General features: G+C 45.7%; 1 protein-coding gene across 6 annotated transcripts; it reads right to left on the bottom strand.

Moving 5' to 3' along the window:
* Positions 1-53,866: 53,866 nt before the first annotated feature.
* LOC115090941 (UDP-glucuronosyltransferase 2A1-like) lies at positions 53,867-249,796 on the bottom strand. Of its 6 annotated transcripts, XM_029600636.1 has the most exons (7): positions 249,681-249,796; positions 210,487-211,431; positions 111,308-111,456; positions 105,109-105,240; positions 85,341-85,428; positions 73,556-73,775; positions 53,867-54,236 (listed from the first exon to the last, which is right to left on the bottom strand). In XM_029600636.1, the coding sequence occupies exons 2-7, from the start codon at positions 211,226-211,228 to the stop codon at positions 53,960-53,962; spliced, it is 1,608 nt and encodes a 535-aa protein (XP_029456496.1). In that variant the 5' UTR covers positions 211,229-211,431; positions 249,681-249,796; the 3' UTR covers positions 53,867-53,959. The 6 variants fall into 6 exon arrangements, with proteins under 6 accessions (XP_029456496.1, XP_029456530.1, XP_029456506.1 ...); XM_029600670.1 differs by lacking the exon at positions 210,487-211,431 and having other exon boundaries at positions 249,681-249,766; XM_029600646.1 differs by lacking the exon at positions 249,681-249,796 and having other exon boundaries at positions 210,487-211,440.
* Between the last annotated feature and the right edge of the window lie 1,696 nt (positions 249,797-251,492).

The raw sequence follows: 251,492 nt of genomic DNA, 5'->3' as shown, positions 1-251,492 counted from the left end.
CCTCCCCAAAGTGGTCTCACGCTTCCACCTTAACCAAACCATCTCGCTACCAATGATGGATGGCTCGAAGAATTCGGAAGAAGCCCGTAGTCTACGCCACCTCGACATTGGCAGACTCCTATCCAGATACCTGGAAAGGTCGGAACGGGTACGAAAGACGGACCACCTTTTTGTCCTTCACAGCAGAAAGAGGCAAGGGGAAGCGGCCTCGCGGGCAACCATTGCCCGTTGGATCAAGGAAGTCATCAAGGCGGCCTACATAGAAGCGGGAAAGCCACCACCTCTACAGGTCAAGGCCCATTCTACCAGAGCCCAGGCAGTGTCCTGGGCAGAAACTAGAATGCTGTCACCTGCCAAGATCTGCAGGGCGGCTACGTAGTCCTCCATCCACACCTTCCCCAGATTCTACAGTCTGGATGCGCAGGCTCAGGAGGACACGGCATTTGCAAGGTCAATTCTAAGTGGGTCACGGGCAGCCTCCCACCCGGTTCAGGAGTAGCTTTTATACATCCCATTGGTCCTGAGTCCATCTGCTACACGCTAGGAAATGGAGAAATGACTTACCTGTTAATTTCGTTTTCCTTAGTGTAGACAGATGGACTCAGCATCCCACCCTTGGCTGCCATTATGCATGGTTTTCAATGAAGTACGGGCAAGCCATGTTTTAACTTACCTAGAGCGTCCACCCTGTCGGGTGTCGACGCTTTCCAGTTGAGTACACTGGCGGTCGCCAGCTATAGTCAATCAACCAGTTCAAGTCACTCAAGTTTAATCAAGTTTTAAACGTTATTAACAAGTTAATTAAGTTAACCATATGATGAAGTTAATCAATCAGTCACACATATATCCACAATGCTTTTCAAGGAAGAATACTGAGGAGCTGCACTTCCTGCAGGGGTATATGTACTAGGGGCTGACGTCAGATTGAAATCTGATCCGACTCCAGCTGCTAACAGGAGTACACTATACCCATTGGTCCTGAGTCCATCTGTCTACACTAAGGAAAATGAAATTATCAGATAAGTAATTTCTCCATTTCTTGCAAAAACAGAATTTTCCCATTTGTACCTGTTATGCCTATAGAGGTTAGCTCTGTTTCATCTAAAGAGATTGCGTTCTCTAAGGTGGCCTTCTCTTGTTTCTTTTTTTTCTTTAGGATGGTATTTTGCAATGGCTTGTGACTTGATGCCCTGAGAGTTTTTCATTAATCTTTGTTGCCTTCTCTCTTATTGTGTGAAGGTCTGTCTCTAAATTTACTTGGTTTTGTATATTAGTACTTTTTTGAAGGGAGGATTCTTTTCTTTTAAACCCTATCTGTAGTATGTTTGTTGAACTTGCATATAAAATGAATAGTTAAAATGTTCATGATAAAAACTTCTAGAAATATATTTATATAACTAGGAAAAGTTAGAATGTAATGTGGTTCTCACTATTAAGTTGGGCATAGAACAACATAACCATCATTTAAGTATGTCCTCTCTCCAGTCAAAAAAGCAAACTTGGAGATTTACTGTCTTAAGGACCATTCACTTTGATGGACTACCTTCCATCTAAACCAATTCATTCCATGGTAGAACAGTAGTAGATCCAGGAGTGCATTTTTCTATGTTCATTGAGAATCACAAATTATGGTACAATAGAAACATAGAAATGACGGCAGAAGAAGACCAAACGGCCCATCCAGTCTGCCCAGCAAGTTTCACACATTTTTTCTCATACTTATCTGTTTCTCTTAGCTCTTTGGTTCTATTTCCCTTCCACCCCCACCATTAATGTAGAGAGCAGTGATGGAGCTGCATCCAAGTGAAATATCTAGCTTGATTACTTAGGGGTAGTAGGGGTAGTAACCACCGCAATAAGCAAGCTACACCCATGCTTATTTGTTTTACCCAGAATATGTTATTCAGCCGTTATTGGTTGTTTTTCTTCTCCCCTGCCGTTGAAGCAGGGAGCTATGCTGGATATGCGTGTAGTATCAGTTTTTCTTCTCCCCTGCCGTTGAAGCAGAGAGCTATGCTGGATATGCGTGAAGTATCAGTTTTTCTTCTCCCCTGCCGTTAAAGCAGGGAGCTATGCTGGATATGCGTGAAGTATCAGTTTTTCTTCTCCCCTGCCGTTAAAGCAGAGAGCTATGCTGGAAATGCATTGAAAGTGAAGTATCAGGCTTATTTGGTTTTGGGTAGTAACCGCCGTAACACGCCAGCTACTCCCCGCTTTGTGAGTGCGAATCCTTTTTTCTTCTCCCCTGTTGTTGAAGCAGAGAGCTATGCTGGATATGCGTGAAGTATCAGTTTTTCTTCTCCCCTGCCGTTGAAGCAGGGAGCTATGCTGGATATGCGTGAAGTATCAGTTTTTCTTCTCCCCTGCCGTTGAAGCAGAGAGCTATGCTGGATATGCGTGAAGTATCAGTTTTTCTTCTCCCCTGCCGTTGAAGCAGAGAGTTATGCTGGATATGCGTGAAGTATCAGTTTTTCTTCTCCCCTGCCGTTGAAGCAGAGAGCTATGCTGGATATGCGTGAAGTATCAGTTTTTCTTCTCCCCTGCTGTTGAAGCAGGGAGCTATGCTGGATATGCGTGAAGTATCAGTTTTTCTTCTCCCCTGCCGTTGAAGCAGAGAGCTATGCTGGATATGCATTGAAAGTGAAGTATCAGGCTTATTTGGTTTGGGGTAGTAACCGCCGTAACAAGCCAGCTACTCCCCGCTTTGTGAGTGCGAATCCTTTTTTCCACATTTCCTCTTGCTGTTGTAGCTTAGAGCGATGTTGGAGTCGCAGTAACCATGTGTGTGTTTATTGAATAAGGGTATTATCTCCAGGCAGTAGCCGTCATTCTGGCGAGCCACCCACTCTTTATTGACGGCCTCTTGATTTTGTGGATCCACAGTGTTTATCCCACGCCCCTTTGAAGTCCTTCACAGTTCTGGTCTTCACCACATCCTCCGGAAGGGCATTCCAGGCATCCACCACCCTCTCCGTGAAGAAATACTTCCTGACATTGGTTCTGAATCTTCCTCCCTGGAGCTTCAAATCGTGACCCCTGGTTCTGCTGATTTTTTTTTCCTACGGAAAAGGTTTGTCGTTGGATCATTAAAACCTTTCAAGTATCTGAAAGTCTGTATCATATCACCTCTGCTCCTCCTTTCCTCCAGGGTGTACATATTTAGATTCTTCAATCTCTCCTCATAAGTCATTCGATGAAGACCTTCCACCTTTTTGGTCGCCCTTCTCTGGACCGCCTCCATCTTGTCTCTGTCTCTTCGGAGATACGGTCTCCAGAACTGAACACAATACTCCAGGTGAGGTCTCACCAAGGACCTGTACAAGGGGATAATCACTTCCCTTTTCTTACTCGATATTCCTCTCTCTATGCAGCCCAGCATTCTTCTGGCTTTAGCTATCGCCTTGTCACATTGTTTCGCCGACTTCAGATCATTAGACACCATCACCCCAAGGTCTCTCTCCTGCTCCGTGCACATCAGCCTTTCTCCCCCCATCGAATACAGTTCATTCGGATTTCCACTCCCCATATGCATGACTCTGCACTTCTTGGCATTGAATGTCAGCTGCCATATCTTCGACCACTCTTCCATCTTCCTTAAATCCTGTCTCATTCTCTCCACTCCTTCCGGCGTGTCCACTCTGTTGCAGATCTTAGTGTCATCCGCAAAAAGACCTTCCACCTTACCTTCTATCCCTTCCGCAATGTCGCTCACAAAGATATTGAAAAGGACCGGTCCCAACACCGATCCCTGCGGTACACCGCTTAAAACCGCTCTCTCTTCAGAGAGAGTTCCATTTACCATCACACATTGTCTTCTGTCCGTCAACCAGTTTGCAATCCAGGCCACCACCTCGGCACTCACTCCTAAGCTTCTCATTTTATTCACCAGTCTCCTGTGCGGGACAGTGTCAAAAGCTTTGCTGAAGTCCAAGTAGATGACATCGAGTGCTCTTCCTTGATCCAATTCCTTGGTTACCCAGTCAAAAAGGTCAATCAGATTTGTCTGACAGGATCTTCCAATGATGAATCCATGCTGCCTCTGGTCCAGCAATTCTCCCGACTGTAGATAGTTCACTATTCTCTCTTTCAACAGTGACTCCATTACTTTTCCCACCACCGAAGTGAGGCTAACCGGTCTGTAGTTACCAGCCTCTTCTCTGTTCCCACTCTTGTGAAGCGGGACCACCACTGCTCTCCTCCAATTATTCGGCACCACTCCCGTTTCTAGGGATCTATTGAACAGGTCACAGAGCGGACCCGCCAGCACATCTCTGAGCTCCCTCAGTATTCTGGGATGAACTTCATCAGGCCCCATGGCTTTGTCCACTTTCAGTTTCACCAGCTCTTCCCATACATTTTCTACTGTAAATGGAGTTACATCTACTCTATTCCCCTCCAGTTTCTTGTTAACTAGTGATGGTCCTTCTCCAGGGTCCTCTTTAGTGAACACAGAACTGAAGTATTCATTTAAGATTTCTGCCATTTCTTTGTCTCTCTCCACACATTGATCCTTTCCACCTTTTAATTTCACTATACCACTTTGAACTTTTCTCTTTTCACTGATGTATCTGAAAAATGTTTTGTTACCACTCTTTACCTCTTTGGCAATCCTCTCTTCCGTTTGACTTTTTGCCATCTTGATTAATTTCTTCGTCTCCCTCAGTTCTACCAGATATTCTTCTTTGTGCTCCTCCTTTTGGGACCTTTTATATTTCTTGAACGCTGTTCTTTTAGCCTTTATTTTGTCAGCCACCTCCTTTGAGAACCAGATAGGTTTCATTTTTCTTTTGCTTTTCTTTACTTTTCTAACATATAGATTAGTTGCCTTGGTAATTGCTCCTTTTAGATTGGTCCACTGTTGATCCACATCTCTCTCGTTTTCCCAGCCTTTTAGTTCTTCCTCCAGGTACTTCCCCATTTCATCAAAGTCTGTGTTATTGAACATCAAAACTTGGGTTTTTGTGCTTCTTTTCCGTGTCCTTTTTGTGATATTAAACCATACCGTTTGATGATCACTGGTGCTGAGGTGGGCACCCACCTGGACGTCTGAGACATTATCTCCATTAGTGAGCACTAAGTCGAGTATAGCTCCTTCTCTCGTGGGTTCCATTACCATTTGTTTGAACAAAGCTACTTGCAGGGCATCTACTATTACTCTACTATTATTAGATTCTGCAGATGGGATTCTCCAGTCTACATCTGGCATATTAAAGTCTCCAACGATCACCACTTCTCCTTTCTTTGCTATCCTTTCATATAGCATTTAAAAAAGCCAAAGCAGCTGCCATATGCACTTCATCTCATCACCTCTCTCAAGCAGAAAATCAAGAAACAAGTTTTCATCAGTTCTGTTTGCTCTTAAATGGATCAGAAGATTTAGGTATGACAACCTGATTTAAATGCCTGCTTGTTTCCCTGACCAACTACTCTATTGTAAATAATCATGCTTTATAATTTTTGAAAGCATGCCATGGTAAACTTCTCAGATGTAATGATTTCGATATAGAAATTGCAAAGGTTGTGTGTCAGAAGTCTGACATCCTTAGTATTGAGATGAAGTCAAAGCACTCTATCGACATGTTCAGCAGTAATATATCATTTAAATGCTGTTGAGAAATTTTAAAATATGGTTGCTGTGTTTGTACACTAGAATTGATAGAAATAACGGTCAACACTAGTCAGAAATGTATGATATTCCAATAAGTAACATCTATGATGTATTTGTTGACCTTTATTTCTCATAGGACATCATATGGAGCCCGGCATGGAAAACTTTGACAAACAGCATGCCACTATCCACGTGTCCTTCAGTCTTTTTTTTTTTTCTGCGGTGTTAGTGGCCTCACAGTTTTTGAAGCTCTGCTCTTCAAAGTTTCCTCTTCAGAATTTCGGAGTTTTCTTTTCCGCGTCTGGTCCCCCTTCTTCGATTGGTGCCCTCGGCGGCATGGTAGGTTTCTCTTTTTTGCCTCCTTGTAGTCTATTCCCGACATTGGCCATCAACTGCTCGCTGGTCATTTTCCAGTGCGCCCAGACCATGTCTATTACTGATCCACTCTAGATCTGTATCCTCTGCCTGGGGCCATCGCACGACATCTTGAGTGTCAGCTGTGCAATCAGATGACTCCCAAAGGCTGTCGTGCTTGGCTGCACAAAATGGAGGAATGTTTTGGTTCTAAAATGTCTACTCCATGCCAGCATCGGGGACATCGATGCCCGGGGGCCAAGGGGAGCACTTAGATACCTTGTCCCCCTCTACACCCCCAGTAGGATTGTCCCGAGAGAGAGGAGCCGGTGATAGGCACTCTGTCGCTAATGCTTTCAAAGGCATCAAGATCTTAGCATTCTCGATGCTGGGGAAGGACCGTACCAGGCATTGAGGAAAATACCAAAAGCATGGTCACTATGCATGGCTCTGGATCGGCAGCAGTGGCTGCCGTGCCGCCACCGAAGTGACCCCGCGAAATGGAGGCCCCATCCTCTGATAAACCTAGCAGTCCCAGGCGTTCCCCACAGTTATCGGTGCTGGGCTCTGAGCCTTCTCAGGGCTCCAGGAAGCTTCGGTGATGCCTTGTCCTCTGTTGGTCCTGGCTTCCCTGGACTTCCAGGAGGAGTTGGAGTGCAGGGTACAGAGCGTAGTACTCCAACCCCTACAGGGCATCAAACCGCCCCTGGTGCTGGCCCCCCATTCTGGTGCCAGAGCATGCACCTTCACCGTTGGTGCCCCTGCTAGAGCATGTGGATATCCTCCTTGGAGTCCTTCCAATGCAACCGGTGCTCTAGGAACCCTCTGTTCCCCAGCGACCACAGATGCCCTCGTCTTGAGCGATACCCATTATCGGGTCCTCTGAAGAAGATATGCTGCAGCCACCGGAACCTATGGGTCTCTGGTCCCGCGGCCATGGTTTCCTGAACCTGTGCCTGGAACATCGGGAACCTCCCATCAGTGCCATTACTGCCCTCGTAGCCACTCGGCTTGGGCACCGGTGGCCATAAGGCCCACCCAAGCAGCCCCCTTAGGGACCTCAGCGAGGAGGAAGGCCCCTATGACTCCTGAGGAGATGATACGTAGGACTCCTGAGGAGTCCAGTGACCTCTCAGCCTTTGCCACTGGATGAGAGATGCAGGTCTCTACCAGAGAACCTCCTTTATGGGATTCGACCAACTATGGCTGAAGCCATTACCTTCTAGCTCCTTACAGAGGGGGACGCTTGACACAAGATGATGGAGGTTCTCCAGTTTGTCAATGCACCAAAGGAGGTAATGGCTGTCCCAGTCCATGAGATCTTCAAGGAACGTCTCCTGAAGATTTGGGAACATCTGGTGTCAGTTCCTCATGTTAACAGGTAAAAAGGTAAAGTGTGCAAGAGGTGTGGACATTGTTTAAAAAAAAAATAAAAATCCTAGAAGCACAGTCCAGATGTATTCCACACATTAAAGGTGGAAGGAAGGCAAAACAATGACCAGCATGGTTAAAAGGTGATGTGAAAGAGGCTATTTTAGACAAAAAATCTTCGTTCAAGAATTGGAAGAAGAATTCAACAGAAGAAAATAGGATAAAGCATAAGCGCTGGCAAGTTAAATGTAAGACATTTGATAAAACAGGCTAAGAGAATTTGAAAAGAAGTTGGCCTTAGAGGCAAAAACTCACAGTAAAAACTTTTTAAAATATATCCAAAGCAGAAAGCCTGTGAGGGAGTCAGTTGGATCATTAGATGATTGAGGGGTTAAAGGGGCATTTAGAGAAGATAATACCATCATGGAAAGATAAACTATTTCTTTGCTTCGGTGTTTACTGAAGAGGATGTTGGGGAGATACCTGTTCCAGAGAAGGTTTTCATGGGTAATGATTGAGATGAACTGAACCAAATCACAGTGAACCTAGAAGATGGGGGGTAGGCCTGATTGATAAACTGAAGAGAAGTAGGGGTGGAAGGAAAATTAGAACCAAAAAGTTACCACTAAGGGTCCTGACCTCAGCGGTCAGAGTAACAGATAAGTATGAGAGAAATAACTGTGAAAGCTTGCTGGGCAGACTGGATGGGCCGTATGGTCATCTTCTGCCGTCACTTCTGTTTCTATGTAGTAAATCACCTGGACCGGATAGTATACACCATAGGGTTCTGATGGAACGCAAAATGAAATTTCAGATCTATTAGTTAAATTTTGTAACCTATCAGTAAAATCATCCACTGTACCTGAAGAGACTGGATGGTGGCTAATGTAACTCCAATATTTAAAAAGGGCTCCAGGGGTGATCCGGGAAACTACAGACCAGTTAGCCTGACTTCTGTGCCAGGAAAAATAGTGGAAAGTGTTCTAAAGATCAAAATCACAGAACATATAGACATGATTTAATGGAACAAAGTCAGCATGGCTTTACCTAAGGCAAGTCTTTCCTCACAAATCTGCTTCACTTTTTTGAAGGGGTTAATAAACATGTAGCTATAGGTGAACCGGTGGATGGTAGTGTATTTGGATTTTCAGAAGGCATTTGAAAAAGTTCTTCATGAGAGGCTTCTAAGAAAAGTAAAATGTCATGGGATAGGTGGTGATGTCCTTTTGTGGATTATAAACTAGGGATGTGAATCGTTTTAGGACGATTAAAATTATCGTCCGATAATTTTAATATCGTCTTAAACCGTTATGGAACACAATACAATAGAGATTCTAACGATTTATCGTTATAAATCGTTAGAATCGTGAGCCGGCACACTAAAACCCCCTAAAACCCACCCCCGACCCTTTAAATTAAATCCCCCACCCTCCCGCACCCCCCCCCCCCCAAATGACTTAAATAACCTGCGGGTCCAGCGGCGGTCCGGAACGGCAGCGGTCCGGAACGGGCTCCTGCTACTGAATCTTGTTGTCTTCGGCCGGCGCCATTTTCCAAAATGGCGCCGAAAAATGGCGGCGGCCATAGACGAACACGATTGGACGGCAGGAGGTCCTTCCGGACCCCCGCTGGACTTTTGGCAAGTCTTGTGGGGGTCAGGAGGCCCCCCCAAGCTGGCCAAAAGTTCCTGGAGGTCCAGCGGGGGTCAGGGAGCGATTTCCCGCCGCGAATCGTTTTCGTACGGAAAATGGCGCCGGCAGGAGATCGACTGCAGGAGGTCGTTCAGCGAGGGTTCCGGCGCCTCGCTGAACGACCTCCTGCAGTCGATCTCCTGCCGGCGCCATTTTCTGTACGAAAACGATTCGCGGCGGGAAATCGCTCCCTGACCCCCGCTGGACCTCCAGGAACTTTTGGCCAGCTTGGGGGGGGGGGGGCCTCCTGACCTCCACAAGACTTGCCAAAAGTCCAGCGGGGGTCCGGAAGGACCTCCTGCTGTCCAATCGTGTTCGTCTATGGCCGCCGCCATTTTTCGGCGCCATTTTGGAAAATGGCGCCGGCCGAAGACAACAAGATTCAGTAGCAGGAGCCCGTTCCGGACCGCTGCCGTTCCGGACCGCCGCTGGACCCGCAGGTTATTTAAGTCAGTTGGGGGGGGGGTTCGGGAGGGTGGGGGATTTAATTTAAAGGGTCGGGGGTGGGTTTTAGGGGGTTTTAATGTGCCGGTTTTGCGATTTTACGTTTTTTCGATTTTTTACGATTTTTCACGATATTTTACCCCCCCAAACGGCAACAATACGATTCCCTCCCCCTCCCAGCCGAAATCGATCGTTAAGACGATCGAGGACACGATTCACATCTCTATTATAAACTGATTAAAGGCAGGAAACAGGATTAAATAGACATTTTCTCAGTGGAAAAGAATATACAATGGCGTGCCTCAAGGATCTGTACTAGGACTTGTGCTTTTCAATATATTTATAAATGATCTGGAAAGGAATACGAGTGAGGTAATCAAATTTGCAGATGATACAAAATTATTCAGAGTAGTTAAATCACAAGTAGATTGTGATAAATTACAGGAGGACCTTGTGAGACTGGAAAATTGGGCAACCAAATGGCAGATGAAATTTAATGTGGATAAGTGCAAGGTAATGCATATAGGGAAAAATAACCTATGTTGTAGTTACATGATGTTAGGTTCACTATTAGGAGCTACTGCCCAGGTAAAAGATCTAGGCATCATAGTGGATAATACATTGAATTAGTCAGCTCAGTGTGCTGTGCAGTCAAAAAAGCAAACAATCGGGCCAATACAGTACAGTGCGCTCCGACGGAGCGCACTGTTAACTTACCATTGGATGTGCGTTTTCCCTTACCCCTTATTCAGTAATGGGCGGAAAATGCGTGTCCAACCCGCCAAACCTAATAGCGCCCTCAACATGCAATTGCGTGTTGATGGCCCTATTAGGTATTCCCACGCAATACAGAAAGTAAAATGTGCAGCCAAGCCGCACACTTTACTTTCAGAAATTAGCGCCTACCCAAAGGTAGGCGCTAATTTCGTCGAGCACTGGGAAAGTGCACAGAAAAGCAGTAAAAACTGCTTTTCTGTGCACCCTCCGACTTAATAATGGTGATATTAAGTCGGAGGTCCCGAAGGGTAAAAAGAAAAAAAAATTTGAAGTCAGCCCGCGGCTGTCGGATTGAAAACCGGACGCTCAATTTTGCCGGTGTCTGGTTTCCGAGCCCGTGGCTGTCAGCAGATTTGAGAACCGACGCTGGAAAAATTGAGCGTCAGCTGACAAACCTGCTGACAGCCGCCGCTCCAGGCCAAAAGGAGGCGCTAGGGACGTGCATATTTTGGTTCACATACCGCAAATCCAAGTGGCAGCCAAAGCTCGTCAATGAAGCGGTAGGCCTGTTGGAAACTGGATGCTGGGGTTGATGGACCCTTAGTCTGACCCAGTATGGAAATTTCTTATGTTCTTATTTCTTTGGTTCAACAGGCGTTGGGATTTGAGAGGTGCCACCTCTCTCACGAATTGGTGGTGGAATCTGCTCTCAAAAAAGCCAAATGCTCCCGCACCCATGCCTCTTCCCCTCCAGGCCAAAATCACAGGAGCTGGATGCCCTCAGTAGGAAGATGTTTCAGGGCACTATACTTATTGCCGGCATCACCTCCAACCAATTGTATATGATCCAATACAATCAGAACCTCTGGAAACAGGTCCAGGAACTGGCAGAGTGCCTCAGGGAGAGGAAGAGGCAGATAGAGGTGAAAGGGGTGGGGGGGAGAGGGTGGCTGTTTGAGGTAGGATGGCTGTTTGAGGAGAAGGAGAGGGAGGCTGATTGGGTAGGATGGCTGTTTGAGGAGTAGGAGGACATTATGTATAAGCTTCTCTGAAGAGCCAAGTTTTTAAGTTTTGTTTGAATTTCTTGTGACAAGGCTCCAGGTGCAGGTCTGCGGGCATTTTATTCCAAAAGTTGGTTCCTGCTATGGTAAATGAACGTTCTCTTGTGGAAGCATGTTTAATTTGTTTGAGAGCGGGAATCTTGAGTTTGGCTTGGTGTATTGTTCTTGTAGGTCTATTAGATTTGTGGAATGTAAAAGGGTCAGAGAACCATTGCATTTCTTGGTTGTAGATGGATTTGTGTATGAGGGTAAGGATTTTGTATGTAATTCTCGATTCTACTGGTAGCCAGTGAAGGTATTGGAGTACCGGTGTTATGTGATCATGGCGATGCGCATTGGTGAGTATTCGGGCGGCTGCATATCATATACATGCGGCAGGCAGAGACGGATACGCGTCCATTTCGGCAAGCGGTAAGGATGTGTAAAACTGGATACTGAATCGCGGGTTCGCCTTAAGCGTCCAAATTGTGCGTCGAAAGCGGGTTAGAAACAGGGTAACAGCGGCCGCGCTTTACTGTATCGGCCCGAGAGTTAGTGAGCTTCAGGCCTTTGTTACGTACCCACCCTACACAAAATTCTTTCATGACCGGGTGGTTCTTCGTATGATCCCAAGTTCCGCCTAAGGTGGGGACTGATTTCCACCTCAATCAGTCCGTTGTTCTGCCCACCTTCTTCCCGAGGCCCCGTTCTCACCATGGTGAATGGGCGCTACACACGGGTTGCAAGAGGGCCTTAGCCTTTTTAGAACACACAACAGGCCATAGGCAGTTTACTCAGCTCTCCATCTCTTTCGATAAGAATAGATTGGGGGTTGCAGTGGGCAAACAGACTGTCCAATTGGCTAGCAGATTCTATTTCTTTCTGCTATGCCTAAGCGGGCCTTTAGCTAGGAGACTGGGTCCAAGCTCAGTCTGTGAGGGCTATGGTGACGTCGGTAGCCCATCGCCAAAATTCGCAGGGCTGCGATGTGAGTTCTCTACAAATGTTCCTGGCCCACTACTTCTTGGACAAGGATGGTTGGCAAGATGATAGCTTCAGCCAATCTGACCTTCGCAACCTCTTCCCACCTAAGGGCCTTTTTTTTGGGACCAGGCTGTCCCCCAGTTTTCCCAGCTGCACCGCAGTTGTTTGGTGCCCATTGGCACCTGTTTTTCTCTGCAGATTGGTAATAGGTTTCCGGGAATAGAAAGCAAAGTTGCTTACCTGTAAAAGGACAGCAGGATGTTAGTCCCGAGGAGTTGGGTTCTCCTGCATTTTGTTGTTTTGTTTTTCTCCGCTCGTGAATTCTGTTACGAGACTGAATGGGGACCCTGCATGGATGCACGGATAATGGCATGCTGGGCATTTTCAGTGTGCCAGTCAAAGTTTCTAGAAACTTTGACAAAAGGTTTCCATGCTGGGCTCCATCTGATGATGTCACCCATTTGCGAGGACTAATATCCTGCTATCCTAGGAGAACCCCTGTTACAGGTAAGCAACTCTGTTTTCTCCAAGGGCAAGCGGGATGGCAGTCCTCACAAGTGGGTAAGATCATCAGATGGAGCCTTGCATGAAATCTTTATCTCAAAGTTTCTAGGATATTGAGCATGCCCCACTGCTACATGCCCATGTGGGAGCCCCTTCAGTCTTTTCCACAGAGCTCACCAATCGTGGATATTTGCCCTCCCTGAGTTTGAGTTCCTATCGGTGCAGGAATTGCATCTTCACAGGGCTCTTTGGTCTTATTTTCTCCATTTAGTTATCCTTATTTTTAAGGTTGGTTCCTTACATTTACTTTTTCAAGTTCGGTACACCAAAGTGGTATTAACCTTGTACCAGTCATAGAGTAGTTTGATTTAGCTTTGCTAGTTATCCATACTGGTAACTGGATGAAAAAGAATCAGTAGCTTCAAAAAATACCCCCTGTGTGACAGGGTCATGTCTATCAGATCCCCATAATAGATGTGTCCTATGCCTGGATGGGAGTTATGACACCTGGAAGTCCTGGCTTAACCTTGGGAATTAAGACTGGAATAGGAGGTATCGACATCGATAGACCCAGGAGTTGCATTGGACACTATTGGTGCATCCGGAATGAGGGGGCATCATCTGCTTCCTTACATCTGAAGAAGGTGAAGGGTTCAGCCTCTTCAGTTAAAATATTGAAGAAAAAGAAATATCTGTCAAGGCCAGAAGCGGCAACATTCTGGCTGCAGCCAAAAAAACCTCTGAAGCATTCCCAGAGGTTCAGGTTTTGCTGCTGTTGTACCTAAGGTTTCCCAGGAGGACATGGCCAGCCCTCCTCCTGCCTCCCAACCTGTGTTGTCAGCAATCTTTGAGGCGCAGCTGGAAAGGAAGATGCAGCAGGCCCTGGACAGAGAGATGCAGAATCTTGGTGCACTGGCATCGAAGGCATCGGTGTAGATTCAGACGGATGTCCAGCCACTATGTCCTTTTGCCTGGCAGATCGGCACCAATGTCAGTTCCCGAAGGGGAGGTGACATCGATGTCTGCCAAAACAATGATGATCTCTAGTCCATTGGGCAGGGGATGGAGGAGCTCCTTGGGGTCCAGGCCTCAACAGATGAGTCCTCCTTCTGAGGTATTTGCTGGCCAGACAAGATCTGAGTCATCAACTCCAACATACTAGTCTGATTCAGACTCCTTGTTCTTGGGGTATGATTATGGGTTTCTCTGAAGAGAGTGAATAGACTAATCTCTTCTCTTCCCCTTTTTTGCAGGAAAGGAAGAAGTCTCCACCTGAAGACCTTACCTTTCCTGGTTTCATCCACAGAACAGTTACTACCATTCCATTTACTTTATGGGAGAAGGATCAGTCCATGAAACAAGATGCTGTACATTGTCCAGTTCATGGAGCCTCCTATGAAGATTGTGGTAGTCCAGTGCATGTGCTCCTTCAAGAGATGCACATGAAGATATGAAAACCCTCTCTCTGTGCCTTCTGTTAACAGGAAGGCCAGCACAACTTCTCTCATCTAAATGGTTCCCAGATTCAAGAAGACAGCTACTGCTCCAGTCTATAATCATCAAATCTGCTCTCAAGAGAGCCAAGACAAGCAGAACCCATTCCTCTGTGCCCTTGGGTAAGGATTTTAGGACTTTGGATGCTTTTAGATGAAAGGTTTTTCAGGCTGCTATGCTTAATGCCTGCATAGCCTTCTGTCAACTTATGAGCCAATTTATGCAGGACATCCAGAAGCAGATGGTTTAAGTGGCAGAGCAGCTTCCTCAGAAGCAGTATGATAGTTTCTAGTCACTAGTGGACAAGGATATGAAATGTGGAAAATAAATTTGTCAGGTCCACATTTTTTTTTTAAGTGTCATCGACAGTGTCTGCCATGGCAATTGATGCCTATAGCCTTACCTAGATGCAGGCCTCAACCCCCTGAACTGAGGTCTGGGAAAGAGACATACCATGTACTAGAGAGAATCTCTTCAGCAATGAGGTAAGGGAAGCAGTTGTAATGTCAGAGCACAGTGCAATGCTTCAGCAATTCTCCACTACCACTCCAGACCATTCCTACTCAGCTAGGAGATATCTGAGCATAGGGATGAGGCAGCACTTATATTAGCTGAGCAGATGTTTTCCTTTGTCGTCTCCTCCTCCCCACCCAGTCATGTCAACAGACCTCTCAGATGGGCATGAGACAACAGAGGATCCCTAAGCCACAGCCAGCATCCCAGCCAAAACATGGGATGGGATTTGGCTGGATTGACAAGAGCATAGCAGGATCCTGGTACCAGTGCCAGAAGACTCTCCTGTCAGAGGCAGGCTGAGGTTTCTCGTAAATTGTTAGCTCAGTGAACCTCAGAAATGTGAGGCCTTAGCATAATAAGGAAAGGGTACAGATTGACCTGTTGGATATCCATCCAAATTGTCCTTCAGGTACAGCTTGGGGAAAATCTCAGCATTGGGAACTGCTGCAGAAGGCACTCTTCTCCCTTTTAGAGACTCATGCAATCAAACTTGTTCCACCAGGGGGAAGTGGGGGGAGATGGCTGAATTGTACACAAAGTATTTCCTGATTCTAAAAAAAACCAAACCCATCCTAAATGTAAGAGCTTTGAACAAATTCATAAAAAGAAAATGTTCAAGATGGTTTCCATGGGTACTTGGATTCCCTTTTTCGAAAAAGGCAACTGATTATGCTATCTCAACCTAAAGGATGCTTAACACCAACCTCAAGAGCTTTCCAGCTCTCAGAGATTATCTCGGATTTATAATAAGGAATCATCACCTCTAATATCGTGTGCTGCCTTTTCACGAAGCAGCCCCACATTGGTTTTTTTCAGAGTACTTCACCATGGGAGTGGCACACATTCCCCTACCTGGACAATTGGCTGGTCAAGTGCACATGTGAGGTAAGAATCATCCTGCGGTGACCCACAAAGAGGAAGCCAAGAGTGAGGTCTTGTAGAGAGTGTGTGTGTGTGTATGAGAGTGAGTTGAATGATTGGGGTAGATTTTACAAATTTGTGCACACGAGTACTTTTGTTCGCGCACCAGGCGCAAACAAGAGTACGCGGGATTTTAATAGATACGCACATAGCCGTTAAAATCCGGGATCGGCGCGCGCAAGGCTGTGCAAAATCGGCAGCCTGCGCGTGCCAAGCCGCGCAGCCTGCCTCCATTCCCTCTGCCTCCCCCCACCTTCCCCTCCCTTCCCCTACCTAACCCACCCCACCAGCCCTATCTAAACCCACCCCACCTTTGTAGGCGTAACTTGCGTGCACCGGGCCGGCCGCCAGCGTGCGATTCCCAGGCCCAGGAATCGTTTTGGAGGCCTCGGCCCCGCCCCCAAATGACGCACCATCGCAACACGCCCCCAGGGAAACCCCAGGACTTGCGCGTGTCTCGGGGCTTGCGCACGCTGCCGAGCCTACTCAACATAGGCTCGGCGCGCGCAGAGGGTACTTCGGCCAGATTTTTGGGGGGTACGCGCGTATCCCTTTGAAAATCTGGCCCATTGTGTGTGAGAGAAAGTGAGCTGAGAGATGTGTGTGGGAGTGAGAGCCTGTATGATTGGAGCGACAGCATGTAAGAGCCTCTGTGTGTGAGACAGCATGTGAGATTGAGCCTGTGTGTGTGAGAGAGAGCAAGTAAAAGTGTGTATTTATGAGAGAGAGCATTTGAGAGTGAGAGCTGTGCGTGAGAGACTATGAGTGTGAGAGCCTGTGCCTGTGTGTATGTGTGTAAGAGAGAGACAGCGTGTGAGAATAACAGCCTGTGTGTGTGAGAGAGAGATAGACAACAAGTGAGAATGAGAGCCTGAGTGTATGTTTGAGGGAAGAAAAGAAGGTGGATAGAGAAGAAACAGAAAAAAAGAGATCCTGTGAATGGAATTGGCAAAAGACCAAGAAAGAAAGGTGGGGGAAAAAAAGCCTGTGACCAACCAATTAGAAAACTAAGATCAGACAGCAAAGGTAAAAAAAAAAAATAATAATTTTTTTCATTTTCTGTGAGTGGCATATGTTATCCTTGGGAATGTGCAAGAGTAGCACTTTCTCTATGCCGATCTCGCATTGTATGAGATCAGCATATCAGAACTGGAAACTGCAAATTTTTAATACCGCAGGGCCTGCATAGAGGCAGCAGAATGGACTTCAGTGCCAGTAGCAGCGATTGGCGCCTCTCCAATAGCCACGCGGCAGCAGTGACAGTGGCAGCAGAGGAATGAGAGAGGCTCCGAGGTTGCTGGCAAAAGAAAGAAGGTGGGGGGGGGGGGGTCTGCCTTCAATGTGTGCATGTGTATGAATAGGAGAGGGGTGTGTGTGAGAGTGAGAGGGAATGGATGCTGCAGGTGGATTCCAACCTACCAGCAGCTGAAATGAAGATGAGGACCTGACGCTGCTGGTGGATCCCAACCAAAGAAGAGCTGGAGGCGCCTACGGGTTTGTCTGAGAGAGAGCGTATGTGTGTATATAAGAAAGAGAGAAGAATGTTTGTGCATCTCTCTTCCACTAATCCATGACAATCTCAGGATGTCTGGAAATCAAAGTTCCCAGGTATGGAGCACGTGAATCTTTGTCTAGCAAAGCCATGAGGAAAATAAAACCAGAGAAACCGAAGTCCTCAGGAGTATTTATTAGAAAAACACTATTCCAGTAAGTGCCCGACTCAAGGCCTGAGTTTCGCCCGATTACGGGCTGCTTCAGGGGCTGTTCATGATAGATTTTGTCAATTGACGGGAATCAATATAGTTATCCCGTACCTCATCCAGAAGCACAAGATCATTGGTAAAAGATGTGTTCCAATTTGTTTGTGAGGATACTTTCAGATTAGCATCATGCAGGTGCATACAAACATGAAATTGCTCCGGATCACAGTGTTTGGGGTTGTTGGTTTAGAAATGGAGAAAAGAACAATTTAGGAGATATTTCTTGATTTTTAGGATGCGGCATATACTGTGGGGTAGATTTTATAAAACTGCGCTCGTGCATACATTTATAACACCAACATTTTTTTTTTTTAATTACTGATGCAATAAGCAAATGATATGCTAATGCATTGGGAGTTAAAAAAACAAAACACGTAAAAACTGCAAAATGTGCGTTTGGCACAGGTCAAGCACACATTTTAACTAGGGAAGGGGGTGGAGGCATCCCTGACAGGACCGTCTGGGTAAGTGGTGGCAGCAACCAGCACTTACCTGCATACGTTCTAACTTATTTAATATGAGACCCAGGATGTGGAGCATGTAAACAGAATTACTATAAATATGAGACCTGCTATGTGAGAAAACTCTTAGCGAGATCAGGATTTACCTTCATACGATGCTATTAGTACGATAGCTATCGTGTCTGTGAGCCATTATTATTAGGCTTCTTAAATCATTAGATAACTTGATCGCTTCTGCTTGCACTTGCTTGTACTTGTGCTTATTAAAGTCCACTTCCAAATCCAAAAATGAAAATTTTCACTTATCTTGTGCTGCTGGATTACGTCTGGCCAAAATTATGAAGCCAACATCTAGACGTTTCGGAGCGGCGAAGCTCCTTCTTGTCAATGACAAGCCCTTGAAGAAGGAGCTTCGCCGCTCCGAAACGTCTAGATGTCGGCTTCATAATTTTGGCCAGACTTAATCCAGCAGCACAAGATAAGTGAAAATTTTCATTTTTGGATTTGGAAGTGGACTTTAATAAGTACAAGCACAAGTACAAGCAGACGCGATCAAGCGATCAAGTTACCCAATGATTTATGAAGCCTAATAATAATGGCTCACAGACACGATAGCTATCGTACTAATTGCATTGTATGAAGGTAAATCTTGATCTCACTAAGAATTTTCTCACATAGCAGGTCTCATATTTATAATAAGTTATAACTTATGCAGGTAAGTGGCTGCAGCTTCCACTGCCACTTTCCTGGGTAAATTCCAATTTATCCATCCATCTGGCAGTGGGAAGCAGCCATCAGGTCGATCCATAAATCAGTTCTTATAAGGCTATATGCTGCGGGTCGCTTCTATGTAACCAGATAAGACTTTAATACTGTAAGTACTGACTTTTCATCTAGGTTAGCTAGGTGTCTGAATATTTGCCCTCCTTCAATTCACAGGGTTACCACCACATGTAGTTTGCTGTATTTGGAGAAGGCATTCCTGGGGAGCATTTTTGGATAGGATCAGAGAATAACAAGTGTAGATTGCATTTTCAAATCTACCTGCTTTATATTCCATACAAATTCCCCTCCCCACCCCCAACCAAACAAATAAAAAAAAAAAAGCAGGAACAAACATCCACAGGTACTTTGTATCCATGCTCATTTTCAAAGGGGAAGTAATCATGTACTTTTCCTTTAAAATGTGGTGTGTGGGCCATGGGTCAAAAATATACCCATGGACTTGGCACCAAAGCAGATAGTTTATAAATTGTCCCTTAACCTAAAATTTCACACAGTTTTTTGTTTTTTTTTTAGTGGGTATAATACAATCACACTTTAGCACTTTTATTAAAATGTTGATAATGCAGACCACACAAACCCTAGAAATGTTCATGCTAAACATTTTCCATGCATGCTTGTGGGAAAATGACTATTAAACCGTAATAATGACTGCCCGCCATACTATTGTCTATGTGCTCTTTTGCACACGTACGATACTGCTTTCCTCCCAGCTTCTCCTCCTCTCTCTCAGAATATATAAAAAGGAGGGAATTACCTGCTGTCACTGACAGTGCTGTGTGCAGAGGGAGGAGAGCAAATGGGCTCAGGTGTGGAGGATGAATTGGAGGGTAAAGAAGGGATCATTGAATAGCTTGTTGTCTTGTGTCTTGTTTACTGTTTCACTTCTTTGTCTTTTTGCTCAAATGGGCAACTAAGGTGCTTGTGAGGTGTGTGTGTGTGTTAGTGTGTGTGTGTTAGTGTTAGTTAGCTATGGGAAGGGAGCCCGGAATTGAGGTTGCATCATGGAAGTTCACGATAGCCATCACTTTAGTGTGTGTGTATGGCGCGGGCATGGCCGGCGCCATCTTTAAAGATGGCGCCGGCCATCCAGTGCTCCTACCATGTGACAGGGGCCGGCCAATGGCATGGATACCCTGTCACATGGTAAGGGCAAAGGGCCATTGGCGCCATTTTTATTAGTGGCAGCCGACGGCCCGAGAGCGGGAGATCGCTCCCGGCGCCCCCCTGGACCACCAGGTAATTTTAAAACATTTTTGGGGGGGTCGGGAGGGTGGGGGAGGCTAAGGGGTCAGTTTTAAAGGGTCGGGGTGGGATTTTTTTTATCGGTCCATCGGCGCCATTTTTATTAGTGGCAGCTGACGGCCTGAGAGCGGGCGATTGGTCCCGGGGCTTCCACTGGACCACCAGGTGATTTTAAAATGTTTTGGGGGGGTTTGGGAGGGTGGGGGAAGGTAAGGGATTAGTTTTAAAGGTTCGGGGTGGGTTTAGGGGTTGTTTTGGTGTGCCGGTTTTCCCGCCCTCCCCCCAAATAACTCCCGTTAGTGGACACAAACCCGATTAACGATTTTTCACGATAAATCGGGGGAATTTCTATTGTATTGCACTCTTTAAAGATTTTTGACGATTTAAAAAATATCGGACGATATTTTAAATCGTCAAAAAATGATTCACATCCCTAATTGTGAAGTGTGTTGGGTGTGAGCTTGACCCTCCGAATCCCTAAAACACTAATACAATTCCTGTTAGGAGAATCCCTCACCTCAGTTACACATGCAGAACATAAACAGACCCTCACCAAATACAGAATAGAGCAACCATAAAGTAGAAATGCAAATGTGCAGACAAAAACTGAACTGGAAACCACAAGAAGCCAGAATCTCTATGCAGTGCAACAATGAAAACACAGAACTATCACCATTCCTCAAATATCAAACAATAAAATCAAGAAATAAAATAAATACATAATCATAATACTAAAAACATGCTAATAAGCTGATGAATAAAAGATCAAATAATTATAAACTCATGTACAAGTTTTCTAAATATCCCAAACACCAATAAAATATTTCAAAGCAGCAGACACGGCAAATAGCACCTGAAAAATGAAACTAAAAAGGATTTTAAAAATTCATGCTCTCCATACTCTGGAACTTTGATTTCCAGTCATCCCAAGATTGTCATGGATTAGTGGAAGAGGGATGCACAAACTTTCTCCTCTCTTTCTTATATATATACACACACACACATACAAGCTCATACACACATATGCTCTCTCTCTCAGACAAACCCTAAGGCATCTCCAGCTTTTCTTTAGTTGGGATCTACCAGCAGCATCAGGTCCTCATCCTCATTTCAGCTGCTGGCAGGTTGGAATCCACCTGTAGCACCCATATTCTCTCACTCACTCTCTCTCTCTCTCACCCCCGCACCCCCACCCCCCCCCTCCCATTCATGTACATGCACACAGTGAAGGCAGACCCCCTCTCTTTCTTTTGCCAGCAACCTCGGAGCCTCTCTCGTTTCTCTGCTGCTGCTGTCACTGCAGCCGCGTGGCTATTGGGGAGGTGCTGATTGCTGCTACTGGCACTGAAGTCTATTCTGCTGCCTCTGTGCAGGCCCTGTGATATTAAAAATTTGCAGAGTTTCCTGTTCCTCCATGCTGATCTCGTACATTGCGAGATCGGCATAGAAAAAGTGTTACTCTTGCACATTCCCAAAGATAACATATGCCACTCACAAAAAATTAAAAAATAATTTATTTTTTTGCCTTTGCTATCTGATCTTAGTTTTCTAATTGGTTGGTCACAGGTTTTTATTTTTCTACCCCTTTTTGGTCTTTTGCCAATTCCTTTCCCAGGATCTCTTTTTTTCTGTTTCTTTTCTATCCACCTGTCTTCTTCTTTTCTTCCCTCAAACATACACTCAGGCTCTCATTCTCACTTGCTGTATCTCTTTCACACACACACACTCAGGCTCTCATTCTCACTTGCTGTCTCTCTCACACACACACTCACTCTCATTCTCACACTGTCTCTCTCTCACACACACACACACTCTCAGACTCTCATTCTCAAATGCTGTCTCTCTCTCTCTCACACATACACACACAGGCACAGGCTCTCACACTCACATTCTGTCTCACACACACAGCTCTCACTCTCAAATGCTCTCTCTCATACATAAATGCACACTATCTCTCTTTTATGTGCTGTCTCTCTCACACACACAGGCACTCTCGCTCTCACATGCTGTCTCACAAACACACAGGATCTCACTCTCACATGCCGTCTCACACATACACACACACAGAAGCTCTTACATGCTGTCTCTCCGATCATACAGGCTCTCATTCCCACACACAGTCTCTCAACTCACTTTCTCTCTCACACACAATCTCTCAACTCACTGTCATACACATACACTCACTCTTTACAAGACCTTACCTCTTGGCTTCCTCTTCATGGGTCACCGCAGAATGGGCTCCGCGGCGGCCTTGATCTTCTTGGGCGGCTGCGAGGTGAGATCCACAGTGGCCCTGCTACTGGGCCTCCTTGGGCCGCCACAAGGTGGGATCCACGGCAGCCCTACTGCAGTCTCTACTGCTGCTCTGCATGTGGCTGATGCTCCTCCTCCTTCCTGCCCACGTGGCTCTGGCAACATTTTTCTTCCAGGGCTGCAAAGGCAGGAAGGAGAAGGGGCACCTGGATGTGAATTTTTCTTCTGGCCTGGTGGGATGTGCTGCACCATGGCCCTACCAATCAAAGTGACACGCTCCTCTGCCCCTCCCCCACCTGGTACGAAACTACTTCCTGCTTTTTTTTTTTTGCCATCGGTGTACCCGATCCACTGGTGGCAGAAAAAGTGAAAATCTTTCGCCTCCTGTGGGATAGGATCCTCCGGTGGCAAGGCGGGCCTCTCCTTGCTCCCTCCACCGCCCCACTGAATGTGCTGCCTCATGTAATTGCACGGTTTGCACACCTGATGGCGCCGAGCCTGTTCTCAGAGTAAGTCAGATCCAGTGCTCTCCGTATCTTACTTAAACTGGGGATAAGGCAGAGGCTGGAAGTACTCAAAGAAAGGAGCTCAGGAGGGGGAAGATGAGGAAGTATTGTGTGTGCCACACAAAACAGGGTCCAACAAGCTATGCCTTGTATGCTGCCCATTAATTATCACACTCCAGGGCTCATGCTGTAATTAGAAAGAATAGGCATGCACGATTACACATGTCCTTAGAAAAGAGCTCCTACACGTTCACCGCTAGTGGCTCTTGTTGCTGCGAGATGGCAAAAGCAGTGTGCCCTGGCATTTTGTTTGGGAAACATTAGCACATCACACTATAAATTAGCTTAGAACATTACTTTATTTAAATGCTCATTGCCTTTATTGCTCCCTAGTGCACACTAGGGCTTTATTGCATAGCATGCTATTTATTTTGTGCATGCTAAACTTTACTACATAGCCCTCTTTTATACAAACATTCACCATCACACAAATATCCAAATGCAGGAATAAGTGAATGAAGGAACCTAAAGTTCAAATGGCATTCTCTTCTCCATTGATCCTGTTTAATTTGCTTCTGTGACCACCATCCTCCAATAAGATTGGCTGTATAATCACAGTGCTGCATACAGCAGTACAATTGAAGACATACCCAATGCATGTCACAGAGAGTCCTTCATCACTTTAACACTACTTGCTTCTGTTATATATATATAAACTTGCATATGCCTATAAACTACATAGTCTAAGATTCAAAGAGTGGATTGCAATTTACAGCATGTGTATCATAATAGCTATTGAAATGCATTGAATAAGAAGTACAATTTTAAATATGAGATGTCAGAGCGCGTTTATAAAATGTTTGGTACAGACTTTTTCCATCTGGTGATAACTGGTTATGGCCCAGGGAGGATAACTTTCAAACAGGTGGGTGCGGCAGCATAACATGCATATAGGGTCATGTGCAGTTTTACCATATTTTATAACCCCCATGTATCACATATACGTGTATTATAAAATAGGTGTATGTTTACCCCTCAAGATATGCATATATGAAAGCACATACATCAGTGCATTGTGCATTTTCCTACCTATTTAAAAATATACACTCACATATTTTACGTGTGAAAGTAATGTAGGACTCAGACACGCAAGTCCCATTTTACGCAGGTAAGTCAGCCCATTTTAAAACATGCACACGTAAATAAAATTAACCAGTTTACCAATGAATCTACCAGTTCGCTCACTCCTTCTCCAGGTCATTCAGACCCTCCTAGTTCTTCGCCCAGACCTCCCCACCCAGTCAGTACTACACAGTAAACCAGTGTTTCCCAGTCGGTGTGCCACTGACTGACCTGCAGGTGTGCCGCAAGAAGAGCTAGGTAAGAAAAGAGGAGGCGCCAAAGGTCTTCCGTTTTAATTCCTTCCTAGCCTGCAGGATGTCTTTCTGCCAGCAGAGGGTGACGGAGAGGAGAGTCTATCTGCTGCTGCTCCTGCTTCCCTTTCTGCTAGACATGCTGGCCTCTCTTGCAAGTCCAGCTGGCCTCATGCTGTTACTATTGCAGAGGCAAGCCGGCAGAGGAGGAAGCAGCAGCAGCAGCAGCAGGTAAGTGCTGCTCAGACTTGTGCTGATTCTGGGGGGAGGGGGAGAAACAGCTAAAGGTGCCAAGGGGTGTGGGGGAAGGGAAAGATGAATGTGCATAGGGCGTGGGGGAGAGGGAAGGTAATGATGCCAGGGTGGTGGGAAAGAAGTGGATAAAATGATGATGATGCTAGGGGTTGAAGGAAGAGAAGAGAAGGTGATGGTGCCAGAGGTGAGGGAAAAGAAAAGGGAGGCTGATGATAGCAAGGGGTAGTGGGAGAAGGCAGGTGATGATGCTAGAGGTAGGATGATAGGGAAGAGAAGATGATGATTGTGAAGGTGGTGGTGTGCCACGATGAAACGAACCCTGTGCCGGGTGTGCCACAACACACAAAAGATTGGGAAGCACTGCAATAAACATGTTTAATGTTACTTACACCAGATTATTAGTAGGTGTAAAAATACGCGAGCAAGTTGGCAAATGTACACGCAATTTTTTTTAAATAGCAAATTACACACATAAGTGATGGCTGCACACCGGAATGCCACTAGACTGCCCCCTTTTTACATGGGTAGAAGGTACTTATGCGTGTATATGCTAATTTTTATGCTCAGAACATTTTGAAAATTCACCTATAAGTCATTTGTTGCCTAAATATCGGCTCGATCCAGTAAGGCCGCGGTAAAAACAGTGAGGTAGTGTCAGGCGCACCCTTCCTCCCCGCAAGCACAGTTCTCTTCACTAACTCCCCGATACTCTCCTCTAATCGCATGCAAATGCATGCCGTGGCTGTGAAGCGTTAGGGAAGGGTTATGCCCGCGCAACCCATTTTACTGTATAGGCGCTGTAACAGCGCCTATACAGTAACCTGGGTGCGCTGGTACCTGTCATTTCAAATGACATTTGAAATGACAGGCACCAGGAAGTGTAAAAAAGTTTAAAAAGTGTAAAAAACAAAAACCTGTGTGTTATATAAAAAATAAAACAATTTTAAATACCTGTCGGAGGGCCGTGGGTCCAGGCGGCCGGTGGGCGGCGGGCAGCCATCAGCGGCATCCGGTAGTCCCTTCTCCCTTCCTCCCTCCCTCCCCTGCCTGGATGAGCGCCAAAATCGCACGGGTGGGTCGGCAGCGGGGGGGGGGGGGGGGGGGCAGCAGCAGCGGGGTCCGGGGGGGTGGCAGCGAGATCCGGGGAGCCAGCAGCGGCAGCATGTTCGATCGAGCAGGCAGGTAGGTGGCAAAGTAAAGATGGCCGCCTGCACGGGAAAATCGTGCAATTGGCCGCTGAAGACGTGACGTCACACCCCGTGACGCCAAACGTCGTGACGTCACGTCTTCAGTGGCCAATTGCACGATTTTCCCGTGCAGGCGGCCATCTTTACTTTGCCACCTACCTGCCTGCTCGATCGAACATGCTGCCGCTGCTGGCTCCCCGGATCTCGCTGCCACCCCCCCGGATCCCGCTGCCGCTGCCCCCCCCCAGACCCCGCTGCCGCTACCCCCCCCGGACCCCGCTGCTGCCCTACCCGCCGCTCCCGGATCCTGCTGCCGCCCCCCCCCCCGCCGCCCCCCCCCCCCCCCCCCCCCGGCTGCCGACCCGCCCGTGCGATTTTGGCGCTCATCCAGGCAGGGGAGGGAGGGAGGAAGGGAGAAGGGACTACCGGATGCCGCTGATGGCTGCCCGCCGCCCACCGGCCGCCTGGACCCACGGCCCTCCGACAGGTATTTAAAATTGTTTTATTTTTTTATATAACACACAGGTTTTTTGTTTTTTACACTTTTTACACTTACCATAGCAGGCCCGAGCCTTGCTACTTTTTCGTTTGTTTTTTTTTGCCCTGGTCCCGTCCGGTCTCCTGCAGCCCCGTCCGGTCCAGACGGGGCTGCAGGAGACCGGACGGGACCAGGGCGGGTAAGCAATGTTTTTACCCTACACTACACTACACTAACTCCTACTAGGGGGAGGCGGTAAACTAGCAGGTTAAGGCCGCGGCAGAACAGCGGGTTATGGAGGAGATAATATCAGCGCCCGTTACAGTATCGCAGGGGAATAACTAATTCCTTCATTATACAGCTTTTTCGTTCATTTACATGCCGGGTGCGGAAAGGGTTATGCGTCTGTTTTCAGAAGCGATACGGACGCGTGAAACTGGAGACTGTATCGCCGAATTGCCTTGCGCGCCCGAATTGTGCGCTACGAGCACGTTACAGACGGGCAATCCTCGAGCGGACGATACTGGATCGACCTGATACAGGTCGATCCAGTATCGTCGATATGTTTTAATTGCAGGTCGATATGTTTTAATTGCAGAAGATGCGTTCTTGCTTTGAGAGCAGGCACATCAAGTAATTGCAGTGTTCCACCACTCTTCCCTGGCCCTGTTCCACTCTTTTCTCAGACACAAGGGCATAGCTGGAAGCTGTGATGCCATCATGCTCCCCATGGGGCTCTCAGATTCTTCTGACAGTGGGGAAACTTGCTTCAGGTCTCTTAGAATTCTGGGCTTTTGCTGTACCGTTATTTTCAAAAACTACATAGCCATTCCAAATTGGGTTTGTTAAAAAATAAAAGTTTACATGTGGAATGGTGATGAATAGGGATGTGCAGGAGTAAAAAATGTATTTATTTTTTCGTTTTGTGGTCGAGAGATTTTTCCTCACAAATTTTGTTGTTTAATGTGTAATTTTTTTCCTTTCATTAAAAAAAAAGAAACAAAACAAACATTAAAAAAAAACAACCCAAAAATGAAATTCCAAGGCCTAACGTCCCCACCACCGATCCCTCCCATCGGGAAAAATACCAGGGCCATGATTCCCCAAGCCCCCCAGTTACTTGGTCTGCTGAGGATTCTGCTGGTGAGTCCTAGGCCCAGGCTGAAGCCTCAGCCTTGCATAGGCCGAGGCTGTGGTAGGTCTCCACAACCTCGGCCTAAGCTTTATGCAAGGCCAAGGCTTGGAGGCCTGGTACTGACAACTCAGCTTAGGTCCGACGCCAGGACCTAACCTGGATTCTGGGGACTTAGCCAAAGCCTGGGCACAGGCCCGACACTGGGGCCCAGACCAGAGACCTGGTCCCAATGCCTAGGCCTCAACTTAGAGCAGAGCACAGGCTCAGACCTGGTACCAGGGCCTGGTCCAGAGGCCAGGTCCTGATGCAGGGGCCTTGGCCTAGGCTGAGACCCCAGCAATGCACTTAGGCCTAGGCCGCAGCCCAAGCTTTGGGCCTCAGCCCATATCATAGGGGAAGCCCTGGCTTTGGACCTAGTCCTAGGCCTAGTCTAGGCGTCATAGTGGATAACACATTGAAATCGTCGGTTCAGTGTGCTGCAGCAGTCAAAAAAGCAAACAGAATGTTGGGAATTATTAGAAAGGGAATGGTGAATAAAACGGAAAATGTCATAATGCCTCTGTATCGCTCCATGGTGAGACCCCACCTTGAGTACTGTGTACAATTCTGGTCGCCGCATCTCAAAAAATTGCAATGGAGAAGGTACAGAGAAGGGCTACCAAAATGATAAGGGGAATGGAACAGCTCCCCTATGAGGAAAGACTAAAGAGGTTAGGAGTTTTCAGCTTGGAGAAGAGATGGCTGAGGGGGGATATGATAGAGGTGTTTAAAATCATGAGAGGTCTAGAACGGGTAGATGTGAATTGGTTATTTACTATTTCGGATAGTAGAAAGACTAGGGGGCACTCCATGAAGTTAGCATGGGGCACATTTAAAACTAATCGGAGAAAGTTCTTTTTTACTCAACGCACAATTAAACTCTGGAATTTGTTGCCAGAGGATGTGGTTAGTGCAGTTAGTATAGCTGTGTTTAAAAAAGGATTGGATAAGTTCTTGGAGGAAAAGTCCATTACCTGCTATTAAGTTCACTTAGAGAATAGCCACTGCCATTAGCAATGGTAACATGGAATAGACTTAGTTTTTGGGTACTTGCCAGGTTCTTATGGCCTGGATTGGCCACTGTTGGAAACAGGATGCTGGGCTTGATGGACCCTTGGTCTGACCCAATATGGCATTTTCTTATGTTCTTATGTTCTTATTGTGCTCAGGCATAGGCTGAGGTCCTTGGCCTAAGTGTAGGCCCAACTGGAAATTTTAACCAAATTAACCAAATAAGATTTGGCTGCAAAAAAGATAAGAGTTGAGCGAGGGTGAAGACTGACCCCCGACTCAACCCGGGACCGTGAGTCAAGGTGGCTTTGACCCCCCCAAAATGAAAAAAAAGATTTAAGTGCATGCATGGTGATGGCCTCCCCAATCCTGTCTTCAATAAAAAGTGTCCCCCCACCCCTTTTCCAATGACATGAAGTCTGAGATAGCCCCCCCCCCCCTCCCACACCGCAACCCCAATAGTACTCCCAAATTGTTAGGGGTATATTGTCCCCACATCCTTCCCCTCCCTCCCATTCCCCTATTGTCACAAAAAAATCATTGGTAGTTCATGAGAGGCCCCCTCTCGGCCCTCCAACCTGTCCCACACCCCCAAAGCTTAAAAAAAAACTGTTGTGGATCCCGCAATGGGGCTCGGGTGCCCCCTAGTCCCTGGCCAGGTCAGCGCCATTTTTCTTGTGACTGGGGCACAATGGGGGATTATGTGATAGGGCATGGTCAAGTCAGCACCATTTTTAGAAATGATGCTGACGGGGCTAGAAACTAGGGTGCCCCCATTGCGAGATCCACAACAGCTATTTGAAGGCTTAGGGGTGTGGGGGGGGGGGAGGGGGGCTTCCCACAAACTACCAATGATTTTTTTTGTGTCAGTAGGGGAATAGGGGAGCACAATACCCTCAATGATTTGGGAGTACTATTGTGGTGGGGGGGAGGGCTGTCTCAGATTTCATGCCTTTGGAAAGGGGGTGTGGGAGGACACTTTTTATTGAGGACAGGATTGTGGGGTTGAGGCAGGACTGTCACCATGCGTGCACTTAAATCTTTTCTTTTTTTTCACTTTGGGGTGTTGGAGCCATCTTGAGTGGCAGCCTCAGGTTGAGCTGGAGATCAGCCTTGACCCCCACTCAACTCTTACTTTTTTTTGCATCCTATTTTTCTGCGGTCGGCCCTTTAAGGCAATGGCAGTCCCTTGAGGTTGGGGCTGCCGTCGAATCTAAAGGGCTGCAAACCGCGTTGGTTTGTCCTGCGGTGTTTGGCTGTGAGACAAAGTAAAGTGCCATACAGCATCAATGTATTTTGGGGGGGAGGGGCCCACTATCATGGCAACATCCTCTCTCCCCGCCCCCCCCCCCCCCTTGATAGTGGGAACCCTCCCATGAACAAATATCATAGGTTAGTGGCTCTAGGCCCTAGGTTGTAAAGCCTGTGAGGATAGAGAAATACCTACAATATCCGAATGTGCTTTGAAGTGCTGAAAAGGGGAATGTAAATATTCTTTAGAGACCCCTCCCCCCACTGCAGCTTTGGGACCCCTTTTATTGGTACCTGAGTACAGCTGACGATTTCTCCTCTCCTCCTCTGATAACTACAGGACATAGTCCCTGGACTAGAATTTCTCCCTCCACTGCTTTCTGCTCTGAGACTTTCCCCTTATTTGAACTTCAGCAGCAGAACACATTTTCATTGGAGCTCGACCTACTTACAAGCGGAATAAAAAGCCATTCTCTCTATAGTTTAGCTTGCTTAGATTTGGATGGTATCATGGTTGACTGGGTCAGGATGATATACGGCTATCATCATGAGATCCTGTCTTTCAAATGAAGGCAGTCTCTTCAGAATGTGATATTAGTGTGTGTATATACCACTGTAGTTTCTTTTTTTTTTTATTTAAAAGGAGTGTGATTTTGTCACATATAGATTTTTTTAAAAATTTGTTTCCAGAAAGTGCACATTTTGGGGCAGATTTTCAAAGGGGTATGCGCATAAGATACGCGCGTACCCCCCAAAAACCTGCCCCAAGCTCCCCCTGCGCGCGCGCCGAGCCTATATTGCATAGGCTGTCGGCGCGGGCAAAGCCCTGGGACACGCGTAAGTCCTGGAGCTTTCCTGGGTGGGGGGGGGGCGTGTCACGGCCGGCGCGTCATCGGGTGTGTTCCGGGGGCGTGGCCACGCCCTCCGGACTAGCCCCCAGACCAGAACATGGCGCGCCGGCAGCTGGCCCGGCACGCGCAAGTTACGCCTACCTCAGACAGGCGTAACTTTTGAAATAAAGGTGGTGGGGGGGGGGGGATTAGTTAGGGCCGGGGGGCAGGTTAGTTAGGAGAAGGAAAGGGAAGGTGGGGAGCGCCGGAAATAAAGTTTCCTCCGAGGCCGCACCAATTTCGGAGAGGCCTCGGAGGGAACAGAGGCAGCCTGTGCGCGGCTCGACGCGCACAGGCTGCTGATTTTGCACAGCCTTGCGCACGCCGAACCCGGATTTTAAAAGATATGCGCGGCTTTGTGTGTATCTATTAAAATCTGATGTACTCTTGTTTGCGCCGGGTGCGCGAACAAAAGTACGCGCGCGCGCGCGTACTTTTTAAAAATCTGCCCCTTTGAGAATAATGGTGCTTTGTAGGCATGCTCACCACATCCACTTTATTAAAAATTTGTTCACAACCCTCCAAGTCAGCAAATTTCAAAAGCTCCTGGGTATGAGGATTAGCCAAGGCTGGTGAAATTGCGCAAACGAAAGGAAGACGATGAGGGGTAGAGACTATCCATAGTGACAGAGGGATGAGCAGTGGCATGGCCTGCTACAGCCAGTAAAGGTCATTCCACCAGGGGAAACACTGCCTCCTTTTTTTTTTTTTTTTTTTATTAATAATTTCAACATAGCAGGGACTTGGCTTTAAGAGTTAAATGTTCAGTAAGGCACCTCAGGTAAAAATATGTACATAGTACTTTGTAATCCACACAGAACAAGACGATTTTCAAATAAAAGGAAACTGCACGCACTGAGTTTGAAAATTGTGTATGTAAGTAAACATACATGTGCGTATATTTAGTTTAAGGAAAATGGGGATGTAAAGTTAGGTTCATCAATGTTATGCCATCTAGATGTGCCCCTTTTGAAAATGTAAGGTACATGAATACATCTAGTGGATGCCCCCCCCCCACCCCCAGCAATGCCTCGTTTTTATGCGGACAAGATTGTGCACATTGTGAAAACAGACGTGCACGTTCAGGACATGGAAAATCCATTTACTAGCATACAGCTGACATGTGTGAGTTAACGCTGCATTTTACATGGGTAAAACACCTAAGGGACTTATGTACTACACATTCTCTCCCATCAGAAAACGCTTTACATCTAAAAAGAAAAAAAAAAGTTCCTCTTCACGTTCCTGCACACAGGAAGTCACTGCCGCAATATCATGGAGGTTCTCAGTATGCAGCTGTATTCCGACAAACCCAGTTCCTACTGTTGCAATTCTATTGAAATCAATTATAAGACTCATGATAGATATATATATTTCAAAAGAAGACTATTTTTTAAAACACTATTTCCAGAATCACTGCCTCATGTAGCAAATGATTACAAGACCCATTCGTGTACTTTGGGGTAGATTTTATAAATCTACACGCGCGCGCGTACTTTTCTTTGCGCACCAGGCGCGAACAAAAGTACGCCGGATTTTATAAGATACGCACATATCTTATAAAATCCGGGGTTGGCGTGCGCTGAGCCCTGCGCACGCTGCCCATTTTCTCTGAGGCCGCTCCGAAATCGGAGCGGCCTCGGAGGGAACTTTCCTTCTACCCCCCCCCCCCCCCCCCCGCACCTTCCCCTCCCTTCCCCTACCTAACCCACCCCCCCGGTGTAACTCTGAGCGCGCCAGCGGGCTGCTGGCGCGCCATCACCCGACCCAGGGGCTGGTCCGGAGGCCTTGACCACGCCCCCGGGCCGGTGCCACGCCCCGCCACACCCCCGGAATGCCCCAAAATTCACGCTGCCCACCCGACACGCCCCCCTTGTGAAGCCCCGGGACTTACGCTCGTCCCGGGGCTTGCGCGTGCCGACGAGCCTATGCAAAATAGGCTCGGAGCGCGCAGGGGGGTTTTAAAAGGGTTATTCGCATACCTTATGCGCGTAACCCTTTTAAAATACGGTGTATTTTAGCGTATTGTAGCGTAACCCTTTTAAAAGCGTGTGTGATAAGTGTATTGTTCACGCAGTGTTGATTCTATTCTAGAAAAGAATAGTGATGCGAGAATGGCTTACTGTATGTGGCGTGTGCTTAAGACTCTCTAGCTAATGTGAACTTGTTTTTATTTGGAACAAGGTTCTGTGATAAATCAAAACTAAGGGGGTCATTTACCAGACAGATTGCACACGATACCAAGATGGGGGCGGAGTCGGCCCCGAAAGAGGACTCTGCGAAGACGCCGTGGACGCCGAAAAGGTAAGGGCTTTTTCGCGTCCTACTTCGCGCCCAACTTCTATGGTGGCACTATTGGGTGCGAAACCGGCAGCAATCACACTGCGGCGGTGCGATTGCTGCCGGCTAGCGCAGGACCGCCCCCCCGTTTCAGCCCCCTGCCCCTCATTACCTAAAGTATTGCAGGCCTGCGATACTTTTTAGGTAATGAGGCCCTAAGTGCAACCAGGAAAAAAAAACCCCACTGCCAGTTTCAGGTTTCACCTGTCTTGATTTTGGGCATTGATTTATTACAGCAGCTGTACAGTAAGTACACAGGTAACAATTTGAACATTTCTAAAATTGAATATATATTTTTATTACAGCATCTGGACACATTTTTTATAGCATTACACAGCAAGTAGCCTAGTTAGTTAGTTATTTATTTATAGTTTTTTTATATACCGCCACTCATCAGAGATATAGTTAGGCAGTCCATCACCAAATCAAACACATAAAAGAAGGTTTAATCATTAGCAACTGATGGAATAAATGTTCAGATGAAACCCCAGAGGCAGGTTAAACCTTTCAGTAGCCTAAGACTGAACACATATGGAAAAGGCAAAACTGACAACTGAAGAGGAGGCAACTTGGCCTTTCTGTGTATGTAAATAAACTCTGGACATTCAGTTATGTAATAGCTATAACGTCGTCCCCAGATTTGAACGGCAAAATAATGCTGAAATATATATTTTGGTTGCATGCTTTGTAGGGGTGCAGCTGTGTCTAGCTTAGCAGAAAAATGATTGTTTCTGGTTATAACTTGATTGATAGCAACTGGAGCTTCATCTTTGGCAGGTTCTACTAGTGCTCCCTACAATGTACCGCAGAGGAAATCATATAAAAAAAAATAGTATTTTACCATTGCTGTGTGGCAAAGCATGATTTGGCTGCAAAAATGGCACTTTCAGGTTGTGTCTTTGGCATAAGCAAAGACTTACATGTAGCTAACAGTCCCAAGTATATTGAAGCCAATATTTTTGAACTGATCATAGAAACTAATATTAGGAGAAAATTGTAACAAACCACAGGTCTCCCATTAAAATAAAATGATTTTTTATTTTTAATGTTAACTTATCTTTCTGCCAGTGCAGTTATTTAAAATTGAACACCTGGAGAGCAGAACATTAGGGAACTAACCCAGTGGCATTATGGGGCAATTTTAACATATCGTTCACCTGCTGGTAGACGGTAAATGAGTCAACCTGCAGAAGCAGGAGTTAAAGCCAAGGCTATTTTTACATGGAAACATGTAAAGCAGGAATGCCTCCAAGTAGATGCACTGTTTACATTGGTTGTGAATGGGAGGCTGAATGTAAACATACCGTCAAAATAACACATTTCGCTTGGTTCATTTAAAAGAACATCATCAACAGAGCTTAAAACAACAAACAAAATATAATAAATGTGCCAATGCCACAGCATCTTTCATTTTTTTCTCTCCTCCTCTTGGAATCATTAGCCAAGCCATGAGTAAGGTGGCAAGGTGCTACTTCACAAACATTTGGCAAGTGACTTGAGTAATGAGCAGTAGACATGGCCAAACATCATTTTCACCAATCCCCAAATTGTAAATGTAAAGGAATGGACTGTGTTTTGTCTTTTTGACTTGGTTTTTTAGCTCTGCTGGTGCTATGATTTACATTTTTAAACCTGGCAGGACTGACAGCAAGACACATCTTGTACTGTAACACTCAGCTTCCAATTCTGAACTTTAACTGTACAGTTCACGTACTGAGTCTCTCTTAGTCCTGTCTTTTAAGGAAGAGGGAGGGGGATAGTTTGGAATAAAAAGCTGTTGTAATTAATTCCTGAACATTTACAACTAGATGGCACCCTAAGATTGTAATGGCCTTCATTTACAGGCCGTGACAGTAAAAATGTTAGCGCGCTCACTCTCTTGCTCCATGCATTGTCCTCTAGAATTAGAAGCACCATCAAAAGCATTGATCCAAATTTTTTGTGGTTGTTGATCAGGTAATGTAAGCAAATCTTTCATTGATAATCCATGAACGGTACAACAAAACTGAAATTCATACCAACCTGGCAGTGGTTTTATTGATGAATCATGAATAGAAGTGATTGGGAATGTGGCATGCTGATCCCAACCTGATGCACAGGGATTTACCCTGCTAATTAAATCACTGCATCCCTTTTTATCATTTCCTGACTGGAAGCTGCATGTAAGGCTAACTTCTTTTAGAAGAAACCATGGTAGATGTTTTGCATCTATCTTTTGCGATTTGAAGGTACGATTTACAGAAAAAAAATTTTCATTTTTAGTTTTTGTAAATAGAATGGCATGCATGTGATCAAGTGATAGAGAGAAACTTGAATCTTAACTTTGCTATCACCTTACTAACAATAGAGAATGCTATTGGAGGAAAATTGGCTATATTGATCTGGTGTAATGCATACCCATGTGATATAACTGCGACTAATTTGATTCAGAAAGGGACCAGAGAATAGGAACGCATGGAAGGAAAACCAAAAATTATAATACCGTCCAATAAATCAAATGGAGTGACCTTAAGGCTCGTGCTTAGGGACATACACTGCTTTTCTTCAATGTTGCTCCTTTGAGACAGCCTCAGCTAAACAGGGACTGTGTCGGGGATGTTTTTGCGTTGTTTTTTGAACCTTTAAACACTTTGTTGTTTGTTGATGTTACTTTACTGTCATTAAAGGTTTACACATTATTTGATTTATTGGACACTATTACTATTTTTTTTTTTTTTTTGCTTAACCCCCTTCTCTCCGCTTTTTATGGTGCTTTCTTCTTAGTGGGTAGTCTTTTTATTTTGCCTAATGAAAGGACACCATAAAAGACTAGGCCTGTAATACATATTTTTGGTGCAGACTTACATCAATATTTGCTGCAGAAGACCGTATCAAAATAACATGAACACATGGATCAAAAAAACAATATATAACATGATATGTTGAAATATCTAATATAGTATCAAATGTAGGTAGGGCAAATGAATGACTCAATATCTGATTAAGCCAATGCTGATTTTGTCCCATCATGTTACACGTCTTGCTTTTTGTTGGACATTCAGAACTAATAATTCACTTGCAACTGGGAAAACTAGGAGTCACTCCATTTGTTCCTGCTGCTATATAATTGTTATATTACTGACTTGAAACCCTTCTCCCCCTGAAAATTCCTTTAGAAGGGCTTCCGGTGATATCAAGAGTGTACTCTTTACCGAATAAGGGAGAAAAGGCAGAAGAAGTGGATCAGGAAGAAGAGAACCCATTGAACTTAACTCAGATTTTGGAATTATCATTGGAATCTGAAGTTAAGAAAAGAATGACGCTGTTTCTCTCATGTACTTTTTCAGCAGATAGAGATCTGATCCTAAAGAGATTCATGAGAAATACAGAGGAAGTCTATTATGGGAAAAAAATCTGGATTTATCCAGATATGTCTTGTATCACCCAAGAGAGACGTAAGAAATTTCTATCTTTAAGGCCTGAAGTAGTGGCTAAGGGTTCCAGTTTTAGCCTGAGGTATCCCAGTAAGTGTGTTGTTAAACACTTGAATGCGAAGTATATTTTCTTTGAGCCTGTTCAATTGCAGAAGTTTCTTGAGCCTAGTAACCCCCAGAACCTAGAGTAGTCGTAGCATTGTATAGTAAATTCTACTGCAGTCATGTGACGGTATAAATGTTATTGAGAAAGTATGTTTGATTTCTTGTAAACCGCCATGTTAACTCCCCCAAGATTGCTTGGAAAAGTAGATGAGAACTTGAGTGATATAACTGAGTAAGAAATGAAAAGTTTATGATATTGAACTTAATTTGTGAATACAAATCTACGTATTGTATAATGTTTACTTTATGTGAATATTGAAAATGTAATAAATATTAAATTTAAAAAAAAATCCTTTAGGGCTTTTTCAACAGTGTTTCAGATGGGTATTGCTTTTCAGAAGTTCCTTATTTCAATGTGATATTATATAAAGACATTTTTTGTCAGTTGAGCTTAGGAAGATGATAATTTTTGATCGGAATGCTAGGAATATCTGTCTATAGTATTTTTAAACAACTCAGTAGGGATGTGAATCGTTTTTCAACGATTAAAATTATCGTCCGATAATGTTTATATCGTCTTAAATCGTTATAGAACACGATACAATAGAAATTCTAACGATTTATCGTTAAAAATCGTTAAATCGTGTTAGTGCGCACTAACTCGAGTTAGTGCGCACTAACTCCCCGTTAGTGCGCACTAACTGAAAATGATACAAATAAACACTTTCCAGGTCACTGAAGGTCAGTTAGGAATGAATATGTGTTCCTATTGGCTGGCTGCCCTCTTATCTATTGATGTTACCAAGGTTACCACTGAGGTGATGGTTGGGGGGATGGGAAATGGAACTGGAAACTAACGAACACCAACAGAAAATGAAACAAAGTGTTCACACTTCCCAGGTCAGTAAAGGTCACTTAGGAATGAATATGTATGTATGTATTCCTATTGGCTGGCTGTGCTCTTATCTATTGATGTTACCAATATGGTTGGGGGGATGTGAAATGGAAACAGTTGGAAGCTTGACAAAAAAAGTAATGTAATTATCAGCACTCACGTGACTAGAACTTGTTTGTTTATTATTTTTGTTAGCAGGCACCTGAAATGCTAGTGCATGTTGAATTTGCCAATCACTGTGCATTTTAGAAAGGTGGTCCTGGCTGGAACTGTACACAGTTCAAATATGTAATTGATTGTTGGTAAGTGTATTTTTTAAGTAGCCACACTGGCACCAGTATGTTTACTTTTCCTCCTACTTAATTCACTAGCTCAGCTTTGTAAGAAGGGCTTCTCTGCTTGTGTGTTGTTTTTGTTTGGTGTGAGGAGAGCAGAAACATCAGATCTTTATTCAATCTACTACAGTCATCTCTTACAGTGCCCTATCCCTATTAATACCAGGAGTGTTGTGATCTTCCTGCACACAGTGCCCTAACCCTGATACCAGTCTGAGACAGCTCCCTCCCTGCATTACTAGTGAGAGGCTGGCTTCACAGACAGGGGGGAGCTGCCTGACCCTCACTCCTGACTTCCCCCATGTCCCAGCTAGTGAATGGTGTGTGGGTGAGGGGGGGGGGGGAGGATGGTGAAGTCTGAGACAGCTCCCTCCCTGCATTACTAGTGAGAGGCTGGCTTCACAGACAGGGGGGAGCTGCCTGACCCTCACTCCTGACTTCCCCCATGTCCCAGCTAGTGAATGATGTGTGGGTGAGTGGGGGGGGGGGGGGGAGGATGGTGAAGTCTGAGACAGCTCCCTCCCTGCATTACTAGTGAGAGGCTGGCTTCACAGACAGGGGGGAGCTGCCTGACCCTCACTCCTGACTTCCCCCATGTCCCAGCTAGTGAATGGTGTGTGGGTGAGGGGGGGGGGGGGAGGATGGTGAAGTCTGAGACAGCTCCCTCCCTGCATTACTAGTGAGAGGCTGGCTTCACAGACAGGGGGGAGCTGCCTGACCCTCACTCCTGACTTCCCCCATGTCCCAGCTAGTGAATGGTGTGTGGGTGAGGGGGGGGGGGGGGGGTGGTGAAGTCTGAGACAGCTCCCTCCCTGCATTACTAGTGAGAGGCTGGCTTCACAGACAGGGGGGAGCTGCCTGACCCTCACTCCTGACTTCCCCCATGTCCCAGCTAGTGAATGGTGTGTGGGTGAGGGGGGGGGGGGGAGGATGGTGAAGTCTGAGACAGCTCCCTCCCTGCATTACTAGTGAGAGGCTGGCTTCACAGACAGGGGGGAGCTGCCTGACCCTCACTCCTGACTTCCCCCATGTCCCAGCTAGTGAATGGTGTGTGGGTGAGGGGGGGGGGGGAGGATGGTGAAGTCTGAGACAGCTCCCTCCCTGCATTACTAGTGAGAGGCTGGCTTCACAGACAGGGGGGAGCTGCCTGACCCTCACTCCTGACTTCCCCCATGTCCCAGCTAGTGAATGGTGTGTGGGTGAGGGGGGGGGGGGAGGATGGTGAAGTCTGAGACAGCTCCCTCCCTGCATTACTAGTGAGAGGCTGGCTTCACAGACAGGGGGGAGCTGCCTGACCCTCACTCCTGACTTCCCCCATATCCCAGCTAGTGAATGGTGTGTGGGTGAGGGGGGGGGGGGGTGGATGGTGAAGTCTGAGACAGCTCCCTCCCTGCATTACTAGTGAGAGGCTGGCTTCACAGACAGGGGGGAGCTGCCTGACCCTCACTCCTGACTTCCCCCATGTCCCAGCTAGTGAATGGTGTGTGGGTGAGGGGGGGGGGGAGGATGGTGAAGTCTGAGACAGCTCCCTCCCTGCATTACTAGTGAGAGGCTGGCTTCACAGACAGGGGGGAGCTGCCTGACCCTCACTCCTGACTTCCCCCATGTCCCAGCTAGTGAATGGTGTGTGGGTGAGGGGGGGGGGAGGATGGTGAAGTCTGAGACAGCTCCCTCCCTGCATTACTAGTGAGAGGCTGGCTTCACAGACAGGGGGGAGCTGCCTGACCCTCACTCCTGACTTCCCCCATGTCCCAGCTAGTGAATGGTGTGTGGGTGAGGGGGGGGGGGGGGAGGATGGTGAAGTCTGAGACAGCTCCCTCCCTGCATTACTAGTGTGAGGCTGGGTTCGCAGACAGGGGGGAGCTGCCTGACCCTCACTCCTGACTTCCCCCATGTCCCAGCTAGTGAATGGTGTGTGGGTGAGGGGGGGGGGGAGGATGGTGAAGTCTGAGACAGCTCCCTCCCTGCATTACTAGTGAGAGGCTGGCTTCACAGACAGGGGGGAGCTGCCTGACCCTCACTCCTGACTTCCCCCATGTCCCAGCTAGTGAATGGTGTGTGGGTGAGGGGGGGGGGGAGGATGGTGAAGTCTGAGACAGCTCCCTCCCTGCATTACTAGTGAGAGGCTGGCTTCACAGACAGGGGGGAGCTGCCTGTCCCTCACTCCTGACTTCCCCCATGTCCCAGCTAGTGAATGGTGTGTGGGTGAGGGGGGGGGGGGTGGATAGTGAAGTCTGAGACAGCTCCCTCCCTGCATTACTAGTGAGAGGCTGGCTTCACAGACAGGGGGGAGCTGCCTGACCCTCACTCCTGACTTCCCCCATGTCCCAGCTAGTGAATGGTGTGTGGGTAAGGGGGGGGGGGGAGGATGGTGAAGTCTGAGACAGCTCCCTCCCTGCATTACTAGTGAGAGGCTGGCTTCACAGACAGGGGGGAGCTGCCTGACCCTCACTCCTCCGGGGTATTGTGATCTTCCTGCACACAGTGCCCTATCCCTGATACCAGGGGTGTTGTGATCTTCCTGCATGCAGTGCCCTATCCCTATTAATACCAGGAGTGTTGTGATCTTCCTGCATGCAGTGCCCTATCCCTGATATCGGGATGTGTGCAAGAAGATCACAACACCCCCGGTATCAGGAATAGGGCACTGTGTGCAGGAAGATCACAACACCCCCAGTATCAGGAATAGGGCACTGTGTGCAGGAAGATCACAACACCCCTGGTATTAGGGATAGGGCACTGTGTGCAGGAAGATCACAACACTCCTGGTATTAATAGGGATAGGGCACTGTGTGCAGGAAGATCACAATACCCCTGGTATCAGGGTTAGGGCACAAGTTCTAGTCACATTGACTGATCACATTACTTGTTTTGTCAAGCTACCAACTGTTTCCATTTCCCATCCCCCATATACTGTCAGTAGGAAACTTGGTAACATGAATAAATAAGAGGGCAGCCAATAGGAATACATATTCATTCCTAAACTGACCTTAACTGACCTGAAAAGTGTCAAATTGTATCATTTTCAGTTAGTGCGCACTAACTCCCAGTTAGTGCGCACTAACTCCCGTTAGTGCGCACTAACTCGAGTTAGTGCGCACTAATCGGAAAAAAACGATTTTTAACGATTTTTTAACTAAAAAATCGTGCCTAAGACGATTTTCTTGCCCTGCCACACGATTTCTATCGTTAAGACGATATGGAAAACGATTCACATCCCTACAACTCAGGATAGCTGAAAATCAGAAACTGTCAAAATACAAAAGGATCCAGCTATGTATAGAACTCAATGTGAACTTACTTTGCAACCGTCATACATAGCCTCAGTAGTATAATGGCTTATAGTGTCAAGCCCTTGCAACTCTGGGCTTGAATAATCATAGGTTGCTGTAAGAATTTAAGAAACAAACACTGTGTCAACACTACAAATGTTTGCTCTTGACGTTTTCCACCAGCCAGGGGAGTAATGTCTTACTTCCTGAAGTGCACGCTCCAATACGGCAGTGTTTCGGAGTGTCAGACTCCTTCCTCAGGGAACTTCAGGGAGGTGATTTGCTGGTGTAATTCTGTGTGGAAATACAATAAAAGAGTTCTAAAGATGCCAAAGGCTAATGGTTCAAACAAATGGCAAGGATTTGGAAGCAATGAAAAACTTACTTTGAAATGATGTTTCTGGTCAGTCAAAAAGCGGTGCAAGACACTGGCTGAAATCGCTAAAAAGACAATGCATGAGAAAAAAACGCATATGGGGAAAGGAGGTTTTGTCTGTACCCCATATGCGTTTTTTTCTCATGCATTGTCTTTTTAGCGATTTCAGCCAGTGTCTTGCACCGCTTTTTGAAGAAGATAGTAATAACCATGAAAGCATAGGGAACTTATTTACAATATTTATTTATTTATTTATTTTATTTAAAGCTTTTTATATACTGGCATTCGTAGGACACATCATGTCGGTTTACAGGTAACTGTGAAAGGAAATTACAATGAACGATGATAAGAGGTTAACTAGATAACACACGAAAGTACATTTTTATAGATGGTTAACGAGCATAATAAAACTTGGTTGAACTAACTGGATTTTTAGGTAATCAATATTAAAAATTAAGTAAACATATGAACTTATAATCAATATTAAATAGACATATGAACTTATGTACAATTGATGGCAAAGGCTAAGGGGGCTGAGAGGGGGGGAGCGGGGAGGGAGGCAGGGGGGAGCTGGAGATGGGGCAGGGAGGGAACTGGTGTGGTTAGGAGGAGGTCACTGACTAGGAATGGGAGGAGTTGGGGTAGGCCTGTTTAAATAGCCAAGTCTTGATTCCTTTTTTGAAATGGCTCAGGGATGGTTCTAAACGGAGCTTGGCAGGAAGGGAGTTCCAGAGTGTGGGGCCAGCAATGGAGAAGACTCTTTCTCTGGTGGTTGTGAGGTGAGCAATTTTGAGTGAGGGGGTGTGAAGGGTGCCTGCAAGGGAGTTTCTGGTGGGGCGGTTGGCTTGACAGAAGTGTGGCATATCTTCGAGCCAGGGGGAGTTGTTTTTGTATAACGTGTTATGAAGGATGGTGAGTGTTTTGTATTGGGAACGGAAGGTAATGGGGAGCCAGTGGAGATCTTGTAGTATGGGAGTGATATGATCAGTTTTTCTAGTATTTGTTAAGATTCTAGCCATCGCATTTTGTAGGATTTGAAGGGGTTTGATAGTGGATGCCGGGAGGCCTATGAGGAGGGAGTTGCAATAGTCGAGTTTTGATAGTATGGTGGTCTGCATAACAGTGCGGAAGTCATGGGCGTGGAGGAGAGGTTTCAGTTTTTTGAGGGTTTGGAGTTTGTAGAAACCCCCTTTTAGAAGCGATTTGATGTGGGATTTGAAACTTAGTTGATTGTCTAGGGAGACTCCTAAGTCTCTAACAGCGGGCGGTAGTGTGTGAGTTTGTGAGGCGTTTTGAGTCATTTGGTGGATAGAGTCGATCGGTTGATTTGTTAGTATAAGGATTTCAGTTTTTGAGGCGTTGAGTGCAAGGTGGAGATTGGAAATGTTACGCTTGGGCTGAGTTCAGGGGTAGTGAACACCACCCAAAGGGGTGGCTCCAGGTGGAGAGAGACAGGGATGGCTGGAAACCGTGGCTGGGTCAGGGCAGACAGCAAGAAGCAGTGTCTGGGTCTAGGCTGGGTCAGGGCAGGCGGCAGAGCAAGGCAGGTCAGTAGGCCCGTAGGCCACACACACACACAGAAGGCCCGTAGGCCACACACCGCAAGCGGGGCAGAGAGCCCGTAGGCCAAACACACACAGACAATAGAGCAGAGGGCCCGTAGGACCGCATGCACAGTAAGCAAGGCAGGGCAGGGCAGAAGGTCCGAAGACCATACACAGCACAAGGTAGAAGGCCCGAAGGCCGCGCAGGGCAAGGCAAGACAAGACAAGGTAGAAGGCCCGAAGGCCGCGCAAGGCAAGGCAAGGCAAGACCGAAGGCCCGAAGGCCACCAAGACTAGGCTAGACAAGACAAGGTAGAAGGCCCGAAGGCCACGCAAGGCAAGGCAAGGCAAGACCGAAGGCCCGAAGGCCACCAAGACTAGGCTAGACAAGACAAGGTAGAAGGCCCGAAGGCCGCGCAAGGCAAGGCAAGGTAGAAGGCTCGGAGGCCGCGCAAGGCAAGGCAAGACAGAAGGCCCGAAGGCCGCGCAAGGCAAGGCAAGACAGAAGGCCCGAAGGCCGCGCAAGGCAAGGCAAGACAGAAGGCCCGAAGGCCGCGCAAGGCAAGGCAAGACAGAAGGCCCGAAGGCCGCGCAAGGCAAGGCAAGACAGGAGGCCCGAAGGCCGCGCAAGGCAAGGCAAGACAGGAGGCCCGAAGGCCGCGCAAGGCAAGGCAAGACAGGAGGCCCGAAGGCCGCGCAAGGCAAGGCAAGACAGGAGGCCCGAAGGCAGGGCAAGGCAAGACAAGGTAGAAGGCCCGAAGGCCACGCAAGGCAAGGCAAGACAGAAGGCCCAAAGGCCGCGCAAGGCAAGGCAAGACAGAAGGCCCGAAGGCAGGGCAAGGCAAGACAAGGTAGAAGGCCCGAAGGCCACGCAAGGCAAGGCAAGACAGAAGGCCCGAAGGCAGGGCAAGGCAAGACAAGGTAGAAGGCCCGAAGGCCACGCAAGGCAAGGCAAGACAGAAGGCCCAAAGGCCGCGCAAGGCAGGCTAGAGCAGGGAGCCCAGGTGAGCTCGATGCCGAAGCACCGAGGCAACTGTCAGGCAGGGTTATAAGGGCACACCCAGAGCATAGAGTGGACAGAGGAGATGGACTGGGCCTGTCAGGAAAGCCAGCCCTAGAGGGGCCCCTGGTGGTGAGGCGGTTGCACAGCAGCCACAGCCGTAACAGTAAAGGAGGAAATTGATAGATACAAGGCATGTTTCCCAGAAATGCAGGGTTTCTTTGAGGGATTTCTGAATGGGGATACGTATTTGTACATCATCTGCATATAAGAAGAATTTTAGTCCTAGTTTAGAGAGTAAGTGGCAAAGTGGGAGTAGATATATATTGAAGAGGGTGGAGGATAGAGAGGAGCCCTGGGGTATGCCTTGTGTGAGGGGAATGTGTGCGGATTCAAATTTATCGATCTTAACTAAGTACTTTCTGTGGTCAAGGTATGAGGAAAACCAGGATAGGGCAGTGTCTGAGATGCCTATCTCTGCTAAACGTGATATTAGGATTTGATGGTTCACCGTATCGAAAGCTGCTGAGATGTCTAAGAGAGCAAGTATGTAAGATTGGCCGTGGTCCATGCCTTTGAGGATGGTATCTATTATTGCAAGTAGGAGTTTTTCAGTGCTTCGATCTTTGCAAAAGCCATATTGGGCGGGGTGTAAGATATTGTTGTCTTCTAGGAAATCGGTGAGTTGCGTGTTGACCACTTTCTCCAGGATTTTGGATATAAAAGGCAGATTGGAAATGGGCCTGTAGTTTGCAGGGTCATTTTGGTCGAGGGTGGGTTTCTTTAGTAGTGGCTTCACGATGGCAAGTTTAAGTGGGTCAGGGACTTTCCCGGAGGTGAGGGAGCAATTTATAATATCTGCTAACGGTTTTGCAAAGGCGGATGGAATGGTGAGGAGAGTTTTTGATGGGATGGTGTCAGAGATGTGGGTGGCTGGCCAGGAGCGTTCTTTAGATCTAAGGTCTTGTTTTAATTTTCTTAGTTCATTGGTGTACCAAGGTTTTCTTTCTGTTTGTATAGGGGTTATTACTTTGTGGATAGTGGGGCAAATGTCGTTGGCTATGTTGGTGGTAAGCTTATCCCATGACAGTAGAGCGGTCTCTGGGTTAGAGAGGTCGAGGTTTTCACTTACTTTGTTGAAGGCTAGGGAGAGTTCCTCTGAAGAACTTGGTTTACAGAAGGAGATCGTTTTTTTATGTGAGTTTGAGATCGGAGTGGCGGTGTTGATGGTGAGGTGGGCATTGATGAGAAAATGGTCGGACCAAGGGATGGGGGTGGTGATAGGTGCATGGGGTACTGTTATGCATGTGTTAACAAATAGGAGGTCGAGTGTGTGACCAGCTTTGTGTGTTGGCTCGGAGATGAGCTGTCTGAAGCCTAGGGATTTGAGAGAGACAAGTAGGGTTTCGCAAGCAGGTGTGGCAGGGTGGGTATCTACATGGAGATTGAAATCTCTGAGTATCATTGCGGGGGTATCCGGCTTTATGTTGTCGGTAATGTATTCAATGAGGGGGGAAGGGTCCTGTTCAAGTATACCAGGAGGGGCATAGGCAAGGCAGACCTGCAGGGATTTGGATTTAAAAAGCCCATTTTCAAGTCTTGGGGGGAGAGGGGGGAGATGGTTTGTAGTTTGAGGTTAAGGTGTTTCTTGGCGGCTAGGAGTATGCCTCCTCCCCTTTTTTTGGGCCTTGGGATGGAGAAAATGTCGTATGTCTGTGTTGGGAGTTGATTAATGAAAACATGGTCTGAATTCTTTAGCCATGATTGTGTGATGGCACAGATATCAGGGTTGGTGTCAGTGAGCAAATCTTGGAGGATAGGGGCTTTCTTTAGGATGGATTGTGCGTTGAAGAGGGAAATGGCTAGCGTGGCTAGGCCTAGCAGTTGCGTGAGGGGTGAAATCATGATGGGCACTAGGGACTTATGCTGGATGAAGGAGTGAGGTTGTGCTGGACGGAGGATCCGCCGAGAGGGGTGGTGTATGACAGGTATAGTGGGGAAGCACATTTCAGGAGGAGAAAGATGGGTAATTAGGAGCTGGGTGGTGGGTAGTGGTCAATCTCAGAGCTCTTGAAAATACTTGGGGGAGAGAATGAGTAGAAAGTATTCAGTTATGGGGTTAAACCTGACAAAGTTTAAAGTGAGGTACAATCAGCATTTGCTGAAAATACAAGATACAATGTACAATTAGATGCAACTAGGTTAGACAAGAGGGGAGAGTTAACTGACTTGGAGGCGGTTTCATAAATCACAGAAGTGGCATTGGTTTTACAGAAAAGGTGGGGGTTACCATAAGTTACTTGCTGTTAGAGGGGTTGTTGCCTAACACAGTTGCTATCACAAAGTCATGCAAGTGCTGATGAGCATTATAGCAATGGAGAAGACGTTGGTGGTTGTGATTCTTCTGTGTGTGGAGCAGATGAAGAAGTCCGAAAAGAGATGGGGCGCGCACGAGGCCGCACAAAGGGGCGTGCCCCTTAGGTCGCGCTCCTTCGTGCGCGTGACGCCCAGCACGCGGCGCCGCAGTAGCGGGCCTGGTTTTAAATCTTTGCAGGGGCCTGCCTCCCAGGCGCTGATGTAGGAGTCAACGCGGCTCCTACCTCGTCTTTGATTGGCTGGAGGTGGAGCTCAGGGAGGGTTGCAGCGATGGTCGGCCTCGTGAGGAGTCGGACGGAGGTCCTTGGATGAGACGGCGGGCGGTGGGACCAGTGCCGGGGCTCTTGCCCCGATCGGGCAGCGCCAGACGCGCGAGCCGGTGGGTGAGACGCCGAAAAGAGAGGGCCGCAGTAGCGGGCCTGGTTTTAAATATTTGCAGGGGCCTGCCTCCCAGGCGCTGACGTAGGAGTCAATGCGGCTCCTACCTCGTCTTTGATTGGCTGGAGGTGGAGCTCAGGGAGGGTTGCAGCGATGGTCGGCCTCGTGAGGAGTCGGATGAGGTCCTTGGATGAGACGGTGGGCGGTGGGACCAGTGCCGGTGCTCTTGCCCCGATCGGGCAGCGCCGGAAGCGCGAGCCGGTGGGTGACGGAGTACATATAACACATAGGCAGTTGAGGGAAATCATAATCATAGAGCATAAGAACAAGGGGGCGGACAAATTCTGAGAGGTAGAATTATGAGGGGTAGGGTAGAAAGGTCTAGGTTTGATTGGCAGCGGGGTAGGTCTGCCTGAAAAGCCGTGTCTTGATGCCTTTTTTGAAAGTGTGCAAGGAAGGTTCAAGACGTAGATGGGTGGGGAGTGAATTCCATAGGGTCGGGCCCGCAATGGTAAAGGCTTTTTCTCTGGTCATGGTAAGGCGTGCAATTTTGAGGGGTGGGGTGTGAAGAGTGCCAGCAAGGGCAGATCTCACAGGGCGCTTAGATGCATGGAAGTGGGGCATTGTCTTGAGCCAAGCGGACTTGTTTTTGTAGAGTGCATTGTGAAGGATGGTGAGGGTTTTATATTGAATACGGAAGGGGATGGGTAGCCAGTGCAGATCCTGTAGTATAGGTGTGATGTGTTCTCTTTTACGAGTGTTGGTTATGATTCTTGCCATGACATTCTGTAGGATTTGCAGGGGTTTAATAGTAGCATAAGGGAGGCCTATGAGCAGGGAGTTGCAGTAGTCTAATTTAGAGAGGATGGTCGTTTGCAAGACTAGGCAGAAATCCTGGGCATGGAGAAGGGGCTTAAGTTTTTGGAGGATGTGGAGTTTGTAGAAACCTCCCTTTATTAAGGACTTAATATGCGGTTTAAAGTTAAGGTGTTGGTCTAGGGTGACTCCTAGGTCTCTTATAGTAGGTGGTGTGGAATGGGTTAAGGTGGCAGGGGAGGTAGGTTCTGGTTGGTTAGTGATGATGAGGATTTCCGTTTTTGCTGGATTAAGCGCTAGGTGGAGGTTGGATAATAGCGAGTTAATGGAGGCTAGGCAAGATTCCCAGAATTGTAGGGATTCTTTGAGGGTATTTTGAATAGGGATGAGAATTTGCACATCATCGGCATACAAGAAGAAGTTAAGGCCTAGGTCGGTGAGGAGGTGGCAGAGAGGCAGGAGATAGATATTGAAAAGAGTAGAGGATAGGGAAGACCCTTGTGGAATGCCTTGCGTGAGGGGAAAGTGGGAGGATTCGGACTTGTCAATTTTTACTACGTATTCTCTGTGTGAGAGGTAGGAGGAGAACCATGAAAGTGCTGTGTCAGAGATACCTATCTCAGCCAGTCGGGAAAGAAGGATTTGGTGGTTGACCATGTCAAATGCTGCTGAGATATCTAGGATGGCAAGTAGAAACTCTTTCCCTTGGTCCATGCCTATGAGGATAGTGTCTGTGATTGCTAACAAGAGATTCTCAGTATTACCACCTTTACGGAAGCCAAACTGGGAAGGGTGTAGGATATTATGGTCTTCGAGGTAGTCTGTGAGTTGGGAGTTGACTACTTTTTCAAGGATCTTGGAGAGGAGGGGCAGGTTGGAGATGGGCCGGTAGTTTGCTGGGTCGGAGGGGTCGAGGGTGGACTTTTTAAGGAGGGGCTTGATGACGGCAAGCTTGAGGGGGTCTGGGACTTTGCCAGAAGTCAGTGAGCAATTTATTATATTGGCAAGGGGTTTGGCAATGGTGGTAGGTATGGAGAGAAGGGTTTTTGAGGGGATTGTGTCTGCTATGTGGGAGGCAGGTTTCATCTTTTTAAAAATGGTTTCTATCTCCAGGGTTGTAGTGAGGTTGAGGGATCCAAGACTGCAGCCATTGTGATTAGGGAGGGGAGAAGTGTGGGTGGGCTTGGTGGGGAAGCAGAGGAGGATATTGGAGATTTTGTTGTGGAAGTACTTTGCAAGTTCTTCACATTTTTCCTCGGTGTTTTCTTCCTGGGAGGAGGGGGAATATGGTTTTGTGAGCTCTTCAACATAAGAGAATAGAGCATGAGAGTTGAATTGGTAGTCATGGATTTTGGATGAGTAGAAGTCCCGTTTGGCTTGGAGGGTGGCTTGACGGTAGTTGTGTAGTGTCTGCTTATATATTGCTTTGAGTGTGGGGGAGGGTTGTCTACACCAGATGCGTTCCTTGGATCTGAGCTCTTGTTTTAACTTTTTTAGTTCGCTGGTATACCATGGTTTTTTTACATTCTGTGAGTCAGGGATTTCTTTATGCGTTATGGGGCAGAGTTCATCGGCTATGGTGTTGGTGATCTTGTTCCAGGAGTGTAGGGCTGCATCAGGATTAGAGAGGTCAAGGTTCCCAGTTACTTTACCAAATGCTAGAGTGAGGGCCTCTGTAGAGCATGGTTTACGGAACAAGATAGTTTTCTTCAGTGTATGGGAGGGCAAGGAGGGGGTGTTGAGGATGATATGGGCATTGATAAGGAAGTGGTCTGACCAGGGGATAGGGGAGGCTGTGGGGGTGTTAGGTGCTTGGATATAGGCATTAACAAAGAAGAGGTCAAGGGTATGTCCTGCTTTGTGTGTTGGAGTGGCTATAAGTTGACTGAAGCCTAAGGCTTTGAGGGCGAGCAGGAGGGTTTCACAGGCTAGTGATGTACGACTGGCATCCACATGGAGACTGAAGTCTCCAAGTATGACTGTGGGGATGTCAGGCTTGAGAGAGTCTACAAAAAATTCGATGAGTGGGGAGGGGTCATGCTCAAGTACGTTAGGAGGGGCATAAATGAGGCAGACCTGAAAGGTGGGAGATTTAAATAGCCCAATTTCTAATCGGGGGGGGGGGGGGGTTTGGAGGGTTGCAGTTTAAGGTTGAGGTGTTTTTGGGCAGCTAGGAGAAGCCCTCCGCCTCTTTTTTTGGGTCTCGGGATGGAGAAAATGTCATATGTTTGTTGAGGGAGTTGGTTGATGAAAACATGATCTGATTCAGTAATGGCACATATATCGGGATTGTCATCAGTGAGCAAGTCATACAGGATGGGTGCTTTCTTAAGGATAGATTGTGTATTGAGTAAGGTTATGGCCAGCGTGGCTAGGCCTAGGAATTGGGTGAGGGGTGTGATCATGATAGGCACTAGAGATTTCCGGGAGGTAGTTGGGTGTGTCTGCATTATGGTAGTTTTACGCATGGATGGGTGGTACAGGATAGGAATGGTCGAAATACACATTTTAAAAACAGCAGGTAGGACACTTGGTTCAGAATACTCGGACACTTGGAATAATGCAAAATGAGAGGTCTGGCTAAGCTACAGGGTGGTAAGTAAAGTCAGGGATAGGCTAGAATGGAAAGCAAGCTGGACAATGTCTGAAATAGCTAGGCTACAAGGTAACAAGGAATGTCAAATAAGGTTACAAGGAAAAACAGTCTAAACAAAATCTGAGCAAGACTAATGCCTCTTGGATCGCACTTCTTCGAGTGCACGGCGCCGCTGGTGAATACCAAATTTTTTAAAGGCTCAACCTGCGTCCCCGATCTGTGTCATTGGTCTGTGGCTGGGCTGCGGTTGGGTGCGCCGAAAGGGGGCGGTTAAGGCCAGGCCATGTTGATGAGGCCTAAGAGGAGCTGCTGGGTCCCTGGGACGGTCTGGGTCCGCAGAAAAGAGGCTCACTCCGTAGCAGGGAAGCGCCGGACGCGCGAGCCTATACAGAATAGGAGCTAAGTACAAGGTATCAGTCCAGAACAAGACAGAGAACTTTCAGTGCCTTGGAGCGAGTTCAAAATTGAAGAGTAAATTCGGGAGGGGGGGGGGGGCACGGGGTGCACGCTAAGGGGCGTGCCAAGGGGCCTGCTCCTTGGTCGCGCTCCTTAGGCGTGCGATGCCAAGGTTCCGGCCTTACTTTAAAGGGCTGGGAAATCCGCCCCCGATGAGGTCAGTGCCGTCGATCGCGCTTCCTTCTGGGTAGTGGGGGGTGGTGCATCTCCGAGCGTCCGTGCGGCCTGAGGGAGGAGAGCTCCGGACCCTGATTGGGTCTCGTGCCGAGCGCGGGAGCAGGAGGCCGGAGGGTGGCGAGAGGAGGGGGCACAAAGAGCCGGCATTACTTTAAAGATTTATCAGGTTCCATGCATAACTTTACCCAGAGAAGCTTACCCACTCTCCAGCTCTCTGAATGCTGATCTCTAGGTGACTAAATATAGGTGCATTGTCAGGCAAATTTAAGTACCTAAATTTTCAGCTGAAAATTCACAATTTAAGAACCTAAAACTTATGCCCCTAAATTTAAGGCAGCAATTTATTTTCCTCTTTTTAGGCATGCAATAGGCCCACTGCTAAGCTGCAATAAATGCATTAAACACCAAATCTGGTGCTTATACTAGTGCAATATTGGTAATGTGTATTTCTGCTTTACCAGTCACTTGAAATAAATCAGGCTCTCTGTGCAAGAAAAATTAGTAGGCTGTGTCGCATGCAAATATATATATAAAGTAGCTCATTTATTTGCAAATGGCTTCACGCAAATCATGATTCATCTGCAATCCATGCTAAGCTGTGGTAGTTACCTGCACCTGCATAGATGTAGTTAACTAGCTTGAATAGCAAGAGAGAAACTGGAGTCAGACAGCAATAAACAAGGGCCCTGACTTTTACAGTCTGAGAAACTGATATGTATAGGAGTGACCTGTACGGCACGGCGGGTGCTGCCGTGGGCTTGTGGGGCAGACTGGATGGACCGTTTGACCTTTTTCTGCCGTCTTTTCTATGTTTCTATATGTTTCTATGTTTAAGTCTGCCCCCTCCTCCCCCACGACATGGTTGGGAGCTCCAGGAACCACCATCCTTACCAGGCTTTCCCTGGCAACCCTGCAGAACCCACGGTTCAATATCAGTGCCTTCCTCCCCATGGTCTGCATCACCCTCCACAAAAGCCGAAAACTCCTTGTATTGCAGCCTTTCGCCCTGTTTTTGGCCCAAGTGGCCCCACCGGCACAAGCAGCATTAATGCCAGCAATGCATAGTGCAGTCAATCGGTGGTGGCCTTGCACCGGTATGCCCCACCTACACTGCTCTGACATGCTGCCACCAACACTTCTGACTTTAAGTATTTTAGCTGGTGGTAGCAGTGTTCTAACTGCCACAACTGCAGGCCGGATCAAGCTCCTTTTATCATCGTGGCTTTGGGCCAGATCATGTTCCTTCTGCCGTTGCTGCCAGGGGCCAGATGAAATTCATCCAAGGGCCACATCCAGTCCTCGGGCCATGGTTTTGGGACCTCTCTTCTAGGGTATCCAGAGACTTACGGCCAGATTTAAGAGATGGACAACGGTAGGGTAAAATTTTGCCACACGGTTTGCTTGCACGGTTTTGAAACCATATGTATTTTGCCCAAGGCTTTAGTTTCCTGTAACAAAATAGTTTTTAGTTTCCTGTAACAAAATAAAGAAAGAAAAAAAAAAAAAAACAACCCACTATGTAGAAAATTCTGTGGGAGCAATAAATCAAACAGTCTGCATTGCTGCAAACTCCATGGGTAGTTTTATTTTGATTGCTGTCCCTGGAAAAAAAATATTGGCAGATATTTTCACCTGCTTTCTCTATGGGTACTTTTTCTGGCCAAAAACAATGTGCATAATTTAGAAAATCCAAAATTTCACATGGTGCTCCCTGCTTGCTTGCAGGAATGCCTCCAAGGTTATCCTCATGGGAGGGGGCAATTTTTACCCACAGTAATGGCTTTGAAAATTGCCATCAGTAAGTCTTCTTGCCCAGTCTGTAAATCTTTCCATGGGATCGTGCTCGCCCAATATTTTCTCTGGAATTTCCAAACCAAACCATGCGAGTAAACAGACCCTGTAGGTAGTTAGGCCCTTTTTGCTTCATCTTTAAACCAGATGCACAGCGCTCCTGCAAATCCTACAAATTCCATCCTACCGTTATCAAGATAGTAGATACAAGCACCTCTTGCAATAACGCGCCTCATTGTGGCCTCTGTCCTTGCTTTAAGAATTAATGGCTCATTCTCTATCATTTATTCTTATTGGCTAATAAGACATGCCAAGATGCTGTATTTTTTGGTTTTTAAATTGTTCTTTGTGTTCGCTTTTCTAACAACAGCATCCACACCTCTTTTGCTTGGCCCCCCATCCTTGTTCCTACCCAAGAATGGCTTTTGATCCAGACTTGACCTCTACAGGAAAACTTTAGCACGCCTTCTGTTCTCTCAGGACAATTTCTTTGCTCAAGAGTACAATTCAAAGGTCTGCCCATTCAAGTTACATCCACCCGCTCACTTGTAACAGTTGTTCTCTCCCGTTCCCTAAGCTTGTCTAACATGCTTCCAGCACTGCCAGAAAGGTACTTTAGCTCCCTCTGCACCCCAAGTCTACTTCTCGTCACTGTAGTCGCCCTGGCAGCATGATCTGATGGTATCAGGGGACACTCTTGTGAGCACCCCTTTCTGTTGCTACCCTTCACCCCCATGTCTTCCTTTTGTCTGCTCGTCAGCTGGTCTTTAATCGTTATACTAGTGGCGCTGTCTTTTCTTCTGTTTATTTTATTTATTTGACTTATATCTCGATTTTTCGCAAGCGTGCTCAAGGCGGGGAACAATAACATTTCCTTCCCATTCCCCATCCCTTTTTTTTACTGAAGGCACAGCAATTGGTCCTCATAGATACTAATAATGGCACTATTTCATTTTTCGGGTCCCTGAGAAACTGGAAACCAGTGCTAAGCACACTTGTTCTGAAGTTTAACTTGCAAGAGCGGGTTACAGACTTTCAATTGTTGAGTTAAGCATCTATGTAGGCCAGGGGTCGGGAACCAATGGCTCGCGAGCCAGATGTGGCTCTTTTGATGGCTGCATCTGGCTCGCAGACAAATCTTTAATAAAAAAATAAAAATCTAACATCGACGGCCCTTTGCCCTTACTATGTCACAGGGGTTACCGCCGCCATTGGTCGACCCCAGTGACATAGTGAGGGCAAAGGGCCGTCGGCGCCATTTTGACTATTGGCAGCCAACAGCCCAAGTCCAGGAGATCGCTCCCGGACCGCTCCCGGACCGCTCCTGGACCCCCGCTGGACCACCAGGGACTTTTGGCAGGTCTTGGGGGGGTCAGGAGGGTGGGGGATTGTAGTAAATTAATTTTGGAGGTATTGGGGGGCGTCAGGAGGGTGGGGGGTTTTGTTAGATTTTTACTTTTTTATTAAAGATTTGTCTGCGAGCCCTGGACCCCCGCTGGACCACCAGGGACTTTTGGCAGGTCTTGGGGGGGGGGGGGGTCAGGAGGGTGGGGGGTTGTAGTAAATTGATTGGTAGGTCTTGTATGGCTCTCACGGAATTACATTTTAAAATATGTGGAGTTCATGGCTCTCTCAGCCAAAAAGGTTCCCGACCCCTGATGTAGGCAGTGCGTTTGCAGGACTGATTTGACATTAGGATAGAAAGTGAATGTAAACGTTTCTCAGGAAAGTGATACTTTCTCACCAGTTCACTAGAAGTAAATAGAGTACACATGGAAGGAAAACCCTAATTTTTTTTTTTTTAATCTTGATCGTCGATTACTCTCTTTTCTTCTTTACTGCTCTGCTACCCTTCCGAAAACAAAATGTGCAACACTTAATGCTAACTATAAGGAAAGCCGCCAGGCAGATGATCAGGAAGGCTATAACGTCCAGGCAGTGGTACTGGTACCATGTGAGAGAGTGAGCAGCAGGTCTCAAGTGCTTTGCCCCTTTGTGACGCATAACAAACTCAATCCAGAAGACAGCTCTGTCCAGTGGCTTTATAGGCTGGTCATGGTGAATCTGGGATAACGTCAATGCTCTTTCTTTGTATCTGTGGGAGAGAAGCATAGCGCATGTGAACAGAAGTGGCCTGTTCATATTGAAAACATCACTTGTCTGTATTATTCTGCCAGCGTGTTAATGTCATTACTTTTTGTTCCGCTGTTTCCACGGTTGTCACAGGCCGTGTGGAGTAGCAGCAAATGATGAGCCGCCTGGGGCAGAGAGTGCCTCCGGTGTGTGTGCCTCTGCTATAAGAGATGTGTATCCATAGTAAAGGTAATAGTGGTAGCAGTTTCTAACCTATTTTCCCCTCTAATTAAGGTTCTATCCAGATTCCATTACAGATTCCTCTGCGACCTATCCATCTGGTAAAGAGTGAAAAGCAGGAAGAAGCGGAAGAGAGAAGCGCCGCCAAACCTCCTGTCTACACGTTTATCTACAGAAACCATGTTTACCGACAACTCACCTCAACTAGAGGAAGCAAATGGTCCTTCCTGCACCTCCTCTTTGAACCCTTACACAGCCCTCTATCTCCCTTAGACTTGGAAAGGCAAAGATACCAGATCCATGAACGTAACCTGCCCTCAATGTCGGTTTGTCCATATTTGTCTGTGCTCAATGTTTGTCAAATAGCTTGCGACATGGAGCAGGGACCATCTCTTCTATGTGTCTGTACCTCGCTGCATTAGGGATGGGCTGGGAAAATAATTTTGTTTCGTTTTTTTAATTTCATTTTTGGAGGGTATTTTCCCACGAATTTAGTTTTGTTTAATGTTTATTTCATTTTCTGGAGTTTAAAAAAACCAAAATAAACATTAAAAAAAAAATAAATTAAAAAATGGTCCCCCCTGCAGCCTATCCCTCCCACCCTCCAAAAGCTGCTGGGGCCAGGATCCTCCCTGGACCCCACTTAACTGGTCTGGAGAGATTTTATGAAGAAGCTTCAGCCCAGACTGATGCCTCTGCCTTACATAGGCCTAGATCTTGGGAGGACATGCAAGTTCGACCTAGGTCTGGCCCAACACTGAGGCCTGGCTTGGAGGCCTGGTTTCGATGCCAAGGCCCAGCCTGAAGGTGGGTCCAAGCATGGAAACCATGTCCTGATGCAGGACCTTGGCCTAGGCTAAAACCTGACATTCTGGCCAAGTTTGAATGCTGGGTCCTGTTGCTTAGACCTCAAGTTAGGCTCAGGCCCAATGCTGGTGCCCAGCCCAATCCAAAGGCCCAGTCCTAGCTCTGGAGTATAGGCTTAGGCCCAGGCCCAGGGGCCAGAGACCAGGCCACAGAGCTCCTTTTCGGTCTTCTGTCTTCTTAAAATGACATCCTCCATTTGAGAAAAAGTAGATTAGACGCCACGGAATAGTCCAGTCTCTGAGCTTTATTGAAATGGAGACACGATCTTTTAAATATATGCCCGACAGGCCGAGTTTCGCCTCACGCAGGGGCTGCCTCAGGGGCTTATAGCAGACCGGCTCTATCTTTACTTCGAGCGGCAGACACGATAAGTTTTGACGCTGAATCGTTGCCGAAACAGCACTAAAATTATTAACAGCACTGGATGGCTGGCGCCATCTTTAAAAATGGCGCGGGCCATCCAGTGCTCCTACCATGTGACAGGGGCCGGCCAATGGCACGGATACCCTGTCACATGGTAAGGGCAAAGGGCCATCGGCGCCATTTTGATTAGTGGCAGCCGATGGCCCGGGAGCGGAGATCACTCCCGGGACCCCCACTGGACCACCAGGTACCTGTAAAAAGTTTTTGGGGGGGTCGGGAGGGTGGGGGAAGCCAAGGAATTAGTTTTAAAGGGTCAGGGTGGGTTTAGGGGTTATTTTTGTGTGCCGTTTTTCACACCCTCCCCCAAAACGATAAGAGAACCCCCACGAACAATATCGTGGGGTTTTCCTATCGTTTTGGGGAGCCCCCGATTTCTGACGATTTTGAAAATATCGTATGATATTTTCAATCGTCCGAAGCCCGATTCACATCCCTACCTGACAGTGATATATAATTTTACTTAATCACAAAAGGAACACAATGTTCAATCACTGTACCAAAGAAATTTCTTAAAAAAGCTCCACTGTAATATTTTGCTATTAATGCGAATATATATATTTTTAAAAAATGTACTGATTTTTGGAACCTACATGACTGGTACCAAATTTAATTGTGAGTGGTGATATAATCATTAAATATATTTTTTTGAAATCTTTATAGGACTTGGTTGAAGGTTTCATATAATCGTGTAGGCGTCCCTGCACCATGAATGCATGTTATAATCATTAACCTCCAACCTTATGTGAACTTTTTTTATAAATTATTTTTTTACTTGTTTTTTTAAAAATATTGTGTATTACAACAATCTACAGCTATGGGAGTTATTATCTTGGCCATTAAGATGTATTGGCATATTTTGTCATTGCATAAAGAATTTATAGAACTCCCATTGTTTGCTACAATGAGAGGCCGAAACATTAGGGATATGCTAGTACATGCACAACTGGATTATAGTGTTCCTACAGAGGAGACTATAGGTCATCAGATATGTGGGAGTTGTTGTTGGTGTCATCAAACCATAGTGGGGAAAGAATGGGTGGACCCTGTTACACATTACAAAGTTTGGAGAAAAAGCAACACCAATTGCAACTCTTGTAATGTGGTATATATTATAATTTGTCCATGTCCCAAACTTTATGTGGGCCGTACATCTTGCCCAGTACGTATCAGATTAGGGGAGCACAAATCACGGTACACTACAGCTAAAATGACGGTTCCAATTGTGCAACATTTGAAGGAAGCAGGACATGGTATTGCAGATTTAAAATGGACTATTTTGGAGCAAGTTAAAGTTTCCCCACGTGGTGGGGATCCAAGCATAAGACTGAACTATCATGAAGCATTCTGGATCTATAATCTACAGTCATCACATCCAGCGGAGATGTCTACAGTTTTGTAATAACAGCTTCCCCTGGGGGGTTGTAATATCTTTAGAGCAAGTTGGTTTATACTGTTCCTATCAGGTCTGTTGGGATACAATTTTTGCATCTGAAGTTGGGCAGTCCGATATAAAAAGCAAATAAATGATCGTGCTGCCAACCAGGGCCGATAGCTTCACAAACAAGGAGGTGTGCTTTATTTTAATAGCCGTCATGTTCAAAACCCTTTGCAGAGCAGAACTTCCTAATATGGTGGATTCCTATTGGCTCTTTGGATCTTAAAAATCGTTGGATTGGACAAAATTCCATGTCGAGATGTGAGTTATAAGGAGTATGCTCTAGACATTGGTTCAATTGACATCCAGATCGAGAGACTCAAGATCTGGACACTTGCAGAAACAATGAATCTTTGTGGAATTTAAGGAAAGCGATGAAGACCTTTAAGTTAAGTTGCAGTGAGTTTGAGAAGGACTGCTTCAGCGGCAGGGGAGAAGAAAAACAACCAATAAGGGCTGAATAACACAGTCTGGGTAAAACAAATAAGCATGGGTGTAGCTTGCTTATTGCGGCAGTTACTTCCCCTACTACCCATAACTAATCAAGCTTGATATTTCACTTGGTTGCAGCTGCATCACTGCTCTCTACATTAATGGTGGGGGTGGAAGGGAAATAGAACCAAAGAGCTAAGAGAAACAGATAAGTATGAGAAAAAAATGTGAAGCTTGCTGGGCAGACTGGATGGGCTGTTTGGTCTTCTTCTGCCGTCATTTCTATGTTTCTATATATGTTTCTATATATGTTTCTATATATATGACTGTGTGGTAACAATCATCTGTTTGTATTTTCTGCTGAATAGTATATTCCCCTGAAGAAAGATGATAGCATCTGAAACTTGTACGTGTCGGGACTTTTAAGCATCTATTGATTTAAATCAGATGGATTTGAGACACATATTACATCATTAGAGTGATTGTGATACATCGCCATGGGAAAACATATCAAAAGTTTTGGAGTCCTTCAAGAATAACTTTATTGGATGTCACATATACACAATATTTTAAAAAAACAAGTAAAGAAATCGTTTATAAAACAGTTCACATAAGGAGGAGGTTGGAGGTTAATGATTACAACATGCATTCATGGAGCAGGGACTCCTACAAGATTATATGAAACCTTCAACCAAGTCCTATAAATATTTCAAAAAAATATATTTAATGATTATATCACCACTCACAATTAAATTTGGTACCACAGTTGTGTAGGTTCTAAAAATCAGTACATTTTAAAAAAATATATATATTCGCATTAATAGCAAAATATTACAGTGGAGCTTTTTGAAGAAATTTCTTTGGAACAGTGATTGAACAGTGTGTTTCTTTTGTGATTAAGTATAAGTCATACATTAGCCAAACAAATGGTGCTAAACAGCAATCTCTTTGTGTCCTTGACCAACTATATCTCAGAAGTATTCATTTGGACATTCTAAAATTCAAACCATTTTATAGTCTCAAGGGCTAGTTTGGGACTAGCTTACTAAAAGCATGATTCTCAAGATAAGTCTATGGAATCATTTACTCACAAGTTTCTTGTGGGCATTGTGTTACGGGACCGGGCTGTGCCCCAGTCCCTCCTCCTACCTCATGGCTGGCCCGGCCCACGCGGACTCTTCCCAGGCCGAGGGAGACACCGCCGATTCCCCGTCGCTGGCCCCACCCCCTAGGCGCGCGTGCGCACAGGGGCTCCAGATTTAATGGGGCCAGCACGGGAACTCAGGACCAGCCTCCAAGGATGACGTCAGACGCTGCAGGGTATATTACCCTGCAGCTGGGACCAAACCCTCGCCTTGCAACGAGGTTCCTCAGTTCCCCCTGAGTTATTAGTTGCTGCAGTGTGCCTGATTGTCCTGTCTTCTGGCTCCTGACCTGGCTTGTTCTTGACTTCGACTTCATCTTCTGCTCCTGGTTTGGTTTTGACTTCTGACTTCTGGCATCTGACTTGGCTTTGTCTTCTGATTACATTCCCAGCTTCCGTCCTGGTTTTGGCATTGACTTCTGACTCCTGGCTTCCGACCTGGCTCTGTCCCACGACTCCATCTTCAGCTTTCGTCCCTGGCTTTGGTTTGGATCTCCAACTTCTGGCTTCTGACCCAGTTTCGCTCTTGGACTCCGACTTTGGCTTCTTCCACCACCTCTGGTATCCGATACTTGCTGGCCCAGAGGATTCTCCTAAGTCCCAGCGGCTTAGGCTCTCACGGGCTCCTCCCGGAGGAGACGCGGGCTTCCGAGGGTGAAGACTCTTCAGCTACCTGGGTCCAGCCGTCCTTCGTCCATCTCTTCGGCCTCCACCCGGATCCTTGGCCGCCTAGGGTCCCACCTAAGTCCAAGAGGTCCAGATCCCTACGGGCTCCTCCTGGGGGAACCTCGGACTTCCAGTGGTGAAGCCTCTTCAGAGCCTCTTCAGCGCCGCCTCAAAGCTGTGACGCCTCCTGTAGGTTCCCACAGGATTCCATTCACCATCTCAGCCGGCCCAAGGGTCCACGACTGTAACAGTTTGCAAGGCCTTGGACCCAGCAGATCTTGCAGGCTTGAAAACCATCCCAGGGATCGCACAGAGACTGCAACAGCAGCAAACTTGCCTCGAGTCCCTGATGGCAACAGTGCAGGGACTAGCCGATTGCGTTGGGGGAGACTCTGCTTCCAGTCCTCCGGTACCTGGAGCTGAGGTCAATACTGGACCTGTGGCACCGGTACAGATGCCTGCACCCTTGAGGTATTCAGGGGACGCAAAGCTTTGCCGACGGTTCCTGAACCAGTGCTATATTCGCTTTAATCTGCTTCCAGCTCAATTCCCGACGGACTGGGTCAAGACGAGCTACATTATCTCTCTCTTGGACGGGAGACCCTTGGCGTGGGCCTCCAACCTGTGGGAGCGCCAGGACTCCTGCTTGGCCAATTTGGTACAGTTCGTTACCGCCTTTCGGTGGGTATTCAATGAATCCTCCCGTAAACCTACGGCCGCATCGGAACTGCTCCCGCTGCATCAGGGAAACCGGCCTTTGGCTGAACATGCCGTGGATTTTCAGACTCTTGCCGCCGAATTGAACTGGGGAAGCTACAGCCTGCACGGCATCTTTCTGGAAAGCCTCTCCCCAAGGCTTCAAGACGAATTGGTGGCCAGAGATCTCCCAGATGACTTGAATGATCTCATCAATCTTGCGGGCCACGTGGACCGCTGGATCCAATGCCGGTTCCGAGAGAGGAGCCCTGCTCACAGATCCTGGAGCGCTGGATTCACTTCTTCCCGAAGCGGGTACTCTCCTTCTGCTTCTCCAGGGGCTTCAGATCCCAAACCCATACAGGGCGGCCGGGGTCTATCTCTCAGGAGGAAAGGAGAAGACATCAGTCCCTGGGCCTGTGCCTGTATTGCACTGGCAAGGGCCATTTCCTTGTCCACTGTAGCGAGCGTCCGGGAAACACTCGGACCTAGGGTCTTCCGGGGAGCTAACCCTAGGTCACACCACTTCTGCCTCCCCGTGCACCATCCCAGTGACCTTACTCCTTCCCGAAGGAGAGTTCGAGACGCTAGCCCTGATTGACTCAGGAGCCGAGGAAACTTCATTCTCAAGGACTTGGCCCAGCAACTCCAGATTGCAGTTCAACCCCAACGACCCCCACTCCGAGTGTACTCTATTCAGGGGAGACTCCTTCCAGGGACCATCGATACTCATACCAGGCCTCTCATGCTACGCACTGGTATCTTGCATGTAGAGGAGATTTCATTCCTCATCCTGGAGAGGTCTATGCACCCGGTCATCCTGGGACTACCTTGGCTGCGGAAGCACTCTCCCGTAATCTGTTGGGAAACCCTCCAGGTGACGTCCTGGAGGCCTTCATGCTTCAGCTCTTGCTTGACAGCTGTTCCATGACCACAGATACCTCTCCTGACGACATCATTGGTGTTGCCGCCCCACTATTAGGACTAAAGCAATGTCTTTTCCAAGGAGAGAGATGAGATCCTCCCGGAGCATCGCTCTTTCGACTGTGCAATCAACTTGCTCCCAGGTACCATGCCGCCACGAGGACGGGTCTACCCATTGTCCCTTCTCAAGACACAAGCCATGTCTGCATACATCCGGGAGAACCTGGACCGAGGGTTCATTCGTCCATCCAAGTCCCTGGCTGGAGCAGGCTTCTTCTTCGTGGCGAAGAAGGATGGGTCCTTCCGACCCTGCATAGACTACCGTGCCTTGAACAGCATTACCCAGCGGGATCAGTACCCATTGCCTCTAATCCCGGAACTTCTGGACAGGCTACAAGGGGCCAAGGTGTTCACAAAACTGGATCTCCGTGGGGTGTACAACCTAGTAAGGATTCATCCAGGTGACGAATGGAAAACCGCATTCAACACAAGGGATGACCATTATGAATACCTAGTCATGCCCTTCGGTCTCTGCAATGCCCCGGCGGTTTTTCAAAACCTCATGAACAAGGTTCTAAGGGACATGCTACATTCCTCGGTAATCGTTTACCTCGACGATGTGCTCATATACTCCAAGGACTTGGAGACGCACTGCCAAGATGTCCGACGAGTCCTACAGAAACAACCGACTTTACGCTAAGTTAGAGAAATGTCTCTTCGAGCAGGAGTCGTTATTCTTCCTTGGGTACATCGTATCCTCCACCGGCTTCCTTATGGACCCGGAGAAGGTCGCGGCAATCAAGGACTGGCCGCAACCACTGGGAGTGAAGGCACTCCAACGATTCCTGGGGTTTGCCAGCTTTTACCGGCAATTTATCCCACACTACTCCCAGATGGTAGCTCCACTGACGGCCCTTACCAGAAAGGGCACCGACGCTAAGCACTGGCCACTGATGGCCCTACGAGCCTTCCAAGAATTGAAGGAAGCATTCCTCCAGGACACCTGCCTCCGCCACCCTGACCCTCAATGCCAGTTCATCGTGGAGGTCGATGCCTCCGACGTAGTGGTCGGGGCCATTCTAAGCCAGCTGTCCAATGGAGGTAAACCCCTGCCGTGTTCCTACTACGCCCACAAATTCTCCCCTGCCGAGAGGAACTACGGCATAGGGGATAAGGAGCTACTGGCCAGCAAACTTGCATTCGAGGAGTGGCGGCAGTGGTTGGAGGGGGCCCAATACCCAGTAATCGTTTACACAGACCATAAAAACTTGGAGTATTTGTGTCGCGCCCAGCGCCTTAATTCCCGGCAGACATGCTGGTCGTTCTTCTTCAGCCATTTAAATTTTCTCCTCCGTTACCGACCAGCCTCTAAGAACGTTCGAACGGATGCTCTCTCCCGCACGACAGAGACAGAAGATATCACCAACCCGCCTCAGTACATCCTGGACCTGGCCAAGGTTCTTCTGGCAGCATCCGAGATGACTCCCATGGGAAAGACTGTGGTGCCCTCTCGTTCCCGCCGGACAGTCTTAGCATGGGCGCACGACTCCTTGACCGCTGGACATCCAGGAATAGCCAGGACTCTGTCTGAATTCTATTGGTGGCCACAGCTCAAAAAGGATGTCCAACTCTACATCCAGTCATGTCCTACCTGTGCCCGGCAGAAACCCTTGCACAGACGCCCCTGGGGCTTCTGCAGCCACTGCCCATACCTACCAAGCCCTGGACCCATATTTCCACTGACTTTATTGTGGATTTGCCAGTTTCAGATGGGAAGACAGTAATTTGGGTCATGGTTGACCGCTTCTCGAAGATGGCTCACTTCGTGCCTCTCGCTAAACTTCCTTCGGCACCAGAATTAGCTACCCTCTTTACGCAACACATCTTCCGCCTCCATGGACTTCCTTTGCACATAACCTCTGATCATGGTCCACAGTTTACTGCAAAATACTGGAAGGCCCTTTGCAAGAAGTTCGGCGTGCAGCTTGACTTAACAACTGCCTTCCATCCCCAGGCCAACGGGCAAGCCGAATGCACCAATAGGACTTTAAAAACATTCCTCCGGTCCTTCGTGGGGACCTCCAGGATGATTGGGTCTCTTTGCTACCGTGGGCAGAGTTCTCTTATAATTGTCACAAGCACTCTGCGACCAAACACTCCCCGTTCCAGCTGGTCTACGGGAAGACCCTAAGACCTTCCCTGCCATTGTCTTTGATGGTTCCGTCTCCGGCAGTCCAACTCACGGCACGACGGTTGCACAACCTCTGGAACGCCACCCAAGAGAAGCTTCGTCTGACGGCAGCCAAGGCTAAAAGATATGTCGACGGATCACGACGACCTGCTCCTTCCTTCCTCCCAGGGCAGAAAGTATGGTTAAGTACCAGGAACATCCACCTACGGATCCCCTCTTTGCACCTAGCCCCCAGGTACATTGCTCCATTCCCAGTAGTGGAGCGAATAGGGGCAGTCTCCTACCGGTTACGTCTGCCGTCCACCCTGAGAATCCACATCGTGTTCCATGTGTCACTGCTTAAGCCTGTGGTGCTCTCCACCTTTTAGGGTAAACCTCCGGAACCTACTGCCCCTGAGGCTGAAACCGACGTCACCTATACGGTAAAAGATGTTTTGGACGTCTGGTTCCACTGTTGCCGCTGGGAGTACCTCCTCTCGTGGGAGGGGTATGGCCCGGAGGAGAATTCCTGGGAGCCTTCTTCCCATATCCTGGACAAGTCTATCCTTCGCCAGTTCCACTTGGAACTTTTTAGTTTTCGTAGAAGCCTCTCATGAGGGACTTTGTCAAATGCCTTCTGAAAATCCAAATACACTACATCTACCGGTTCACCTTTATCCACATGTTTATTAACCCCTTCAAAAAAATGAAGCAGGTTTGTTAGGCAAGACTTCCCTTGGGTAAATCCGTGTTGACTGTGTTCCATTAAATCATGTCTTTCTATATGCTCTACAATTTTGATCTTGAGGATAGTTTCCACAATTTTTCCCGGCACTGAAGTCAGGCTCACTGGTCTATAGTTAGCCGGATCGCCCCAGGAGCCTTTTTTAAATATTGGGGTTACATTGGCCACCCTCCAGTCTTCAGGTACAATGGATGATTTTAATGATAGGTTACAAATTTTAACTAATAGGTCAGAAATTTCATTTTTGAGTTCCTTTAGTACCCTAGGATGCATACCATCCGGTCTAGGTGACTTGCTACTCTTTAGTTTGTCAATCTGGCCTACTACATCTTCCAGGTTGACAGTGATTTCATTCAGTTCGTCTGACTCATCATCCCTGAAAACCATCTCCGGAACTGGTATCTCCCCAACATCCTCATTAGTAAACACGGAAGCAAAGAATTCATTTAGTCTTTCTGCAATGGCTGTATCTTCCCTAAGAGCCCCTTTAACCCCTCGGTCATCTAATGGTCCAACCGACTTCCTCACAGGTTTCTTGCTTGCCGATCGTGTTGCCGGCGCCATTTTGCAAAATGGCGCCGGCCGTACGGCAACACGATTCGAGTGCAGGAGGTCGTTCCTGGACCCCCACTGGACTTTTGGCAAGTCTTGTGGGGGTCAGGAGGCCCCCCAAGCTGGCCAAAAGTCCCTGGGGGTCCAGCGGGGGTCCGGGAGCGATCTCCTACGCTCGTGACGTTGGGGGACGGGAAGCAAAATGGTGCCGGTGCTACCTTTGCCCTGTCATATGACAGGGCAAAGGTAGCGCCGGCACCATTTCTTTCAACGCACCCATGGCCCGAGAGTGGAAGATCACAACGGGACCCCCCCACTGGACCCCAGGTAATTTAAGACATTTTGGGGGGGTTCGGGAGGGTGGGGGATTTATTTTAAAGGGTCGGGGTGGGTTTTAGGGATGTTTTAGTGTGCCGGATTTCCCGCCCTCCCCCTTCCCCTCCCCCTTCCCCCGATTTACGATTTTTGACGATAAATCGGGGGAATTCCTATTAAATATCGCCTCTAATGATTTTTGACGATTTAAAATATATCAGACGATATTTTAAATCGTCAAAAAACGATTCACATCCCTACTTATCAATGTTTTACACTTAACTTGACAATGCTTATGTTTTATCCTATTTTCTTCAGATGGATCCTTCTTCCAATTTTTGAAGGATGATTTTTTGGCTAAAATAGCCTCTTTCACCTCACCTTTTAACCATGACGGTAATCGTTTTGCCTTCCTTCCACCTTTCTTAATGCGTGGAATACATATGGACTGTGCCTCTAGGATTGTATTTTTAAACAATGTCCAAGCCTGTTGAACACTTTTAACCTTTGCAGCTGCACCTTTCAGTTTTTTTCTGACTATTTTCCTCATTTTCTTAAAGTTTCCCTTTTGAAAGTTTAGTGTTAGAGCTGCAGATTTACTTATTGTCCCCCTTCCAGTTATTAGCTTAAATTTGATCATGTTATGATCACTGTTGCCAAGTGGCCCCACCACTGTTACCTCTCTCACCAAATCCTGTGTTCCACTAAGAATTAAATCTAAAATAGCTCCCTCTTTTGTTGGTTCCTGAACCAATTGCTCCATGAAACAATCATTTATTATTCAATATAGTAAAAACTCTAACAACCACCCAAAAAGAATGTTCTACCTTTTTTGACACGGCTCTATGTAATAAAATTGCTAATCATTTCAAATCAAAAGTCACAGACATTTCAAATCAACTCTCCAAGCTACCATTTCCCTCCTATAATAACCTTGAATCTACTTATACATGGTCCGAATTTACACCAGTTTCTGAAAACACTATTCAAACCATTATCAGAAAACAAAACCCCTCTAACTCACCCGACAATCCGTGTTCTGGTACCTTTTTCAAAGCCTTAGGTCCTCACGCTAGCAATTTTTTAGCACTATTAGTAAATCAATCTCTAGAAAATGGTTTCTTTCCATCTTCCCTCAAAAAAACCTCCATACTTCCAATTTTAAAAATTAAATCAAAGGATGATTTTGATCTTAACAATTTCAGACCCATTGCTACATTAACATCCCTAGCTAAGCTGATTGAATCAGTAGTGTTATCTCAATTATCAAATTATCTGTCAGAAAATGACATACTACACACAAACCAACATGGATTTCGCAAGGGTCACTCCACTGAAACTCTTCTGTTGACTTCATTTGACACTTTATTTCGGGCTTTTGATTCTTACATAGATCACATCATTGTTTTCTTAGATATTTCCGCGGCTTTTGATACTGTTGATCACCAAATTCTCATCTCCATTCTCAAATCTATAGGTATTTCGGGTGCTGTATTACAATGGTTTATTTCATTTTTGTCTGATCGCATTCAAGTTAATATAAACAATCATTCTTCTGAACCATACTCTATTGCATCGGGTGTTCCACAAGGTTCTTCTCTATCCCCTATTCTCTTCAACATCTATCTACTACCTCTTTGCCGCATCTTAGCCTCACTAAACATACAATTCAAAATCTACGCCGATGACATACAGTTTATGGTACCATACAACACCTCTTGGACTCACACATTATCCTTAGTATCTTTATACCTCACGACTATTGACACATGGCTCTCTCACAATAGACTAAAACTAAATCCAAAAAAAACAGAAATAGTCCACCTCTCATCAATTACAGATTCATCCATAGGTCCCCCCCCCCTCAATTAGTATTTAACGGTATCATTATCCCCATCTCCAAATCTGCAAAAAATTTAGGTATAACCATTAATTCAGATCTTTCATTAAAACAACACATATCCATAATTACCAGAAATTCATTTTATAAGCTTCAACTCTTGAAACTGCTTCGTCCTCTACTTTTCTTTCACGATTTTCGGACTATACTTCAATCACTCATCTTTTCTGGGCTTGACTACTGTAATTCTCTTTATATAGGTCTCCCAGATAACACACTTCACTCACTTCAACTGATCCAAAACGCAGCAGCACGTATCTTAACAAACTCTTCCATAAAAAATCACATCACTCCGATACTTCAATCATTACATTGGTTACCAATTAAATACAGAATACAATTCAAGATCCTGTCCATTATACACTCTCTCATCTACACTCCTAATTCAATTACCTTATGTTCCATTCTCCGGATTTACAAACCCACCAGACATCTAAGATCACTGGACAAAAACCTCTTAGACATCCCATCACCACGACAGGCCCGTCTTGACATCACCAGAAAAAGATCATTCTCTGTCATTGGACCAATCTTATGGAACGCATTACCAGACTCTTTAAGATCCATATCCAACTCCAAACACTTCAAAAAATCCCTAAAAACACATTTATTTCAATCTGCTTTCCATATATCACACACTAAATAACATAACTACTTCTTCATCACATAGGGCACAACATTATTATATATTGATTTATTTTTTATGTAAACTATTCATTGTTTTAGATTTTTATTTTTATTATATATTTTTGTAATTTTGAGCTTTTATAATTTGATAATCTTTATGTTCTTTTAAATTTAAATCTTTATTTACATTTGTTTTTTATTTAGTTATGTAAACCGTTTTGATTAAACACTGTTTGTAAAGACGGTATACAAACACTTTTAAATAAATAAATAAATAAATAAATAAATAAAATAGCTCCCTCTTTTGTTGGTTCCTGAACCAATTGCTCCATGAAACAATCATTTATTACATCCAGGAACTTTATATCTCTAGCAAGTCCTGATGTTACATTTACCAGTCAATATTGGGGTAATTGAAATCTCCCATTATTATTGCACTGCCAAATTGGTGTGCTTCCCTGATTTCTCTTAGCATTTCATCATCTGTCTGACCATTTTGTCCAGGTGGACCGTAGTATACTCCTATCACTATACTCTTACCCAACACATATGGGATTTCTACCCATATAGATTCTACTGAGCATTTAGTCTCTTGTATGATCTTTAGCCTGTTTGACTCTATACCCTCCCGGACATAAAGTGCCACACCCCATGTATTTGGATTTTCAGAAGGCGTTTGACAAAGTCCCTCATGAGAGGCTTCTACGAAAACTAAAAAGTATTGGGATAGGAGGCGATGTCCTTTCGTGGATTACAAACTGGTTAAAAGACAGGAAACAGAGAGTAGGACTAAATGGTCAATTTTCTCAGTGGAAAAGGGTAAACAGTGGAGTGCCTCAGGGATCTGTACTTGGACCGGTGCTTTTCAATATATATATAAATGATCTGGAAAGGAATACGACGAGTGACGTTATCAAATTTGCGGATGATACAAAATTATTCAGACTAGTTAAATCACAAGCAGACTGTGATACATTACAGGAGGACCTTGCAAGACTGGAAGATTGGGCATCCAAATGGCAGATGAAATTTAATGTGGACAAGTGCAAGGTGTTGCATATAGGGAAAAATAACCCTTGCTGTAGTTACACGATGTTAGGTTCCATATTAGGAGCTACCACCCAAGAAAGAGATCTAGGCGCATAGTAGATAATACATTGAAATTGTCTGCTCAGTGTGCTGCAGCAGTCAAAAAAGCAAATAGAATGTTAGGAATTATAAGGAAGGGAATGGTTAATAAAACGGAAAATGTCATAATGCCTCTATATCGCTCCATGGTGAGACCACACCTTGAATACTGTGTACAGTTCTGGTCGCTGTATCTCAAAAAAGATATAGTTGCAATGGAGAAGGTACAGAGAAGGGCAACCAAAATGATAAAGGGGATGGAACAGCTCCCTTATGAGGAAAGGCTGAAGAGGTTGGGGCTTTTCAGCTTGGAGAAGAGACGGCTGAGGGGGGATATGATAGAGGTCTTTAAGATCATGAGAGGTCTTGAACGAGTAGATGTGACTCGGTTATTTACACTTTCAAATAATAGAAGGACTAGGGGGCATTCCTTGAAGTTAGCAAGTAGCACATTTAAGACTAATCGGAGAAAATTCTTTTTCACTCAACGCACAATAAAGCTCTGGAATTTGTTGCCAGAGGATGTGGTTAGTGCAGTTAGTGTAGCTGGGTTCAAAAAAGGTTTGCTATAGATCAAGTTTACTTAGGGAATAGCCACTGCTATTGATTGCATCAGTAGCATGGGATCTTCTTGGTGTTTGGGTAATTGCCAGGTTCTTGTGGCCTGGTTTGGCCTCTGTTGGAAACAGGATGCTGGGCTTGATGGACCCTTGGTCTGACCCAGTATGGCAATTTCTTATGTTCCTATGATCATCTGGTAAACCCAGGCCTCCAGGAAGGGGGCGTAGGAGGGGGGGTACTGTTTCGGGACCGGGCCATGCCCCAGTCCCTCCTCCTACCTCGGGGCCAGCCCGGCCTACGTGGACTCTTCCCAGGCCGTCTAGGCCTGTATTGCAGCCTGTCGCGGCGTCTCCTCTGTGAGGGAGTCGCTGCCGATTCCCCATCATTGGCCCCGCCCCCTAGGTGTGCGCGCGCAGGGGCTCCAGATTTAAAGGGGCCAGCGCGGGAACTCAGGACCAGCCTCCAAGGATCCAAACCCTCGCCTTGCAATGAGTTCCCCCTGAGTTATTAGTTGCTGCAGTGTGTCCTGATCGTCCTGCCTTCTGGCTCCTGACCTGGCTTGTTCTTGACTTCGACTTTGTCTTCCGCTCCTGGTTTGGTTTTGACTTCTGACTTCTGGCACTGACTCAGTTTCGTCTTCTGATTACATTCCCAACTTCTACTCCTGGTTTTGGCATTGACTTCTGACTCCTGGCTTCCGACCCGGCTCCGTCCTATGACTCTGTCTTCAGCTTTCGTCCCAGGCTTTGGTTTGAATCTTCGACTTTTGACTTCTGACCCGGCTTCGCTCTTGGATTCCGACTTTGGCTTCTTCCACCACCTCTGGTATCCAGTACTTGCTAGAGATGTGCTTCGTTTTTTCCTGCCGGGTCGTTTTTTGACTCGGATACTTCGTGGTAAATTTCGGGTTTCCTCGTCTCGTTTTTCGAAAAAACGAAATGAGGAAACCCGAAACCGGGCCAAAAAACAAAACGGCAAAGGAATCTTTAAAAAAATCCACCCCAAGCATTTAAAATTCTTTTTTTACATATCTATCACTACCACCCACCCCCCCATCCCGATCCCTCCCCAAGACTTACAAAGTAGATCCCTGGTGGTCCAGCGGGGTCCCGGGATCCATTTGCCCTCCTCCGTGCCCATGTTTCTGCAGCCGTGCTCTTTAAAATGGTGACGCGCAGCCTCTGAACACCATGTCACAGGGGCTACCGGCGCCATTGGTCAGCCCCTGTCACATGGCCATCGGCGCCATCTTGTGCTCCTGTCATGTGACTGGAGCTGACCAATGGCGCCGAAAGCCTCTGTGACATAATATGGGCAAAGGCTATCGGCGCCATTTTGATTACTGGCAGCCGACAACGAAATGGCTCCCGGACCCCTGCTGGACCCCCAGAGATTATTGGCAAGCCTTGGGGGGGTCAGGAGCCCCCCTTCTGACCCCCCCAAGGCTTGCCAATAATCTCTGGGGGTCCAGCGGGGGTCCGGGAGCCATTTCGTTGTCGGCTGCCAGTAATCAAATGGCGCCGATAGCCTTTGCCCATATTATGTCACAGAGGCTTTCGGCGCCATTGGTCAGCTCCAGTCACATGACAGGAGCACAAGATGGCACCGATGGCCATGTGACAGGGGCTGACCAATGGCGCCGGTAGCCCCTGTGACATGGTGTTCAGAGGCTGCGCGTCACCATTTTAAAGAGCACGGCTGCAGAAACATGGGCACGGAGGAGGGCAAATGGATCCCGGGACCCCGCTGGACCACCAGGGATCTACTTTGTAAGTCTTGGGGAGGGATCGGGATGGGGGGGGGGGTGGTGAACTATAGTTAAGGTAAATGTTTGGGGTGGTTTGGGGTGGGTTTTAATTAAAAAAAAAAAATGTGTGCCCCTCCCCCAGGCAAACCCGAAAACCGAAATTTCCCCGAAAGTCGGGGAAAATTCTTTTCGGGTTTCGGGCCTCCGAAAAAAACCCAAAGTAGGAAATTTCGGGCAATTTCCTACTTCGGGCGAACAACGAAGCACATCTCTAGTACTTGCTGGCCCAGAGGATTCTCCTAAGTCCCAGCGGCTCGGACTCTCACGAGCTCCTCCCGGGGGAGCCGCGGGCTTCCGAGGGTGAAGACTCTTCAGCTACCTGGGTCCAGCCGTCCTTCGTCCATCTCTTCAGCCTCCACCTGGATCCTTGGTCGCTTAGGGTCCCACCTAAATCCAAGAGGTACGGGTCCCTACGGGCTCCTTCTGGGGGGACCTCAGACTTCCAGTGGTGAAGCCTCTTCAGAGTCTCTTCAGCGCCGCCTCCCAGCTGTGAAGCCTCCTGTAGGTTCCCACAGGATTCCATTCACCGTCTCAGCTGGCCCAAGGGTCCACAACCGTAACACATTGTGCTGGTTTTTTAGTTGCCTAGCAGATTTAAACTATATCTATTTATCTATATCTAAATCTATCTATATTATATATATATATGTAAAATTGTCTCTTTTGTTCAATCAGTTGTGGCCGGATTTAAAACAAATTGTAGGAATTATTTTTTCACTTAGCAAACAACCAAGCTATGGAATCTGTTGTCAGAGGATTTGGGTCAAGGCAACTAATATAGCGGGGTTCAAAAGAGGGTTGGACAAGTTCCTGAATGAAAAGTCCATAAACTTTTATTAGCCAGGTAGACTGGATAAAGCCAGCGCTTATCCCTGGGAGTGAGATACAAGAAATAGAATAACTGTTGGGGTTCTACCAGGTATTTGTAACCGGACTGGCCACTGTCAGAGACAGGATGCTGGGCAATATGGACCTTGGTCTGACGTAGCATAAGCATTAGTGATTTCAACTTTTCTGTAGATTGGGGAGTAGGTGATCAAAGAAAAATGAATTCTGGGATAAAGCACCAATTATAACTCAGTAAAATTAATAATTAAAGCACTATCAAACCTCAGAGAAACAATAATGACACTGTGCTATTAGTTTGTACAAATTGGTGTACCTCAAATTTGGTGGAAATAAAATAACATAAGAACATAAGATATGCCATACTGGGTCAGACCAAGGGTCCATCAAGCCCAGCATCCTCTTTCCAACATTGGCCAAACCAAGTCACAAGTACCTGGCAAGTACCCAAACATTAAATAAATCTGAAGCTTCTACTGCTTATTAATTAATAGCAGTTTATGGATTTTTCCTCTAGGAACTTATCCAAACCTTTTTTCAACACAGTTAAGAACATAAGAACTTAAGAAATTGCCATGCTGGATCAGGCCAAGGGTCCATCAAGCCCAGCATCCTGTTTCCAACAGAGGCCAAAGCAGGCCACAAGAACCTGGCAATTACCCAAACACTAAGAAGATCCCACGTTACTGATGCAATTAATAGCAGAGGCTATTCCCTAAGTAAACTTGATTAATAGCAGTTAATGGACTTCTCCTCCAAGAACTTATCCATACCTTTTTTGAACCCAGCTACACTAACTGCACTAACCACATCCTGCTGTAGCCACATCTTCTGGCAATGAATTCCAGAGCTTAACTATGCGCTGAGTGAAAAAGAATTTTCTTTGATTTGTTTTAAAGGAGCTGCTTGCTAACTTCATGGAGTGCCCCTAGTCCTTCTATTATCTGAGAGAGTAAATAACTGATTTACATTAACTTTTTCAAGTCCTTTCATGATTTTGTAGGCCTCTATCACATCCCCCCTTGGTCGTCTCTTCTCCAAAATGAACAGTCCTAATTTCCTTAGCCTTTCCTCATAGGGCAGTCTTTCCATGCCCCTTATTATTTTGGTCGCCCTTCTCTGCACTTTCTCCAGTGCAATATATCTTTTTTGAGCTGCAGTGACAGGAACTGCACACAGTATTCAAGGTGCAGCTTAACCATTGAGCGATATAGAGGCATTATGACATCCTCAGTTTTATTTGCTATTCCCTTCCTAATAATTCCTAACATTCTGTTTGCTTTTTTGACTGCTGCAGCACACTGAGCCGACGATTTCAATACAATATCAACTATGACGCCCAGACCTTTTTCCCTAACATTGTGTAACTACAGCATCAGTTAATTTTCCCTATATGCATCAACTTGAACTTTTCCACATTAAATTTCACCTTCCGTTTGGATGCCCAATCTGCCAGCTTCGGAAAGTCCTCCTACAATTTATCACATTCCGCTTGTGATTTAACTACTCTGAATAATTTTGTGTCATCTGCAAATATGATCACCTCACTTGTCGTACCCCCTTTCCAGATCATTTATAAATATATTAAAAAGCACCGGTCCAAGTACAGATCCCTGAGGCATTCCACTGTTTACTTTTCTCCACTGTGAAAACTGACCATTTAATCCTTCTCTGTTTCCTAGTTTTTAACCAGTTTCCAGACTAGATGGGCCTTGCAATCGTTATCTGCCAGCATGTTCTATGTTGTTTATTTCTTTGATACACAGAAATAAATTCAGTTCACAAACTGAGATCACGGTAACAGGAGAGTATTTAAACTGATCTTTTCACATTATCCAATAATTGGTATATCATGAAACTCACGTGGGGTTGTTAATGACAGTGTTAAGTGCATCCACCATATCTTGTTCTTCCAAAGTGTTAAAATCCAAAACAACTGCCATTCCTTTTGCCTTCATGTGGGCCAGGTTATCTGGCTGATCAGCAAACAATGGAAGGCCAACCATAGGAATTCCATGATATATGGCTTCATATATCCCATTGGTTCCACCATGAGTAATAAATGCTTTGGTCTTGGGATGACCTGGAATAGATAGAAAGTAGTGTTAGATACAATACTGAAGATCAGGAGATCAACAAAATGGCAAGGAACTAATTTCTTTTCATCTAACTCTAAGAAATTTTGCTGTTTAACAGAAAGAAGAAAACTGATTTTCTCCCATTTTTTACTGCGAAAATAGGAAGGCAGTAACAGTTGGCCAAGTGCTTCTCAGTGAGGTATTTATCAGCTAGAATGATAAAAGAAATAAGAATTTAGAAAGTGCTGGAGGAAATGTTCCAGTTGGGACAGAATCTAGAGAACTTGCCATCTGACAATGTAATGTTACCATAGGCCTCGGTTTCCTGTGTCAGATTTTTCAAGATTATGAAGCAAGTGCGCATCACAAGCCCCGCCTTTGAAGCCTCTTCGGCGGGAGCCTCGGGGGCATCCCTGTCTGATTATGTCACTGGACTCCTGTACTTAAGCTCCACCTTTGCCCCCAGGAAGCCGACTTGGCAACAAGTTCTGTACGAGTCCACAACTCCTACCTCGTGTTCCTGAGATGCCACCGCTACCTGCCGTGCCCTTGGAGGCTCAGTGTGCGCTCCTACGGGTACTTGCTCCCCTGGCCTACCCTGCTCCTCGGGCTGGCTCTGTGCCTCTTGGGTTCCACTCTGCTGCCAGCTCCTACTATTCGGGTCTCCCTTGGAACAGCGCAGCAACCTGTGAGTTCCTCGACTAGCCTTCCTCGCTCTCAGGGTTGCGCCTGTGTTCTAAAGACTGGCCACGCTCTCCCGCTCCTCGGGCCATGCTCTTCACTCAAGAGACTACCTTGAGCTTCCCCGCTCCCCGGGGCTAGCCTCGGGGTACTCGACTACTGGCACCTGCCCCGCTCCTTGGGCCTGTCTCTCTACTAGTCTGCCGGTTCACCTCCAATCTCTGGGATCCTGTCTTCCTAAGCAGCTGAGACCTGGCCCGGGCTTCCCTGCCTCATGGGTTGGCCTGTGCTTTCAAGTCTACGCCCACTACGCTATGGCTCCGCCCCTCAGGGCTGCCTTCCCGGAGGACCTTTGGCTCGGCTACTCCTGCGCCCACTGCTCCGCAGTCTGTCTGGCGCCTCTCTCTCTACAGGGTCTCACTCCAAGTACTGTCTGGCTCTCACCCTACGAGGGTCACCTCCTGGTCCCTGGGGATCTCCCCACTACTGTGCCCAGAGCTTCCTGCTGTACCAATACCTCGCCTCTTGGTGGTGCGGACCTGTGGGGCTCCTCCCCACGGGATGTAACAACTCGCACCTTGGGCCAAGGTCCACATACCCATAAACCATAACAGATTGCCAAGTCCATGGACCCAGCAGAGGTTTCGGCATTGGCACAGCGGATCAGCGAACAACAGAAATTCTTAGAGTCCCTGGCTACTGCCATAGACAACCTGAGCTCTTGCTTAGATGCCACAGTGACTTCCACCACTACGTCTATCAAGCTCAACACCTCCACCTCTTCACAGGCTCCTCGGCTGACCGTGCCGCTCCCGGCACCACCACGCTTCTCAGGAAATCCTGTCATGTGTCGGGGCTTCCTGAATCAATGCAATATGCATTTCTGCTTGCAACCCACATACTTCCTAGATGTGATCACCAAGATCACATACATTCTGGCTCTTCTGGAAGGCAAAGCTTTGGCCTGGGCATCACCTCTCTGGGAGTGAGCAGATCCCATCCTTCGGGACCTTCCAGGGTTCCTAACCCTGTTTCGGTCATCTTTGAAGACCCTGGTTGGCGTGCCGTCTCTGGGTCAACCCTTCTTCATCTTGAGCAGGGCTCTCGCCCTTTAACAGATTACATCATTGAGTTTCGAACTCTTGCTTCAGAGTTGCATTGGGACTCCGACTGTCTGCACTCAATCTTCCTGGAGGGCTTGAGTCCTCGCATTAAGGACGAGTTGGCTGCTCGGGAATTGCCCACCTCATTGGACTCTCTCATTGACCTTACAGGGCGCATTGATCGTCGATTGCAAGAACGCTCTCTCAAGTCCAGAGCATCCTGGAAACCGACTTCAGGACCATCTCGAGCACAACGTTCATCCTCTCCTAGACTGACCACTCCGCCCAATCCAACGGAAGAAGAACCCATACAAATGGGCAGGAGTAGACTCTCCCAAAGAACGTCATTGTCGACAGCAGTCTGGCCTTTGCTTGTACTATGGTCAGCCTGGGCATGCCATTGCCTCATGTCCAGTCTGTCCGAGAAATTGTCGGGCCTAGGTTCTGCTGGAGGATGTCTCCTAGGCCTGACCTCGCCGTCTCCTCCATTGACCGTTCCCTTTGCTATTTAGATGGACAACCAAGAATTGCACACTTTAGCCTTGGTGGACTCTGGGGCTGGAGAGAACTTCATCTTGAAGCAACTCACTGAACACCTGCGGATTCCCACCATTCGTTCCCCGGTTCCCTTGCTTCTCTTGTCTATCCATGGGGAACCTCTGCCTGGTGAAGTCATGCACACTACTGCTCCCATCCAGTTACGCACTGGAACCTTGCATGTGGAGACCATTTTATTCCACATCTTAGACAAGGTCATCCACCCTATTGTGTTGGGATTACCCTGGCTTCAGCAGCACACTCCACAGGTTGACTGGACTATCCTACAGCTCTCCCAGTGGGGATCGGCCTGTCACCAGAACTGCCTGGAATCCATCTCACCATTGTCCTGCACGATGACCATACCCTCTCTGCCTGGCCTTCCACTGCAATTTGCATCCTTTTCTGACGTCTTCTTGAAAAAGGCGGCTGACACCTTATCATCTCATCGCTCATATTATTGTGCGATTACCTTGCTGCCCAATACAGAGCCTCCACGGGGTAGGACCTATCCTCTCTCACAGCCATGTCGGAATACATTCGTGAAAATCTGGCCAGAGGGTTCATCCAGCCCTCCAAGTCTCCGGCAGGGGCAGGATTTTTCTTCATGGGAAAAAAAGATTGCTCCCTGCGCCCCTGCATCGACTACCGAGGCTTAAACAAGATTACCATCAAGGATCGCTACCCTTTGCCATTTATTTTGGAGCTTTTTGACAGGCTTCAAGGGGCCAAGATTTTTTCAAAGTTGGATCACCATGGAGCCTATAATCTGGTCCGAATCTGGGAGGGTGATAAGCGGAAAACCGCTTTTAACACCCACGACAGCCATTTTGAATATTTGGTAATGCTGTTCAGGTTGTGCAATGCACCTGTAGTATTTCAAAATCTGATGAACGAAGTTTTCAGAGATATGCTGTACCAGTGTGTCGTCATATACCTCGATAACATTTTAGTCTTCTCCAAGGCCTCCAAAGTCATCGCCGAGATGTTTCTCAAGTCCTTCAACGCGTGCGAGACAATCAACTTTTCGCCAAGCTCGAAAAGTACTCATTCAAACAAGAGTCTGTGTCTTTCCTGGGGTATGTGGTATCCAGTCAGGGGTTTAGGATGGACCCCCAGAAACTGAAGTGCATCCGTGATTGGCCTCAACTTACGGGTCTCAAGGCCCTCCAGAGAATCTTTGGCTTAGCCAATTCTACCTCTCTTTTAGTCACCATTATTTTACATTGACTTCCCCACTCACAGCCATGACCCGCAAGGGCGCCAACCCTTCTCAGTGGTCACCGGAAGCTATGACCGCCTTTCAGAATCTCAAGTCGGCCTTCTTGAAAGAACCTTGTCTCCAACATCCGCACCCCACACGTCCATTTGTGGTCGAAGTCGACGCTTCCGACGTCGGAGTTGGGGCTGTGCTGAGTCAGTTCTCTCCTACACATATGCTCCACCCTTGCTCCTTCTTTTCTCGACGCTTTAAACCTGCTGAGCATAACTACGGCATCAGGGATAAAGAGCTGTTGGTCATCAAATTGGCCTTTGAAGAATGGTGACCTTGGCTTGAAGGGGCACAACACCAGATTACGATATATACGGACCATAAGAATCTCCAGCATCTTCACCAGGCTCAGCGCTTAAACAGCTGCCAGGCCCACTGATGAGATTCAACTTCATACTACGCTACCGGCCTGGAGAAAAGAATGGCTGCGCTGACACCCTCTCTCGGTCATTCATGACTGAGGATCTGCCAGATATCCTGCGACACATTATTGATCCCGCAAAGGTTCTTCTGTTAGCCACCTTTCCAGTGCCTCCTGGTAAGACCGTGGTTCCTCGTCCATTGTGACCCAAGGTTTTACAATGGGCCCATGACTCACTGACCTCCGAACATCCTGGTCAGTCCAGGACTCTCTCCACTCTGCAACGCTACTACTGGTGGCCTACCATGCATAAGGATACTCAAGCATATGTAGAGTGCTGTCCCACGTGCGCTCTGCATAAGCCTCCGGCAGGGAAACTTTGGGGACTTCTACAACCACTCCCCATTCCCAGCAAACCTTGGACCCACATTGCCACATATTTTATTGTGGATTTGCCTGCCTCTAATGGAAATAACACCATATGGGTCACAGTCGACCGCTTCTCTAAAATGGCGCTTTTTGTGGCTCTACCAGGTCTCCCTACGGCACCTCAGCTGGCCAAGCTATTTTTCAAGCATGTGTTTCAGCTCCACAGTGTTCCCAGTCATATTCTCTCCAACTGTGGGGTTCAATTTACTGCCACCATTTCTCCCTCTAGCAAGTGGTCAAAAACAGGACCACAGTCCCCTGAATGGCTTTCACCATCAATATGGCCTTCACCACTACTGCCCAGTAGACACACCATGTGGCTGCATGGCCCCTCTGCTCACCCCCTCTGCATGAGGGGGTGAGCAGTATAGCATTACGTTATACTGCTCACCCCCTCTGCATGAGGGGGTGAGCAGTATAACGTAACGATAAGGCCTTAATGACAAGTGAAGGCTCGGGGGAAAAAATGGAAAAATTCAGAAAAATCATTTTTTTCCTCGAAGGTGAAGAATAGGCCGAGCAGACAACCAAGAATTCCCAGATGCCTCTGCTGTATTGTAGCCTGTCAAAGGTGAATGACCTTTGAGTGCTTTTCTGAGCATGACTTGCAGAAAAGCTCTGAGACAGATTTGCTGGCAACAACAGGAGAGAGGCCTATTTAATGGCACATTTGCTTCACAATACAGAGAAACTGAGTCCAAGATGCAAGCTGTTGTCTTGCAGATGCATATTTCAACTAACAGAAACTAGTTGAAAAAGAAGATCCTGTGAGGTGACAGTTTTGAATGAATCCTGGTGCCAAGAAGTGGAATTCAAGTCTAGCTTCTATTCAAGACCCAGACTGTGATTTGTTTACACAACAAAAGAAGACAAGAAGAATACATTGCATCAAAGCCAGAGTGATACAGGAACTTTTATGATGGGAGGATTGTTCAGGAAAGACTAGTATAGTATGATTTTTACAATTGAATGGGGGGTGTCATCACAAGCATTTCCTATACAGGATAGATTGTCATGACAACAGCATCATGTGTTTGTGGGCGGTTACACCTTTCTGGAAGTTTCGGCAATACTGTATGTTTTAATTATAAAAGAAGGCTCTCTTCCTGTGTTGGAGGAGATGCTAGTTATTACAGATAGAGGGCATATTGCATCTCACAGGAACATTTGACTTTTAAGAAGCCAAATAAACTAAATTTGAAAACCTCTTGTTGATTTGAAATGTTCTTGTTGCCCTAAGCGTTGAGTCCAAAAAATTATGCATTTTGGCACCCCAGATGGGACTCTAATAGCTGTTGTTATTATAATTATTAATTATTAATAAGCTGTAGTGTTATGTTTGGTGGACAAACTAGCACTAGGTTCTTGAATGGTTCATTGGCTGGTCATTCAAAGATTGAGTTGCCCAGGTAGACTGGAGGTTATCCCGAACTATTATGAGTTCGGAGCAGATGTGGAATGAAGTAGGATCCATTTTGTGAGTATGTACCAAGAAAAAAAAAAAAAAAAAGGAAAAATCTGTAAGTATCAATGTTTTTATTTTATTTGTTGTACAGTGTATATAGATTGTGTGTTGCATCGGGTTCAGAATACTTTTTGCAAAATGTTTTTTAATGTATGTTAGGGAGACAGGACATGAGTTGATGATTTGATTAAAATCTAAACTAAGTTATGCTATTTTCAGATTGAACAGTTGAAAAACAGAGGGGTAGCCAGCACTAGTCAGTCTGGGGTCTTTTGTCCTCAGACCGCATGGCTTTAGGCTCGGCAGCAGTTTCACTTTACACCTGGAGAGCGGCTGAGTAGAGCAGTTGTGAGTGTGTAGATTCAGAAGGAGAAGGAGGGAATAAATTAAAATTGGTAAGTTGAAAGTTATAATTAGTATGATAAGGAGTTTTTAGTTAGTGGATTTTTTACCAAAGGTTAGTTGTTAAACAAAAACAAATGCGGTGCTTTTAAAACTAGAAACTGCATGGCTGGATATTATAGTTTACAGCTGTCTGTGCTCAGAGGTACATAAATGCATCCAGTTTATTTTAGTCTATGAGATTTATTTTTATCAGTTCATATTTAAGTTTCTTTTGGAGTTAACGCGTGATTGTTGTTAGGGTATCATTAATCAGAGAAAGGAATCTTTTAGTTCTATGCTGTTTTGCTTCTCCCCCCTCCCCCTCAAGGTACAGGGCTGAATGATGTAGCCATGGCTGGCCACAAGGATTCTTATGTTTACTGTACACGTAGAAGAAGAATAATCTGCCCAGCAAGCTTCACACATTTTTTCTTATACTTATCTGTTTCTCTTAGTTTTTGGATTTATTTCCCATCATTAATGCAGAGATGCTTTTAGAATTGTGTGATTAACGAGAGTTTCTTGTGAAGAGATTGTAGCACTATGTGCAGTGTGTTTCCTTTTATTTGGTAAGAACGAAAGCATGAACCTGTGTTTATTTAAAGCCATTCATAATTAGATTTGATTTATCATAGAAAAGGGATGTATCGTTTTTTCTTTGGTCAGGGGTATAGGCAGAGAGATAGAAAGGAAAACAATCTATAGATATACTAAATGAGAGCGATGCCAGTTTAATTAAATGATCTGTTTAAGTGTTTTATCACTTAACAAACCTATTCATTGAGTGTAACAGTTGTTTGGCGGGAGAGGAGGTGAACCCCCCCTTAGGAATGTGTTTGAGAAGAAAGAAAAAAAAAACCTGGGAGTGAGTCACTTTTAAAATGGATTTTACAGTTCTGCTGAGAGGTTTGAGATTTAAGTATGTTATAGGACTGAGTGCAAAGGTGATAGAAGAGGGACTAATGAATTGATCTGTTTAATGTGAAAACAGAAATTTGTGTTGAAAGTATGGGGAAAGTGAATATTAGGGATGAGAGATGACGTAATGTTAAAGAGGGAAGAGATTTATTTTTATGATGCTGCTGGTAGGTACGAATGAATATGCAGAAGGTTGTGAGGTGGGAAATTTAGAATGTTTTGGGTAAAAGTAGAGAAAAGATGTAAGTCAGTTGCATTTAATTGTGTGAAGATATGATTTATTGTAAATTACACACAGGTCAGAAATAAACGGATGGCACTAATATGCATGACCTTTATGCGGCAGTATGTGTTAATTACAGTATTTATGTTATATTTTCAGGTTAGTTCTCAGTTTTGATTATATCTCATTAGATGCTAACTTTTAGAAGTAAGGAAATGCATTAGGTTGCTTGTTTTGATGGGAGTTCAGGTATTGGACGTTTTGTATTGTGGACGGTTTCGACGGTATGTAAAGGAGTAAGATTGTGAGACGGTGAACAGCAGAGAGTTAAGCAGCAATGCCTATTATCTATTTATGTGCCAGTAAGAAAAGTTTTTGGGTAATGCATATTAGTATGTGCCATCCTTTTATTTTGCAGACTTCCAGACTCCTAGCTGATATGTCTGTGCTTTTGGAAATGATTCGTATTTCTATTTAGGGTATTTACAGGTTTTGGTAGTAAGAACTTTGTGGAACATATGCATATTGGATGGAAATAAAATGACTTCTAATTAAATGCAAAGTTGTCTGTTTTAAGTTTCTCTTTTAGAAGGCGAGTTAGGAGTTTACAGGCATAGGAAAACAAAAAGGTTTTAGATTTGTAAAAGGAAGTAGCTCTTATCACAGGGGACAGCGCCTCCTAGGGGTGGACCAACAGAGAAAGGAAAGTAGCTTTATGACTGTTTTTTTTCTGAATTAAGGTATATCAGTAGTTTGACTTTTAAGGAACCTGTAATGTCATTTTTAAATTTCATTTTAATCATTATATTAACTGTTATATATTAGATTTCTTTCCAGGGTACCAAAGCACAAAGCGCATCTGTCTCTGTTCTATGGGAGATGAAGATCAGTTTTTTTCCAGTTTGATTCCTTTTCAATTTTTGGATAGATCTATTTTATTTTTAATCCTGAGTTTTTGTTTTCTTTTGTGGATCGATCCAATTCTTTTATATTTTTAAAGTACTTTTTTTCTTTTTGAGCTCAAACGTTTGACATGTTGTCTGTTCTATGTTACATGTGTAAACTGAGGAATGAATGAATGAATGCATTATGTGGTCAGTGCTGTGACATATATGTTTTAATGTACAGTCTGAGTATTTATGTTTGTGGTCTGGACCATTGCATGATGTTTTGAAATAATGTGGGGATTATTTGGCAAATTAAATATAGGGAGTACGTGATATAAAAGTATTTTCTTACTACTTAATCGGATTTGTTGCACTTTTATTTAGGTTTGACTTCATACACATGCACCTAATCTAAGGAGCTAAGAGATTCTGCCTTGACATCATCATTGAATCCTACTAAAAGAACTATATACGCACTGAATGCAGAAATTATTCTTGGTCACAGACGTTCTTACATATTATATGGACTGCAAGGCGTACAATTTATACCTGCTTTTTGTTTTTTCTTTGTTCTGTGGGAATGACTTTATGCAGAATTTAGGTTCTTTCATTCTCTGTCAGCACTTAGGTGTTCAAGTTAATAATATTATTTGAAGTGATGCTGTTTTTATTAGTTTGTATGTTCCAAGTTAAGTAGTATTTTCCAGTCGTAGACTTTATAATACTTATATGCTGAATCAGTTAAATGCATATGTACTAGGTTTTTCTATCTTTATCTATGGAAGCTGCTTTGATCACATAGAGGGTGATGTGTTTCATTGTGATTCAAATATGATAATTCAGGGTTCAAGAGGGAGATCTCTTTATATTTCTCTTCCACACCAGCTTAAGTTATAAGCTATTTCTATTCTTTTGTTTTGCAGCTTGCACTTAGGATAATCACTTTGCTGATCTTTAATATCTCCATATTCTATTTCTTATTCTAATGTTTCGCTGAACCCTTCTTTGAATATCTTTTTCCTATGACACTATTTACTAGATTTTACCTAATGACTGTTTCACTCTCTTTCACAAAGATTTCTTACTAGTGTAGCCTGTGATGCTTATTATGAGATTGTTCTCCTTGAAACAAATACATACTTTACACATGAGGAGATCTGCTATAGGGATTTGTAACATTCTATTACTATATCTTTCGGCATATTAATTGTTCATTGTTCTTTTCTTCTTATCTTGGCCCTTTCACTATAAACTCTATCCGTGACTTATAAGCTAGTTGGTTTCTATTTAGGATTCCAAAGGGGAAGATATAATTTTTCTTAGTTCTATCTTCGATTTGTATTAAATTTCTTCCTTTCCCTGTGTACAGACTCACACTGATGGTTTATCAATTCTGCAAAGTAGTTCACATAATATGTTAAAGACTTTCTCACAGAGTCAGCTTTCATTTATTTTTATGATTATCCCCAATATATTTAGACTTACCATCATTTGAGAAGGGTATTAGCCCCATTTCCCCTAGAAGTATTTGAAGACGAAGCAGTATTACTAGCCATCATCTACCTTAATAATTAATACTTGCCATACACAGATGTATTATCTCTTGGACATATGACTGTCATAAGTGAATTAGGACTGTCCATACAGTGAGTGCTTTCACTGCTACAGGTTGTTGTCCTAATACTGGATAGCACTATACATACCCTACAGAATTAGTATGATGTTTCAGACTTTTGCTATGCCTTTGCCTATCATGCATATGCCTTTGTATTTGATCTTCCATCACTACAGCATATGACTAGAATATGTCTTATGCTTTGCAACACCTTTATAACATGTATGCACAACACAGTATGAGTTTTTCTATTGATTCTTGTTTCTTCTATTCTATTGGTTTCTTTACTTTTCTGGTAAGGTGCATTGATTAAATCCCTGCTTGCCATTTTAATGAATATTATCCTGGGTAGTTGTTCACAACAACAGTATTCATTGAAAAGATTTGCCCAGTATACCTAGTATTATATGAGAAACATAGTATTTTCATACTAGTCTCTCTGTGTACTTATCTTTACATATCTTTACATGTTATACCACTATTATGTACTTACTTGATTCTGACAGATAACATATGTGATTATGTTATTATGAAGTAGGTCCTTTTTATAATGCAGGTATCTGTATAGCTCCATTATAGAGCTAATAGCTACCTAGTGAAAATTAGTTTTGCTGTTATTGTTTGATTAACTAGTGAATGCTTGTGGGAGCATCCTTCATATTAATTGGGAATCTAGAGGGACACACACTTATGCACTACACCTGATAAATACCAAGGTTAGTGGTTAGGATACACTTTTAAGTTCCTCTGTCATGGCTTATCATCGAAGATTGATTGATGTGACACCTATCCATTAAAGGTGTCCCATAGAGGGAAATGAAGAATAGGCCGAGCAGACAACCAAGAATTCCCAGATGCCTCTGCTGTATTGTAGCCTGTCAAAGGTGAATGAACTTTGAGTGCTTTTCTGAGCATGACTTGCAGAAAAGCTCTGAGACAGATTTGCTGGCAACAACAGGAGAGAGGCCTATTTAATGGCACATTTGCTTCACAATACAGAGAAACTGAGTCCAAGATGCAAGCTGTTGTCTTGCAGATGCATATTTCAACTAACAGAAACTAGTTGAAAAAGAAGATCCTGTGAGGTGACAGTTTTGAATGAATCCTGGTGCCAAGAAGTGGAATTCAAGTCTAGCTTCTATTCAAGACCCAGACTGCGATTTGTTTACACAACAAAAGAAGACAAGAAGAATACATTGCATCAAAGCCAGAGTGATACAGGAACTTTTATGATGGGAGGATGGTTCAGGAAAGACTAGTATAGTATGATTTTTACAATTGAATGGGGGGTGTCATCACAAGCATTTCCTATACAGGATAGATTGTCATGACAACAGCATCATGTGTTTGTGGGCGGTTACACCTTTCTGGAAGTTTCGGCAATACTGTATGTTTTAATTATAAAAGAAGGCTCTCTTCCTGTGTTGGAGGAGATGCTAGTTATTACAGATAGAGGGCATATTGCATCTCACAGGAACATTTGACTTTTAAGAAGCCAAATAAACTAAATTTGAAAACCTCTTGTTGATTTGAAATGTTCTTGTTGCCCTAAGCGTTGAGTCCAAAAAATTATACAAAGGCCAGAAGAGGAAGACTCCTAAAGTTCCCTTTTGAGTTTGTATTATTGTCATTGCGTATTTTTTAGCTTCTGTATAATTAATGAGGATGATGATTTACATTTTTCAGTTCCTTACCGAGAAGATCATTTTGGGGTAACCACTCATAAAGCTTAGTGTTCAGTCCTAGAGTTTCTGGTATTTTGCCACTGTACCTCCAAAGCACCTGAAATACAAATAAACATTATCAAGGCACACTGCTTATTTCTACAATAAGAAATGGACTCCTTTTTTAGCTATTAGAACTGTTTCTTTATTTAGACTATGAGCAAGTGAGATATTCCCATTGGCCATTACTTGAAATGATTTGTCAGACTCTAACACTACACCTCCTATTCCTATGCCAGACAATCAATGTAATAAATCCCTGTGTGACCATGTGTCAAACGCCGATCATACATTCAAAAGCATAACAATGCTGGGCCACTATCCTGTTTTCTTAATAATGTATCTAGAACAGATGTTATTAATGTTTCAGTGCCTTGATTACAAGTGAAAACCACACCATTGTCATTTATATAGCTATTTAGCTGTCTCAGAGCACACTCTTCTACAATTTTCGCAAGGTTAGGCAGGTTAGATATAGGCTTATAATTAGCTAAATCACCTTGTTTCCTGTTGCCCACTTCAATTCTGGCCTAACACAAGCCATCTTTAGTGACTCTGGCAAGCAGCCCTCTTGCAAAGATGAATTAACTATATTCACAATTAAAGGAATGAATGAGGTACTCAATGACCGAACTAGCCAAAATGGGCAGGAATCTGATGGAAAGCCTCCTGATTTGATGGATGAGAGACCAGATGGTATATCTTGATCTTTCACTGTATGGAAAGCAGTCCAGTTCTCATTATATATATATTCAGAGAGAGACTTGTTTGTAAAGTCTGCTTAGTTCTAATCAATCTTTTTTAAAAAACCCTCCTTTTTAGAGAAATAATTTTATCTACAAAATAGTTTGCAAGCTTGTTAACATCTATATGGCTGTCAGTAAATCGTTCATTCTTCCCTTCCAACAGCTGCTGTGATAATATACAAAATTCTTGTGACCTATTTAGAACACTGCTCAGCTTTTCACTAAAAAATCTCCTCTTTGTTTGATCCAAGCTCTTATTATATTTCTTACTTGCTTCTAAATACTCTTTTTTCACAGTGTCTTCCTCACACCGATTCCAGCATCTTTCTAGATGTTGAACTGAACCAAGGTGCCCTATTATATTGCCTATCCTTTATTACTGTTTTTTTGGGAGTTATTTTATCTAATATAGTACTAAAGGTATCATTAAATGGTTCTACATTTTTTTCCATGTTAATTTCTCTCATAATTTTCTTCTGTACTATAGAATTTTACCAAGACTTTCTAAACAGGTCCTGATTAATCTTTCCTTAAATTATTCTATTTTCCAGACAGCTTTTATTATGAGAATGACCTTTACTTGGAAAGTTAAGCCTAAAATGAATTAAAACATGATCTGACCACCCCACCTTATCAAAACGAAGGTCTTGAACTCAGAGCTCTATCTTTCCAAATCTGCAGGACAAACACCATATCTAAAGTATGATTTGCTTCATGTATGGGGAATAAAAACATTTGACAAAAATCTAATGCATACATGACAGTTAAAAAATCCTCCTCTGACTTAGCCATTGGATTGCCAAAGTAAAAGCTGAAATCTCCCACCATTACTGATTTCCTGGAAGAAAGATGATAATCAATTATTGCTTCAGTCAAGCGTAATAAATCAATTGCTTCCGGGCCGGCTGGGCAACATATCACACACAAATTTTCCTGAGCAAACAAGACTAATAAGACCTCAAACCCTGGGCTGGGCGACAAATTGCGTTTGTGAGTAACTCATGATTTTAAAAAACTATAAAGACTTTCACCTCCTTGTTCGTTGTGCCGCAGCAGACAGCTAAATGTAAAACCCGCAGGACATATAATTCATTAATGATCACACCATCCTCTTCTGATAGCCATGTTTCCATCATATGTAAAACATCTGAGTCATATTCTAAGATCATATCGTAGATAATATGTGTTTTAGTCTTAAGTGAGTATGCATTCAATAACCCAACTTTTAAGTCGAAGTGGCTTATATTCAACCTGATGCCTCAGAAGGAGCACTAGGAGCAGTGTTAATGCAACCCACAGCCTTTTCTAGTAGAACAATGATATGATCAAATAGAAAAGGAACTTTTGGCAATGCTTTATGGAATGGAACAATTCCAGCAGTTCACTTTTATACAATGAGTGAGCGTGCAATCGGACTACATGCCATTAGAAATCATCATCAGAAATCTACTCATGAATGCTCCAAAGAGACCATAGTGGTGAGGGTGGGGAGTGCCTTCCTGGGGTTGGGGTTAGGAAGGGATTTGTATGTACACGCATACCTTTGAATTTTGGGAAGTATGTGTTACGGTTCTGGCCGCGAGCGCCGCGACCAGACCCTTACCTTCGTGTTCCTGGACCTGTTCCCGCTTCTGTTGGCCTAGTTCGCGGCCTGCTCGGCAGCGTCCCCGCGATGGCCACGCCGCCGGGAAGCCTCCCATAGACGTCCTGCCTCTAGGCGCGCGCGCCACTTTGGCACTTTTCTAGGCCGTTTCCCGCCAGTGGTGACTCCGCCCAGTTCCTGACGTCAGACGCTGCGGCCTTGTTAAGCCGGCCGCGGACACTCAGTCTTTGCCTTGCAACGGGTTTACCTTCCGGTTTCCTGTTGCTCCGTGCGCCAGAGTGAGCTGCCTTGGTACTCGCTCCGTTCCTGCTTGCCTGCTACAGTACCTGCCTGGCTCCTGCTTGCTTGCTACAGTACCTGCTTGGTTTCTGCTTGCCAGCTACAGTACCTACTTGGTTCCTGCTTGCCAGCTCCAGTACCTGCTTGGTTCCTGCTTGCCTGCTACAGTTCCTGCCTGGTTCCAGTTCCCGAGTCTTGCTACAGTTCCTGTCTACTGTTCTAGTCTGGTTCCAGTTCTCAGTCCTGATCATCAACCCGCCTAAGTCCCAGTGGCCGGGCCCCTACGGGCTCCTCCCAGAGGGGCTTCGGCTTACAAGGGTGAAGCCACCTAAGTTCCAGCAGCTGGGCTCCTAAGGGCACCTCCCGGGGGAGCACCAGCTTCCAGGGTGAAGAGCACCTGTATATCCTGCCTGAACATCTGCCTCCCGGCCTGCGGTGTACCAGAGACATTGAATACCTTTCCCAGTCTCTTGCAGATCGGCCCAAGGGTCCACTAAATTGAGACTCCATAACAGATTGCAAGGCCATGGACTCGGTGGATGCGCCTGCTCCCTCGGACCTGCCTGGGATGGCCCAGCAGATGATACAGCACCAGAGCTGCATCGATACCCTGGCAGCTATGGTGGAATGGCTGTCCTCTCGCCTGGAGTCCTTGCCTCCTGCTGGCGTGGTCCCCAAGGGACACAGCTCTTCTGTGACTCAGCTTCCGGCACCCTCTCACTACGCTGGAGATTTAAGGACCTGCCGCGGCTTTCTGAACCAATGTTTCATACGGTTCTCCCTGTTGCCTCGGCAGTTCCCCTCGGATGCGGTGAAAGTAGCTTATATCCTGCCCTGCTTGACGGGAAAGCTTTAATATGGGCCTCTCCCCTTTGGGAACACAATGATCCCTCGCTAATAGACTTACAACAGTTCATCTCGAACTTCCGACAGGCTTTTGATGAGCCAGCCCGAGTAGCTACTGCTACTTTTGAACTGCTGCAGCTCCATCAGGGGGCTCGCTCCTTGGCAGATTATGCTATGGCATTCCGGATTTTAGCCCAAGAAGTAGTTTGGCAAGATGGTAGTCTTAAGGCCATCTTCTTGGAGGGCCTTTCCGGACGCATAAAGGATGAGATTGCTGCCCGAGATCTGCCGGAGGACCTCAATGCCTTGATAGAGTTGGCTGCCCGCATTGACCGCCGCCTACAACAACGGGCCAAGGAGCAGCACTCCTCCCACCACAGTCCTGCTTCTGTGTCAGCGAGATCCACGTCTTCTGCTAAGACTTCTCGTCCAGACGCTCCCACCTGCGAACCCATGCAGCTGGGATGGGCCCCGCTCTCTGCTGAAGAGAGGCAACGTCGCCGTTCGTTGAAATTGTGCTTGTATTGTGGCCAGAAGGGCCATTTCTTGGCATGCTGCCAGGAGCGTGCGCAAAACGCCAAAGCCTAGGAGGTCGGGAGGAGATCCTCCTAGGCTGTGCTACAGCTCCTCAATGTACCGTGCCTGTTACCCTGGAATACCCTTGAAGATCCGTCGAGACGATCGCGTTCCTGGATTCTGGAGCAGGGGGTAATTTCATCCTGCAGGACTTAGTCTCCCAGTTGCGAATTCCTACGCATAGACGGGAGGTTCCGTTATGAATTACCTCCATCCAGGGGACGCTCCTTCCAGGACCTATCGTGATGTCCAGGGCACCCATTACTGTCTTCACCGGGGCGATCCATTCGGAGGAGATAGCCTTCCTAGTGTTGGATAAGGCTGTTCACCCTGTGGTGCTAGGGTTGCCGTGGTTACAGAAGAACTCGCCCACGATTCAGTGGGATACTCTACAGATTGTCAAGTGGAGCCCTTTCTGTCTAGCCAACTGTATGAAAGTGCCTAAGGCTCCCAGACCGTTGATGCACTCTGCACTAGGTCCTCCTGCACCTTATGAGGACTTCACGGATGTTTTTTCTAAGACCAAGGTGGAGATCCTTCCACAGCATCACCCGTATGACTGCGCTATAGACCTGCTACCTGGAACTATGTCCCCCCCCCTGAGGAAAGGTATATCCCTTATCATTACCTGAAACCCGGGCCATGTCTGAGTATATTTCAGAGAATCTGGCCAAGGGGTTTATTCGCCCGTCCAAGTTGTCTGCAGGGACAGGCTTTCTCTTTGTCAGCAAGAAGGATGGCTTGCTGAGACCGTGTATAGACTATTGAAGCCTAAATTCTATTACCAAGTGGGATCGTTACCTGCTCCTGCTAATCCCGGAGCTCCTCGATAGGCTCCAGGGAGTGAAGATTTTCACAAAGTTGGACCTACGAGGTGCTTACAACTTAGTCAGAATTCGTCCCGGAGACGAGTGGAAAACCGCTTTTAATACCAGAGACGGGCATTAAGAATATCTTGTGATGCCTTTTGGCTTATGTAATGCTCCGGCGGTGTTCCAGCACCTTATGAATGAGGTGTTACGGGACCTTCTGAACACCTGCGTAATCGTCTACCTCAACGATGGGCTAGTCTACTCCCAGGACCTGCCTTCACACCGTCAGCATGTCCGTCAAGTGCTCCAAATACTTAGGGAGCATAGTCTGTATGCGAAACTTGAAAAATGTAGTTTCGAGAAGACGTCCCTGCCATTCCTGGGCTACATAATCTTTGCAACAGGCTTCCAAATGGATCCTGAGAAAGTGGCGGCAATTAAGAATTGGCCCCGGCCGAGGGGTCTCAAAGTGTTGCAATGCTTCCTCGGCTTTTCCAATTTCTACCATCACTTTATTCCTAACTACTCCCGTATTGTGGCCCCGTTGATTGCCCTCACCCGAAAGGGGGCCAACGCGGTGGATTGGCCTGTTCCCGCCTGCCAAGCCTTCGAGGCCCTCAAGGAAGCGTTCTTATTGGACACCTGCCTTCGTCATCCTGACCCCAGCCGGCCCTTTATGGTGGAAGTTGACGCCTCCAATGTGGCCGTGGGGGCCGTGCTGAGCCAGTACTCCGATTCTGGACAATTGCTACCCTATTCATATTTCTCGAAGAAATTCTCACTGGCAGAAAGCAACTACTGTGCTGGTGATAAAGAGTTGCTAGCCGTGAAACTTGCCCTGGAGGAATGGAGACAGTGGTTGGAGGGGGCCAACTATCCGGTTACGATTTACACCGACCACAAAAACTTAGCATTCTTGAAGAAAGCCCAACGCCTGAACCCAAGGCAAGCCCGGTGGTCGCTGTTTTTTGATCGGTTTAGTTTTACTCTATGCTACCGACCCGGCTCTAAGAACGTTTGAGCCGACGCGCTCTCACGCTCCTCTGAGGTTGAAGAGACTTCTGACACTCCCCAGTATATCTTGGATCCTGTGAAAGTGAGCCTCGCAGCAACCTTGGTGTCCTCCCAAGGAAAGACCGTCGTTCCACGTTGCTCCCGGAGAGCAGTCCTCACTTGGGCCCATGACTCCCTCACTGGGGGCCATTCTGGCTGTAAAGGGACCTTAGACCTGTTGAACAGATTCTACTGGTGGCCGACGGTGTGACAGGACGTCCAAGCCTTTGTGGGCTCTTTCCCTACCTGCGCCGTTCAGAAGTCGCTCATCGGGAGGCCCAGGGGCCTGTTACAACCATTACCCATCCTGGTGGAGCCTTGGACACACATCTCCACCAACTTTGTCGTGGACTTTCCTGTCTCAGGAGGTAATTCGGTCATTTGGGTGACCGTAGACCGATTCTCCAAGATGGCGCACTTTGTCCCCTTGCCAAAGTTGCCTTCTGCACATGACTTAGCCAATCTCTTCGCTCAGCATATCTTTAGACTTCACGGTGTTCCGCAGGATATGGTCTCAGATCGAGGACCACAGTTCACCGCTCGATATTGGAAAGCACTTTGCAACTTATTCTTTCATCTGCGTTCCATCCCCAGAGTAATGGGCAAACGGAACGGACTAACCGAACCTTAAAGACCTTTCTCCGTTAGTTCGTGAATGAACGACAAGATAATTGGGCCAAGTTACTCCCGTGGGCGGAGTTCTCGTATAATAATCATACGCATGCCGCTACTGGAATTTCACCTTTCCTCGTTGTCTATGGGAAGCAACTTCGACTGCTCTTGCCTTCACCTGAACCTAGTGCACTCCCGGCAGTGCAACTTTCAGCCAGCCATCTTCTTTCCTTATGGACCTCTATCCAGGGAAAGCTCCGTAAAGCTGCCCAGTCCGCCAAGAAATGGGCGGATAGGCATCGTCAGCCAGCGCCTATCTTCCTTCCAGGAGACCGCGTCTGGCTTAGTTCTAAAAATCTTCAGCTAAGAATCCCGTCTCGAAGACTAGCCCCGAGATTCTGTGGGCCTTTCTGAGTCACCGAATGAGTGGGAGCAGTCACGTACCGACTACGCCTACCCTCCTCCATGTGTATACATGACGTGTTCCATGTGTCATTGCTGAAGCCTCTTGTTTTGTCTAGATTCAACTCCCGGGCTCCTGAACCATCGGATCCTTCAGTACCGGACGAAATTACGTATCAAGTACGTGAGATCTTGGATGTTCGGTTCCATCAACGACGCTGGGAGTACTTGCTTGCCTGGGAGGGTTGCGGACCCGAGGATAAATCATGGGAACCTGCCCGTAACATCCTCGACAAGGACTTATTACGGCAGTTCCATCTGAACCAGCCAAATAAACCTGGACCTGCTAAGAGGGGGCGTAAGAGGGGAGGTACTGTTACGGATCTGGACGCGAGCGCCACGACCAGACCCTTACCTCCGTGTTCCTGGACCTGTTCCCGCTTCTGTTGGCCTAGTTCGCGGCCTGTTCGGTGGCGTCCCCACGAAGCCTGCGCCGCCGGGAAGCCTCCCATTGGACGCCCTGCCTCTAGGCGCGCCCGCGCACCACTTGGACACTTTTCTAGGCCGTTTCCCGCCAGTGGTAACTCCGCCCAGTTCCTGACATCAGACGCCGCGGCCTTGATAAGCCGGTCGCAGACACTCAGTCTTTGCCTTGCAATGGGTTTACCTTCTGGTTCCCTGTTGCTCCGTGCCCCGGAGTGAGCTGCCTTGGTACTCGCTCCGTTCCTGCTTGCCAGCTACAGTACCTGCTTGGTTTCTGCTTGCCAGCTACAGTACCTGCTTGGTTACTGCTTGCCTGCTACAGTTCCTGCCTGGTTCCAGTACCCGAGTCTTGCTACAGTTCCTGCCTCGTTCCAGTTCCCGAGTCTTGCTACAGTTCCTGCCTGGTTCCAGTATCCGAGTCTTGCTACAGTTCCTGTCTACTGTTCTAGTCTGGTTCCAGTTCTCAGTCCTGATCATCAACCCGCCTAAGTCCCACCGGCCGGGCCCCTATGGGCTCCTCCCAGGGGGGCTTCGGCTTACAAGGGTGAAGCCACCTAAGTCCCAGCGGCTGGGCTCCTACGGGCACCTCTCGGGGGAGCACCAGCTTCCAGGACGAAGAGCACCTCTACGTCCTGCCTGAACATCTGCCTCCCGGCCTGCGGTGTACCAGAGACATTGAATACCTTTCCCAGTCTCTTGCAGGTCGGCCCAAGGGTCCACTAAATTGAGACTCCATAACAGAATGCGCATAATCTTTCTTAGAAAAATTATCTGCACAAATCTGCAGATATATTCTAACAGATGGATGCAATATTGGTGCAGGGAAAATGGGTGCTCATAATATGTGCTGATCGACCTCTCCGGGGTGCCAGATTTAATATTTAAATCAGCTGCTGTGGTAAAAAGGAGGTGGTGGAGGAAATTGTGCACTCCTAGCGCCTCCTCAGCAGTGTGCGTCCAGGAGAGGTGGCTGTTAGTGGATTAGGAAAACGGATGCTCAATTTTACAAGTGTCCATTTTCCTAACCTTACCACTGGCACACTTTCTTTTTTTTTTTAAATGTTCGCCTCCTTTTTGTTCCTCTGTCTTAAGTCGGAGGAAGTACAGAAAAGCAGTATTTTCTGCTTTTCTGTTCAAAAATTAACGCCTGCTCTGAGCAGGCATTATTTTCTGAGGGTAAAAATGTGTATGTTGTAAGTGAAAGGGAGAATAATAGACAACATATGAAAAAACATGTAGGTCATGCAGTAGCCCAAATAATTTTGAGAGAGTGTCTATCAAGTAAAAGGCAAAATACAGAAAGCAAGCTGCATAAGGGGTTGTGGACATGCATCCAAAACGCACATCCAACCATGGGTTAACCAGTGCACTTGGCTGAGCGCACTGAATTGCATCGGCCTGTAAATGTTTCCTGGTAATTTATCTCTTACCTTCCCTTTGAAAATGAGTGCAAGGTCTGCAGGTAAAAAGTATCCAAAGACCTTGTACCAATGTGAGCAATTCTAAATGCATGCAAACTAACCTTTAGTGCAGGGGTGTGCAAACAGGGGGGCATGCCTGCCCCCTCCCCCAAGGGGCCATGAACAAGCCTCCAGGAGGGCACTGGCTGCTGCAGGTCAGTCATCATTTATTTATTTATTTATTTATTTATTTATTTATCTATTTATTTATTTATTTGGTGTTTTTATATACCGGCATTCACGAGAATAGTTCACATCATGCTGGTTTACATTTAACAAGGGGTGTAAAATGAAAATAACATAGAACTGTAACAAGTGAGGAGAAACTCTGCAGTTACAATAAAACAGGGATGTTAAAAACTGGGAGAGGGAGAAAAAGGCGAGAGGAATTTAACAGAAGAGCAATTATTTACAATTGATTACAGTGTTCTAAGAATGTCTGACTGTGGTTGTCGGAGAATTAGGGATCAGTTGTTGTCTGGAAAGGCTTGCTTGAACAACCACGTCTTAAGCCTTTTCCTGAAAGTTAGCAGGCATGGTTCCTGTCAAAGGTCCGGTGGGATGGAGTTCCATAGATGTGATCCTGCAGTAGAGAAGGCCCGGTCTCTGAAGGTTATATGTTGAGTAGTTTTGGTGTGTGATACATGTAGAGATTCTCTGTAAGCCTCTCTGATGGGTCATGAAAAAAAAACAATAACCCCCCCCCCCCAAAGTTTTTGCACTGAGTCTGTCTCCTCAGAGACCCTGAGAAGGAGAAAGCTGCTTCAAAGGAGAGTCTGCCAGGGCATTATGGCTCCCTCTTAGTGGAAGGGGAGGGGAGGGATGGGGAGTTCATGCCCAGCACACTATGGAGAAACTCCTGGAATTGTACATCAGTGTAAGGTAGCTCCAGTGGTTGCCATCAGCCTCAGAGCAGAGTAACAACCTTAAGGTAGGCTAAATCTCAGAGTGCCCTGACAGAGTCTCTTCTGAGACTCCATGCTGAGAGAGACAAACATGAAGGGATCCATATTACAGTGGTGTGTAGCAGCTAGTGTGTCTCTCAGGCCGATGCAATAGACTTTACTGGTGCTTGAATGCGCGTTTTGGACGCGCGTCTAAAATCCCTCATGCAAGAAGGGTATTAGCACATCCAAAACACGTGTCCAAACAAGCACGAATCTAATAGCGCTCATCACATGTAAATTCATGTTGATGAGGCTATTAGCTATTACTCTGATGCCAAAAAATATGTGCGCCTGATGCGCATATTTTTACTCTCAAACATTAACGCCTGCCCCGGAGCAGGCATTAATTCTTGAGGAGCCCCAAAAGTTTACAGAAAAGGAGAAAATACTGCTTTTCTGTAGCTCCTCCGACGTAATATGATGGTGTTATGAAGTCAGAGAAACCTAAAAAAGAAGAACAGAAAAAAAAAAAAAAGAAAAGTGTCACCAGTGGTCAGTGAGCCTAACTTCAGTGCCGGGAAAATAGTGGAAACTATTCTCAAGATCAAAATCGTGGAGCATATAGAAAGACATGATTTAATGGAACACAGTCAACATGGATTTACCCAAGGGAAGTCTTGCCTAACAAATCTGCTTCATTTTTTTGAAGGGGTTAATAAACATGTGGATAAAGGTGAACCGGTAGATATAGTGTATTTGGATTTTCAGAAGGCATTTGACAAAGTCCCTCATGAGAGGCTTCTACGAAAAGTAAAAAGTCATGGAATAGGAGGTGATGTCCTTTCGTGGATTACAAACTGGTTAAAAGACAGGAAACAGAGAGAAGGATTAAATGGTCAATTTTCTCAGTGGAAAAGGGTAAACAGTGAAGTGCCTCAGGGATCTGTACTTGGACCGGTGCTTTTCAATATATATATAAATGATCTAGAAAGGAATACGACGAGTGAGGTTATCAAATTTGTGGATGATACAAAATTATTCAGAGTAGTTAAATCACAAGCAGACTGTGATACATTACAGGAGGACCTTGCAAGACTGGAAGATTGGGCATCCAAATGGCAGATGAAATTTAATGTGGACAAGTGCAAGGAGTTACATACAGGGAAAAATAACCCTTGCTGTAGTTACACGATGTTAGGTTCTATATTAGGAGCTACTACCCAGAAAAAAAATCTAGGCATCATAGTGGATAATACTTTAAAATCGTCAGCTCAGTGTGCTGCAGCAGGCAAAAAAGCAAACAGAATGTTAGGAATTATTAGGAAGGGAATGGTTAATAAAACGGAAAATGTCATAATGCCTCTATATCGCTCCTTGGAGAGACCACACCATACTGTGTACAATTCTGGTCGCCACATCTCAAAAAAGATATAGTTGCGATGGAGAAGGTATAGAGAAGGGCAACCAAAATGATAAAGGGGTTGGAACAGCTCCCCTATGAGGAAAGGCTGTTCAGTTTGGAGAAGAGATGGCTGAGAAGGGATATGATAGAGGTCTTTAAGATCATGAGAGGTCTTGAACGAGTAGACGTGACTCGGTTATTTACACTTTCGAATAATAGAAGGACTAGGAGGCATTCGATAAAGTGAGCAAGTACAGTAGCACATTTAAGACGAATCGGAGAAAATTCATTTTCACTCAACGCACAATAAAGCTCTGGAATTTGTTGCCAGAGGATGTGGTTAGTGCAGTTAGTGTAGCTGGGTTAAAAAAATGTGGATAAGTTCCTGGAGGAGAAGTCCATTTACGGCTATTAATCAAGTTTACTTAGGGAATAGCCACTGCTATTAATTGCATCAGTAGCATGGGATCTTCTTAGTGTTTGAGTAATTGCCAGGTTCTTTGGCCTGGTTTGGCCTCTGTTGGAAACAGGATGCTGGGCTTGATGTACCCTTGGTCTGACCCAGCATGGCAATTTCTTATTTTCTTATGTTAGGAAAATGGACGCTCAATTAATGAGCGTCCATTTTCCTAAACCGTGGCTATGCAGAGGTTAGGAAAATGGATGCTTGTAAAATTGAGATCCGTTTTCCTAATCCGCTCACAGCCACCTCTCCTGGGCACCCGATGCTGAGGAAGTGCCAGGGAGCAAAACTTTCCTTAGTGCCTCCTTTCTACCGCGGCAGCCCATTTAAATATTAAATTGGGCGCCCGGGAGAGGTGGATCGGTGCACGTTAAGAGAGCGGGCATTCAGTCATGAGCGCCTGTTTAACTTACTCGATATTGCCTCGGCCTGTTTGAGAGGCAAGAGTTGGAGAAAGGGTTTAAAAGCTGACTTATGAGGTAACGTATTTTCCGCTATATAAGTTGAATAAGTCGCACCCTCTATAAACAGCCATTTTAATGAAAAAGTACATAAGTTGCACCTTTATATAAGATGAACCTGTCTGCATATAGACTGAAGCATTTATGCTATTTAAAGTACTAAATTAATGTTTATTTGTAAAAAAGTTTATTTAATACATATTTTAAACATTAAGGTAATTGTTTTTGATTGTCCTTTGCTATGCCTGGATAATACTGCCTAATCAGATTTAGTTCATGAGGCAAAGCCATCAAAGTCTTTTTCGTTAAAAATTTCATATTTAAAAAAATATACCACCACAAAACCTGCCCCAACCCTTCCCATTTAAATATAAAGCCCCCCCCATCCTTCCGACCCCCCCCCCAAGACTCACCCAATGGTGGTTCAGCGGGGAACCTGGGAGCGATCTGCTCCCGGGCTGGCAGCTCCCATTAATCAAAATGGCACTGGTGGCCCTTTGTTCTTACCATGTGACGGGGCTACCGGCACCATTGGGCAGTCACTGTCACATGGTAGGGGCAATGGATGGCCTGAGCCAGTTTTCAAAATGGTGCCAGTCATCCATTGCCTTTACCATGTGACAGCCTGCCCAATGGCTTTGGTAGCTCCTGTCACATGGTAAGGACAAAGGGTCACCGACGCTATTTTGATTAATGGGAGCTGCCAGCACAGGAGTAGATCACTCCTGGGCCTCCCACTAGATCATCAAGGACTTTAGGTGAGTCTTGGGGGGGGGGGGGGTCAGGAGGATGGGGGGGTTATATTTAAATAAATGGGAAGGGTTGGGGTGGGTTTTTTTTTTTTAGATGTCTCATGTCTCAGTTGTGAAGGAGAATTTAACCCTGGAAGTTTGTTAGCGATTATGACAGTCTCCATCTATGATGTAACTAGTGTTACAGCACTTGTGATCGAGCAGCAAATGTGATTGTTTACATTAATATTTTACATATAGCTGTTGATTTTCTGCTAAACTTTTTTGCGTATCAGATTGATGCAGTTAATGCTGATAATATTTATTAAAAAAACAGCATATTAGTCACGCCATTTTATAAGACCCACTGTTGGAAATTTGAAAAAAATTAACGCGACTTATACAATGGAAAATACGGTAGCTGCCCTGTGCCTCAGCTGAGCTTGGCAGCCTATAAATGAATCACTGGTGTAGACTGTTTTATTTCCATTTCTCTGCTACTAGCAGCAAGCGGCTTCTTGCGATCCTTGGGATACTGTGTGACCCATCTCTTAGTACATTGCGAAATGAGGGAATCATAAACAATCATGTCATCTTGTTCAAGAAGATGGTCTCTGCTGTAACAGTCATAACCGGTCTATCTGCTCAGCACTAATTGCAATTCTTGATAAGTATTTCTTTATGATTCAACAATGTCTTAAGCAATGGAGGCAATTAGGATAACTTAATGGAACCTCCTCTTTGGCTGTACCGGAATGCAGGGGTCACACAAAATCCCCAGGGACACTCTATCATCCCAGACTCCTAACTCTCCTCTCCTTGCTCTGCCACTGGAGAGCTGGGGTTCAACCGGCAGGAAGGAGGACAAGCTTCCGGGGTCCTAAGGCTCTTGGGGATGAGATTCCTGTCACCGTTTCTTGCTTCTCCCAGTCATTCCTCCAATAGTACTCACTTGTGTAGGTCTCAGCGGGCTGGGTCTCAGTTTGGAAGAACAGGCAGAGCCTTTGGGTAGTGTTCAACTAAAAATTTACTGTAACTTAAAAAAATAGAATCCAAGCCAAAATAGCAAAAATCATGAGGATATATAACAGAATGAAAACTCCAAGTGCCACAAACTCTTTCTCCATCTTCATCTTCTGAGTCACTGTCCTTTCCCCTACCTAACCCACCCCCCAGCCCTACCTAAACCCCCCCTAACTTTGTTCAACTTTGATAGGAAAATAGAAAATCTCCTCTCCAAAGTAGGTAGGGAGGCGATGGTGGAAGAAAAAACAAACCCCACTCCCTCCTATCCAAGAAAAAGAAAAACTTTGCCACAACCGCTCTTAGTTCTACCAACTGCAATTCCTACTATTGACTGGACACAGGGCAAAGCAGTTCACTACCTCAATCCCCTCAGGAAGGGAGATTGCAGCCTGAGCTGGGAGTAGGTCAGAAAAATACTCAACTTTGCTAAAAGACAAAAAATTCTTTCTGCTCCTCTCTTATCACCAAGGCAGCGCCCTCCAGGTCTGTGAAGGCTCTAGCAGGGCTTCTCTCCTGCTCTTCACAATTATGCAGGCTGTGGGGCCTACTGGGATCCACCAGTAACACTCCTTCTACTCCTAGAAAGAAATCTACATCCCACCACAACTGCTCGTGCTCAGTCAAAGGTTTTATAGCCTGAGCTAGACCAATCTCTGACCCCGGGAGGGAGAAAAACCTTAGGGATGGTCGCCAAAGATATTAGAGATTCCTTTAGTATTAACCAAAAGAAATTTAATAATGGAAATGAAGTATTTCTTGTATTAAGAACTATATTTATGGTACTAGTGGAATAGTGTAGGCATTGCTGTAAGCTCTATGTCTTTCATTATCAATAGTTGGTACAATACAGTAGCTATAAGAGCATTTTTTTGGAATATTGGGCTGTTTTGTAGAGTTTTGTAGCTATGACTTGAACAGCAGAACTACCTGCAATCTCTGAATTTGTACAAAGAGAATGATGACTGTTGTCAATACCGTCCTTCCAAAAAAAAAAAAAGAGCATATCTCAAGTGACAGGACTAGGTGGCATGTGCCAAAATGTGTCCTCATTCCAAAAGTCCACTGCAACAGCTTTCAAGTGCTGTTGGTAACCATTGAGTAGGATGTAACTAAGTCTGAAACGTGTTCATCTTTGGGTACAGGGAAAACAGGACAACGTTTCAGCAATATTGCCTTTAAGAAGGCATTTCCATGGGAAAAAAGTGCTTTTCCCACAGAAACGGCCTGCATTAAAACTGCCTCCATGTGCATAGTCTGTAGGTGCCTACGTTTACCCACAGTGAGCAGAAGCACTCCCTGAGACCGGGTTGGGGAGGGCTTTGCACTTGCGCAGATAGGGCCGGATTTTAATCTATGCCTGATTATATAACATGGGCACAAGGGGGTGCACACTTGTGCACCTTGCGTGTGCCGAGCCCAAGGGAAGCCCCGATGGCTTTCGCCGTTCCCTCCGAGGCCGCTCTGAAATCGGAGCGGCCTCGGAGGGAACTTTCCTTCCGCTCCCCCCATCTTCCCCTCCCTTCCCCTACCTAACCCACCCCCCCAGCCCTACCTAAACCCTCCCCTAACCTTTGTTCCATAAGTTGCGCCTGCCTCTGGGCAGGCGTAGGTTGCGTGCGCCAGCCAAGTGCCGGTGCGCGATCCCCTGCACGGCCTCTGTGCCGGAGGCCTCGGTCCCGCCCCCACCCCTTTCACAAAGCCCCGGGGCATACGCGCGTCCTGGGGCTTTCACGCGTCGCCGGGCCTATGCAAAATAGGCTCGGCGACGCGTAACCCCCCTACGTGCGTAAATCCACCTGGATTTACACGCGTAGGGCTTTTAAAATCTGCACCATATGTTTGCATTTTTAAATGTAAATTTTCTTGGAAAAAAATCTGCATACATGTTAGCAGATGTAATCTGTGGGTAATTTTGGTGGGATAACTTTCATCAGGAAAATCTGCACATATTTTCTTTTTTGAAAACTGGTGTCACTTACTGTAAGCCAGAAGCTTAAGATAATCTTGCTCTGACTAGCAAAGGTGAATTAAACTGCAAAGGGGAGAACCCCTGTTCACTCTCTGTTTGAAGTAAAGGCAAATGGTGACAGGTGAATTACTGGCAGTACCTTTGTTGGTCAAGACAGAGAGGGGCCAATGCAAATTCTTTCCTTTGAAGTCTTCAGAAGTCCTTCTCACTTATGCAAATGTTAATTTACCATCTGGCTCCATTACAAGGGAGGGGGGGGGCAATAAAATATTTTAAAACAACAAACCTATCAAATAAAATGCAATAATCACAATAAATAAGGATAAAAAAAATCATCCTCTCTCCCTACCTAGGAATGTTTGATTTCTAGTCATCCTGAGATTGTTGCAGATCAATGGGGGTAATGGGAGGGAGGCATGCAGACTTTCTCATGACACACATTAACACACTCTTCTATTCACACCTGCTCACACACATTCTCTCTTTCTCTCTCTCTCTCCCATATGCTCTTTCACACACATACACACACACACACAGAAAAACACATGCTCTCTCTCTCCCATATATTCTCTCATGCTTACTCTCACATGCTCTCTTTCTCACACACATACATAAACAGATGCTCTGTCTCTCTCCCTCTAATATAGAGGCAGCAGTAGCTTCCTCCTTGGGCCTGTGCAGCATCTCTCACACACATATGCTGTCTCTCTCATATTCACACACATGCTCTCTCTCCCTGGAATATGCAGGCAGCAGCCGCCTCTGGGCTCGTCTCACACACATATGCACTCTAGCTATCACACACAGACTCTCTTCATAAGATCTCTCTCTCTTTCTCTGGAATGTGTAGGCAGCTACAGCAGCCTCCTCGGGCCCACACAGCATCACTCACATACACTCTCAAGCTGTTACACATGCTATTTCTCACACTCATAAACACACTAGCTCTCATACATTCTGTTGTTCACACTCACTTATGCTCTTGCTCACAGATACACACAAGCTGTCATAATGCTATTGCTCACACACACACACACACACACACACACACACACACACACACACACACACACATATGGTCTCACTCTCTCTCTGCCCTAGAATGTGCACAGTACAGGCAGCAGTAGTCGTCCTCTCTTCAGCCACGCAACCCAGCCTGATGCAACATGCAGCAGCCTTTTCCCTTAGGTAGAGCAGCCTAGAATGAAGCAGCAGCCTCCTCTCACACATGGGTTCGAGCCGACACAAGTCTCTCTCACTAACCAGATCTCTTCATCGGCCACTGGCTGCACAGTGGATCCTTCTCTTCTGCTGCCAGCTGCAGAAGAAACACCGGCAGCACCACTGGGCTTCCTTTTCTGCCACCAACTGCAGGAGAAGTGCCAGCAGCCCCGCTGGATCTTCCTATTGCTGGCAGGGAGAGGGAATCCCACCAGCATGTCATTTCGCAGCACTGCCACGGGTCCTTCTCTAGTGTTGGTGGGGAGTGAGAAATCCCTCCAGCATGTCATTTTGCAGCACCACAGATTTTCATGCCAGCAGGGTGTGGGAACCCTGCTGGCATTAGAAATTAGAATGCATAATGAGGTGGCCAACGCAGGTTTTTTTTTTGGGGGGGGAATACTTGCCGATGGGAGCGGATCGGCCCGCCAGGGGAAGCCCAATCCCCTGAGAGGCCAATCCGCCCCTGGGTTTGTTATTTTGTAGAGGAGGAAAAGAGGGTGAGTTTCAAGTATTTCCTGACCCTTTGTTTCATTTATAACTAAAAGAACAGCATTTAGAATAGTATCTGCATACATTCAGTATCAGGCAGACTTAGTTGCAGGAAAATTCGGAAGATTTGTCACAATTTTATATAGAGTAGAGAGGGAATTTATATTTTGTTTGTGAGAACCAGGACTTCCAATCTCCTGAGGCAAGTGGACCCTGCAGCCACAGGATCTCAAGCTTCTGCATTGACTTCATCAAGTACACAGTGGAGCAGCTTGTCTAAAGAAAAGGAAAACAGAACTCACATGAGACTTAACTGAGAATTTATGTTATTATTCTGGCCAGAATTTAGGTGGAAATTTGAAGTATTTTGCAAGTGATCTGAACTGAGATACAGAGTAAGGCTAGGGATTTTTCTTTTATATCTTGAAAGCTGATTTTCCTCACTTTTCCATGTTAATAAAATCCTATTTCTTTTTTTTACTATAATGCCATTTGTCTGTGTTTGCTATAGAGTATAAAAATCCTAATGCGCTGTGCAACTGTACATGCACTTCCTTAGATACATAAGGTGGGTTTTATATTATCGCTTATTGTTCTTTTCTCTGCTCCGGCCTCTCCTCCCCATCCTTGGGAGACCCTTTAGTTCTGTGGGCGCATTACATATGTCTGTCCCTAAACACACAGCTGAGAAGGTGGAGTTATTCTTGTGGCCCCTCCCATAAAAGGGGAGAGGTTTACATTATGCACATATTTTAATCAAAATTTATGCAGGCTGTAATGAAATTATCCCTTACATGAACATCATGTCCATTTTGCAAAAAATTAAATAGTGTTTGCTGTAATCCATAATTTGATTTGATAGTTTGAAGGATTACTATTGACAGTTTCAGATTATTTTTTTCTACAGGCTTTTACCACTGTAAAAAAACACAATAGTATTTCATGACAACAGCTTTGTTTTTCATCTGTCTATTAGTATGAGGCTTTAATTCAAAATTTCCCCTTCTGCCTTTTAAAGTAGCAGAAAAATAAGTCTAAAGGCTAACCCAACATGAATCATGTTAGAGAGTTACTCCAAACCAAAAAATATATACCGTATTTTTCGCTCCATAAGACGCACCTGACCATAAGACGCACCTAGGATTCAGATGGGGAAAATAAAAAAAAAAAAATTGTGCTAAACCGGCTCTGCGTCTGGGCGTCTTATGGAGCAAATTAGGGGAGTGCATAGCTTTTTTTTTTCTCCCCATTTTGTTTTCGGGTCTGGGGAGGGCCATTTCGGTCCACTTCCCAGATCAGAAAACTTTTCTTTCTCTGGGAACCCCTCCCCCCCAAAAAAACCCCCCATCCCAACCCTTTAAATTAACAACCCCCACCCTCCTGACCCCCCAAGACCTGCCAACTTAATTTCCTACAACCCCCCACCCTCCTGACCCCCCCAAGACCTGCTGACTTAATTTCCTACAACCCCCCATCCTCCTGACCCCCCCAAGACCTGCCAAACGTCCCTGGTGGTCCAGCGGGGGTCCAGGAGCGGTGTCCTGGGCTTGGGCCATCGGCTGCCAGTAATCAAAATGGCGCCGACAGCCCTTTGCCCTCACTATGTCACTGAGACCGACCAATAGCAGCAGTCGGTCCCAGTGACATAGTGAGGGCAAAGGGCCGTCGGCGCCATTTTGTTTACTGGCAGCCGACAGCTCACGCCCAGGAGATCGTTCCCGGACCGCTCCTGGACCCCCGCTGGACCACCAGGGACGTTTGGCAGGTCTGGGGGGGGGTCAGGAGGGTGGGGGGTTGTAGGAAATTAAGTCGGCAGGTCAGGAGGGTGGGGGGTTGTAGGAAATTAAGTCGGCAGGTCTTGGGGGAGTCGGGGGGGGGGGGGTTTGTTAGATTTTTGTTTGGTTTTTTTTTTTTATATTCGCTCCATAAGACGCACATACATTTTCCCCCCCACTTTTGGGGGAAAAAAAGTGCGTCTTATGGAGCGAAAAATACGGGTATATATAAAAGACCACTGCAGGGCATCATATTTGAGTGGTAGAATGCTTTCTTCTGTAAAGACACCGAGGAGCAACTGCAGAAAACATGAGTAAAACATTAATGCCAGCTGGGACTGAAGCAGTCTTGAGCAATTGTCGGGTAACATTATGGGGTCCTTAATATTATTAAAAAAAAAATACAGATGAATCCTGTAAGCTGGAAATAAACACTGACCTTTTGAGGAATCTTGCTCAAGGCACTTGCAATGATGTTCCCCTTTTCAATAGTTAGATTTTTGACCATAGAACCAAGAGAAAACACCACAATGCCATCCTCACCCGAGCTCTGGACAAATTCTTCCATGTCCTGCAAAACAGCAAAAGCCACTTGCTGTGAAAATGCTGCATTTTGATTGACTGTGACCTTCATTCTGCAAAATTCCTGAATCACACAAATGGATATCTGGACATATTTGTGACTTGACATTTTTTCTCATGATGTAAGAATGAATAGATGGGCTGGCTTGGGGGTTTTATCTGGCTCTATCCTTTGGAGATTTTTTTTTTTTTGCCCACATCAGAATTTTGCGGAATAGAGAGAGGTCAGTGAGACTGTCAGTGTTGCGGTTCTGGCTGCGAGTGCCGCGGCCAGGCCCTTACCTCCAGTCTCCTGGCTGGGGCTGCGCCGCGGCGAGCTCCTCCGTAGATGGGCCCAGCTCCTAGGCGCGCGCGCGCGCCACTCGGGCGCTTTTCTAGGCCATTTCCCGCCAGAGGTGACTCCACCCAGATCCTGACGTCAGACGCCGTGGCCTTCTTAAACCAGCCGCAGTCAGCCAGTCTTGGCCTTGCAACGGGTTAGCCTCCTGGTTCCCTGTTGTGCTGTGCCCCGGAGCGACTCGCTTGGCTTCGTCGCTCCGTTCCTGCTTGCTACAGTACCTGCCTGGTTCCTGCCTGCTTGCTACAGTTCCTGCCTGGTTCCAGTACCCGAGTCTTGCTACAGTTCCTGCCTGGATCCAGTACCCGAGTCTTGCTACAGTTCCTGCCTTGTTCCAGTACCTGAGTCTTGCTACAGTTCCTGCCTGGTTCCAGAACCTGTACCCCATTACAGTGTTGCCACTGTTCTAGTCTGGTTCCAGTTACCTGTCCTGATCCACCACTCTCCTAAGTCCCAGCGGCTGGGCCCCTATGGGCTTCTCCCGGGGGGGGGGGCTTAGGCTTCCAGGGTGAAGACACCTAAGTCCCAGCGGTTGGGCTCCTATGTGCTCCTCCCGGGGGAGTGCCAACTTCCAGGGTGAAGAGCATCTACGTCCTGCCTGACCATCTGCTTCCCGGCCTACTGTTCATTAGAGACATTGCCCTCCTTTTCTGAGTCTCCAGTGGGTCGGCCCAAGGGTCCACTAAACAGAGACTCCCATAACAGATTGCAAGGCCATGGACTCGGCGGATGCGCCTGTCCCCTTAGATTTGCCGGGGTTGGCCCAGCAGCTGCAGTACCAAAAGCAGTACCTCGAGGTCCTTACTGGTTCGGTAGGGGAGTTATCGGCTTGACTAGATGCCAGGGCCGCTACTGCTCCAGAACTGGTACCCGAGGCCTCAGATTCTTCTGTCATGCAGCTGCCGGCACCCTCCCGCACGCTGGTGATGCAAGAACCTGCCGCGGCTTTCTGAACCAATGTTTTGTGTGGTTCTCTCTGTTGCCCCGGCAGTTTCCCTTGGATGCGGTGAAAGTGGCATATATCCTGTCCCTGCTTGATGGGAAAGCCTTAATTTGGGCTTCCCCCCTTTGGGAAAACAACGATGCTTCGTTAACGGACTTACAACAGTTCATCACGAACTTTCGCCAGGCCTTTTACGAGCCCGCCCGGGCAGCCACCGCTACCACTGAGCTGCTGCAACTTCGTCAAGGGGCTCGTTCTTTGGCAGATTATGCAATGGACTTCCGGACGTTAGCCCAAGAAGTAGGTTGGCAAGATGGTAGTCTTAAGGCCATTTTCTTGGAAGGCCTCTCCGGACGCATAAAGGATGAAATAGCTGCCAGAGACCTGCCGGAGGACCTCAATGCCTTGATTGACATGGCCGCTCGCATTGACCGCCACCTACAACAACGGGCCAAGGAGCAACACTCTTCTCGCCATAGTCCGGCTTGTGGGCCGAGACCTGTGCCCTTGACTAAGATTTCTCGTCCAGACGTTCCCACCTGCAAACCTATGCAGCTGGGACAGGTCCCGCTTTATGTTGAAGAAAGGCAACGTCGCCATTCATTGAAGTTGTGCTTATATTGTGGTCAGAAGGGCCACTTCTTGGCACGCTGCCAGGAGCGTGCGGAAAACACCAGAGCCTAGGTGGTCGGGAGGAGCTCCTCCTAGGCTGTGCTATAGCTCCTCAGTACACTGTCCCGGTTACTTTGGAATATCCTGGAGGCTCTTTTGAGACAATGGCGTTCCTGGATTCCGGAGCCGGAGGTAATTTTATCCTGCAGGACTTAGTCTCCCAGTTGCGAATTCCTACGCGGAGACGGGAGGTCCCGTTACGAATTACCTCTATCCAGGGTACACTTCTTCCAGGACCTGTCTTGATGTCCACCGCACCCATTACAGTCCGCACCGGGGTGATCCATTCAGAGGAGATAGCATTCCTCGTGTTAGAGAAGGCTGTCCACCCCATGGTGCTAGGGTTGCCGTGGTTACAGAAACACTCGCCCACGATCCAGTGGGATATGCTACAGATTGTTAAATGGAGACCCTTTTGCCTAGCTAATTGTATGAAAGTGCATAGGACTTCTGCACTTCCTTTGATGCATTCTGCCTTGGGCCCTCCTGCGCCTTACAAGAACTTCACGGATGTGTTTTCCAAGGCCAAGACAGAGATTCTTCTGCAAATCGTCCCTACGACTGCACTATAGACTTGCTGCCTGGCACTATGCCCCCTCAAGGAAGGGTCTATCCCTTATCCATACCTGAGACCCGGGCCATGTTCGAGTACATTGCGGAGAACCTGGCCAAGGGTTTTATCCGCCTGTCCAAGTCACCTGCAGGGGCAGGTTTCTTCTTTGTCAGCAAGAAAGAAGGCTCATTAAGGCCATGCATAGACTATCGGGGCCTAAACTCTATTACCAAGCGAGACCATTATCCGCTCCTGTTAATCCCGGAGCTCCTCGATCGACTCCAAGGAGCAAAGGTTTTCACGAAATTGGACTTGCAAGGAGCGTACAATCTGGTCAGAATTCGTCCCGGAGATGAGTGGAAAACCACGTTTAATACCCAAGACGGGTATTACAAGTACCTCGTGATGGCTTTCGGGTTATGTAATGCCCGGCGGTGTTCCAGCACCTGTTGAATGAGGTGTTGCGGGACCTTCTGAACACCTGTGTGATAGTTTACCTCGACGACATGTTAATCTACTCCCAGGATCTGTCTTCACACCGTCAGCATGTTCGTCAAGTGCTCCAGATACTCAGGGAGCACGGCCTCTATGCAAAGCTGGAAAAGTGTAGCTTTGAGAAGTCCTCCCTGCTGTTCCTAGGCTACATAGTCTCCGCAGATGGCTTTCGAATGGACCCACAGAAAGTGACGGCTATTAAAAACTGGCCTCGGACGAGGGACCTTAAAGCGTTGCAGCGCTTCCTCGGTTTTTCCAATTTCTACCGTCACTTTATTCCCAATTATTCTCGCATTGCGGCCCCGCTAACGGCACTTACCCGAAAGGGGGCTAATGTGGTGGATTGGCCTGCTTCTGCCTGTTAAGCTTTCGAGGCTCTCAAGGAGGCCTTCCTGTTGGACACCTGCCTTCGTCATCCGGATCCCAGTCGACCCTTTGTGGTGGAAGTCGATGCCTCCAATGTGGCCGTGGGGGCAGTACTGAGCCAGTACTCTGATTGCGGACAGCTGTTACCCTGTTCGTTTTTCTCAAGGAAATTCTCTCCGGCAGAGAGCAACTATTGTGTTGGTGACAAAGAGTTGCTAGCTGGGAAACTTGCCCTGGAGGAATGGAGACAGTGGTTGGAGGGAGCCAACCATCCAGTTACCATTTACACAGATCACAAAAACCTAGCTTTTTTGAAGCAAGCCCAATGCCTGAATCCGAGACAAGCCCGGTGGTCGCTGTTTTTTGACCGCTTTGACTTTACCTTGCGCTACAGACCCGGCTTGAAGAACATCCGAGCGGACGCCCTTATGCGCGCCTCTGAGGTTGAAGAAACTCCTGAGACGCCCCAATATATCTTGGACCCTAAGAAAGTAAATCTAGCGTTAACTTCTGTGCACTCTCTAGAGAAGACTGTGGTCCCCCGTCGCTCTCGAAGAGCAGTTCTTGATTGGGCTCATGACTCCCTTACTGGGGGCCATGCTGGTTGGAAAGGGACTTTGGATTTACTAAACCGTTTCTACTGGTGGCCAACGGTGAGACAGGATGTCCAAGCCTTCGTGGGCTCATGCCCTACCTGTGCGATTCAAAAACCGCTCCTCGGAAAACCCAGGGGTTTGTTGCAACCATTACCCATTCCGGTGGAACCTTGGACGCACATCTCCACCGATTTTGTTGTGGACCTTCCTGCCTCAGAAGGTAATTCGGTCATTTGGGTAACCGTGGTCCAATTTTCCAAGATGGCGCACTTTGTCCCTTTGCCAAAACTACCTTCTGCACCCGACCTGGCTGGCATGTTTGCTCAGCATATTTTCAGACTTCATGGTCTCCCGCAGGATATAGTCTCCGATCAAGGACCACAGTTTACAGCTCGTTATTGGAAAGCCTTATGCAAATGTTTTAAGGTGCAACTGAGCCTTTCCTCGGCGTTCCATCCTCAAAGTAATGGGCAAACGGAACGAACTAATTGAACCTTGAAGACTTTTCTTCGTGCCTTCGTGAACGAACGACAAGATAATTGGGTCAAATTACTCCCGTGGGTGGAGTTCTCATATAACAATTACACGCATGCTGCTACTGGAAGTTCGCCGTTCCTTGTTGTTTATGGGAAGCAACTTCGTCCGTCCTTACCTTCACTTGAACCTAGTGCACTCCCGGCAGTGCAACTTTCAGCTTGTCAACTTCGTTCCTTATGGATCTCTACCCAGGAAAAGATCCGTAAAGCCGCCCTGTCTGCCCAAAAGTGGGCAGACAGGGCGGCTTTACGGCATCGTCAGCCAGCACCTATCTTCCTCCCAGGAGATCGTGTTTGGCTTAGCACTAGAAATCTACAGTTACGAATTCCTTCCAGAAGACTAGCTCCGAAATTCTGTGGGCCTTTTCGAGTCGCCGAACGAGTGGGAGCTGTCTCATACTTTCTGCGCCTACCCTCCTCCATGAGGATACATGACGTGTTCCATATGTCATTGCTGAAGCCTCTTATGTTATCCAGGTACCACTCCCAGGCTCCTACACCATCAGATCCTTCAGTACCGGACGACGTCTCGTATCAAGTGCGTGAAATGTTGGATGTCCGGTTTCATCAACGCCGATGGGAGTACTTGCTTGCCTGGGAGGGATGCGGACCCGAGGATAACTCATAGGAACCGGCCCGTAACATCCTTGACAAGGACTTATTACGGCAGTTCCATTTGGACCACCCAAGTAAACCCAGATCGGCTAAGAGGGGGCGTAAGAGGGGAGGTACTGTTGCGGTTCTGGCCACGAGTGCCGCGGCCAGGCCCTTACCTCCAGTCTCCCGGACCTGCTCCCGGCTCCCGAGGCCTAGTCTGCATCCTGGTTGGCGGCGTTCCCACTGGAGCTGCGCCATGACGAGCTCCTCCGTAGATGCCCAGCTCCTAGGCGTGCGCGCGCACCACTCGGGCGCTTTTCTAGGCCATTTCCCGCCAGAGGTGACTCCACCCAGATCCTGACGTCAGACGCCGCGGCCTTCTTAAGCCGGCCGCGGTCAGCCAGTCTTGGCCTTGCAACTGGTTAGCCTCCTGGTTCCCTGTTGCGCTGTGCCCCGGAGCAACTCGCTTGGCTTCGTCGCTCCGTTCCTGCTTGCTACGGTTCCTGCCTGCTTGCTACAGTTCCTGCCTGGATCCAGTCCCCGAGTCTTGCTACAGTTCCTGCCTGGATCCAGTACCCGAGTCTTGCTACATTTCCTGCCTGGTTCCAGAACCCGTACCCCGTTACAGTGTTGCCACTGTTCTAGTCTGGTTCCAGTTACCTGTCCTGATCCACCACTCACCTAAGTCCCAGCGGCCGGGCCCCTACGGGCTCCTCCCGGGGGGGGGGGGCTTCGTCTTCCAGGGTGAAGACACCTAAGTCCCAGCAGTTGGGCTCCTACGGGCTCCTCCCGGAGGAGTGCCAGCTTCCAGGGTGAAGAACATCTACGTCCTGCCTGACCATCTGCCTCCCGGCCTACTGTTCATTAGAGACATTGCCCTCCTTTTCCCAGTCTCTAGTGGGTCGGCCCAAGGGTCCACTAAACAGAGATTCCCATAACAGTCAGATTGTCTAACTTTTACCTCTGGCAAAGGTTTCGCAGGTTGGCAGTGAAGTCCTCCAACAAACTCAAAATTAGGCAGAAAAGGGCGAGGATATTCGAAGTCCCAGTATGTTCTGATCAACCATATCTCAGCCTTGCCCATGGTTTCACAGAATGTTGTAGGCTTCCCTGTAAAAATAACAAAAGCAAAGTATAAGGGAATTAACTACAAGGATCATGAATAGGATTCACACGTTGATCTGTTATGAAAAAATAAGCCCTTCTTCAGATATGAAATCAGTATTTCTGCTGCATGCAGTAACAATTGAATCCTCTCACTAAAGAAGAGGATGAGCAACAGTACTCAGCCTTCCACACCTAGACCATGCGTAATGGCAAAGGGCGTTACATGGTGTTATAACACATTTGTTTCAAGATCAGTTTATTAATCTTAATTAAGTCATATGATACATTTGTCGTTAATCCAAAGATGAAATATCTAAAAATAAAAGAAAATCAAGTTCCCAATAAATAAATTTGGTTGTCAGTGATAATAAAAAAAAAAAAATTCCCAGTTATAAGAGCCATGATAATCCAGCAGCAAACAGTTACTGTCCATTTCCACCACGACCATCACTGGATTTGTTTGTGAGTTTATTCTCTTGTTAATAATATTTTTTGTTTTCATTGAGAGCTCTGAATGTAGACAGCTCTCAGTTCCTTGATGAATGAACTGATTCAGGCAAATTAATTAATTATTTAATTGATCTACAATCATACCTGCTACATCAGTTTCTTGAAAGTTTTGTCTTCTTAGTTAAAATGTGTTAGGGTATAATTCTCAAAACAACCCACTGACTAAGATGTGAAAGCTATCATTTCGTTTTAATCATACGTACTCTTTGCTGAATGTACGAGATCAATTATTAATATGAATGAGAAATTTCACTTGATAGATACTAATGCCTGCCTATGAATACCACTTCTATAACCAATCTTTGTTGTCGGTTTTTTTTTTTTTTTTTTGAGTTTTGAATGTCACTTTGTAAACCGTTGAGATTTATACATGGAATGGTGGCATATGAAATGTCTAAATAAATAAATAAATATTCTGTCACAATGAATGGTGAATGATCTAATTCAACGTGACAACATACTAAAGTATGATAAATTCTGCCAAGTCAGTGATATTAGGGGGTCCATTTTCAGCTGCAATGCGGCTCAGCTAGTTAGATAAACATAACTTATGCGGCTAACTCTGCTCCTCCTGGAAATGCCTCCTGCTCACCTCTGGTCCACCCTCGATTTATGTGGCTACATTTTAGCTTTATAACCCGTCTTGCAGATAGAATGTAGCCACATACGGCGTTGCTTATCACCGTTTTGCCAGGTAACATTTCAGTCATCCTTCTAAATGGCTTTTGAATAACGACTCTAGAAGACTGCGCAGAGTTACTGGAGATTAGAGAGAGGAAAAGGATGTGGAGGTAGAGTTCAGAGGAAAGAAAGAGGAAGGAGAGGTGAAAAAGACAGAAGAAAAAGTGAGAAAGAGAAAGGAATAAGAGGAGGCAGGGCAGAGAGAGGAAATGGTAGGAAAGGGGAGAACCATTCCATCATCCTGGATATGGAAGTGGCATCACAGGCAGTGCACAGTGCAGGGACATCATTACATAGACTTTGTGTCCACAACATCCTTTTCAGCACCAAGGTGAATGTCAGATCGTGGATAACTATTCACTACTCCTTGGGGAAGAGTCCAGCATGAGGTCCATAGTGGCAAAGAACAAGTTTGTCGAAGGAGACAGCCTTGACCATCTGGGATTATACCTCAATAGAGCAGATCACTGCAAGAAGAGGTATAGGGAATGCTTGTGAATACACCAGCGGGTGGTTATCTAAGCTTTTGACTATTCCAACCAAGACCAGAGAAAGAAGTCATACTCCATCCAGATCTGTGCCATGCAGGAAAGGCTGAAAGCTGCACTGGTACAGGAACAGGTCAAAGGCTCAGAGCACTGGTTCAGGATCTAGGAAAAATGGCTCTGCACAGCCTGTGTGGTCTCCTCTGCAGTGGGGCTTACTGAGGGCTCTCCTTTTACCTTGCTGTTCCTTTTTGATTTATCTCATTCCTCCACCTTTCTCCCTATTTATTCATTTTCTCACTCCCTTCCTTTTTCTCATTCCTTTCTTCCTTTTCTTCTGCCAGAACACCAACAGAGGCTCCACTTTAGTGAAAGAAGTCTTCCTATTAGGTGTACATATACTGTTATCAGAACTTAGCACCTCCTTCCAAATAGCGAGATATTTTCTGATTTAAATAACTCAGTCCCATTTGCACCGGATGATGCAGATGGACAATATGGCATCTAGGGTGAATCCTCAGCAGCGGCGGAAATTTTTACAGATCTGGGATGGATACCTTCAAGACTTACCTCACAGGACACGTAGTTTGATCATCAATTGCTGATTTGGACTTCGTTTGGACTTGATACTCACTCGTGAACTATGGCTATTCTCTGCACGGACTTCCTGGGGGTTGGGGTAGGGGGGAGGAGGGAGGGAGAGTGTACACCATAGATGTTGTCTTATCACTTATTGTATTGGTTGCGTTTGGGGATGTAGAAACAGGAAAAAACTACGTCTCTATGTTTATTCTGTGGTTATGAGATGACTTCAATAAAAACCATTTATACATAAATAACTCAGTCAATTTTGCATCATTTTTCACACTTTATTACATGGGATGCAAGTGCCCAAACATCTCGTTATCTTTCATTAGCTACATTAGGCATATTGTGAATCTCAGATGTGAAAATATGGGCACATTAAGAACCATAATTGTTTGTTTGAAAAAAGATTATGAGGTCCATACTCAAAAGCCACTTCTGAGTTATCCATCTAAATGGCAAAACAGACATACTCACTCACATATCTGGCTAAATAATAGCTGGATAGCTACTTATCCAGCTATAATTTAGTAACTAACTAACAGGCTGATACAGTAAAAATCGCGGGAGAGCAGGCGAGCACCTGGCGTTCCCTGCAACGACCCTGTAACCAGGCGTTACAGGGTCGTTGCAGGGAAGGGTTGACTTATGTGGCTAACCTAGTTGAATACTGCATAAATCAAATAACTTTAGAGCTGTTTCCGAGTAAAAGGTTTACACTTCCAGCACAGCTTTGACAGAAGCTGCTGGAAGCGAATAAGTGCAAACCCTGCTCCTGGTAGGGAATTTTAGACCTTGGACGTGGGGGAAGGAAGGTCTTTGGGGGGGGGGAGGGTGTTGGGGGATGCAGCGGGATACTACTGTATATTGCAGGGGGGAGGGAGATGGGACGGCCTGGCCTCAGTGATAGATTTTAGAAAGAAGAAGGGGGTTTGTCGGGGGGGGGGGGGGAGGAGGGCAGAGATCCTGGGACATTTTGGTTGTTCTGAGATGGGGGGGGGCGGGGGGGGAATGAAAGGCCCAATAAGCATCTTTAATATTAGGTGAGGGGAGAGAGCAAATTTGGAGGTCCCGAAAGTTAAAAAAAAGTAAAAAAAAAAGAAAAGAAAATTTGAAATAGGCCTGTGGCTCGCGGGTTGAAAACCGGACGCTCAATTTTGCCGGCATCCGGTTTCTGAACCCGTGGCTGTCAGCAGGCTTGAGAACCGACGCCGGCAAAATTGAGTGTCGGCTGTCAAACCTGCTGACAGCCGCCGCTCCTGTCCGATCAGAGGCGCTAGGGATGCGCTACTGTCCCTAGCGCCTCTTTTTACCACCGGCCCTCATTTAAATAAATTAAATTACTGTATCGCGCGCTCAGGAGTGTGTCCTGTGCGCACGCTGGGAGAGCGGGTGCTCGTCTGCTCTCCTGCGATTTTTACTGTATCGGCCTGTTAGTTAGTTACTACTACTAGTATTAAACTAGTACAGATACCCATAAGGCACATAAGATATATATAAGAGCTTACAGTCTAATCAAAACAGACAAGAGAAATAATAATTTGGGGAGAGTTAGCAGTAGTGCTATTAGCTCTGCACTCTATGCAATAACAGCACACTTCCTCACAATTGTTTTATAAAATCTTTCTGCTACCTGCCTTAGCGTAGCAGCATCACAGCCTGTGGGCTGACGCTGTGAAATCGCTCGCACAAACTGAATTCTGTTACAGTTTAACTTTCTGACGGAGAGACAGGGGGATGCAGGTTGGGGGGGGGGGGGGGTGGCGTGACAGGGGGATGCGGGACAAGTAGTATGTATTATTACTTTGGACTTTGGACACTTCCAGCACAGCTTTGACAGAAGCTGCTGGAAGCGAATAAGTGCAAACCCTGCTCCTGGTAGGGAATTTTAGACCTTGGACGTGGGGGAAGGAAGGTCTTTGGGGGGGGGGGGGGGGAGGGTTGGGGGATGCAGCGGGATACTACTGTACATTGCAGGGGGGAGGGGGATGGGACGGCCTGGCCTCAGTGATAGATTTTAGAAAGAAGAAGGGGGTTTGTAGGGGGTGGAGGGAGGAGGAGGGCAGAGATCCTGGGACATTTTGGTTGTTCTGAGATGGGGGGGGCGGGGGAGAATGAAAGGCCCAATACGCATCTTTAATATTAGGTGAGGGGAGAGAGCAAATCGGGCCATAGGCTCTTTTAGTTCTTTTTTTTGTTTGTTTTTTAAACAAAAGTGCTACTTACCCGGATATCTTTTGAAGATATCCAGATGAGTAGCAAGTTATTCGACCACACAAGGCCGGAAAGCTTAAAAACATAAACGGCTAAATGCAAACATAGCTGGTTAGGTTTTTAAGTTATCTGTCTACATGTAGCCAGCTAACTTTAAGCAAGTATATTCAGCGGTACATTTCTCCCACTGAATGTACGGTACATTTATCCGGATAACTTGTCCACTGAATAGCTTTCTGAATATTGGCCTCAAACTCTTTTGGAAGATGTCTTAAGCCGTGTGAATAAGGGAGTTTGGTTGCATTTAACTTAATTGTTTTGTCTTGTAGGATTACTGAGTTAAATTAATTACCTCAGTTAATTCTGATTAGTTAAGTATACAACTTCTGCCTCCTGGGAGCCTATCTATATAAGGTCTAAAGTCTCTGGCGTGAGTGGGTGCTGGCGTAGACTGGATGGTCTCCACCGCTTACCTCATAACAATGAAGGGATTAGGTGATGGTCTACCTTCCCTTCAATGGAATAACTCAGAATGATAAGCTCTAGCTTTATAATGCCCTCTGTCTTTATGGGGTTTATTTACCATCCACAAAGTTACCTTTACTAGTCACAAGCACATTCCCAGCCATTTACCATTGAAATTTAGAGGCCCTGTTGGCTCTTACTCAATGAAAGGTCCTGTTGCTATGCTATCTGCCTGTGGCTGCTCACCAGCTATCACATTAATGAACAGGTTCTCCAAACCCTCCCCAGTTCATAGCCTTTCAGTATACCCTTCTTCTAAATCTTCAGATCCCAGGCATGATTCATCTGAATCAGTAGCTTCTTGAAAACTTTGCTGTAGACACTGGCTAGAATGAAACAGGGAGTGCTGCGTTAGCTTCAGTTGGTTATATCAACACTATTGCCTCGCTCCCCTGCTGCTGCCTCCGCCCTCCACTGGGTCTCCCCTGCTTCTGCCCCTGCACCATACCAACAGTGGAAGTTTATTTATTTGTTTAAGATTTAGAGCCCGCATATCGACATTTCTAAAGAGTTTCCGGAAAAACATTCGTAAGTCTTTACATACATCAAGACCTAAGCTTAGCATAAATAAAACATAAAAAACATAAAATACTGCTAAACTATCATCTGCTGGGAAGGCTGCAGTGAACATCTTATGTCAAAACAAAGTTGCTGGTCATTTTTTGAGTTTATAGATCAAAGGCTTGCTGCATTAAAAGTGACTTTACTGTCTTCTCACTACTTAGAAGGAAGTGCACCTGCCACAAGGCACTCTCTTCCTTTAGTCCTTGTGGTGGAGCATTCCACTGGAATGGTCCTTGTACACAAAAAAGATGCTCATGGGATTCAGCTAGTTGAATAAATTTGAATGATCTCAGTGATCTCTGCAAGGCTGACCTTAAATGCCCCATAGGTGATACAATTTGAGAGCAGCATTAAAACTGGGCGGCATTAAACCTTTAAAAACTAAATAAATAACTTTTAACTTAATTCGCCATGTTATCGGTAGGTAGTGGTACTTTACTAATACAGGTATAATATGCTTTCGAGTGGATACACCTGAAACTACTCGAGCGGCCGAATTCTATATATATTGTAATGCTTGTAAGGTAGTTTTGGGGCAGACCAATATATAGGGTGTTGCAACAGTCAAGTGAGGACACCACTAAGAAGTCATTCAAAAAGGGGCGGAATCTAATTAGCGTTTGTAATTTTAAAAATGCACCTTTTACCATTTGATTTACACGTGGATGAAATGATAGAGTTGTGTCCATGATTACTCCTATGTTGCGTACTTGGGTTAGAAATAGAGATCTGAACTCCGTCTACTGAAACTGAGCTTGGGATTTCATCAGATGGGAATCTAGCATCTCTGTTTTGCTCACATGCAATGATAGTTTATTATTTACTAACTAGGCCTTGAGGGTAACCAGGCAATTGGAGACTTTACTTAAGACCTCCTTAAGAGTTTTTGTTTGGTATAAAGAACTGCAAGTTGTCAGCGAAAAGGAGATACCTGGCATCCAGATCTGCAAGTATCTGGCACATGGGCGAGATGTAAATATTAAAAAGGGGAGCAGAAAGTACTGCTCGCTGGGGTGGGGAACACCCATTTTTAGATCAAAGTCAAAGCTGACCTGTTTCTGCATCTCCAGCTGGTTCACCTCTCTAAAAAAAAAAAATAAAATTCTTGATCTTTGCTGGGGAACTAATGCTGCCGCTGCTCATCACTGCCATCCTGCAGCTACTGGCCACAGGTCTCATTGTCACAGCCTTCCTTAGAGCAGGCCTCTGTCCTCTTCTATTGCCACCTCTGCTTCTTAAAGCCATAGACAGACATAATGGGCTTTTAGGGGCTTTTGATAGTCTTACAGCTTCCATACAGTAGACAGTCACTGGTGTCAGAAACAGTTGTGAATTGCTGACCATGCATCGGCCACCTCCCTGCCTAGCGCTGTGCTCTGTGTCACACAGATTGACACAACCATCTTTATACTATAGACAGGACACAGAACAAGCTGTCACGGTGCACAGCACATACTGAAAAGTAAAAACATACAATCTGTCAGACAGGTTACCTGTTCTAAAGAAATACACTAAAGGGGGTTCAACAGGGAATGTGCTTGCTGTCAGTCCTGCTAACATAGTGACAGTGTCAGTCAGCAAGTGCAGCTTCTTAGGGCTCAATTTACAGCTTACAGGCCAATACGGTACAGATTGGACGTGCGTTTTCAACGCGCTATTACCCCTTACTGAATAAGGGGTAAAGCTAGCGCGTCGAAAACGCGCGTCCAACCCCCCCCCCCCCCCCCCGAACCTAATAGCGCCCGCAACATGCAAATGCATGTTGATGGCCCTATTAGGTATTCCCACGCGATTCAGTAAGTAAAATGTGCAGTCAAGCCGCACATTTTACTTTAAGAAATTAGCGCCTACCCAAAAGTAGGCGTTAATTTCTGCTGGCGCGATATTAAGTCGGAGGTCCCGAAAGTTAAAAAAAGTTAAAAAAAAGTAAAAAAAAAAAAAAAAGAAAAAAAAATTTGAAATAGGCCTGCGGCTCGCGGGTTGAAAACCGGACGCTCAATTTTGCCGGCATCCGGTTTCTGAACCCGTGGCTGTCAGCAGGCTCGAGAACCGACGCCGGCAAAATTGAGCGTCGGCTGTCAAACCTGCTGACAGCCGCCGCTCCTGTCCGAAAAGAGGCGCTAGGGATGCGCTACTGTCCCTAGCACCTCTTTTTACCACCGGCCCTCATTTAAATAAATTAAATTACTGTATCGCGCGCACAGGAGTGTGTCCTGTGCGCACGCTGGGAGAGCGGGTGCTCGTCTGCTCTCCTGCGATTTTTACTGTATCGGCCTGTTAGTTAGTTACTACTACTAGTATTAAACTAGTACAGATACCCATAAGGCACATAAGATATATATAAGAGCTTACAGTCTAATCAAAACAGACAAGAGAAATAATAATTTGGGGAGAGTTAGCAGTAGTGCTATTAGCTCTGCACTCTATGCAATAACAGCACACTTCCTCACAATTGTTTTATAAAATCTTTCTGCTACCTGCCTGAGCGTAGCAGCATCACAGCCTGTGGGCTGACGCTGTGAAATCGCTCGCACAAACTGAATTCTGTTACAGTTTAACTTTCTGACGGAGAGACAGGGGGATGCAGATTGAGGGGGGGGGGGGGGGGGTGTCGTGACAGGGGGATGCGGGACAAGTAGTATGTATTATTTTGGACTTTGCATTGATCATTGTAGGGCAAATGCGGATTCTAAGAAATGTTAAATAAAGTTGGGGAAAGAGAAGTGTGTGGGGGAGGATGCGGAGCATGGAAGTGGAGTGGGAGGAGGACGCAGGGGGAGGATTGTGGGGAGAGAGGGGGGCATGCATGGCACAGAGGGTGGATTGGGGGGAGAAGGTGATGCAGGGGAAGAGAGGAGAAAGGGGACCCTGGGCAAGGGGAAGGGGAAGAGAATGAAGAAGATGCTGACTCTGAGGGGGGAGAGAGGAGGATGCATTGCTGGCGCAGCCGCCACCAGAGGGAGAACTGTGCCCTTGGTTTGTCCAAAGGAGAAAGCACTGTGTCAGAGCACCCGCCATTGAGTTAAAGGTGTGTCTGTGTATGTGTGTGTGTGTGTGTGTGTGTGTGTGTGTGTGTGGCGTGGGGGGGGTGACGTGTGTAATTCTGAATATCTGCTCAAGTCCCGGTACTGACGCTTCCCTTAATCTCTAAGACTCGTTCTCCTCTCCTTGCCAATTTTTTTTCAACAGCCTGTGGTCCTATCCTCAGCCCAACTCTTTCCCTTTCTTTTAAAGAGAAAACTGCCAATATGTGGAAAATACAGTAACCATGTTGCATGAGAAAGACTGTGTGATGATAAGGTCCACACAGTGCAGGAAACAAAGACAGAGAAATGTAGTGTATTTCACCACGTCACAGAAATTATAACATCAGCTTGGGCTGGTACACAATTCAGATTTGAAATAGCAGATATGGTTCCAAGTTCAGACATCTAAAGATCAGGTGAGATGAAACCGTGCACTTACAATGACTTCCATCAAAGGCATCTCTGCTAGCAAGACATTTCGTGTGAGAGGAAAGAACAGCGGAAATAAATTTGCTAGTTTTAGATGTGTCTGTTGTTTGTTTTCGCTTTGCTTCTCTGCGGCACTCAGGAATTTTTTTTTTTTTAAATAAAATAAAAGTCTTGTTTTGTTATCAATGTTACATATTGTTTGAGAAAACGTATTTATCTAAGTACATTACAACATAAGGCTTGCCATACTTAGACCAAGGGTCAGATTAAGGATCCATTAAGCCCAGTATCTTGTTTCCAACAGTGGCCAATCCTGGCAGGATCCCATGGGGTAGACAGAGTCCAAACTGCTTATCCCAAGAAAAAGCAGTATATTTCTGCAACTTTACCTTAATAATTGTTATGGACTTTTCCTACAGATTTCACCACATCCTCAGGCAATGAATTCCAGAGCTTTATTATGCTTTGAGTAAAAAAATATTTTATCTTATTAGTTTTAAATGTATTACTTAGTAACTTCATTGTATGTCCCCTGGTCTTTGTATTTTTCGAAAGAGTAAACAACTAATTAACATTTACTCGTTCCATTCCACTCATTATTTTATAAACCTGTCATATCTCCCCTCGGCCGTCTCTTTTCAAGCTAAAGAGTCCTAACCTCTTTAGCCTTTCTTCATAGAGGAATCGTTCCATTCCCTTTATCATCTTGGTCACCCTTCTCTGCACCTTTTCTAATTCTGATATATGTTTTTTGAAATTTGGTGATCAGAACTAAACACAATACTCAAGATGAGGTTGCACCATGGAGCGATACAGAGGCATTATGATATTCTCTGCTTTATTATCCATTCATTTCCTAATAAACCCTAGCATTCTGTTTGCTTTCTTGGCTGCTGTTGCACACTGAGCATAAAATTTCAACATATTTTCAACGATGGCACCTAGATCCTTTTCTTGAGTAACTCCTAATGTGGAACCTTGCATTTTGTAGCTGTAATTTGGGTTACTCTTCCCTAAGTGCATCACTTTGCACTTGTCCACATTAAATTTCATTTGCCATTTGCATGCCCAGTCTCCCAGTTTTGCAGAGTTCTCTTGCAATTTCTCACAATCCTCTTGTGATTTAACAACTTTAAATAATTCTGTCATTGGCAAATTTGATCACCTCACTTGTTCTCATTTCCAGGACATTTATAAATATATTAAAAAGCATCGGTCCCAGATCAGATCCCTGGGGCACTCCACTAATCTCCTTTTTCCATTGGGAAAATTTACCATTTAGCTCTACTGTATGTTAACTATCTTTTAACCAGTTGGCAATCTACAATACGACACTGCCACTTATCTCATGACTATCTAATTTCCTAAGATGTTCTCATGAGGGACTTGGTTAAATGCTTTCTGGAAATCCAGATACACTATATCAACAGGCTCACCTTTATCCACGTTTATTTACGCCCTCAAAAAAATGTAGCAAATTTGTGAGGCAAGACTTCCCTTGACTAAATCCATGTTGGCTTTGTCACATTAAACTATGTTTATCTATATGTTCAGCAATTTTGTTCTTTATGATAGTTTCTATTTTTTTGCTTGGCACAGACATCATACTTACTGGTCTGTAATTTCCTGGATCACCCCTTGATTCCTTTTTCAAAACTAGAGTTACATTGGCAACCCTACAGTCTTCAGGCAGACATTCTCTATCACAGGTCCCTCCATCTGGAACGCCATACCTTTGGACCTCAGGCAGGAAACTTGTCTACTAACTTTTAAAAAGAAACTAAAGACATGGCTGTTCTGCCGAGCCTTCCCCGCCACTTGTCCAACAGCCTGACTTAGAATTGTTCCAGCAATTATGTAAATAAATAAAGTTCCAGCAATTTTGTAAATAAATAAACGCTAAATCATGTTACAAGTTATCATGAGGACGGCTCCTTGCCTCCCTCACATACTCTCTTGTATATTGTACTTTATCTTCGTTCCCCCTTTCTTATTTCCTACTCCCAGTTAAGGCATCCTTGTTATAATGTAACTTTATACTCCTTCAAATTGTCTCTTGTTGATTGGTTGGTTATAGTTACTGCCTAGTTCGATGTAAACCGAGTTGATTTGATTTGTATCAAGAAAGTCGGTATATAAAAGCCTTTAATAAATAAATAAATAAATAGATGATGTTATTGATAGTTTACAAATTTCCAATAGCAGGTCCGCAATTTCATTTCTCACTTCTTTCAGCACTCTGGGGTGTATACCATCTAGTCCAGGTGATTTGCTACTTTTTAGTTTGTCAATTTGCTCTAGTACATCTTTCAGGTTCACTGAGATTTGTTTCAGTTCCTCTGAATCATCACCTTTGAATATCATTTCTGACATGGGTATATCTCTTACATATTCCTCAGTGGCGCAAATAATTCATTTAGTCTTTCTGCTATGGCTTTTTCATCCCTAAGTGCACTTTTTACCCCTTGATCATCTAATGGTCCAACTGACTCCCTCACAGGCTTTTTACCTCTAATGTACCTGAAAAAGTTTTATTATGAGTTTTTGCTTCTACAGCAAGCTTCTTTTCAAATTCTCTCTTTTCCTTCCTTATCAATGCTTTGCATCTGACTTGCCAATGCTTATGCTGTTTCCTGTTTTCTTCATTCAGATCCCTATTCCATTTCTTGAAAAATGTTCTTTTAGTTATAGCCTCTCACCTCACCTTTCAACCATGCTGGAGGTCATTTAACCTTCTTTCCACCTTTTCTAATGCATGGAATAAATCTGTTCTGGGCTTTCAAGATGGTATTTTTAAACAATATCCATGCCTGAGCTAAACTCTTAACCTTTGCAGTTGCTCCTTTCAGTTTTTTCCTAACCATTTTCCTCATTTTATCATAGTCACCTGTTTGAAAGTTGAATGCTGTCTCAGTAAATTCCTTTTTGCACTCCCTCCAGTTAAGTCAAATTTGATAATGTGATCACTATTGCCAAGTGGCTTCAATACTGTTACTTCTTCCACCAAATCCTGTGTTCCACTAAAGACTAGGTCTAATATAATTTCCCCTCTTGTTGGTTCTTGTACCAGCTACTCCATGAAGCAGTCATTTATTTCATCGAGGAACTTTACTTCTCTAGAATATCCTGATGTAACATTCACCCAGTCAGTACTGGGGTAATCGAAATCACCCATTATTACTGTGCTGCTGATTTTGTTAGCTTCCCTAATTTCTTTTAGCATTTCATTGCCTGTTAGTTCATTCTGGCCAGGTAGACAGTAATACATCACCACTACTATTTTATTCCCCTTTTCACCTGGAATTTCTATCCATTAAGATTCAACATTGCATTTTGTTTCCAGCAGAACTTTTATCCTGTTTAACTCAATGCTCTCTTTAACATATAGTGCCACCCCTCCACCTATTTGATTCATCCTATCTTTTCAATATAATTTGTACTTTGGTATCACAGTGTCCCATTGGTTATCCTCCTTCTACCAGGTCTCTGAGATGCCAATTATATGATATCTAAGTCTTTATTCAGTGCTCTAACTCTCCCATCTTATTTTTTAGATTTGTAGCATTTGTATACAGGTCTGTTTCTTGTTTGTATTAACAAACTGCTCATCAGTTGACTGGTAATTTGGAATCTTTCTGCACTTTACTTAAAGGCACCTGGTCCCCTTTGGCATTTATTGAAACCTCTCTACTGGGATGCCCTGTTTTCCATGTTCTCTTAATATCCTTCAAAGATACATCATTTAGAACCATGCATGTGTAAGCGACTTTCGGCTTTCCCTCCATCATCTAATTTAAAAGCTATGCTATCTCTTTTGCAAACGTTAGTGCCAGTGGCCTGGTTCCACTCTGGTTAAGGTGAAGCCCATCCTTTTGGAAAAGACCCTCCCTTCCCCAAAATAAAGCCCAGTTCCTAACAAAGCTAAAACCCTCTTCCTTGCACCATCATCTCATCCACACATTGAGACTCTGGAGCTCTGCCTGCCTCTGGGGTCCTGCATGTGGAATGGGGAACATTTCTAAAAATGCTACCCTAGAGGTTCTGGATTTCATCTTTCTACCTAAAACCCTACATTTGGCTTCCAGAACCTCCCTTCTGCACTTTCCTATGTCATTGGTACCTACATGTATCAAGACAGCTGGCTCCTCCCCAGTACTACCTAAAATCTTATCTATGTGATGCATAAGGTCTGCCACCTTTGTACCAGGCAGGCAAGTTACCAAGCAATCCTCAAGTCCACCAGCCACCCAGCTATCAACCTTCCTAATAACTGAGTCACCAACTATAATGGTTGTTCTAACCCTTCCCTCCTGGGCACATGCCCCTGGAGACCTATCCTCGGTGCAAGAGGATACCACTTCTTGAGGGCAGGTCCTAGCTACAGGATTGCTTCCTGCCTCATCAAGCTGATGCTCTCCTTCCAGGTGACCTTTCTCCTCCAAAGTAGCACAGGGGCTACCAGAATAGAGGTGGGACTTCTCTACTATGTCACTGAAGGTCTCCTACATATACCTCTTTGTCTCCTTTAGCTCCTCCAGGTCTTCCACTCTAGTCTCCAGAGATCGGACTCATTCCCTGAGGGCTTGTTATTTTGAAGAAATCTACATATTTTGAAAATTTTGAGATGTACTGCCACCTCAAGAACGTATTGGAATTTTGGCAGAAAGTCAGTTTTGGGTTCTAAATTAATAATTATTTTGAAGACGTTTTATTACGCTGCTGCTAGTTAAAGTAATGTGTGTGTGTGTGTTTATAAGATAACTTGAGTTTTAACATGGTAAGTACAATAATAGGATTTAGCTTTTTGTCAGTGGTGCAGGTTGTGATTCTATTTGTGTGTTTGTTTGTGTGTATTATTATAAACTACATTTGCTTGCTGTGTAAAGTAATTGTATTTCAAAGAACTGTTGGAATCCTGTTTTGATTTTGAATGTTAGTCTTATAAAAAGAATGGAATTGTGTGCCCTATTTTGGCTCTTGTCCATGTAAACTCAATGGGGTTCATATTCACTTGCTGTGTGGTTCAGCTAGTTAGCCAGATAAAACTATCTGACAAACTTAGCCTGTATATTCAGTAGTGTGGGTGCACTGCTGAATATACCTGGCTATCTTAAAGTTAGTTGAGTAAGTCTATCTGGCTAACTTTAGGACTAGTCTGTGGGATGATCAAGTCTAACTCTGAATATCGGTGTTGCGATCCTGCCCGCAAGGAGCGCGGGCAGGCCCTTACCTCCATGCAGCCAGTTGGGCCGCTGACGCTGCTGCCTCCGTGGCAGTCCTGCTGCAGTGTCCGGGCTCCTCCCCGGCTGCCTCCAGCCCTGCGCTGCAGGGTCTGCCCACCAGGAGCCTTCCCATGTGGCTGAGTCAGCTGTGTCAGCCCCTGTGTCTCCCCGACGCGTCTCTGCCGATCCCGGGGCCTACAGCCAGCAGGGAGGCCGTCCCTGCTGATGCCTGCTTCAGCCCAGGACCTCGACCGGCAGGGAGCCGTCCCTGCCGGTGCCTGCAGTTTCCCACAGCTCCCTGCAGCCAGCCTTACCTCTCTGCCTGCAGCCTGCTACAGCTTCCTGCTCGTCCTGCAGTCAGCCTTCTCCAGCTCTCTTCCTGCCCTCCTGCTTTCATCTTCGCAGCTGGAAGACGCTCCTGCGACCTACCTCCACCCAGCTCCAGTCCAGGGCTGCTCCGCGGCTTCCTTGGGCCTCCACGTGGCCGAGGACACCACCAACTTCCAGCGCTCATCTCTCCAGCTCCTTAGGGCGTGGGCGCGCGCCTCTTGTCTGTTCTTCAAGGGCCAGCCAGGTGTGGCCCCTGCTGGCCCCTCCCTGGGCATTGTCCACCTCAGCTCTACAAAGGGATTCAACGTTCAGTCTGTCTTTGCCTTCGCAAGGAGTTGGTCACTCCTGAGATCCTTGCTCCAGGAGCTGCCTTGTGTTCCAGCCTTCTGCAAGGCCCAGTGTTTCATGTTCCCGGTCGGAGTTCCTCGTCCTGTCCAGATGTCTACCCTTTGTTCCTGTCCTGATGTGTCCAGCTGTTCCAGTCCTGATGTCTGCCTGTTGCACCAGCCCTGATGTTCGCTTGTTCATGTTCCTGCCCTGAGGTCTGTCTACCAATCCGGTATCCAAGTTCCAGCCCAGATGTTACAAGCCTTGTATCCTGTTCCTGAATTCGCCTGAAAGCTAAGTACCCTGTTCCTGTGTCTTTGAATGTCCTGGTACCTCGCGGCAAGCCATGTCGTGGTCCGTGACCAGCCCCATGGGCAGGCTGAGTAGGGCGCCTCGTGATGCAAGCCATGTACCTCGTTTCTGAGTCTCCAAGAAGTCCTTACCTTTTTCCTGAACTTGCCTGAAAGCTAAGTACCTTGCTCTTGAATCTCCCAAAAGCTAGCACCCTGTTCCTGTGTCTTCGAATGTCCTGGTACCTCGCGGCAAGCCATGTCATGGTCCGTGACCAGCCCCATGGGCGGGCTGAGTAGGGCGCTTCGTGATGCAAGCCATGTACCTCGTTTCTAAGTCTCCGAGAAGTCCTTGTTCCTGACCCTGTTGCTTAACCTGCCTATGGCTGCCAGGAGTGCAGCAACCTGCTCCTTCCCTGATGCCTCCATGTCCGTACCTGATCCGGTTCCTGATCCAGTCCCAGATGTTCTGCCCTTTGTCTTCGTCTGGCTCCTGAGCCTTCTGTCCTGTTGGGCCCTGGAGTGGCCAACTGGAGGGATTCGTCCCTGGGTTCTGGAGCTTCCCTTCCTGCCAGCCGACGGGGCTTCGGATGTCATTTGTCCCGGCATCGGAGTTCTTCTCTCCTGGATCTTCCCTGCACTCTCCTGTTCTCAGCGTGGTCCGCGACCCGCCTCCCAAGGCAGTGTAGGGCGCGCCTGGGACAGGGTGGTCCGCGACTCAGTCCCGCGGGTGGTCTGAGTAGGGCGCCCTGATGGACAGTGCCCATGTCTTCGTTCGACCCTCGATCCTGAGTCCTCCTCCATGCATCCAGCACCTCGTCCTAAGTCCACGTCTGTGCCTGAGTCCACACTAATGCATCCAGACCTTGCTCCTGAGTCTACGTCAGCACGTCCAGTACCTTGTCTCTGAGCCCTCGTTTGCACTCCCAGTACCCGTGCCTGAGTCTTCGTCTGCACTTCAGTACCTCGTTCCTGAGTCTCGTCTGAATCTATGTTCCAGTCTTCGCTGTCCTGGCCTACATCCGGCCTGCCGCTTCATGCCGTACCCTGCGGCAGGTCCGAAAGGGCTGGGAACGGTCGGAGGACTGTTCACAAGACCAACATTGTGTTGTTGGGTCTTCCGAAGCGTGCAGGTCCAGAGGAGGGCCTGTCAGCCAGTCTTCACTCCAGCTTGCTTCCGTCCAGCCCATGCTCGGGCATGCCACACCTCCCGCGGCACCTCTTCAGATATCTCTGGCGTCGAGTCGCGGCCCAAGGGCACACACATCTCCCAGGAGTGGGATCGCTCTCCTAGCGCTCCACAACAGATTGCGAAGGCCATGTGTCCGGCGTTCATGTCCTAGTGATGGGCCTGTGCCAAGTTCTGGATTTTCTTTGCCAAAGGAATTTTTTTTTTTTAAAAGGAAAAAACTTCAGTCCCAGTTTTTTTGCTGTGTTTACCGACCTGCTGGAGGCGCCAGCTTGCTTGAACTCTTGGTTTCTCCTACACCACTAGAGATCTAGCTCCTGTTTCTCTAACTGCCTGCTTGAGACTTTTTGCTTAGCCTGGGTACACTTGCTGTACGACCTGCAGGAGGCGCCTGCACCCAGGTTCACCACCATCTTCTACGCAGCAGCATCTGGTTCCTGTGCTGCACGACTGTCTTGTCCAAGAATTTTTATTTTTTCCTTCCAAGAATGCTTGTTCACCTGCAAGAGGTACCTGCTCCGTAGAGCTTACTCTACTGAAATTCCTGCATATCTCGCTCACTGAGTTCACCAGCCTACAAGGGATGCCTTCTACTCGCCACCTAATGGTACACCTCTCCAGACGACCTGCAGGAGGCACCTGCACCCCATTTGTGGTCCTCTGTCCAATGGGGCCTGGAATATCTGTCATCTCTTCCAGCTGAACCAGCAGATGTCTTCGCTCTTGCCGCTCAGCCTCTACAGTACTTCTGTTAGCACATGCTTGTCTCGCTCACCACCCCGAGTGTGAGTCCTGCAGCCTCTTCGGGAATCTGCTGCAAGCTTCACCATCCAAGCAAAGGTACTGGTCCAAGTATGCCTTTCCAAGTAACCTACTGCCAGCTTGCTCTCAAGCCATCCTGAAGATGTCCATTTTTATCATCAGCCTAGGACCACTCAAGTGTGAGTGTCAGTTAACCAAGCAACACCAAGATTTTACCCAGTCTTAGGGTTCACTCCTGATGGGAGTCACTGAACTTTTGTGCCTTTGATCCTCTGCACCGCTCTGATCCTGATTCTCCCCATCAGTTACTTGAGTGACCAGTTCTACTCACCTGAGCATCAGCAGCATGTTTTCAATATAATGTTTATTCAAAATGCACATATTGTGAACCGTTGTACAATAACATGCATAGAGTTACAAAACTCAAAAAAGAACCAGGTAAAGACTCAATTACCAATCAAAGAACTTCCGCTTATCTGCTTTGCCAAACTTAATTCCAGCCATGACTAGCAGTCCACCTGCCATCCTGAACTATGCATACCAGTATATCACACCTGCTCGTACTATACATCACCTAGAGACTGATACATCCTCTGCTCACCAACCAGAGGTCTTCACCCCTACTCACCGCAGCTCAAACAGCTACCTTGACTCCTTGCATCCACTGTGAGTCACTGAACTTCTAAGTTCCTGGAACCATCAACTCAACAGCTAACCTTCACCTAGTACTCCAGCCTGCACTACAGCGTCAGCCTTAAGAAGCGTTAAGGCTGTCTGTTCAAAGTTAAGCCTCGAAAGGAATCCAGCCTCTACCACTTGATCCAAGAACCAAGATGCCGTCCAGCAGTTCTGTATTCTGTATCCTGCCTGACCTTCGCCTTCAGCATTCCATGTTCTATGTTTGTCTTGCCTGGACCTTGACCACTTCTGCCTTGTCTTCTGCTCCAGTATTCTTCTCGCTACAGTTACTCGTCAAGAAGTACCAGCTCGTCCTTGGACCCTTGCTTGCCCTTGACAGTTATGGAATACCGCCTTCCTCTCGAGCTGTAGACTAGTGGCTTGAGGGGGGGCCTTGAGGAGGGGGTACTGTTGCGATCCTGCCCGCGAGGAGCACGGGCAGGCCCTTACCTCCATGCGGCCAGTCGGGCCGCTGACGCTGCTGCCTCCGCGGCAGTCCTGCTGCAGTGTCCGGGCTCCTCCCCGGCTGCCTCCAGCCCTGCGCTGCAGGGTCTACCCACCGGGAGCCTTCTCATGTGGCTGAGTCAGCTGTGTCAGCCCCTGTGTCTCCCCGACGCGTCTCTGCTGATCCCGGGGCCTTCAGCCAGCAGGGAGGCCGTCCCTGCTGATGCCTGCTTCAGCCCGGGTCCTTGACCGGCAGGGAGCCGTCCCTGCAGGTGCCTGCAGTTTCCCACAGCTCCCTGCAGCCAGCCTTACCTCTCTGCCTGCAGCCTGCTACAGCTTCCTGCTCGTCCTGCAGTCAGCCTTCTCCAGCTCTCTTCCTGCCCTCCTGCTTTCGTCTTCACAGCTGGAAGCCGCTCCTGCGACCTGCCTCTACCCAGCTCCAGTCCAGGGCTGCTCCGCGGCTTCCTTGGGCCTCCACGTGGCTGAGGACGCCACCAGCTTCCAGCGCTCATCTCTCCAGCTCCCTAGGGCGCGGGCGCGCGCCTCTCGTCTGTTCTTCAAGGGCCAGCCAGGTGTGGCCCCTGCTGGCCCCTCCCTGGGCGTTGTCCACCTCAGCTCTACAAAGGGATTCAACGTTCAGTCTGTCTTTGCCTTCGCAAGGAGTTGGTCACTCCTGAGATCCTTGCTCCAGGAGCTGCCTTGTGTTCCAGCCTTCTGCAAGGTCCAGTGTTTCATGTTCCCGGTCGGAGTTCCTCGTCCTGTCCAGATGTCTACCCTTTGTTCCTGTCCTGATGTGTCCAGCTGTTCCAGTCCTGATGTCTGCCTGTTGCACCAGCCCTGATGTTCGCTTGTTCATGTTCCTGCCCTGAGGTCTGTCTACCAATCCGGTATCCAAGTTCCAGCCCAGATGTTACAAGCCTTGTATCCTGTTCCTGAATTCGCCTGAAAGCTAAGTACCCTGTTCCTGTGTCTTTGAATGTCCTGGTACCTCGCGGCAAGCCATGTCGTGGTCCGTGACCAGCCCCATGGGCGGGCTGAGTAGGGCGCCTCGTGATGCAAGCCATGTATCTCGTTTCTGAGTCTCCAAGAAGTCCTTACCTTGTTCCTGAACTTGCCTGAAAGCTAAGTACCTTGCTCTTGAATTTCCCGAAAGCTAGCACCCTGTTCCTGTGTCTTCGAATGTCCTGGTAACTCGCGGCAAGCCATGTCATGGTCCGTGACCAGCCCCATGGGCGGGCTGAGTAGGGCGCTTCGTGATGCAAGCCATGTACCTCGTTTCTAAGTCTCCGAGAAGTCCTTGTTCCTGACCCTGTTGCTTAACCTGCCTATGGCTGCCAGGAGTGCAGCAACCTGCTCCTTCCCTGATGCCTCCATGTCCGTACCTGATCCGGTTCCTGATCCAGTCCCAGATGTTCTGCCCTTTGTCTTCGTCTGGCTCCTGAGCCTTCTGTCCTGTTGGGCCCTGGAGTGGCCAACTGGAGGGATTCGTCCCTGGGTTCTGGAGCTTCCCTTCCTGCCAGCCGACGGGGCTTCGGATGTCATTTGTCCCGGCATCGGAGTTCTTCTCTCCTGGATCTTCCCTGCACTCTCCTGTCCTCAGCGTGGTCCGCGACCCGCCTCCCAAGGCAGTGTAGGGCGCGCCTGGGACAGGGTGGTCCGCGACTCAGTCCCGCGGGTGGTCTGAGTAGGGCGCCCTGAGGGACAGTGCCCATGTCTTCCTTCGACCCTCGATCCTGAGTCCTCCTCTGTGCATCCAGTACCTCGTCCTGAGCCCACGTTTGGGCCTGAGTCCACCTCCGTGCATCCAGCACCTCGTCCTAAGTCCACGTCTGTGCCTGAGTCCACACTAATGCATCCAGACCTTGCTCCTGAGTCTACGTCAGCACGTCCAGTACCTTGTCTCTGAGCCCTCGTTTGCACTCCCAATACCTGTGCCTGAGTCTTCGTCTGCACTTCAGTACCTCGTTCCTGAGTCTCGTCTGAATCTATGTTCCAGTCTTCGCTGTCCTGGCCTACATCCGGCCTGCCGCTTCATGCCGTACCCTGCGGCAGGTCCGAAAGGGCTGGGAACGGTCGAAGGACTGTTTACAAGACCAACATTGCGTTGTTGGGTCTTCCGAAGCGTGCAGGTCCGGAGGAGGGCCTGTCTTCCAGTCTTCACTCCAGCTTGCTTCCGTCCAGCCCATGCTCGGGCATGCCACACCTCCCGCGGCACCTCTTCAGATATCTCTGGCGTCGAGCCGCGGCCCAAGGGCACACACATCTCCCAGGAGTGGGATCGCTCTCCTAGCGCTCCACAACAATCGGAGTTAGTCAAATAACTTATTTGGCTAACTCAGCTCCTCCCAATTATACCCCGGAACACCCCTGCCTCATCTGTCCAGATTTTAGCTGGATAATAGCATTTAGCGGGATAAGTGCCCAAATATTACATTAGCCGGATAATTTCTGAGTTACCTGGCTAAATGTTTCTGAATATGGATCTCAATTTTACTTTTGAGTAAAGTAAATAGATTTTGATAGCAGTAAAGTTGTATAAATCTTTTTAAGTAGCTTAGACTATAAAGGTTAATTTTATTTCATTTAGAGAGAGAGAGATTTTTCTCTCCCAAATGAAATGTATGTCATCATTTCCACTGATTTAAATTAAGTGGGAAAAGCATTCTGGGAAATGTAGGTTGCTTTTGTATTTGATGTAAACCAGTAATGAGATTTGTTCATAAGAACATAAGAAAATGACATACTGGGTCAGACCAAGGATCCATGAAGCCCAGCATCCTGTTTCCAACAGAGGCCAAACCAGGCCACAAGAACCTGGCAATTACCCAAACACTAAGAAGATCCCATGCTACTGATGCAATTAATAGCAGTGGCTATTCCCTAAGTAAAATTGATTAATAGCCATTAATGGACTTCTCCTCCAAGAACTTATCCAAACCTTTTTTGAACCCAGCTACACTAACTGCACTAACCACTAGAGATGTGAATCTTGTCCTCGATCGTCTTAACGATCGATTTCGGCTGGGAGGGGGAGGGAATCGTATCGTCGCCGTTTGGGTGTTTAGAGTATCGTTAAAATCGTTAAAATCATGAACCGGCACACTAAAACCCCCTAAAACCCACCCCCGACCCCTTAAATTAAATCCCCCACCCTCCCCAAATGCCTTAAATTACCTGGGGGTCCAGCGGCACACTAAAACCCCCTAAAACCCACCCCCGGCACACTAAAACCCACCCCGACCCTATAAATTAAATCCCCCACCCCAAATGCCTTAAATTACCTGGGGGTCCGTAGCGGCGGTCCGTAGCTTAAATTACCCCCGGGTCCGTAGCTAAATCGGGGGAAGGGGGAGAGCAGGAAATCCGGCACACTAATGGCTGCCGCAAAATGGCGGCGGCCATAGACCAATACGATTCGACGCAGGAGGTAGTTCCGGACCCCCGCTGGACTTTTGACAAGTCTTGTGGGGGTCAGGAGGCCCCCCCAAGCTGGCCAAAAGTTCCTGGGGGTCCAGTGGGGGCCCTGGAGCGATCTCCTGCCGCGAATCATTTCCGTATGGAAAATGGCGCCGGCCATACACGTATGGCCGGCGCCATTTTCCATACGGAAGGAGATCGACTGCAGGAGGTCGTTCAGCGAGGGTTCGCTGAACGACCTCCTGCAGTCGATCTCCTGCCGGCGCCATTTTCCGTACGGAAACGATTTGCGGCAGGAGATCGCTCCAGGGCCCCCACTGGACCCCCAGGAACTTTTGGCCAGCTTGGGGGGCCTCCTGACCCCCACAAGACTTGCCAAAAGTCCAGCGGGGGTCCGGAACGACCTCCTGCGTCGAATCGTATTGGTCTATGGCCGCCGCCATTTTGCGGCGGCCATTTTGCAAAATGGCGCCGGCTGAAGACACCACGATTTAGTGTGCCGGATTTCCTGCTCTCCCCCTTCCCCCGATTTAGCTACGGACCCGGGGGTAATTTAAGCTATGGACCGCCGCTACGGACCCCCAGGTAATTTAAGGCATTTGGGGTGGGGGATTTAATTTAAAGGGTCGGGGTGGGTTTTAGGGGGTTTTAGTGTGCCGGGGGTGGGTTTTAGGGTGTTTTAGTGTGCCGCTGGACCCCCAGGTAATTTAAGGCATTGGGGGGGGGGGTTCGGGAGGGTGGGGGATTTAATTTAAAGGGTCGGGGGTGGGTTTTAAGGGGTTTTAGTGTGCCGGTTTTCCTGCCCTCCCCCTTCCCCCGATTTACGATTTTTTGACGATAAATCGGGGGAATTGGTATTGTATCGTGACCCTAACGATTTTTGACGATTTAAAATATATCGGACGATATTTTAAATCGTCAAAAAATGATTCACATCCCTACTAACCACATCCTCTGGCAACAAATTCCAGAGCTTTATTGGGTGTTGAGTGAAAAAGAATTTTCTCCGATTAGTCTTAAATGTGCTACTTGCTAACTTCATGGAATGCCCCCTAGTCCTTCTATTATTCGAAAGTGAAAATAACCGAGTCACATCTACTCGTTCAAAACCTCTCATGATCTTAAAGACCTCTATCATATCCCCCCTCAGCCGTCTCTTCTCCAAGCTAAACAGCCCTAATCTCTTCAGCCTATCCTCATAGGGAAGCTGTTCCATCCCCTTTATCATTTTGGTTGCCCTTCTCTGTACCTTCTCCATCGCAACTATATCTTTTTTGAGATGGGGCGACCAGAATTGTACACCGTATTCAAGGTGTGGTCTCACCATGGAGCGATATAGATGCATTATGACATTTTCCGTTCTATTAACCATTCCCTTCCTAATAATTCCTAACATTCTATTTGCTTTTTTGACTGCTGCAGCACACTGAGCTGACGATTTTAAAGTATTATCCACTATGATGCCTAAATCTTTTTCCTGGGTGGTAGCTCCTAATATGGAACCTAACATCGTGTAACTTCAGCAAGGGTTATTTTTCCCTATATGCAACACCTTGCACTTGTCCACATTAAATTTCATCTGCCATTTGGATGCCCAATCTTCAAGTCTTGCAAGGTCCTCCTGCAATGTATCACAGTCTGCTTGTGATTTAACTACTCTAAATAATTTTGTATCATCTGCAAATTTGATAACCTCACTCGTCGTATTCCTTTCCAGATCATTTATATATATATTGAAACGCACCGGTCCAAGTACAGATCCCTGAGGCACTCCACTGTTTGTTTACCCTTTTTCACTGAGAAAATTGACCATTTAATCCTACTCTCTGTTTCCTGTCTTTTAACCAGCTTGTAATCCATGAAAGGACATCGCCTCCTATCCCATGACTTTTTAGTTTACGTAGAAGCCTCTCATGAGGGACTTTGTCAAACGCCTTCTGAAAATCCAAATACACTACATCTACCGGTTCACCTTTATCCACATGTTTATTAACCCCTTCAAAAAAAATGAAGCAGATTTGTTAGTCAAGAATTCCCTTAGATAAATCCATGTTGACTATGTTCCATTAAACCATGTCTTTCTATATGCTTTACAATTTTGTTCTTGAGAATAGTTTCCACTATTTTTCCCGGCACTGAAGTCAGGCTCACTGGTCTATAGTTACCTGGATCGCCCCTGGAGCCTTTTTTAAATATTGGGGTTACATTGGCCACCCTCCAGTCTTCAGGGACAATGGATGATTTTAATGTTAGGTTACAAATTTTAACTAACAGATCAGAAATTTCATTTTTTAGTTCCTTCAGAACCCTAGGATGCATACCATCCGCACAGATACGTTTATGCACACAGAGCTGTGGTCTATTTGTAAGAGCCAATTATATGCATAAAGCTAAGTGTTATGTGTTAAATGGATTTAAAAATTAACCTGTAAGTGGCACAAAGTATGGAAACTAGACTACAAGCTAGAACTGATGCAGTATTTATCTCTAGTACCTGAATTAGCAGCATTTTCATTCATGCAAGTATTAAGTCTTAATTAGAAATGGAAACACGAGTGCCAGCTGCAACATTCATACAGCACAATTTGAAGTTAGATTATGGAATATTTCCTCTGGCCAACCAGAAGCATATTCAATGAACATTAGTTGACATTAGAACATGGACCAAAAGTGTGGCTAATCAGTAGCTAGATCCAGCAATCATTAATTGCCTTTAGAAGCCTGCTGAATCATAAGAACATAAGATTTTCCAAAGGACCAAAGGTCCAGCAAGCCCAGTATCCTGTTTCCAAAAAAGGAAAATATAGGTCACAAGTATCTGGCAGGATCCCTAAAAGATAGCTAGATTCCATGTTGCTTAACTCAGGGATAAGCCACGCATTTCCCCAAGTCCACCTTAATAATGGTTTATGGACTTTTCTTCCAGGAACTTTATCAAACCTTTTTTAAACAAACTACAGCTTTTACCACATCCTCTGTGAACAAATTCCAGAGTTTAATTATGCATTAAGCAAAAAAAATATTTTCTCCTGTTTATCTTATATGTATCACCTGGTAACGTCACAGAATATCCTCCAGCCTTGTAGTTTTTAAAAGAGTAAACAACTGATTTGCATTTACACATTTCTCTCTACTCATTATTTTCTCATATCTCCCCTCAGCTGTCTCTTCTCCAAGCTGAAGAACCTTAACTTCTTTAGAATTTCCTTGTAGGGTAATCATTTCATCCCCGTTATCATTTTGATCGCCCTTCTCTGTATCTTTTCTAAGTCTATTACATCATTTTTGAGATGTGGTGATGAGAACAGAACACAATAATCAAGGTGCTTTTGCACCATGGAGTAAAATAGAGGCATTACGATATTCTGTGTTTTTTTCTCCATTCCTTTCCTAATAACTCCTAGCATTCTATTTGCTTTCTTGACCACCACAGAAGATTTCAACATATTATTCACAATGTCACCTAGATCCTTTTCTTGGGTGGTGACAACCAGAATTATAGTTACACAATGCAAGATAGCAATGCATTGTGTAACTATAATTCTGGTTGCTCTTCCCTACATGTGTCACTTTGCACTTGTCCACATTAAATTTCATCTGCCATTTGGATGCTCAGTTTCCCAGTCATGCAAGGTCCTCTTGCAATTTCTCACAATCCTCTTGTGATTTAACAACTTTGAATAATTTTGTTTCATCAGCAAATGTTATCACCTCACTCATTCCCAACTCTAGGTCATTTATGAATATGTTAAAAAGCAGTGGTCCTAGTACAGACCCCTGGGGCACGCCACTATTCACATTTCTCCATTGAGAAATTGACCATTTAGGCCTACTCTGTTTTCTCTTTTAACCAGTTCCCAATCCACAATAGGACACTGCCACTTATCCCATGACTTTCTAATATCCTCAAGAATCTCTCATGAGGAAGTTTGTCAGACACTTTCTGAAAATCCAGATACACTGTATCAACTGGCTCACCTTTATCAGGGGCCGGATTTAAAATTATGGTGCCCATAGGCAAATAACTTAGGGTGGGGGAAGCTTTCCCTGGAAATCAGAGAACATTGGAGGAATTCCAGTTTTCAGGTATCTTCAGAACTTGGCACCCAAGGCACATGCCAATGTTGTCTATTCCTAAATCGGGCCCTGCCTTTATCTATATGTTTATTTATTTATTATTATTTATTGGTGAGGCAAGACTTCCCTTGGCTAAATCCATGTTAACTTTATCCCATTACACGATGCCTATCTATATGTTCAGCAAGTTTGTTCTTTAGAATAGTTTCAACCATTTTTCCCAGCAGTGACATCAGACTCACTGATCTGTGGTTTCTCAGATCACCGCTGGAATCCTTTTTAAAAACCAACATTACACTGGCCACCCTTCAGTCTTCAGGTACCAGGGCACGGACTTGGAGTTGGGGTGGCTGCCCCAGGTGTCAAGTCCAAGGTGACATCATCAACAGGGCTGCTTTTACCTGCGGGAATAACATGGTGCCCACTGCAAGAGCTCACAGGGCTCTGCCCCAATGACTCTATTGGCCAGTGCCCCGAATCTCAGATAGCAGAGAACAGCTCTCTGCTCCAGCCCCTCCACTTCCAAGCAATATGCAAGGACCAGGAGGGGATGGAGTTTGGGGGTTTGAACCTGAAGCAGTCAGAGTACTGTGCAAAGTAGAGTCCTCTGCTTCTTAATCCTGCCCCTCCTCTCCTCTTGTTCCTCTTCCCATCCTATCTGCAAAAAACAGTAAGAGGGGAGAGTGTGAAACTGGAATGAACAGCAGAACAAAGAAGAACTCAGTTTTTGTCTGTATATTTCTATTTCTAATGTATGATCCCTTTTTCTGAGGATCTGTCTTCTGTGGATGTGACTGAGGTAACATATTCTGCTAATGTTCAGATTCTGTGTAGGGATAGTCCAGCTAGTTCCATTTCTCCACTAGAAGATGTGTTGGTGGTTCAGGAACATCTGGAATATTTGCAGTATTGCTTTTTCATACAGATTCTTGTATTGGGACTTGTACTTTTCAATACATATATAAATGATCTGGAAAGGAATACGACGAGTGAGGTTATCAAATTTGCGGATGATACAAAATTATTCAGAGTAGTTAAATCAGAAGAGGATTGTGATACATTACAGGAGGACCTTGCAAGACTGGAAAATTGGGCATCGAAATGGCAGATAAAATTTAATGTGGATAAGTGCAAGGTGTTGCATATAGGGAAAAATAACCCATGCTATAATTACACAATGTTAGGTTCCATATTAGGTGCTACAACCCAAGAAAGAGATCTAGGCATCATAGTGGATAACACATTGAAATCGTCGGTTCAGTGTGCTGCGGCAGTCAAAAAAGCAAACAGAATGTTGGGAATTATTAGAAAGGGAATGGTGAATAAAACGGAAAATGTCATAATGCCTCTGTATCGCTCCATGGTGAGACCGCACCTTGAATACTGTGTACAATTCTGGTTGCCACATCTCAAAAAAGATATAGTTGCGATGGAGAAGGTACAGAGAAAGGCGACCAAAATGATAAAGGGAATGGAACAGCTCCCTTATGAGGAAAGACTAAAGAGGTTAGGACTTTTCAGCTTGGAGAAGAGACGGCTGAGGGGGGATATGATAGAGGTGTTTAAAATCATGAGAGGTCTAGAACAGGTAAATGTGAATCGGTTATTTACTGTTTCGGATAATAGAAAGACTAGGGGGCATTCCCTGAAGTTAGCATGTGGCACATTTAAAACTAATCAGAGAAAGTTTTTTTTCACTCAACGCACAATTAAACTCTGGAATTTGTTGCCAGAGGATGTGGTTAGTACAGTTAGTATAGCTGTGTTTAAAAAAGGATTGGATAAGTTCTTGGAGGAGAAGTCCATTACCTGCTATTAAGTTCACTTAGAGAATAGCCACTGCCATTAGCAATGGTAACATGGAATAGACTTAGTTTTTGGGTACTTGCCAGGTTCTTATGGCCTGGATTGGTCACTGTTGGAAACAGGATGCTAGGCTTGATGGACCCTTGGTCTGATCCAGTATTGCATATTCTTATGTTAGTTCATGCTGTTTTGGAATGGCAGGTTTGCTATATTGGTTCTGAGTCACTATTTTAAGGGCTTTGTGTTATTTATTTATATTCTGCCTTTTAGAGGCTTCAAAGCAGATTACATTCCAGTCTGGATGTATTTCCTGGTCCCCAGAGAGCTCACAATATAAGGCAATAGAGACTCCTCTAAAGACTCTGGACAGGACGAAGGTTTGGATTCAGGAGAAGGTGAAGATTTGACCAGGACTCATAAGACACAGTAAATAGGAACATGATGAGAGACCAGGAACATCACAGGGATGAAGACATGGAGAATCTTCAAAGATGAAGACAGGCAACAGAAGACCACAGGATTGAAGATCCTTGTGAAGGCCAGGAGCAAAGACTGAAGAGTCCTTTCATAGGGCTGCAGGCAGGACGTCATCAGGAGGGCAAAAGGGCTTTTCCTGCCACGGTCCCTTTAAATTGAGAGCACAGATGCGTGCCGCGTCGGTGAATGCCAGTGGTGTTAAGCCACACAAGAAGCAGGAGCAGCAACCAGGCTGGCATCAGGTAGAGCAGCGGCATTTCAGGCTGCGGGGAGCGGCAGTATGGATCGGCGGTGTCTGGACTGCACTGAAGCAGGTATTTCAGCGGCATTTCAGAGGCATTTCAGCAGCATTCAGGTGAGTGAGGCCATTCTTGGGGCCCTCCCACTAGTGGATCACAATACCTCCCCCTCAAAGTCCCTCCGGCAAGCCCCTTCTGCTCGGCTTTAGAAGGGACATAGGATCTAATGATACTTGGTTTCAGAAACTGAATAGAGAAATCATACAGGACAAACTGGACAAAGACATAGCTACAGGCTTGGACGAAGACATCTTGGACAAAGACATGGCTGCATTATTTGGATGAAGACATAGCGTGGAACACATTAAAGGCAAGGTTGAAGAACTTGAACAAAAATCTGGATGCTGGCATCTCCTGTGGGTCGTAAGCAAAAAAAAAAAAAAAAACTCAGGAAGGAACAAGAGTCAAGGCATGGAAGGGCCATTGCGAGGACAAGTTCACTGAGCGCATGGCCTTCACAATCTATTGTGAGCACACACAGCGCTCAGAGTTGGACTTGAGCGTGAGCCCCTGTGCTGTGACGTGACCTGTGCAACCCTGGAGCTGGCTGTGGTCCACACCACTGGCAGGCAAATGCATCAGGCTATGCTGAAACAGGAATATTCTTGACTTGGAAACAGGAAAACTTGACTCAGAAACAGGAACTCTTAGATGTCCAACACACACTAGGAACTCAATGCTGGTCTCTGGGGTAAACCTCCGGCCACTCGAAAGCCCTTTTGGACTGCCACTTGGAAGTGGATTGTAAGTGAGGACCGATGAAGGCTCAGGACTTGGAAAGATGATGAAAGCTCTGAGAAAAACTGGCACCGCTGCACACCCTACACAACCCATGGGCTCATCGCAGACCACAATAATAGCGGCGCAGACACTGGAATCAGACTTGGAATAAGATGGAAGCTGGAACAAGAACTCCGAAGACCAAGGACAGGATTCAGGAACCCAGATTTAGACTCAGACTCAGGAATTCAGATTCAGGCTTCGGACTCAGGAATTTGGAACTCAGACTCGGACTCAGGAATGCAGACTTCAGATTCTGGAACTTGGAACTTGGAACTCAGACTCAGGAACTAGGAAGGACTTCTGAAGACTTGAACCAGTAATAAAGACTCTGGACAGGATGAAAGCTTGGATTCAAGAACAAGATGAAGACTTGGATTGAGGAACAAGGCAAAGACTTGACCAGGACTCAGAAGACATAGGAATCAGGAACACGATGAGAAATCAGGACCATCACAGGGATGAAGACATGGAGGACCTCCAATGATGAAGACAGGAAACTGAAGAAAACAGGACTGAAGACCCTTGCAAAGACCAGGAGCAAAGACTGAACAGCCTTTTTATAGGGCTGCAAGGAAGGACGTCTTCAGGAGGGGCTGCGGGGCTTTTCCCACCGCGGTTCCTTTAAATTGAGAGCAGAGGCATGTGCCACATTGGAGAATGCTGGCAGCATTTTAGGCCATGCAAAAAGCAGGAGTGGCAACCAGGCTGGCATCAGCTGGAGCAGCAGCATTTCAGGCCTCGGGAAGCAGCAGCATGGATCAACGGCGTCCAGGCCACACTGAAGCAGGTGGTGTTTGGGTTCAGCAGTGTTCAGGGAAGTGAGGCAGCTCGCGGGGCCCTCCCACGAATGAAATCACAACTCATTCACTACCTATCAAGAGTATTGTTCATGATCTTGGAGTGATGCTTAATTCATCTTTGTCTATGCATGTTCCTATTAAATCCTTTACTAAATATGCCTTCTTCAAACTAAGAATCTTTTTTTGTATTTTTCCATTCAGTTATATGTAAACCGATATGATGTACCCAAGAATATCGGTATAGAGGAGGAGTGGAGGCTTAAACCACTCCTTGATTACAATACTTTTCGCTCCTCATTGCAATTATTTATATTTATATCCTGCCCATGTTCTCATTATAGCTGGGATACAAATATGGAAATAAATAAAATAAATACTTATATTTCCCATACTGGATTATTGCACTGCCCTGTTTACTGGTCTTCCTAATTATATCATCAGGGCATTGAAAATCATCCAAAATTCCATAGCTAGTTTGCTAACTGGAAGTAGTTTCTATATTTATATCACTCCCATTTTATTATCCCTATATTGGCTATCAGTCCACTGGTGGATAAAGTGCAAACGTGCCAGTGTTGCACAATTCAGAAAATCTATTACTCTGTAGACTTGCTGGAAACTCACTCTATAAAACTTGCACACTTGGTTGAAACAAGGGAATGTGCCTTCTCCATGGCAGTTCCCTTATTATGGAATTCGCTCATAGTAGAAGTTAAATTAATTTCAGACAAGCTCAGCTTCAAGAAAGCATTGAAAACATAAATGTTAGAGAGGCTTTCAGTATAGAACATTGACAGTTGATGATTTTTGGACTCTTCCTTTGCTCTATGATTTTTTTAGCACATATTATTGATGGATGTTGTTTAATTATTATAAGTGCACTGAGCAATGTCCTAGTCTGTTAAATTATTATTACTCCTGGGGGAATTCTGCAGAAAAATTTGAAAATTCTGCATACAAAATTTTAAATTCTATGCACAAAAATTGTGCCTACTTTATATTGGTCAAAATAACACAATATACAAGACTGTCTTTAAGTAATTAATTTAAAATGTAATACAGAAAAAAGTAATTATACAGAGTTTAATATATTTTGAGCAGAATTTCCCTAGAACTGCATTGTAAGAATGACCCTTCCTCCCTCTTCCCCTGGTCAGACTCCTTTACTTTGCCTTTTCAAGCTCCCCAATTCCTCCACTCTCCATTATCTCTGCCCTTTCCCACTAGGCTCATCCCTTCCACTCTACCTCCACTCCTAGAGTTTGACCCCTATCTCAGTACTGCCCCTCACACAGGCTCCCTCTGTCCCTCTCTCTCACACACACAGGCGCTCTCTCTTGCGCACACACACACACACACACACACACTCATACAGGCTCCCTCTCTCTCATGCATACACCCTCACACAGGCTACCTTTCTCTCTCTCACACACCCCTTACACACAGACTCCCTCTTTGTCTCTCTGTCTCACACACACATACACACACACACACACACACACACATCCCTTCACACAGGCTCCTTCTCTCACAAACAAGCACCCTCACTCTACCACATACACGCATTCCTTTTTTCGTCCACACCAGCGCCCAATCTCTCACACATTCCTTCACAATCTCTTCACAAAGACTCCTTCGGTCTGGCACACACACACACACCCTCACTCATGCTCTCTCTCTCACACACACATATACACACACACACACACACACACACATACACTTCTACACACAGCCTTGCAGTCTCTCATACAAACAACCTCCACACTTAGACTCATTCTCACTGGAGCCTGCTCCGCTCGCGGCACACCAGGACTTGCATCTCCATCTTCACCGCGAGTGAGATGGGCTATGCTTGCGGCATGCCAGGACCTGCACCATCTTTGCCACGAGTGGGATGCACTCCACTCACAGCACACCATGGCCTTCTCCCTCCTTGCCACAGTGTAGCATGCTGCAGTCTTCTCCCTCTTCGCATGGATGCAGCAGGCCTGGGCCTGCTTTTCTTCACTGTGAAAGGAATGGGCTCTGCTCACAGCATGCTGGAATCTGCTCCATCTTTGCTGCAGTGGGATGGGGTCCATTCGTGGCACGCCAGGTCCTGCTCCAAATTCTGAACAGAAATTGGAAATTCTGCGCAGGAGGGGAATTCTGTGCAAATTCTGTGCTCCGCAATAGCACAGAATTCCCCCAGGAGTATATTATGAATGTGATCCTGTAAGCTGCTTCAAACCTTGAAGAGGTGGGATATACATTTTTTAAAATAAATAAAATATGTTTAGGGAACGCCAACTCATTATGATCTGCTGGGTACTTCTTCCAAGTGACCTGGATTGGTCACTATCTGAGACAGGATGTCAGGGTTCTATGAATCATTGGTTTAACCTAATATGATATTTCTTATGTTCTTATCTTTTTAGCCTCCACTACCAAAATGACAACCACAACTACTCCATTTGTTGTTACAGGTATGTATCAAGCTATCTTATCATTGTAGCATGCATTATAGCACTGTAGCATTATACTCAGTATCCTGCAGAAGAAGCAAATCACTTAACTACTGGAAAAAAATTAACAGCGAGAAGAGAAGAGGCAATGAAATAGGCTAACACGTCAAGGAAAAAAATAATTGAATTTATAAAAATATGTCTCAGAGTCTAACTAATTAGGAGGACCTACTCAGAGTGGATTGTTGTAACATTCTTCCTTAGAAAAGTATTTATAAACTCCAGCAAATCCAAAAAAGCATCAGCTTGTGTAGTGGCTAGTCTAAAATTCTAAGAGCATATTAAACCTGATCGAGAGAGCTACATTGACTCCCTATAGATGCCCATATCCACTTTAAGATAATGGTTTTAGGCCAGCCCTGAGGCTGAGGCGGCAAGTGCTGTGGATGGCCATGCAAAAGTTGTCTGGTTTGAACCCTGAGTCAGGTATTCTGCTCCCCCACTTGGCTGGGGCTGGAAACAGCATCTACAGCCCCTGGGAGAGGGAACCATGGTCATTGCTAAACGGTGACACCTAGTGGCTGGATTCGGGACCTATGATTAGAGCCCTGATGCATGGCCCTGACCCAGGACCCAGGAACATCGTTGCAATCACCAGGCTAGGTATGTTATGGGCAAGGAGGGGGATATGGAAACAGAAGTTGTGATTAAAGCCTTTGGTGCCAGATCCCAGCCCTGATTCCCTGAGCTGGAAGTACAAAGAAGCAAGATAAAATGCCTGAATGGGACAAAAGATAGTGGTTTTAGCATTCAAAGCTCTGTAAAGTTTAGGACTTCAATATTTGAAAAACCGTTCTCCTTTTACACTCCGTCTAGATCCTTCAGATCTAGCCAAGCCGTATTACTTATTATACCCTCTAATTATATCTAAAGCAAGACAATAGAGCACTTGCAAGAAAAAGTTTTCTTGTGCTGTTCCCACAATTTAGAATGTACTCCCCAAGGAACTCTGTGTTATTAAATATTATGTGAGGTTTTGTAAGATTTTAAAGGCATGTTTATTTGCCTACTCTTTAATTTTATACTCAAAATTGGAAAGTAGGTGTTTTTATTAACTGGTGTATGCCTGCTATATAGGCATTGGTTTCCCCTTGTGTTGGTATTCAATTTATCGTTAACATATTAAGTCTGTGCAGCAACTCGCTGGAAAGCAGTAATTGGGTTTTCCATCTTTGTTTTTATCAAATCACTGTTACAAGCTGAAGTCATTTTTAGTAATATCAATATCCTGAATTGTATCTTATATGGTATCAATGATTTTTGCGTGTGACATATTATTTTTACCTTATGTCTGTTGGTTTAAGCCTTGTTTGGTTCTTATATCAAATTGTTTTAAATTTTAACTTTGTATTATTTGTGATACGTTTTGTAAGCTGCTTTGGGCATTCTTTTGGAATGGAGCTAAACACCAAAAGCCCTAAAATAGATAGGATATGAATAGGTGTGTGAGATGTCAGCATGTTAAAAATTACTTTTTGGGGCCAAGGTTGCCTGATCAGTAGTAGTAGTAGTTGAATTGTAACACTGTGGAGCCTAGGATGTGGTGGCGTTATGGAGACCTAAAATTAAAGCAACTTAGCACGTTTCATCACCTCTGCTCTTCTTCCTCTTGCAAGCATTATACACATGCAATAGTGTCATTTGGTGAGCTCTGTGGCTAACAGCAGCACAGGGTTCCTAGAATTTCCTTCTGCCCTTTCTCCCCCTGCTTCCTGCGCTGTGTGTTGTTATTCCCCAAGAGTAGGAAAGCAAAGCAGCTAAATGCCTGTGTGTCTTCTTGGAACACAAAGCGCAACAATCCCTTGCAGCTTATCTCATCTTATCTCCGACCATTGCCAGCCGTGTAAGACACGGTCCAGGTCAAAAGCATGGTATGCCAAATGTATTCACGGCCACCACTACCAAATGGAAGAAAGTGCCTTCCCTAAACTGGACTCCCCCACCCAAAGGCGACCTTACAGCTCCATAGCAGAAGTGCAGGCTGAGACAGCTCTGCTTTTTGCTCTCATTGCATAATCTCGATGTTTGCTTCTTAAGAAGCTGAAACCATAGGGTCCATAGATGAAATGGAAGTGAAAGCAGGACTGGGCTCAGTCCTTCCCCTCTTGACGTGGAGCCATACCGTCAATGTTTGAGAGCTATGAGACTACGTAGATCTCTCACGGCCTGTGGCAGACATCCCACAGCGACTCCACTGAAATGCGAGGAGCCAGCCCAGGTGTCCCATCCCCAACAGCAACTTATCTGAAGCAACCATTTTACCCTCTACCCAGAATTTTGCATTTTAAAAAAGTGGACAGTAGGCATGTGCAACCGACAAGGCTATGGCAGGAGCTGCAGGTTGCCTTTTGCTGGAATGGATTTATGGCAACAGAGTTCTTTCTTATTTTTAAGCAAAGCTTGAGGATCTGCCTCCTGGCACACCAGGAAGGCATAGACAGCAGAGAATATTTTTCTGCAACCATGAGTTAGAAGTTTTTGGTTTTCTCCAGGTCTTCAGGAGCTTCCTATACAAAATACATTTTAAATACAGAGAGCAGAATGGAAGGGAGAACTGTATTCAAGAAACTTCAGGAGCATTTATCTTGTTGAGTATTGACCTACCATATCATCAAGCATGGCCTAAGTGGGAGAAAACTTTAGTTATTTTAAATATGTTATTACCCACAGCTATCTAGCATTCTATGTGGGAAACAATCTTAAATTACATAACAGATAAAAAGAAACTATCAAACAGGTACGCTGAGCTGAAACAAATGCTGGAATTTTAAATTTAAGCTGTTCAAACTGCGACATCAGAGATATGAAGGCACCAGTGCCAAACTGCCCAACAACTTCTGCTTATTTTCTCATTTTGAAAGCTTGGGCAAATAAAAAATGTTATTTACCCATTTCCAAAAAATTGCAGCACCAGAGTTTGCATTAGTAGGAGAGATGGGTCACTCTAATCTGTGTCCCCCTCCCACTTTGCCTTTAGACACATAAACTGTTCTTCTGCTCGCATACAGGAATTGTCGTGCCAGGGATTCTCTGCATTTCCCGTCTCTTGAGTAATTGACTTCTAAATCCTTATCCACGGCAGGCTGCGGCAGAAGGATCCTAAAGCCATTCAGCAGGATATTAGGAGGCACGGCTGCGGCGATGGGTGACTGGCCCTGGCAAGCCAGCCTTCAGTTTCTTGGGAGTGACAAATGCAGCGCATCTTTGGTCAGTGACTCGTGGTTGGTGACTGCGGTGCACTGCTTTGACTGGTAAGATCCCATGCAGAAAAAAAAAAAAAATCGCCAACAGTCAGGATGTCTGGGAAAATATAAGCAAAGATGCAGGACAAAAGCATTTAAAGTGAGACTGAACTGCTGAGTCCTGCTGGTGCAAACCAGGGGTCAGGAACAGTCTCACTCTCAACACTTCCTACCTGAACCTTCGCTGATATTTGTCTTCAAAATTGGAACCTGTTAAATGAAGAGCTTATTCGTCTTGCAGGTATTTCCTGCTGTTTATTGATCGATCTACCTTTCAAACTGGTTTTTTTTGTTTGTTTTTTTTTAATCCAACAGTTTCCTGCTGCTCATTTGGGCTTCTGTCTCAATTGGAAGCAACCTTTTTGGGTTATGGTTCAATGAGCCTTCATTCAAAATCACCTGGGGTCTTTCCCTGTTTTATCACCTTCACCCCTAGCCCAGCCCTTGAGGTAACAGCCCCTGGCCAGGAGCCACAGACTGCAGGTCTCTCCAGAATCTGGGGTGCGTGCAGGGGCGGATTCCCGCTGATGACCGGCCCTGGGATTCGCCGCCCCGGCCAGCCCCAGAGATACCACATGGTCTGCTGAGCGCGGCTCTGTCACAGCCTCCTCGGCAGACCACGTGACTAGAGCGACCGGCACACCAGGGGATGCCCGATCCCCCGATAGTCCAATCCGCCCCTGGGTGCATGCACCCTGGATCCAGTCAGTAGATGTTACCTTTGACTGAGCGATAGCGGAGACTCCCTCTCCTCTCCACTCCCTATCCTGGTGTGGAGGGGCTGTGAACGCTGCCCCCACACCATCCCCAGCCCTAGTTGGCACTGTGAATGGAAGACCTGACCTGTTACCTGAAGTCAACCTTAATTTCTAAGAGGTCCATATTCAGAGACATTTAGCCGGATAACTCACAAGTTATCTGGATAAATACCAACTTTTGAATGTTTTGGGCACTTATCCAGCTAACTTTAGCCAGATAGTTCATTATCTGGGTAAGATTTAGCTGGATAATGTAGGGACATTTCTAGGAGTTAGGTTAGCTGGATAAATTATTCAGATATTCAGAGTTAGCCAAATAACATATCCAGCTAACTCTGGTCATGCTGTAGAGCTGTCCTAAAGTTATCTATCTATCTTTAAGTTATCTGTCTATATTCAGTAGTGTGGCTGAATCACTGAATAGAGAGAGAAGTCACAAAGAGTGGCAGTGGGATTTGTACTTGGTTTCCCTGAGTTTTCAGTCCATTGCTCTTACCACTAGGCTACATCACTATGCCTTAGACAAAAAAACTGCATCACAAAAAATTATGTAGACCTGGTAAATGATTGCGAGCCTTTGTACTACATTTTGAAACTGCTTGCAGCCCATTGCCTTGGAAGAGGCACAGATTAAGGCACAAGCACATTACATTATGCTGATACCATATTCTTCAATTAAAGTGAATGAAGGATTTTCTAAATACTGTATAAATGTGTTGCACCTTTGTTGTTTGGGTTCATAACGATTGAGATGTGAGCTTACAGTGTGATTTAGAGTTAAATAATTGCCCACATGTTTCTTTGGTGCCTTTGCCTTCCGCTTGGAAAGTCTCATTTCATGTACAGTCACTTTTTCCCAGACCTAATTAGTTAAAATCTTACCTAAAATTTTGGTGTAATATTGATTCCATTCTTCCCATAAGAAATGGTAGAACAGTGCGTCCTGAGAGAGATAAAACAGCATGTTTTTTAACCTTTCCATGAAGGACATCTCGTCCGTGAATGCCAACATGGTTGCAGGCACATATGAGGACGGGGCAGAAATCATCCCACAAAGCCTTTCCATTGTCTGAGCCGCGGAGAATCTGATAGTATACACAAAAGGGATTTTAAAAATCTCAGCCAGCAATTCACCACAAGGAATTATAGGGTCTGAGAGAAGAATATCAAAATCCATCGCTTTAAGCTTTTCCATCAGCTGCTTGTTCAGCACAACACTGTTGCAGATCTGCCTGTTGAAGGTTGTTATATTAGCTGAGAATTCCATCAGCTTTACAAATGAATCCCAGTATGAAATATAAGGCAATTCATAAACCCAGAAATGTAAAATGTCCTCGAAGAAGTCTTTCATTGTGTCTTTTCCATACGGAACTGGGAAAACCTCAAAGTTGAAAGGTGATGGTTTGGTGACATCAATGAGTATGTTGACTGGATGTACCAAGACTGTCACATCGTGGCCCCTGCGCACAAGTTCCTCCAGCATTGTTTTCACATTTATCCAGTGGCTGCCATCAGCAGGCCACAGCAGCAGCTTCCCGCAGAGAGCGGGCGCAGGGAAGCAAACCTGAAACAAAGCGAGGGCTGAGATCCACTGCCAAGGCATTTTCGCTCTCTGCTTCCACAAGAGTTATTTATTCGCTCTTCGGCTGACTCCTAAACAGGGTCACGATATGAGAACTTATAGCACTTCTGTATTCAAAAGCTGCTTGATGTGGGGAAAGAAGGTCAAACTGTTGCAAAATCCCGTACTATGTGTCTGACAATTCTTGGATATGAGCTACTGATGGATTAATGAATTACTTTTAAAGACACACTACACCCTCTGCTGGATTCCTCAGCATGAATGCATGCTGTTAAAGCATGCACAGGCAAGTCCTTTAATTGAATGGAAAAGTGGCAATGAGCTCACAGGAGAATCTGTATCTCCAGAGGTTCAGAAGACCTTGGCTATCAGCTATCATATGTGTGCTGTGTACTTAGCATACAGATGTTACAACATCTGCATAAAACCACAGATCTGAGGCAGTTCTTGGGGTTGGTAGGATTTTTTGCAAGCATTTAGTGACTAGAAGAGGGCTAAGATGGTGGCTTAAGGATTATGAAACTCACCTCCACAAATTGTAGCACCACGACATTTGCTGTCCCTGTGGAGTAGTTTTCACATGGGTTTTGCCATGGGGGTTACTTCCAGTGAAAAGCTGCAAATAATACTCCCCCTGCCAAATACAGAACTGGGAGTTTTGAAAATGCTTGTGGTGCCGGCATTGCAGTGCGGTCGGCAGTGTGAGCATGGGCGGTTGGGGTTGGGCATGGGGGAGTGAAGGTTCCTGAAACCTGCTATAGGGAGGATTTCATGGCCAGGAAATTTTAATAAAGAAACTCAGCTCATGATTGTAATATATAAAATCTTGAGCATTTTAGGAAATCTATAAGTAACATAATCACAGGCATGAGTTGCTATGAAAAGACATGTCTCTGTCAGCATAGTGTGTATCATAGGAAGCAGCCAAAGTAACCATAAGAACATAAGAAATTGCCATGCTGGGTAAGACCAAGGGTCCATCAAGCCCAGCATCCTGTTTCCAACAGAGGCCAAACCAGGTCACAAGAACCTGGCAAGTACCCAAACACCAAGAAGATCCCATGCTACTGATGCAATTAATAGCAGTGGCTATTATCTAAGTAAACTTGATTAATAGCAGTGAATTGACTTCTCCTGCAAGAACTTATCCAAACCTTTTTTGAACCCAGCTACTCTAACTGCACTAACCACATCCTCTGGCAACAAATTCCAGAGCTTAATTGTGTGTTGAGTTAAAAAGAGTTTTCTCCAATTAGTCTTAAATGTGCTACTTGTTAATTTCATGGAATGCCCCCTGGTCCTTCTATTATCTGAAAATGTAAATAACTGATTCACATCTACTCGTTCAAGACCTCTCATGATCTTAAAGACCTCTATCATATCCCACCTCAGCCATCTCTTCTCCAAGCTGAACAGCCCTAACCTCTTCAGCCTTTCCTCATAGGAGAGCTGTTCCATTCCCTTTATCATTTTGGTTGCCCTTCTCTGTACGTTCTCCATCGCAACTATATCTTTTTTGAGATGCTGCAACCAGAATTGCACACAGTATTCAAGGTGCGGACTCACCATGGAGCGATACAGAGGCATTATGACATTTTCCGTTTTATTAACCATTCGCTTCCTAATAATTCCTAACATTCTGTTTACTTTTTTGACTGCCGCAGCACACTGAGCCGACGATTTCAAAGTATTATCCACTGTGATGCCTAGATCTTTTTCCTGGGTGGTAGCTCCTAATATGGAACCTAACATCGTATAACTACAGCAAGGGTTATTTTTCCCTATATGCTACACCTTGCACTTGTCCACACTAAATTTCATCTGCCATTTGGATGCCCAATCTTCCAGTCTTGCAAGGTCCTCCTGTAATGTATCACAATCCTCTTGTGATTTAACTACTCTGAATAATTTTGTATCATCCACAAATTTGATAACCTCACACGTCGTATTCCTTTCCATATCATTTATATATGTATTGAAAAGCACCGGTCCAAGTATAGATCCCTGAGGCACTTCACTGTTTACCCTTTTCCACTGAGAAAATTGACCATTTAATCCTACTTTCTATTTCCTGTGTTGTAACCAGTTTGTAATCCATGAAAGGACATTGCCTTCTATCCCATGACTTTTTAGTTTTCTTAGAAGCCTCTCATGAGGGACTTTGTCCACTTTCACTTGCTTTACTCTCAGCCTGTCTTGACCTCGAATTGGATCTTAATTTTGCTTCACTCTCAGCCTGCGTTGACCTCAGATAGGAATTTGGATTCACTTTGCTCTCTGTTCATCTCAACCTCAGCTTGGCCACTGACCTTGCCTACCATTGATCCACAATGCAATCTACAAAACCGACTACACTGCCTTTGATGACATTTTACACATACTTCGCCCTCAACGCACAACAAGAACTTCTAGTAAACTTCAACTTGTGATTCCCTCACTCCCAAATGCCAAACTATCCTCCACCAGAAACAGAGCCTTCTCCATCATCGGACCAAAACTATGGAATTCACTACCCCACTTCCTCACCACGCAAGAAAACTTAAAATCCTTCAAAAAAGACCTAAAGTCTTGGCTTCTCAACCATACTCTTAAGGACAACTCTCAATGACTTTATACTATAATCCCATTATCCGCCAACTCTAAATATTCCATTTGGACAATCTCTACTGATTCAAGCCACTGATGCCTCCTTTTTGAAGAACCCAGTTATCTCTGCCTATCTATTCAGTGTATCTACCCTGTTTACACTATGTTTTTTGTTCATACCTCTTCTTTTTGGTTCCATTTCCCACTATTGTTAAATTTAAAGTTTAAATTCTTTCAATGTAACAAGTTGTTCTGTATGTAAACCGGAGTGAAGGCAACTATGCTATACCTCGGTATATAAAAAAATGCTAAATAAATAAAAAATAAATAAAATACCATTATCACCTTTGCACCTGGCCGCCAAAACCTGTGGGCAACCTAAGGGGAAAGGGCCTGGCTAGGCAGAAGATCTATTCCATGGTTATCAGCCGCCACTTGCTGAAGCCTATCTTGTGCTTGCTCAAGATAGTTTGTGCAAACTTAACAGTGGCACAAGGACTCACTATCCCACATCATGACACTGTTGTATAAGCCTGTGAACCCTGACTGAATCAGTATATCTTAAGACTTTTTAAACATAACTATTGTTTAACCCCCCCAGAATTTGTAATATGTTTTGTTGTTGAAAATGTGATAAACCCCTTGGTTGGCCACTAGACAGCCCTAGGTCCCTGTCCACAGAAGTTACAGCTTAGTGGGAGATCACAGTCCTGTTCAGCCCCTCCTCTTGAGACTGACTGTGATTGGAAGTCTTGGTTTGTTTGAGGGGATAGGAGTAGGAGTTGTGTACTCAGTTTGATTTAGCTTTCGAGGAGTAAGGAGCTGATTATGATTTTCCCGCGAGTTAAGTGAGGCGTGTCTACCCCACTCAAACCTTGTTTGCTGAGGAGATCCCTAGCAGTGCACTCCCTGCCTGTAAGGGCTTGCCTCCTTTTGAGTGAGACTGTTTTAAGAGTTTTTTCTAATTTTGACGCGAACTAGGGTGAAACCTTGTACTTTTTGGTGAAGGTCTTTCTGTACCCTTTGGTGTATCTTTCTGGATCCAGGGGACAAGAGCTGGAGACCTGTAAGCCCTCCTTCTAGGTCAGAAAACAGGCAAGATTAAATGACAACATCACTTCAGAGATAGGTTTTTTTGGCTTGAAGAAGTGTTTTCTCTTTTTGAGTTGTGAGGAGGTTTTGATCCACCCCTCTTCACTGGGAAGCTGGGTGGATATAATTAGTTTTGTGTATGCATCAGACTTTTCCTTCAGAGATGTCACCTCTACTGGAAGATCAGGATGAAGTAGGAACATTCAGGAGACCCTCAACAGGATCTCCTCCCTCAGGGATCAGGACCCAGGCTGGGATAAATCAGACTAAGGTAGGATTTTTCCATGACTAAGGAGATCCCATCACCCATAGGATTTCCCTGACCCACTGGGAGAGTTTATGCACTGAAGGAAGAAGTGGTAAACTCCATCCCAGGACATGAGAGACAGGACACATATTCAGAGGAAGTGAGACATTGTAATATATCCCATTATAAATATATTCAGCTCTCGTCTGAAAGGACCTTGATTGGACTTTTAAACAATCAATACATTTTTTGAACACTCTTACTGTGTCCAATCTGTTTGTCCCAGCAACAAAGACAGCTATAGAGAAGTACACACACTTAAGGAAACGCACATCATCACCTGGACCACAAAGGACTATCTTCACCCCCACAGAAAGAATTCACACCCTGGGATCTGCATGAAGAGGAAATATGTCTGTAAAGACTGCTCCTGATAAATATTTTTATTGCCCTAGGGGACGGAATAAAAAACAGAAAAGGGATTACAAAATATCTGAAATAAGTTCCATTTTTAAATTAGTGTGCAGTCCTAAGTATCACAGAAGGGAACAATGGTTAAGAAAGTTTTTTTCTTATTTCACTGGGCATATTACAGCCCATGCCTCTGATACTGGTCCACTACACCATCTGCTCGTCCATTATATTGTGTTGTTTTTTTCAGTGAACACTAGAGAAAGACCGGTGCTTAGCTCCTAAACAGACATTAGCATACCTGGGAACTCTACAAATTTGGCCTGGAAACTCCAGAATTCTGAAGGAATTGCCAGGTCTCTGGACCAACATCCAAAAATTCCAGGTATAATTCCTCATTCCTGCCTATGTGGCCCAGGAAGAAAAGATGCTGGAGCCATGCAGGCAGGAAGGAGGAGAAGCATGGGCCCGCGTGGAGAAGAAGTGCAGTGACTGTACTTGTGGCAGCCTGAGAAAATCAGGGCCACCATGCAGCTTATCCCATGGCAACCCAAAAAGAGGAGGCCCGGCAGCATGGCCACCATGGACTTCGTCCCACGGTGGTCTGAGAAGAGGATGCCTAGCAGCAAGACCACCACAGACCTCATCCCGTGGTGGCCTGAAGAGGCCCAGAAGCAAGGGGGAGGCCCAGGCCCTGATAGTGTGTGAGAGAGAATGCATGTTTTTGTGTCTGTGTGTGCAGGTGTGTAAGAATGAGAGAGTGTATAAGAGTGAGAGCCTGAATGTGTGTGTGTGAAAGAGAAAGCATGTGAGAGTGAGCGCTTCAGTGTGTGTGATCAGACAGCATTTATTTATTTATTTATTTATTTATTTATTTATTTATTTTTGAGAGAGAGAGACAATGAGTGAGAGCCTATGTGTTTGTTTGTGGGAGGAAGGGAAGAAGAAAGGTGGAGAGAGAAGAAATAAAGAATAAAAGAGACACTGTAAAAGGAACTAGGAAAAGACTGAGAGGGGAATGTGGAAATAAAAGGCTGGGACCAGCTAATTAGAAAAATGGGATCAGACAACAAAGGTAAAAAAAATACATTATTTTGACTTTTTAGTGATTTGCATATTACTATCTTTGGGAATGTGCTTTATTTTTTCATAGTTTGTTCTTTCTTCAATACTTCACTGGTCAGAATCTGGTTTCTCAGGATTTCCCTTTTAACTTTGTCTGCATGTTTCTGTTTCTCATTTGTAGTCTCTTATTCTGTATTAGGTAAAGGGTCAGTCTGTATTCTGCATGTGTAACTGAAGTGCAGTATTTCTGTTAGCATGTATTAATGCCCTAGAGCATGGTATAATATTTGCATTGCTGCCTTTTCATAGATAAGGTTGCTGCTGTTTGAGTTCTGAGATTTAGCGTGGTTATGAAATGGCATGGCAAGGTTCTAGGTGTCTTATTTTAACAGGGGTTTGTGTTACTTCACAAAGTGTTTAGTAGTGGAGGTTGTTCTGTTTGCTGTTACTGAACTGAGTGTGTGTCTGGAAGAGGCGAGGAATTGAGTGAATGTATGTGAGAGTCTGGGGGTGAATTAGAGGAATGAGAGTAAGTGTATGTTTGAAAGAGTATGAGAGTGAACATGCGAGTGCATTAGTATGTGTGTGTATGTAAAAATGTTTGTGTGCATGCTGCTACTGTTGTGCGTGCATGCATGCCTCCCCCCCCCCCCCCCCTAGGCCCCACAATCTCAGGGTGACTGGAAATCAAAAGTTTCCAGGTATGGCATTAGATAACTCTCATATTTTATGTGCCCCTTCTGGAGGCGAGAAGGGGAGGGATTAAAATGTTATAAAATCCAGAATTTTACCATCAGACAAAACAACACAGAGCTCCTAAGTCCCTGGTGTCTTTTGTGTGCTCCCAAAACTTTCTTGAGAACAATTTAGGAATTTTCTGTTGTTTTTACAAACTCTCCCTTGAATACCTGCTCTCTGCAGCAACTTAGACTGGTGCTTCTGTCCTTTGACTTGGATGGATTGCCTCCTCTGGATGGTGATACAGATCTTTCCACAACAACACAGTTGCTTCTTTGTAACCACACAAGGTGAACCCTTGTCCAATTCCTCACCTCAGAAGAGAAAAGCAATCTCCCCTTCCCTTCCATCTCCATCGAAGGAGCAGGCCAGCTACACTTTGCCTCTACCACTCCACAACTATACATACCCTAGTGTCTCTGAGTAGACACTATACATAGAACCTTGTAGGGAATGTCATGTACTAAACTCCACCTTCAATACATTTCCAAAACATACTGTACATCTTGATAAAGTGTTGATAGGCCTCATACACAAATTAAATATAAGAAATTAAGATTTTCTTTTTCAGAAATATGAAATTTCTTTCTCAAAGTAATATCTCTTATGTTGGAAACAAACAGAATGGACATTATCTTGGTCTATGATCTTATATTGTCAGATCAAAGTATCACACAAGGAGCTGGAGAACTTTGCAGTTTTCCCGATCTTTCATACCTTCCAGGTCTTCCCACAGCCACCACATGTTAGAAACTGAGATCAGCTTCTCTCCTTTTTATGCAAAATTCGACTTCTGCAGTGCTGTTACTGTGGAAAATTATTTCTGATTGATGCAGAGGAGCTAAAGTCAACTTCTTGTTCAATTTTTTTTTTTTTTTCATTTTTATCAGCTGCTCATTAAATTTATTTTTCTATGTTACAAAAATATGTAATAATGGTGTAGCTTTAATGGGGTAACTGATAGACAAATTTGTCCTTGAAGAAAAATTAAAAGGGATTGTTAATCATATACACATTAGTATGAGGGTGACCTCCTGACTCCCGGTCACAAAGAACAGGTGAGTCAATCCTAGTTTTTTAATATCTGTTACAAAAAATTTTGGGAGTTTGTTAATGTGGAAAGCTCTGAAAAGAAAGAGCTGAAAAAAAACTCCTTGTGAATGCCAAGTGATTACTCTCAGGCCGATACAGTATGGTGCGCTCAGCTGAGTGCACCTTTAGCCCGGTTTGGCCGCGCATTTTCGACGTGCTATTTTTACCCCTTATACAGTAAGGGGTAATAGCGTGTCGAAAACACGCAGTCAACCCCCCTCCGAAACTAATAGCGCCCGCAACATGCAAATGCATGTTGATGGGCCTATTAGTTATTCCCATGTGATTCAGAAAGTAAAATGTGCAGCCAAGCCGCACATTTTAATTTCTGCCAGCATCAGTAAAAACTGCTTTTCTGTACACCCTCCAACTTAATAGCATAGCGATATTAAGTCGGAGGCCCCAAAAGTAAAAAAAAATTAAAAATCGGCCCATGGCCCGCAAGACGGACGCTCAATTTAGCCGGCGTCCATTTTCCGAACCCGTGGCTGTCAGCGGGTTTGAGAACCGACGCCGGTAAAATTGAGCGTCGGCTGTCAAACCCGCTGACATCCGCTGCTTCTGTCAAAACGGAGGCGCTAGGAATGCGCCGGCTCTCCCGCGGGTTTTACTGTAACGGCCTGTCTGATTGGTACCCAGCCAAAATCCCTGAAAGAGGCACCGATATAAAAGGATCTGTTAAGCTTGCAGAAAATAACCTGTTCTCAGTTTGCTTAAAATATTTATTCTTAACAGTACTGTTCCATCAGTATATTTCCTCAAGAGTTACATAGATTAGGAAGCCTGTGACCCCCATCCACATCCAGGTTTAGCTATATTACTACTTCCTGCTTTCTTAAGTAATGCCCACTGATCATAACATATATCCTAGGTCCAGAAGAAACTGTGTCCTGCAGTTTTACTGTAAAAAAAAATGAAAAAAGAAGCTCTTAACTCTCCAGTTTATTCATACCCAACAGCGAGAATTTTAAATATTAGAAAAATATGACTGAATGACTCACCATTTACAAGTCCTGTTACAAGGCTGGCCTGTGATATAACTGCTGTGTCCTGTGTGTTATGGAGGACTTGCGGCCTTCAAATGACAGTAAAGCAAGAATGAAAGAGCAGGCCTGCTCCGTGCACGCATGCTCGGGGTAATGTGGTGCCAGGACCTCTCCGGAGCAAGCGCCGCGACGTGATGGGGGCAGGAGGGGGGGGGGAAGGGTCATGAACGGAGCGCTGTGTCGCGCTTGTTCATGGCCCAGGTTCCCATAGCAACCACGCGCGTCTTTTCAATGTGCCACGGTGGCAGTCCTCATTGGGCTGTGGGTAGGGTTATGTCGGCAAACGTGGGAGGAGACAGGTTTGAGCGGTTGACTCCCCACTCCTCCCCTTTCCTCAGTCTGCCTTTTTTTGCTGCTCTTCGTTCCCTCCCGCCCTATTTATTACTCTTGTTTGTTCATGGGTGAAGTTTTGTCGCAGCTTGGGGGCCGATGGCCCAAGCCTACTTGGGGAGGGGCAGCTTGTGCTGATTGATCATTCGGCTTGGGTGCAGCTGTCCCTGTGGGACTCCTTGCTGGGCGGTGGCGGGGGGTCAAATTATTTCACCAATGGATTGGTTAGGCAGGTGACCTAGCTACAGATCATCTTGCTGGGGCGAGGCGGATGCTCATTATCAAAGCATTGGGATGGGGGGGGGGGGAATGATGTATATTTTGGCTCAGGCATGACTGATTGTTAATAAACCTGCGGCCTTGTTGATTCCAAATGTTGTCCTGTAATGTTTGAGTGGTTAAATTTTGTAAAGGGCGATGGCGGAGGGAAGAGGTTGTCCTGGCTGCCTACATTATGTGATTTGGAAGGTTGCTTCTGTCCTTGATTTATACTTGCAGAGTTACGGTGATAGTGCCCTCAGTTATCAGGTCAGTACCATCGTGGTCAACTACAATTAGTACTGCAGTGCCAGTTGTTACACAGAGGAGATTGTTTCATCTGGTTCCTTCCACCCACCCCCGTCTACGCTGCTTGTGTCGCTTCACAGGGTCCAGGGCTGCTGCCTGTTCCAAGTCAATTGTGAATGGCTGCGTTAGTTCTGGGGTTTCTCCCAATCCTGCCTTTCCTACATAAATTGGAAACTACAAGTCCATCTATGCAATGAGGCAAACTCCAGAAGTGGATCAGCCTCGCAGTGGCCTGGCCAATCTAGACATGGCGCAAGGTAGCTGGGTGCTCATAAACTAAGTAACCCTTACACCAAACAGCACTGAAGCCTTATATTGAACAATCAAAGACACGTTCCCTCAGATTTTGCACCTCAACAGCCAAAAATGCTGCGGGGAAACATTATCATCACAGGGAAAGCGTCACACACAGTTCAAACAATGTTTTAAATATTTTTTGTGCAAGTAAAATCCTTCAATTTCCTTGGTTCTTTTATCTCAAAGGAATACTTAACTTTGGTGAGCGAGTCATACAGTTGACACCCAATGCTGACAGCGTTTCGAGAGCGCACTCAACTGCTCACTGCTTCAGGGGAACTCGCCATCTTCTCCAATAATAAAAGATAAAAGAAAAAAGGAATTTGAAGGATTATGAGATTGGGCAGGCTTCATGCTGGCCTGGCTGTTGTAATATGGTGCTAGGCTCGCTGATGCAAGCCTGGCATCTCGGCTCCGAGGGAGGGGGGGGGAGGGGAGTCTGCTGTGGCTGACCGGCCACACAGGCTCCTTGAGTCAGCAGAGCATGGATTGGGTGGTTTAATTTAAACCACCTCCTGGAGGGAACCGATTGGTTCCCGTGTCTGGTTTCAGCTGTGGGTGGGAGGAGTCAGGGGGGGGGGGCTTACCCAGCGGTCCGTGGGGCAACATCCTGCCGCGACTGGGTCTTCGGCGCTGCAGCATGGTGTTAGCAGGCTCCTGTGCGTGTCCTCGTCATCGGTCGGGGTTACTGGTTCTTGGGGCTTTGAGGCAATGCTTTCTCCAAGAGGAGTGTCAGGTGATCCAGCTTGTCGAGGGCGAGATGGTGTCTGAGGAGGCCGTGATGCCGGCAAAGGAGGTGGAGAGGACGGCTTTGGAGGAGTGGGCCGTCGGTGCGGGTGGAGAGTCTGTGGTGCCGGTGGTGAGTTCGGGCGGAGGGTGACCCAGGGGCGGGCTTCCCAGTCCCATGCACGTGAGGGCAAGGCCAAGTCGGTGGGGAAGAGGGCGGGCTCTCCTGCGGTTTCCCTGCTCTCCTCTCGGCCTGCTTCGGCCCCTCCCCCCCCCCCCCCCCCCCCCCCGCCTTGTGATACTTTGCAGCAGTCGGCAGCTTCTGTGCCTCTGCACACGGGGCTGTCCGGTGCTGATATAAGCAGGGTTGCTGCCTCTGAGGCTGCTTTGGCCTGCCCTGAACCCAGGCCCTGCGCTGAGTTTGGTTCACAGCTTGGAGGGGCCAGGGACGTTTTGGCTGGGGACTGGGGTGCATCCAGTTGCTGGGCACCTGGCTTTGCGCCTCCTGGGTGGGTCATCCCAGGTTCCCCCAGGGTGGGCCCTCCGGGGGCTCTGGGTCTAATCTGGCCCCGGGAGCTGGAGCAGAGTGGGGGTGGCGGCATGCTAGTGGGAGGCCCAGGGCAGGGTTGGGGTCTGGGAGACAATTGGGAACCTTGTTTTCCTGCGTGGGTGAGAGTTCCTTGCTGCCCTGGTATGGGCGTTCGCCAGGATGGTTCCCTGCCTCTTCAGTGCCCCCTTGGGGTGCCAACGCCGGGCCGTGGCGTGACTTTCCAGTGTCCACCTCTTCGGGTAAAGGTCCTCCTGGATGGCCTTATTTCTTCAAGGGATCGCGGGTAAGGCTGGCTGGCTTTGGGTATTCTGGGCTGGCAGCTACTGCTCCTTCTTTTTATCCGCAGGTTCCTCCTGAGGTTGAGGCGACGGACGGTCCTGGACCTTCGCGTCGCGATGCGTAGTGGAATGATCCAGTATCTGCTGCTACCAACGTATCTGGCACAGCGGGTCCATCTTTAGACGGGAGTGCCCGGTCAGCGAACTGATTACACCCAGCCCCATGTTTTGGAGCGACCGGTCCTGCCAGCAGTCAGATAGGTGAATTAAGGGCTCCGGTTGAGGACGTCATGGTACCGGTTGCTTGTGTGAGTGATTCGAATGCTGCCCCACTGGCAGGGGCCTCTGAGCTCCCGGCTTTTAGTTCCTTGGCTCCCAAGAAGTGGGAAAAGTCTCAGCGCAGGAAGAAGTGCTCCCATTCTAGTTTCTTCCATTCTTCCTCTTCTTCTTCGTCCTCTTTGCGCTCATCTGGTGCTTCGCAGGGGGATGTCGGTCCCCAGGGTGGGGCTGGTGGAAAGGGGCCATGGGGGCACCTGTGCTTGTCAGTCGGAATTGTGGGAGGATGTTCTGAGGTCCCTTCGGCAGAAGATCAGACAGCGGAGGTATATCTTTACGTTGCTGGAGGGTCACAGGGGGAAGAGAAGGGAAAAGAGAAGAAAGAGCGGGGGTGATAGACCTCAGGGTGTGCAGCGAAAGATAGCTTGTAATGTGCTTAATTGGACCTGATTGTTCCTCCATTTAGCCAATGTTGTGAGTCATCGCAACCCAGCCCAGTACGGGCCTTTACTAGCTTACACAACGCCATTTTGGATGCTAGTCGGGTGTATGAGGGATGGTCATGGCTCAATTATGATGAGCACTTTCGAGACCAAATGGAAGAGAACAACTACATGTCTTGGGGAACTTAGGGAACTAGAGCAGGTCTACTGCGGTCGCAGAGGCTGGTAAGTTTGCTAGCGTATCGGGAGTGTGGTCCTTTCGGTCCGGCGCAGGTCCTGCGAATGGAAATTGAGTGGGAGCCAACTTCCGAGATGTGTGTTGGAAGTACAACCGTTTGGCCTGCAATTTTCCCGATTACAAGTTTAGGCATGCCTGTTCCGGTTGTGGATTGGGTCACCCTGCCTCCAAGTGTCCGAAGCGAACGGGTGGTGGGACTGGGGGCAGAGCCATTACTAAGAACAATTCTAAGTGAGGTTTCGAGGATAGCTCCTACCCTTGTCCATTTTCATATTCCTTTCAAAGGACCAGTCAGGGTTGGTGGGGACCAGAATTGTCCGTCGGTTCGGAAATTAGCTCACGTTGTTGCAAAAAATTACAAGGCAAGATCGCCCTGGGTAGGATTACGGGTCCTTTCCTGGTCCCTCCAATAGCTGATATGGTTTTCTCCCCTCTGGCGGTGGTATTGAAGAAGGAACCCGGAAAGTTCCATCTGATTGACAACCTCTCTTTCCCGGAGGGCAACTCAGTGAATTACTACATTCCAAAGGATCTCTGTTCTGTGCGATATGTGTCTTTCCAGAGGGCGGTAGCGGTGGTCCGTCAATGCGGCGTGGGGACCTTGATGGCTAAGGTGGACATCGAGTCTGCCTTTAGCTGCTCCCAATCCACCCTGAATGTTTTTCTTTGTTGGGTTTTCGTTTTCAGGATGCATTTTACTTCGATAGATGCCTGACTATGGGATGTTCCATCGCTTGTGCTTATTTCGAAGCTTTTCGTTTTTTTGTTCATTGGGTAGTCACTGAAAGAGCTGGGGTAGCAAACCTTGTTCATTACCTGGACAACTTCCTATTTGTGGGCGATGCATCTTCGGAAACTTGTATGCAGTTATTACATAGCTTTCAGAGTATGGCTACAGATTTCGGGATCCCTATAGCTGAGGGAAAGATGGAGAGCCCTTGTACTTGCTTGGCCTTCCTGGGCATTGAATTGGACTCAGTTGAGATGACTTCGTGGTTGCCTGCCAACAAGGTAGTGGTGCTGTGAGATCTTGTGTCCAGGGCGGTGCGGGCAAAGAAGCTGACTCTGCATCAGATGCAGTCCTTAGTTGGGAATCTCAACTTTGTGTGTCACGTGATCCCTATGGCCAGGGTTTTTCTCCGCTGGCTGAGTTATAGTATGACCGGCTTGCAAAGAAGTGGGCATCGGATTCACATAACTCAGCGGTTGTGAGAAGACTTGTTGATCTGGGACTGTTTTTTGGCAGACTTTAACAGTTGTTCGCTGTGGCAAGCTGAAGCAATATCTAACCAAGAAGTGGAACTCTTTACTGATGCTGCTGGTTCGGTGGGTTTTGGTGCTTACTTTGGGGGTGCTTGGTGTGTGGCTGTCTGGCCAGAAGATTGGAAGGAGGCGGGGGTCACCAAGAACATTACCTTCTTGGAATTGTTTCCTATCATGGTTTCTGTATTCCTGTGGGGTTCTCGGCTTCGGGACAGGAAGGTGATCTTTTGGTGCGATAACCTGGGGGTCGTGGAAGTAATCAACAAGCAGGTGGCCAAGTGTGTATTGGTATCGGAATTACTGCGCGAGTTCATGCTGCATTGTATGGAGTTGAATATCACTGTATGGGCTCGGCATGTCCATGGTATATCTAACTCTGTCACTGATTCTCTTTCTCATTGCAAGTGGAACTTGTTTCAGGAGCTCGCACCAGAAGCAGATCAGCAGGGAGCATCGGTGCCACTTTTCCTCTGGAGTTTCGGCACCCGGAAGTGTGGAAGCTGCTCCAGGCATCATTAGCTCCTTCCAGCTGGAACTGTTAAGTGACGTCCGTGAACAAGGTGGTGTCCTTCTTAGCAAGTCAGGGTTGGCAGTGGGGTCCGGTTTCAGATGAGCTCCTGGTGCAGTTTGTTGAAAGGGCTAGAGCAGGGGTGGGCAATTCCAGTCCTCGAGGGCCACATACCTGTCGAGGTTTTAGGATATCCTAATGAATATGCATGACATAGATTTGCATACAACTGAGGCAGAGTGCATGCAAATCTCTCTCATGCATATTCATTAGGGATATCCTGAAAACCAGACTGGTTTGTGGCCCTCGAGGACCGGAACTGCCCACCCCTGGGCAAGAGTGTCGGGTGATTCCAGGGTGGCAGTTTACAGACAGTTGAATGGGCAGTTGAATTCTTTATGAGGGCTCATGGTTGGGGTTTTCCAGTGGGAAGGTTCCTGATCCATTGGTTACTGGCGGGTTGGGCTCACGGTTCTCCCCCAGTGGGGGACAATCGCCTCCCCATCACCCATGATATTTTGTTCCAATTGTGAGATGTGCTGTCCACTGTTTGTGACAACGAATATGAATGTTGTCTGTTTGTCTGGCTTTTGTCTGGGCCTTTTTCGGTGCCTTTCGCATTTGCGAGTTGGTTGTGCGGGCGACCAAGGGGTCTGATGCATCTGGTCTTCTATTTCAGCATGTGCGTATCAGCGAGGAATAGGTTGTTCTTTTTATTCATAGATCCAAGATGGATCAGTTAGACAGAAGGTCCTCGGTGGTATTCCATCCTGTGCTGGGCTTGTGAATTTGCCCTGTGGCTAATGGCTAGGGATGTGCAGCCAAAAAGTTTTCGTTGCACTCGTGATTCGGATTCGTCGGGGCGCAAATGCGTTACATTCGGCCGTATGACGCCCCGATGGGTTAATATGACGAGTTAAATTCATGTCCTAGCTAAAATTAAAATTAACTACAACCCCCCACCCTCCTGACCCCCCCAAGACTTACCAAAACTCCCTGGTGGTCCAGCGGGGAGTCCAGAGCCATCCCTGCATTCTCACACCCTCGTTTGCTGGCTTCATCACGGCGCCGATAGCCTGTGTCACAGGAGCTACCGGTGCCATTGGTCAGCCCCTGTCACACGGTCACCGGCGCCATCTTGTGCTCCTACCATGTGACAGGGGCTGACCAATGGCACTGGTAGCCCCTGTGACATAGTATGGGCAAAGGCTATCGGCACCATTTTGAGTCCTGGCATCGGACGGCCGGCGTGCAGGAGGTCGCTCCGGGACCCCCGTTGGACCCACATGGACTTTTGGCCAGCTTGGGGGGGCCTCCTGACCCCCACAAGACTTGCCAAAAGTCCAGCAGGGGTCCGGGAGCAACCTCCTGCATGCCGGCCGTCCGATGCCAATACTCAAAATGGCGCCGATTGCCTTTGCCCTGAGACTCAAAATGGCGCCGATCGCCTTTGCCCTCACTATCGCCTTTGCGTCTCAAAATGGCGCCGATCGCCTTTGCCCTCACTATGTATGACATAGTGAGGGCAAAGGCGATCGGCGCCATTTTGAGTATTGGCATCGGACGGCCAGCGTGCAGGAGGTCGCTCCCAGACCCCCGCTGGACTTTTGGCAAGTGTTGGGGGGTCAGGAGGCCCCCCCAAGCTGGCCAAAAGTCCCTGTGGGTCCAACGGGGGTCCCGGAGCGACCTCCTGCATGCCGGCCGTCTGATGCCAGGACTCAAAATGGCGCCTATAGCCTTTGCCCATACTATGTCACAGGGATTACCGGTGCCATTGGTCAGCCCCTGTTACATGGTAGGAGCACAAGATGGCGCCGGTGACCATGTGACAGGGGCTGACCAATGGCAGTGGTAGCCCCTGTGACACAGGCTATCGGCACTGTGATGAAACCAGCAAACGAGGGTGTGAGAATGCAAAGATGGCTTCTGGACTCCCCGCTGGACTACCAGGGAGTTTTGGTAAGTCTTGGGGGGGGTCAGGAGGGTGGGGTTTTAAATTTTTATTTAGGAGGCCGAATAAAACAGAAATCTGTTAAATACGTGGGGAGTCGTGATGCGTTTCGCCTCCCTACGTATTTAACAGATAGGACAAAATAAGTTGCGGATTACAAATACGTGGAAAACGGATGCACACCCCTATTAATGGCATTGCTTTTGAGTGACTTTGCCCAGTGGGGGGTGCTCACTTTTTCATTCATCATGATTTGAGGCCTTTGACGAAGTAACAGTTCGAGGCAGTTTTGCGGGTCTGCTTGGCTGCCTTAGGAATGGATACTTCAAGATTTGGGACTCACTCGTTTCGCATTGGGGCAGCCACTTCTGCGGCAATATCCGGCCTATCGGGAGGAGTGATCCAAAGAATAGGGAGGTGGAAGTCAGATGCTTTCACTAGCTACGTGCACATCACATATGATATTAATTTTCCTCTCTTTGCAGGTGCAGTTCGTGGCGAGATAGTCGTTTGGATTGTGGGACACTCCTATGTGGCCTGGGCCTACTCACATGCTCAAGGGCACCCTTATGGGACAAACCTGGACTTGGGGGGTCGTGGAGTGTCCTTCTGTTGGTTGGGGTGGCAGGGGATGTGTTGGGGGGAATTGTTATCGTGTTTGTGTCAGGGGCTTGATTGTCTCAGCCCCCCGCATATTTTAATCATTCACCTCAGGGGAAATGATTGGGGGAAGATGTCTGGCCGACGATTTGTTGGCATGGTGCATAATGATCTGATGTGAGTCTCTTTTCTGCTGCCTGCCATGGTCCTATGTTGGTCTGATATAATTCCTCGACCTGCAGCGATCAAGAAAAAGATTTGGCGTCAATGTCATGCCAAAGCCAATCAACAGATCGGTTCTTGGCTGACTTCAATGGGGGGAGGTTTCATATTCGGCATGAAGGGTCCTGGGATATGGCGGCTGGTCTTTTCCATAAGGACGGGGTCCATTTATCCTTTATTGGGTTGAATTTATTCTTGAACTCGCTGCAGGAGAATGTATTCTCCGTGGGAGTCCTGGCCATATCTTTGGGGGTCGCAGATAATTCTTACCTGCACCTGTGGCGGGTAGCCCGAACCGATTGGGGGGTTATGCCTTGGTTGACTGGAGGCTGACTTGACAGGGGTCATGTCAGGGGTCCCTAGCCAAACAACTGGGTGCAGTTGTTGCTGGTACAGCTCTTTGCTGGACGGTGGCGGGGGTCGATCTAATCGGCTCCTTGTTTGGTGGTGGTGGGAGTCATGGGATTCGGAAAAGGATGGGCACTTCATACAGGCTGGGATAGCCTGGGTGTGCCCATCTTGCTGGTTAGAGGCGGATGGGCGGAAATGGGGGAAGTTATTGTTACATTTGCATGGCTCAGGCTCCAGGGGTGTTTAATAAAGTTGTGGCCTTTTGCCTCCCAAATATGTTGTGTGTGTACATGTTCTGCTGTAAAGGGGCAGGCTTGGGCAGAAACATTAGCCCTGGCTACCCATATTATTTGCTTGCAACAAAAAATATAAAAAAATATTTTTGAAGTGTGTGTGGCACTTTCCCAGTGTTGACAGTGTTTTCCCACAGCATTTTCAGCTGTTGAGTTGCAAAGCTTGAGGGAATGTGTCTTTGATTGTTCAATATAAGGCTTCAGTGCTGTTTGGTGTAACCTTTATTTAAGATTTACAGCATGCCTTGAGTGTGTGGTGCAATTAGTTGCATAAACTAAGTAAGCCATGTTTAGTAAGGATGTGAATCGTTTTTTGACGATTTAAAACAATCGTCAGATATATTTTAAATCATCAAAAATCGTTAGAGCCACGATACAATAGCAATTCCCCCGATTTATCGTCAAAAAAATCGTAAATCGGGGGAGGGGGGAGGGCGGGAAAACCGGCACACCAAAACAACCCTAAAACCCACCCCGAACCTTTAAAACAAATCCCCCACCCTCCCGAAGCCCCCCAAAATGTTTTAAATTACCTGGGGTCCAGTGGGGGGGGGGGGGGTCCCGGCACGATCTCCCGCTCTCTGGCCACGGCTGCGTTAAGAGAAATGGCGCCGGTGGCCCTTTGCCCTTATCATGTGACAGGGCAAAGGTAGCGCCTGCGCCATTTTGGTTCCTGGCTCCCGACGTCACGCGTGCAGGAGATCGCTCCCGGACCCCTGCTGGACCCCCAGGGACTTTTGGCCAGCTTGGGGGGGCCTCCTGACCCCCATAAGACTTGCCAAAAGTCCAGCGGGGGTCCGGGAGCGACCCCCTGCACACGGGCCGTATTGCCAATATTCAAAATGGCCTGTATGACATAGTGAGGGCAAAGGTAGCACCGGCGCCATTTTGAATATTGGCAATACGGCCCGCGTGCAGGGGGTCGCTCCCGGACCCCCGCTGGACTTTTGGCAAGTCTTGTGGGGGTCAGGAGGCCCCCCCAAGCTGGCCAAAAGTCCCTGGGGGTCCAGCGGGGGTCCGGGAGCGATCTCCTGCACGCGTGACGTCGGGAGCCAGGAACCAAAATGGCGCCGGCGCTACCTTTGCCCTGTCACATGATAAGGGCAAAGGGCCACCGGCGCCAGTTCTCTTAACGCAGCCGTGGCCAGAGAGCGGGAGATCGCGCCGGGACACCCCCCCCCCCCCCACTGGACCCCAGGTAATTTAAAACATTTTGGGGGGGTTCGGGAGGGTGGGGGATTTGTTTTAAAGGTTCGGGGTGGGTTTTAGGGTTTTTTTTGGTGTGCCGGTTTTCCCGCCCTCCCCCGATTTACGAGTTTTAACGATTAAAAAAAAACCAAAACACGACGATCAGATTTCCCTCCCCCACCCCAGCCAAAATCGATCGTTAAGACAATCGATCACACGATTCACACCCCTAATGTTTAGTCCCAAATTATTTCTCTTTACCCCTTTGCATTATATGTTAAAAATCATTCATTGTAAAGCCCTGTTGGCCAGTTTATGTTACATGGAAACCGATGCGATGTTTGCTTAACGAATGTCGGTATACAAAAATTTTAAATGAAATAAATAAATAAGTGTTTCACAAAAAAGAAGGCGAATGCTTGGAACATGTGCCCATGGGAGACGGGAATCAGAATGGTATCATAATCTAGAAAGGCACAAGACAATTCATGGAAGATCTACTATTTTGGTTCATTGTGCTCTTTTCCTTTCCGTGTGCAAGTTCCAACATGAGGTTCCCCTCTTTTTTTTTTTCTCTCTATCCTCCGCTATCTCCCTCCAACATCATATTTTGTAAACGAACCTGGCTTTAGCTAACACTGCCTTGAACTAAGCTAGCTGTGCTCCTTTTATTAATGCTGGAAGAAATAAACACTCACCTAACACCCTACTGTAATAGGAGTCCCATTCCTTCCAAGCCAAGAACTGCAGCAGGTCGTGGAGGAGATAAAGGAGCAGGTTTTCCGTTCTCTCCAGGAAGCTCATCCTCTCCTGCAGTTCGGAGGTGGCAGCTGGTACAAAGGAAGGAGGAGCAGGCAATTGTCCACACAACCTCTCAAACACAAAGCCTGTGGAAAACCTCAGGCTGTAGACAAAAGGCACTTCAAGTTTCTCGGCTAGCAGCTCCCCACACGGAAGGACCGGATCTGAGAGGAGGACGTCAAACTCAGCCAGCCGTAGTTTGCTCAGCAGGTTGCGGTTTTTCACTGCCCCATCGCAGATCTGCTTGTGCAGGGAGGCAACGGCTCTAGAGAGACTCTTCATTGTCCTATAAATCTGCCAGAAGGAGACCTGATGCCTTTCATAGATCCAGAATTTTAAGAATGCCTCCCAGTTGGCTCGCAGCTCGTCTGAAGTAAATCCGACCCTCACAGTCTCAAAATGGAAGCCCAGGCTCGTGTTTTTGCTGGCTGAGAGGGAGGCAGAATGTACAAGGACCGTCACCGCGTGGCCTCTGGACATCATCTCTTCTGCCAGAAATCTCAGACTGATCCAGTGGCTGTGCTCAGCCGGCCACACTAGCACATTGCTGGAGTGAGCTGCTCTCCCGGCAAACAGCAAGTGAAAAAGAAAGGTTTTGCAGAGGCACTGTCTTGCTGGCATAGCTCCTGCACATAAACATCCACAGAAAGAGAGAGAGAGAGAGGGCGGACAGCACATGCAGCTCTTAGCGGTCTGGATGGCTTTGAGAAAATGGTCGTGTCTGCCTCAAGAGATGCATCATGTTTTAATAAACAGTCAGCTGCCTGCATTGCAAACCATGGGAAGGATTCACATTAGAAAAATGGAATGGGCTGAAAACGTTTGGATTCTTAGAGCAGATGGCATTTTTTTGTTGAGCCCTCACACTGTCAGAGAAAGCAGCAGCTCTCCCGCCTACTGCTAGCAAGTGGCACAGGCAAGGGTGTCTTTGCCTCTGTCATTCTCCTGCATTTCATTTTACATTAAGATATTTCTTCTCTTCACTGCTGCCTCTCATTTCATCCTGCCACCCTTCTGCCAGGACTCTCAGGAACCATTTTAGTTTCTCATGCTTAGATGAAATATTAAAAATGCGGCAAAATATAGCATGCATTTGTATCTTGGATACCTTGTACTCCTGGGAGTTTGAGCGCAGAAGCCAATAAATCCTTATTACTACAAAAGGAGCTAACTCTGAACCAAAAATTGTACAATCTGTTATTATTCACTTTGATCATTCCTCCCTCTACTCCCTCACAAATATATAGTGCCTCTTGACCAAAATTCTCAGAACCCTTCCTCATGCATTCTTAGAACAAATGAAAATATGTTAAGAAACTGTATCTATTGCTCTGCAATGTTAGTAAAATGAATCTTTACGTGAGTTTCTAAAAACTGAAGCACTGTCTATGTACACTGTATAAAGCAAGGCAATTTATCCCCAAGGGCATGGTGTAATGATACTGGCTGCTAGGTGGCCTCCCTGCCAGCAAGGAGCCTCACTGGGCCACGCTCAGACCTGCTATAGTCTCCGCCTTGGCTGCATGATGCAGCAAGGTCAGACCTATAAAACCCTCCCTCACTCTCAGCTCAGGGCCTCATCATTGAATGACCCTGGCTCCTTGCGCCTTCTTTGCAATTACCTTGCTTTTACCTATGTTTACTGTGTGCCTTGCCTATGTGTATAGCTTGCCTTGTTTTAGTGTTCCTTGCCTTGTTCTAGTGTAGCAGAAGAGCGCAGCAGAGTCATGCCTCGAAGGTTGCATTTGGGGAAAAGGAGGCAGAGGAGCGCAGCGGAGTCATGCCTCGAAGGTTGCATTTGGGGAAAAGGAGGCAGAGGAGCGCAGCGGAGTCATGCCTCGAAGGTTGCATTTGGGGAAAAGGAGGCAGAGGAGTACAGTGGAGTCATGCCTCGAAGGTTGCATTTGGGGAAAAGGAGGCAGAGGAGCTCAGCGGAGTCATGCCTCGAAGGTTGCATTTGGGGAAAAGGAGGCAGAGGAGCACAGCGGAGTCATGCCTCGAAGGTTGCATTTGGGGAAAAGGAGGCAGAGGAGCTCAGCGGAGTCATGCCTCGAAGGTTGCATTTGGGGAAAAGGAGGCAGAGGAGCACAGCGGAGTCATGCCTCGAAGGTTGCATTTGGGGAAAAGGAGGCAGAGGAGCGCAGCGGAGTCATGCCTCGAAGGTTGCATTTGGGGAAAAGGAGGCAGAGGAGCGCAGCAGAGTCATGCCTCGAAGGTTGCATTTGGGGAAAAGGAGGCAGAGGAGCGCAGCAGAGTCATGCCTCGAAGGTTGCATTTGGGGAAAAGGAGGCAGAGGAGTACAGTGGAGTCATGCCTCGAAGGTTGCATTTGGGGAAAAGGAGGCAGAGGAGCTCAGCGGTGTCATGCCTCGAAGGTTGCATTTGGGGAAAAGGAGGCAGAGGAGTACAGTGGAGTCATGCCTCGAAGGTTGCATTTGGGGAAAAGGAGGCAGAGGAGCTCAGCGGAGTCATGCCTCGAAGGTTGCATTTGGGGAAAAGGAGGCAGAGGAGTACAGTGGAGTCATGCCTTGAAGGTTGCATTTGGGGAAAAGGAGGCAGAGGAGCTCAGCGGAGTCATGCCTCGAAGGTTGCATTGGAGAAAAGGAGGCAGAGGAGCGCAGCAGAGTCATGCCTCGAAGGTTGCATTTGGGGAAAAGGAGGCAGAGGAGCTCAGCGGAGTCATGCCTCGAAGGTTGCATTTGGGGAAAAGGAGGCAGAGGAGTACAGTGGAGTCATGCCTCGAAGGTTGCATTTGGGGAAAAGGAGGCAGAGGAGCTCAGCGGAGTCATGCCTCGAAGGTTGCATTTGGGGAAAAGGAGGCAGAGGAGTACAGTGGAGTCATGCCTCGAAGGTTGCATTTGGGGAAAAGGAGGCAGAGGAGCTCAGCGGAGTCATGCCTCGAAGGTTGCATTTGGGGAAAAGGAGGCAGAGGAGTACAGTGGAGTCATGCCTTGAAGGTTACATTTGGGGAAAAGGAGGCAGAGGAGCGCAGTGGAGTCACGCCATGAGGAGCTATCCAAGGTTCTTGAAGAAGTTGCAAAACAAGTGGAACCTAAAGCAGTGGGTGAGCTGGAATGGGTGTTACCACCGGCGCTTCCAGCGCAGCTCTGTCCTGGCCATTCCCACTCTCTAATGCAGCTGCTAGAGCTAGAGCTGTCCTGAAGCAATTTCTGTTCCTTTTTTTTTTTTTTTTTTAAATAAAGTACTTTTAAGATGTTTATTTATGAATCATACATTTGTTAGCTGTGTGCTGCTGGTGTGATGGGATCAGTTAGGCCAGAAACTCCCAAGCACTGCTGTTGCTGAGGGAATTGAGCCTGCAGTGAGGCTCTGTCCTGGACAAGCAATGGCTACCTGTAGTGCTTTTTAATATTTTTGTGAGTGGGGACCCCCACAATGATTTTTTTTGCAATTGAGAGCCAGGATTTCAGCTCCTATTACTACTAGGCTATTTCTTTGTTTCTGTGGTACTAGCCACTTCTCCTTTTTCAGGACTTTTAATGCTTCCTGCTGTGGGATGAAGCAGGGGAATGCTTCCTGAGTTTGGGACTCTATGAAGGGGCACAGAGTGAATGGTGAGGCTGGCACACTAATGCCCATTGAAGCTGGAGGGTCTGAATTTTTTTCTTCACTTTATGAACAGACCCAGGCTTGTCTGGATAGAGAGAGGGAAAGAATAAGCTCCCGCACACACCTCAAAGACTAGCAGGATTTATTTTTCCTGTACCAGCAGTGACTGATGCACATAATCTGCTTTTTCTCAAAATAAGCACTGGTTAAGCCTACATCTAACCAAATGTTACCAGTTGAGCAGCTGAAAGGATGTTCTTGCTCTCCTTCCTCCCACCTTGCAAATCAGAAACCCCTGACCCTGGCTCTCCTGACACCACAAGTTCTATTTTATGTTTTGCACTTGGCATAAGATATGCCATAGTGGGTCAATCCCAGTATCCTGTGTCCAACAGTGGCTATTCAAGTCACAAGTACCTGGCAAGTACCCAAACATTAAATGAATAGATCCCAAGCAGTTTTTGGACTTTTCCTCTAGGAACTTATCCAAATCTTTTTTAAACCCATCTACATTGTAACCACATCCTCTGGCAATGAATTCCAGAGCTTAACTATGCACTAAGTGAAAAAAGAATTTCTACGATTTGTTTTAAATGAGCTACTTGCTAACTTCATGGAGTGCCCCCTAGTCCTTGTATTATCCGAAAGAGTAAATAACCGAGTCACATTTACCCGTTCAAGTCCTTTCATGATTTTGTAGACCTCTATCATATCCCCCCTCAGCCGTCTCTTCTCCAAGCTGAACAGTCCTAACCTCTTTAATCTTTCCTCATAGGGGAGCCATTCCATCTGCTTTATAATTTTGGTTGCTCTTCTATGTACCTTCTCCAGTGTAACTATACCTTTTTTGAGATGCGGCGACCAGAACTGCACACAGAATTCAAGGTGTGGTCTCACCATGGAGCGATACAGAGGCATTATGACATTTTCTGTTTTATTCACCATTCCCTTTCTAATAATTCCCAACATTCTGTTTGCTTTTTTGACCGCCACAGCACACAGAGATGACAATTTCAATGTGTTATCCACTCTGACGCCTATATCTCTTTCCTGGGTGGTAACTCCTAATGTGGAACCTAACATCGTGTAAACACAGCAAGGGTTACACTGGTAAACAAAGTTTTTGTTTCCTTCAGGCTTTTTGGTGTTCAAAATAGATTTTTTTATGCTGATCACAGATATTCCTTCGAAATTTGTACATCACGTAAAGTTTTTGAGAAATGGCCAATTTTGTGTTATAATAATTGTGCAATTTTAAAACATAATCTTGCGTATATATATTTTCTGGACAGTAGGTTTTATGATTTTTAAAATTAATGTCGTATTTTTGACAGCCATAAGCAATGTAACATGTAACAGAGACTTTCCTATCTTACTTGTTAGACTTCTGACATTAGCATACAAACATTTCAAAGTGTGTTTTTTGTTTGTATTAACATTCTGCTTTTTAGTTGTCAGGGATAATTTTGAATTTTTTAGCTCAGGTGACTCTTTACTTATAGGCACATGGACTACTTTTCTTATTATTGGAACCTCTCTGTTGAGATGCCCTAATTCTAATGCTTCCTTAGTATCCTTTGAAGATACCTCCCTCCAAACCATGTGCTGCTGAACGACTGTTTGCTTTCTCCTTTGTTCTAGTTTAAAAGCTGCTCTATCTCCTTTTTAAAGGTTAGCGCCAGCAGCCTGGTTCCACCCTGGTTAAGGTGGAGCCTATTCCTTTGAAAAGACTCCCTCTTCCCCAAAAGGTTCTCCAGTTTCTTATAAAACTGAAACCCTCTTCCTTGCACCATCATCTTATCCATGCATTGAGCTTGTGACATCATGCGGAGGGGACACCCCCGAGGTTCCTGCCATGATGCACATAAAGGAAGGGGCTGTGCGCTCGCGTACCCTAGGTGATCCCAGGAGGAAAATGGCGAACGCAATAGCTCGTGCCGATCAGGGGATGCCGGAGAGGTCGGTGTGTGGAAGCGGAGGCAGCCATCTTGCCCAATGGAAGTGAACCAGGCAGGAGAAAGGTGAGCAACAGAGGACGCAGCCATCTGCGACCGATGAGAGCAATAGTACCCCCCCTTCTTAGGACCCCTCCCAGGAGGTTTGGGTTTCCGAGGATGAGTTTGATGGAAGCGTCTTTGTCAAGGATATTGATAGCGGGCTCCCAAGAGTTCTCCTCTGGTCCGTATCCCTTCAAGGAGATAAGATACTCCCAATGTTTACCTCTTTTGCTGACATCCAGGATATCATCGACTGTATACGTGATATCTTCCTCAGCATCATGCAGCGCGGGTTCTGGAATCTTGTTGGAGAACTCAGAAAGGATGAGCAGTTTCAGTAGTGCTACATGAAAGGCATTGTGAATCTTCATGGATGAGGGCATGAACTTTGACCTGTATGTCAAAGTTCCAAGACGTCGGAGAACAGAAAAGAGTCCTACGTATCGTGGTGCAAAGCATGCAGAGGGTAATTTGAGGTGAAGGAACTTCTTACTGAGCCATACCTTGTCTCCTGGTTGGAATTAGGGTGCCTTCCTGTGATGAGCATCGTAAGTCTTCTTGGCCCTTTGGCCCGCCTTGAGAAGTAGATCCTTGGTTTGTCTCCATAGTTGTTGTAATTCTATTGCAGAGGCTTGGGCTGCTGGAGAAGTCACGGACAGTGGCAGAGGTAATAGAGGTAATGGTTGACGACCGTACACAACTTGAAATGGGTTTGACCCTGTAGCAAAAGCAGGATGCGAGTTTAGGGCAAACTCAGCCCAGGGAAGTAATTCAGCCCAGTTGCTTTGTTTAGAGTTCACATATGAGCGTAAGAATTGCTTGAGCGTCCAATTCATTCTCTCCGGACCGAGATTAAATCCAACGAAATGTCGAACTTTCAACAAAGTGCTCTCCAAAGGTTTGCAGTAAACTGAATGCCTCTCTCTGACAAGATGTGATTGGGCATGCCATGGAGGCAGAAGATGTGTTTCACAAACAATTTGTAATAAACCCACTAACTTCATACTCAGTCACAGCATCTTATTATTATACTTCACAACAGCATCATATTTGATCATTTTTGCTACTCATCTATATTTTTATAATACTATACATATTTATTAATTGATACAGTTGGCTAAAATGTTAATATTCTTCCTTCAGTTTCCTCCCCCTTTCAGATCCTAGTTATTTTTCCTTGTTTTTTGTAACTTTCTCACATCCTAAATATTGTTATTATATCTGTTAAGTTTCATTCTATATGTGACGTTGAATTGGGAAATGTTTTACTATGTTACTCTCTGCCTTTACTCACATTGTTAATTGTAAACCGGGTTGATGTGATTCCTATCATGAAACTTGGTATAATAAAAATAATAAATAAATAAATAAATAAATAAAATAAATTTGGCCAGTTCAGCAGCGGATGGTAATCCTGGCAGTGCCACAAAGTGTGCCATTTTCGAGAATCGATCGACGGTCACCCATATTGTGTTGTTCCCACCGGAAGGAGGCAAATCCACCACAAAGTTGGTCGCAATGTGCATCCATGCTTCCTCAGGTATTGGCAGAGGTTGAAGGAGACCCCAGGGATGTCTGGCAGGAGGCTTCTGTCTCGCGCAGGTAGCACAGGAGGCCACATATGCTTGGACATCAGTTTTCATAGTAGGCTACCAATAAAAACGGAGCATGGCTAGTGTGCGGCCTTGCCTGAGGTGGTCGGCCAGATGGGAGTCATGTGCCCATCTTAATAGTTTCTTCCTCATTCCCTGAGGCACCACTGTTTTCCCAGCAGGGACTGGGTAAGTGGTTGCCAACACCACTTTCTCTGGACTGATGATGTGGCGAGGTTCATCGAATACATCCTTAGGAGAAAAGGAGCGTGAAAGGGCATCTGCCCTAATGTTCTTCTCTGCAGGATGGTATTTGAGGAGAAAGTCAAATCGGTTGAAAAATAACGACCACCTAGCCTGCCGGTGATTAAGGCGTTGGACATGTTGTAAATAATCCAGGTTTTTATGATCGGTATACACCATTATTTGGTGTTGCGCACCTTCTAACCATGGATGCCACTCCTCGAAGGCCAATTTAATAGCTAACAATTCTTTATCTCCAATTCCATAATTCTTCTTGGCTGGAAAGAAACACTGTGAGAAGAATGAGCAGGGATGGAGGACATTGGTATCGCTGTATTGGCTCAGTACTGCTCCCACGCCGACGTCGGCGGCATCAACCTCAACGATGAATAGGCGACGAGGATCGGGGTGGCGAAGACAAGGTTTTTTTTGAAGGCCTCTTTGAGAGTTAGAAAGGCTATTATAGCCGCAGCAGACCATCGAGATGGATTAGCCCCTTTTCTGGTCATGGCCATGAGTGGTGCTGTTAAGGTGGAGTAATGTTTGATATAGATACGAACTGGTTCCAGAATCGTTTCCGGAATCGTGTTCGTACTAGAACCCGGGAAATGTTTGTTTCCGGCGGGACCGTTTTTTTTTTTTCAGCTGTCCCGAGCTGAAAAAAAACTCCATCCGACCCTTTAAATCTCATTTTTTAGAATCCTCCACCCTCCTGACCCCCCCCAAAACTTTTCTAAAGTACCTGATAGTTCAGCAGAGATCCTGGGAGTGATCTCCCGCTCTCGGGTCATTGGCTGCCAGTAAACAAAATGGCGCCAATGGCCCTTTGCCCTTACCATGTGACAGGGGCTACTGGTTCCATTGGCCGGCCCCTGTCACATGGTAGGCGCAATGGACGGCCAGTGCCATCTTTAAAAATGGATTATTTGAATTTTTTTTTATGGATGTGACTCACAGAACATGTGTCTTCTATCAATTGTTTATCCTACAGCAACTAGTCAATAAAATCTTTTATTTTTGCAACAAATTCTGGTGTGGATAGGTCATATTTTTTAGGGATGTGCCTTCATTGGAAATGAAACAGGAAATTTTAACAAAATTTACTGTTTAGTTTCATTTCATTTTTAAAACAAAAGAAAAATGTTGTTTTGTTTATTTCATTTTAAAAATAGAATACTCTGCTGTTTCTGCAGCAAACCCTCTCCCCTCCCCCCCAAACCCTCCCAGCCTCGCTGGATCTTCTTACCCCATCTTCTTCACAGGAAAGGAGCAATCCTCGATTAGACCTGCCCCATCAGTGTAATAATTGCAATGGCGCATTTTTCATTTCATTATCTATACTCGTCCCCAGGATCACCTCTTCTCAATGTGGCTAAAGGTCCATGCATTGTAGAACGCACAGACTGTTAGCCACATTGATCTACACTGGTAAAAGGATTTTTATTTTGTTCCTGGCAGTTTTCCTCCTGCTCCTTTGTACTTCCACCTCAGTTGGAGCCAAAGTTGGGATCTGACACTAGGGATGTGCATTTGTTTCAAATGCTTGTGTATTTTGTAATAAATACATCTATTTTTGGTTTGTTCAAAATGGAACAAACCAAAAATTGACTTAGCCAAAAATATCAAAAAATGAGTGGATATTTTTGGCTCAATTATGAATAAATAAATAAATAAATGGGGCCTTCTTAGATCTCCCTAACCTCTCAGAATGGAAACAGGACCTCCCTGGCCTTCAGTTATCCCTTCTCTAGGGTCTTCAATATAGAAAAGGGCAGGAGTGATTTCCAGCTCCTTCGCCAGTAGCTTCTGCCTTGCTGACTTGCAGTTCGGTGATGGTGCCGGCCAACTTTGAGGCTGATACCATTTTGATGTGCAGTCATTTGCTTTATGGCCCTGAGACATTGATGCCAGTCTCAGGGCTAGCTGGCACCATTGTCCAGCAGGAGCCAGTGGAAATTGTTCCTACCCCTTTGTACATGGAAGACTGCGTAGAAATGGTAAGTGGGGGCTTGGGAGACCCCAGCTCAGTTACTGGTTGGGATGGTCCTGGCTCAGTTGCATGGGTTCATGTTTCAGTTCTTTTTGTTTTGGTAGGTTTTTTTAAATTTAATTTTTATTTTGGTTTGGCATTTGAAGCAAACGGAAATAAACATTAAATAAATGTAAACCCAAAAAACCCTGCCAAAAAAAGCAAATTTACAAACCAAAAATCATTGTGGCGCACTCTTATCTTGCACCATGAGCCTTCATTCACAGCTGCCAGGTGATTTTCCTCGCTATTTTACACCCCTCTAACATTGCAGTGACACTCCTCAGCCAGGGGCCATGCACCAGGGCGCCTTCTGGAGTCCTGTAATCATGGGTCCTGAATCTGGCCACTAGGTGTTGCCCTTAAGCAATGACTCTGGCTCCCTCCCCCTGGGGGCTGTGAATATTACTTTGTCCACATTCCTAGCCAAACCAGGGAGTGAAAGACCTGACTCAAGATCAAGATGGGGACCTTCCACACGGCAGCACACATATGCCACTTGAGCATTGGGCCAGCCCTGTAAAATAGCTTTTTTTCTGTGGAGATTGCTTGGAAATTTGTACTGTAAGAAAACGTCTTCAATATAAATAATTTGACAAACAGTGCCTTTAAGTGGTGAAGAATCACAGTCTCCATCCACTTATCCAATAGTTAGGTCAAGATCACCTTATTCCCTTTGTGGCAGATTCTTCCACTAAATCTGCTAAGGGAAATTCCTGTACATTTTAGGTTAACCTTAGAGCATGAAATCCTATCACACTATACTGTTGCAAGATAGATTATTCTTTATTTCTTAAGTACCTTGGTAGCAAAGCTCCTGTCCTTGCCATATGTAGCCCCATGCCAGCACCATCATTACGCTGATTGGACAAGTCAGACTGGTCTCTCCTTCTCTCCCAAGCTCAGAGTAGATTGCTGTGTGGTTTCTATATCCTTTCTAGATAACCCAACTGGAACTTTCTTCTTTCAAGGATAGAGGATCCTTTCTTCCCTGAGGGAAAAAGCCACTTTCTACCTCTTGGGAAACTCCTGCTCCTCCTCAGGACAGTAGGAAGAACAATCGGGATGGAAAGCTTCAGCTTTGTTTTCCCTCCCTGACACCCTTGGAGGGAGATAACAGACTTCTGCCCGAGTCTGCAGCTGCTCAACTACTACAACATTGAAGTCTCTAGAAACACTAGGGGCTATATATACCTCTTCACAGGCAAGTCCATTGTGGCACATTCAGAAAGGGGTTCTTTGAAAAATGGAACATACCAAATATTCCTTACTCCAAAATAGGTCTTTGTATATGGGACACATATTAGTGGAGACTCTAAGGGGGCCCATGCTCCTGGAGAAGGGGGATGCCTCTTATTGATGCTGGTGGCAGAGAGCTAGGGAGATGAACTGGTGGAAGAGGAGCCACAGCAGGGCAGCGCTGCAGCCTCAAGAACCATCAAAATGAAGCACATCAGAAGGAGAAGCTTCAGCATTTACCAGAACTGGCAACAGCATGAGGGAGCCCAAGACAACCCAGACTTGTGTTGCCTTTTAAATGGAGGAGTGAACAAAGCTTCTACCAAATGAAGAATAATAAAGTAAATAATTGCACATGCTACATGCACAAGCCCAGTTTTGGATAGGCATTATACATGTACCATAACATAATCTAAAGCTTTCTTTAACCACATTGTTTGATGTTTTAATTGTGAATAAATGGGTGGGGTCAGAGGGATGGTTTGTCTGTGTAGCAGAGTTAAAAAACATAATTTCCCTGGGCCCTGCAAAAATGGTCCTGAGAAAGAGAAAAGCAGAACTGGATTTTCTCTAGCAGAGATCTTTTTTTTTTTAAAAAATTTAATTGCTGCTGACCTGAAGGGCTCCTGCAGTAAGAAAATATAAACAGAAAGAGCACATGGGAAGGAAATAAAAGTAAACAAGTCCTTTGAACTGAGCAGCTGCCCTGCTGTGGCTGCTCTTCCACCAGTTCATCTCTCTGCCACCAGCATCAATAAGAGACATCCCCCTTCTCCAGGAGCATGGGCCCCCTTAGAGTCTCCACTAATATGTGTCCCATATACAAAGACCTATTTTGGAGTAAGGAATATTTGGTATGTTCCATTTTTCAAAGAACCCCTTTCTGAATGTGCCACAATGGACTTGCCTGTGAAGAGATATATATAGCCCCTAGTGTTTCTAGAGACTTCAATGTTGTAGTAGTTGAGCAGCTGCAGACTCGGGCAGAAGTCTGTTAGCTCCCTTCAAGGGTGTCAGGGAGGGAAAACAAAGCTGAAGCTTTCCATCCCGATTGTTCTTCCTACTGTCCTGAGGAAGAGCAGGAGTTTCCCAAGAGGTAGAAAGTGGCTTTTTCCCTCAGGGAAGAAAGGATCCTCTATCCTTGAAAGAAGAAAGTTCTAGTTGGGTTATCTAGAAAGGATATAGAAACCACACAGCAATCTACTCTGAGCTTGGGAGAGAAGGAGAGACACTGACTTGTCCAGTCAGTGTAATGATGGTGCTAGCATGGGGCTACATATGGCAAGGACAGGAGCTTTGCTACCAAGGTACTTAAGAAATAAAGAATAATCTATCCTGCAACAGTATAGTGTGATAGGATTTCATGCTCTAAGGTTAACCTAAAAGGTACAGGAATTTCCCTTAGCAGATTTAGTGGAAGAATCTGCCACAAAGGGAATAAGGTGACCCCATCCCTCTGACCCCACCCATTTATTTACTTTATTATTCTACAATGCATGGACCTTTAGCCACATTGAGAAGAGGTGATCCTGGGGACGAGTATAGATAATGAAATGAAAAATGCGCCATTGCAATTATTACACTGGTGGGGCAGGACTAATCGAGGATTGCTGGCTGCTTTTCTCTAAAAGAGGAGGATCATTTTGGAGCTGGATTGCAGAGAGATTTGAAGAGGGTCAGAAGCATTTGTGAATAGCTGCAGCTAGAGAGAAAAAAAGAACCCTTTTTTTTGTAGTAAGAGAGAAACAGAAGGTGTTGACAGCCATCACTCTGGCAGACGTGGGTTGCCTTTTTTTTAACCCAGAGATATAGCTCTACTGGAAGCAAGATAACTTTTGAACAGAGGTGAAGCAGAAGGAGAAACTGGTATGAAAGGAAATCTAGTTTAAAGTTAAAGTTTATCAGGAAAGGCACACATCCTTAGTGATCTGCTGTAGTTAAAGCTTTGTGTGAAGAAAAGCTCAACTGGAACTTGTTTGTTTGTGAATTTGAGCTTTAATGCTAATGATTTGTTCAGTCAGAGTCTGGTGTTCATCCCAGAAGCTGTAACTTTTGACTGAAGCAGAAGTCCTGTGGCAGAGTCACCCTTCTGCAGTTTTACTCTGAGACCTACCTCACTTCAGTGGCTATTAGAGCAGTGGTTCTCAACCTTTTTCCCATCGTGACACACTTGACAGACCATGCTCACATGTGTGACATACTGCTCATTATAATTCACGGTGGAAATAAAAAATAAAGGTCCAGTATTATTTTTATTGTTAAGAATGACACAAGGAAAAGATACGTATTCTGTCTGAACAGAAATTGCATAAATAGTAAACATCCCACATTAAAACAACACCAATTTCCAGCAATTAAACAGTAACCACCTTATCTAAGAAAAGGCAACACTGAAAATATTACACCAGGCCTTAAGACACCAATACATCTCCTATTAGGAAAACAGATCAAGTCAGGCTGTTAAAGAGCCCTACACAGAAACTAAACGCCAGCAGAGAACCTCACCTAAATCACATGTGCTGACCCTCACCTAACAAAGAATAAAGAGACCAAAACGCATAACTAGAAGCATGCAGAAAAAACTGAATTGGAAACCGCAACAAGCCAGAGTGTTTGTATGCAGTATAATAAAGGAAAAAAAGAAACATCACCAGTCCTTATAAAATCAGTAGCAGTAAAACCATACTAACAAAAAGAACAGATTATTTTGAAACAGCTGATGAGTGGAATATCCAATAATTAAAAACTCATATCAAAAATTTCTAGATACCAATAAAATATTTCAAAATAGCAGACACAAAGACCCAGTAATGAAAAATAATAAGGATACAAAAAAGTTTTTGCTCTGCATACCCGGGAATGTTTGATATCCAGGTGCCCTGCGATTGTTTGGAATTAGCAGGAGGAAGGATGGTTTGCTTGCAACTTTCTCCTCTCTCTCTCTCTCTCACACTGGCTCTCAATCGCTCACATATTCACATGCTTTTTCTCTCTCACTTATATAGGCTCTTAATTACACATTTACACACATGCTGTCTATCTTTTCACGCTTACACACACACACAGGCTTTCAATCACATAAATACATGCTGTCTTTTTCTCTCACACACAGACTCTCATTCACATGCTTACAAACATGCTCTCTTTCTCTCATTTACACACAGGCTCTCAATCACATACTCACATGCTCCCTCACCTAAACCAGCTCTCAATCACACACACACACACATGCTCTCTCTTTCTCTCATTTATACACAGGCTCTCAATCACATACTCACATGCTCCCTCACCTAAACCAGCTCTCAATCACAAACAGACACACATTGTGTCTCTTTCTCTCACTTTCACACATGCTCTCAATCACATACTCACATGCCTCACAGACACTCACCCAGGATCTCAAACACACATGCTTGCTCGTTCACTCACTCCCCCCCCCTCCAAACTAGAGGCAGCAGCAACCTCCCAACCCTAAAGGCAGAAGCAACCTCCTTTATTTTCAGCCCTCGCAGAGAAAGGAGTCCCATCGGCCGTGAGGGTTGACATTGTTCCTCATTTTACTCCGAGCCGTGCTGCTCTTCCTTCAGGCCATGCCTCTCTTCTTTTCTTGGCTAGTGCCCGTACTAGCATGGCCTCTTCTTCCCGCGCACACACCTTCTACTCATCTCTTCCTCGTCCAGGGCGCTGATTCCAGCTGACCTGCTGCATTCCGCCCAAGCTATCAGCATTTTAAGCCCAGGTGGAGGACCTATTTCGCTTGGGAAGGGTAAGCAGCTGGGACAGCGGGGGACCGGGAAGTATGGTGACACACCTGCGTGTTCTTGGTGACACACTGGTGTGTCGCATCACACCAGTTGAGAACTACTGTATTAGAGTATGGGGTTTCTATTTTTACTCTAGGAGTCACTAGATCCACAAAAGTGGGGCTTCAAGAGGAAGATTTGCCTTCCTCCCTGTTGGGTCTTCCAATAACAAGACCCAAGGGGACTGAAACCTACCCAATCAGTCTCCTAGGGGTAGAGAGAAGGCAGAGTCTTTAAAAGTATAATACTCAGATAAATTCAATGTTAAATTAAAGAAAATGTATTTAGCCATTTTGTTCGTCAAACAAGTAGTGTAAATCAGCAATTCAAATTCTTGTGAACTTTTGAAAATAAAATTCAAAGCAGAAAGTATTGTTTTACAATAGTGAATAACATTAAAGAAATGTTTTCTCTATCACTTTTCCTCCTCGGAGGAACACAGAAAAGCAGTATTTTCTGCTTTTCTGTAAACCTTTGGAGCTGGCGTTAATTTTTGATGGAAAATATGCACGTCAGGCACACATTTATTTTTTACATAAGGGGCTACTAGCTAATAGTGCTCATTAACATGGAATTTACATGTAATGAGCGTTATTACCTACACACTATTTTGGACATGTGTTTTGGATGCGCTAATCCCCTTATTGCATAAGGGGATATGGACCTGTCCAAAATGCATGTCCAACCGTGGGTTAACCAGTGCATTAGCTTGAGTGCACGGTGTTGCATTGGCCTGAAAGAAACTTGTCAAACAGCTCCAGAGTCTCCTCCAATTTGAGCCACAGTAGTCACCTCCCTCCAGGTAATCACATATTCAGTGAGAGGAAGGGATAATATGCCACATCCCGGCAGGTCATTAAAAAACAATTCCTTTACCTTCTTATTTTATATTTTAACCTCTGCAAAGTGTATAATTGAACTAAATCTCCTAGCTAAAATCTGGAGAGAAAATTTAAGGAAGACTCCTCTGCTAAATAATATAAAGAAAATCCCACTCTATTAGAGCTGTATTCCAGTAAGGTTGACAGTCACCAAAGCTGAAAGACAAGTAAATTGAAGAAGCAGGCAGCAATTAGATAACCATATGCTTTATGGTTTAATGTTTTGATTCAACTAGATTACAATCCAGTAAAGAGGGTCCAGCATAGACAATGTCTTTTTTGATTTGGTATAGCTCAGGTTAATAGGTAGTGCAGCGGGACAAGACCAGAAGCCCTGATAATCAAGGATCTCAGAAAGAAGAAAGCACGACAATGATCTCCAGCAGGGTCAGGCAGAACTGCAGAACTGTGAGCTATTTCTTGCACATCTGTTTTAAAGTCAGTACATTTCTGGCCAGAAGCACAGGGAAGTAATACACAAAACACTATTTTTTATCCTGAATGTTACTGCTGTCCCTTCTAATCTGCCTGCCTTAGTGGCAATTTTCTTAACAAAAGTATTGGGTGGTGCCAGTGGCCTCTGCCTTCCTCTTTTCTCCAATAGGTAAAAGGAAGCAAGTTCAAGAAGGTTCCAGGTCTCTGACCTGGCACAATATTATCACTGGCCTACAATCTGCCCCTTATTTCCAAGGGCAGATTGTAGGAAAATATCAGCCCGGGGGATTTTTTCAAAATAGGCCCACAAGTTATATGCCTGACACTCTTGTGCACTTTCTGTGCAGCGCATGCTTCAACAGCTCCAAAAAGCATACAAGTCAACCCTTGAGAGGTCCATCATGTGACGTGGAGGCAAACTATCTCTAACATAAATTCCACATTTTCCCAAAATAATTAAGAAGTAGAGCACACCCTAGACCAGGGTTGAATAAACTGAACTGTGTCGCAATGAAAACACCTCAGACGGTCTTCAGGGTGAAGCGTGCTCTCCCAGGCTTTTGGGAAGGCTGCTCTTTTATTGTAAATGATCTCATAGTATTTGATATGATACATACGTCACATATTTTCCTGCTACAATGTTTTCCACCACAAGTGTTTATGCTGACCTTTTACTACGTGGGTGCAAGTGGGCAGTAGGTGCAAGCGGTCAGTCTTCAGGCAGGGAGGGGGGAGGTCATTAGCTGGTCATTTGTTCTAAACTATCTAGGTGTGAAAGGCACATAAATGCAAGTAGGTCATGAGCTGCTGCAAGAGCTTTGCACTAAATATGTTTCCTGCTGACTTCCTGTTAGCTGGGGGCTGTTCATATGCTGCGGTCGGAGCAAACATTTTCTTTATACTAAGCGTAGGCCTAAGGAAAAAACCAGTTAGAAATGGCAATGGAGTTTCCCTTCCCATGACGTGGTTTTCCAGCGAGCCTGGAAAGCAAAACTCCTATCCCACAGAACTGCAGTCCCCCTTCCAACCATTCAATTTGTTAGCCCCGTATCCCTCACAAGTCTAGTTAATACAGTAAATGACAGCAGAAAAAGACCCAAGTGGTCCATCCAGTTTGCCCAGTAAGTTGTTTTTTTTTGTTTGTTTTATTTCTTTTAGGGCAATAATTGCTGCACCATCCAGGTTATCTATTTTCTTCATTTCTGTCCTTTAGCTACTATGCATCCTCTGTATTTATCACACACCCTTTTAAACGCCATCACCCCTTCTGGGAAGGCATTCCATGCATCCACCACCCTTGAAGAAATATTTCCTAACACTGTTCCTATCTCCTTGGAGTTTCATATCATGACCCTAGCTCTACAGATTTCTTTCCATTGGAAAAGGTTTTATTCTTGTGTATCATTAATATTTTTCAGGAATTTAAAGGTCTGCATCATAGCTCCCCTATCTTTCTTCTTCTCCATGGTATTCAGGTCCTTCAGCCTCATCTCATATGGCTTTTGATAGAAACCCCTCAATATTTTGGTTGCCTTTCTCTGGGCTGCCTCCATCCTATTTCTATCTCTTTTGAGATATGGTCTTTCTCATGTATATATATAATAGAGATGTGAATCGTGTCCTCGATCGTCTTAACAATCGATTTCGGCTGGGAGGGGGAGGGAATCATATTGTTGCCGTTTGTGTGTGTAAAGTATCGTCATAATCGTTAAAATCGTGAGCCGGCACACTAAAACCCCCTAAAACCCACCCCCGACCCTTTAAATTAAATCCCCCCCCCAAATGCCTTAAATTACCTGGTGGTCCAGCGGCACACTAAAACCCCCTAAAACCCACCCCCGACCCTTTAAATTAAATCCCCCCCCTCCCGAACCCCCCCCCCAAATGCATTAAATTACCTGGGAGTCCTCCATAGCGGCGGTCCGTGGCTAAATCGGGGGAAGGGGGAGAGCACGAAAACCGGCACACTAGATCGTGAGGTCTTCAGCCAGCGCCATTTTTCAAAATGGCCGCCGCAAAATGGTGGCGGCCATAGACGAAAACGATTCGACGCAAGAGGTCGTTCCGGACCCCCGCTGGACTTTTGGCAAGTCTTGTGGGGGTCAGGAGGCCCCCCCAAGCTGGCCAAAAGTTCCTGGGGGTCCTGCCGCGAATCGTTTTCCGTACGGAAAATGGCGCCGGCAGGAGATCGACTGCAGGAGGTCGTTCAGCGAGGTCCGGAACCCTCGCGAGATTTCCGGACCTCGCTGAACGACCTCCTGCAGTCGATCTCCTGCCGGCGCCATTTTCCGTACAGACAATGGCGCCGGCCATACGCGTATGGCCGGCACCATTTTTCGTACGGAAAACGATTCGCGGCAGGAAATTGCTCCTTGACCCCCGCTGGACCCCCAGGAACTTTTGGCCAGCTTGGGGGGGCCTCCTGACCCCCACAAGACTTGCCAAAAGTCCAGCGGGGGTCCAGAACGACCTCTTGCGTCGAATCGTTTTCGTCTATGGCCGCCGCCATTTTGCGGTGGCCATTTTGAAAAATGGCGCCGGCTGAAGACCTCACGATCTAGTGTGCCGGTTTTCGTGCTCTCCCCCTTCCCCCGATTTAGCCACGGACCGCCGCTACGGAGGACTCCCAGGTAATTTAATGCATTTGGGGGGGGGGGGTTCGGGAGGGGGGGGGATTTAATTTAAAGGGTCGGGGGTGGGTTTTAGGGGGTTTTAGTGTGCCGGTTTTCCTGCCCTCCCCCTTCCCCCGATTTACGATTTTTTGACGATAAATCGGGGGAATTGGTATTGTATCGTGGCCCTAACGATTTTTGACGATTTAAAATATATCGGACGATATTTTAAATCGTCAAAAAACGATTCACATCCCTAATATATAAATATATATATCCTGGATTCCTGACCTGTTGTTAAAGTCTCTTGCCATCCAATCAGCTCTTGAAAAGTTGCCAAGTAATGAGGCAATCACACTGCCAACCAGTGGCTCAGACACATATTCTGCTATTGTGCTGCTGCTCATGTGCTCACTTTGAAAGTTACCTCCTAAGGAGTTCACATGTAAATGGAACATGCTATTGTAGCAATTTTCAAAAGTCCAGTGCACTTATGCATCTAAGTACAGTGCACTTATGCATCTAAGACCTATTGACAGCTCAATGACATATGTTGTATCAATTTTCAAAAGCCAGATTACAGACATAAAATGCACATACACATGTAAAACCCAGTTTTAAGTATTTAAATCCTTTTGAAAATTACCCCTCTAGTGAGTGCTCCTTGCATCATTACATAAAGTTCTTGCTTGTTGCCATCCCTTCACCAGTCTGTAGCACCTCCTCCCTTTCCCACCCCTTCTCATCACCCCCACTCTCCAGGAAGACTCACTGGTTCCACAGTCATCTTCCCTTCTCAGAGTTCAGCCCAATCAATTTAGACAGAAGCCTCACTAACAATGCACTGACATTTCCTCTTGGCTTACCCCCTCCCTTTCTGTGACTGTAACGCCTCCAATTCTCTCCCCCCTCCCCATCTCCTAGTAGTCCAGTGCTTTCCCATTAACTGTGTGCTACATGGCCTTCTACTTTTACATTTATGGTTCTCCAGGCTCTGCTCTGCCTACTTACTCCTGGGCAGAGAGGATCAGAAATGATTTGTGCCACTGGATTTCTCTGCTGAAGCTGAGACTGGGGAGAGCCACTGACACAAAGTTAAAGATGGATTCCTGCTTTCCCAAAGGGAACCAGTGCAGCCAGGACAGGGGCATAGGTATTAGGCGCCCTAGGTGAACCTTATAACCTTGCACAGCCACCCTCCCCACACACAGTTAAAAAGTATGCATTTATAATTGATTTTGTTGCACCTGTCAGTCACAGGAGGCTGCGACCTCTACTGCTCACCTCTTTTCTCTCCTCTGCTTCTAGTTCTGTGTGTCTAACTCTAGACACACAGAACATAACAGATTTACATTCAAAGTACAGTCTTTTGAGTTTAAACATCATTTATAACATGTATACTATATTTACATACACTATTGTGGAGCCAGCCACAAAACCCTGCAAAACACATTTTGAACCCATATAGTATTAGACATGTTGTGTGTGGAATTGGCCCTTGGAAAGTTTTGCATAAACTGAATCCAATATAGTAAAACTCCCATACCAAAATAGTATTAACTGCCAGCGCTCAAACAGTAACAATCCTACTTATGAAAAGGCAACATTACGGATATTACATAAGGCCCTAAAACATCAAAATACTTCCTATTAGGAAAATAGAACAAGTTAGGTTGCTATTGATCCCTACACAGAAACTGCACGCTAGCAGAATCCCTCACCTCGGTTACACATGCAGAGCAAATACAGACCCTCACCAAATGTAGAATAAAGAGACAAAACTGAACTGGAAACCGCAACAAACTAGACTATGCAGTACAACAATGGAAAACCAGAAATATTACCATTTCTCATAAAATAACAAACAATAAAATCAAGAAGTATAAAGCATCAATCATCATAGAAAAAACATGCTAATAAAAAGAATACATCTGTGGCTGGGCTTTGCCAGTCACTAATAGTTTCCCGAATGATTTTTCTAGTTAGGCCTAATAGGAGGGGTTTTGTAAATTAGGATTTCTTCCATTGCTGTAATCCCACCCTATCTTCCCTTGCTGTTATTGGCTTCTTTGCTCATTCTCTGGACAGTTTGGCACCTTTTGGAGGTCCTCTAATTCCAGTGTGAGTCTGGAGTGTGAGTAGATTTTGAAATGCCAGGGGCCCCGGAAGATTATTCTTCCTCCCCGTCTGGACTGCACCCGGACCCGTAGCACCCCTAATTAAGGCTAAAGCATTGAGAATGGGGGCCCCGCTATACATATTTCAAACAGTTGATGAATAGAATACCCAATAATTAAAATTTCATATAAAATGTTTTAAAAATTTCCCAAACACCAATAAAATATTTCAAAACAGCAGACACATCAAACACCCAACAATTAAAACCAATAAATATTTTTAAATATCCCCTTTTCTTAAATAAATAAATAAATAAATTGCCTCAGAACATTTTCTTTTGATTCCAAAAGCCCTGAGATGGTCAGGAGTGAGGGATGTGCACAGACTTTCTTCTCTCGCTCTCATATGAACACATTTTACACATATACACTCTCTCACACACTCGCTGACTCACACTTACATATTCAGGCACCACAATCACACACTCATTGGCTCATACACACAGGCATGTCAGACACACTCACTGGCGTACAAAAATGCTGTCATGCACACACACTGTCACATGCACTCACTAATTGACACTTTCTCACATGCTGACCCACACAAATGCTCAGTCTCAGACTCTCAGAGACACAAAAGTTCAGTCTCGCAAACACTTTGTCAGACAATCACTAACACATGCTCAGTCATACACACACACACACACACTTTCTCACATGCTGACACACAGACGCTCAGTCTCACACACATTTTCTCACACACTGAGTCACACATACTTAAACATATGTAGTCACACACACTCACACGCTCTAACTGGATCACTCAAGTACTCTCTCTTCCCCCACCCCCCAAAAAGTTCAGGAGCAGTAGCAGCAGCCTATTAACTTAAAAAAAACATTTTTTTTACTCACATTGGTGGTTATGGGGATGCAGGCAAAGCCCCAGGTTAAAAGGGTCCCGGTGAGCTGACTGCCTGTTGCTGCAGGAGGAGGCATTCTTTCCTTATTGGATAGACATTTCTTGACTACATTTTGGCAACTATTATTCCCTTCCTCAGGTCAGAATAGAATGAGCAAAAGAAGAAAATATAAGTGAATCATAAAAGGCATTCAAATAATAGTGTGAAGGGGAATGTAACTGATGGGAGGGGAGTGTGGAGTTGATTGGAGATCACAAGGTGACAAACAGTATAATTTTACAGTTCGTATAAGTCCTTTTCTTGTTAGGTGCAAAATGTCTGATCATTTTAACTTCAAAAGCCTTGCATTCCTGGATTGTTATAAATTTTCCTTTTAGCTTTATCCTCTTATAAGAAAGCTGAGTTCTCTGTCTCTACATGCTTAACTCTGGCAGAGTGTATGTGAAAGGTGATGTGATCTTGTATATTATTCAAACCATTCATTGTGTTTGCATGCGACCTCCTTGCTTGCTTCCCACAGCATTGAAAGGATCCAGTAAGATAGGAGTATCCAAAGATATCACTGACATCTGGAGAAGGCAGGAAGTGCCCTTACCAAAAGGCACTATGAAGAAAAACAAGGATAATTCAACTGTGGTGCTCTAGGAAGGTTGCTGCTGAATGAGGAACTCTGTAATGTCAGCACCTGGTGGACAGGGGAGGTTGCAACTGTGTGTGGGAAGTTGAGACGGTGCTGGGCGCTGGGCTGGTCGGATTGGTGTTGAGCGCACGGGGAGCTTTTTCGTGGATGTCATGGCTTTTGATTGGAAGTTTATTAACAGGGAACAGGATGTTTGATGGAGTTTGCAGTTGGGAGTGGGAGGGAGGTAGGTTTATCATTACAATTGAATAATTGCTGTAGCAAGGCCATGGAGGCATGCAACAGATCAAGTATGAAACCTACCTCATCCCATATTAAAAATGTATTATATTAATAGTGGGTGGGGTATTGTGGAGTAATTTATTGGAATCAATAGGGAATAGCCACAGATTGTTGTTGGCATTAGTGGCATGGGATTTATTTGGTGTTTGGATACTTGCCAGGTGCTTGTGGCTTGGATTGGCCATTGTTGGAGACAGGATGCTGGGCTTGCTGGACCTTTGGTCTGACCCAGTATGGCAAATTTTATGTTTTTATGTTCTTATCTATCAAGTTCACAGCTTAGGATTTGTTCCAGACTCCAAGTTCACTATGGAAGCTTAAATTCTAGCAGAATCTAAATTGACTTTTTTTTAATCTTAACTACGCCAACTACATCATCTCCACTCCTTCTTTGAGGGCCTGGCGTTTGGTACAGTCACCCAGACCTTTGTGATATCTCTCCTGGTCTACTGTAATTTACTGTACACTGAAATTCCTTCCCAAAATTGATTTAATTGGTGCCTGCAACTTGTCCAAACTGCCAGGAAACAAAATGGAAGCCAATGCAATGTAGCGAAGTGGCAACCAAGGGAAGTTGATTGGTAGGGGGGGTTCTTTATTAATACAATGTGTGGCAACTGGTTGAAGACCGACTCTGGCCGAGTTTTGCTCGTGCGGCTGAGCTGCATCAGGGGCTACAGCAATCGTGGAACATATATATTAAAGCATAGAAACATAAATTCTAACTCATAAGGAGAATGATGAATGAAGTCTCAGATTGATAGATATGAACAATCATGAAGCATGTGTGGCGTAACATAGAAACATAAATGATTGCTTGCAGAGATGTCGGATTGTGGGAGGGCACAGGTGGAATCTCAAATTTACAAAGACTTGATGAGTGGAAGCACCACACACATACAACATACCTTTTTCAAGGACAAAATCTCCAAAATAATATACTCCCTCAATTCTACATCAACCCTACATACGCAAATGCAAACCTCACCAAATAACAACTCCCCCTGGTCCGACTTCAGACCTATCTCCATTATGGAAACTGAAAAAATGATTAAAAAAATCAACCCTGCACGACATGACTTAGACTCCATTCCCACTCGAGTTATTAAGGAAATTGCTCATCCTTTAGCCCCAACAATTGCAGCAATCATCAACAAATCCCTAGAAGAAGGCGAGCTACCTCCCATGCTTAAAATCGCCACTATCACACCTCTTTTAAAGAAAAAAAACCTCAACCCAGACGACCTAAACAACTACCGCCCAATTTCTAACCTACCCTTCTTTGCCAAACTGACCGAGAAGGCGGTACTGAAACAACTCAACGATCATTTAGATGACAACAAAATCCTTTTCCCCACCCAATTTGGTTTTAGGAAAAACCACAGTACTGAAACCCTCTTACTCAACCTTTCCAATACATTACTTAGAGGTCTTGACAACAAAAAAGGATATTTACTGATTCTTCTAGACCTCTCCGCTGCCTTCGACACAGTGGACCACAATTTGCTTATTTCTAGTCTGGAATCCATCGGTCTCATTGAAAAAACCCTAAGCTGGTTTTCATCTTTCCTTACAAATAGATTTTTCAGAGTCTCCTACAACAACACTTTATCCAATGCCATCCCCCTCAATACAGGTGTACCTCAAGGATCAGCACTCTCTCCCATTCTATTTAACATCTACCTCACTCTGCTATGCCATCTCCTATCTAATCTTGGCATTACCTATTACATGTATGCCGATGATATTCAAATTCTCATTCCAATTTCCTCCTTCATTGAAGATACAATGGCTTCAACTGCCTCACTCCTTGACACAATCAGAAATATGTTACTCCAACTCAAATTATGTTTAAATATGAACAAAACTGAATGCATCTTAATCGCCAGAAATAATGCCAGACCAAAAACTATTCCACCTTTCCAATTCGACAATACCATCATCCAACTCAAAGAAAACGTTAAAGACTTGGGCATTTGGATTGATAGTGATCTAAACTATAAAAAACACATATCTTCTAAAATAAAAGAAGGATTTCATAAACTACAGGTAATCAAACACCTGAAACCTCTGCTTCACCCCCAGGATTTCAGAACCGTCCTTCAAGCCCTAATCTTCTCTGGTCTGGACTACTGCAATTCTCTACTAATTGGCTTACCTAAATCATCCCTAAGACCATTACAACTTCTTCAGAATGCTGCTGCCAGAGTCCTGACGGGAAAAAGAAAATCTGATCATATCACACCCGTTCTCAAACAATTACAATGGCTCACAATTGAACAAAGAATCAAATTCAAGATCCTATCTACTCTACAGAAAGCAATATACAAAGCAGACTTCACCGCACTTGATGACATCATTCATATCCATTATTCTCCACGCACAACAAGATCAACTAGTAAATTACAACTAGTGACTCCATCACTCCCTCATGCCAAACTCTCCTCCACCAGAAACAGAGCCATCTCTATCATCGGCCCAAAATTATGGAACTCATTACCCCAGTTCCTCACCGCTCAAGAAAACCCAAAATCGTTTAAGAAAGAACTAAAAGCCTGGCTACTCTGCCAATCTCACTCTGACAGCTTGCACAACAATCTCAAAACATAATACTACAGCATCCCATATCTCCTGATCATTCATTCCTCCCTTCTGATTAATCATCCCCCATCCCACAGATGTCTTCTACTGTTCTACCATTATGCCTGAACTAAGTCTTGTCATTGTACCTTTCCTTTGGTATAGCTTACCTTGTTTATATTCAATGTACCTATCCTTTGGGATATCTTGCCTTGTTATATTAATTTGATATGACAGTTATCAGTTTGTTAAATGTAAATGTTTAATGTAACAGGTTGTTATAATTGTAAACCGGAGTGAAGGCTACTCTGCTCTACCTCGGTATATAAAAAAATGCTAAATAAATAAATAAATAAGCATGTACTATAGCGATGATATCACATATATTTGTTATGAATGCTGGACATTTATAAAATACCTGTATCGATCTAATAAGCTTTCTCAGTGGTGTTTGCAGATCACATTCAATTTTCCTTCGCTACCAGACTCATTGTTCAGATAGGAACTTCTACAATGTTGCAGTGAACAGGGATACATGGTGTCAGCAAAGCAATTGATATTGCCCTAGCCATAGTATGCTTAGCAACGTTTGTTTGATTTAGCACTTTTTCATAATTACTACCTAGTTTTTAAATGCCTTGGTTGCATCAATAGTGCCAAATTAAAGTTATTAAAAAAGATATATTAACTAGACAGTACACATACTAGTATCAGTAACATGGGATAGACTTAGTTTTTGGGTACTTGCCAGGTTCTTATGGCCTGGATTGGCCACTGTTGGGAACAGGATGCTGGGCTTGATGGACCCTTGGTCTGACCCAGTATGTCATGTTCTCATTTCTCATTTAAAGATTCTTATTTTGAGACAAAGATGTGTCAGGTTTAATATATATTTATTATAAGTTCAGATTTTAGGGAGTTATTTGCCTTAGGAACAATTGGAGCCAGCACTTTCAAGCTTTTATGGCTGTGCTTGTGCTGAAATGGTCTTGCAGATTTCCCTGGTAAGAGGTTCAAATTAGAGCTCAGTGCAAGTTCATTTCAGTGCAGTGAAGGAGTGCCGGGACTGAGTGTTGTTTTGCTATGTCCCAAAGCTTTGCTATTGCTTCCCAGCAAGTTTCTTTGTTTGTCACTCTAGCTGCTAATCCTGGTTGTAATAGGGATCCCATGCTTTCTTTCTCCAGTTTCAACATTTTGCATTACGCAGACAAAACCGGTATTCATTGGTCTAAATGAGCTGGCGAATGCGATCTGTTGTGGCACCTTGCATTGAACTTTAGCCTTCTCATCCACCTGCCTGAGTCTCTCAGCGTTTTACAGTGACCCTGGTGTGCGTGATTAACCTGCTTTGATGGGCAAGATGACAAAGCAAGTTTATTTCCACAGACTTTTAACAAAGGTCCCTCCACCTGTTAATACTTTTGTGTGGCCTGTGAAATGTGTCAGAGGAGCTTGTTTGCCATGTACCGTGCTATAATTATGGAGCTCCAATTACTGTTAAGCACCTTATTTCAAAACAGAAGGCAGAAACAGAAAAGCAGACGTACAGGTAGATCAGCATTCGTAGGAGCGAGAAAAATAGAGGGAGAGTATATATATATATAACTCCAGTCAGTAGTCTTGCAATGAACAATTTATGTTACTTCCATGAAAAAAAGCTCCATCCTTTTCATGTGAGTTTACCAACGCCATCCAGAAAAAAAACAAATTCTTTGCAGCCTATGACACCTTGTATTGGAGCAACAAGAACTAGCCAGAATGATTGCTGTACCCGAGCTTTCAAGACCCCTGAGGTCCCTTTCTTCAAATGTCACCCCTCGTGAGCTCTGAGGAGATCTCGGATGGCCCAATAAAAAGCAACACAAACTGAAATTACCCAGGTCTACCAGAGCTCTGCATTATTTAGCTCTTAAAGATTAGTGAGAATAGTTAGGTATGCAGAATGATAATGATTTCACTAAAAAATGCTGCAATTTGGCCTGATGATCTTCCTGGAAACATAAAAATGGAAAGCAGAAAAGGGCAGTGACAGAAGTCTGTTGAGGGGTGTTCAGAAGCCTATGGGATGGTTGGGGACCTATGGGAATGTCAGGAGTCTATGGGGGGAGGGGGATCTGGAGGGGAGGCATTGGGCTAGGGTTGAGGGGGTCCTGATGCTTATGGAGGGGTCAGAGGTTTATGGGGTAGGTCAGGCAACAGGGGATGGGGTTCATTGTTTAAAAAAGAGGAGGGGTTGGGAAAGAAGGAGAAGGGCTTTTGCCGCAGGTATTTATTTTTAATTTTCTTGAAATTGGGCACTGGGGCCACCTCTAGGGGTGGTGGGGCTTGGGATGGGGGTTTCCACATGTTGGGAGGGTAATTCAGGCCGCTTTGGCTCTTTAACAAGATGGCAGCTCCCAGGGAATAGGCCTCTATCGCGCAGCTTTTGGCAGCCTAGTAATCTGGAGTATTTTTTCCAGCAATATTTTACTGGCATGAAAAATACCGCATGGTTTCTTAAGACGTGGTAAGCTTAGTAAACCTCATTGTGTTTTCCCTCCTAGGAAAAATAACACAGCTTAGTAAATGAGGCCTTTATACTGTAAGCCCTCTGAGGACAGGGAAATACCTATGGTTCCTGAATGTAATCCACTTTGTAGTGGCTTACCAGTCATGAAAGGCAGAATAAACAAAATTATATTATTTATTATTTGGATTTATTACATGCCTTTTTGAATAAGAGATCACGGAATCCTATCAGAGATCAGTAGCAGTTTAACAATTCTGGCCTGAAGAACATGCACAGTAAGGAGTAAATCTGAATTCATTCAACAACAATGACTGAACTTAAAATATACAGCATCTCAAACCTGAAATAAATCAGCAATAATGAATAAACTTCAAATCATAAAGTAGAAAGCTCCCACTTTCTACTTTATGCACTTTCAAGGCACTCAGTATGGTGCCAGGCAATTTATTGCTGTCAATTTAATTCAGTGCAAGTGCAGAAGCAGTTTCATTTGCTTTCTGGGTTTGGCATTAAAGGCATGGCAGAAGAGCAGGCTTTTATTTGTTTTCTGAACAGAGACTAGACATACATTTTTGTGGAGCTTTGCTGGGAGAGAGTTCCATAGAGCAGGTGCTGGTCTTAAGATAGATCACAATGACGGATTTAGGTTTTGTTGCTCCTAGGTATTGTTGGTGCTATTGTGTCCCCCTTCCCCCCCATGGAAGTTTGGATGTCAGGGAGCAGAAGGTCTAAGACACAGCCCCACAGTTTCCTGCAGCAGCTCAGGGGTAGATTCTGTGGCAGAATCAGAAAATTCTGAAGCACATTGACAAACATTTCCATCCATTGTATTATATTATAAAAGGTTTTCCAACCTTGCTTGCGGTTGTGAAGGTAAGGGAAAGAGATCTCAAGTGTCAGTATGGAGAGGAGATCTTGGGAGAGGGCAGAGGAGAAGGAGAGAGAGTAATAAGACCAGGGATGGGAAGAGAAAAGGAACATGAAGAAGGAATGGAGGAGGAGAAGAGTAGAAGACTGAGAATGAAGAGAGAAGAGAAAGGATAGAGGACTGGGGATGGGGGATGGGGAGAAGAAGGAGAAGGAGAAAGGATGGGGTTAGGGAGGTGGAGAGATAGGGGAGGGGGGGGGAGATAATAAGGAGAGGATCAGTAACCTTGGATAGGGAAGAGGAGGAAGAGGGAAGAAGGGAGATTTGGGGATTGAGGAAGGGGATCAGAGGAAGGAAGATCTGAGATCAAGGGTGGAGTTGTCTATGGTTCCAGGATATGGGGGAAAAAAAAGGGGTGGGAAGGAAGTGAGGTTTTATGATCTGGGGGATAGAAGCTGAGATCAAAGGAGGGAGGGGGGAGGAGGGAGGTGTTCCTTCTTGCCCCAGCCCTGCTACATCTTGCATCTCCATCCCCTGTCTAATCTCATTCTTAATCTGGCATATACACATACATAGAAACATAGAAACATAGAAATGACGGCAGAAGAAGACCAAACGGCCCATCCAGTCTGCCCAGCGAGCTTCACACATTTTTTCTCATACTTATCTGTTTCTCTTAGCTCTTTGGTTCTATTTCCCTTCCACCCCCACCATTAATGTAGAGAGCAGTGATGGAGGTGCATCCAAGTGAAATATCAAGCTTGATTAGTTAGGGGTAGTAGGGGAAGTAACCGCCGCGCTAAGCAAGCTACACCCATGCTTATTTGTTTTACCCAGACTATGTTATTCAGCCGTTATTGGTTGGTTTTCTTCTCCCCTGCCGTTGAAGCAGGGAGCTATGCTGGATACGCGTGTAGTATCAGTTTTTCTTCTCCCCTGCCGTTGAAGCAGAGAGCTATGCTGGATATGCGTGAAGTATCAGTTTTTCTTCTCCCCTGCCGTTCAAGCAGAGAGCTATGCTGGAAATGCATTGAAAGTGAAGTATCAGGCTTATTTGGTTTGGGGTAGTAACCGCCGTAACAAGCCAGCTACTCCCCGCTTTGTGAGTGCGAATCCTTTTTTCTTCTCCCCTGCCGTTGAAGCAGAGAGCTATGCTGGATATGCGTGAAGTATCAGCTTTTCTTCTCCCCTGCCGTTGAAGCAGGGAGCTATGCTGGATATGCGTGAAGTATCAGTTTTTCTTCTCCCCTGCCGTTGAAGCAGAGAGCTATGCTGGATATGGGTTGAACGTGAAGTATCAGGCTTTTTTGGTTTGGGGTAGTAACCGCCGTAACAAGCCAGCTACTCCCCGCTTTGTGAGTGCGAATCCTTTTTTCCACATTTCCTCTTGCTGTTGTAGCTTAGAGCGATGTTGGAGTCACAGTAACCATGTGTATGTTTATTGAATAAGGGTATTATCTCCAGGCAGTAGCCGTCGTTCTGGCGAGCCACTCACTCTTTATTGACGGCCTCTTGATTTTATGGATCCACAGTGTTTATCCCATGCCCCTTTGAAGTCCTTCACAGTTCTGGTCTTCACCACTTCCTCCGGAAGGGCATTCCAGGCATCCACCACCCTCTCCGTGAAGAAATACTTCCTGACATTGGTTCTGAATCTTCCTCCCTGGAGCTTCAAATCGTGACCCCTGGTTCTGCTGATTTTTTTCCTACGGAAAAGGTTTGACGTTGTCTTTGGATCATTAAAACCTTTCAAGTATCTGAAAGTCTGTATCATATCACCTCTGCTCCTCCTTTCCTCCAGGGTGTACATATTTAGATTCTTCAATCTCTCCTCATAAGTCATTTGATGAAGACCTTCCACCTTTTTGGTTGCCCTTCTCTGGACCGCCTCCATCTTGTCTCTGTCTCTTCGGAGATACGGTCTCCAGAAATGAACACAATACTCCAGGTGAGGTCTCACCAAGGACCTGTACAAGGGGATAATCACTTCCCTTTTCTTACTCGATATTCCTCTCTCTATGCAGCCCAGCATTCTTCTGGCTTTAGCTATCGCCTTGTCACATTGTTTCGCCGACTTCAGATCATTAGACACCATCACCCCAAGGTCTCTCTCCTGCTCCGTGCACATCAGCCTTTCTCCCCCCATTGAATACAGTTCATTCGGATTTCCACTCCCCATATGCATGACTCTGCACTTCTTGGCATTGAATGTAAGCTGCCATATCTTCGACCACTCTTCCATCTTCCTTAAATCCCATCTCATTCTCTCCACTCCTTCCGGCGTGTCCACTCTGTTGCAGATCTTAGTGTCATCCGCAAAAAGACATACCTTACCTTCTATCCCTTCCGCAATGTCGCTCACAAAGATATTGAAAAGGACCGGTCCCAACACCGATCCCTGCGGTACACCGCTTAAAACCGCTCTCTCTTCAGAGAGAGTTCCATTTACCATCACACATTGTCTTCTGTCCGTCAACCAGTTTGCAATCCAGGCCACCACCTCGGCACTCACTCCTAAGCTTCTCATTTTATTCACCAGTCTCCTGTGCGGGACAGTGTCAAAAGCTTTGCTGAAGTCCAAATAGATGACATCGAGTGCTCTTCCTTGATCCAATTCCTTGGTTACCCAGTCAAAAAAGTCAATCAGATTTGTCTGACAGGATCTTCCAATGGTGAATCCATGCTGCCTCTGGTCCAGCAATTCTCCCGACTGTAGATAGTTCACTATTCTCTCTTTCAACAGTGACTCCATTACTTTTCCCACCACCGAAGTGAGGCTAACTGGTCTGTAGTTACCAGCCTCCTCTCTGTTCCCACTCTTGTGAAGCGGGACCACCACCGCTCTCCTCCAATCATTCGGCACCACTCCCGTTTCTAGGGATCTATTGAACAGGACACACAGCGGACCCGCCAGCACATCTCTGAGCTCCCTCAGTATTCTGGGATGAACTTCATCAGGCCCCATGGCTTTGTCCACTTTCAGTTTCACCAGCTCTTCCCATTCATTTTCTACTGTAAATGGAGTTACATCTACTCCATTCACCTCCAGTTTCTTGTTAACTAGTGACGGTCCTTCTCCTGGGTCCTCTTTAGTGAACACAGAACTGAAGTATTCATTTAATATTTCTGCCATTTCTTCATCTCTCTCCACACATTGATCCTTTCCACCTTTCAATTTCACTATACCACTTTGAACTTTTCTCTTTTCACTGATGTATCTGAAAAATGTTTTGTTACCACTCTTTACCTCTTTGGCAATCCTCTCTTCCGTTTGACTTTTTGCCATCTTGATTAATTTCTTCGTCTCCCTCAGTTCTACCAGATATTCTTCTTTGTGCTCCTCCTTTTGGGATCTTTTATATTTCTTGAACGCTGTTCTTTTAGCCTTTATTTTGTCAGCCACCTCCTTTGAGAACCAGATAGGTTTCATTTTTCTTTTGCTTTTCTTTACTTTTCTAACATATAGATTAGTTGCCTTGGTAAGACCAGCACCAATCCCAGGTCATACCAGCACCAATCCCCTCTCACACAAACACATTGTGCCCCCAACTCCCTGTTCCTCGCTCTCTCATACCACAGATACTTGCCTCCAGCTGATTTTTCTGCCGGCGTGGACTTAGCTGTTAAAACAGCTGAAAGGCAGCGGGTGCAAGAAGCCGAGTGTGGTGGTGACGGTATAAGAACATAAGAAATTGCCATGCTGGGTCAGACCAAGGGTTCATCAAGCCCAGCATCCTGTTTCCAACAGAGGCCAAACCAGGCCACAAGAACCTGGCAATTACCCAAACACTAATGCTACTGATGCAATTACCCAAACACTAATGCTACTGATGCAATTACCCAAACACACTGATGCAATTACCCAAACACTAATGCTACTGATGCAATTAATAGCAGTGGCTATTCCCTAACAGGCGGATTTTAAAAGCCTTGCTCGCCGGCGCGCCTATTTTCCATAGGCCGCCGGCGCGCGCAGAGCCCCGGGACGTGCGTAGGTCCCGGGGTTTTTGGAAGGGGGCGTGTTGGGGGGCGGGACCAGATGACGCTGCGTTTCAAGGGCGGGGCGCGGCATTTCGGGGGCGGGACCGGGGGCGTGGCGCTGGCCTGGGGGCGTGGTCCAGGCCTCCGGACCAGCCCCCGGGTCGGAAGACGGCGCGCCAGCAGTTTGCTGGCGCGCGTAGATTTATGTCTGCTTCTCGCAGGCGTAAATCTACGGACAAAGGTAAGGGGGGGGATTTAGATAGGGCCGGGAGGGTGGGCTAGGTAGAGGAAGGGAGGAGAAGGTGAGGGGAGGGCGAAAGAGAGTTCCCTCCGAGGCCGCTCAGATTTCGGAGCGGCCTCGGAGGGAAAGGAGGCAGGCTTCGCGGCTCGGCGTGCACTGGCTGCCCAAATTCGGCAGCCTTGCGCGCGCCAATCCAGGATTTTAGAGGATACGCACGGCTATGCGCGTATCTTATAAAATCCAGTGTACTTTTGTTTGCGCCTGCTGTGCAAACAAAAGTACGCGATCGCGCTGTTTTTAAAAATCTACCCCTAAGTAAACTTGATTAATAGCCGATAATGGACCTCCTCCAAGAACTTAGCCAAACCTTTTTTGAACCCAGCTACACTAACTGCACTAACCACATCCTCTGGCAACAAATTCCAGAGCTTTATTGTGCATTGAGTGAAAAAGAATTTTCTCCGATTAGTCTTAAATGTGCTACTTGCTAACCTCATGGAATGCCCCCTAGTCCTTCTATTATTCGAAAGTGTAAATAACCAAGTCACATCTACTCGTTCAAGACCTCTCATGATCTTAAAGACCTCTATCATATCCCCCTTCAGCCGTCTCTTCTCCAAGCTGAACAGCCCTAACCTCTTCAGCCTTTCCTCATAGGGGAGCTGTTCCAATCCCCTTATTATTTTGGTTGCCCTTCTCTGTTCCTTCTCCATCGCAACTATATCTTTTTTGAGATGTGGCGACCAGAATTGTACACAGTATTCAAGGTGCGGTCTTACCATGGAGCGATATAGAGGCATTATGACATTTTCCGTTCTATTAACCATTCCCTTCCTAATAATTCCTAACATTCTGTTTGCTTTTTTGACTGCTGCAGCACACTAAGCCAACGATTTTAAAGTATTATCCACTATGATGCCTAGATCTTTTTCCTGGGTGGTAGCTCCTAATATGGAACCTAACATTGTGTAACTACAGCAAGGGTTATTTTCCCCTGTATGCAACACCTTGCACTTGTCCACATTAAATTTCATCTGCCATTTGGATGCCCAATCTTCCAGTGTTGCAAGGTCCTCCTGTAATGTATCACAGTCTGCTTGTGATTTAACTACTCTGAATAATTTTGTATCATCCGCAAATTTGATAACCTCACTCGTCGTATTCCTTTCCAGATCATTTATATATATATTGAAAAGCACCAGTCCAAGTACAGATCCCTGAGGCGCTCCACTGTTTACCCTTTTCCACTGAGAAAATTGACCATTTAATCCTACTCTCTGTTTCCTGTCTTTTAACCAGTTTGAAATCCACGAAAGGACATCGTCTCCTATCCCATGCCCTCTCCTCCACCCCTCCTTCGCAGCCAGAGACTATCTCTGTATTCATCTGGGATAGGCTGAGTTCAGGTAAAGCTTAAAAAAAAACAGCAGAAGAAAACAGAACAGAGAAGGTGGGTTTTTTGTGGGGCTTCCTCCTCCTTCCGATCTCTGTGCTCAGCGTGCAGATCCGACATTCGTTCCCTCCCCTGAGGGAGGTAAAGGGATGTGGGCAGCCTGGTGGTTGAACAGCCCTTTTGGGCTAGGCCCCACTCTTAGGCTTTTCTCTGTGCGCCACATGGAAGGCTGCAGCTGTGTTTTCGTGCATTTTTCCCTGCATGTTAGGCTGCCTTTTCAGGACTATCAGTTGTGCGAGGGTGTCCAGCTGTGCGTTCAGATTGTGTATCTAATTTTTGGATGCTTAGTTGGGCTCTTGCTTGGGCATCCAGGTGGTAGCGGCGACTGTGTTAGGTGTGTACTTACCTGTACGCACAATTTGAGCTGTGTTGAAGGCACTCATTTTTCGTGTGTTTGTGTGTGTGTGTGTGTGTGTGTGGGGGGGGGGGGGGGGACGCTCATCAAGCACAGATTTTTCGCTTAAGTTTTGGATGCCTACATTTTGGTCGCATATATTTTATAGTGCAAATTCAGCTGGAAACACACCTTTCAGTCACCTGTTAAGTGTACTGACAGACTGATGACGCCTATTGCTAAGAAACCTAAGTGCCTTTCCCTCTATGCTGCCTGTCATATTCGGGCATCTCATCCTGGCATTCCCTCTAACTTGTGCCAGCGCTGCTTACAGGCTTAGAGGGAGAATTATGTTTGTCTGATTTTAATAAAGCTTGATTCTTCCCAGCCTGTTGAGGGCCTGGGTAAAGACATGTCAGGAGGGGCACCTGACCTTGGAACTCCCTTAACTGGTTCATCAGCAGGGGAAGGTAGCTTAGTGGGCACAGCATGGGCGCCTTCTGGTTTTGGCATGGATCTTTCCGCCATTTCTCCAGTGGAATTTTTTCAAGGATTGCACTCTTTTCTTCAGGTGCAGTCCTCGGCCCCGACCAATCTTGCCAGGTTAGAGTCACAGGTGGTGACCTCCCTCAGGCCCGGTACTGCTGTTTAGCGGTGAAATACACCTAGATTGGCAGCTGGTCTTCCCAATAGGGATCAGGATGGCAGAGATGATAAGGCTGATCCTTACTCTCTGGAGGATGGGGAAATTCTTCGGGGACTGGAACCGTACAGGATTATGTTGTGGTTCTTTCATAGAGATGAGTTACTGGCTCTGATTAAAGACGTACCCCCTGGATCCAATGGTGAGAGAGCAATTGCATTTTCCGAAAGTGGGCGCGCTTATATGTGCCGTCTCCAAGTGGACAACTATCCCCATGGAGGAAGGAGTAGCGTTAAAGGATGTGCACCATAGAAGGATTGAGGCATCCTTTAAGCAAGCATTCGAAGCCATGGCAATGGCCTTGCAGATAGCTTCTTGTTGTTCCCTAGTAGCTTGCTCCTGTTTACTTCTCTCTCAGGAGGTCAATGAATCTGAGTGAATTCCAGGGCAGTTATGGAACCAGCAGCTGCCTTTTTGGTAGATGTGGGCTGCAATATGGTCTGCACATCAGACAGAGGGGTGGCTTTGGTAATAGTGGCCAGGCGTCAGTTATGGCTCAGAAATTGGTCAGCTGATGCAACCTCCAAGGCTAACTTTAAGAAATTGCCTTTTAAAGGCTCGCTCTTGTTTGTGAGAGAGTTGGAGAAAATGGACAATAAGTGGGGCAATTGCCCGGTTCCGCAGTTGCCTGAGGATAAGAAGTATATGCTGCACTCCCTACAGAGGAGCGACCTTTCAGAAGACTCAACCTTTCGGTTGGTTTCAGTCCTTTCGTCCCAGATAGCCCAGACAAGGCATAGGCATGGGTAGTGGAATCTTCTGAGCCTCCCAATGAAGGTGTGCCTACCCACTCCCGGGAACAGGATATAGGGGCCGCCTCGCTCTCTTTTATCAGAAATGGGTCGAAATCACGTCAGACCAGTGGGTCTTGGAGGTGATACAAGATGGATATGCCCTGGAGGTTCACAGTATTCCTTGGGACCTATTCATGGTGTCTCTTTGTCACTCCCCGTGGAAGAGGCAAACATTGGAGTGTACATTGTCTAGGCTTCTCAGTCTGAGGGCTGTGGTTCCAATGTCCACGTCTCAAGAAAATATGGGCCAATATTCCATTTATTTCATTGTGCTCAAGAAGGAGGGTTCCTTTTGTCCCATCCTAGATCTCAAAGGGGTCAACTGTCATTTGCGGGTGACTCATTTTCACATGGAAACATTGTGCTCAGTGATAATGGCTGTGCAGTCGGGAATTTCTAACCTCCTGGGATCTGTCCAAGACATACCTGCATATTCCCGTCTGACTAGAGCACCAACATTTTCTTCAATTCATGGTTTTGGGACATCATTATCAGTTTCGAGTGCTGCCTTTTGGTCTGGCTACACTGCCCCGAAAGTTTTCCAAGGTCATGGAGGTGGTGGCAGCAGAGTTGAGAAAGTATGGGATCTTGGTACACCGATACTTGGATGACTGGATTATTCAGGCCAAGTATCTGGAAAAGAGCCTCCTTGTGACCTGCAAGGTGATCTCCTTGTTGCAGGAACTTAGTTGGGTGGTGACCTAGCCACGAGCAGTCTTTAGACATCTCAATGGCTACAGTATCTCAGTGTTCAGTTCAACATGAAACAGTTCAGAGCTTTCCTGTTGGAGGGTCATATTCAGAAGTTGTTGGCACAGGTGCATCTGTTGATGAACATAATATGCCCAACAGTGTGGTCCTATCTACAGGTGCTTGATTTGATAGCGGAGACCCTGGATATGGTGCCATGGATGAGGGTTTATATGCATCCTCTTCAGCGCTCCATGCTGTCTTGTTAGAGCCCACAGTCTCAGGACTATTTGATTTGTCTTCACCTGCCGATGGAGATCTGATGTCAACTACAGAGGTGGTTACAAGCGGATCATCTAAGAAAGGGGGTTTCCCTAAAATCATCAGACTGGCTAGAACTCACGACAGATGCGAGCCTCCTGGGTTGGGGAGCTCACTATCAGGAACTGACAGCAGAAGGGCGCTGGAGTGCAGAAGAGTCTCTCTGGAACATCAATTGGCTGGAAGCCTGGGTGGTCTGGCTGGCATGCATACAGTTCACTGACAGGTTGCAGGATCGAGAGGTCCAGATAATGTCAGACAATGCAACAACAGAAGCTTACATCAATCAGCAGGGAGGAACCAAGAGCCAGCAAGTGTCGCAGGAAGTAGACCAAATTATGGAATGGGCGGAAGTGCATCTTCAGGAGATCTCAGCCTCACACATTACAGGAAAAGACAATATAAGGGCAGACTTTCTCAGCAGACAGAGTCTGGACCCAGGAGAATGGATATTGGCAGATGAGGCGTTTCAACTGATAGTGGGTCACTGGGGTCTTCTGTTTCTGGACCTGTTGGCGACTTCTCGCATTGTGAAGGTTCCTCGATTCTTCAGTCGCAGGAGAGATCCGAAGTCATTGGGCATCAATGCTCTCATGCAGGAATGGCCAGATGACAAGTTGCTTATGCCCTTCCCCTGTGGCCATGTTGGGCAGAATGGTTCAAAGGGTCGAGAGTCACAGAGGGATGGTGCTTTTGGTGGCACCAGACTGGCCCAGGAGACCATGGCATGCGGATCTGTGGAGACTCCCGGTAGACTCTCCCCTCCGCTTTCGAGCGCACAGAGATCTGTTGCGGCAGGGGCCTGTTCTTCACAAAGATTGGAATCGATTTTGTCTTACGGTATGGCCCTTGAGAGGTCTCGCTTGCTGAAGTGTGAATATTCTGCTGCGGTGATTGCCACCTTGCTATAAGCAAGAAAGTTCTCCACTTCCTTAGCTTATGTATGAGTTTGGCAAATGTTTGAGGCTTGGTATGAAGATAGAAGACCCCGCTCATTTTGGAATTTTTGCAGGATGGATTGAATAAAGGGTTGGCCCTTAATTCCTTAAAGATACAGGGAGCGGCTCTTGCCTGTTTTAGGGGTCAGGTGAATGGTGGTCCCTTGTCAGTTCATCCAGATATGGCCCATTTCTTGAAAGGAGTGAAACATCTTCATCCTCCCTTGCGGTTACCAGTGCCCTCGTGGAGTTTTAATCTGACTGAGGTTTTCTTAGCGGGCCCTACATTTTGACTAATGTGTAACCTTTCCTTGAGGTTGCTGACACTGAAAACAGTGTTTCTTGTGGCAATTTGTTCTGTGTGTAGAATATCTAAGCTGTAGACCCTGTCTTGCCAGGAGCCATTCCTTTGAGTGACTCCAGGGGGAGATACAGCTGCGTACTGTTCCTTCCTTTTTGCCAAAAGTGGCCTCAGATTTTCATTTGAATCAGTCCATTTCCATGCCTTCTCTGGATAGGGAAAGAAATATGGAGGAATATCGCCTGTGGCAATCCTTGGATGTCAAGAGACACATCATGAGATATCTGGAGGCTTCTAAACCTTTCTGGAAGATGAACTGCCTTTTTGTCCTCCATGGTGGAAGTAGACAGGGTAAACTGGCTTTGTGGGCTACAATAGTTTGCTGGATTAAGGAGATGGTCATGGCTGGGTATATGGATGCTGAAAAGCCATTACCTAGTCAGATTAGGGCTCATTCCACTAGGGCTCAGGCAGTGTTATGGGCAGAAGTTAGATTTGTTGACATTTGATGGACTGCGATGTGGTCCTCCTTACACACCTTTTCCAGGTAGTTTCAACTGGATGTGCAGGCCCAGGGGGGTGCAGCCTTGCACGTGCTGTTTTCACTGGACCACAGGCAGCCTCCCGCCCTATTCGGGAGTAGCTTGGGTGCATCCCACTGGTTCTGAATTCATCTGTCTGGACCCTAAGGAAATGAGAAATTACTACTTACCTGATAATTTCCTTTTCTTTAGACCTGACAGATGAATTCTTCTTCCTGCCCTTGACTGCTGAATGGTTGTGTTATGGGTTACTGGTGTTAGTCCAGTCAATAGACTAGTGTTGATACATTCTTTGTCTGAGCTCAGTGTTTCCTGTTGGCTGAGTACTGAAATGGTTATCTGTTATTAATCAAGTTTTTGCTAGTTTGACCACAGTTGACTTTTGAAGAGAATACTGGCAGGCTGATGTCACTGCAGGAGTATATATACACTGTGATGTCAGCTTTGCTCAGTCTCCATCTACTGGCAAAGGTGCATAACCCACTGGTTCTGAATTCATCTGTCTGGTCTAAAGAAAAGGAAATTATCAGGTAAGTAGTAATTTCTCATTTCCTTTCTCATTTCCTTTCTTCTCATCAAGAAAAAAACCCGAAACACAGTAGTGCTTGCCATGGTAACCTCTTGACTGGATTATTGTAATGCACTGTATAAAGTTTAACAGGTAAGACCCTCCATAAACTTCAGATAATGAGAAATTACTACTTACGTGTTAAACTTTATACAGTGCATTACAGTAATCCAGTCAAGAGGTTATCATGGCAAGCACTACTGTGTTTCGGGTTTTTTTTCTTGATGAGAAGACGCAATCTTTGCAGATTTCATATTTGTGTAGAGGCTCCCTAGGTCTTCACTAGATGCCCTTAACTCCTGCCCTTGGGTTAACCAGCTTAGCGGGGCAAACCATTCCCAACAGCACCTCTCTCAGAGGATTGCTGAGGTGGTGAGCTCCTGGTGCATAAGGGAGGGCTATGTCAGAGGAGAGCATGATCATTTTGGTTTGGATTTTGGAGAGTGAGGAGCTGTTTTTGTTACCTCTTCTTTGAGTTAGGGCCTTCCGGCCTGACTTTTTATTTATTTATTATTATTATTTCAATAATTTATATTTCGCTGATCCACCATTCTCAGCAGATTACAACAAAACACAATGCCAGCAACACACTGGTGACTTGGGTTTGGGAGAAAGATTCTTTTTAGTGCACCCCTAGCCTGTTAGGATCTGCTGCCAAGTTATGGAAAGGAGACTTTTGAATGAAGTTTGGAGATTTGGGGATTTTTATCTGAGGTGAGAACCTGGATATCCCTGGATCCAGTGGCCAGGGCAAAGACAAATTGCTATACATCTTTCACTGTCAGGAAAGGCTCAGTGGAGAATCATAGGGATGTGCAGAGCAAAATTTTATGTTCATATTTTTTATGTCCGAAAGGGGGTCCCACTTGCGGCCAATATGGACATAAAAAAAATCCAATGAGTTGGGTATATGTACATATGTGCAAAAAAAAAATTAAACCCCCTCACCCTCCTTAATCCCCCCCCCCCAGACTTACCACAACTCCCTGGTGATCGAGCGAGGAGTGAGGACGTCATTTCTGCAATCCTTGGCGAGAAGCATGTGACGTCGGTGGCACGTCGAGTGACGCGGCGTCACGTGATTCCCGGCTCGTTCGCGCCGGACGGCTCGTTCGGCCCAAAAAGAACTTTTGGCCAGCTTGGGGGGGCCTCCTTGGGTCAGGAGGCCCCCCCAAGCTGGCCAAAAGTTCTTTTTGGGCCGAACGAGCCGGGAATCACGTGACGCCGGCGTCACTCGACGTGCCGCCGACGTCACATGCTTCTCGCCAAGGATTGCAGAAATGGCGTCCTCACTCCTCGCTCCATCACCAGGGAGTTGTGGTAAGTCGGGGGGGGGGGGGATTAAGGAGGGTGAGGGGGTTTATATTTTTATTTTGGCTCAACAATCGCGATTTCCCACATATCGAACATATCTATGTTCGATATGTGGGAAATCCGATCGTTTATGTCGAATCAATTTTTTAAGTAAAAAAAAAATATGAGTTGCGTTTTACTAATGCGGTCAATCCGAATGCACACCCCTAGAGAATCATCCCCTCAGAAGAAGCTTTTGGACTTTGAAAGTGTTTATCACTTTTTGATTGTGAGGAAATCTTCTACCACCTTTCCTCACATCGAAGCTGGGTCTATAGCCCTGCTTTTTCCAGATTCAGACCTTTCCCCAAGCGAGGTCCATCAGGAGGAGTTTAGAGTGACGGAGACCTATCACCGGATCTCTACCCTTAGGGATATAGGACACAGGTTGGGGTTGAAGAACTGGATCACTAGTGCATCTTGGGTACAATTTTTCAGAAATAGGGGGATCCTCCTCATAGCTAGAATTATCCTGCCCACCTGGGATAACTTATCCACCCACTCCACGAGGGGTAAACTGTATCTCAGAAGCCAGTACCAAGGACACAGACAGAGAGAGGAGAGAGAAGTTCAGTGAAAGAAACCAGTCTGAGTACAGAAGTAGTTTGGACCAGTTATTTCTAATTGATTGGACTTTATTTATTCTGAAGAAATCACAGTAAACTTTCATTTTGAACACTTAAACTGTGTCCTATTTGGTCCCTTCAGCATCATCACCGTGAGTTGGCATAGTAACACACAGAGGGAAGAGGATTCCACTTACCCGCCAGGGTCCTGAAGGTCATCCTCCCTCCCCCCCCCCCAGTAGAAAATAATCCACATTCCAAGGCAACAAGTTCTGAGTGACTGTGAATAAGTTGGAGTTAGCTTGGAGTTGTGTGTTTTTTATGGCCCCCATCCAAATTCAGTCTATCCACTGAATAATGGTTACAGCTGAAAGAGGAAGCTCTTTACTGTTGTCTGGATTTGGGGAAGCATGGTCAGTTCTAAGTATAGCAAGACTCTGAGGATTTTTGCCTGTGATTTTAGTGGGCACTCATAAGTTCTACATTGCTGAAATTGTTGTGATTGTAAACCACTTTCATTTTGGTAAAAAGGTGGTATATTAAGAGAAATAAATTAAACTAAGCTGATCCTTTAGCCAGGAACCACAAAATGGAGACATAAAGAATATGAAATGCATGGAAACAAATATGAGTTTAATTGGTCCTTTAGCAAATTTTACTGCTCATTTCCTGAACTCAAACTGCCTTGATTTCATCCAAGTTCACAAAGGCAAAGAACATATAATTTGTAAAACCCTAAAACTGATCAGTGATCAGAGACTTACCTAATATTTGACTGTAGTATTGATCCCAATGTCCATACAGGGACTGGAAGATAAGGTCCTGCACAGTGTAAGACACAATATTCTTGATTCTCTCCATCAGTGACATAGTATCAGTCATCTCAGAGAGAGCAGCGGGGACATAGGATGGGGGCGAGGGGATTTTTCCGCAGTATCTCTCCACAGTCTGTGCCGGTGTGAACCGCAGAGAATACATGAATGGAATGTCCAAGATTAGGGCAATGAGGTCTCCACAAAGACTTACTGGATCCGATAAAAGCACATTAAACTTTTTCATCTCCAGACTTTTCATTAGATCTTTATTTAACAACACTGCATCGCACATGTGCCTATTTGCCTTGTTCAGTGTGTTTATCTCCACACCTAATCTCTTGTAGAATTGCCAGAAACTTATATGTGGCTTCTCGTAGGCCCATAAATTCACCACACTATTTATTATTGCATGAATGTGATCCTTTTCAAATGGCACTGGAAAAACTTCATAATTCAAAGCTGGTGTTGTGCTTTTGGGAATGACGTATGGAGAAGCTGTGGACACCAGCACTGTGACATTATGATCTCTGTCTAGCAGCTCCTGTATAATGACTTTAACATTTAACCAGTGGCTACCTTCTGTAGGCCAAATCAGTACATTCCCACAGAGGACAGTTTCTAAAAGGATAAGATGAAGAATAGCAAGACAAATCTGCTTCTTTGGACCAGAGCTGCTTGCTATGGTAGACATATTTAACAGTGTAAACAGAAGGATCAGAAATTCTTCACATTAGGCTCTGATACAAGGATACTAGGTGTCTTGCTCCTAAGATACGTAGTGGCTCCAATCAGCAAAAGGCTTATCCTTCCAAGAAAGTTCATGTAACTCTTCTGGGATGAAGATGACAATGGCAACGTATATTTCACAAACATAAAATTGTTCACCATCCTATGCTAAAAAAGAAGAAACCAGATATTAATTTCTCATGTTATTAATAAAGTTCATGTTTGCCAACAGAGCATATATAGAGAGGGCAACTTTTAGTCTGGGCAAAGTCTGATAGTTCTTTTTACCCTCAGACCTTCAGAAAAAAGTACCTGCACAATAAGGCCACTGCTTTTTGTGGGTGTACTTGCTTGGACTGCCCTAAGTCCTCCTCCAGAAATGTTCCTTTTTCACAGGTAAAATATGCGCATGGTGGCACTATGACCATCAGTTAGACTGAGCAATTTTCAAAGACCCTATTTCTGTTGGTAAATATAATAGCTATTTACTTGTAAGAATGGGCTTTGAAAATTGCCCTCAGAGTATACATTTTGCTAGAAGAGCATGTCTGATGGGACAGTGCTTACAGTGACATAACATGGGAGCACCAATTTCGTGACCACATATTCTTGGTCCTATGTTCCTATGAGCTATATTATTACTTACACAGCTACATAGTGTATTAGGTTAAAAGGAAACCATCAAGTCCAATCTTGTAACTACTTAGCAATAAGTTCTATGCTATAGTTTAACAGAAGGTAAATTAAAAAAAACCCCACTATATCTAATTTATCTATAACCATTTCTATATCGGTGAGAAAAAATTATCCCTTTTCAAATATGGAGATCATTATAAGTCCCTGGATCAACATTTCACCCTATATCTATGACTTCCCATGTTGGTTAAAGGTTCCATAATTTCACCATTCTTAAGTAAGGAAACATTTTTTGGAAGGTGGTGAAATCTTTTTTTAATGTTAGAGGAGGATCCCTTCTTTTATTTGTTGTTCCTGGAGTATCTGTTGGGTCTATTTCCATTGCTATATATGTACAGTGTACTGAAATTCCCCCTTAATTGGTTTTTTTAATTTTAATATAGCTAGATCTAGTATGGACATTTGTTTAACTAATACAAGCCCTTGTATCCCATTTATCATCTTAGGGATCCCTTTGTTGTTGTTGCTGCTGTTGTTGTTTTAGCAAGCTAATTGTTGTCATTCCCAATGATCTTGAAGAACATGTTAGAAGCAATTTGCAACCACCATATGGTGGGAAAATGAAAACTTTCAAAACATCCAGCTGTTTTAGTCAATGGAATGCAATTTTCAAACTATGCATCTTGGGAAAAAGACTGTGCATACTTTTTTACCCACAAGCTTTGCACCAATTCTCAAAGTGTATATAATTTTTCTCTTTGAAAATTCCTGCAGGTACAAAATGCATGGAGTAACATGCATTGCTTTTTGTGTGGGTAAATAAGTGGAGATCTGAAAATGCCATCTACTGTATGTGAATATTTTTCCTCCCTGAGCTAAAGATGTCCCTGGGAATACCTCCTCTCAATGCAGCTAAAAGCCTTTTAGCTGCATTCAGGGTCAACAATTTTCTGAAAAGGACATAGACAGACTTTTTATGCTTTTCACCATATGGAATACTAGAAAGAATTATGTAAAAAGGGTCCATTTCTATCTGTTCTTCCATCTGGTTGCATAATAACTCTCCAAAGAAGGGATGGGAAGTCAACCAATTTTGCTTGCTTAAAGGAAATGAGAATATCTCTGATAAGTTTGAAAACTGTGGGAGAGTTAGAATATATAGCAGTGAATGATGAGACAGACATAATTGGCATCTCAGAGACCTGGTGGAAGGAGGATAACCAATGGGACAGTGCTATATCAGGGTACAAATTATATTGCAATGATAAGATGGATCATCTTGGTGGGGTGGGGCACTTTTATGTCCAGGAGGGTATAGAGTCTAACAGGATAAAGATCATTCAAGAGACTAAATGCTCAGTAGAATCTATATGGGTAGAAATTCAATGTGTATTGGGTAAGAGTATAGTGATAGGGGTATGCTACCATCCACCTGGACAAAATGGTCAGACAGATGATAAAATGCAAAGAGAGATCAGGGAAGCTAATCAATTTGGTAGTGCAGTAATAATGGAAGATTTCAATTTCCCTAATATTGACTGGGTAAATATAACATCAGGACATGCTAGAGACATAAAAAACCTGAATTGAATAAATGATTGCTTCATGGAACAATTGGTTCAGGAACCAATGAGAGAGGAAGCTATTTTAGACTTAAGTTTTAGTAGAATACAGGATTTTGTGAGAGAGGTAACGGTGGTGGGGCCACTTGGCAATAGTGATCATAATATAATCAAATTTGAACTAATGACTGGAAGGGGGGCACTATGTGAATCTATAGCTCTAACATTAAATTTTCAAAAAAGGAAACTGATAAAATGAGGAAAATAATTAGAAAAAAACTGAAAAGTGCAGCTGCAAAGGTTAAAAGTGTGTTGTAGTCCGGAGGTGGATCCTTAGTCCGGCCGGTTGAGGCGGTGTTCTGTGCAGAGAGAGCCGGTCGGAAGGCAGACCATGGCAGGAGAAGCGAGGTCTTCACCCTGGAGATCCGTGACCCCTCTGGAGGAGCCGTGGAGGCCTGGACTGCTGGGATTTAGGTGGCTTCGCCCTGGAAGCCCGCGGTCCCCCAGGAGGAGCCTGTAGGGACCCGGGCCATTGGGACTTAGGCGGATGACTGAAGAGAGGTGAAGGCCGCGGACGAAGAGACGGACCAGGATCAGGGCAGGCAGCAGAAGTCAAAGACGATGAGACGGACCAGGATCAGGGCAGGCAGCAGAAGTCAAAGACGATGAGACAGACCAGGATCAGAGCACGAGAGTCAAGCAGGCTGGGACAAGTAGACTGGAACAGGAGCACAGGGACAGGTTGGCAGGATCAGGAACGCAGGAACAGGCTGGCAGGATCAGGAACACAGGAACAGGCAACTAGAGACTCCGGAGAGCAGACCACGTTGCAAGGCAAAGAGGGAGGCTCAGACGCCGAGTTAAATCCCCCTCGGCGTCTGACGTCATTCCGGGGGCGGCTCCCTTTCTTCACGCCAGAGGCCCTTTAAAAGGGTTCCCTCTGCGCGCGTGCGCGCAAGCCCTAGGGGCGGGCCAATGGCGTCCGATGGCGTCTCCCATGTGGGAGCGCCGCGTGGAAGGCCAGAGCAGGAACGGGGGATTCAGAGGCCGCGCCAACCCCCGGACTGGGTCAGGTAAGGGGCCGGTCGTGACCCACGCGACCGGTACTGCAACAGTACCCCCCCTTTTACGCCCCCTCCGCAGGGGTCCAAGCTTTCCAGGGTTGTCTTGGTGGAATTGGACTAGCAGAGACTTGTCCAGGATATTCCGAGCGGGCTCCCAAGTGTTCTCTTCGGCTCCACAACCCTCCCAAGCCAGAAGGTATCCCAACGACGGTTGTGGAAGCGTATGTCTAGTACCTCCCGTACCTGGTACGTGGTGTCATCGGACGTCGAGGGTGAGATGGGATCTGGCGTCGGATGATGGAAGCGGGAGAGCAGCACTGGTTTCAACAGAGATACATGAAACACGTTGTGTACGCGTAGCGAGGAGGGAAGCCGGAATCTAAAGGACACCAGTCCAATTCTCTCTGCTACTTGGAAGGGGCCGCAATACCTGGGGTATAGCTTTCGAGATGATGCGGGCAGGTGGAGATTCTTGGTGTTTAGCCAGACCATGGTGCCGGGCAGGAAGACTGGTGCTGGACGTCGACGTCGGTTTGTGACCCTCTGAGCTTTATCGGCTGCCTTTGAGAGTTTTCGCTGGATAGTCTTCCAGAGGCGGTGTAGTTGGACAGCTGACGCCTATGCTGCTGGTGAGGGAACAGCGGCAGGAATTGGTACGGGTGGCCGGAGGTGGCAGCCGAAAACAATCTGGAACGGCGATTGCCCGGTAACCGAGTGGGTATGATTATTATAAGAAAACTTGGCCCATGGGAGGAGTGCTGCCCAATTGTCCCATCCCTCAGAGATGAAACTGCGAAGGAAGATCTTTAAGGAGCGGTTCATTCGCTCGGTCTGGCCATTGCTCTGTGGGTGGAAGGCTGTAGACAGGTTCAACTGCACCCCAAACTTTCTGCAGAGGGCCCACCAATACCGGGCCGTGAACTGCGGCCCCCGGTCAGATACTATGCTCTGCAGGAGGCCGTGGGCTCGAAAGATGTATCGAGTGAAGAGAATGGCTAGTTCAGATGCCGACGGGAGTTTTGGCAGGGGTACTAGGTGGACCATTTTAGAGAAACTGTCAACAGTGACCCAGATTACCGTGTTTCCCTCCGAGGGTGGCAGGTCCACCACAAAGTCTGTGGCAATGTGAGTCCATGGTTCCGTGGGTATCAGTAGGGGGTGTAAGAAACCCCACGGCCGACCGTAGATGGGTTTTTGCCTGGCACACACGGGGCACGACTCTACGTAAAGTCGTACATCTTGCCATACCTTGGGCCACCAATAGTATCGGTTAAGTAGGTTGAGTGTCCTCTCTCTCCCGGCGTGACCGCCTGTGAGGGAATCGTGAGCCCATTCAAGAACCTTTCTACGGTCTCTGCGTGAAACTACCACTCTTCCCCGAGCGGAGACGGTGGTGCTGGCGAGGCTGATTTTAGCAGGATCGATGATGTACTGCGGCGGGTCCTCCTTTTCTTCTAGAATGGCATTGCGGGACAAGGCGTCCGCTCGTTCGTTCTTGGAAGCTGGACGGTATTTGAGTATGAAATCGAATCGACTGAAAAACAGGGACCAACGAGCCTGTCTGTGATTGAGTCGTTGAGCCTGGCTGAGGAATTCCAAGTTCTTGTGGTCAGTAAAGACAGTGATGGGGTGGCTGGCCCCCTCCAACCACTGTCTCCACTCCTCAAATGCTAATTTGATCACCAGCAATTCCTTATCTCCTATTCCATAGTTGCTTTCAGCTGGAGTGAACTTCTTGGAGAAATAGGAGCATGGTAGGAGGCGACCGGTACTGGAACTCTGGGACAGGACTGCTCCTACTGCCACACTAGAAGTGTCCACTTCCACAAAGAAGGGCCGCAGTGGGTCCGGATGATGTAGGCACATCTCCGTCAGGAAGGCCTCCTTGAGTTTGTCGAAAGCCATACAGGCCTTGGTGGGCCAGGCTCGAACATCGGCACCCTTCTTCGTTAGGGCGGTTAAAGGTGCCACCAACTGGGAATATTGTGGTATGAAGTGCCTGTAGAAGTTGGCAAACCCTAAGAAGCGCTGCAACGCCTTTAGGCCTACTGGTCGGGGCCACTTCTTAATTGCCGATACCTTTTCCGGGTCCATGAGAATCCGGTCGCAGAGATAATATAGCCCAGGAATGGCAATGACTCCTGTTCGAAAAGGCACTTCTCAAGTTTTGCATACAGGTGGTTATCCCGAAGAATTTGGAGTACTTGGTTGACGTGCCGCCGATGGGAGGATAAATCCCGTGAATAGATGAGGACGTCGTCCAGGTACACGATCACACAGGAATAGAGCAGTTCGCGGAGTATTTCGTTCATCAGATGTTGGAACACGGTGGGCACATTACACAACCCGAATGGCATGACCAAGTACTCATAGTGCCCGTCCCGGGTATTGAATGCCATCTTCCACTCGTCCCCGGGACGGATCCAGACCAGGTTGTATGCCCCCCTCAGATCCAATTTGGTGAACACCCGTGGTCCCTGAAGCTTGTCCAACAGCTCGGGGATCAGTGGCAGCGGATATTGGTTCTTTCTAGTGATGGCGTTCAGCCCTCGGTAATCAATACAAGGTCTTAAGGACCCGTCCTTCTTTGCTACAAAGAAGAATCCCGCACCCGCGGGAGACTTTGATGGACGGATGAACCCCTTGGCGAGGTTCTCGGAGATATATTCCGACATTGCCTTAATCTCGGGTTGAGACAGGGGATACACTCTCCCACGAGGTGGAGTCGTCCTGGGTAGTTCTATTGTGCAATCAAAAGGACGATGCTGAGGTAGGAGCTCGGCCTTCTCCTTAGAAAAAACGTCAGAGAACTCCTCATACTGAGTCGGGAGTAGGGTTCCCGTATGTGCCAGTGGAAGCCGTCGGGTTATACACGAGTTGATGCAATTCCGGAAGCACTGAGTGATCTGCAAAGTGTTCCATTGGATCACGGGAGAGTGTTGTTGAAGCCAGGGTAGTCCGAGGACCACCGGGTGTATAGCCTTCTCAAGGATTAGGAAGGAAATCCTCTCCGTATGTACTACTCCAGTCTGGAGCGTGAGTGGGACTGCAGTAGTCGAGATGCTGCCGGGCAGAGCAGTACCCTGAATCGATGTGATCTGCATGGGTGGCTCGCGGGGTTGCGTAGGAATCCAAAGCTGATACACCAAGTCATGGGTGATAAAGTTCCCCCCTGCGCCGGAGTCAATGAGGGCCTGCGTCTCGAATGAACCCCCGGATATCTCAGGATTACAGGTACTGTACATTGAGGAGCGGCGTTAAGACAACCTAGGAGACTATCCTCGGGTGCTCCTAGGCGCGGGAGTTTTCCGCCCGTTCCTTACACTGAGATAGGAAGTGTCCCTTGCCACCACAATAGAGGCACAAGCCTAGATTACGGCGACGACGTTTCTCTTCGGGAGACAGGGACGTCCTTCCTAGTTGCATCGGTTCTTCCGTGGATTGTTCTGGAGGGGTGTTGGTATTCCAGGGCCCCGGTGCTAGGGGTCTGGAAGAGCCGGAGGCCAGGGGAGCCATTCGTCGTGGAGGCCACCCCTCTTTGGCCCTCTTTGGCTCTCTGCAGAAGACGACGATCTATACGCCCCGCTACCTCAATGAGGGCGTTAAGGTCCTCGGGGAGGTCCCGAGCGGCCAGTTTGTCTTTTATCCGGGGTGCCAGGCCTTCCAAGAAAACTCCCCGTAGAGCGTCATCCCGCCACCCGACTTCCAGGGCAAGAGTGAGGAACTCAAGCGTGTAGTCTGCCAGGGTGCGGGTTCCCTGCTGAAGCTGGAGCAACTCCGAGGTGGCAGAGGCCTGGCGTGTGGGCTCATCGAAGGCCAATTTGAAATTTTCCACAAACGTGGCCAGGTTATGTAACATGGCATCGTTCCTCTCCCACATGGGAGATGCCCAATTCAGGGCCCAACCATCCAGTAGGGAAAAGATGTACGCCACTTTGACTGAGTCCGTGGGGAATTGTGCGGGTAGCAGAGAGAACCGCACGAAACACTGATTTAGAAAGCCCCGGCACGCTCTTGCATCTCCAGCGAAGCATGACGCCGCCGGGAGTTGTGTAGGGGCATGGATATTAACCACCGGGGCCAGTGTTGGTTCCCGAATGGATTCCAGAGGCATGAGGTCCAGGCGGGTAGCCAGGCATTCCACGGTGGCCGCCAAGGCGTCCAACACATGCTGCTGCTGCTGGAGTCGTTGCGCAAGTCCGTGTATGGCCTGGAGGCCTGCGAGGTCTGCCGGATCCATGGCCTTGCAAACTGTTGTAGTCCGGAGGTGGATCCTTAGTCCGGCCGGTTGAGGCGGTGTTCTGTGCAGAGAGAGCCGGTCGGAAGGCAGACCACGGCAGGAGAAGCGAGGTCTTCACCCTGGAGATCCGTGACCCCTCCGGAGGAGCCGTGGGGGCCCGGACCGCTGGGACTTAGGTGGCTTCGCCCTGGAAGCCCGCAGTCCCCCCAGGAGGAGCCCGTAGGGACCCGGGCCGCTGGGACTTAGGCGGATGACCGAAGAGAGGCGAAGGCCGTGGACGAAGAGATGGACCAGGATCAGGGCAGGCAGCAGAAGTCGAAGACGATGAGACGGACCAGGATCAGGGCAGGCAGCAGAAGTCAAAGACGATAAGACAGACCAGGCTCAGGGCAGGCAGCAGAAGTCGAAGACGATGAGACAGACCAGGATCAGAGCACGAGAGTCAAGCAGGCTGGGACAAGTAGACCGGAACAGGAGCACAGGGACAGGTTGGCAGGATCAGGAACGCAGGAACAGGCAACTAGAGACTCCAGAGAGCAGACCACGTTGCAAGGCAAAGAGGGGGCTCAGACACCGAGTTAAATTCCCCTCGGTGTCTGACGTCACTCCGGGGGCGGCTCCCTTTCTTCGTGACAGAGGCCCTTTAAAAGGGTTCCCTCTGCATGTGCGCAAGCCCTAGGGGCGGGCTGATGGCATCCGACGGCGTCTCCCATGTGGGAGCGCCACATGGGAGGCCGGAGCAGGAACGGGGGATTCGGAGGCTGCGCCAACCCCCGGACCGGGTCAGGTAAGTGGCCGGTCGTGACCCACGTGACCGGTACCGCAACAAAGTGTACAACGGCATGGATATTATTTAAAAATACAGCCTTAGAAGTATAGTCCAGATGTATTCCACGCATTAAGAAAGGTAGGAGGAAGGCAGAATGATTACCGGCATGGCTGAAAGGTGATTTGAAAGATGCTAATTTAGCCAAAAAACATCCTTCAAAAAGGATTCATCTGAAGAAAATAGGGAAAAGCATAAGCATTGTCAAGTGAAGTGTAAAACATTATTAAGACAGGTGAAGAGATAATTTGAAATGAAGTTGGCCATAGGGGCAAAAACTCATAATAAAAACTTTTTAAAATATATCCAAAGCAAGAAACCTGTGAAGGAGTTGGTTGGACCGTTAGATGACTAAGGGGTTAAAGGGGCTCTTAGGGAAGATAAGGCCATTGAGAAAGACTAAATTAACTCTTTGCTTCTGTGTTACTGAGGATGTTGGGGAGATACCAGTTCCAGAGATGGTTTTCAAGGGTGATGAGTCAGATGAACTGAACCAAATTACTGTGAACCTAGAAGACGTAGTAGGCCAGATTGACAAACTAAAGAGTAGTAAATCACCTGGACCAGATAGTATGCACCCCGAGGTTCTGAAGGAACTAAAAAATGAAACTTCAGATCTATTAGTTACAATTTGTAACCTATCATTAAAATCATCCATTGACCCTGAAGACTGGAGGGTGGCCAATATAACTCTAATATTAAAAAGGGCTCCAGGGGCAATCCAGAAAACTATAGACCAGTGAGCCTGACTTCAGTGCTGGAAGAAATAGTGGAAACTATTCTAAAGATCAAAATCACAGAGCATATAGAAAGACATGGATAGTCAACATGGATTTACTCAAGGCAAGTCTTGCCTCACAAATCTGCTTCATATTTTTGAAGGAGTTAATAAACATGTGGATAAAGTAGATATAGTGTATTTGGATTTTCAGAAGGCTTTGACAAAGTCCCTCATGAGAGGCTTCTAAGGAAACTAAAAAGTCATGGGATAGGAGGCTGTGTCCTTTCGTGGATTACAAACTGCTTAAAAGACAGGAAACAGAGAGTAGGATTAAATGGTCAGTTTTCTCAGTGGAAAAGGGTAAACAGTGGAGTGCCTCAGGGATCTGTTCTTGGACCGGTGCTTTTCAATATATTTATAAATGATCTAGAAAGGAATATGACGAGTGAGGTAATCAAATTTGCAGATGATACAAAATTATTCACAGTATTGGATTGGGATAAATTGCAGGAGGACCTTGTGAGACTGGAAGATTGGGCATCCAAATAGCAAATGAAATTTAATGTGTACAAGTGCAAGATGATGCATATAGGGAAAAATAACCCTTGCTGTAGTTACATGATGTTAGGTTCCATATTAGGAGCTACCACCCAGGAAAAAGATCTAGGCGTCATAGTGGGTAATACTTTGAAATTGTCAGCTCATTGTGCTGTATCAGTCAAAAAAGCAAACAGAATGTTAGGAATTATTAGGAAGGGAATGGGGAATAAAATGGAGGATATCATAATGCATCTGTGTCGCTCCATGGTGAGACCACACCTTAAATACTGCATACAATTCTGGTCACTGCATCTCAAGAAAGATATAGTTGCGATGGAGAAGGTACAGAAAAGGTTGACCAAAATGATAAAGGAGATGGAACAGCTCCCCTATGAGGAAAGGCTAAAGAGGTTAGGGCTGTTCAGCTTGGAGAAGGGATGGCTGAGGGTGAATATGATAGAGGTCTTTAAAATCATGAGAGGTCTAGATTGGTTAAATGTGAATCTGTTATTTACTCTTTCGGATAATAGAGGGACTAAGGGGGCACGCCATGAAGTTAGCAAGTTGCACATTTAAAACTAATCGGAGAAAATTCTTTTTCACTCAACGCACAATTAAGCTCTGGAATTTGTTGCCAGAGGATGTGATTAGTGCAGGTAGTGTAGCTGGCTTTAGAAAAGGTTTGGTTAAGTTCTTGGAGAAGTCCATTAATCAAAGTGACTTAGGGAATAGCTTCTCCTATACTGGCATCAGTAGCATGGGATCTACTCAGTGTTTGGATGTTTGCCAGGTATTTGTACCCTGGATTGTCCACTATTGGAAACACGATGCTGGGCTTGATGGACCCTTGGTCTGACCTAGTAAGGCAATTTATTATGTTCTTATGTTCCTAACCAGAAACCTCAGGTCAGTATTTTCAGAGAACAAACCCTTCCAAAGAATCCCATTACTTTCTTCTGGAATGTAGGAAGGGAGTATTTCTGTCCTGAAGGTGGGGGCAGTTTGCACTAAGGGGAGCTCTGTAGGGCAGTGGTTCTCAACAGGTGTGTCAGAACACACTAGTGTGTTGTGAAGTCCCATGAGGCGTGTCGTAGAGCCATCAGAAAACTGATCTTTCCTCATCAGTCTGGGTAGGAGCTGTCTAACTTCTCTTTCATTGGACATGACAGGACGCTCCTCTTCCTGGCTAGAAGGAGGTTGTTTCCTTCTCCTTCACCCAAATCAGAGAACGATATCACCAACTCCTGTTCATGTCCCGGCAGGACATCAACTTTATCTTCCTCTGCCTGCCCTGGCACTGAGGCTGCTGATTCTCCCTTCACTTCATGGGGCCTAGATGTGAAAGCAAGAGCATGAGGGAGAAAGGTGCATGCTCTGTAGATCCACTGCTGCTGTCTCCTCATCTTCCTCTCCTCAGTGCTTCTTGCCCTCATCTGCTGCTGATAGACTCTAGATTGGACAAGTCTTTTCTGCTGGCTGGGAGCCAGAAAGAGGGAGAAATGAACTGGACAAGAAGACATGGGAAGATAGGAGTTCAAGAGTCTGCTGGGCAGAAAGGCATGGGGAGATAGGGAGCAGGGGTGGGGGAAAGTAAGTTGGGGTTGCTGGGTATGGTGAGGCGGATGAGAGAGGGGTTAGAGACTGCTGAGCAGGGAAGAGATTGAAGTGGAGAGATGGAGGTGTGGGGTGGCTGGGCTGGGGGAGAGGGGAGTAGGGAGTGGGGGATGATGAGCAGGATGGGTTAGGAAAGAGTTGGTCAGAGGTATTCTGGTAGGGAGGGGGAGAGGGAAGGGCAGAAAGGACACACCTGAGAGATGATGCTCACATGCATGACTTACTGAACACATGACCATCATGGGACTTAATATAAGTGTATGCTCTGCATCCACAGGAGTCTCCCGCTTCCTACCAATGGGTGTAAAGCAGACCTAAGACATTTCCCTGTACAACTCACCATACAAAAAAAGATATTCTGATTCTGGTGTCATCTTAACAGCATCACAAACTCCCTCTACTTCCAGGTGCATTGTAAAATACAAACAAACCCCACTCTGTATGTTTATCAAACCTAAAAACAATAACAAAAGGACTCTTATCTGTGAAACTCTAATTATGTCAACGCCAGCAATATTGTTCTTACAAAAAATACTCAAATTTTTTAAGAAACTGCATCAGCAAACCTGACAACGACGATGAATGCAGCAAAGTTGTCTGGTCTTATCCTCATATGAGGCACAGTTCATAAAGGCACCTTCCGATGCTTTGAGAACAAGATTTAAATATAGCTATTTTAAATAGTCCATCTGTACCCGCTATAGATACATGAGACCCAACAGCGGCCGGTGTTTCGCAACCTACTGATTGCTTCTTCAGGAGTCACAATGTAAACATTCTAAAAAATATATAAGGGAAAACAGACTTAGTAAATTTCTCCAAAAGTATGTATTACTTATCTTTGATGAATGCAGCATTGCCGACCTTATTTCTTAAAGACACCCGGTCTTGACAATTGTGAAAACGGGACAGAGAACGCCTTTATTCAACGAGACCTTTAAATAACCCGTGCTTCAAACCAAAGTGATGACGTGATGACGTCAAAGGCATCAGATTGTCATGGTTACACATCGTGATGACGTCAGAAACGTCAAGGAACTGTAGTGACTTCATTCATAAAAAAACTTGATATTCAGTCGTGGAGTTTAGACCATCTGGGTCCACAGTCCCTAGGCGATGGATCCAACGTTGTTCTGCCTGGAGTAGATGACTATTAAAATCCCCTCCATGCCAACTTGGCATCAATTGTTCAAATACACAAACTTTTAAGTCATCAAAGGAATGTGATTTCTGCTGGCAATGCAATGTAAGCGGTGCTGTCAAACGTCTTGTAGTAATACATGAGCGGTGTTCAATAAGGCGGGTTCTTAAAGCTCGCTTGGTTTTTCCCACATACGACAGGTTACACGGGCATTGGATTAGATAAATCACTCCTACAGAATGACAATCTGTAGTTTGTTTCAATGTAAAAGTGAAATCCAATCTCTCACAATGTAGAACTGAAGCATTGACCATTATGTGACAAATAGTGCATGCCTCACAGAATACATGTGATCCTATGGAGGATGTATACAAAGTCCATGATGAATCTGAATGTATCAATTTGTCTTTTAGATTGGGTCCTCGAGACAATGCAAATCTAGGTAGTGTCTGGAATTCTTTATGATTTTGAAGGATATGCCAATTCCGGAATATAATCTGTTTAGTTTTTTGTGTCATCAATGAAAAAGGAAGAAAACAGAACAACCATTCCCAGTTAGTGAATTTAGCTCGAGTATAGGCATGTTTCACACAGCGTGGTGGATAACCTCTGGCTTGAAACCATTGACTTAATGCTGCTGCTTGATGTTGATATTCCGAAAGATTGGTACAGAATCTTCTAATTCGGAAAAATTGGCTCACTGGGAGATTTTCTTTCAATGATCTTGGATGTGCACTGGTGAAATGTAACAGTGTGTTACTGGAGACAGGTTTCCGATAAAGTGTAGTTATAAACTCTTCTTTGTAATTTTAATGTCTAAAAAATGAATATCCAAATATTGTATATTTGCTGTAAATTTCAAATGTGTATTATGACCATTAAGCCAACCCAAAAATTGTTGCAAAGTATCATATGTATCTGTCCAAAACAACAGAATGTCATCAATATAGCGTTTCCATACAGAAATATATTGTATATACGGATTATTATTGTAGATCCAATGCTCCTCAAATTTTGCCATATAAAGGTTTGCTAAATCAGGGGCCATAGTGGCCCCCATAGCAGTCCCACAGACTTGTTGAAAAAAGGTGCCCTCAAAGGCAAAGAAATTCATTGTCAATTCTATTTGTAACAATGATTGTAAAAAAGTCGAAGGAATCCTATGTGGGCGAGGTCTATCTTCAAAAAATTCAAATGCAATCTGTATCATTTCACTTTGAGGAATGTTGGTATAGAGTGCTTCGACATCCAAAGTCACCATTAGAATTTTTGAAGTGTCTATGTGAATGGTTTCTAAAAATTGAATCATTTGTTGAGAGTCTCTAAAGTATGATTTCTGTATCTTGACATATGGAGCTAGAAAATAGTCAATGAATTTAGATAGTGGTTCAAGCAGGGATCCTCTACTAGAAACAATAGGATGTCCTGGTGGATTGGAAACATTTTTATTAATTTTTGGCAAATGATAGAACACAGGAACAATTGGATGTTTTTTCTGTAAAAAGGTAAACTCTTGAGGAGTTAAAAAACCTTTATCATATCCCTCCTGTACTACCTGTTCTATCAACTTCCCTATTTCCTTAGTAGGATCACCCAGAAGGATTTGATAAAAACTTTGGTCTTGTAATTGTTGTTGAACTTCTGTAGTATATTGAATTCTGTCCATAAGTACCACCTTCCCTCCTTTGTCAGCGGGCTTGATAATAAGATTATTATTTTGTTGGAGATCTTTTAATGCTTGTGTCTCTGGTCTTGTTAAATTAGAAAAGGACCGATGAGCAGAAAATGAATTACGTAGGTCTCGTAGTACACTTTTATAAAAAGTTTGGCTCACCGGATCAGCCGGACCTGGTGGTATCCAAGTAGATTTATTCTTCAAAATGGAAAGGTCTGGTCCACAAAGTTGTTCCACAAAAAAATGTTTCAGGTACAATTTACGTGTAAATTTATATAACGTCACCTCTAATTGAAATGTTTGCATTAGGTGATGGTATAAATGTCAACCCATTTTCCAAACTTGTTTCTGAGTTCTTGACAATTCCACTGAGGATAAATTCAATATTAAAGATTCCGCTGTGTCTGAGATCGAGTTTGTCTGGTGTAATTGGACTCCTCTGTCCAATAACCCCCTCGTGACCTAGGGGGACGTCGATAGCTGTGGCCTCGTCCTAAAAAATGATTTTCAGATGTAGCTTCTTCTTGTTGGAACTAGAACTTTTTACCAGTTCATCTCCTGATGAGTCATCACTCCCAGAGTCAAAAGTGACTTTATGATTCTTTGTTGACGACAATATTCTAATAAAGTGTCAGCATGCAATGCGGTCCTTATTGACCGGCGACGTAGTTTGTTAAGTGTGGACCAGAGGTCTAACTCTGATTGTCCTGTAGTCGTAGTAAAAATAGAGGGTTTAAGTAAGAGGATTTGAATTTCAGCTTCAGAAAAACTCAAGGTCATCAGGGTGTCTGTCCCTGCCATGGCTCAAAAAATATAACAAGAAAACACCAAAGAGCTAGCAAAGACCTGTAGTATATGACACAAAACAATAACAAAAGGACTCTTATCTGTGAAACTCTAATTATGTCAACACCAGCAATGTTGTTCTTACAAAAAATACTCAAATTTTTGAAGAAACCGAATCAGCAAGCCTCACAACGACGATGCATGCAGCAAAGTCGTCCGGTCTTATCCTCACATGAGGCACAGTTCATAAAGGCACCTTCCGATGCTTTGAGAACAAGATTTAAATATAGCTATTTTAAATAGTCCATCTGTACTTTTGGAGAAATCTACTAAGTCTGTTTTCCCTTATATATTTTTTAGAATGTTTACATTGTGACTCCTGAAGAAGCAATCAGTAGGTTGCGAAACACCGGCCGCTGTCGGGTCTCATGCATCTATAGCGGGTACAGACGGACTATTTAAAATAGCTATATTTAAATCTTGTTCTCAAAGCATCAGAAGGTGCCTTTATGAACTGTGCCTCATATGAGGATAAGACCGGATGACTTTGTTGCATGCATCGTCGTTGTCAGGCTTGCTGATGTGGTTTCTTCAAAAATTTGAGTATTTTTTGTAAGAACAACATTGCTGGCATTGACATAATTAGAGTTTCACAGATAAGAGTCCTTTTGTTATTGTTTTGTGTCATATACTACAGGACTTTGCTAGCTTTTTGGTGTTTTCTTGTTTATCAAACCTGCCATACCTCAGGAGCACTAACTCTAAGAAATGAAACAGCAATAGCCCTACCCATAAAAAGGCAGCAGTTCACCACCAGTACAATATAATATTGAGATACTACAACAAATAAGGCTGATTCAAATCTCTAGTAAAGTACCTAATCTCAGTCACATACACACAGAACAGACAGGCCTGCCTTTTCCAAAAATGTCCCCCTCCTTCTGGCTCCCAGCCAGCACAAAAGACTTGTCCAATCCAGTCTCCCGCCCTCTTTACCAGCAGCAGATGAGAGCAAGAAGCACAGAAGAGAGGAAGATGAGGAAACATCAGCAGTAGATCTACAGAGCACGCATCTTTCTCCCTCATGTTCCTGCTTTCACATCCAGGCCCCATGAAGTGAAGGGAGAATAAGCAGCCTCAGTGCCAGGGCAGGCAGAGGAAGATAAAGTTGGTGTTCTGCCGGGCCTACATGAATAGGCATTGGTGATATTGTGTTCTGATTTGGGTAAAGGAGGAGGGAACAACCTCCCTCTGGCCAGGAAGAAGAGAAGGAAACAAGAGCAGCTTCCTGTCATTTCCAATAAAAGAGAAGTCAGCCAACTCCTGCCCAGACTGATGAGGAAAGATCAGTCTTCTGCTGGCTCTGCGACACACTAATGTATCCCAACACACTTGTTGAGAGTCTCTGCCCTGGAGTTCTCATAAGGAGTTGTCTGGAGTACGCCTGTGTTTGGCATTCCTATACTGGACAATGAGCGCATCTTTCATTATGTTATGGGTGATGAGAGCACCCACTCTTAGCCAGCTCTTGCAGGGCTGGCCCATTTCCATTTAGTACCATTCTCATTTTTCATCTATATCTGATAGAATTAGTGGGTGTACTATGTCTAAACTTTTAATTTGTAGGATGCCATGCAGGATAGATGCCTACACTAGGTGTAGAGCCTGCCTGGGCCCTGGCACCAGCCCAGACAGAAAGGGGTGCTTTGCTCTCCAGTGTTCTGACTATTGTTTTGGTGATGTGAATATTGCAATGCAATATTTATATGTCCAGTAATTTTGTGAAAATGTGTGCATGAGTTTCAACAACCGTACACACATTTTGATAAAGTGGGAGATGGTATAATGGTCTGCCCCAGTCTCTCTGAAGAGAGCTTCTTAGTAAAGGTGTGGCCTTTCCAGCTCCCTCAAAGGGAGGGGCTGCATTTGAATGATAATCTCCCCAATCTCTAACTTACTCTACCTACCCCACCTTTTCAATACTGAAAAATTTCCCAAAGTGACTTACAGCACATTTGAAATATAATTCATAAAATACAATAAAGGTGCAATTCAGAAAATATAATGCAGAATAATTTATAATTCAATACCTAATTGCTAAATGCCTGCTTCCCCTTATTGACATTATGGGGGTGGGGGCCAAAAAACTGATATGCATGGGGGTAAACCTCATGACACGGCAGCTACTAGCATAAGCTTGCCGGGCAGACTGGATGGATCATTTTGTTATTTTCTGCCATCCTTTCTATGTTTCTTACATTTTTATACAGTTGTGAAACAAAAAAAGGCCAAGACAAAAGGAAAATATAACTGAACAGGTTTTGTTAAGCACGTACACAATATATTGCATAACATCCACATGCTCTCTGGTACACAGATGTGACTGTGAGTAAATTATTTTTGGGGGTTAGCATGCACGCTAATAGTGTGTGTGAGCGACTGAGGCTTAAGCATTAGTGGGCACCCCTAAACCTTTTGTGCATCACATGCCAAGAGGCATTTAAGCATGCACACTTCACAATTTGTAGCTCATGTTTCATTGCATGAGCTCCAATGCTGAATCTCCTCCTGATGCTCCTCACCAGCTGTGTACCAGAGAGCATGTGGATTTTGTACAATAAACAGGGAGGAGTTTGGGTGGGGTTTAGGGAGATTAGGAGCTGCCGGCACTGTGTGCGATAAACCTTCGCACACTGGCGGGGGCAGTTTCGCAGGAAATAATTACACCTTTTCCCAGGGCACTCTGGGGCGACAATGACTAGCGTGGCTGATATCACCGCGCCCGATAATGCAATACCATGCGCATTACCATACGCTGTGATGCGGCCAGCTGCTCATTTGCCTCCCCACGCCCCTTTTTCTACCATGGGCGATCATTTTGCTATAATTATAGCGATATGATGAATCTAGGTCCAAATTTGGTTGTGCCAGAGACCAGTCCTAAAGTTAGCCAGATAAGTATATCCAGCTAACTGGGACTTTATCCAGTTATATTCAGCAGTGTGCCTAATTGGCAGTGCTCCGTTGAATGTCTGTAACAATTTAACCTGCTAGCTCACCACACTGCTGAATATAGAATTGCTAAGCTGGTCAAATGTAACTTTATTTTTGCATGCTTAATTTTAGTGAATACTTTATTATGGTAGATTTAAAGTGTTGTTAATTTCTCAGTAAAATATGATGTGGCAGTAAAATATAAGAGAGGATTATATGAATTTATTTATAGACATTTGTTATTCCACTTTCTGCCAAGAATGGTCTCAAGGCAGATTACAATAAATTTAAATTTAAAAAATAAAACAAATAATACTATTTGAATTAGCTATACAGTTTCAATCAGATTCACAGTTGCCATAGTATTAAGAATCTAAAGGTTGAGCAACTTATGGACCCTATTCAAGTTATTACCATTTAGTGAACAGATCCCCTAAAGGCTTCATTCACCTAATTTCTTTTTGGCATTTGATGAGCTGATAGACTAATCTTGAATAACAACAGTTGCAAAAAGTACATATTTAAAAGAGACTTTGGAGAAAAAAAAATATTTGTCCTGGCCTGTGAATGATATTTGGGGCATAGTAGAGGGTGAGCCATTGTAGACAGTCCATTAATATCCTCCACTCTGGTCACAGAAATACCAAGGAATACCTATTTACTTAATAAACACACATATTTTATTCATGAGTTCCCACTAGCATTTGTAGCCTCCATTTTGTCTTTTTTCCACCAATTTTTTTGTGAGAGGGCAAAGCATAAGGGGCAAAAATACCCACCGACTAGTATAAAGTAGATAATGATCTCTTACTGTTTCTGCTAGGGGAGTTTCGTACTTTACCTAGTGGTAGATTTGCCAATTTAAGACAAAAGCTTAGAAGTTCAAATCCCACGATCGTAGGCTGGAAAAAGCCTGCAGCACGTGAAGTTCTGCAACAAGACGAGTGGAACCCTAACCTCCACAGACACATTTTTAATCAAATGTTACAATAGCATAAATGATATTTCTCAAATATTGTATAACTAAAATAGCATATCTGTGAACAAATAAGCTACTTAACTCTTTTGAGAAGTATATTGGATCACTGAAATCATAACTGATCATCTCACAGAACCTGATATGAATTAATTTTGTAAAGAATCACAAAAGTAAACATATGTTTTCACCACTTTAAAGTTGGGGTTTTTTTTTTTTTTTATCATGCCTGTGTCTTAGGGATCCATAAAGGGTGGTCCCATGTAGACAGACACAGTGATACCTTAGCTTCTAGCCTGTCAAGCGTTGCTGCCATACTACTTGATACAAAAAAATGGAAGTTTAATTTTGCAAACCACTTTTACTATTTTAACTGATTATGCGGTATATAAAGTAAATAACGAGAAAACTTCATCTATCTTCCATACTGTACGATCTCCAAGAAATTCTGTTATACCCCCATGGATAAAATGATCCATTTGTGAACAAGAACCAAATACAAAGTAAATCAAAATGAACTAAATGTATCTAAATAAGCAGACATATTTAGTTTAAAAAGAATAGCACATTTAAAACACAGCCCAGATATAAATCAAGATAAAAGCAAAACTGGGACTGTTTGGATCGTTGAATGTGGGGCTCATGGCTTTCTGCCTTGTGCTGAAGTACTTACCTTGTTTTACCCTGTGACTCCAACTGTAGGAAAATCTGCATTAATGAACCAGAGGCAAAGCAGTATAAATAGGTGTCTTGCCCATGAAGTTCTAAATAAGCAGGAAAGTAATGTGATAAGGCAACATTAAAGGTTGTGAATAGTGCAGGTTAATTACCATATCATGTGACAGTTTGGTGAGTCCCAGCAGCTTTATAAGAAGCTTATCCCTGGAACCCAAGTATGAGAAATGGCTTTCTCATTGTATTACCTTGATTCTCCAGGGCTATATGACACTAAGGTTAGGTGAGAATGAAATACTAAGATTTCAAAAAAATATTCTATATTTTACAATTCACTATCACTACTTTGCTATATGTTTTATTTTCAGGAATAATCATGTTTTCCGAAGCCACGGCTTGGAATTAATCTTTTTTTTTTTTTTCTATTATTTCTAAGATTTGCAAAACTGATTTTCATAAATATGAGGATTTAATATGAATGCATATGATGTTCTTGAGTTAATGAGTTGCGTACCACAGGGAACATTGTTTATCTATAGTGAAACAATGCATTTCAGACAAGAGAAATGTGCCTACAGTAAGAATTGATTTTGTAGGCTGAACTCAAAATCACCATTTTAAGCCGTTCCTCTGTGTTACAGATATGAATAAGCAAGATACTTTGAATTTCATATGGATGAGAACTCCCTCCAGACTTTTTGGGAGGTGGCATTGGCTTGCATTTAAATGATCAGAACTTTTTCCAGTTCTGAGACCCCTTAATCTGGCTCATGAGCTTCTGTGGAACATCAACCTTGCCTCTGATATCCAATTTTGACCATGCTTGGTGAGACGGGTCACTAGGAGGCAACTCACCAAGTTTCAAGTGTGGGGCAAAGGCAGAAGGTATTGGGATAGGCTGTGTAAGGGGATTGCATTGAACTTGTTGAGCATACAAAGGCTCTCTCCAGGCTCCCCCAAGCAAATTCCTGGTCCACAACTCCATCCATAAACGAGCACTTTCAACAGCGGGTCCGCTACACTGAAATTCTCTCCCTCCTGATATACGTCAGGAACAATGCCATCTATCTTTCAGAAAGAAACTGAAAACCTGGTTGTTCGTCCAAGCTTACGGTTGACAGAGCCTCTATCAACCAATATTGTCTTTTTCACCTTCCTACCCATTCCCTATCTCTCCCCCCCTCCGCCCCGTTCCCTGCCTTGACACCCCCCCCCCCTCCGCTTACCTCCCCTGTTCCTCCCTTTTTACAGGAAAATGTTTCCTAATAATTGCCTATGATAAATCACCAGCCGAATTCTTTAACCGTTTGTTAACCTTTATTAATCTCGCTACTTAATTGTTCTTGTTGATAACTACTTTCAGTACTATCCAGTTATAATATTTTGATTTCTTTCCTGTCTTCCAAAGCCCATGTTTTTTTTTTGCTCCCTGTTTAATGTAACTTTATCTCCTATACAGTTGTTTAATGGTTTGCCCTTGTTCCATTGTAAACCGGTACGATAAGACTTGGTCTTGAGCATCGGTATATTAAAAGAACTTAAATAAATAAATAAATAAATTCTAAATCCTGATGTTGGTTGCCAAGCCATTTCATAAATAAATCAGTAGAGAAGCAGTCAGTAAACTCAGTTGTCCAAGGGAGGTCTGCTGAGACTTCTCAACTGGTTTATTATAGTGGCAACCCAAATATGTAAATTACTATCTGAAAGATGTTTGGTGGCCTATATGAAATAAGCGGGTGGTCTTAGTCAACTTTTGGTGGACAGGTGTCCATATAATTAAAACCCACCATCACAAATTAAAAATGATGTTTTGTTCAGCCAAATGACACTACGGAGAACTGTTCAACAAAACTGTTCACCATAGTGAATAGATTGATAGGAACTGGAGAATCTAAGGAATCAGATAGCTCAGTTATGCCTGATGGTGAGAGTTTTCCCTTTATATTCCATATCAAAGATCAATGACCTGTGAACAAATCTGACATCAAAGAGTGCTCATAATCATCCATCGATGTTTTTGAGCATTGTGAGATAGTCAGCTGAGGGTAACAATGGACAGTTGTTTGAGACACTCAGACTTTTTGCCTTGCGTGAATGGAGTAAGGTACTGCCCCTCACCTTGGCCCAAGAGAAGATTCCTAAAAGGAAACCACAGTAATAAGACCAGTCTACAGGTCATGAAACCTCAGAGTTAAGATGTAATATTAGACAGAGTACATCTCCCAGAAGGGTCTGGGTGACTATAGACCAATGGGACTCTGAGGAATTCCTCAGGGTTGGGAGGGTGTGGGGACTTCAGTCTCCCCAAAAAAAGAGGGGGAAGTATAGAGAGGTAGAACTAGAGAAGCAGGAGGGAATCCCTCTTACAGGAGGTGGGAAGGCCCAGAGGAGATGGAGGTGGAACAGACCAGCAAGCCCAAAGATATGGAGATAGAGACCAATTAAGGTCAGTTTGTCTGCAAAGAACTGTGTTTTGTTTGCAAACATTTTTTTTCCACTGAGACAGTGAAGCAGCAGGCGCTGCTCAGAAATTTGGAAACTGTGGTTTTGTTTCCAAAAATCTGTATTTCGTTTGCATGCACGTTTCCCATGAGGCAGTGGGACAGAGGGCCTGGCATAAGTCCCTGAGAGCAGGGCTGCTGCGGAGGTATTTTATTTTGTTTTCCCTGTTTGCTGTTTGTGTTGTCCTGAAGTAGCCATAGGACGGAGGCACTGGCAAGTTGTACACAAGAGAGTACCACAAAAGTGAAGATAAAGGAGAATTTCACGATCCGTTACTGCAGAGGGGAACGGACATGAAAAGAAAAGTCCAATTTTTTTTTCTCCCACTGGGAGGACTGTGACAAACCAGTGGTAGCAGGGGGATTTAAGAGGACTCCACACAGATCTGGACAAAAAGCAAGGCAGACTTTCTAGATTCATAAGGTAAAATGTACCCAGGCAGAAACCAGGGGAATAATTTCCCAAGAGGGAATTAACATAATAAAGTACAGTTATTTAGAGGGTCTCCTTGCACGGGGGTGAGGAAGACTGAAAGACCTGGGGGAGAGGATCTGTGCTTCTATACAGTCTGCACAGGATTTTTTCTGTTTATATTCCTGCCTAGAGACCATTATGGTGCCTGAGAGTGTCCTGAGATCACTTGCAGGCCATCTCCAGAAGCAGCGGGGAAGCACTCCCAACCCCACCCCAAATGCTTCAGCAGTTGGCGAGACAGTAGAACCAGCAGCAGCAGCAGCAACCTCTGATCAGACTGTTGGAGGAGGTATTAAACACTATAGTACAACTGATCGCACTGCAAGGTAATATAATATAGTAACATCTAATGACAGCAGATAAAGAACCCATAGTCCATCAAGTCTTCCCAGCAAGTTTCTTTTGGTAGTTTTACATTTGGCCAGCCATGGGGTTGGCCCGCGACTAGCCGCTCTCTCCGACTCACCCTAAGCACCTCCTACACCCTTCTGATGTGGCAGGAATACCACCATGATCCAGCAGGCCCCAGCATCCAATGTGGTTCAGACACCGCCTGCATGACACCACCATGCTGCTCCTCCCTGGGATCTCCATAGCTGCATACATGCGCCGTGCATCTATACTTTTATATCTTTTTCATTCTTTACTATTGTGTTTTTCATTTAATGTATTATGGTTATTACTGTATTTTATGTTGTTTTACAGATCATCTTTTATTTTTATATTTGTGAACCGTTGTGACGGCCTGTGCTATATGACGGTATAGAAAAGTGTGCAAATAAATAAAAATAAAAATACTGAAAGGGCCATTGGCGGGAAAAAGCCCTGTGGCACCTAATAATGACTTCACTAGGCCCTCACTAATTAAGCATGGCCCAGACTGCCTAAGGCTGCCTCAGCTATGGGTCTCCTGCCTTGTGCACAGTGTCTTGCTCTTACGTTCCTGAGTTCTTTCATTCTCTTGTCCAGCCTTGTCTTGTCCAGCCTTATCCTGCTAATCTCGTCCAATGTCTCTCTGTTGGTCCTTCCTTGTCCTCCCTTGGCCAGTTCTCCTGGTACTGACCTAGGCCTTGGACCTGACTGCGGTTGCCTACCGCCTGGATCTGACCATAGCTTTGAACTTGACCATGCTTGCCTGCCAACTGGACCTGATCTTTGGAGCTGACCACATTTGCCTGCCGCCGGGACCTGTCTCTTGCCTTGTACCTGACTCCGTTTGCTTGCCACCCACCTCGACTCCTGGCCTGTTCCCTGGTATCTCCAGTCTGCTGCCGGTCCTGAGCCTGGTGTGTCCTTGGTCTCTTGTTCTCTCTCTCCATCGCCCTAGGGGAACCACCTAAGACCTGCCGTCTGCCAGAACCCAAAGGCTCAACGCGCAGGGGAGGCAGCTGGTATGGGTGAAGCATCATCTGTCCTGCTTCAAGGTTAATTTGCCTTCTGTCGGTTTGGGCCTCGTAGGTTTGCTCATCAGGCTGTGTCAAGCATGCCACAGCAACAAGGGCTTACTTCCACGCCATTCATCACAGACAGCTACTGCTGCTCATATTTCTGATAAGGATAATAACTGTCACTCCATGCAGGTTACCCCCAAGCCTTATGTTAAGGGTAGTAATATTAACACTCAAACCAAGCAACTGTCAAACCCATAACAAAATGACTGCTGGCAACATTTTTACAGGGTGAGCAGCCTCCTTGATAATTGGTACAATGCTGCTACTGAAACGTGTTTTGCACTTTTCCTCTAATGTAGTGTATCAGTATCCTGGATCGTAAAAGTCAAGGCCCACAACATTGTCTGTCATCTGAATCCAATTCCCTCCCCTCCTGCTCCCTGCCATCGAAGCAGAGAGCATGCTGCAGTTGACTCTGTGGAGGGCCTGACTCACTGATCGCTAAACAAGCCATGTGCTTAGTGGAGCTAAAAACCAAGCTAGGAAACGCCCTCCCACCAAGGGAGAGGAACCAAAGGTCAGCGGCAGATCAGGAGGTGGAGCAGTCCCCCAAGAGGAAGGGGATCCAAGTGGCAGATCAGGAGGTGACCCCGGGTCCCCCTTGAGCAAGGGGACTCCAGCAACAGATCAAGTGGTCCCTCAGGAGGGCATGGACCCCAGCTACAGATTGAGCAGTCCCCCAAGAGGATGTGGACCCCAGCGAAAGATCAAAGTCACCCAGGAGGGTGTGGACCCCATAAGAAGAATGGGAGGTTACCCTGGGTTCGCCCAGGAGCAAGGGGACCGCAGCGGCAGATTGAGATGTCGCCTAGGAGGGCATGGACCCCAGCGTCATTCCAGGAGTTGGAGTCGGGTTCCCCAGGATGATGTGATCCCAGTGATAGACCGGGAGACGGCGTCAGATCCCCAGGAGGGCATGGACCCCAGCATTGTCACGGACCTTTCAGCAGAGCTGAAGTGACACTGAGGAGATGGCAGTGGTTTGCTATATTGTAGGGGGCCAACAATCCCACATTGCCAAATGTTAAATGTTCTTGCTACCTTGTAGAAATGTATATAGTTGTGGGGCCTGAGACTATTAACCATGAGTAGATAAGTCTGCTGTTTGACATTGTATTCGTGATGTACATAGTCATGTAGAAATGTATAATGTTTAATAAACCTGTATATATTTGTACATATTGCCAGCCTTGTTCACAGTCCCATTTGTTTTCCTGAGGTGAAGGGAGGGAAATCCCACCCACTAACACCTTCTTCCCCAGGTGGAGGCACCAGGCGCCAAGAATGAGGGGATCCCTCCAGGTTGGTCCCGGACCCAGGAAGGTCCGCGAGGTAAGCGGTCAAGGAGGCGTTACACATGTAAACGTGGCAATTTTCTAAAGCCCATTTATGCATGCAAAGTCCATTTACATGTGTAAAACAAGTTTTACGTGTGTTAAAACCTTTGAAAATTACTTCCTAAGAGAGAAACTTTAAAACGAGAGCACACACCCACATACGCTAGAATTTTAAATCATGCATGAAGTTCATGTGTTTAATGTACTCCTTTGTGTGTGTATGTGTGCTCCTAATTGTAAGCAGTTTTGCGAGGAAATGTTATTCGCGTGTGTTTCCTTAGGACTTGTTGGCTTTTACATGTGCAAGAGAGCACATTATAAAACATGTGCACGTGAAGGAAATATACCAGTTTAACCAATTAGTCTACTAGTATGCCTAGTTTATCTCTAGGTCATCAAGACCCCTTTGGTTCTTCAGCTTGCACTACTCCCAGTTTAGCCAGACCCCTCACCCAGTCAGTTTTTTCTTATAACGAATTTTATTCTGACTTACACCTGAACAAGAGCAGAAGTAAATATGCACAAGTAGCAGCCCAATGCATGCTGCATTCACTGGTTTTAAAATTGGGAATTACGCGCATAAATCTTTGCGCCTGACCCGCCCCATATCCCCCCTTTTTTGCGCATTCTCTTGCTCACTCATATGTACATATGCATGTAATTTGCAAGTTTAAAATACAAGCTGCTCATGCTTGGCCCATATACTCACGGATATGGGCCTTTTAACATGAACAACTCTTTCAAAATTCACCTCTAAGTGCATGTCCCCACCCTGCCCAGACTCCTGTCCCTGGAACATCTCTCTTCGTGCATGTAAAAGCACACATAGAGTATGTGTGCATAATTTTCCAATTTTCTAAAGGGCCATTTCTGTAGGTAAAGCACTACTTTATTTGTAGAAGTACCTTTAAAAATTGCCCTTCCTAGACCCAGAAGTTTGGTTTACAGTTTGTTTTGCATGTCAAATAAAGTTCTGCCAGTCTCCTAGCTTTTTTTTAGCAAACCTTTGTACAAGATTGTCTTCTTCTGAACACCTGTACCGTGCACAGCCTGTCATATGTCCCTCATAAAAGAGTAGTTACTGAAACAATCATCTGCCCCACTATTTTAACAAGATTAGGAAGTGTATCTTTCCTGCCATCTAGAGGATTTTGTGCAGTGTTTCAGACTGTGAGGGTGAGGAAGAACTGAGAGAATATCTAATCTGCTTTGGTAAATATTTCCTAACTGGTATAAAAAAGGACTTTTCATTACATGGCAGAGGCCATTAGAGCAAGTTTCCCTCTCTGGGGGTAGACAGTAAAGTGCCAAATGAGGAAATTAGGCAGAGATGTTGCTACCGGTAGATTCTTAAAAGACCCAGGGCATTGGACCATGGGGTTCAGACCTACAGATTTAGATAATTAGATTCAATAATCCCAATCAGCCTTGTCTTCCTCTCTCCCACTGAGAATGATCCTATGGAAAACCAGGATACTAGTGTTGCTGAGATCCTGCTGGTCTTATGGGGACAGTTTTGGACAGCAGCATCAGCTATACCAGAAGAGCCAACACTATACTATCTGATTCTTACACACTCACTGATGTGCTGCCAGTTTTTTTTTTGTTTTTTTTTTTAATCAAGGGGCTCTCACCAGCAATGTACCACTTAAGAAAACACTCCTATTATCACAAACATTATTTAACCCTCCTCCACCTCTTTCCACATGACAAAAATTAAATTGTTCATAGAACACACAATGCTGAAATTTACATTTCAGCCAACAGTTTCTTGGAAGATTCTGAAACCTTTTATGCATCAGCATACAAATAATCTAAAAATATTGTACGTGAGCCTTTGAAACCACAGAGTTTCCTTCTTCATTTGTCACATCAGAGACTTTATTTCCATTTGAAGAAGAGATCTCCGTGGCCGCAGAAATTCATGTACACATGTTTGGATAATATAATAATCCAATGAAAGCCATCAAAGCATGCAGAGAATCCAGTTCACTCCAACTAGAGTGCTGTGTTATACAGTCCAGTCAGTAAACTGAAAATCAAATGCTTTTTTTCTACATTTGTTATCTGGGTCATGGTTTTTTTTTTTATTTTTGCTTTGGTCTTGGTCCCTTTTTTTTCTGATTTCCTCTTGTCTGTCTTTTCCTAAATATTTTCCAAGCTTCCCCCTTTTTTTTTTTTTTTACTTTTCTTCTCTCTCTTGTCTTCATCACTTCTTCAGTTCCTTTCATCTCATGTTTCTTCATTTTTCTCTTAACTACTATCACTTCACATTCTCTATCCACTCACATCTGGATCTTGTTCCTCTTTCCCTCTCACTCCTTTCCTGTCCTTCACTATCTCTCACCCTCCAGCTCCCCTTATCCCAACACTTCACTTTCCAAACTCTCCCCTCCTTTGCCCATCTCAGCCCTCTATCCCCCCCTCACTGGGTTGTTCCTGTAGGAGGGGAGATCTGGGAAACTATAGATTGGTGAGTTTGACTTCAGTGCTTGGAAAAATTGTGGAAATGGTTATAATGAATAAAATCACAGAACATTTAGATAGACATGGTTTAATGGGACACAACCAGTATCGATTTACCCAAGGGAAGTCTTGCCTCACAGATCACTCCATTTTTATGAATGGGAGAATAAACATGTGGACAAAGGTGACCGGGTAGTCAAGGCTGGTGAAGATGAGAGACTGTAAGACGGTTCTGAAGTCTTGGTGTTGAAGCATCGGTTTTAGGTGTTTAAGGATTTGGAGTTTGTGGAAACCTTCTTTTGTTTTTGTTGTGATGTGCTTTTATTTATTTTTTTATTTATTTGTATTTTTCTATACCGGCATTCACGGAGTTCGTATCATGTCGGTTTACATAAAACAAGGGGTGAGAAATACATTATAACGTAAATAACTAATAACATAAGAGTATACATTAAAAAGTAAAACAAGTGCATGGAAGAAAAAAGTTACAATAAAACGGGGGTAGGTTTTTTTTTAGGTTAGCTTTTTGTAGGTTAGCTCGCTGTCGATCCAAATGCCGAGGTCTTTTACGTTGTCTTTAAGTTGTATGTTGATGTTGTCTATTTGGAAGGATTGGGTGGTTTTGGATCCTGAATTTTTTCTTTCGATTAGGATGCATTCAGTTTTGCTCAAGTTTAGACATAATTTTAGGTGGTTTAGCATATTTTTGATCGACTCCAGATGAGAGGCAGCTAGTATCATTGCATCTTCTGTGGTGGATGTAATTGGAATGAGGAGTTGTATGTCGTCAGCATACATGTAGTAAGATACGCCTAGGCTTGATAGGAGTTGGCATAGAGGGAGTAGATAAATATTAAAGAGTGTGGCCGACAGAGCGGATCCTTGTGGCACTCCTGTTTCAAGGGGGATGGCTTCTGATGTGTTGTTGTTGATGTCGACTTTGAAGAATCTGTCTTTTAGATACAAAGTGAACCAGTCAAGAGTTTTGCCTGAGAGCCCTATGTTTGCTAGGCTAGATATTAGCTTTTTGTGGTCAACTGTATCGAAAGCTGCGGAAAGGTTGAGAAAGATTAGTATGTGACCTATTTTGTTATCAAAGCCTCTTAGTATATTATTGGTTAGGTTGAACAGTAGAGTTTCCGTGCTGAGGTTTTTCCTAAAGCCATGTTGTGTGGGATGTAGTATTTTGAAGTTCTTGAGGTGTTCATTGAGTTGTTTCAGGACCGCTTTCTCTGTTAGTTTTGCAAGTAGGGGTAGATTTGATATTGGTCGGTAGCTGTTCAGGTCGTTTGGGTTCAGGTTATTTCATTTTAGTATTGGTCTGATAGTTGCAATTTTTAACTTTGCTGGTAGCTCACCTTCTTCGAGAGATTTATTGATAATTGCTGCTACTATTGGGGCTATGAAATGAGCAATTTCTTTTAGCTCTCGCGTGGGGATGGTGTCTAGGTCATGGCGGGCTGGATTTATTTTTCTTAGCATTTTCTCTGTTTCCGTGGAGGAGATTGGTTCGAAGTTAGACCATGGTGTTGAAATTGAAGTGTATATTTGGTTTTCTTCAATCGAGGAGTTGTTGATGGCATCGGTTATTTTGGTTATTTTGTTCTTGAAGAACTTCGCTAAGTCTTGGCTTAAATTTTTGGATTCAGTTGTGTTGGAGTTGATGTTTTCAGAGATGAGGTTGTTTACTATGTTGTAAAGGGATTTGGAGTTATTGGAGGAATTTTTGATCTTTTAGCTGTAGTAGTCACGTTTAGTATTCAGAATCATTTTTTTATAAGCGGCAAGTTGTGTGCGATATCTCTGCAGTGTCAAGGTGAACTTGTCTTTTTGCCATTCTTTTTCACTTTTCCTAAGGATGGATTTCATGTTTCTTAGTTGAGCGTTGAACCATGGGTTCTGTTTTTCCTTATGGTTTTTTGGCTGTTTAAGTTTCTCCGGGTTTATAGTATTTGTGGTGTCTTCTGTAATTTGGAACCAGGAATTGATGGCATTGTTTATATTTGAGAGGTCCAGATTTGCTAGTTGTTTTCCAAGTTCTTGTTGGAGCAAGTTGGTTTGGAAAGGTAGTCGGTATTTGAAGGCCTGTTGAGATTCGTTTGGTTTTGTTGAGTTGTTGATGTTTGCTTTCATCTTGCATTGTAAGAGGTAGTGGTCGGGCCATGGGACTGGTTTGTATGTAATAGAAGTGTCTGAGAAGTAGTTATTGGTGAAAATTAGGTCCAGTGTATGTCCTGCTTTGTCTGTGGGGTTGTTCACTTGTAGGTTGCAATTTAGACTTGATAGCATGTCTAGTAGGGTTTGGCAGTTTTGTGATCTGGGACTTGTATCTGTGTGAAGATTGAAGTCGCCAAGGATGATAGTAGGTTTTTTTCATACAGATGTTTGTTATTAGGAATTCCAGTAACGGAGAGATATCGTTATCTAGAAGCTTGGGCGGGCAATATACTAGGCATATTTGTAGGTTTTGTGAGTCAAAGAGAGCTATTTCAAATTGTTTTGGGAGATTGTGTGAAATCACTTTCACTGAGAAGTGTTTTTTTTATAATAAGGAGCAGACCGCCTCCTCTTCGGTACTTGCAGGGGATTGAAAAAGTGTCATATTCACTGATGTCTATTTGGTTCATTAATACTTGGTCTGTATTTTTGAACCATGTTTCTGTTATGGCTATGAAATCGGTTTTTTTTTCTTGTAGTATGTTAGATATTAATATGTATTTTTTGGTTAAGGATTGAGCATTTATGAGAATGAAGGTGAGACATAGTATGTTTTTGATATTTTTTGCTAGAGGTGTTGCGGTTCTGGTCGCGAGCACCGCGGCCAGGCCCTTACTTCTGGGCTCCTGGACCTGCTCCCGCTTCAAGAGGCCTGGTTTGCGGCCTGTTTGGCGGCGTCCCCACTGGGGTTGCGCCGCTGCGAGGTCTCCCAGGGATGCCCGGCTCCTAGGCGCACGCGCGCGCCACTTGGGCGCTTTTCTAGGCCGTTTCCTGCCAGTGGTGACTCCGCCCAACTCCTGACGCCAGACGCCGCGGCCTTGATAAGCCGGCCGCGGCCATCCAGTCTTTGCCTTGCAACGGTTAGCCTCCCGGTTTCCTGTTGCACTGTGCCCCGGAGTGGCTCACTTTGCTTCGTCGCTCCGTTCCTGCTACAGTACCTGCCTGGTTCCTGCCTGCCTGCTACAGTACCTGGTTGGTTCCTGCTTGCTTGCTACAGTACCCGAGCCTTGCTACAGTTCTGCCTGGTTCCAGTACCCGAATCCTGCTACAGTTCTTGCCTGGTTCCAGAACCCGAGCCCAGTTACAGTATTGCTACTGTCCTAGTCTGGTTCCAGTTACCTGTCCTGATCCACAACTCACCTAAGTCCCAGCGGCCGGGCCCCTACGAGCTCCTCCCGGGGTGGCTTCGGCTTCCAAGGGTGAAGCCACCTAAGTCCCAGCAGTTGGGCTCCTACGGGCTCCTCCTGGAGGAGTACCAGCTTCTAGGGTGAAGAGCATCTACGTCCTGCCTAACATCTGCCTCCTGGCCTGCTATTCATTAGAGACATTGACCACCTTTCCCAGTCTCCAGCAGGTTGGCCCAAGGATCCACTAAACAGAGACTCCAATAACAGATTGCAAGGCCATGGACTCGGCGGATGCACCCGCTCCCTCGGATATGCCCGGGATGGCCCGGCAGATGCTACAGCACCAGAGCTGCATAGATACCCTTTCAGCCATGGTGGAATGGTTATCCTCACGCTTGGAGTCCTTGCCTTCCGCTGGCAGGGTCCCCGAGGGTCACAGCTCCTCTGTGACTCAGCTACCGGCACCCTCTCGTTACTCTGGTGATTTAAAGACCTGCCGCGGCTTCTTGAACCAATGTTTTGTACGGTTCTCTCTGTTGCCCCAGCAGTTTCCCTCGGATGCGGTGAAAGTGGCATATATCCTGTCCCTGCTTGATGGGAAAGCCTTAATCTGGGCTTCTCCCCTCTGGGAAAACAATGATTCTTCGCTAACGGACTTACAACAGTTCATCACGAACTTTCGCCAGGCCTTTGATGAGCCCGCCCGAGTAGCCACGGCTACGTCTGACCTGCTGCAACTTCGTCAGGGGTTTCGCTCCTTGGCAGATTATGCAATGGAGTTTCGGACTTTAGCCCAAGAAGTGGGTTGGCAAGATGGTAGTCTTAAGGCCATCTTCTTGGAAGGCCTCTCCGGACGCATAAAGGATGAAATTGCTGCTCGAGATCTGCCGGAGGACCTCAACGCCTTGATTGAGATGGCTGCCCGCATTGACCTCCGCCTACAACAACGGGCTAAGGAGCAACACTCCTCTCGCCACAGTCCCAGCTCGTAGGTCAAGACCTGTGCCCTCGCCCAAGATTTCTCATCCAGATGCTCCCACCTGCGAACTGATGCAGCTGGGACGGGCCCTGCTTTCTGTTGAAGAAAGGAAACGTCGCTGTTCATTGTAGTTGTGCTTGTATTGTGGCCAGAAGGGCCACTTCTTGGCACGCTGCCAGGAGCGTGCAGAAAATGCCAAAGCCTAGGAGGTCAGGCGGAGCTCCTCCTAGGCTGTGCTACATCTCCTCAATATACTGTCCCTGTTACCTTGGAATATCCTGGAGGCTCCTTTGAGACAATGGCGTTCCTGGATTCCGGAGCCGGTTGTAATTTTATCCTGCAGGACTTAGTCTCCCAGTTGCGAATCCCGACGCATAGACGGTAGGTCCTGTTACGAATTACCTCTATCCAGGGGACGCTTCTTCCAGGACCTGTCCAGATGTCTACAGCACCCATTACGGTCCGCACTGGGGCGATCCATTCAGAGGAGATGGCCTTCCTAGTGTTGTAGAAGGCTGTCCACCCTGTGGTGCTAGGGTTGCCGTGGTTACAGAAACACTCGCCCATGATTCAGTGGGATATGCTACAGATTGTCAAATGGAGTCCTTTTTGCCTAGCTAACTGTATGAAAGTGCCTAAGACTCCCACACTTCCCTTGATGCACTCTGCCGTGGGTCCTCCTGCACCTTATGAGGACTTTATGGATGTATTCTCCAAGACCAAGGCGGAGATCCTTCCGTAGCATCATCCGTATGACTGTGCTATAGACTTGCTACCTGGTACTATGCCCCCCCCCCCCGAGGAAGGATTTATCCCTTATCCATACCTGAGACCCAGGCCATGTCCGAGTACATTGCGGAAAATCTGGCCAAGGGCTTTATCTGCCCATCCAAGTCACCTGCAGGGGCAGGTTTCTTTTTTGTCAGCAAGAAAGACGGCTCACTGAGGCCGTGCATAGACTATCGAGGTCTAAATTCTATTACCAAGCGAGACCTCTACCCGTTCCCGTTAATCCCGGAGCTCCTTGATCGGCTTCAAGGAGCAAAGATTTTCACAAAGTTGGACTTGTGTGGAGCGTACAATTTAGTCAGAATCCGTCCCGGAGATGAGTGGAAAACTGCGTTTAATACCCAAGACGGGCATTACGAGTACCTCGTGATGCCTTTCGGCTTATGTAATGCCCCGGCGGTGTTCCAGCACCTGATGAATGAGGTGTTGTGGGACCTTCTGAACACCTGCGTAATTGTTTACCTCAACGATGTGTTAATCTACTCCCAGGACCTGTCGTCACACCGTCAGCATGTCCGTCAAGTGCTCCAGATACTTAGGGAGCATGGTCTGTATGCGAAGCTGGAAAAATGTAGCTTTGAGAAGACTTCCCTGCCGTTCCTAGGCTACATAGTCTCTGCAGCTGGCTTTTGAATGGATCCTGAGAAAGTGGCGGCTATTAAGAATTGGCTTCGGCCAAGGGGTCTTAAAGCGTTGCAACGCTTCCTTGGCTTTTCCAATTTCTACCGTCACTTTATTCCCAATTACTCTCATATTGTGGCCCCCTTAACTGCCCTCACCCGAAAGGGGGCTAACGCGGTGGATTGGCCTGCTTCTGCCTGTCAAGCTTTTGAGGCCCTTAAAGAAGCCTTCTTGTTAGACACCTGCCTTCGCCATCCGGATCCCAGCTGGCCCTTCGTGGTGGAAGTTGATGCCTCCAATGTGGCCGTGGGGGCCGTACTGAGTCAGTACTCTGATTCTGGACAGCTGTTGCCTTGTTCTTATTTCTCAAGGAAATTCTCCTCGGCAGAGAGCATCTACTGTGTTGGTGACAAAGAGTTGCTAGCCGTGAAACTTGCCCTGGAGGAATGGAGACAGTGGTTGGAGGGAGCCAACCACCCAGTTACAATTTACACCAATCACAAAAACCTAGCATTTTTGAAGCAAGCCCAATGCCTGAATCCAAGACAAGCCCGGTGGTCACTGTTTTTTGACCAGTTTGACTTTACGTTTCGCTACCGACCCGGCTCGAAGAATGTTTGAGCTGACACGCTTTCGTGCTCTTCTGAGGTAGAAGAAACACCTGATACACCTCAATATATCTTGGACCCCGAAAAAGTAAGTCTTGCTGCAACCTCAGTGTCCTCTCAAGGGAAGACCGTCGTTCCACGTCGCTACCAGAGAGCAGTTCTCGCTTGGGCCCATGACTCCCTCACTGGGGGCCATGCTGGTTGGAAAGGGACTTTAGACTTGTTAAACTGTTTCTACTGGTGGCCAACCGTGAGACAGGACGTCCAAGTTTTTGTGGGCTCATGCCCTACCTGTGCTGTTCAAAAGCCGCTCATCGGGAAGCCCAGGGGACTGTTGCAACCATTGCCCATCCCAGTGGAGCCTTGGACACATATCTCCACCGATTTCATCATGGACCTTCCTGCCTCAGGAGGCAATTCGGTCATTTGGGTAACCATGGACCGATTTTCCAAGTTGGCGCAATTTGTCCCTTTGCCTAAGCTACCTTCTGCACCTGACCTGGCTGGCCTGTACGCTCAGCATATCTTTAGACTTCACGGTCTCCCGCAGGATATAGTCTCCGATCGAGGACCACAGTTTATAGCTCATTATTGGAAAGCCCTATGCAAATGCTTCAATATGCAACTTAGTCTTTCGTCAGCGTTCCATCCTCAAAGTAATGGGCAAACGGAACGAACCAATCGAACCTTGAAGACTTTTCTTCATGCCTTCGTGAACGAACGACAAGATAATTGGGCCAAGCTACTCCCGTGGGCGGAGTTCTCATATAATAATCACATGCATACGGCTACTGGAAGTTCGCCATTCCTCGTTGTTTATGGGAAGCAACTTCATCCGCCCCTACCTTCGCCTGCACCTAGTGCACTCCCGGCAGTGCAGCTCTCAGCTCGCCAGCTTCGTTCCTTGTGGATCTCTACCCAGGAAAAGATCTGTAAAGCCGCCCTGTCCGCCAAGAAGTGGGCAGATTGGCATCGTCAGCCATCGTCAGCCAGCCAGCCTTATGACAACAAAAAGGACATGTATTCATATGTAAACTGTCCTTCCCAATGCAGCTCATGTGAAACATGGTTCCGTGTCAGGGGACCAATTTTCAAATAAAATTTGCTATGTACACACTTTAGGGCAGATTTTCAAAGGGGTACGCGCGTAAGATACGCCCGTACCCCCCCCGAAAACCGGCCCCAAGTTCCCCCTGCGCGCGCCGAGCCTATGTTGAATAGGCTCGGCAGCTCACGCAAGCCCCGAGACACGCGTAAGTCCCGGGGCTTTCCTGGGGGGGGGGGGCATGTTGGGGGGGTGTGTCGCAGCGGTGTGTCATTCGTGGGCGGGGCTGCGGGCGTGGTTCTGGCCCGGGGCATTTCGGGGGCATGGCCGAGGCCTCCGAAACAGCTCCCGGGCCGGGGAATCGCGCACTGGCTGACTGGCCGGCACGCTCGAGTAGCACCTGCCTCTGGTAGGCGCAACTTTTAAAACAAAGGTGGGGGGGGGGTTTAGATAGGGCTGGGGGTGGGTTAGGTAGGGGAAGGGAGGGGAAGGTGCGGGGGGTGGTGGAGGGAACAGAGGCAGGCTGCACGGCTCGGCACGCGCAGGCTGCTGATTTTGGGCAGCCTTGCGCGCGCCGACCCCGGATTTTAATGGATACGCGCGGCTATGGCTGGTTCCAGAACCCTGCATTGTTTAAAAATACCATCTTGGAAACTCAGTCCAGATGTATTCTAAGCATTAAAAAAAGTGAAAGGAAGGCCAAACAACTACCGGCATGGTTACAAGGTGAGGTGAAAAATGCTGTTTTCACTCAAAGAACTTCTTTCAAAAATTGAAAAAAAGAATCCATCTGAAGAAAAGAAGAAAAAGCATATCATTGTCAATTTAGATGTAATGCATTACTAAGGTGGGCTAAAAGAGAATTTGAAAAGAAGCTGGTAGTAGAGGCAAAAACTCATAATAAAAACTTTTTAAACACATATGAAGCAGGAAACCTGTGAGGAAGTCAATTGGACTGTTAGATGATGGAAGGGTTAAAGGAGAATTTAGGGAAGATAAGGCCATTGGGGAAAGTCTAAATGAATCCTTTGCTTTGGTGTTTAATGAAGAGGATGTTGGAGAGATACCCATGCTGTAAACTTTATTCAGTGGTGATGATTCAGAAGAACGTAAACAAATCATTGTGAAATTGGAAGATGTAATCTTACAGATTAACAAACTAAAGAGTAGCAAATATCAAAGAGCATATAGAAAGACATGGTTTAATGAGGCACAGCCAGCATGAATTTACACAAAGGAAATCTTGCCTTATGAATCTACATTTTTTTGAAGGGTTTAATAAACCTGTGGATAATGGTAAACTGGTGGATATAGTGTATTTGGATTTTCAGAAGGCATTTGACAAAGTGCCCCATGAAAGATTCCTGAGAAAATTTAAATCACCTGATAGAAGGCAATGTCCTATTGTGGTTTGCAAACTGGTTAAAAAATAGGAAAAAACAGAGAATGGGACTAAATGGTCAGTTTTCTCAGCAGAGAAGAGTGAAAAATGGAGTGCCTCAGGGATCTGTTTTTGGTCCAGTGATTTTTAATATATTTATAAATGATCTGGAAAGAGGAGCAATGAGTGAGGTGATCAAATTTGCAGATGACACAAAATTATTCAGAGTAGTTAAATCACAAGCGGATTGTGAAAAATTGCAGGAGGACCTTGTGAGACTGCAAGACTGGGCAGCCAAATGGCAGATGAAATTTAATATGGACAAGTGCAAAGTGATGCACATGGAGAAAAGTAATCCACACTGTAGTTACACAATGTTAGGTTCCATATTAAGCATTAACAACCATGAAAAGTATCTGGGTGTCCTACTGGACAATTTATTTATTTATTTTTAATTTTTATATACCGAGGTTCTTGTAAGAAATACAAATCACTCTGGTTTACATAGAACAGTGAAACACCCAAAGAAAGGGGAGGGCTTTACATGGAACAATAGAACAATACTTTGAAATCCTTGGATCAGTGTGCAGCGCTGGTCAGAAAAGCAAACTGAATGTTAGGAATTATTAGGATAGGAATGGAGAATAAAACAAAGAATGTTATAATGCCTCTGTATCATTGCATGGTGAGGCCACATCTGGAGTACTGTATGCAGTTTGGTCACCGCTTCAAAAAAGATATAATTTCATTGAAAGAGTGACCAAAATGATAAAGAGGATGGAACGGCTCCCCTATGAGGAAAGGCTAAAGATGTTAGGGTGGTTCAACTTGGAGAAGAGATGGCTGAGGGGGGGATACAATAGAGGTCTATAAAATCATGAGTGGAATAGAACGTATAAATGTAAATTGGCTATTTACTCTTTCAAAAAATACAAAGACTAGGCAGACACTCCATAAAGTTATTAAATAGCACATTCAAAACAAATTGGTGAAAAAAAATGTTCATTCAACATACAATCTGTGGAATTCATTGCTGGAGGATGTAGCTAAGGCAGTTAAAGTAGCTGTGTTTAAAAAAGATTTGGATAAGTTTCTAGAGGAGAAGTCCATAAACTGTTATTAGCCAAGTAGAATTAGGGAATAGCCACTACTTATCACTGGGATTTTGCCAGGTATTTATTATTTGGATTGGCCCCAGTTAGAAACAGTATGCACAACTTCTGATGTATGCAGAAAAATTAACTCGACACACAAACTTCCGAAAACAAATGCAAATAACATTTTTTGCTCTTTTCGGAGGCACTGTTGATTCTGTTTGTTCCATTTGGTATGAAACAAAAATGAGCCTTTTCCATTCCAAAAAAAAAATTTAGGATTTATCCAGGTATATTCAGTGGTGCAGTTTTACAACTGAATATCTGGTTTAATTATCCAGGTAATTGTATCTGGATACTTTGTGGTTGAATATGGACTGCAGAATGTCACCATCTGGCTAAATTGTGCAGCTGTTGATAATATTATTTTATACTCTGATTTTTTGTGTATCGCTTGGGGAGATTATATCAGTTGTCATTCATAAATGATTTTAAACAAATAAAGTAGATATGACAAATAACATCAACTGTCTGTATCTGTCTAGCAGCTAGATATAGATGTAACTAACAGACTCAAACCATTTAGAAACAAAGCATTGATTTGTATGGTAGAGCAGAAAAAAGATTTGAGTTTGAATGTTGGGATGAACGAGATAACCCAAAGATGATTATAAATGTAGGATGTAGAGAAACAGCAAAGTAACTAAAGAAAACCATTGTCACTGCAATTACAATAGTAAGGCAGATGAAGGACACCATTAAACATAGGACCAGTGCAAAGTGCTAGAAGAATGTCCACCAAAGAAAACAACCTAGCAAGAGTCAAAAATGAACAGAGAAACATGTTAATGGCACAGTGGAAGCATAACATACCTTAGAAGAAAATGAAGAGGGCTGCAAATAGTTCAGATTATTGGTGGGAAATGAAGCTGGAAAGGTAGAAGTCCAGTGTTTAAATAGGAGATTACGTATGGAGGCAATTACTCCCCCCCCCCCCCCCCCGCACCCCCCCAAATTGAAAGGATATTCAATAGCAAAGGAAAACTGATGTGAAGAAAAAAATGGACTGGCCAGATTGTGGAAAAGGGCAGATCAGAGTAAACATGAAAGTTGAATGTTGATTTATTAACATAAATGAGAAAATTAATGGAAAACCAAAATGTCTTGTTCAAGACCTGAGGTCAAATGAGTACAGTGTCACCTAATTTTTCCTGAGACTGGTATCAACGTCAGCTTCTCTTCTTTGAGGTTAAATGATTTCTAGGACCCAAGAAGGATAGGCAGACATCTAGTGGTCCCACCAAAGTAGTATTAGAGTGAAGGTGCAAGTGAAGGAAGTGGGGTTGGTGGAGCTAGAAATGGAGCAGTGGTGGGTGGAAATGTGCGGTAACTTTATAAGTAATTTAGTGCAATGGGGAAGAGGATGAGTGAGGGTGGAAATTGCAGAGAACCCATCTCCTGGATCTTCCCTGTGATGCCTGAGCTATCCACTGTGCCTCCTGCCATCCTACTCTTATGCTTCTACAACTTGCTGGGTCTACTGGCCTGGGCAGAATCAGTGCCTTATCTATGAAAGAGAAAAACAGCATTCAACCATGAAACAAGCAGCAATCCGCAAAAGAAGTCAATGCATGAGAAGGTGCACCTGTTCTGCCTAAGAATTAACAGGGCAATTTTTATTAGTCCTGGTTAGTTGTGGGCTCTTGTGACCAATGTATATGGACAATTTTAGCCTGCATATTTTCTAACCAGTTTTCAAAGGGAAAATTAGTGGCTGCAAAGTACAAATGCTACAAGAGGCTGCATAATTTGCACCTGATACTTGTGGGGGAAAAATAGCACTTCTACATTTGAAAATTGAATATATGTGTGCTGATTTACTCCTGTGACTTGAACATGCCCATGGGAGCACCTCTTTTTAACCCAGCTGAAATTTCACAAGTCATGGGAGCCCACATGTGCTTTTATCAGGATAGCAGAGGGCAATTTATTGGGGCAAATTGCTAGTTACGCAAGTAAATGGTTTTGGAAAATTCCCATAGACAGGCCGATACAGTAAAGTGCGCTCCGATGTAGCACACTGTTAGCCCACGTTTGGCCGCGCGTTTTCGATGCCCTATTTTTACCCCTTATACAGTAAGAGGTAATAGCGCGTTGAAAACGCGCGGCCAACCCCCCCGAAACTAATAGTGCCCGCAACAGGCAGGTGTTAATTTCGGCTGGCACCTGGGAAGTGAACAGAAAAGCAGAAAAAACTGCTTTTCTGTAAATCCTCCGACTGAATATCATAGCGATATTAAGTTGGAGGCTCCAAAATTAAAAAAAAAATAAAAAAATCTGCCCGTGGTCGGAAGACAGGTGCTCTATTTAGCTGGCATCCATTTTTCAAACCCTTGACTGTCAGCTGGTTCGAAAACTGTCGCCGGTAAAATTGAGCGTCGGCTGTCAAACCTGCTGATAGCCGCCACTTCTGTCAAAAAGGAGGCGCTAGGGACGCACTAGTGTCCCTAGCGCCTCCTTTTACCACGAGACTTAATTTACATACCTGGGCTTTCTGTATCGCGCGCCCAGAAGAGTGGCCTGTGCGTGCATCGCCGGCTCTCCCGCGTGTTTTTCTGTATCGCCCCGTATGTGTGCAATGGGAAGAAGGAAAAGGGGTTGCCATAGGGTCAATGTTCATCACCC

Source organism: Rhinatrema bivittatum, chromosome 1 (assembly GCF_901001135.1).
Source record: "Rhinatrema bivittatum chromosome 1, aRhiBiv1.1, whole genome shotgun sequence".
NCBI lineage: Eukaryota > Metazoa > Chordata > Amphibia > Gymnophiona > Rhinatrematidae > Rhinatrema > Rhinatrema bivittatum.
The sequence above is the reverse complement of the archived record's forward strand: the minus strand, read 5'-3'. Positions and strand labels throughout refer to the sequence as shown.

What these genes read in the sequence shown, in the direction of transcription:
- LOC115090941 (XM_029600636.1), bottom strand. Translation starts at nt 211,228, where the DNA reads ATGTCTACCATAGCAAGCAGCTCTGGTCCAAAGAAGCAGATTTGTCTT. An exon ending in CTGCGAAACCTTTGCCAGAG is followed by an intron (nt 105,241 to 111,307) that starts GTAAAAGTTAGA and finishes GCTGTTTTGCAG; the next exon opens with GACATGGAAGAATTTGTCCA. An exon ending in TGAGCAAGATTCCTCAAAAG is followed by an intron (nt 85,429 to 105,108) that starts GTCAGTGTTTAT and finishes TTTGTATTTCAG; the next exon opens with GTGCTTTGGAGGTACAGTGG.